Genomic DNA, 285,541 nt, shown 5'->3' with positions numbered 1-285,541 from the left:
CAATGGTTTGAATTGTAGTTAAGGTGTTGGTTATTAACTGGTTAGGGTTAAAGGACAAACACTTTTGTTTCTATTTAGTATTTAGGGTCCGAGCACAAGGTGCGTAGAACCCTACTGAAACTGAAGGAGTTCTTTCTTATTATTCCTCCAAATGAATCGCATTTTGAGGCCCTGAACATGCCGCAAAACTCACAAATTTTTGCAACCGCTTCAGACCTGGTGAAAAATTAGTGTTTCGGGGAATGCGCGTCAAAAAATAAAAGTGGGTGGAGCTAAAAACTGACACAAAAAAAACCTGTATTAGGTCATCTGCTGTCGGGTTTAACGTACGTGAACGAAACTTGGTACACACGTTCATTAGGTGGGGACGGTCAAAAAAGTCAATGACGATTTTTCTGTGAATCCTAAAAATAATTGACTGGTTAGCTGATTAGAGAAAAAAATAAATAAAAATCAGCCCCCTTCTCCACAAAAGCTTCATCACACAACCAAAATGTCAGTCATCTCTTCTTCCTGTCGAATTCATGATGCACTGGATGCTGAGACTGGAAGAATCGTCTTCTCGCCCCTCTCTCCATCTTGGGTCACCGGTGTTTGTCTGCCACTCGGTTGTCCCAAGTCTGATCTTTACTTTGGGAAACATCTTGTACATCTGTGCCTCACACTTTGGTGTTTTATTTAACTGCACTAATGTGTGGATGTGTGTTATCTGGCTGTGATTCATCACATCACGACCTGAGGCTGAGACAGTCAGAAATATTAGCATTGCATGTGTGGCTGCTCATATTGCTGCTGGTGTTAATGGTACTGCAACACTGTTCAAATAACTATTTGAATAGCACTTTTCAAAACAACTCTACAAAGTGCTTTCCATAGTAGAAAAATAAAACCTTTAAGTGTAAAATGGTAAAGACAGAATTAAAAGATAAAATGAAAAGCCAGATGAAATAAAATATTAAAAACACATCTGTAGTTAAAAGAAGGCATTTTAAAGCAAAGTAGTGTAATGTTCAGTGGCATATTTTAATGCATTAGTCATATTTAGTGTTAGCGGCTAGAAGTAAGGACGTTGTGAGATGGGGGCAAGTAGCAGCATCCCCATCCACTATAGCATTCCCTGCTTTTGAGTCCAATTTATTATATTCCCTTTAAAACCTTGTACAAATCCATATAGGGTTTGAGTTTTCTGGTTAAGATCAACCGAACACTTGGAGCAGTGTCAAAAGGTGCCAAGTCTACAGTAACAGATCAGTGCAATTCGTTTTAAAAGAATTCCACATCTTTAAGTTCAAAGCACGAACTTGTCAAAATAACACTCATCACAGAAAAAATACAAGTGAACCATAAAGTTAAGAACAAAAGTTTTACTTGATATAAAGAAGGCGATACATACAAGTTTTCAATGTCTAACATTACAGGCTGAAAGTAGCAGTGTCTGTATTTTACTGTGGTGATGCATCACATGTACAGTGTTTTGTCATGTGTGGTTGTGGGTCAGTGGGGACGGAGGGTAAAGTCCATTAAAAATTTTTTAAAAATCCTCGGTGACAGTGTCCTGTTGGGCAGAGTGACGTAACAGCCATCAAGATATGTGTACAATTGGGCAAGGTCCAACATTTAACAAAAAAAATAAAATAAATAAGAGTCAGCATACTTTAGTATTAAGTAAATATAGGTTAAACATATTGAGTACCATCTGAAAGAATGTACCTGAAGACCGAAGGATGCCCTCCCTAACCTATACCTGCCTTTCCTGTCCTACACTGACAGTTACAAGCAATCTTTGGCAGCCATTTGGGATGATGCTAACCCCAATGTCTTGGTTGGCTGCATGAAAAACTGTAAATCTCCCAGTTGCCCAGACAAACGTTCCTTCTGATTCTGTAGCCTCGCCACAAAAAAGGTCCTCTGCTGAAACCCTCATTTTGCTAAGCATGAAATCAATTCCACTTTCCAGATCTCATTTTCTCTCCCTGCAGCCTTTCAACAGCCATTGCTGTTGTAACATCTGCAAGAGGCAGCAGTTTCACAATTCAGAGCTTCTTGTGTGTTTAGCAAGACGTGGCACCAGAGTATTGACAAAGCAGACACCTGAAAACGCTTGACCCCAATTTAAACAAATGCTTCTCCATCTACAAGTGATGTGATTTACACTAGAAAACCTGTCCATTCCAATCCTTTGTTTCAGAGGAAGATACATGCATATCATGACAGGCCGGGTCACAAAATCAGATGGATCCTTGTCTGATTTTGGAAACTGCGCAGCCATGGTATGCCACTCAGTCAGGATCCGTGGCCAGATTTCCTCACACACAGAGAAGAAGGGGAAGGACGAAATGCCTTACCATGTCACGAGTCAACTCAATTTACCTTGTTCTCTGTTGTGTGAAGAAGACCAAGCTCATAAAATCTTGATTGATTTAAAAATTGAGCAATTAAATCACTCAAACATCAGTGCTGTTGGGTCATGCAGAGAGCTTGTGGTCTTTTGCATGGTTTCCCAAACATTTAGAGGTCAGGTTACTGACCCCAACAATGTCAAATTCAATGATTTTTTTGTCCTAAACTGATGAACCATTTGGGTAAATTAGATCAAGCATTTAAAAGGTGTTTACATTGTTAGTAGTCTAATGACACTTCTTACCCAACACATGAAGACGCAGTGAATCAGGATACGGCTACCTTTAGCAGATGTAACAGCAGCAGTGGGTGGTGGAAGGCTGCAGGGAGAAAAAAATTGATATGGAGACAAGTTGGAGGAATCATTTAATGCATAGCTCAACAAGAGTTAAAGAGGAGAGAAACTTTAGGGCAAGTCTACAAAAATCAGAGGAGGAACTTCACCAACACATCTAAGAGATAGCAGTTTCTCATGCAACCAACCAAGACACTGGGATTAAGCATCTTCTTAATGACTCTACAAGCTGCCTAAATTGTGAAATTTGATCCCACTTTGGCCAAGCCATAAAGTCCTATCATTTCAAACAGCTGCCAGCTTCGCAAATAAGAGGCAAAAGACCACTTGTGTTTACACATGATCACTGTTAAACACAAAGCTCCAGACACCAAGTCAATCCAAGAAACAAATCAAAGAACGAAAAATAAATTAAAAAGCTGCAGCTGCTCACTCCTGCTACAAGAGGGTACTTGCACAACAGTCTTTAACATTAAGCCAAATTCTGTCTGAATTCAGCCTACAAAATAAAAGCTTTATTTCAAGTCATCGTATCGAAAGATAACGCGCAAAAAGACTATGAACACAAAAAGGTTCAACTCCTTTAGAGGGAAATAAACTTGGCAGAGTGACACAAGTCAGCATTAATATTGAATCGATTTCAGTTAGTGACTACAAAGGCTGATGGCAGTGCGTAAAGTTTAAGACTTAAATGGATATCAAAAGTGTGCCAACAAATGCCAGATTTAAAGTATATCATAACATGATCCATGGGCTGAATAACACCTTCAATCTAATGTGACTACACTTGCATATAAATCAAAAGTTTAGCTTCACAATGAAATCAGGAGTCAGTTATCATATCAAAGCAATTACCAGTTGAGAATAAAGGAAGACCTGGTCTAGCTCATCATAATCAATTACTACATTTTTACAGCACTTTGAAAGAACTTTAGACAAGCTACAGTAAACTTTGATGCATTTACTACATGATTCATCAGCTTCCACGTTTGTCAACAGTCCAAGTTGCAACTATGATAACTGAGATTCAAAACCCAAAATTTAAATTTTAAATTAAAGCCATTTCAAAATAAGGTACCAGACGCCTTAAGAATAATCAACTTTAAAATGATCCATTTAAGTTGAGACTAAAAAAGTGACTAAATCCGACACACAGGACAGACAGAGACCAGACACACAAGACAGACAGCAAGAGAGACAGAAAGACAGAGACACACAGAAAGACAGAGACACCGGACAGACAAAGACACACAGGAAAGACAGACAGAATTTCAAACACTCCATCAGTCACCTCATTCTTTCAAATCACTCGCTCAGCAGTTCCACAAAAATATAACCAACAAGGACCAGATTTAAGACCACCCAATAAAGTGGACAGGAACATACAAAACCAACCTGTGGCAAATGCTCCATGTACAACCCTCAGCTATTTGACAGATGGAAAGCAGGAGAATAGAAAGAACGTGGCCATGTTGGACAATGCAGATAGATTTAGGCACAGCGGCCAAGAAAGAGTGGGGACACAGCGGCCACCCAGAATTAAACCAGGACACCTACTATTTGACGATATTCATGAAGATCAATCTGGGGGGGGGGAACAAAAAAAACAAAACAATGTTTGAGTCCAGTCTCCAGCCTTGACAATGTTCAAGTTCATACCGTTACAGGTGTAAAATAACTAGGTAAGGTGTTCTACAATGTGTTTGTATGAGGTACAGACATGTTTCACCCAGCCTGAGATATAAAGACTCACTTTCAGTGAAAACATTGCTGCCAGCACAAATTCTATTCTAACAGTGAAACAAAGAAATTAACATAATCACAAGTGATAGAGTATAGAAATGTCAGTACCTCATACAGCCACACTCTTTAAAACCACAAAAACAACTTATATCATACATGTGTGATTAAATTAATATGTTATATTGCCATCAGTTAAATACATTAGCCATACCGTTTTCAATGATGTAGTAAATTATCTCTCAAAGGTGTCAGTCACCTTTTGTTTGACAGCCTCAGGCTTTTGTATATGGTGGGTCCGACCAGGTCTCCGTGAGCAGGAAGCAGGATGTTCCTTTAAAATAAAGAAAAAAGTAGGAATTTTAATGACTACATTACAGGTTTAGAATTATAAAGACATGTATAACCCTGAATCTGTTTTTAAACAATTAACATAAAAAACAAATAGGTCTTTCCAGTGAAAAACTCAATAATAATGACCATGAGTGGAACAGTGGGTTAACATAGCACAGCAGCCATTTTCACTTGTTTTTAGTCTTGTTTTGTCTATTTTGATAAGGGATATTGTTAATGTGAATATTTCCTAATTTATTTGCTCTATTTAAGCAATCATTGAAACCAAATAATTTAAGAATATAACTGAATTTTACAAACAGTGACCATTTTATGGACCAAACATGAAAATAAATCACAGGTTAATGAAAATAGAAATTAGTTGCAGCCCCATTTAACCACTGATTTAACTGCTGTAACCAGACAAAACGGCTGCCAATTCAGATAAGTAGCTGACAAGGAGGCACAGCTTGAATATTGAGGTAAGGCTCATTTTGAGCACATAATTAAGCTAACATTAAGCCAAAATTGAGCTGACAATGAGCCAGGGCTAAATTTGAGCATATAATTCAGCAAACAGAGTCACCATTAAGATAACGTGACAAAAGTTATTCACCATTCTGGACCAGGTCGAACACCTTGAACACCTTGAAGCGCCTTGCTGCGTTTTCATACAGGAGCTGATGCACGCGGCCACCTTTGCGGCGTCTGACGTCACGCCGCGGTAGTTAACTTTTTTTTCTCTCTTCTTTTTTTGAAGTTCTCTCCTTCTTTTTTGAGGTTTTATGGAGGTTGGTTTATTACCGCCACAAGTTCCCTCCTCTCGGAACAGTTTCAGTAGTTAAGCAGCGACACTTTTTTTGCGTCTTTTTTTTTTTTTCGTTCCACGGCTCGTGCAGCTTCTCTTCAAAGTAACATCACGGAACTGTTGGCTGGAGGAAGATTAAATAAGAAGAGGAGGAGGAAGCAATCAGCGGTCATCAGCTGATTGAAAAACACCTGCGTGAAGACGAGCAGGTGTGCTGTGTGTCACCAATCAATCAGTCTCGTCTTTGCGCTTCTTCTTCTTTTTATGAGGTTTTATGGCGGTTGGCAAACAACGATTTGGTGCATTACCGCCCCCATCTGGTATGGAGTGTGGATCGAAAGGTTGATCTAACTGAACTATTACTTAAAAGTAAAAATAATAAAATAAATAATAACTGGTTATTTGTTGTTTTGCTTAATTGTATTGCTAAATCTATATTATTATGTCCTGTTGCTGCTTTGGCCACCTTGTCTGCTATTTTGTTCCCTTTAACCCCAATGTGTGCTGGTATCCATAAACATATTACTGTATTGAGTCCCATCATCTGAATTCTATATAATGTTTGTTGTATTTCTTTTATGAGGTCTTGTCTGCTTTCAGAATGGCTGGACTGTAGGCTTGTGAGCAGTGTTGGGTTTATTATAGGATATAGACACATAATCTGACAGCAAGAAGAAGAGATGAATAAATCAAGAACAAGAAAAAGAAAAAGCAGACAAATAAAACAATAACACTCGAATAGGGATTCTGGTCAGTTTGTGTGCATTTCAGTTGTATAAGGTTTTACATAATGACACAAATATTGTGTCATCTTAAAAAATGTCATTTAATGACACAAATGTTTAGGAATACTGGGTAAACTACTGCATGCACTATTTTCATATTTCCATGAGAGCTAGGCCAGGTATTCCCACCAGATTACAGTCTAATCAGCTGCTGGATGTACTATAATGAGCATAAAGTATCATTATTATCATTCACTTTATTGGAACACATCCAGAAAATACAGGAAAACGTCTATGTAGTTTTAAAATAACAAATAATATACATAAAAAACAACTTTCACAGGTGAAAGTGTGGCATATCCTTACACTTGAACAATAACACGACCCTGACCTGTGTTTATTTGACAAACATCTGCTGTGAATAAGAACTTTCCGTCACATCATTCTAATCCAAATGCCAATGAAGAAAAATGAAAAGATCAGAATTTCATATTTTGTGCAAGTTCAGGTGAAATCACATCTCAAAAACCAGGGAAAAGCCCAGAGAGATGATTGATTTTAGGTCTCACTTTTGATTTATGTGATGCTATCTCTTGGAAAAAGTAATTTACTTTGCAACAATTCACTTTAATACACTGATGAAATAAGTAACCGCTGTTATTATTAAAACAACCACCTAAAATGACCCCGGTCTCGTAAACAAAGCGCTCCTGTTCCTCGTTCCCTTTCAAATATTATAAACACTGCTACTTTCCACCAGCTGTGACTGTGGAAATGTCTCTTCCTGTCTCCTGTAACCTGTTCTTCCTCACATGTGTGCACAGAACTGTGAGTCTCATCCTCATCAGTCCACGAACACACACCTTAAAAGAAAGACATCAGCTGAGTCTCCGGAGCCTCCTGAAGGGAAGCAGCACCATCTGCAGGTCACAAGAAGAATTACATTACGTCTTACATTCTCTTCTGTGTAGTACAAAAAACAATTTGTTTTGCAATTTAACAGAGAACAAAAATAAAACACAACAATCCCATAAATTATTTTCCAAACAACCATTAGGCATTAACTGTGGAATCTGTGGAAGTTTTTGACACACAGTACTATACAATAATATATATATACTCTTATGGTAAAAGTACAATAAAAAATGCTTATAACAGCAAAATGACTCAATTACTGCGGCACGTCTGACAGGTCCTGACAGCGTTAGACTACGAGCTGCAGCCAGAATGAGCACGAAAGGACGTGCAGTGCTCATACAAATATTTTCTATCTTTAGATAAAACGTCAGAGATCAGACTCAGCTGCACAAATAAACCCTCAGAGCTCATCAGGAGACAATACATCGCTCACTGACAACTTGTTTCCGTGGATGGAAGTCCAAACACACTGATCCACACCAGATACAGAACCTTTTAAACAAAAGCAGCAGAGCTGTAAACAAGAAATAAACAAATAATATATAATTAAAAGGAGGATTTTAAAACAATAAAACAACACTTATGGTATATTATAATATTGACTGCATCATTAAGGAAGTTGATAAGTATACCCACATATATAGAGTTATTAGACCTGATTCAGGATTAATTTGATTATTTATCTGTTCTTACATTTGTTGAACCTGATTTTTGTGGGCAAAGAAAACATAGAGTGAAACTCATTTTCTATGATTTTCTGTTTTGGATACCAACATAAAACATATTAATAATAACCATTGATTTTTGGAAAGAAGTCCTATGTTGTTGTTTTTCAAAGGTTCAGTTCTTTAGTTGCTACTATGAAGAATTTGCGAAAGGCTAATAAATTACAGCCAAAAATAAAGCAGAGCCACTGTTCTGGTCAAGCACAACAGATCACATTGTCCTCATTTTAAAAACAAAATATCATATAGTGAGATCTGAGACCTTCTGTCACTGGAGATGCAGCATCACTGGTTTGATCCCAGAGGAGGACGTTTTGTTTAATGTTATAATTTGACATAAACTGCATCCCACGAATAAATAAATAAACAAATAAATAAACTTAGGTTTGAGGAGACAAAGTGAGTGATGTGCTGTCACACGGTCATTGTTCTGAGCTCTGACTCCTTGTTGACCTGATGGTTAATCTTAGTTGTTTTTTTTTGGGACCATTCTCTGAATGAAAATCCCAGTAGATTATCAGTTTTTATGTATTTACAGATTATTAACTTATGTTTTATGATTTTTAAGCTTCTTAAATGTTAATATTTGCTGGTTTATTTGCTCCAAGTTACAAAGAAATCATTAAAAGTTATTTATTCGTTTTTGTTTGTGGACAAAACAAGACATAATTTCCATGGTTTGGGAAGCACAGAATAAACATTTTATAGACCAAAGGACTAAAATAATGAATCAATTATGAAAATAATCGACTGATACCATTTTACATGACATGAGTTGACCTGGTATTTCAACACAAATTCCAGTGCAATCTGAAAATCCTATATATATCGCATGCTTCACTATGCACAGACTGTAAAAATGTAAATAACAATCAGCCAAAGCATTTTAGCTGAGTCATGTTGCGGGTTGTTTATTTCTTCTTTGTGGGAGAAAACATATTTGTTACACAGTTGGAGAATTAAAAGGTCTAAAATGACTGATATCGGCAAGTATCGGACACGGACATGTGGTATCGTGCACCATCTCCAGAGTAGTAATAATAAAGTTGAAGTTGGAATATTAGTTGGAACATTTACAACAGTACACAATAAGCACAATGCAATGAAGAAATGATATCTTCTGCACCGTAGTGTAAACAGTCTGAATACTGGTGTCCATGTAAACAAAGGCTGATCCACTCAAGGTTTACATAGAAAAACACAAATGTGGTAAATAAATGAAAGCCAGTTGGCTGCACATCGTGTCATGTGTGGAGTAATACATCATAGGTGATATAGGCAAAGACGTTTGTGAGAGGTTTTTGACGCACAGCACAGTAATCGTCCCCTGAACCTTCAGTCCTGTACTGTAAAATAAGTTTTTTTATATACTTTTAACGATAGAATAAATAGTTGTTAAAAATGTTTTTGTGGATCTTTTGTTGACTCGATTTACATATAAGGGATTTTTACATTAAGGACATCCAGTGTCCACCCCATGTAAAAAGTTCTAGAGCCGCCACTGGGTGGATTCAAACATTAGCTCAAAGTGACTTAACTCAAAGAAACATGAATACATTTGGACGTGAGCAGAGGAAACACCGGACGTGCAGCTTTGTCTGACAGGTTCCTCAGATTTGACTGCTCCACTGGAGAGAGACAATAACAGAATAAATCCACTTTGGCTTCATCCTCTTCATCCTACTCCTCCTCCTCCTCCTGCTGCTGCTGCTGGATGTCTCCTCACATCCCACCTGAGAGCTCTCATGGAGAAACCATCCTCATGGCTCTGTGTCTTCTCCCTGAAACAAATGACAGCCAATATCAAACATTTACAGCCTGTCACTGTCAAATATTAATAATACTAGTAATAATAATAATGATACAAATGAAATGTTTAATTCTACGCTGCAAACACAGACATATACACAGATTCTATCCAGTGATGACAACACAGCAGGAACACCTTCATAAATAAATGCAAAATATCACATTAAGTAAATAATTACCATTGTCCGCGATCGAAGCAAAACAAGGGAGAGGAAAACACACGCACACAACCGTCACCGTGTGTGTCGCTGAGCAGAATCTTCATCATCATCATCATCATCATCATAGTACGTAGATGATGTAGGAGAGGAAGACGAGGGCCATGATGGCGAAAAACATCAACATCAAAATGTCCACCATGATGGAAATGGTGTCAGGGATGGACGGCGAAGGTGCGAGAAGGAAGGACGGACGGGCAGCTAGATTCCGGCGCGGCAGAGTTCGGCAAAGATCGGCACAGCTCGGGGAGCGGGACGGCCCCTCCTATGCCCCTCCCCCCTCCAAAACAGGAAGTGAATGCATGGAATTTTCTTTTGTCCCATTTTGACCTCGCATGTAGTTTCAATCACATTTTAACATCGACATTAAACGTTTATATAGTATAAGTATAAAGTACGAAATAATGAAGTTTAATGCGGTGGTGAATTAAAAAATAAATATATAAAAGACTACGCTACACGTAAAAAGAGAACGTATTCAATGATATACATCCCTTAGCAGTTACAGGGCCAATTTAACGTAACTAATTTGGCCTTAATCTAGTGTGTAACATTGAAATTTAGGTTTATTGGGCAACATTAAAAAAAAAGGCCTCACCTTAAGGCAGGGGATAAATAATTTTCATAACAACTATGGCTTTTATAGATAGATAGATACTTTATTCATCTCACAGATGAATAAAGTTCCTCTTCCTCTTATTGTGAAGTATATGTCATTCTATATTCAAAAACAAACACTTTTACTTTGAAATGCTGTGCAATACCATCCTACAAATTGTTTCTGTGATATGAAATATCGTGATATGATTTTCAGCTCATATTGCTCCCTTTACAACAGTTTGTTTTTTTACTTCAACCACCTCTAGACCAGACTAGACATTTAGTTGGCTCCCAGGTCATTACAGGTCGAGACCCCTGTTCCACCATCTTTCTACAGCAGCCCAAACTAAAGTGCGTGTTTCACATTTCACATGCACTTGGGAAATGGAGTGGCGACGTGAGGAGTCCAATTATTTACAATCTACAGTCTCACCATTAGATGTTAGTAATTCTAACACACTGAAACTTTACACAAGAGATATAAAACATAGATTTGTCTCACATCAGTAGCCATGTTATCTTTTTGGTGATTGGACTAAATACCAGTTTTTCCAACAGAGAGGTGTCCTGTATTGTAACCATATAACATGTTATTCCAGGTTGATCCGTCGATGGTCTAAAAGGACGTAAATATCTGTTCTGCACATCAACAGATGCGACACAAACAACAGCCTGAGAAAAATGACATTTTATTGAGTCTGCAGAATCATAAGTAAAATTTGAAGTGCTGTAACAGGGCAACAAGAGATGATATCAGGTCCTTAGTTCCGAGTTTGTATTCCAGTATGAGTTTTGAATACACATGTACTGTAGGTCAATATGCATACGGTATCTTTATTTTTATTTTTTTACATTTAAAAAATAACAAAAATGATATCAAAAACAAAATGATTTTAAAGATGGAATGCACAAAATTGGTCTGAATGCTAAACCTGCAGATGTGGATTACATGATTTCACTCTGCAAAGTCTACAGTATATAACCATTATCATAGAAGCGGGGGGGGGTTTGACTAGAAGCACAGGAGCCAGCGATGAAGACTGCAGGAAAGAGGGATGGCAGCAGATGAGTGGACAGGATACTAGACAGAGACTGAACAGAAACAGGGTTATGATATGTTGTTACGGTTCAGTAGACGAATGACGCCAGAGCAGAAGAGCAGTATTATCCAGGTCAGACAAACAACTTGTCCTGCCTCACAGTTTGGGAGAGATCGAGAGCAATGCGGTTGCTGCTCTCTGTCGCCCCCTAGCCAAGCACAATTGCATCATCACGCGGTCAAATTTGACCTTGCCTTCACATACAAAAAAAAAAATCCCCATCCTGAGCCACATTTACACGATGACGCACACCGTCATTGGCCACGCTTCTATTTCATCCAGGCCACACACGCGGATCGACGACGACCCGGGACAACAGTAAGTCTAAATGGATACAGAGGCTACGAGTGTGAGTAGCTTTGTTATTAAATTAAACCCGAGCAAACATCACAATTCAGGAACATCGATTGAGTCACTTCAAGCGAAACCTCCAAGTCCAAGTGAAGCACACCAACGCGAGTGACAGTTTGATGATGGAGCATCTGCTTTGCACATAAACTAAAACTAGCTCAATGCAAAATACAGGCCTTCATACTGTACAGTGTGTTCATTCATTTGTGTTTGGCAGACTGTTTACCAGTTTGAGGTGGTAGTAAATTATTTTCATGAGCACGGTCACAATTTATCACATTAGAAAGTTGCAAAACATATTTTTCTTTTTTCGTACGAATGTACATCATCAACTGACAACGTGCACCACACTGAACGTCTCCATGAGTCAACTTCTATGATCACAAAGCTTCCCCCTCTGCCACAGTCACACAAACAAAAAAAATGAGCCGCTTTTTTTTTTTTAATTTCTTTTTTTTTTTATCTGCAGGCCCAGAGCACCAAGACCTGTAAAACATGTCCCTAACTCCACTGTATGATTCATATACAACTGTACAATGTTGTCTAGCTACATAGTGAGAGCCTTGTTTATTTTAATAAAGCTGAAATATCCACGGGCCAGACCCTCACCCCACCCCACAGAAACACCACACCTGCCCTGATCGCTTGTGTCCGACAATCACAGTGCATCACAAGGGAGAATGGAACAGTGAGGAAAAAAAGGGGGAAGAGGTCGGTATGGTCATGGACAAATGTTTTTGACTATTTACACCACCGAGAGATGGTCAAGTATGTTTCTAAAAGTCTGACGACGTCCTCACAGAAATACAGTATTTAAGCGGAGGAATGATTCAGCAACCAGTGACTTCAATGTTTGATTTTTTTTCTGCATGTGTTGGTCATAAAATAAAAAGCTTTAGTCAAATATCAAAAATAAATGACAATTAATGGGATTCAAATGTTTGAACGGCCATAGCATTGAATAAAACCGCATTCCAGGGGCTTTTTTAATAGCGTCTTTCTCAAACTGTTTTTGCAGAAGCTCCTGAATAACGAGCAGTACTAATGACTTGGTCAGAGACTTTTAATGTGGGAGCATTTCGCTGCCAGCACTGTTCTGGCTTAAAACTGCAGGCCGATAAATCCCACAAGTGACTCAGGACTAAGACTTCACAAGACCAGAAAATCCTCTGTCTTGATTCATAAATTGTGTAGCTGGTTTATTTATTTATTTATTACACTAACATTTTCCTTTAAAAACAATATCAAGAAAAAAAGGCAAATGAAGAAAAGCTTGAGGGGGAAAAAAAAACAAAGACATTCACCAAAGGCAAAGTTCCACCATTACATTAAATGGGGGGGGGGGGGGGTAGATATATTGGAATGTTCCCTCACAAAAAACAGTGGAATGAATTTAAAATAAAAACAAATAATTGAGATAACAGTTGTGCTTGGCCTTCTGTTTTTTTTTTTTTTTTTTAAATGTGTTCTCTTTGATTCAAATTTTGGAGCAAAAAGGGAAAGGGACTGTTCCTGTTCCCGTCACCTTTCTTCAATAGTTCCTTGTGATTCTTCGTGAGGACTGAAGGCATTTAGGCTGCAAGAGGCAGAAATAAACATGTAAAGACAGAACATCCACACCAACTGAGGTGGTGCATTCAGTGTGGCTGCAAGACGTGGACTCATAATTTCCCCTAACTTCTCCCTGATCCCTCCTGTACCCGGCGCATCCAAGAAAGGCAGCAGCCACAGGAGGTGCTCTTCAGTTAGGCTGCTATTCCAGTTTCACTACAATACCCACAATGCAGTGCTAAACACACGGGTGGTGCCTCGTTGAGCACAAGAGTGCGAGATGTGTGTGTGTGTCAGTCTATAAATATATTAAAATCCTCTCTGTTAAGACTGAAAACTGGCGCTGATTGGGTGCAACAGGGTTAAAGGAATGTACACGAGTTCCAAAATATTCAAGGCTGGTTCTGACTGAGATTCTACACTGTGTTTCCAGTCTAGCCAAGATCACGCTGCAAAAAGTAAAGAAAGGAAAACACACAACAAATAATATGAATGTCATCCACCCACACGTCAAACTTCACTTCCTCCATAGCATCATGTCTACAGATGTGGGAAAAAGTCGGGCTTTCAACATTTTTTGTTTCTGCATGATGCGTCAGGGTTGTTTTAAGTGCTATAGCTGTGATGCAGCTGTGCAACACGCCATGACTCTCCCTGACGTACTGATTGGCGAGCTTTAGTTTTTTAAGACTTGTCAGTTTTCCACTTGTGACAACGCGAGAGTGGAGCCAGGGTTAGAGGAAGAGGATGAAGATGACACGATGATGGCACATTCAGAACAGAGACGGACGTCGGCACAGACAGACAGACAGACAGACAGACAGACAGACAGAGGGTGTCTGGTGGGCACGCTGAACAGTGAGAGCAGAATAGGGAAGCGGGGGGCGGGCAAATTCTCACAGGACAGATTAAGGAACAAGAGTAAAATCAAGAGAAAGCGGCATTAGAATGAGATGGCACTGGGCTTTTCCGTTCCTTCCTTCCCTCCCTTTCTCTACCTCCTCCTCCCTCTTTTTCTTTTCCTCTCACTCAGATGGCCTCCACATAGTTGGCAGGCAGCATGCCCTGCTGGCCGGTACGATCCACGCGCCCGTACATCCAGCCCTCGTCGATCGGCTGCACATCTACAATCACATCCCCCTCCATGAAGGACACCTCGTCGTCGTCGTCAGCAGAGTAGTCGTACACTGCCCTGTACCGCTTCTGTGGACACACAGACGTCGTCAAGTCAGTAAAAATCCCCATCATCATCATCATCATAAATGTATTGAGAGAAGTGTGACACCACATTATCACCACAAAGCAGCACAGATGAATGTTATTCAGTATTGGACTTATATTGATCCTCAAGGCTGGGATATCCAACACGAATAAGTGGTATCGATGTCATTGTAAAAACACTAAACTGAATAAAACTGAAATAAAATGCAATGATGATTTTCATTATTGAATGATCTGTCGAGTGCTATCTAGATGCATCAGTGTTAGAGTCCTTTGGTCAACAGATTGATCACTTCATAGGCTTTTTGACAATTTACTGACAAATATTTCTTGTTCAACCAGATTTCCGACAAATGTCCAGCAAATATTTACTGTTCTGAAACAAATAAAATAGCTTATTTCATACTTTTTTTGCTTATTTTAACCATAAAAGGGGTCATAAAATGTCCTGTAACTAAAATGTAATAGTGCTTTTGCCCATTTTTCCAGAATAACTTTCAATACCTGGCAGTTATTTCCAATTTACTGCATGTTTTACTGCATCACTTTTTTAACAATTTAAAATTAAGAAAAACTAAAAGTTTTATTGAGAAACGACAAACAACACATTTTGTGTGTCAACTTTGAAAGTTGAACAGTATAAAACATATTTAAAATAACATGTTTGAGTTGTTGACTTATGTACAGGTGTTCTCCTCTTGCGCTTGTGCAAACGTGTTAACATTAATCTTTAAAGTCGCAAACATCATTACTTTCTGTAATGTTGAGCAAATTGCAATAGCAAATTGCAAATTAGTTTTTAAAATTCATCAATCCGTCTTTTCAGTCCACATGCAGCAAACGAGGGGGACCTACCCCGGCACTGGGAGGAGGGCCAGCGGCCGCCTGGCTCACTTGTTCAGGAGGAGCGTCATAATTGAAGCTCTGAGGTCCTGCAGGGGGCTGGTGAGCTGCTGGTAAAACAGAGGTGAGAGAGGCGGGTAAATTCATATGCAGCAAACATTTCCTCTAATGACAGCAGCTAACTGCTAATTAGAACTTGCAGCGCATACATTGAAATCAGAGTCATTGCCAGGTGTGTTTACTCCAGCCTGCAAGACGGCGACAGAGCGAGGAATTCAAAAACATGGCAAGTCAATACGTGTATCCAACAGCTCCAGATTTCCCTGTTACCCAACCTCGTGAACAATGCCTAGCTGTGTTTAGCTGTGAGTCATTTGTGTTTAAGATGCAGACCTGCAGCTACACCACTCATCCAATTACTTGGAAGTAACTTTCTGACGTGATCCCTTATAAATGCCGCTTCTCTTTCATTACTTTCGATGTTGCCCCGGTCGGAGATTGAACAAACAATTTCTTTTGGCTCGAGCGATGAATTAAACATTTTGAATGAATTACTCTCGTGAAAAACACACACACACACACACACAGCAGCTTCTGCAGCAGCTGAGTGGGTTGAGCGCAGAGAAGAGGTCGATGAACAAGTTAAAACCAAGATCCCTGAGTGGAGTGAGCTCATGCAGCCTGTGGCAGTGAAGGAGCCAAACATGAGGCATGAGAACTGAAGGGAAAGTTTCATACTGTACTCGCTGTACAAATAAGTAACTTTATATATTGAATGTTTTGAGAGATTTTGTTGCAATGATAAATTCCCACTATGTTAGGTAGATTGGACACCGTAGGTGTGACGGTAAGAGTGAATGGTTGAATGGTTGTTTGTCTCTGTAAGTGGCCCTGCGATGGACTGGCGATCTGTCCAGGGTGTACCCCGCCTATCGCCCTATGTCAGCTGAGATTGGCACAGCATCCCCCGCGACCCTCGGTAGAAAATGGATGGATGGATGGATTTATTTTGAGGTAGAAGATCCGTTGCAACCCTTAAAAGGGAAAAGCTGAAAGAAGGAGGTTTTGAGATGTCCATCCCTGTTTTCCTCATCCTCCCTACAAATACAGCGAGCAGGGATGTCCCTTTCAGCCGATCATATCCCAACCGGTTCTTTTCGCTATAGAGTATCTGCCAATAACCAAGTCTACTCTGATACTTTACTGATATTTGAACATGTGTATTTGTCACCTCTTTAGGGACATTTTCTTGCATAAACACTGTCCTTGTCAGGACCAGCAGTTCTCATGGAGACCGAAGCCTGGCTCGAATGAGGCAGAACTATATTTAAACTAAGAAATAAAGAGTGGTACGGTTAGGGTGAGGCATTAACTAGTTATGATTCACGTTAGCAATAAGGATTTGTTTAGACTGCCCGGATGAATGAAAGTCAATGCCGTTTCCTAAGAAGAGTTAGCTGCACAAAACCTGTGTGTGCGCTTGAGTGCTACAACACACCAGGCAGAGAGGGAAGAGCCACAATGCGTCTACCTCAAATAAACCCGTGCTGCAGTCTGCAGCTGTGCTACATGAAGGTTCTGAGCATGTGGAAAGCTCAGTAGCTGGAGTAAACGATCAGAGAGAGGTGATCCGTATGATTGCCATGCATTAAAAAAAGCCCAGTTTAGCTCTGATCCGACACTCGGGGCATTCCCAATAAATGTGTATGTTTTAAAGATGTTTCTGTACTCTTAGATGCTGTCCATCCTCCCGCCTTAGCACGCCCATCTGCTGCCGCCTCTTCAAAATGATCAGTGCTGGGGTGAATTGGCTGATATGGGGGCTCTCCTCCCATCTTCCTCTTCTCAAACTCCTCATGGTACCTAATCTGCAAGAGAGAAACAAGGATGATTCACAGAAAAGATAGAGAATCCCTCTTCAACTACGACAGGATTTCTCCTGGTTCACCAGATTCAATGTAGGGCATTTTAAGACCTTGCTTTGAATTATTATGTGTATAACTTGACATTAGTGAACATTATAAAATTAATTCGGCCAAATATCATGAATAAATCATTAAAAACAATGTGGAACTGGATAAGAAGCAGGATTATTATTATTATTGTTATTTATTTAAGGTCAGCATATAATTTCTATATATTTGAGGTTTAAAAAAAATAATACAGGAGACGCATATAAACCCCCCTCTACAAGTAAAATTATTGCCCACTGCAAGATAGAAAAAAAATATTTAGGTTAGAGCATAAATCTACAGGTGTATTTTTCTCCAGTTCTTTTTTTCAACCACCAGGGGGCTCCCACTTGTTCTCCAACATGTCTGCATTTGTGGAGATGAAGGTGGGGCGCACAACGTGCAGCAAAGCCTGCAGGAAGCACCTTGATGCTGACAGGAAATGACATCTCAGCGGCCGGAAGTAGTGTGTGCTCAGAGTTGCATAGCAACCGTTAATGACACATCATGGAGGGAGGAACAGGTAAAGACGAGGGGGAGAAGGGAACAGACTACAGAATAAACCACCTAAATACAACAGGAAACACTGAAAGGACAAAGTGGTGCGCAATCATATGACTAAATACACCAAAGTGTGACTTTAATCACCCATATTACTCCATTTCAGAATTAAAGGCTTTTTGAATTATAGGTGTGACAAAAAAAAGAAAGAAGATGACATGATCCCCTTTAACTTCTGTAGCTGGTGCAACAAAGGCAGCATTCAGTGACACGACATGAAACAGAGCCACAATGATGGAGCCGAGTCTGACTGATTGCTCTATGAATACGCTAAATAACCCGTCCCCCTTAATACCAGGCTGATACCAGACTGACTCACAGTGTCCCAGTCAAGATTTACAACTCTAATTCTGTCTCCGCTCAAAGAGCCCACTGTGCCGGCAGCATTTACAAGGAGTGTGTTCACAGGACTGGATGGGATGACGGAGTGTTAGTGCAAAGACAGTGGAGCGAGTGAGTGACTGCAACACAGTGGCTGCTCTCAAGTGCAATATGCTGCGTGAGAGAGTGTGTGTGTGTGTGTGTGTTTGTGAAGATGATAATTCAGGTTTGTTTTGAAGGAGCAGGTTTTTTTACGGGAATCGTCTAGCACCGCTGCTGTAGTGAACTGGTAGACAAGTGGACGTGAATGAAAAGGCTCCACATTGCTGACATTCTGGAGACGTCGCCGGATCAACTGGTTTGTTTCCGAGTGACGAGGAAAGAGCGACAAGCAGGGAGGACGGCATTCATCTGAAGCGATTCCCTCAACACTGATTGTGGATGCCAGCAGTCAGATGACGTATTTATCAGGATGACAGAATGCACTTGTTGTCTTGACGTGGCTCGTCTGTGTGCACCCAAAAATACGTAATGTATACGCGAATCGCTCAACCATCTAGTAAAGTCCCTTGATCTCAGTCACGCAGGATCTTTCATCCCACGAAAGCAGTAATTATCCATCACCCTCCACACTAATTATGCCATTAGTGAGGCCGGTGCCGGTCTTGTGTAAGGATGAATGTTTTGTGTCTGACTGAGTGTGTTTCACATGCAAATAAAAGCCTTTACCGCTGAATTAAACCGTCTGGAGACACAGGTTAAACACCGAGTGCATTGCTCCGTCGCTGTTCTGTATTTACAGAGCAATCGCAGATCAATAACAGGAGGTGAGGGAAAGAGGAGGCAGCGTGGAGGCCATCGGTCCACGCAGAAAGGGATTTGAGGGGAATTCTATTACAATAAACGAAGAGGAGACATTGACATTTACTAGTGGTAGTGACTCAGTGAGAGGATGAGAAACAAAGACTTGATGAAGAACACGATAAAGCTTTGCTTCTTAATCTAGTAAAGCTCTGGGGGCTGACGTGATGGTGACAGTGCGGCCGATCTCAGGAACAATGAACTCTTTAAGAAACAGCAAATCTGAAAGCTGTTAGTTTCTACTGGTAAGTCTCTAAGTGCTAACATTTGTATTCTGCCAGGTCTTTTACTTGCACAACAGATTAGCTTGACCTGGCCAAAAGCTGGCTTTGATTATCTCTAATTCTCAGTTGCCCTTTTCCGTGAATTTCAGAAACAATCAATGAACTTTTACTAAAAGCGGTTAGAGTCAATAAATTCATACCAGGCCAACAACACTTTATCTTTGTGCTCTTCTGTTGTGATTGAGTGAAATGAGATGAACACCATCCATGTGGGTGGTGGTGGTGCATGTGTTGAAACTTACATTGCTGATTTGATCCTGAGTTTTCTTAATTCTCTGCAACTCCGGCGTGTCAGCAACCACGCTGAAACCTTTTCCTTTACTCTTCTCAAATTCCTCCTTGTAGAGAACCTGGAGTAGGAAATTTAACCACAACAGAAGCAAAAGAGATGGTTAAAAATGCAACACCAAAAAAATGAATAACTGTCAAAATGAACAGCTTCAATGTGTTCTTGTTTGTCAAGATGGAAACATCATTATTATTATTATTATTTGTAGACACATTCTTTACATACACATCTACTGCTTTCTTCAAAAATAAAGATTACAATGCTTTATCAACCGTTTCTTTGGCATCAGGGTCCCCAGTATCTGAAAATGGCAAACGGCAAATGGATCTGTTGCACGTTTTAATGAGCTGTGTGTTGGCCCGATAAAATACTTTTATAGCAGCAGGGAAATGTTTTATACCATTGACTTCATTGCTGCTTGACACCATTAGATACCTAACATGAAAGCCCTAAATGTCACCTCTAGTCAAATGAACACTCTGCTGATGTTACTTCCTAGCTGACGATTGCCTTAAAAGATTAGCCTATATTTTATTAGACTTTAAAATGCTACTGTAATCACATTATTCCTATTTACAGTATTGGTTTGGTCCTTTTTCTCACCATCGACCACACGTTCAGCGATAATACAACACATTTAAATCATTTACAGCCGATACAGTATCGATATCAAGCTGATAAAACATAACAGCAAGTTATTACTGAAGAATCATGTCCAAATGACCTGGAATTGCCAGCATTTTTAAAGGGATATTTCTGGTATTTTGAGGTGTGGTCTTACAAACAGTTGACTTGAGTGCCCTGTCCACACCTGAAGTGCCTGGAACACACATGGCACCAACAAACGCCAAGTGAAAACATGGTTAGACAGCATTTTATGACTGGAAACTGAAGTTTGCCACGGGACCTGCTGCTCTACTGCTGTTTGCCTCACTTACTGTAGGTTAATCCAAACAAAGGATTTCTGACATCTAAGTCACAAGATAACATGTTTGATCTTACTGACGGAGACACTCGTGGATTAACAACTCCGATGTGCCATGATGTCAGTATGGACTGATGCAGGACAACGAGTGATTTACAAATGTTTCCAGTCAGAAAAGGCGGTCTAATGGCAAGAAAAAGTGGCAAACACATTCTTAAGATATCAGAGAAGCCTTAAGCAGGCATACATTTTTATTAAGCAAGCTTTTTTGTAGCTTCTGTCCTTCCTGGCAGCCATTTCATCAGTAAGACAGAGTGACCATCTTACAGATGCCGTGGGTAATGTGTCAATATCTCACACAGCTACACTCTGAACTACTCCTTTAATGTAATATTGAGGCACAAATTAAAAAATGATGTTCAATGTAAGAATAAGAAAAAGACACTTTCTTGTTTCTAAGAAGAAATGACACCTTCACCTTTTGCAGTGGTCCATTTAAACTTATTTTAAAATGACCTCAAACCTTCTTTGGCATTATGACATTGGTATTCTAGTGTGTGCTGGGTGAATGTGTTGCAATATTTCAGCAGTAGCGGTATTTCCCTATTTTCTGATGAGCACAGCAAACCACAGAAACACTTTCTGAGGCAGAAATAATTAGTGTTTTCCTTCTGCATAAACTATCACTTGCATTTGAATGTGTTTCATGGAGTGTTCATGTGCTAGCAAAGTTGGGTTGGCCAATGCACGTATATCAGAGTTTTTTTGTGGTGACGATTGCTTCCTGTTTGCAGGGGCGTGACAGCTTCATATACAGGACATGGCAGCAACCATATAAGGTCAGAAGTGTGAGGTAGTGTACGACAACTAGTTTGTGTGTGTGTGTGTGTGTGTTTCCAGCCCTCGCACCCTGCTCTGACCTTAAGGGCAAAGAAGGAAGTGTCCAGCCCATGCAGCGTCAGATGAGTATCAGAAACAACAATGCATGGATGTCCAACCTCACCGCTGTCCTGTGGCAGAATACTCAAACCCACAACTACATTCACCAGTCTACAAAACCCGAAACAGAAAGTCAGGCAAGTGTTTTTATTTTTAACCCAAAGAGCCAGCGACACATTCTGGCTTTTGTGCTACAGGCCTTGTTGACACATGTCATGACATTTCAACAGGGACAAATCTCTCGATTCCACCCCCTCACACTGAATCCTGCCCTCCTCTAAGAAAAGAGCCTCGCTTTACAGCACATCCGCTCCCACAATGCCCACATGATGTCTGACATTGCTAAACACAGTGCTGACCAGTCCTCCTCTCATCCTGTGATGACACGGCTGTGATGCAGTGTGTGATGCAGTGTGATCTGCTGTCACCTCCTAGCAGAAAGTCCACCGAAAGACCAAGATTAATCAAATCGATGATTCCAATTCAATGGTACTCAAGCATGCACACAAAGAACATTAATGTGTCCTTCATTCACAGTGTTCCCCCCATCAGTCTCCATATTGTCTCCCCCATATTTTCATTTGCCAGTTCCTCTCCTTTGTCTTCTTGGAACCATGCAACACCTTCTCCTCCTCCAATCATGTCCCTGCTTTCTTTACCCACCCACACTGCCGTCCCTCTCGCTGCTGCTTTTTCATTCATTCATATTTTACTGCTTCGGCAGCAACAGATGCAGACATCCCATAGAGCCAGAGCTCTCCCTCGTAATAATCTTTCTATCTGCATCTATTTGCATTCCTCTGGCTTTCTTTCCTCGAGGGATTTCACATTTATCTCTTCCTTTTTCCCCCTGCACTCCTCCCTCTTTCTGTTTTGGTGCCTTCCTGTCTCTTCTTTATTCTTCCCTTGTTCTTGTGCGCCTCATTGCTCTCCCTCCTCCCAAATTTGCTCACTCCAGTTTCTTAATTTCTCTCCCTCTCTCCATCTTGTTTCTTTCTGTTTCCCCCTGCAAAGTCTTGTAATGAGGTGTGACAAACCTCTACCCTGCTACCATAGCAATAGGTTTCCCGTGGCAACAAAGTAGCAGCAATGGTATGGTGTTAGTTGTCCACAGTTATCCACAAACACAGTCAACTTGTTTGCAAAATGTGTGTTTGTCAGCAAACAGCCATCACAGTGCTAGAGGCTCGGTTCTACATATATTTGTGTAATTCGAGTGCATCATCTTGAGTTTCTATATTCATTTATCATTTAATCAATTCTTTAAAAGTTACCTGCTCTACATGGGCGCTAATCAACAGCTCATTTTCTACACTTTGTGCAACTAAAAGAATATTTTAAGCAAATTTGTTGTCATATTCACTCCGTAGTAGCCTGGACGGAAGTCATGGACACAAAAAGGGTCACAGTTTTCTTTTTCACAGGCAAGAAAATAATGGGATTACTCAAAGATAATTACAGTCGACAGCACCATTGATTATTATACTATTTTAGGCCATTCATTTAAAGCTGTGGGCATTCGTGTCCACCGACTAATGTTCTCACACAACTGCAACATTCATGACCACATTAATCACGCAAAAATCTTTCGTGTATGACAGGCTTATGCGATATTAGGCTACTGTTTACCATGAATTTGATCACTGTGTCTTGGTGTATGGTTGAGTGTTGTAGGCAGTGATGGGAGGGCTGTTACACACACAATCCATGTAGATAAACACCATCTGTCCCTCAATCCCTCAGTTATCTCCCTGCCCTTATGACCAATGCACTCACCCCAATACCAACCCCCCCACTCCCAGACTAACGTGTAGAGCTTTGACACCGACACTCAGATAAGATGAGTGATCTGCCTTCTTTCATAAGCCCCGCCTACTCTGTGGACAACTCACTCCTCTATTACAGGCTGAGGAAAACAACATTTCAACATTTTTCCCATAGATCATTCAGTGGGACCTCCACACTTTGGAGGCCTGAAAATGACTTTATGTGAATGGAAGATTTTCTGGGAAACTGACATTTATTTTGTCTGGCTTTCCACTAACATGCATTATGTGGCTTCTTCTGTGGTTGTTTTTGAGATCACATTGATAGACAAGTTCCTTGGCTACTAAGAAACATAATAGGAGAAGTGAAACCTGACATGGCAGCCTTCATGTTTGATTAGTCTGCTGCAACAAAGCATCATTTTAAAACACGCTCTATCTGTGAATCGTTATTCTTCCTTTAACTACAGGAAACCACACTTGGAAAAAACATTGTTACAAGTCTGTTGTCGAGTATAAGACGCTCTGACTCTCCGTCAGAGCCTCTTTATTAAGGCAATAACACATGACCTAGTTCATATGGATATTTTTGGTCCGAGGAGGGTTTTTTTTAATCTCACAGAATCTATTTGGGTCTTCGTGTAAGGTTCACATAGCACAGCTTTGGTAAGGATATCTAGAGTTAAAAAATCAGAACCATAAACAGTCCATTTAGAGCAACAAAAAATGCTGAGGGGAAAAAAGTACATTAGCTACAGTATTACTGCACTTTGAGCCAATAAAGTGTTATGTATGGAGCTGTAATCCTGTTTTGAAACCATCTTAAAAAGGCATACAAAGGATACACCATACATATGGATACATCATTCTGATGGAAGGATTGTCCCAGAAATAAAGTGTGTAAGCTCTTCTGTCCTCAGCCTCTGGAGTTTAGCAACAGAAGTCAGCCAAAATAGAGGCAGCAAATCTGACAAAAGGTTTTGTTTCAAGTCTGTAGACAAAAAAAACCAAAACCCTGAGCTTAAAAAGAAATCCAAAGATACAAGAATCCAAGTCTAATTTGGTTTCCCCCAAACTAACACCACTTAGTTCCTATAGAAAAATGGTACATTTTCTGGACTACTCGTTCTGATAAGGCAAACTTTCAGGCTGGTCCTAAACATAATTCAAATATGCAACTGAAAGGCATGGTTTTCTTCAGTTTGTTACAATTACAAAGCTAAAGGTTCTTATATTCAGTGTAATACACATAAATAACACTGCAATGCTTCCTTGTGTAACACGCATTGTGTCTCAGCTAGTGATAACAGGAAACGGAAAAGTGTTACAAAAGTTTTAAGTAATGTTCTATTTGATAGTTCCATACTTTTTCAATTTAATCTAAAGTGCACTCCTCATATTTCAGTGCATTTTTGTTGGCTTGGAAAGTGAAGGGTCCCTACCACACTGGACTGGGACAAAGAATCACTCAAATAAATGCAATTACAATCTTGCGCTACACTGCAACACTACAATAAAATAATACTCCATGGCCTCGCAGCTCCCACACAACCCTTTCCTACTTTTCCACTGTGAATTGATTTCACACTCGACTTATTCAACAGGTGGGTCTTAAAGCCATGAGCACAAAGTTATTGTCTAAACTAGGTTCAGAATTAGACTTTGGTTTTGTGACGGTGTTTAAAGCCAGATGCAGTTTTTGGGTCAACTCAATCCAGGGTTTCCAAATCAAGTATATCTTTATATCACCTCCATTGTGAAACAATGCCAAGGTGTGGACAAACTGTGTGTGTTTGTAAATGTGCATTTGGTACAGCTGTGAATACAACAAGTAGCTACAAGCACAAAGACTTACCTGGCTCTGTATCATACTCTGCTTTTTGAGGCGGAGGTTCTCTGGAGTGTCAGCCACACAGGTGAATTTTGTCTGGGGGTAGTGTCTGTGAAATAAGCACAAAAAAAACCCAGTAAAGAACGTTAGTAAACCATAAATACACATACACACACGCATACTAACACACAAGCAGATGCCAGTATTTGCTCAAACTCCCACTGTGACGCTCAAGCCAAGACTCTAAGAAAAAAAACACCATAACTCAAACAGTGTGCAGTCTGTGGGCCCGTAGTAGGGCATTTGTTATTCAAGGTGGTCTTGAGGTTGAGTTAGAAGCCCCTGTAGACAAAAGGCATGTCAGTAGAACACACAATGGTCCGTCAGTGGGAGCCATGGTAGTCTGAAAAAGAGGAAGTGCAGACAGGGGCTGTGTGTGGGGGAAAAGGGCCTCAAGGTTGCAAAGTTTTGGAGGCGAGCCATAGCAGGTGTGGAAAAATCCTTCCAAGTGCTCACACATACAGTACACATACACACACACACACACACACACACACACACTGATGGGCACGGCACTATAGGGATAACAGGAAGAGGAACAGCATGCAGCAGACACAACAGGGTCAAAGAGACAGTGGGTGAGTGTAAATTATGTCATGGGCAGCCCCCTTCAGCACAACACAAGGACCAATCTCTTTTCTGAATGGATGCTGGGAAGTTTCTTGACAGTCGCAGACCCATAACCACCCGACCTCCCACTGCTCTGTCTGAAACAAATATGACAAACGTAAATATACAAAAAGGAAGCACAAATGCACATTTTCCATGCACACATGCAGCACACCTAGCTTCGCTCCAAAAGCCATTCGTCATCACACGCTACTTATTGATCACCTAACTTGCTGATGTACGTGCAAAGCATAAGGCAGTGTTTTTATAAACCGGAGGCTCCTGTGCTCGAGCAGCCTTGAGGTCAACGAGTAACGGTGCCGGCCAGTTCAGTGTGGTCCTTACGGCAGTTACAACATATGGCTTACATCCAGCAGGAGGGGAAGAGCCCCGTCACAGCTTATCTAATATGAACTGCAGTTCCCAGCCTGCCTGCAGGGCACTGGGTGACCTGAAAAATCCTCAATCCGTGCCTCTGGGTAACCCATTTAGGCAATATGTTTACGGTTTTCTTGACAACACATAAACACATTGACTTGGAGTTCATCCCAAGGATATTTAATAGATGTACTCTATACACAGTCCAAAGGTGATGTGTTTCACATGAAGCCATGTTGAAAAATGAAGTATTTGCCATTTTAAATATTATCATTTGAAAACAAAAAGTGGGAAGCAGAAAAGAGCAGAAGTTGCTGTGAACCCATGACAAACCAACGCACTTTGTTCCTGCTAGCACGAGCCAGACACATGCAGGTCACACACGCATACAGAAACTGGGAGCTTGAATTTTCTTTATGTAAACATTACATCTGAATGTCGCCTTTCTGTTGGACAGTGATCCCGAGAGGGTGTTTAACAAGCTGATCGATGCAAAAACAATTCAAATAAGGTCATGATTTCATTGTTGAGAGATGTACTGTTGTCCGGCTACACTGATAAACAATTATAACTGAGGTAAGACCCCATCTTTATATCAATAGGGCCAACTAGCATGACATTATAGCTACATCTATATGAAGGTAATCTGAACATACATTTTATGATGTATACTTGAAGCACTCATATAGGCAAGTCCACTGACAGGGTATCTTTTCCTTCTGGGGGATGTCCCTTGATCAAAGCTACCAAACTGGTAATATATGTTCATTTTTCTCTGGAGTTGGGTGTGGCTGGCCTGTGGTCAAACACACTTCCTGTCACAGAGCTTTACTGTGCCTGAAAACCCCTGCTTGTATGTTTCAGAGGCTGTAGGGCTTCAACACACTTTTGCTCAGCTCAGCTCGGCCACATCTGTGTCAACAGCCTCGCTGTCGTTTTCAAACTGTCCTTGCTCTTGATGAGCAGTAGATTGCAACAGGGCTGCACACATAATACGAGCTTTGTGACTCAGTGGCATCTCAATGCGTCGTCTGTGTGCGGAACCAGACCATGCTTGGGTTTGGTGCGCGTCTTTGACGGTATGGATGAGTCAGAAGAACACTCCACGACCTGTCATGTTGTATAACAAGGTAATAAGTCGCAGACAGGAGTGGGTGACACATGCACAAACACAGTTAGCCCAGTGAACTCTAAAAATAGGGAGTGATCAAAATGGAGGGGAGGCATGGCCGGGGTGTAGGAGTAAGGTTGTTAGCCACGCATGTGTAATCACACACACACACTCATACAGGGATGCACACACACAAACCGCCTACTGTGCAGGAGGAGAGGTCTGTTTGCATTGTAGGACCAGGAGATGTGGAAAAGTTGACCCTGTAAGACCTGGAAAGGTTGTAATACATCATTCAGGTTGAACATTTTCATTAGCGTGTACAGAATATCCAACTGAAACCAGAGTATTCAGACTGAAGAGATGATGACACACACACACACACACACACCACAGAGAAGAGTCGGTCGACATGACGGGCAAAAATGTATTATCAGTTGTATCAGAAGTTACTAAATGACTAGGTCTCTGATCCGCTTAACATGAATGCAGTACAAACAAAAGAGCAGTGACACACTGACTGGTTACTCATTAACTGCATTTTAACACATGACTTCATCTTGGATTCAAGCTGGAGTGGAAGTGGAAGTCAGCAGGAACTGTGAAGAACAAACCCAAATCAAGACATTGTGTGACGAGCTTAAATGCCGACACATAGCTGCCTTGATTGATATCACACCATCCATCAGTAAGGCAGTGTCCAAGTAATGACTGCCACAGTCTTCAGGGGAATTGAAGAATTTTACCGTCTTCTTATCTGCCCTCCCACATCTCCCACAAGCCCCTTCTGTGACTCTAGTACCTAATCAGGGATGAGATTCTCAAGGAAGAGGTGGATGGGAATACAGCGAAAAACAAACCACTCCTATATCAATTACGAGGGCCAAATATAGAGTAATGATAAAGTAGTCATACCACGGAATAATAATAACAGAGATCGCAGCCTTCATCCTAGCATTCCTTTCCTGAAGCGGGAGGCTCTTCCACTGATGATGTTTACTTGAACATGACTTGCTTTTAAACAAACGGAAGGAGCCATAATATACAGGCAGTGAAGGGCCTTGCTCCTGCAGGCTCAGGGAGTGGGAACAAGAAGAGTGGGAATAGAAGAAGCCACTTAAGTCTGTATAAAGTCTCACTAGGAGGTGACGTCATGTGTGGTTGTACGGTCTTCACTGCTTCCTCTGCAGCATTGTTCAGATTGCGGTGTTCCATTTTAGCGACTATCATGATGCCCTAGTTAATGCCTTAATGTAGAGGTCACAGGGTCACGGTGAGGCATTAAACCATTAAGGAAAAACACAGGTGTTAGTAACACAAATAGTAGGCTCCTGGTATTGGCACACACAGTCGTTGCTTTTTATTAGCAACACCGGTGCTTGCCCAACTATGTCAACCTATATAATATCTGCTACAAAAAGGCTAATTGTGTGATTTTGTTTTTTTACAGTTCACGTGTGTGAACAGTACATTTTTAGAAACGTTTCTTTAACGTGGAAATTATTTATTACTACACCTAATCCATCAGCCACGCTCTGCTTGTATGTTGTGTTAGCTACATGTTAACTTATACAACTCGTTTTTTTGGGTGATCTCACCGGTTTCTGCCCTAACTGGCTCTCCCACAGCAGCTCGACGACTGCTGTCCTCCTCCTCCTCGTCTTCTCCTAAATCTCATTAGCTACAGCTAACCTCACCTGACCCTCTGTTGCTGCTTCAGCACACTGGTTCAAACCCTGAAATATCCACAACTGATTTACAGGATAGCTGACCAAATAACTCTAGGCTAGGTTCCCTGTTCTGCTAAAAACCTGTGGTCAAGAACGTCTGTGTGCCTCCGCAGGATGAGCAATTTGAGTCTTAGTATCACAGTTAAGGAATTATTATGAACATGGAGGATTAACAGGGAGGTTCATTGTCAGTATGTTTTTGTGCTTGTGTATGAAAGTGAGGGCAAAGATTGGTTAAATAGAACAATAAGTGAATGCATGAGAAACAAAGACAAAACTATCCCTCCTGTACATATAAGTAGAAGGGCAAATTTGTAACTGGGGAACACTTGAAATGTGCCTTTTCTTTAAAAACAAAAAGAAATCTGTTATATAGACAAGTAACTCGCTCCTGGTATTAATCATAATGGAAGCCAAATGTTATAGAACATGGCAAACCACAAGCTCGTCTGCTACCATGGAGTTTCCACGAGAGTACAAAATGACAATAATAGCCTGACAAGTCTTGATTTAATTCCCTAGCAATAAAGTGCCATTTCAGGGAGAGAGAAAAAAAACATGCAAAAAGAGCTTGTCAAAACATGAAGCAACGCCTTCTGCATTCCCTTTCAGGCCATACACTCATGCTCACGAACATGCACTGAGAGGAGGGGAAATCATTCTAAGTAATGGGAGAGGAGGATTCCTGATGAGCCTTTAGTGTGAGACAATGTGCTGAAGCGCGAGTGGACATGCTAGTTTTCAAAGTGTCCGCCTGTGTCACTGTAGAGGAACTTTAGGAATTTCCTTTGTTGACCCCCCCTCCCCTCCCCTTCCCCAACATGGAGGAGGAGGAGGATGTGAGGCACTTTCCCACACCACATATAGGACTGCTCTCTGAGGGGGGAGCTGGAATAGACGCAGATAAACAGAAGAGGAGGGAGAGAGGGGCCGTAGTTGGGTTGCAACATGCACACAAACACACACAGTTAGAGAGTCCTATTTCAGTTTGTGGACAGATTAAACACTACAGCCAGTGTCTGTGGGATAAATGCTGATCCAGTGTTGCATAAAACCTGAAATGATAAGATAGGAACAACTTACGCATTGCAGTATGGTCTCTTCTCGAAGCCTTTGTAATTCTTCATGTTTAGAGTCATTTTGCAGACCTCGCAGCTGAAGCATCTTTTATGCCAGTACTGTCAAAAATAAAGAGAGAGAGACAGAGAGAGAGAGAAATGAGATCTGAGACATTTGATTCCACCTGTCTCCCACAATAGGAGACTATACCAATCACGAACACACAATAACAGACATTAACCAACACACACACAGGGAAACTAAATGAATAAAAAGTCATTTTTATTCTCACAGGGAGACACACTGGATGCAGACAGGAAGAAGATTGACTGTTAAAAGGTGAAGCAATGGGGAAACAGTTTGAATATACCCACACTGGACAGTTACAAAAACAAAACTTCCTCTATTACCAACAAACTGAAATATGTTTGACTCAATGGTTTGGAAGACAGAAGAGGAGCTGTTACGTTTGTGATCGTCAAGCATCCATGCGCATTTTTGCCATCTAATCTGTTCCCAATTAGACTGAGATCTTGGCTGTTATACTTGAAAATGAGACTGTGTTTTGTACATGCACAGCAACAGACTGTGCTCAATCTGAGAGCCACCCTTTGACTCCCTGTCTGTTCATCTCTGCAGGCCTACAAGTTTCTGTAGCTACACCGTCCATCTTCACAAGAGGCTGTGCCTCAGTCTTCCTCACCACCCTCTCTCCCACCCACCCTCTCGCCTCCTTTCCTTTCCTCTCCTGGCACTGGGCTGATCTGTGGCCTGAGGTTTCAAAGAAGAACTGAGGGAGGGAGGATTGGAGAAAACTGGAAGGAGGGAGGGAGGAAACATGAAAGGAAGGAGCCGGAGAGCACAAGAGGAAGGGAGCAAGCAGGGGAGGGGTGGGCAAGAGAGAGAGAACGCGCCAGAATGTGAAGCAATGATCTGGCTGCTCCTGCTATCATCAAGGGAAGGGAGGGAGGAGTGCAAAGACATGGAGAGGGAAAGAAATAATGGGAGGGAAAGAAAGAGTGAGTCCTTATTAACATGGCCTCGGGGTGCTCCGGCATCCCTCATTCTTTCACCCACTCTTTATCACTTTCTACACCAATTGCCCACACACAAAACACTAATCTCATATACAAACAGCACAGAATTATGATTGAAAACAGAGGAGAAAACTGCACATCAAAGTATAACATCTCGTATGGATTATAAACATATGCAGCATCATGAAGGTTTGATTCCACAGGGTAACACATTAGTGATGCTGTCAGGAAAAAAAAATGTCTATAATTTCTCTGTGCACTGGTAAGGTGCTGTGATAACACAGGTAACACGTGTTACAGCACAGATTCACAGCTGACTCTTTACCAGTAGGATGTTGATGTTTGTGGAAGCTGCAGATGGACAGAGGACGCAGCACTAAGTATGGAAACATGACTAAACAGGCAGCACAATGCACATTTCACTTCAGACATCATTCATTCCATTAGTGAATGGCATACAATATGGCTTCAGGCTTCTGGTCTTAAGAGCAGCATTGTCAGTTCTGTCTGGATGTAATGGACCACACAGAGTGGTAAGCACTGACAAAAGACAAGTCTATGTGTTTAACACAGGTTTTTGTTGCTGTGAGGCAGCAATATTGTTGTGAAGTTCGTAAAAAATAAAAGAGAAACAACCAAGTGCGGGCTCTTGGGGAGTAGAACTGTGATCCACAGCCAAACACACTCCACATCCAAGTCGGATCAAGGCCTGAGGGAGTTGCCGACGGACACTTTCTGTTACTCTTTCCACTGCTCTCCCTCTCCATTGTTCTGGCCAGTACTGCAATAGCAAATCCCATTACAAACAACAGTATACAGCAGACAGATTCCATTTCCTGTAGCTTCAGCTGACTTGCAGCTGTGGTGGCTGACTGGTGCATCTACTATTGTGGCAGCAGCCCAGTATGGTGCGATACTCTCCACCACTACAGCCGTTTACAGCCGACTTCTCATTTTCCGGATCTGTAATAAAAAGGTAAGTCTAAGCCTTGCAGAGGATTTGTGTAAATGCAAATGGTTTTTAGGTTTTTGTGAGTCTATCAGCTGATGTGGACTTTGGACTTTGGTATTGCTTTCAAAATAAACACTGACCTGTGGTCTGTTCCAGAGACCAAGACTCAACTGTTAAGAAAACCTTTCCTAAGCCTCATCCAACCTGCTAACCCACATTCCACTGGGAAAACCCTCATTATCTTCCCACCTTCACATGGATAACAACCTTCTAGGCTGCCCCTTAGATGAAGTAACAGACTCACCGCTCTAAGTACACACTGGGATATGATTGCTCAGGCCTCGTTTGAAAGCAGGCAGGGCTGCATGTGTCCACAGTTCACCTTACTGCCAACAGTAAAAGTTAAACACTTCCCTCTCAATTTCAAAGGACCACTATTCAGCTCTTCATTCTGGCATTGCAGGCGTATTCTCTACATGTATGGCTAAACATTCAATAGTATTTGTAAATCACCCAGATAATATCTAATGCATGCAGGCAAGTGAAACACAGGCCACGTTCAGACTTGGTAATACATAAAGTCCCGAGTGATCCAATCACAAACACGACATTCAGAGATGGTCTGCAGACGACATGGAGCCACATTCCTGAGCATGTATGAACGCAATCTATCTCCAAGACGCATTACAGCCCACCTCCTCAGCTGAAATCCACTGACCCGCGGCAGTTTCACAGCATTTTTACACGTCTCAGCACCCAAACACTGATGTAAAAGTAGCCTCTGCCAAATTAACATAAAGGATTTAGATTTACTTCACTCAGCAGCGCAAACCTTTACAGTCAAATTTGTTTTAAAAATAAACACGTTCTTGTGAACAAACATGACATCAGTGTCTTTTTAAATACAGAGCAGGTGAAGCCAAATATGTGGTTAAATTAATGTGGTTACAGCGGAAGCATCCAATATACAGTTTCATGCCAAATCTAACCAGTCGTCCATAACATTGCCCACGCATGACTGGATCCTTCAGGATCGATGTTAATACAGACACGTTCTAGTGCCAAGAATAAACCACCACCCATTTGAGCTTCACCTAGGCAAGTCACAATCTGAATATCTGGTTTTTGGTAGGATTATATTCAGTCCATTATTATGGGATCTAGCATCAAATGACTGCATGCCAGAGGGAAACAAAGAGGGAGATGTGGGGTAAAACACAGCCCATAGTTTTTTTGTTAGAGAGGCTATCCAGCAGTTAGCCTTGTCCTGTTCCAAGAAAACCTGGCTCTTTGGTGCCCAGGCACTGGGGTCTGACAGTCAGATGGAAAATGAGGACACTGCAGAGACAGAGCTCTGGAAATAAAGAAACCCATCAAAAAAAAACAAAAACACACCACCGTTTCCCTGCATGAGCACATCTCAAGGACACGCTAGTCAATGTGTACACATGTGGGTGAAACTATAATGGCTGTGTCTGTGTACGTGTATACACCACTCTATGTAGGTTATGTGTCTCAGCGTGTGATGCATGCATTTCAGCCCATCAGGAGCAAAAATGCTCAGTCAGGCTCACAGCTCCTTTTTGGTGAGAAGCAGAAACAAGTTGGCCTGGACAGTAACCCTGCAGCTACAAGAGGGATTTCAGACTGCATGTCTGCACAGAAATCCCACAGAGTGACGGTTGGTGATGTTCTGACCACACATATCAACTACAGACTGATAGAGGACAATTAGGTGCCCAGCTTAAGGCTTGAAAATGCTGCAGGCCTGTCGTGTCAACCACTTCCTGTGTCAACATTAATCTGTAATCTAAAGGGCACATTACTCACTAGTTCTAGTCCACTAACAACAGTTATACACATTTACAAAAACATTGTTGTCATTTGACCTTTACTGATAACTATGGCTGTATGTGAACACATTTCATGATCAATTAATTGATTAGGCATTGGGTTAATAAACTGTCAGGAAATAGTGAAATGTGCACTGTATATATAGTCCAAATTATAAATCTATCTCTCAAAAACCCAAAGATATTCAGTTTAATGTACTACCACCAAAGACTGAGCACAATAGCAAGTGTTTATAATTCAGAAACTGGACCTTATTTATTATTATCATCATCATCATTTGAAAACAGGAGCACACTTAAATTCATCAAACAACTTTCATAATAACTGCTAAATCATTTCCTGGCAAATAATCTAGTGTTTGAATAATCGTAATAGCTGTAGTTAGAAACACACATGGTTTGCAGATCTGGTGATTTACATGGTTTTTGCTGATGTTTCCTATGCCAGTTGGAAATTACTAACAATATAATGACTTTTCTGGATCTATAACCCATGTTAAATTAATTTGCATTCTCTAGTCCTCTGGTAATAACCACCCAATTAAGTATCAGAGGAATGTTGCACCATGTAACCCTGAAGGACATCCAATGGGACCCTGATGAAATGACTAAGACACTCTTGGTCAAATCAGAAGCAATTAACTTCAGTCAAAACCACCGCTTTATAAATTTAAAGGCTGATTAGGACCACAGATTGATATATGCTGTGATGGCTCTTGGACTGAAACCATCTCTCCAAACCAACAGTAGACCATGAACACCAAAAGAGACACAAACACATTGAGTGGGCCATTACAGCAGCTAACTCTGTTTATGTGCGAGTGTGAGAGATTATTCTGGTGTGAGACAGAACATGCCTAAAGACAAAGTGCCGACATCTGGCTGGTGTTAATAGAGGAAACTCTACGCCATTAATGCATGATGGTTAATTATAAGACTACCTGATGACTTCAATTTTCACCAAAGCCAGAGGCTTCTGTTGCTGCTGAGCAGAAACACTGTGATTTGAACAGACACAAGAGCAGAGTATGTACTTGACACACTCTCCAAAACACCACAGACTGTCGTGTCCACCTAACAACACACACAAGACATTCAAATAACAGTGAAATGCCTTATAACAAATCATCTGTATAAACACACTTAAATAAAAACACCCAATCATGTAAAATCATATAGGTGAGACATGTCTTCCGTTTTATCTTAATGGAAGTTGTAGCAAAAATAGAAATAAAAATACTATATTGGGAAAACAAACAGAGCTCATACACTTGTTCCATTTGTTTCTGACAAAAATGTACAAAAGAGAAGCACCAGGCCACTCGGTATGGTGATTCTGACGGTAACGCGCGTTTGTGACTGTGAGTCATCAAAGCAAGGCGATGGGTGGCGGCTGGACAGATTTTCTCACCTCTTTTAGCATTTGGACAACATGAATCAGCACTCAGAATAATCTGGGTAAATGTAGTGTGAAGTAAACTCAAACTCAACAACTGATTTAGCTGATTTTCTTTTTTCCCCCCCATCTGATAAAATGTATTAAATTATACAAAAATAAGTCTTAACTTCAGTAACCACTGGTAAAATATTCATGATTTTAATTCAAAATGCCTGCACAAAGGGTGGTTCAGTGGTGAAATTTAATTTATAAAGAATACAGTAACAACAACAAGTAATATAAGGTAAAGCTTTAGTGGTTTCATGTAATTTCAGTTGTCTGCTTATAAGCACAGTCTACTTGTTTAAGCTGTTGCTTTCAGTTAAGAAAGCACAGAGTCACTCAATGTGAATAAAGCACTCGTCTAAACTTTAACCTCCCTTTTGAGCAATTTCCTGGAATTGAAAGGCAGTAGCAGAACAATTGGGGCACACTCTATAACCAGAAAGGCCACACTGAAACCAACAGGACACACATCAGCAAGCTATATATTCAAAACAGAGGAGGAAATGTAAAACAACCGCAGTATCAGGAAATTATCTTGCAATCCTAATATGACATTTGTTAATGTATAGTCTCCCTTGAAAAAGAGGTTTAAAAGGCAACAAAAACAAGACAGCAGAATAATTGATGCACAACATTAAATTAGTTGATTTTAACTGCCAATATGAGACATGATTTGATATCGTCTGATATGATAAGCATTTAACCGACATGGCTTAGTTCTCTACCAAAGGTTTGTGAAATCACAAGCTGAAGTCTAAAACATCTGCCAACATGTTGCGATGGCTGGACGTATTTCACTATAAATGAACATGGATCGTATTCAGTGGTGTTGGTAGACTGTGTCTCTGCCTGCAGAATGAAAGAGGCCCTGTAATGCAGACCTACACCATGCAGACAGCACATGGGGCTAATAAGTACACAGACACAGCAGACAGCAGAGTGTTGAGAGATGAGCTTTATGCCTAACCACTCTAAACAAATCTCTCCATTTATCTTGAACATACACACTTCCTGAGTGCTGAAAATGGTCAGTAATCTTAAAGCGACATGCATACCAATCATTTCACCTCATAAACCAAATCTGACTTGCTTATTAGACACTGGTATATAAAACAGAATAGGCTTCCTTCCTACTTCCTTACTATATGATTTATTGGCTGCAGCTCAACAGCAGTCATCCATTTAGGGTTAAACAAGCAGAAAAAACATCTTGTGTGACGGATACAAGGCTGACCTTTAAGCCAAAAATGCAGCTGTAAAATCCTACATTCAACCGACACGGTAAAAGTGCCACCAATGTTCAACTAAAATTCACTTCCTGTCATTGCATGTGCTCAGCCACCCACCCCCTAAGCTGGGCCCAGCCCTGCTTTAGTGGAATGAAGCTGGCAAACACACAAGCCTCTGTGGCTCAGCCTCTGCACAGAGGTGTATTATACTGTAGAAGAGGACAGTCAGGTAAAGATATTCATCATCAGAGAATACCAATTTAGCAGTGCTGGACTCTGCTGCCTTCACCTGAGCTAGCCTAGCATGTGGAAAAAAACCTCAGCCAACATCAGCTCTGTTGCGTTACACAAACGGGAATGAAAACGTGCATGTGCCGGGTTGGTGGAGGTGGGGGTGGGGTGTTTTGGCATATCTGAAGGGGTGAGCACTGATGCAGAATGGCAGCAGAGACAGACGGTAGGCTACTCCGCTGTAAGTGGTTCAGAGAAGGGAGACAGTACAACGGGCCTCTGACAAAGCACGTTTTATGGGAGTGTCTGCTGGAATGCACTGCTACAGGCCAGATTCCCCAGCACATTCTCTGAGTACTTGTGGCAATTTGGTTCATATCAATACCAGGCTTCTCGCAGGCTTACACATCTTGTAATGTTAGTAAATTTGCTTGTACGTAGACTAGAGAGAGGGGTTCTTTTGGGAAAAATCACTTCCAGCCTGAAGCAGTTTGGAAAAAAATCAGTCATGGTGCATTCAAGAACACATCACCGCAGCAGAGCCATAATGCATCCAATCAAGAGCTGATGCTACTTTAGATAATGTGCTCTATGTGCTCTTTCTCCACCTTCCTTGTCTGTCAACCCCACCAGATAAGTACATCTCAACAAGGATTGATTTTCAATAACTGTTCAGACATCCATTAGATGAATTGTCTACTTGCCCCAAGCCATGCTTTTGTAAAACTGTGTAAACATATATCTGGCAAAGCAGACTCCACCCATCTTGGTAGTTAAAGTTCGTGGTGCTGTGCTTTGTCGATGCAAAGTTACAGTCTAAATGAGAACAGCAAATAAGTACAATATGGTCTCATTTTACCTGCCCCAATTCTGAAGAGTAACACCAAATTATTATTTCTACTAATGAGGTTATGGTTGGGTTACATTTTCTGGGAATGTAGATGAAGGTCCAAGAAAGAAAAGTTTACATTTTGGTGGTAATCTAGACACAGATTTAAGAATTTTATTTTCAAAAAAACACCAGTTAACCCTGCGAGATAAGGGAGTGTGGGAAAGAGGGCGGCCTTGATGGATGTTTGACTGTGTGCTTTCTCAAGTTATTCCTTGTGTCACTTTGATGACTGACAAATTCACTGTGGGTGCGATTGATGAGATTACCACCTCGACTGAGATTAGTCCACAGCCTTTAACGAGAAACTGATCATCCCTGACTTGGATTAGCTCGTGAATTGGACAGACATCAGTCCACGCTGCTATCAACAGGGGTGGACATTAAAATAATGGTTATCTGACTTAAATGTTCGTTGCAAAACATCATTATCGTTGGATAGTTATATGGGAAATCGCTTTATGCGGATTTTTCGCTCTCTCGGATTATGAGGAGGTATTACATATCAGTTTCCTTTAACCGGGCCCTTCCATGCCTCGACTGTCGGAAACACTACGCGGTGCTAGTTAAGGGTAAAACAAAACCACAACCTCAAGTCAGTCTTGTTAAAGTCAATATATATACACACACTTAAATATCAATACATAAAGTGATAAAAATGTGCACATTATGCGAGATATGTGTTCCCTTTCCGCTTTCTTTGCCATCGCCTCCCAGAGACGGTAGCTAGCCGATTGCTATGGCAGCTAGCGAAATACCTGTCCTCTCATGGTGCGTTCAATTCATTCACAAAAAATACGTGAAATCGCTCATTTTAGGGGAGCGGGGACAAGTCCGTGCAATAGTGCATGGTTAGCGAGACTCGTGCGGGGTGTTTTTATTGAAAGAAGAAAAGGGGGAGAAAGCGAGCCGGTTTAACCGCGTTCTTACCTTGTCCAGGCAATTCACTTTTTCCGTGGGGTAAACGACTTGTTTACATCTGCCACACTCCGGATTCATGTTGGAGGAATGCTCGTCTGTGCTAGCGCGGAAACCGCCGATGCCGTTCACTGTAGCCGTGCGCCGTCGAGTATTAAAACACTAGCTATAGTTCGCGATCATATATCAGTAGTAGGCCAACACTAATCTAGTTGTGAGTGGCAAATCCAGGAGGTTGCTGTTGTCGTTGTAGCTGCACACACAGCTGGCTGTCAGTCCACTAACCAGACACGGAAAGCGCGCTCTCGCGGCTCCCCCCTCCCTTCCTCTCTGCCTCGTCCGCGCGTGTCCGAGCAGCAGAAGGGGAAGAAGCTAAATGTGTGAGAGGTTCAAATATATCTATACCTGAAAGAAACGTCTCATTATTACGAACAAGGACGTCTTTATAATGTACATAATCATCTGATGCTTCATAGTCTGATGCGTGGTTCAACAAATTAAAGCGTCGCACTGTAGTGAACTGGGAAAAGAAAACATCACTGTCCCCCCCGTCCCCCCCCACCATCTGTACTTGCATAGCAAACTCATGGACTAATCTGGGTTTATTACAGGTTTTTGGGACTTCACCAATTCGGGGATCCCAACTCACATTTTACACATCTGCCACGTTCACTTGCACGTCCCACGTTATGTCCATGTGATGCATTTGGTTAGGGCGACACCTGCTGATTACAAGGTGGTACTGTATCCCCCTCCAAATACACTTACATGCAACTTTATTAAGTACAATTGTTCAGCTGAAAGTTTGCATCATTATCTAATCAAGGGGAAGAACTTATGTGATTTTGAACATGGCATTGAGTATTTCAGAAACTGCAAATCTTTGGGGCAAAAGTGCCTTTTTGATGCCAGAGATTAGAGTAGAATTGTTACTACAGGTGGTGAACTCCAAAAGCAGAACACAGAGGAAGCCAGGCTGTATTAAAGAACACATAAATTGAATGCAAATTATTAGTAATAACAGTTTAGCAGGAGTGTTGAGATCTCAGAGTCCATAAAAGGGGGGCCAAGGGATATGAAGTAATGGAGCCAAGTTCCAAAACCAGCCAGCTGGGTGCAGAGAGGAGCCAGGTCAGAGACTAGAAGTAGAGGAGAACAAGGCATAAGAAATAAAGTCCAAAAAGTAGACTGTGTTGAAAGAGGAACCGTGTTTTTGTAAGCAGAGCTTGACGAGGATGCATGGCAGCTGGTCACCTGGCTCTACACACCTGACTCCACGCTGGCAATCTCACACACACCAGAGAGGGGGAGGGGGGAAAGAGAGTCTGACAGCTAGGCAGGAGCAGAGGCCCTGCCAAGGATGGACAGACTGGTTTGAAATGAAAGAAAGGCAACAGAAACAGTTACTCATAAGAGTATCTAAAGCAAAGTGTCGATACATTTGTGAATCTGGATCACTATTTAGATCAGCACCACATTCTAACATTTTCTTCCATAGGCCATAACCCATAACATCCGGAAATGTAATCCAAATCTTTAATATATTTTTGTAGTTCTACTGCTCACAGTCAAACGTGGCCAAACACACAACCTCTTTGGAATGAAAAAAACACCGGATCAGACATGAAAATACCAAAGTATGAATCTTGCTAGCAGATATCAGGAACAAAAGGTGGAACTTAAAAAGATCAACATCATTAATAAGCAGCAGGAACTGACACCGAAGCCCTCCCATAGTTCTTTATTTATTTAATGTAAAACAGCTTAGCTGATGTATTTTTCCAAAGTGTGCACTCAGTATAAAAGGTGAAATCCACCTACTATTTATTGAAGTAGAGAGCTAAATTTGTGGTTTGCTATAACCAAGCCAAACAATCGAAGCAATCTCATCCATTTTGCAATGCTGCTTAAAAAAACATAAACTGAATAAAAAGGGCAAACTGGTTTTGGACAAGTGTCTGTCTTGGAATGTTGTTAGAGATCAGTCCAATGTAAATATATTCCAGGTTTTCTATTTGTGGCTTCAACAGGGCCCGGCTTCAACAATGCTGTATTTCTCGTGTCCTTCGTCCACTTCTGTGTAACCGGACTGCTGCTTCTGAAACTTCAGTGAAGGCCAGTAGCTCTTCTGTCGCTTTAAAAAACAAAACAAAGCAACATATAATGGATTAAATATGTGTGTTGAGGACATACTGTACATGCCAGTGAAAGTTTGTCACAAGTCGGTGGTGTTTTCTATTTAGTGCTCACCTCAATGAGGTAGAGTGATGACGCAACATTAGGATGGCAGTTGATGTACAGAGCGACAAGTATCAGAGCCAAGAGTAACGCAAGAGCCACTGCAAGTCCAGCAATCACTCCTGTGTTGACAAAGCCTTCACTCTTGACTGAAGAATCTGTTTTCACATCTGTATTAAAAATATGAACATGTGTGATGAAAAAAATCCCCTCATGTATTAAGACAAATACGGATTTTTAACTCACCATTGCTTGTCTTAAATATATGTTTGGTGTCATCTGGAAAAGACAGACACAAATCATTTAAGTTGTTCTAATTCAACATTTGAGCACCAGAGTGTGGAGTGTACATGAAAAATGAGCTGATTCAAAAATAGAGGACACAAGGGATAGGGCAAGATGGAGGCAGATTATCCGATGTGGCGATCCCTCAAGGGTGGAAGCCGAAAAAAGAAGTAGAAGAAAAAAATAGCTCAGCCTCACCATCACCTTCACAGCCTTTTTGTAGAGGCGTCAGATGTGTCACATCCTCAATCTCTGGCGTGACAGAGGAGCCAGTGTGGCTGTCACCCCCTGTGTAATCCTCACAGGTCGCATCTTTGCTCTGTCCACACAGAATAAAACAGATGCTCAGGTCTCAAAAATGAACATATACACGAGCAGGTATTCTTACATGACATGCAGCAGGTATACCTCCTCTGAACAGGTGTAGTCCAACCATTCCTGCCTGTGTCTATCCATGCCATCCGAACACCTAAAACACACCAGGTGCACGTGAATGCAAACACTGGAACCTGTATTATTTTAATAACAGAGCCATAAGAATGCCTCACACACCTCTGGAGAACATGACACCAACTACAACCTGAGGTTTGGTTGGACGAGAGGCAGAGCTCACAGCTGTCGTGTCGCAGACAGGCTGGACAGAGAGGAGGACACAAGAAGTGAGAAAACATTTGGTTGAAATTCACATTTTTTTGCAATTAATTTACATGGGAATAGTTCACTTACTCGGCAGTGCAGTGAACTCAACAGCAGAGTGGTTTGTGATCTTTGTCGTGTCCATTTCGACCCGGTGGTACTCGTAAATCGTCCGCTGTCGGGAATCTGTTGTCAGAAATAAGCTCAAAGTTATTGGACAATTCAATCACAAAAGTCAATGGAAATGTACAGTATATGTAGCAGGACATGTAAAGACATTATCTCTCACCTGGTGATTGAGTAGGACGTGATGTGACCATAAAGGCATCGGATAAACCGACCTTCACTGGATGCTCAGCAGAACTGATCACATCTAATGACAGTGGTATCTGGTGAGCAGAGAGAAAAGATAACCCAACTATGCTTAGTATAATAAGAACAAGAACTAGGATAAGTGCTTTTGAAAGGCTGCAGAGGAGTAAAAGAGAGCATCTCACGTCTCTGTAGCTGAACGTGATGGTTCCCGTTTTGTACAGTGCGGCCTGAAAAGTGAAGCCTCCTGCTGACTCTTTGCCCGGGAGTCTGACCCGCTCCCACTGGACCACAAACATCTCACCTGAGGAGAGAACACCGTCAAACAAGTGACAAGGAAGTCTAAAAATATCATGACATGTTTAATTATATCTTACCATTATCTAGGTATTGCACAGTGGAGTCTTTGGAGAAGCTGGGGTCAAAATTAGCCATTAGTGGGGCGATGTACTGTGTCGTGGTCAACATGCGGTGAGCGATGTCCCCTGTGAAGATGAACCCTAAAAAAAAAATCCAGATGGAAAATGATGCACTGATTTTACAACTCGTTTACACTCTGAACATATGTTGTAAAGGTCATTTCAGCATCTGCTAGAAATGAAAAAATGTACCTCCCGTTGCTATGGTAATCTGCCTGAGGTAATGTCCGTAAAAGGGAAAGTCAAATGACAGGGCGACCCTCTGCAGAAGGAGCAGATACAAACAAAGACACAGGGGAAAGAGAGACATTTGAATGTAACTGTATTTGAATCAACATTTGACAAATAGCAGTGTCTGATTCTGAGGTTTTAAGTTTTTATCCTATTTCTCTACAGTCACCTCTCACTGTATTGTCATTGTATTCAGATTCACTTTGTTTACTGTCAACTCTGCCTTTTAGGAGGTGAAATGCTCTCAGTGCTCTCTATAACACGGCTGTCACCTCATCAGCAAGTACTAAAGTAGTGTGATTGAGCTGAATATCTATCATGATAAACCCATACTGTACAACTGAGCAGCACTCTCAAGCCACTTTGTTGTGACAAACATTTTTCCCAGTCTGATGTAACTATTTTGCAAAAGATCAAATTAAAACCTAGACACAACTTGGCCATACATGGCTGCGAAATTTCCAAAAGCAGATATTTTACTGAAGATTTTTCCGCAAAATTCACATTATCAGTTTCAGGATCAATGGGCACGTGGGAAAGCTGCAGCTGGAACCGCCGATAAAGACGAGGACGTTTGAGTGCAGTTTTAGCCGTATCAAAATAAACCCAAACTGATTTCCCAACCTGCAAGCATATTTTTCTAACTTTGTTTATAGTTTGATGGAGGAACTGTTGCTCCGTCTCCTGGACTGGTGTTGCTTGTACTCCAGATAAACTTGGGGAAATCCTGGCTTCAGTGCACCTATGTTCATGCATTATGCATGACCTATATTAAAGGGAGCTGTGTGTGCTGCACAGGTGCCAGGTGTTGGAAAACAGAGGTTGAGGTTCCACTACATCCACTGGAAGGCCTGCAGCTCTTGGCATGTCCCAACATGTCCCAGTCCTGTAGCTCCCAGAGCAGTGATATTTTATTTTCTGAAATAATAGACTCACCCTCACGCAATGTGGCAGAGCATGATCTCTTTGACAAATCAAATCAGTGACTGTGTTTTTAAATTCTTGGTACTGCATTATTTCATAAATAAAGTGAACTTGTTTAGTTCCATCAAATACTATGAACACACAGACATTTGGACTATAGATGTATGCCAATGATCATTCACATGAAAGAAGGGGGCACCCAGATTTGAACTGGGGACCTCTTGATCTGCAGTCAAATGCTCTACCACTGAGCTATACCCCCCATACCACTGACCAGCAACTGACAGCTCATCAGTACAATAGATAAATACAGAAATGATTTGATAATCTTCACACAAGAAAACACAATCATGCAGAATTCTGTGACATATTTAAAAAAAATGTTTGTCACTAAAAACCTGCCTTACAGCTTATTGACTGCGTGACTATATTAATTTAACTGTCATTTTGAAGGAAATTGATTTTTCTGCTGTGTCGCACAGACAAAAATCCAGTAACATCAGAGAATGAATATGTGTAGTAGTTTTCAACAGATTCAATGGGTGAAAGTTCATCAAACAGGTAGTATATGATTTTTAGATATGTATAGTAGCAGCTCCGGCTTACCATATCTGACCTGTTTAAAGAGAGAGGGGGCACCCAGATTTGAACTAGGGACCTCTTGATCTGCAGTCAAATGCTCTACCACTGAGCTATACCCCCCATACCACTGACCAGCAACTGACAGCTCATGACCTCAATAGATAAATACAGAAATGATTTGATAATCTTCACACAAGAAAACACAATCATGCAGAATTCAGTGACATATTTAAAAAAATGTTTGTCACTAAAAACCTGCCTTACAGCTTATTGCGTGATCATATTAATTTAACTGTCATTTTGAAGTAAATGGATTTTTCTGCTTTGTCGCACAGACAAAAATCCAGTAAAATCAGAGAATGAATATGCGTAGTAGTTTACAACAGATTCAATGAGTGAAAGTTCATCAAACAGGTAGTATATGATTTTTAGATACGTACAGTAGCAGCTCTGGCTTACCATATCTGACCTGTTTAAAGAGAGAGGGAGCACCCAGATTTGAACTGAGGACCTCTTGATCTGCAGTCAAATGCTCTACCACTGAGCTATACCCCCTACACCACTGACCAGCAACTGACAGCTCATGAGCACAATAGATACATTCAGAAATGATTTGATAATCTTCACCAAAAAAACAAAATCATGCAGAATTCAGTGTCATTTATTCTGAAAAAGGATTAACTGAGTCAAAGAGCAGTTTTAAACCTCTAGTAACAGTCTGTGTCAAATTCTAGTTACAACACATCTCTTACATATGCCATTCTTTACAAGATTGAATTGTTTAGATTTGAAACAGGTTTTTCCTGATGAAGATATGACTGAAGATATGACTTAATTGCTCATAAAACAAATGGTCCTAGGCCAAATTTAATTGGCAACCGCTGCCCTATAGTTAAGTCAAGATCTTTATACATAGTATGCATGGAAAACGTCAGAGATTTTCTATATATATATATTATGGATGATAAAGAAATGTTTGGCTATAAAAGCCACATCACCGCTTGCACTACATTACACTACACTGGACCATTTGACCTAAAAATGGTTAAAGAAAAAAGAAAAGAAAAAAACCCCAGAATAGAAGGTTCTGGGCTGCATGTTTTCACAAGCAGGGGGCACACAGAGTTGAACAAGGGAACCTCTTGATCCGAAGTGACACCCACCCTGCTTGGACTGTTAAATATGATTGAAAATAAATGACACATAAACTTGATAACAAATCATTTGAAAATGAACTGTGTACTTTGGTCGAACACACTCCTTTTTTTTGAAAGTGCTCCACTTACAAACTATCAGTCAAAGAAACCTGTAAAAACACATCTCGCTATCAAAACAGTATGTTAGCCTGCTGGCCTGTGCAAAAAAAAAAAGGGTGCTTAGTTTGGCTTAATTTAAATATTTGATCATATTGATGAAATAATATGATAATGGACTTTGTTTCGGCATTTTATCTGGGTTTAGAAAGTTCATACTCTGGGTTTCCAGTGCAGTGGATCCCTTTTAACACCAAAAATACAATTGTTTTACTGTAATTCACGTACTCACAGAAGTGCCGATTTTTAGATTGAATTTAATTCTGAATTGGAGGCATCTTTCAGATAATAAAGAGGGTACTGTTATGGTCTCTTTCAGCACTGTCTCAACATGAACATTGAAAACATGTGCTTTCTCTACAAACTCTGTTTGCACAGCAGAGGATTCCTCACTAACGATCAGACACACAGAGGGCACCCAGAGTTGAACTGGGAACCTGTTGATCTGCAGTCAAATGCTCTACCACTGAGTTATACCCCCCTTTCCTAGTGTGGTCTTAATAAAACTTTAAATAATTGTTATAAAAATATGTTTTAAGATCCCAACAAGCAACCACCGAATATCTTTTCATATCTTTTCTCTATGAAGTTGATATAGCGGGTAACACGTAGAAGAATGTACATCCACAAGAGAGATGTCTGTCAAGGTTCTAAGTCTTCCAGATTATCGCACATTCAGGTGTTTAATTAGAGGCAACTGGACGCTTTAGAAATAATGCAGATTGCTTTGAGATCAGTAAGTCTGCATAGTACTGGGAGAAAGCATAGCAGTTATAGTACTGTACAACCTCCCTGACCAGAAAAATGAAGAAAATAGATTTTTCTGCTGTGTCACACAGAAAAAAATCCAATAACATCAGAGAATGAATATGTGTAACGTTGTTTTCAACAGATTTAATGGGTAAAAGTTCTTCAAACAGGTAGCCCATGATTTTTAGATACGTACAGTAGCAGCTCTGGCTTACCATATATGACCTGTTTAAAGAGAGAGGGGGCACCCAGATTTGAACTGGGGACCTCTTGATCTGCAGTCAAATGCTCTACCACTGAGCTATACCCCCCTACATATATGCTACAATGTGCTATTGGACTCGTAATTGTGGAAATACTATTTTCAAACAGAGCATATACAGGTACTTGTGGGTTTTTTTTATGTGTGAGAGACTTACCACAGCCTGTTTGTATGAATTTGATAGAATTCCATGGACTCTAACTTGGCCGTGCCGGATGTCACTCATGTCTACCCACAGTTCCTGTGTGCGCTTGTCATCGGGGCCAAAGCTACGCCATGTGTAATATTTGCCAGAATCCTCCTTCCAGAAAGAACAACACAGGGGATCAGAGGTTGCCTGTGTGACTGTGTCATACAGTCATTAGCAGTTCACTATAATACACACAGTTGAATCATATGCTGTCATGTGCTTCTCCAAGTGAGTGTTGAAAAGAAGTGAAGTTTGCTTTCCAAAAAAAGGGGGAGGTGTTTAACTCCAACTAAAACAAACAGAACATGTCAAGAGCCTAAATCATAATAAACGTCACAATCCATTATATTAATAAGAAACACTCACCACTACATGTGTCATGTTGTCTGGAAGGGTGTCAATGGTTAGCTCTCCACCCAAGACCCCCCTGCTTATCATGGCGTGTCCTGAGGGAGACCTCTGTGCTCTGTGAGGATGACCCTCACCTCCCGTCATCTCGTCACGCTCCTCTGAGGTCACACTGTACAAATAATCTGTCAAAAAATAAAAAAAATATGAAAAGTATCAGATTAGTATCCCGTTGTGGTCATTATGGGATATAACGATGTGGCTGGCACTAGCATTTTTACCTCTCAGATTCTAAACTCACTGATTCTCAGTATAACACAGATACAAAATCACAGCAAAGCTTGCGTTCTCTGCTCGCACAGTAGAACCACACGCTGTTGTGAAACCGATGACAAATGTATTCAAACTCTTAAGAATGATGTTTACAGTTGCGGCTCAGAGCTCGGTTTGTCAGCCTAACGAAGGGATTACGATTTGCTTTTGAAATTGTCAGTCGTGGCCTTGTCTGTTAAATCCATTGTTGAATGAAGACGAAAACAATACAAGCAGCATTTAGTGAAGCATTCTGAGGGACTGTCGAATCCATCCAAACAATTTAAACCATATGTGGTAAAAAACAGGGGTGGGATGGTTTTCCTTCAAGCCACATATTTAAAGCAGGGAACAGAGGCTGTGATTCAAAGGCCACACTGACGCAGGGGGTTCCTTTGTAGAAGATGTTTATTTTAGCACTATGGTTTTCTGTAGAGTGTTGAAAATGCATGTGTGAAGTGCTGGAACATTTATATCAAGTCTAGGACGCAGGGTCTGCTTTAGGCATGGGCCACCTACAAACTGTAGGTCTTTGCTTGGTACATCAGCAGCTGGCGAGGCCACACAGAGGAGGAAAACATAGTTTGGTTTGGAGTCACCCCTAATCTTCACAGGAAAAAAAATTATCACCCTCAGGATGTTATGATACCAACAAGTTGGGATTCAGCTCTCTATCTTGAGCTTGTCTCACAAAAGTTCATGTGCAACAGATGAACAGGCAATCTCTCCATCTCTGGAACTTGTATTGACACACATTTTATTAAATTTAATAACACTCTTTCTCTCTTTCTCTTTGCAGCATAGTGTTCCAAACCCTGGTCCTCAGGGAACACTGCCCTGCATGTTTTAGATGTTGCCCTGCTACAACACACCTGATTCAAATGAATGGGTCGTTATCAGGCTTCTGCAGAGCTTGACGACGAGTTGATGTTCCCTGAAGACCAGGGTTGGGAAACACTGTGCTAGAGTAACAGACTTTTTTGCAGAAGGAATCTGAATGCAGAGCAACTTAGAGGAACAGGCAGTAGGAGTATCCTCGCTCTGAACTGCCCTGTGGATGGTCTAAGCCTCCCACCAAGAGCCAGATTTCCCCAACAGAGCCCAGAGGAGGTGAACAAGTGTAGTTCTATCTCAGATCACTTCATTTTTATAGAAGGCTACAATGTTATTGAATTTATGATGAATAATGCCCCAGAAATGTGGCCTACCTCACCGTTAAGTGTTGGGACTGTTGGGATGTTTCAAAAAATAAATGTGTTGTGGTTTGCTGACATGACATCGCACAGGAGTATCAAGGCTAGTTCATTGCATGCATGCACACCGATATTGCACGTGTGTCCCCCATACAACAACAACAACAACAACAACAACAACATCACAGCCCCTGACAATCTTCTGCAGCCCACTGACTGAAACCTTAAGAACACACAAGACTGTGGGATCAATTATTTCCATCCACACAATAATTTCTTAAACCTGTGTCAAATGTAATTTGAGCTTTAAATCAGGATAATCTCTAGCTTTCTCCCACAGACAAAAGACATTGAGAAGACTACGCCTCACTAGAGAAAGAGATTATAATCTCAGTGTGATTTCCCAGTTGAATAAAAAGTAACAACAGGACTCTAAAATCATTCAAGTATAGCACGAAGTTAAAAATAATATGTATCTACTTTGAGTGTTGGCATATGACTCACATATTTTGCTCTTTGCTGTTACTGCTGGTAGAAACCACCCTGTCTATCGAATTTTGAATGTTTTTAGTTAAAACATATTTCTTTCTTTCATATTACGGTAATTTGTTGGTGATTTGTTTACGTACATTACGGGATGTGACGATGACGTCACGGCATACTATATAAACCCCCGACAAGGCGCTGTCTAGTCGCGGGGTGTCTCTTCTAACCCTAGATCGGAATCCCCTCCTGTACCTAACGTCTACTGTTTTCTCCTCTCTGGCTTTCAGTAGATTACAGGAGGTGTTTACCCTAAGTAGCAACGGTAACCTTTTACGAACCTGGGAAAAAAAGCCGAGGGATTCACTCCGTCACGTTCAGTTTCCCGTCAGGAACACCGTGAAATTCTGCCGTGGTCAGCCCGGCTGCCGCGAAGAGTTCGTCTCTGTTGCTCCGGTGTCTTCATGTCGGGAGTCTCAGGAACTGATCAGATTAAAACTGAGCAGGGCGAGTCCACCGGACCTGCAGTGGTCCGTGTAGGAATCCCACGCTCAAACACCTGTTAACCGTTGAGTCGAATCCGTTTGTCTTCCAACGTGTGTTAGCTTGGTTTACAATCCATGCTAACGCTAGCTAGCTTTTAGTACTGCCAAGTAACCTCACCTCAGACTCTGGTCATGACTCAGGTGTTCCACAGTTGAAGCGCACAACGTCAAAATGGAATGTCAAATATAAATTAATTTATTATAACGTTGACATTTTCTTAACTTACGTTATTGTCACAAACGTTACCCTTTTTTTTTCTTTTTTACATATTCGGATGCTACACACACACACCTGGACCTGATTAATGGCTTGATTAATAATGATAGCATTCGTACCACGTGGTCAGGATTTATTTTAACGTGCGGGTTTGGTTAAAACGTAGTTGCTCATCTTGTCTTGATATTTGTTCACTTCAAGAATTAGTATCAACAATAGACCAACAATTACTCTAAACCCAAAAGTATTATTACAACAACTGAAGCTGTATAAAAAAATAAAAATAATTGTGCTGTGGCTGGTTTATCAGGTCTGGCTGATGTAAAAACATGGTGGCACTGAGACCTTGTCGTTGGATGTAAAAAGGCTAGACAGACTGAATATTTTTTATGTTAAAGCCATTTTTCATCATCATGATGAAAAATCATGAGGATTAAGCTGCCTTTTTCTGACCAAAAACAAATCAAAAAATTATCACTTCAATATCTTAAAATTGCAAATATTCACATTTTATTAGTTGGGGTAAATTGTTTATAGGAGCATTTATACACAAACATTTTCATGTATATGAAAAAAAACATTTTCGTATTTTTCACATATGGGTAATATAATCAATGTATGTGTATAAATGCTCCTATGGGGAGTAACATTGGAAAGTAGTTTTCAACAGATTTATTACGTGAAAGTTCTTGATTTTTAGATTTTAGTAGCGGCTCTGGCTTGACATACCTAACCTGTTCAAAGAGAGAGGGGGCACCCAGATTTGAATGCTCTATCACTATACCCCCAAATGTTGAGGAGGTAGATCAAAAAATTGTGTCTGTTAACCTCTCACTACAGGACAATTTGGCCAGATAATCTGTTCAAATCAGTATAAAATCACAAGGCACCCATGATTGTCGGAAAGGCCAGATTGGGACCAAAACCTTGCCAAATATCCTGTAATGTGGGACAGGTTTAAGACAAGTAAAGCCGAAAAGCTGCATTCCCTGCTTTCAAGGCCAGACCATAAGATAGAAGACCCACCTGAGATTGTAGTGTTCTTCTCAGTGGTTCAGATTTCTACAAAAAAAAAACAAAACCAAACTATTTGCAGTTTATCAAATTATGCTGACGCAAATGACTTGGAACACATCTGGGACTTTTTTGGCCCCCCTGCACAGTTGTATGCTTTGCCCAGTTGGAACCTATTCTACTGTAATACAATGTAATGTGGACCAGTCTTGAAATATCGTGTCGTGCCATTTCAAACCTAACAAAGATGGTGTGGTGGTGCGAGTTCAATAAGATGTTTGCAATCAAGCCAGATTTTGATATTTGCAAAACCTCATCACTTGAATCCACTTGCCCGCGGGTGAAATGCGTAGCTCACAAGTTATGAAAATAAAAGCCAAAAACCGACTCAATAACACACACATTATTGGTGTTAAAAATTGATATGCAAATATTCTTCCTTTCTAAACCACATGAACCTGTTAAAGGGTTCACCACAGCCTCTGCCACAAGGAGTTCACCAGCCCATGTCAATGAGCTATCCTTCGTTTAATTGGGTAATTATAATCAGACACTAATTTATGAAATGTTAAACGTGGATTCATTTTCCTAAACAAATTCCTGGAGGCTCCGGGACCCAGAGCTTCTCTTGACACACCAGTGAAATGTTGGTTGATGCTGATTTCATGCCTGCATTTCTGCCCTAAGTGGGGGAGGCAAACACAGGCCTGTTGCGCCCTTAACTTTGTGCGGTGCCAAACCCCCAGCGCTGCAGCGTAGGTCATCGTCTGGTGAGGCCTGTTTTAAACATTAGCCTGCATTCACCCACGTCTATCACTGATGTCTTCTGCAGCCACTGAGACTCACAATGCGTCATTTGACAATCGAGTGACTCCCTAAACTTGACATCGCTAGAAGCTTAATGTATTTGTCCACGGGTGTTTCCCTCCACCCTTTGATTTAATTTACGAATGCGTCAGTGCCTTCGTGGCAGCTCATTTGTTACACCTACATGTGTGATCTCTGGATCCGCCCTGTTGTGGCATCCATGAGGTAAGGCGAGATACACTGTTGTTTTGGTTTGCAGTGCAGCAGATACACATGCACCCTGGATTATAATAGTTGCTATGGGTGCAGGTGTCAAACGTGTTAAAGTTATAGCTGCACATGTCATCATTCCCCCTTTCACTAGTATTAAAATCTGTGGCAGAAGACCAGTTATGACACCAGTTATTGGATCAGACACAACTCTGCTCCCACTGCCAAGTATTTTATAGCCATAAATTCAAAACAGCACATTAAGTGAAAAACTGCCTTTTCAAACTTCATTTTGACTATTGACTAATCGTATGAATGTATGTATTAACGTCTAATTCTGCGATCTTACGCAACACACATTGATATCGCACTTAAATACAAAGGCAGTTAATCAAAATGGACCTTGGTTTGTTTTAGTAATTCTTGTCATTGTTATTAGAAGAAGCAGGGTGGTGCCTCAGTTTGAAGATACATGCTGAAGAATTCACCCTCACACTGTTCATCTTGTGCAACACAGCCAACAAAAAAACAATGAGAAGAACAACACTGATTTAAGTCGGTGATAAATCCACTTCACACTGGGACAGTGAGACAGTGGGAGCAGCTTTCACTGATGAAAATAATGACAGCAAGTAGGGGTTTAAGTCCACCCTAACACTAACCCTTAAACAGGAACCATTTTTCAAATATAGGCAATGGAAGGGCAGATGTTTGGCTAAAACTCTGACCTTTCTCCAGACTTTTGCTACCAAACCACAACATTTAGCTGTCTTTTTCTGTGAGTGGTCAGCTCACAGCGGTCTGAGAGGACACACCCTTCCTGAACAGAGGCTAGAGCAATTGGCACGGACGCCTCAACATCACCCGCAGTAAACATGGACTGCTCATTTCAAGAAGTGGAGCTGGATTGCACTGTAGATGCACAACTCTGGCATTTATTTCCACAGAATTAAGTTAATCTAGAATTAAGAGACTTTATCTTAAAGTTTAAATAAGCACAAGGAAACATCCCTCAGTATTTATTTTGCCCAGTTACCGAGTTGTTATCGCTGCTGTAAAAACCCCTAATAAATAACACTCAGGAATCTTGAAAAATTACATGGGAGGATACAAAAAAAACAAAACAATAAAGAGGTAGAGGTAGAGATATTCCAATTTTGGTCATCTTTAGTTTAGATAACAGAAATGCATGAGTTATGGTGAAACTCAATCCCTGCATGCAAGGAGCGAATATGTCATTTTTTTTGCTTTATTTGTCTGATAAGGAAAACTAATGGAAGTGTCAGTATGAGTATATGCTGAAACCTTTTCCCACACATAGTGCTTTTCAAAATAGAAAAAAAGAGAAAGAAAAGTGAAAGGAATATGAATTATATCATATTTCTGTTTTGTTATTACAATCCAAATTGGCTTATTGGCAATTATTTCAGCTCAAGCAGCATTCTGGATCAGCTTCAGCCACTTTGTTAAGTAAACCTTTTAGAGACAAGAGGCTAAGGACTGAGGTCAGTGTCCGGCACACAATTCAACTTCAGCTGAGGGGTTTGTTTTGTGTTTTTACAGTCGGGTTCAGATGGTGGAGATAACTCTCACAGCACCAAAGTCATGTTTCACAAATGAGCAGCTGAGCAGCAGCAGGAAAGGAGAATATGTTGGGTCATAGCGTACAGCTGACCTCGTTTAGAAGAACATACCTGCTGGTGCTTTTCATATGCAACAAATGTGAACTCATATTTTTACTTTTTTTAAAACGTCTTTCTTGCATTTCATTCTGAATCTAAAATACAGTAACTGATGCATAAATGTTTTTATACTCTGGCTGCAAGGCAAGAAGAAAAACAAAGTCTAATTTTAAACGTACTGTTTGTGGGGTGTAGTTTAGACTCTTGCGGAATAGGGTATTTTTTATTGTACACTTTATTGTAAACTAGGTCAATTACTTTCTTGTGTTAAATGAAACGAGTGTGGAATGCCCATTTGCCGCTCCACAAAGATTTCTATTTAAGGTCTGTGGTTTACAGTAAGTCAAAATAGCAACGAGAGAGAGAGAGAGAGAGAGAGAGAGGGAGGGCGACACACACACACACAAAAAATCAATAAATCAGAAGTTTAACTTATCCTGCAAATGGAGAGACTACCATAACAAACAATTATACTTCACAGCATGAAATAAAAGTAAATGTTACAGCAGAGTTTAGGATCTGAGCAGACAGTGATGATGGAGGGAGGAAAGACACACACTCACCTGTTTGTTGTTGAGTCCAAACTTCAGCCAGCTCTGTCCGGGGAAGACAGACGAACAGCATCACCAAACTGAGCCACATGTTGGACAGCAAGAGAAAGTCAAATGAAAATAAAAGCCACAGATTTTTCTTCACTCGTGTGTCTCCCTTCTTCCTCCTCTTTTGCAAAAGAAAACACTGTTGCTGCGATCTCATGCACTTTCACCGGCTGCTCTCCAAATCTCACCCTCTCCACACACCACCCTGTTTCTAACTACACCCTTATTTCTCTCCTCCTCAGTGCTGTCCGTCTGTTGCCATGGTGATTACAGAGCCGATGAGGCTTTGGAGAAGGGGAGGAGGAAACTTTTATCATCTGCAGTGCCTGAACATTTGCTTGTCCTCTTTCTGATCTCGTTCTGAAATTACACAATGCCTTCCCCTGATTTTGAAATTCCAGTACAGTTGTCTGAAATCACGGCATCACGCGGTGTGATGAACGTGCAAATAAAACCATGTGATTTCGGCAGTATGGCGCCTCCTTCTGCCCAAAAAGCAGCTGCAAACACACTGAGAAATGTGATGCCTGAGATTAGACATGAAGCACAGACAAACTACCAAAGCCAGGCCTCTAATCAGTGTGAGTTATGATAGCACATATTCCACATCAAGTCTGTTTATAGCGCTTAAAAACAACAGGCATATTTTCTCATCATCTTTTTGCGGTTCACCTGGAATAGAAGAATCCCCTTTGTTGCAGTTTCCCATACAGTCGAATGTAAAATGTACTAAATAAATAAATTCTGTGATGTTTATGGCGTGTATATGAACAATAAAACAAGCTTTATGAGGCCAACGTCTCTCTTTTATCTAGAGAAACATGGGTTCCATGGCAGCCGAGTGTTTATCAGAGTCACAGCTGGAGAGGCAATCAGTACCATGTTCAGTGATCTGGACAGCGTACAGTGCAGCGTATAAAACGACAGGTCATACCCACTCCATCAATCAAACCATATACATATCTTTTATCTATATCTAGAAAAAACAGAATGTTTACTTACTGTATACATTGTCTACAGAGAAAGACATTTTGTGGACTGAAAATGTGTGTCATTTCACTTCTTATCTAATGGATGTGAAAACAGAACACACTGTTAAGATAAGACTGCAAAGACTAATTGGAGGGGGGAGGGGGTTGTGTGGTGTGTCCCAGACATAAGGCCGTTTTAGTTGTGAAATTCACTATCTGAGTTTCCACGAAAGCAGTTCTGTTGCCGAGCTGCATCAGCTCACAGTCATGTCATAACACGGAATATTACCTGCCAACTTTTATGTCTTAAATCAGCCTGTCGAAGCCTCATGGTCACTGCAGCTGAGGACGACAGGAACAGTTACAGTGACTCTCACATTCCAGGGGTTGCAACATGAAATTGTTCACATTCACTCGCTGTTGTTACCGGCATCAGTCACCAGATGTCACTGGAGGTTGCGTCTCTAAACGTGCCTAATGAGACTTGACTCTTTTTCCACTAAAAACACCAGTCACAACAGGTGGAAATGTACAATCTGTGACAAGCCTGTGTGTCTGTCTGCAGTGTATAAAAAACAACCCATCTATGGTCTACAGTTTGCATGAACACAAGCCGCTCTAGAGCATTCAAACCTCAGTGACAGATTTCTAAAACACGTCTGGTATATTAGACAGAGACTGATACATGAAGAGGGGAAGTTTTGGAATAACATGCAGCATTTTGTCTCCTGTTCTTGGAAACTTATATAAAGTTAATATGAAAGACCAAAAGGTCAGAAAAGGCTTGGTTTTAGTCTAAACACTGGAGCTGGGAAATGTTAGGCAGCAACAACAAGTACTTTTCACTTACTGAAAAGTACTTGTTGTACTGTTTGATCTTCTTCCCTCTGGCAGGCGTTACAGAACACTGTACACCAAAACTGCTAGACACAAGAACAGTTTTTTCCCCCAGGCCGTCACACTAATGAATACTTGATCAGTTTATTTATTCACTATTTTGCTTCCTTATCTTTTATATACATAAATATATATATTTAAAAATAGACCGGACCTCTGGACACCTTATTTATTCACTTTTTACTACACTCTTTTTAAATTATTGTTCTTGTTGTCCTTTGTTCTTTCAAGTTGAATGTATGTTAAGTTATGTTGATGTTTACGTTTAATGTACAGCGTGTGCTGGATAAAACCGGAGTCAAATTCCTTGTATGTGTTCACATACTTGGCCAATGAAGCTGATTCTGATTCTGATTCTGATTTAAACATAGACCCAGATTCCTGATATTTGGCTGGTGTTCATTCACCAAAAGCTATAATCAACATGGTTTCTCTGTCGTTCATCCACGTGCAAGTTCAGCCAGTTCCAGGTGGAATGGCATGGTGTGACCTGACGACCTACTTTCAGGTGAGACATACTGTACTGTAGGTGTGCAGCATTTGTCTCCAGTTCTTGGAAATGTTACATAAAATGAACATGAAAGACCAAAAGGTCAGAAAAGGCTTGGTATTAGTCAAAACACTGGAGCTGGGAAATGTACAAACTACTTTAGTCGTAGTACTTTTTATCTGAATTGACAAACCTACAGTGTTTTACTCTGACTTTGATACAACCACATTTTTTTTTTTTTTACATTTACAAGGCACTTGTGTGTTTATCTGTGTTTCATCCTTGTTTTGTGGCAGCAAAGAAGGTTTTTGACATATTATTAATGAAAGTAGATGTATAACTGGAAAAAATCTGATTAAAAAATGTTTAAAGATAGTCTAAATATTTAGAAAATATTTTTATTCTCATTTTCAGGTCTGAAGCTTTTACTTACAACAAATAATTTCAATTCTAAGACATCAATGACATTAAACTGTGCTGGGGATCTTTGTGTCAGAGGAAAGTAAACAAAACTGAATGTTATGAAACAGGTTCACGTTTATGATCGTTAATTAAGGTAACAATCAATATAATCATGATGATTAAAGATGATTATAATCTGATTTTAAGAAATACGTGACTGCGTTACACAATGCAACGTACTGTACCTAATAAAATGTCAACTGTAGTTACGGAGCTAACAGTTTCATTCTCCCCCTCGTGGTCAAAGTGTAGTGTTTCACGTTACATAAGCATCAAAATATAGGATTTGTCGTGTCGGTAAAATTCAAACTGTAAATAAAAACACAAACATCAATCATCACATATGGCGGAAGAGACAAATATAAATATGTTTCTGTAGCCCTCATGCAAACGCAAGGGGGTATAGCTCAGTGGTAGAGCATTTGACTGCAGATCAAGAGGTCCCCGGTTCAAATCCGGATGCCCCCTGTTTTTTTTTTTTTCTTTACAAATTTGTCATGGGTTGCAGACAGACAACACTTAAAATGCATATTTTACAAGAATATTTATTTATTTTAAAAAAATTACACATTACAATATTCAGTACACTTAAAAATAATTTGCAGCTAGTTCATTTTTCTGTACAGGAAATAGCTGCAATATACAGTATATAGATGAAATAGCTTTGTGGTTGTAGTCGTTTTTAAATAAATTATAATACATATGATATGACTGTATATGTTCAGGTTTAACAAAACAATCCTTTTGTTTTCAGGCATGATTCCATCTCATGGTGCGCTTCCTCTTCAGTTACAGTGTTGTCTTCCACAGAGGTTCGATGCTCGGCGAGGTAAGCTGCGAAAGTCACTTTGTGATTCAAGAGCTGTTCTGTATCCAGCAAGTTATAGACTATGGAAGTGCGGTCATCGCCAGATTACTAAAACATAATCAAACCACTGAGTGGTCTCTCGATGTGTACAAACACAAAGACCCAGATTCCTCACATTTTGGCTGGTGTTGGTTCACCAAAGCCTGTAATCGACCAGGTTTCTCTGTGGTTCATCCACGTGCATGCTCAGCCAGTTTCCGGTTGGAATGGGGTTGTGTGGTGCTGATGGCCTACTTTCAGATGAGACATACTGTACTGCAGGTCTGGCAACACACAAGACTAAATAAGGCATAAATAAAATGTGACACAGGGCAGGCCTGTGACTTCAAGGGTGGCTCAGTTTCAGGGCGCCTTCGATCCGGTGGTCTTAGTTTGCTACGACCCTCGTCTGCATCCAGTTCAGACTGGCAGGTAAACTGGAGGGAGAGAGAAGAAAGAGAAAAGCACTTTTAGAGCTATTGTTGTTGAGGAATTTTCAGATTAAAAGCATATTTTAAATGTGCATGAAGTATAATATGTTCTCAATTGAGAGTGTTTACAGTTAGGAGGTGTCGTTGTGTGACCTTGAGAGTCTTCTGTTGTTATTGCTTATTTGTTTGTTTATTAATTAGGATCATCATTATCTTTGGTAACCCTAACCCTTAAGTAAAGATAGTCTTCCTGGGCGCCACCTTCAAAACATACACTAGATCGGTGGTTCCCAAACCTTTTATACCAAGAAGATATCCAGCTCTGGAATTATCGACATTATCACAAACGCTAAAGTTCTTTTTGTATCTGTTTCATTTTCTACACACTTAGCTCCACTCCACACGTACCCTGATATATATACGGAAGAACAGTATTTCTGATACCCCGCCCCACCCACCACCAGAGGATGCTCGCCTACCACAGCTTGAGAACCATGGTTCTATATTGAGAATGTTTACAGTGAGGAGGTGCCATCGTGTCTCATTATGTTTATTAATTAGCATGTTTGCCCTCCATTAAGTGCAGCTATAGTCTTCCTGTGCCCCCGCCTTAAAAACATACAGTACAATAGACAAGCCAAAGATAAATAATAGAAATAGATAGTGTAATAAATAGTGACTTGTTCACCACAATTAGTTTGTGGCCACGGTTTTACCACGTAATCCCTAATTCAACACACTGAATGAATAAATATAACATAGTGAATCAGTCCACTATGTTATGTTTATTCATTCATGTCATCAACTTATTTACCGTTATCATGGTTTTGTATTTATTTTATGAATTGTTTGAAAGGAAACTTTCAAAAAGATATAAACAACAACTTTCCTACTCGTTTCAGACTTAACTTACAAAGAAGTAGTTTTATATTTTTTCAGCTTCTGGTTATTTATCTGTGGATTTGTGATCTTTTCTGAACACAGATCTATCATACATTCATATATTCAAGTACAAATAAAGGTTTTAGATTTAGGTGACATTGTGAATAGCTGTTTTTTTTATTACCCCAAAATGTTTATATTCATATCATGAGCTGGGTGAGCTCTACAGAGGCCATCATGGTGGACAACCATGTTCTCATAATAGCACCAATGGACCAACTTTGGAGTTTTGATGCTAATTGAAGGCCACGCAGATTCTACAACTCTTTCACCTTCAATTCTTTTCTGTATTTGTCACTTTTCATTATCATAAGAAACCGTACATGTAACAACAAGTAGGTTTCTCTTTATCTGGCCGAGGCGGTGCAGAATGTGGTTGTTGCAGCTCATGTTGATAAATGGAAAGGTATTTCTTGCTGCTGGGTGTGTTAGTCAGTGTTGACTGGAATGACTCATGAACATCGTTGTCAGAAAGAGAGAGTGTGTGAGTCGTGTGTTGGACTCACCCCTCTCCAGTCAGGGCACAGCATGCTTGGACATGCCAGGAGTGTGTTGTGATGGAGTCGAGAGTGAGACACTGGGAGATCTCAGCCGGCGTCATTGAGCCTTTCATGTCCTGTTTGTTGGCCAGAATGAGAACAGCCGCCCCCTGTAGGTCCTGCATCAAAACGGGATACAAACATTGATTTATATTTAGTCAGCTGAAAAAAAAACAATAACCCACAAATGTTTCTTCCATGTCACTTAGGGGAACAAAGAAGAGCAGCGTCAGCGGAAAAACATTTAAACACACGTCTGTCAACGCGCTGACTCACGCCGTCTGAACTGACACTTCCTCATGGTGTTGTGTCATGGGTTCGTGCCTAAACTGTGACGTAATCCGCCACAGAGAGTGGGAGTATAATCTCGATCAGCAAATACCAGACGGGGAGTTTCAGCGAAAAACAAACGTGTTTTTGAATATTCGGCATATTCTGCTGTGAAGCTCTGTGACGAGTTTAGGCCTCATGGAGCTTAACTCAACTGTATGTTGTCTTTTGACAATATGAAGTTTAAAGGTGTATATTTGTGTTGTGTATACCTCATGTGCGAGCATTCGATGAAGCTCCTCCTTGGTTAGAGTCAGACGTTCCCGGTCGGTGCTGTCCACGACCAGAATAACAATCTACAGGGAAGAAAAAGCATCACACACACACACAGAATGAGCAGATGTCACATATCAACAGAGCCGGAAAGAAGAAGAGTGCTACTGACATGTGTGTCATATAGTTAAGGAATTATATAACAGTACCTGGCTTTATCTATACAAGGGGCAGAGGGTGACTATGAGATTGTAGGTTAATAAAAAATAGCCCTAGTTCCATTTATAATGCTATTAATAATCTATAATTCACTCCCAGAAACTTCAACTTTTTTGGATTTTCAGAGTCCAGTGAAGGATGCAAACCTCTGTGTTGCAGAAGTACGAGTACCAGCTGGCTCGCAGGCTCTCCTGTCCGCCGATGTCCCAGACCAAGAAGTGCGTGTTCCGCACGGTGATCTCCTCCACGTTGCTGCCAATGGTCGGCGTTGTGTGGACGGCTTCCTTTGTCAGACTGTGACGGGACAGAGAGGAGACATTGTTTTGTTTTCTCATCTTATATCGAGGGAAAAAGCAGATATTGATGAGTACACTGGGTACATTGAAAGGTGCCACACATACATCCAATTGTGACTTATATGATATGAAAGTAGCCACATCACTTACAACTGGTAGAGGACGGTGGTCTTGCCTGCGTTGTCCAGACCCACAAGGATGACTTTGTGCTCTGTAGGAAAAACATTTAAAATTCACACACTTGTCTAATCTTAAGAGGTGTATGGGTGGTTAAACCACATAAGACACACAGATAAGATGAAACATGTACAGGACTCAGATGAGGTCATTTACGTCAGCACGTTACATCAATACTTTTAAAAACAATGCTTTGCCGGTGACTGTACGTCAGAGAAGGAAGCTGAACGTCACACTTTTCACTGAGAGTCAGTGGGAGAAAACAAATATTTTATACTTTGAAAAAAAAAAAAGTTGATTCCAATTTATAACCCACTCAAATATTGTGTCATGTATGATATTGACACATATGTTAGACCTGATTAAATAATATTAAGACAACATAAAAGTGTCTTACCTTTGTCACCGAACACCACAGCCATCATCTTGGTGAGCACAAATCCCATTTTGTCCAACAGGTGTGTGATGAATTTAAGAATAAATAAATAAATGAAGGCAGAGTAAACACCACAGACTTCAGTATGTGTGTGTGTGTGTGTGTGTGTGTTCACAGCTGACTGACAGACTAACAGCTGTGAGGCTCCTACACCTATAAGACCAGTTTCTACAGGGGCGGAGCCACGGTGAACTCATTTTTTCTTTCTTTCTCAGAGTCAGAGGACAAAGGACATAGTAACGCTGTGTTCAAGTGCTGTGGGAAATACCAGAATCTCAGCACATGAGCTGCCAACGGCCACCAAAGTAAACGTAAACAAGTGCATGATTGAAAATGTGCTTTTTGTGTGTGTGTGTGTGTGTGTGTGTGTGTGTGTGTGTGTGTGTGTGTGATGAAATTGAGATTTTGCCAATTTGAAAACATAATAAAGACGCAACAGACGAAGCAACACAACAGGGATTTTTGTAAACTTGTGACTTGTATAATAATTCACAATCATATTTGTTGATTAAAGGTGTTGTGGTGATGCAGCTATATAATAATATAATAACTGTTGTGTTACTTGTCCCGTCTGTTCTTGGAACACCCAGCTGTTATCACTCTTTCTTTAGAACACAATGTGAAATTTAAAATGCCAAGTGGAAACCTGCCAATTAGCTGCTGCTGTGGCATAATTACACTGTTAATCTAATTAGCTAATAGCTGTTCAAGTCAAAGAAAATTGTGTTCTTTTCCAATGATGTAAAACAAAGAAGTGGCTGGAGATCTATTCTATATATGGATAGGGAAGAGAAACTGTTCTTGTTCCTCTTTCTGTGCCAGAGAAAACTTGTTATGAACAAACAGAAAGTAAAACTGAATATCATGAGGAATCCCCTGGACTTTCCACTCAAATTCCCAAATACAGTATGTCCGGGTGTAAACTGCCCAACAACAGAAGTTTCAATGAGCTCCATAAAAGCAATAAACTGCTTAGATATAAAAGGATATAAAAGGTTCAATAATCTGTGTAGATTTGTGTCGCTCTGAAATGACTGCTGCTGCTGCTGCTGCTGTCATCTTTGTTACAATCACACTCCGACGTAGGGCTCACGTTTGAGCTGAAGGAAAGAAAAGCACAGAAAAACAAAAACATCCATCTGTGTGACATTTCCTCCACTGCAGGTTATCGCAAGTGATGAGGTGACGCTGACGTCAAGAAATAAAAACCACATCCTGGACTCAACTTCAGTCTTTTTAACATATTACATTTCCTCCTCGATTGAGATATGGAACAATGAAGTGACGAGGGCCTCTTTATTCTGTGAAATTCCTCTTGATCTGCATTTGGTGGTAAACCTACATTTGTTGTCTTTGTTCTGGTTTTGCAGGTTTACACCCACAAAAGAACATAGACTGGATTATGTGTGTGTGTGTACCTGTATTGGTCTTCTCTTAAGGACATTTTCTGGCATAAATACTGACCTTGCCAGGACCAGTCGTCCTCATGGAGACCAAAACCTGGTCATAATGAGACAGAAACTCATTTCTGAGGAACTGGTTAAGTTTAGGGCAAAGATTTGAATTGTGGTTCAGGTAAAGGTTTGGGTTAGGCATGTTATGGTTAAGTGATTGTGATAAGACTTTGTTGAGGGTGTCCAAATAAATGGAGGCCAAAGTTGTGTGTGTGTGTACATGACTTTGTGAAACAATTGTCAAGCAAAACTATCTTTGTCGATGACATTTTTGCTGGTCCACACAACTTTAATGGGCTTTTTAAAGGGTTAAGACCTGGTTTTAGGGTTAGGCATTTAGTTGTGATGGTTAAGGTAAGGATAAGGGCTAGAGAATGCTTTATGTCTGTGTGTGTCCACACAAAGAATGCAAAACCAGCGTGTATGTTAGTGTGTATGTGTGTTTCTCTATGTGTACAGATTTAGTTTCAGAGATTAGAAATGTGATATAGAATTGGGTTCAAACTGGGTTAAGGTTAATGTTCAGAGTTATGCATTACAGTTAGAATAAGGGTAAATAAGTGTGTGTGTGTGTGTGTGTCTAGGTATTACTAATGTTGTGGGGACCTAAACCTGTTTACACAGTAACATTATGGGGACTTGTTTATGGGGTCAATTACTACATTTTAAGGTAAAGATATGTTTTAAAGTTATGTTGAGGTTAGAATAAGGATTAGGATTAGGCCAGTAGTAATTATGGTTAAGGTTAGAGGGTTAGGGTTAGGCAAATGAATGTCAGTCAATGTCATGTATGTCATGTATGTCAAACATGTGTTCAGTTACAATTATGGAGACTTGTCTTCCTTGTGGGGACAAAAAGCAAGTCAATTACTACATTTTAAGGTAAAGATATGTTTTAAGGTTATGTTGAGGTTAGAATAAGGATTAGGATTAGGCCTGTAGTAATTATGGTTAAGGTTAGAAGGTTAGGGTTAGGGAAATGAATGTCAGTTAATGTCATGTATGTCGAACATGTGTTCACAGTTACAATTATGGGGACTTTTGAGGTGAAGACATGTTGAATGGTAAGGTTAAGGTAAGGGTTAGGTATTAACTGCTTATGGTTAAGGTCAGGATTATGCTCTCCAAATAAAGGAGAAGATAGGAAAGAAAAGCTTACTCCACCAAACCTCTTAGCATGCCCCCTTGAGAGACACCACCATCTTTGTTGAATGCCAAAATAGTGCACATTTTACGTTCTTACATTCTCACCGTGTAAATTAAAGTGACACAGTGGCATTTCCTGGTTAAACTTTTTAATTAAAATACGAATTTATCCACAGATTAAAAATGAAAGGCAGAAAAAGCAAAATGCAGCTACAGTCAGGCACCAATGATACAGGTTATCTCATATTTTTTTTAACAATTGCGATAACGCAACAATAACATTATTCACCGATCATTATTTAATATCTATTTATGTCGACTTGAGGACGGGCAAGGCTGAGGCAGCCCGCCGAAGACATTCATGGATTCTTCATTATAGGTAACTGAGCAAAGACCTAAGTTGATCCTCCCCACCCCACAAACCCCACCCCCTCCTCACAGTCCTCTCACTACCTCACAAGAATTTTAAAATTTCAAATAAAAAATTGCAAATGTCCACAGGAAAAAGAAAAAAACCCCAACACTAATGCAGTCTGAAATCAAGAGTAATAAGAGAGTGGTAATTAATATCAGACAAGCTATAGCTGTTTGACTGGAGTGATTAACCACACACAAGTACGTTTTTTTTCTATGACCTTTAGCCCTGAAATAAACAGAAGACGAAGCTGGTGCCAAGAAAACGAGACGATGCTGCGGAGGAGCCACAGAGACACGCAGAGACACAGCTATGAAAACGAGTGCGACAAGAGTTAAGACATCCCACCATGGCAGTGGTGGACATGGCTTGGTGAGACATTCCGGCACTTGTGATCGGAGTTTTCTTGAATTAAGGGTGATTTGTTTTTTTTGTTTTTTTAGGGTGGGAGTGTCTAAGGCAGGACACGATTCACATGACCGATAATCGCAGTTACTCCTCTGAATCTACACCACATTAGAAAAACCAAAGGACAGGTGAAGACTGCAGGCGCCCTCAGCACCCATGAAGACGGTGGGGGTGAGTGGAAATCGGGAGGACTGGTTCAGATGTGTACTGTGGCTGAACCAGTTTGGGGAAGAGGAAGAAGAAGAAGTAAACATCTTTGGAGTGTATTCTTTACTGTTATCAAGCTGACATGAGTGTAGCAACGGCGACACATTTTCTTGTTAAAATATGGCAACTTCTCCACCCGCTTTTTTTAAGGTCTGGGTGATACAAACGTGGAGGTGAGAGACTCAAAAGACTCCTGGATCTCATGATGGGAGGAAAACCCTGACATCCAAAAGCACAGAGTGAGATTATAGAAGAACCCTGACACTGTACATGCTGTACACGGGGACGGTGGACTTTAGACCCTGTTTAAGACTGCCGAGGACAGACAGACGGACGGACGGACGGACGGACGGACGACAGCTTTACCAGCCTTCACATTCTACAGCTGAAGGATAGATTGACGCATACAGATCACAATCATAGATTCACAATCGTACAACACTTACTTACTGTCCTTGTGCTGTCAGTATAGAAATCCGTGATACTCATGCAGTATTAACATAAGAAACAAAAAGAAGACCAATAATAGTATCTTTCTAAACATAAACAAACTGAATTGCAGAAGAAGAAGGTGATGAGAATGGCATCTGGCAGTCGATGTCTTAATTTACATAGTACAGGGATGTAAACAGATTAATTGGTTAGCCTGACTTGCATGGCCCCAAACCCACACTCGAGTTCACTTTGAACCTAGAATCTGGACCTTCCCCTCCCTCCGTCCTCAGTCTGTCCAGGGGCACACTCGCCTCTGTGGTATGACGCATGCTCAGCGGATGTAGACGTCCCTCCCCCAGTCGTCCTGATTCTTGTTGCGGCTCACGTTGGCCCCCGTGTCCACAGGGTCCTGGCAGTAGCGCTCCCTCAGCTTGGCGCGTCCGTGCGGCTGCGTCTGGCTCGGCATCGGAGGGTGGTTCAGGTTCTCCTGGTCCGGCTCGGCGCCCTCGTCTTCCCAGGACGCCTGTCTGCCGTGATGCTGCGCTAGGTGGAGCCGGCTGCCCCCGCCCCCTCGGTAGGGCTCGGGCTCTTCGTAGGGGTCGGTCTCAATGTCCATGCAGGAGTCGCCGGCCTCGGTGTAGGCAGAGTCCCGGCTACCCTGGGTCTCAGAGTCGAAGGTGTCTTGCCGGGACAGGCCCCGCCCGCTCCCCCCCCGTAGCTGACCACGAGAGGAGCGCAGATACGTTTGCTGCTGCTGCTGCTGCTGCTGCTGAGGCTTCCCACCCAGGTCGGTCTGATAGTCGTGAAGAGTGCCGCTCCCACCGCACTCTGTCAGAGGCCCTTCCCGCTTCTGCTCGCCGTGCACCAGGTACGGCCCCTGCAGCCGGCAACGACCATGCCACACCACAACCATGCAGAGACACAAACAACAGAAGCAAGACCAAACTGTCAGTGGTTAGTCAGCAGGGTGAGAGGGCAAAGGTCAAAGAGGGCAACAACACCAGGCACTTAAGAGTTCATTCATTCAGCAGCATCGAACCGTCATCATCAGTCTAACACACACACACACACACATGTTTTAAGTTAATCTCACTAACACATGTACACACAGTCTGCACAAGCACATTAGTGTCACTAACTTTTTCAAAACACACTCCCTGCCTGCAATCTTAAGAACATTCTGAGTGTCTACCACTAAAGAAGCAGTGCCACCTACTGGCTGACTGATCTTATGGCAGGAGAAAAAAATAAAAGAAGAAGCAGAAACTGCCAAATGATTACATCATTAATTGAACTCACAGTGCACACTGTGTGGGGTTTATACTGACACACCGAGCACAGTGTGTTCAACCTATGCTGTAAATGAGGAGATAGTTCACTTTAGATTAAGATAAAAAGACACCCACAGTGTTCATACCACACAGAAGACTGTGTGTATTTCAGTTTGTGGCGTCAAACTATGGAATGGGACGGGGAGGCGGGTTTAAGCAAAGCACAAGTGTTAATCAGTTTAAACAAAAATACACAGACATTTTTCATGAAATATACGGATGAGGATGTTCTTTTTTTCTTTTTTTAAGTTTCGGATTAATAATTTGTATATTTATGTCGTGTGCAAATATATTTGAGGCCATTTAACTATTTAATAGAAACATATATGGATACAGGGACATTAAGGTTTTACTCCCTTTTCTCTTACATGTATTTTCTTACGGGGTTTCTTTTTATTTCATGCCCAAAATAAATCATTCCATTCATTCACTCATTTATTTATGAGATTATCTGATTATTTTTGTTGCCACTACAGCGACTGACTCAGCAATGTTAGACATTTTCAGCCCATCGGTGCAAATGATTTCATATTAAAGCCTGAATATCTCTGACAGGGACAACTTTGGCTCGGATTAGTATTTAGCTGTTGTTATAAAACAAAAATGGATTAAACTGGACAAAGTGTTAGCAACAGCCTCCACCAAACTAAGTGTTTCTGTTTGAAGAGGCGGACATGACTTGCTGTTTTCAGGGGTGGTACCATGGCAACACGGAGGAGGACAGCAAACTGGATTCAGCCTCCCAGAGAAAACAGAAAGTGCTGGAGAAAGAAGGCCACGGAGCAAACGGGGGCAGGGTGGGGGCAGCAGATATCGTTTAACTCTTGATTACAGTGAAATGGAGGAGGCCGCGGCTGGAGGTGCCATATCGGTCCAGAGTGCTTTGAGTTGAGCTGCTCTCACGGGTGGCAGGGAAAGAAAAAGTAAGATGAACTGAAAAAATAAAGACTATGTCATTTTACTCACAGGTGTTTTCAAACTAGCTGTGCAAATGTGGGAAAACAGGCTCCATACATTAAACTGAATGTGTTAGGTGTCGTGTTTTCTTATATACAGCAAACACCGCTCCTTCAGGGTAAAGAGATCAGGCTGCTGGGTTTGGATTGAGGTTGAGTTGCCGGAGTCCCCTCCCCCCTCCCCCCCTCCCCTCCACCTTCTTTCTCTCGACTCAAAGAGCATGTTCCTCCATTTTGCCCTCGATGGCTAGAGCACCGTCCATGTCAGGCCACAGATCCATATTTCTGCGCAGGGAGGTGAGCACCTGTACCTGCAGGTTGGAGACGGGCTCGGGGGAAGCGGCCAGAGCCGCAGTGGCCATGGTACGGTTGAGCAGAGGGTTGGGAGGGTTGCTGCTCGGGGGGTGTGTCGCCTTCCAGTAGGCCTCCAGATAGTCAGCCAGGTGCTCGCAGGCGTCTTCCAGCTGGTTCTCGTCCAGGATGATGTCAAATAATTCCTGCAGGAGAGCCACGAGTGTGTTATTCCCCACATTTTAGAATATCGCTCGAAAGAAATCCATCATAAAAAAACATAAACTCACAGGTGGGCACTGAGCCAGCTTGTCTGCTGCCACCATCTGCACATTTAGGTGTTTAGCCTGGGACTTGCCTCTGGATTTAATGAGTCTCTGGAGAACCTGCAGGGAGTAAACAGCACCGTGTCTACTAATACAACATTTACTCGTCGTGATAATATACGCGGAAGACGCTCACTCATCCACTGCTGCACGCGTGCTGATGTGATTTTATCTCCATAAAGAAAAAGACAATGACAAATTAAAAAGAGTATCACACAATAACACGGGCTGTGTGTGTGTGTGTGTGTGTGTGTGTGTGTGTGATTCACATCCTGCAGGTTTCACCCTACTGCACTACTCAACAGCTGCTGGTGGTACACGCACACCAAATATAGCAATGCAGCAGAGTAACGAAGGAGGTTATAAAACACGGGGACTGCAACAATTAATCGTTTAATAATCGGTCACTAAATCAATCACCAACTATTTTGTCATTATGTTAACATCACATGGTTAAGCCCCCATCCAACGGGATTACTTTTACATGGAGAGGTGGGGATTATCAGAGGGATTTTAGTCCCCGACGTCGTTACCGGACGATGTCAGTGAGATTCGAGCAACTTTTCTTTGGGTTAAAAGATTCTGGAAAAATTATCCCAGGTAATGCTAATCCCAGGTAATGCTAATCCCATGCAGTAAATGTGTGCATAAATATTACTTTAAACAAGTCGTTATCAAGTGAAGCATTCAGTTTCTCGCTAGACTAGGATGTTGGATAAGTCTGTGACAAAGCTCAGGTGTTCACAGAAAACGAAGAACACCGTTCCGATCAGGTAAATAAATCTCTTTGCAAATGGTGTGGTTCTGCTGCAAAATGCACAGGACAAACATCTACTTTACTCCTCCCACTTGTGGTCGTTTTACTGAGATTTCGTGTCCCGTGTGAACTGGTGTTAATGGTTGTTTGTCTCTGTACGTGATGGACTGGCGACCTGTCTGTCCAGGGTGTACCCCGCCTTTCCACCCTATGACAGCTGAGATTGATGCCATCACTGCCCGCTACCCTCATGTGGAGGATAAAGTGGCAGAAGATGAGTGAGTGAGTGAGTGAGTGAGTATTACAGTTGTCCTGTGGTAAAGTTACATCTACATCTACCCATGGAAAACTAATCCCGCCTGAAAAGTTCTTAAATCTGATCAAAATTGCATTTGACATACATGTAAACACTTAAATTACGACTACATGTATACCTTCAGTTGGACCACAGTTGGACTGAACCCCACTAACACCCAGAAATAACAGAAGAAGCCGATACACAGAAGAATAAGACAACAGCGACAAAAACAAAGTGAAATTCAGGCCAGTAAATTTACAGCAGCCTTCAGTTGCCGTACCTTAGGTGAGGCTATTTTGATATAGACAATGATGGGAGCGAGGGAGGTCTTAGCCAGCTGAGAGGGATGGTTGATGGTGTCTGCATCCAGAGCGACCAGCTGCAGAGTGCGGGCCAGCTCAAAGATGCGCTCGATCTCACTCTGCACCTCCGCTGAAGGACCGGGGGAAACAGATAAGACACATAAGTACAAACAAGACCGTGCATATTTAACCGAGGAAACCGACATGTTAGGACTCAGTCATGCATGTGGAAGTCTTAGGGGGAAAAACCACTCCACACAAGCATATGAATTAGATTGAATCACAGTTAAAAGTTCCATTTATGCACACAGCTAAATGGAGCATCCTCATTCTGTTGCCACCTCCTGACATTTAGGGGTATCCTCATGTTGCTTCTGGCCATTAGTATGTCCAACTTGCAAATGAAGGAGGCACGTGTAGAATGAGATGCCAGCAGGCGGCACTCGGAGGAGCTCATAATAAGGGACACAAATCTCCACCATGTAAATAAAACAGAAACAAACAAAAAGGAAGAAATCACCCTCATCAAACAGATGAAGTGGAACGTTAGTTTGTGTTAGCGCTTAATTAGCACAGCAGTAATTACTCTATCAGGTGAACTGCTCTGTTTTCAGTGTTCCTCAGAAACCAAACAGCCTCCGAGAGCTTGTGCTTTAACATTTCACAGTTTCCCCCGTTTTCTATCAGCCCGCTGACGCGCGAGGAGCACGGTGGAAACAGAGAACCAGAATCTCCTGCACGTAAAGCTCACGTCAAACCTCAGCGCCTCTGAGGTGTGTGTGTGTGTGTGTGTGTGTGTGAGCCGCATACAGCGATAACAGGAGCAAGACAATCTGAGGAGAAACCAAGGCCTGCCTCCAGACGGCGGAGAAAAAGAGAATTAAAAGCTGGACATGTGAAAGACGTCCTCTGCAGAGGGATTACAAACATGAACTTAACTCATATATAGGAAATGAAGGGTTCTATTATAGCCTGCACATAGACCTGGACTCTGTGAATGTGGATTAGACTGAGGAAACAAACTCTAAATCAAGCTTTTCTAGAAGATAAACTCATGGAAAGAAGCAGGTTCCTCTCTGCAGCTACCGGCCACCCTGCTGCCCTCCCTCCCACAGATCTGTTCCGGCTTTGGTTTTGTGATTCTTTTCTCTTTTTGTTTCCGAGACTACAGGCTGTCACACAGAACTGTGAGGAACAGAGAAACTGACAGACAAGCAGACAGGCAGACAAACTATGCATGAGCAGATGATGAGTAAAGATAGAAGACGAGGGAGAGCAGAGGAGAGGAGAGGAGAGGAGAGGAGAAGGAGGGAGGCGTCATTGTTCTGTTGGAAGGAGAGCATACGTACCCAGTACGTCTGAATCAAAAGAGAGTGGAGGAAGAGGATGGGTGGTGGGAGAGAAAAGGGGGGAGGATGGGTAAGAGGGCAGGAAGACAGGATGAGGAGAGAAAGGATCAGACTCAGGCAGTGGGAGTGGGTATAAGAAAGGAAAAAACTTGACACTTTCTGACCTGGAACTACATTAATCTGACATGGAGTAGCCCTCAGATTTGTTACATAAAAAAATAAAAAAAGGGAAATCATAAGTTATGACAGTTAAGACTTCATGTGCAACAAAACAAGCCGCTCTTATTTTACTGCCGTGATGAACATCACTGCTGGGTGTCGTTACAGCTACAAGCTGTCATGTCGGTTCTTTTAAAGGTCCAGTGTGTGACATTTGGGGGGGTTTACTTGCAGAAATTGAATTCTCTACCTCTGTGTAACTGCTTTAAAAAAGTTAGACTTTTGTTTTTGTAGCCTTACAATAAGCCTTTTATATTTTATACTTTAGGCCACGCCCCAAACAGACAAATCGGGGTCTACCATTTCTTACGATCGCACTACAGAATGTCACTCATATTTTTACACACTGCACCTTTAAATGACAGTGGTCCAAATTTCTGTAGAAAATACATAGGATTTTTGACAATAGCTCTCATTCCAGTCTTTTTTTTTTAAATAAATAAAACCAAGCTGCCAATTAAAGGGATAAAAAAAAAGATCTGACGCTGATATTGTGTCATTTGATTATCATCGATAAATTCGTTAAACTCACTTGAATCCAAGAATGAAATTTTGCTGATAATTCAAACAAAGCATAGAGTAGATGTGAAACACAGACAGGAAGATAGTTCAATGAATGTGACGTGATGAACAGAAATGTTACCTCGCTGCCTGATCTCCACATTTTAAATATACCCTACTGTCCTTCAAATAGAACCGAGCAAAGACAAGTCAAACACGCGCGTGTTCTTCTCACCCAGACTGGAGCGGGTACTGGAGCGCTCGATGATGGTGTGTTTGTTGGGGTTGTTGAGGACGGAGCGTTTGGCCAGAGAAATGTCCGCTGTCACCCGCGTGATGGATATCCTGAAACAGAGACGTGGTGAACCAGTTTAAAGCAGGAAAAAAAACCCTGAACGCGGACGCCGTGAAACTTCATTATCTTCTTACCTGCCCTCAAACTTATGCTTGAGGAAGTCGAAGAGCGCTTTCTGCATCATGTCCGTCACCTGGAGGTGAAACGCGAGGCGTGAGACAATGTGCGATGGAAGTGACATTTACAAATAAAAGCAGATGTTTTTGCTCATCGTCTCCTCACCTCGTAGCCTTTGAGTGACGGCCCAACTAGGATGATGGGTCTCATGGAGGGGACCACGTCATAGGGAGGGACGTGCTCCATCTGAGGACAAGCCAGGACAAGACAACAGTTATGTTATGTCATGATGTTGTGTTTTAAACGTACACTCACACAGGTTCTTTGAGGGTCACTTAAAAAAAGCTCTCAGCCTCATCCTGGAAACAAGGAGCAGTAAGTCCCATTTTAGGGATGTAACTGTAATCTATGACATCACCCATAAGAATCTGGATTCCTGTTTTTGAAGCATCCATTGGTGGAATTAGATTAGCATCAATATTATCAAACAAACAAAACAAAAATGAACCACAAAATCACACTACAAGGTTTTTTTGCCCGCTTTTACCCATGATTCACAGTATGTTAGAGTCTGCACTGGTCAGCACTCGTTGTGGACAGTCATCATGGCGAGTGTGTGAGGTTAACAGACCCGATCCAACCTCAGTGTTTTCAGTTTTTGGGACGTGGTGGGACTATCAAAGGTTGTTGTCAAAATGGACAGAGAAAGTTGTGTAGTGTGTTCCCCAGCTTAAGAACCACACGTCTTCCGTGGCAAAACAACCAAACCTGACTTTGAGCTCATTTACCCAACATTGGTGCCAAAGTGCTGTTGAAGAAGAGATTCTTGGAAAAACAATGTCTCTAACTGAGGCTAAGAACTTTTTTTTTTAACGTACCCTCAGCCATAAATCAACATTCATCAACACAAAAGCCCTTAACCCCCCCCCCGGTCTGTCTTTCAGAGCCGTGATTGATGGACGGTGAGTTTCAGACACTGGACTACATGCGTTTTATTGACAGCAGGAATCTGTGTCTGCAGTCTCTCACATAATTAAAGTGTCCATAATTAAAGCAGACTCCAGGGTGTCAGGAAAGCTCTAACACAAACATTATACAGCACTTCACACTTATCTCTGCTGGTATGAAGCAGTATATATTGCGCCACTTTTTTTTAGATTTGTGCTTTTAATTCTAAGGAATTCCATAATTATCTTTTCTATTTAGATGTTTTCTTGTATTTTTATTTTACTATTTCTGTTGTTTTAGTAAAATGTAACATAAAGAGCCGCAGCAATATAGTCATTTTCTTTGTACAAGTGCTTAGCAAATGCATTAGACCACCTGTGATAAAAAGGAGGAGGAAACATAAATCATTTAGAAATCTTTCAAAAACTTGGATAAAACTGAAAATTTGAGCTTCAAGCATAACATTCAACCACTAAAACTAATTTTCTGTTCAGAAATACAAGTAAATAATTATAATCTGACATCTTAGTAAAGAAATAATAATGTGATTTATTATTTTATCTGTTTTTTGTAAATTGGAAAATTCTGATAACAATTCCTGTTGGTTTTGGATCAGGGTCATAATGTCATTTTTTTCTTCAACATGTGCACCGATTTTCGTTGCATGTACGATAAATGTGCTGTTCGGGGCAGATTTGGACAGTGGGTGGGGCACTTGTTTTTTGACGCACATTCACTGAACCACTTTCAGGCATAAATTTTCACCAGGTCTGATGTAGAAATCGGTGAGTTTTGGCGTAGAAAGCCCTCAAAAATGTGATTTATTATGAGGAAGAATCAGATTTAAGTTTTAAAGGGTCAATACTTCAAAAACTTCAGCATTAAAAATATAATTTCAGTCAAAGAGCTTCTACATACTGATTTTGATAATTACCAATGCTGTTAATTTAGGTCAGCTGTGGCCTTGGGTGGTGGTGGTCTAGTACATTTGTTAACCACTGTATTTACACTAAAAATGGAAAACACAGAAACACCCACACTAAATCCAGATTGCAGCCCCTGAACTTTTTGCACATCTCCATATTATGAATCACGAAAGGAGTGATTCATCTATAAAAGGACCGCATCCGTCACAATGTGAAATATGCACTGTGAAATTGGAAGTATTTCTCATTTAGATTTTTTTCTCCCTCCTTCAGATCTGCCCCCTCCTCTGTGTGTGTGTGTGTGTGTGTGTGTGTCGCACAGCTCTTCAGGCAGGAGATAGTACTCGAGCTGCCCCGTTCCACTTCATTACATTACATAAAGCAGAGAATCGAAAGCTCATTTCACCTCATTTGTATTCACAGGAGCTAAAAATACATATTTTAAAAGTTTCCTAATGGCTCTTGTCTGTGAGAGGGCAGCGATGGAGCACAGCAACATAACAACAGTGCTCACACGAGTACAGCAGCATGAGTAACATGATGAGTGACATCATAGGTGCACGGAGAGCAGAATATAACGCCGTTGGTAACTCTGTACTAACATTTATCGTCTGAAATAATCAGTCGATTACGTAACATGTCAAGATATTAGCGATAAAGAATCTTTGTTCTAAAATGAAGCTGCAAAACTGAAGAACCATAAATTGTTTTTGAAAACTTTGTTCCTTGGTCCATTTGACTTTTAACAAGTGTTTTATATCTAAACATTTTTATATATTTTATTTAAATGAACCTATTTAAATGTCATTTACAAGGGTGACCTGGCCAAGACGTCAGTAGCACACGTCTTTATAAATAACAGAAATACAACAGATTATAAACAGAAAATTAAGGTAAAAAACAGTGGTTTCAAAGTGCAAACACGTTGACAGTTAAAGAGCAGGGAGTTGTGAGCACAGTAACATTTTTATCAACACAGGCAGTGATCACTAGATTTCCATTTTCTGTCATTTAAGGCATGGAAATAGTGTATTTCATATCTTTGAAATATCATCTAAAGCAGCAAAAAAAAAGCACTTGTTTTTAAATGTTTTGTCTCTTCATAGAAAAAATATTCACAACTACACCTGGGACTTTGCATTTAACACATTTCTAAAATATAATGTATTAACAATAACTCCTTCGTTTCACCTTAAAGGTTATTTGAGATGAACGACTGTAAATTCAAACACTTTGATGACTCTGTGCTTTGACTATTGAAAAAAAAAATACTTAATATGTATTAATCGGATTCAAATTGAGCTGAAAAGCATTAAAAACTGCTGATTTTCCAGCTACCGTCATGTCTGCATGGATTACTGTCACACTCTGAGTAACAGGGTCTGAATAGATGGATCTGCACCTGCTTCTGTTTGACAGTCACAAAATGATTCCATCAATACCATGGACTACACTACAGATACTATGTGTCTAGAGAAGAACACTACAAAAACAGATTTCCAAGAAACTAAAATAAGCCTACATTTGGAGAAATGGTTCTTACTTTTTTGCCTAAAGAGAAAACAATCTGCAAAAATATTAGAATTTGTTTATCCTACAGCTTACTTTAAGCTTTAATTATTTTTATTATTTAATTATTATTATTAAATGAATAAATTCTTAAAGTCAGCTTCATCAAGAAAAGGAAGAAGAGCCACAGAATTCCCTTGCTTCTTACATGTTGGCCAGTTTTCCCTCATTTAAAGGAACATCACAATCTAGATTTACAAAGCATAGCCAAGCAACATTCTCTTACCCCATTGGCAGACTTTTCTCCTTAAAAGCAGAAGATATTTGATGCCCTTTGTCTAATTTCTAGTAGGTCTTTTCTTCCGCAGTGAATGAAAACACAGGATACGACAATAAGAAAGCAAATGTACGACGACCAAAGATGAGGAGACAGTGAAGAGAGAATTTAAGCGTTAGAGGTTAGTCTTGAAAACACTCACCGACTTCTGTTTCTGTTTAGCTGGGCCGCCTACAGAAGCATTCCATGTAAAAACAAGCCAAAGGAGACAAAAAAAAACAAGAGCAAAACACAAGAGCACATTCGGTTATTGACAGGCTAGGATGGGGGAGGGGGGGGAGGTTAGGAGACGATCTGTTTATTGATTAAACCAGAGTTTATTTTGACAGCCTCTTCTGTGGCTTCAGATTCAGACTGATACGCAGCAGCAGCCATTTCAGAGTCTGTCAGTTAGTTCAACAGCTCACCCAGCTGACAAGCACGGAAACAAACATCCAAACACATCTCAGCGTAACCATGGTGACCAAACAGCGTTAGGTTCGGGAGCTTCAGTGGCAGCAGTGGTGAGTATTAGTGAGAGATGGAGGAGAAGGAGGAGAAGTTAGACCTGACCACATCTCAGGTGAGTATATGGAGACAGGCAACGTGTTCCTCAAACCCTAACGTTACCTTCTTAAAGAAGGGCAGTCGGTGGGTGTTGGCCTGAGGGGATGTTACACTGCCTGACATGCCCTTGGAGGAGCGAGGGTCACCCTGGGACTCAGGGGGCTCCTCAGCATCCAGGTCGAGGGTGTCAACGTCAAATGACAGAGTGGACGAGTCCATGTGAGCTGATGAGGATTGAGGACGGGCGGCGCAGAGAGAGAGAGGGAAAAGAGGGGAACAGAAGAAGGTTGGAGAATAACAGGGTGAAGTAAAAAAGGGGGAAATTCCAAATAAAAGGGAAGAGTAAATCGAAGGAAGTGTGTGAGATGCATCCAGACAGAGGCATGGAGGAAAACTGCAAGAGGAGGCACACACACACACACACACACACACACACACACTAAGATTGAAAAAAAAAAAAGAAAAGGCGACACAGTAATGATTGGAAACTGGAAATAACATTGATGAGAGATTCAAGAAGGACACATTAGACTGTCATGGAGCAAGGCACAGGAGTGGGAAATAACAACGTGGACAGCAGAGGAGAAAAGTGGATTCACTGAAGTGTGGATGTGAGAGAAGTGGCTGCAGAGGAGACAGGAGGAAAGGAGGAAAGGAAGAGGAGATAGGAAAGAAGGAAATGGCTATGATCGGTGGGTATATGGGGGGGTGATGGAAGTTTGCTGGCATGTGTCTCGTTTGGAGATTTAGGAAATTGTATTTTTATTTTGCTGAGAGATAGATAAAAAGATCAATACCACTTTAATGACTTGATGCTTACTGTGCAGCTGGATTAGGCAAGATTAGCATAATCTGTAATTATAAAGATGACATTCAGAGTAAGACGACTACTTACATATTTCATTATAATATTGTTGTGTTCTGACAACATAGAGGACAGACCTGCCAACTTGTCATTCTTTTGTTTTCCTATATTCTCTCCCTTTCTTTTACCTCTCTATTTAAATGACTTGATTGTGTTCTATCATGCCGTTTGTATCCGTCATGCTGCTGCTGCTGCATTTCTCTTTCTTTTTATTGTAGGCTAAAGCACTTTGAAAGGCTTGTTGTTGAAATGTGCACATTACAAAGGCTACACACTATGACAGTTGAATAAAAGATGCAGTTTCACTGTTTTACAACAGTATTTCTATGTGTGTAACTTTCTATCCACCAAATGAGTTTAAAAATGGATATAATAATAATAATAATAATCTTATTATATGTTTGCAGTCGGTTGGCATTTTACCTTTACATCTCACAGAGTCTCCGTTGCTACGATACACAGGACTCACAGTGACTGGGAAGACAGATTAAAGAGCTAATATTCTTTTGTATAGTAATGAATGACAGACAAATTGAGAGGGCCTGACAGCAGGAGGAGGAGGATTTTCCTAATCTGTAATTTTTCTGTCATGGTTTTGCAGACTTGATTATCAAAAATAAGGAACAAAGTGTGTTCCATATCTGTTCAATATGGAACGTGTATTTTATCCTTCAAATATAGAACAACTCCTTATTTTAAACGGACAGTTGACAACAGTTGCCTGACTGCTAGTTTTCCCAAATTGGTAGGCCCCAGTTTTAGCTTAGCACAGTTAGTACAATTCCATGCACAGATAAATCAAGCTATTACGCCGTTAAACTGTCCTTGTCCCAGTATACAAACACTAATGGGGAATCAATTTATTGAATAAAGTGTGACTGCCTCTGCCTAATACTAATGAGCTGAGAGGGTGGATTTAGCAGTTTCCGGTTTAGCAGGTGGCTAGTCATTAGCATGTTGAGTCTTCCAATTATTGGTCCGTGAGCACTAATAATCCTTCGTAAAACAACATGGAATCCAGTAAAATAGGTAAACTATAGGTTTTTCACTTCAGTGTTTGACAAACATGGTTGCAATAGTTTATTTGGTGAACTTTACAGGTGCTAGAAGCAGATAGATAGAGCTTTACCTTTGTTTTCACGCTTTATGCTAAGCTAAGTTAAGCTACTGACTGTGGTTTCATATTTAACATACAAAAAGGTGAGAGTGGTAATGATCTTCTTGACTAACTCTGTCATTAGGATACAAAAAGTGTGTTTTCATTTTGCTTTCAGCCAATTAAAATATAAAAGATGTGGTTTCTAATGGTGTTTTTTCCATTATACAATTGGGCTGAACAATTTTGAATAAATATCTAATTGTGATTATTTTGACAGGACTTGGCAATTGCGATATGATTTGCAATATCTGAGGGGATGGTCATTTTTACATCATTATTCTCGTTTTCATTCCAAAAACATATTTCAAATGATTACTCTGAGACATTTGTGCAGTGTATAGACCAATAAATGAATAAATCGAAAATGATATTTCAGTTCCAAGTTCAATCGAACCGAACAAAGCCGAACTGTAGATCAGTTAAAAAGACTTAAAAATCCTGAAAACGTGCGTTAATCTCCAACACTTTGCAAGGAAATGTCTAAAATCTCAATATTTAACGGAGGAGTCTGTAGGAGGTGTATTTAGCGACAGCACTGCTGAAAGACTGCGATCGTGAGCCGAATCCCAACCCGTTCAGCTATATTTGAATTCTCTGTGCTCCGGTCATGCAGGAAGTACTGAACTAATCTTTTTAATTAACTGATTCTAATGATGAATGAGTTCCAATGAAAATGCTGCTCGCCTGTTGACTGGAGCTCACAGACAAGAGCACATTACACCCATTCTGGCCTCACTTCATTGGCTCCCGGTGTAGGACAGGATCAATTTCAAAATCCTTTTGTTTGCTTTTAAATGTCTGCATGGCCTTGCTCCACGCTACCTCTCTGACTTGCTTCACTGCTGTGCTCCATCGCGGTCTCTCAGATCTGTGGATCAGCTGCTTCGGACTGGATCCAAAACCAGACCGGGCTTTCGCAGCCTTGGCTCCCAAACTCTGGAATGAGTTGCCTTCAGGGGCCTGATATTAGACAGGCCCCTTCACTTCCTGTTTTTAAAGCTCGTCTTAAGACGCACTTGTTTGACGCAGTGTGAGCTGCTGCTAATAACATGGATTGGATTGGATTCAGTACAATGAGAAAGAACTGCTTTGCTCGTCACTAGTTTGTGTCTCGTATAAAACGATGTCACGGCAGTTTTCGTCATTGAGGAGTAACAGAGAACAGAGAGTAACAGAGAACGACGTGCGTGATACCTCACCGAGTACAGACTAGAGCCGAGTAGTGTTAGAACTGTATGATGGAAAAGCGCCATAACTATTAAGTAGAGTTCAGTGGCTCTGCTTGATTAATAAAACCTCCTGAAGTCAGTCAGAGTTGTTTATTTTTTCACTTCCCTCTCTCCTGCTGTTTCTCTGGATACCAAGCAGCCGTTGTGTGTCGTACGTCCTGGCGGTGTGCGCACACACACACACACACACACACACACACACACACACACACAAGGCAGGCATACTTATCAAGCTTAATGAGTGCAGCCTTTTCTCGGCTCTATTCCAGTCCTGACAGACCTCTGAAAAAACCTCTCTCTCTCACTTCACACTGCGAACCGCTGAGACGCGGCGTGATTCATCATCACGCCCGACTAACAGGCCAATTAAAATCTTCATCTAAATATCAGACCGTCTCATCTTGCGCCGCCGTCTCTCTGACGGGATTGAGCGAGCGCCCACACAAACATGCAGGGAGGGAGGCCCTGTGATCTCACCTGTGCCAGGTGGGGTAGGCCTGCGGGTTCCTGTGGCGACGTCCAGACTGGAGCTTCCTCCAGATTTACTACGACAGGGACACAACATTGCTCAAATTATCGCCTGGAGAAATACATTAATGACACATTTATAAAGAATTCATGCAATTATTGAACTAGATATTTCATAGGTCTAATCTGAACCCTATGCTTTATATGTGTGTAGGAGAAAACTGTGACTCCATGCAGTGATTTTGTCTATTTTAGGATGTTTTACATTGTCTAGAGGTTTGACCTGTGGGGTCATTTCCTCTCATCTATACCTGGAGCTGAGTCGATTCTGTCTCATCCTTTGCTCCTGCAGCAGACGGGTGTTTTCCAGTTTGACCGGGCTGGGGATGAAGCCCACCTCACAGCCTTCCTTCACCAGACGCCCGATCCACCAGTCGTTGCTGTACTTCTGCACAGAGGAAAAAGGGCAGCCATCAATAACCAGTGACACGTCCGGCTTATGCAAATGAAGTCATTCACTTTCAAATACTTATTTAAACAGTGTGAGACTATACAGAGTACATAAAAGGCACTTCCCCACACAGTTTATGGCACACTGTTGCAATTTAATTATACATTTGTATGCCTAATATTTCAGTATATAATAAACTATGTTTATTTATTAAAATGACTTTTAGACGGGAGAAAAAAAAAAGAGTCCTCACAGGCTTTAAGGCTATATGTTTACATAATGATCACCATTGTGTGATATTCCATCAGAATAATAAGTAACGATGGATGTAGAGACCACACAAATTAACTCGTTCTAATACGAAATAACTTGCATAATTGTTCTCAGAGAGACAAGTGGGATATAATTTAAGAGGGCAACTACATTTAAAACTCCAGCATGTGCCAGGACAACTTTAAAAACTATGTGTGTTTCAATCTCAGGGGTTAAATTATGGAACAGTCCACACAGATGAATTAAAGCAGAGTAAAAAAATCAGTTTGTAAGAATATAAAAATACTAATTTTAAGTACATATAAGGATGAAGAACAGCAGTTTAACCCAGGACGGTGATGGCTGTTCGTGTTAAAAGGCTTAAAGACGTATTCTTTCATTGTACTGAGAACATTGAAAACATTGTATAAAAGACTGTGATGGGATAAAGTAGTCTATAAATTGAGTTGTGTGCAATAGGACTGTGTTACGTATACTGCTGCCTACTCCTTGTGAAATGTGTTTATCATGTTTAAAATAAACTATCTATATTACTTCTTCAATACAATGTGTCATGCTGGGTTTGTATAATCTGAAAGAATTCCTTGTGTGTGTGTGTGTGTGTGTGTGTGTGTTGCACTGTAATACAAACCTCTTTAATATGCAGGAAGTCTTTGGCTTCAAAGGATATGGCCATGCCCTGCACAGGAACGTCATCACTGGGGCCGGGGTTATAACCGACATTTGTCCGCACTGCAAACGCCACTGGTTTGGTCTGACGTGGGGATGGAGAGGAAAAGCAAAAGCCAGTTTAGTAATCAGCGAGTGACGCGACGGACACACTGAGACTGAGCTGCTCATCTCACAGCGGCCCACTTGACACGGATGAAGAGGTTCACCGGGGACAAAAACACTGGCTGCCGATGCCGACGTGACGATTATGCAACAATTACATCCGTCAAGCCCGACGCTAACAACACCAGTTGCTTTCTGACCTTTGCTTTCTCGAGTGTGGCGAGTGCCTGTCTGTCAGCCTCCTTCCTCAGAGCTTCGGGGTCCTCCTCCAGGGACACGTCCGAGTCCGACGGCCGGCTGGTGTAGGAGTCTGCAGAGCCCTGGAGTTCACAGTGGGGAGGAGGAGCACATGAGGAGCAAAGACAAGGATGACAATGCACACCACAGATTTGTGAATCGACATCAGGAGGGAACAGAAATAGCGATGGACCTCTTGAACTCAGTGATAAACTCTGGGTGTGCGTGTGAATTTCTGCCCACACTGTAAACCTGTTTGCTCATCTTAAGATGCCGCCCCCCCCGACGTTTCTCCTGTTGCTTTTCTGATCTCGTTTCAAGTCGTCTCGACTATGAAGAGGGAAGCTCGTGCCTCTGCAGTCTGTAGTTTGAAAACGCCAGGTCCCTCCTGCGAAGCATGTGCGTGTACGTAATCACAAAAGAGGCTCTGACCCTTCATATTGCGTGAAAGCTGACTCTGCTGAAAGCTGAAATTTGAGAGGGACGCATAACAAGAGGTGGACATGAACACCGCGGTGTCAGTGAGGCCGCGGTGTTAAATCTTTTTCTTTTTATGTTTTGCAAAGGTACAAGAGATTGGGCGTGTGGGTGTGTCAAGTAGAGAAAGAAAGATCTGGAGGGAAAAAAATGGCCCGAGGACTGTTTATAACATTAGTGCAGATATAAATTTCTCATGAAGTGGATACAGTTTCCAGCACATCCACCACTCATGCACAGTAACTTGACTCTATCCTGGTGACCCTCGTCCATACCACAATAAAAACCCAAGCCTCCTGTGAGCCTGCGGCGTTGGCCTACTGTACTGTTCAGCAGAGCGCTGCAGCGAGGGAGGCGGCCTGAACTTCTGAAGTGTTTGAGTGTTCAATTTATATAACAATCCCACTTGTTCTCCTCCTGCAGCTTTTTTTTTTTCCCCTCCTTTAAGCTGACAGGCTGCCTGGCGCTTTGTAGGAGGTGCTGACAAGAATGCGGACAGCTGAATGTGCCAGGCAGAAGAAGAAGAAGTGACTCACTAGGTGTGGGCTTTAAAATAGAGGTGAGAATACGCAAAGATGACATACACCATATGTGACGGTGATGAGGATGACGATGACGATGACGAGGAAAGAGATTCTCTGAACATGTGTAGTCAGAGAATACAACAAATATCTGGGTATTGTTTAAAACTGGTTTCAGTATTCATAAGAAGAAGAACAAGAACAACAACAACAACCCCGTTTCTTTGCAGATATCTAAACAACACAATTTCACAAAATATGATCCCATAAAAATGATATATACACAACTGACATATATTAAGAATCAGTCAAATATAAGCTAATGTTTAAAAGGGTTTCTGTTTTTTTAATGGAGATATACCATTAAAGAAAAGTAAAAATGTGTTTATAAAACTTATATTGACTATTTTACAGTTGTATGATCATGCCATTATAACTAAGCTTCTATATATATATATAAGATCTAATAACCTATAAAAAAAAATTGATGGAACTTGAGACAATAGTCGACCTGTTATTGCCATAATATGACAGGAAAAACAAAGGGTTAGGGATAAAACATGGTCAAGTTTAACTGCACCAATGTCAAGGAGTTCAATGCTAAAAATGCAATTTGGAAGAGAAAAAAAAGAAACCATGAGTTGTCCTGGTGTCCACTAAACTCTGCATCATCCCGGGTTCCTGGGACATCACAACAGGTCCCCAACAACCTCTGAAGACTACACAAACAGACATTTTACAAGAGCCCCTAGACGACTACAATTACAGACGTCTCTATCCCATCAGGCCCTAATCCCTTAATCCCTTTTAAACAACTACCAATGCACTTGTGCCGATGCATTTACCGCCTCATCATAACCAGACATGTCTAAAAACCCATACTTCCAACAGTGCAGCAGACATGTGCACGTACATCGATCAAAAACACGTCACCTGTATTTATTAAAGCATTTACATATTTGACTTTTCATGAACTCCTGTTTTGAAGCGTTCGACAGGTGAATTTCCACATCTCACCTGCAACCAGGCACCTACAGTATCATCAGGGTTTCCCTGCATGTTTTTCTGAATTTCCTTCCTTCAAAACACACCTGATTCAAATAAACAGGTTGTTAGCAGGTTTCTGCAGTGCTTGCTGGTGAGCCGAGCGTTTGAATCAGGTGTGCTCTCATATGTGTGAAGCTTTATTGTGCATTTCCCTTTTGAATGGGAACATAATCTACAAAAATGACATCATGTTTGAGTGAAAAAGACCTGAAACGAGCAACTAAAATCATTGGAATTCTGTTGCAACTAACCAAGTCGCCCCCTGGGTTACTGTGGATGGAGAGTCTGTGTTTCAACTGTCATTATTGAAGAAAGCTGTGTGTAATTCCTTATCCAGAATGTGGACAGACCTACTGTACGTCTGAGAAGACATGGGAAACAGGTCATGTATGAAAGAGTGATTCGGTCAGTGTTTACACGTGCACGTGTGACTAACGCTCGTCTATGACTTCGGCCGCCGTCCACCTCTCACTCACTGCTCTGAAATGAATCGACCAGACACAGAAGCGTTGATTCGGGGGCTCTGCCACCTGTCGCACTGAGGCATTCTGTGACTCTGCGCTCAAACGCGGAGACACTCCCTGTTGCCACGGTGACGGCTTGCTACTCCTCAAATCCTCTGGTATTCTTACAAAAAAAAAAAAACGTCCCCACTTCCTGTTTCATTTTACTCACACTCAGTATCTAATGATGACAGTAACCGCCGCCCCCGTCACAGCAGCTCTGAGTCATGAGAGTGCACACAGGTGCATCCCATCATCGAGGACTCACTCACTGACGGGTAACTAACCATGATGGGGAAGCAATGGTGGGAAAGGGTTTGCTTTGTTTTTTTAAAGGAGGTAATAACAAATACAAATTAAAACAACGTGGGACCACAGCATGCTCACTGCGAGAGGTCAGTGATGCAGCAAAATAGAGAGTAAGAGAGAGTGGGTGTGTGTGTATGTGTGTGTGTGTGTGTCTGTGCATGTGCATATTTGTGTGTCTGAGTCACTCTTACACTCGAATCACGTCACCGGCGGAAAAGAAAGAGAGATACAGATACAAGTCGGTACAGTCAATAAAAATAGATGACGGTGAGACACAAAATAGTAACGAATCAATAAGCTCTCTTTCTCCCCCCGAAACCTCACAAATTTACTCCCTCTCCTCCCCTACATTCACCTTCCTTCCCTCTCCTCTTCCTCTCCTCTCGTGTCAGTGGGTTGTGTCTCTAATTTAGCTGCTTGCTTCACTTCACATACAGCTCCTGTTCAAAATAGCTGCAACCACCTGACGGCGGAGCTGCCTTCCCATTGGCAGCTCCTCCAGACTCCAGACCCCCACCACGAGTGTCATAGTAACCGTCTCTGCTGCTTATTTACCCAGCAGCCGGCGAGAGCCGCACCAGGAAGGAGACAGACACAGGATATAGTGATCAATAGTACATAAAAAAATACCCTGAAGGGTAATAAACATAATAAGGGTAATATTGCATAAAAGCTTCGCAACAGGTGATCAATGATCCGTGTGTGTTACAGCTGCGAGGCCACACTGTGGTCAGAAGGCTGGAGAATAATAACAACAATAATAATAATAATAATAATAATAATAACAACAATAATAATAATAACCACAACACGACCATGAAATTCAAACTCGCCTGTGCCGTCACAGGAAACACACAAAGGGTGCATTAGGAGAGGTTCAGCAGTCAATATGGAAATGAAGCTTTAATGTTTCTGTTCCATTTTCTGCTACCGTGATGAATTTACACCTTCTTAGCATTGATAATGAATAAATGGTGGTGGGGGGAAGAGAGCAACAGAATTGACGGGGGTGGGGGTAATTTAATAGTGTGTGTGTGTGTGTGTGTGTTGGTTCCACAGCCAAAGACGAGTGCTTTGAATAATGAGGGTTGAAAAGAGTGTGGCCCTGCAGTGAGGGAATGAGATAACAGTGTTTCTTCTTCTGTGAATAGTTTCAGGGGAAAAAGGGGGAAAAAAAGAAGAAATGAAGTTGGTGGCCATAAATTTAATAAATAAATAAATTAATTTAATGAGTAAAATCGTTACACCGACTGGCGCCATCAACCTGGACTGGAACACCTGGTTCACACTGGATATGTCGTGCGACAGATTACCTGGGATATTACATAAATACATTTCAAAAGTAGTTTTAACGTCTAAGATGAGTGTAAATGCAGAAAAGAAAACGTCAATTTTAATCATTTCAGCCACTGTAATTCTCTCTCCTTCTCTGTCTTAGTAAAGAAAAATCATGTGACGTTTTTTTGCCAGAGATAAACATACTGGTGGTGCGGGGAGACACGCGAGCAAGAGTGAACCAGGCCTTCCAAAGTACACCGGGTTCTCCGGTTTCCTCCTACAGTCCAAAAACATGCAGATTTGTGTGAGAGTGGATGGTTGGTTTGTCCATGGTGTAACCCCGCCTTTGGCCCCTATGTCAGCTGGGATTGGCACCAGCAACCCCTCATTCGGAGGATAAAGTGGTAGAAGATGGACGGATGGTTGTCAGAAGAGGACAAGGAAAAGAGGGACAGGAAACCTCTGTTCCATCTTGCAAATCTGAACGTTAACAATTAAGTAAACTCTCAACAGACAAATAAACGTACATCACTCTAACATGGACATGACCTGTGTTGCTAGGCAACAGCGGAGGTCCGTCTGGTTGTGTAACTATTTTTGTTTGCCGTGTAACTGGTGAAACAAAAAAAAAAGAAGAAAGAAAAACACATCATAGCGCGTTGCTGCGTCTAATTTACGACAGTTAAGTGTTTGATGACAAAGTCGACGTCACGCGGCGGCGAGGCGGCGCGGTCGTGCTGATGTTCAGAACATCTGTGTGACTTTGCTTCATTAAAGAAATTTTTAGCCTGCAGTGTCATCACTTCACGACTCCACCTCTTATATCATGATGTATAACGCTTTACAGCTTTGATGAAATATATGAATTATCCCAGAATCGCTGTCTTCACTCTCCACCGAGGATTAATCACAAAAATCATCGAAACTGCAGCACGACAAAGCGCAAAAATCCAATTTGAAAGACGCTGCATTTTGATTAAATCGTGACAACAACATCATTACGCTGTAATTCTCCAGAGCTGGTGGAGGAAAATGTTTCCATGCCAAATAAAAATGACTGTTGACAAATACAAAATTCATAATTCCATCACGACCTCTGTCGGAATCATTGCAATATGAGCTTTTTCACCATATCGTGCAACATATTGGACGTTTTTCTACATTTCTGAATCGTCTTCATAAAACACAATAAGAGAGAATCACGTGATGGGCCATAAACAGCGGCTGCTGTCAGACTTCACAGTGCGTGACTAAGACGCGATAACATCTCCGAGCTAACACATACACTTCCCAACCCCTGCCCGGCTAATTAAAAACAGATAAAAATATCTGCAGATTCATCAGCTCGCGTGATGTGGAATTAAAATAAACGAGGGGGGAAAAAAGAAGAGAAAATCTAATTTCCTTCATACCATTTGGATTATATTTCTCCTCAGGTCAGTTATTTAAAACAGCCAACGGTTCGTCCACATCACATCAAGAGTGAGAGGAGTTCAGAGTGGAGTAAATGGGGGAAGACATTAAGGGGAATGGGTCTCAAAGGACAGGCAGGTGGACAAACCCAGGCATCACAAAGGACACATTTCCTGTGTGAAAGCTCATGGCCAGTGGCTGTAAATGGCCATATTCCTTTTCTCTGTCACAGGAGCGTCATGGCAACCAGCTGGACAGAGTGTGTGTGTGCGCGTGTGTTTAAAAGATGAAAAAGATTATTTTTAAGGTTTAAAAAGGATCTTAAACTTGATTCAAACACGATTTACATGTTGCTCTACACTCACAACCGATATTTATAAAATGAGATGAAATCGATGGTCGATCGTACAGTAAAAAAAAAGTTATAATCTCTCTATTTCAATTCACTTTTAAGCACTTTTTGTTTAGCTTTGATCCTGTTGATCATACCAGCGTCACTACAGACATGATAATTCACTTAAGTAATCAAAACCAAAATAATGAGTATAATTAATTGTTGCCCTAATGTAAAGCAAACAATGACGCCAATATGAAACAACAAAAAACTAATCTTTGTTTGAAATGAAAAGCAGACTAGTGTGAGATGATTCCACTTGTATACAAATATCATACTTTTAAAAAACTTGACAAAAGTAGAAAGTCCAGCCTTTGAACTTCTAAGGTTTAATGACCTTTTACTTCTGAATTATTTGCTAGAAATGAAAAATACTTGTTGCTGTATGTGTTAGTTGGTGCTCTAACAGCACCCAGAGGATAATACTGAACAATTACAGCGATCAGCCCGACATACACTGTCACAGTGAGGCCTGTGTGGGACCGGGGCAACAGCGGTGGCACAAGCCCACTCAAGCGGCCACAGAGCCGGGGCAATGCTCTCACACACACACACACACACACAGCAGCAGAGGCAACCGGTGGGACTGGAAGTCTAATTAAAAACACAGCGTCTCTCCAGCAGCTGTGGCCCAGCCCAAAATGGAATCGCAGAGTTCAGTCCGAAGAGGGGGAGCAAAGAGAGACGGCCAAGCGTGAGGTACAGCGCTGTCAGGACACGGGGGCGACGTCTTCTATCTTACCGCAGAGCAAAAGTGTCTGCAGAACTTTGAAAACTCAATCCTTATTCACACACACACACATACACACACACTCACACTGTGATCTCGGTGACAGCACAAAGTGCACAGCTTGTACATTCGTCCGGATGGTTTCTTACCATGACGGGCCTGTGGATCCTCTCATTTCTCTCCATACCTCGTTTGCCACGCTCGCCACACCACGGCAAACCAAGGAGGCAGCGCCGGAGTCCACACACAGAGTTATGTGTATTGGTGTGTGTGTGTGTATGAGTGTGTGTGAGAGAGTGAGAGAGAGAGAGAGAGAGAGAGCGGCAACTAGTGTGAGTGTCCGCCTGTTAGTCTGACAAGTGCATAAGTGTACGTGTGTGTGTGTGCGCGCGTGGTAGCCAGGAAAGAGTGCGTATGTGTGAAACCAGGAGAGCGCTCTCTTAACCTCTTCACACGCACACGCACACACACACACACACACACACACACTCACACACTCACGCCCACCCTCTTCACCTAGCCCCACCACCACCACCACCTCCTCCTCCTCCTCCTCCACAACCCAGAGGAACGTGAACCCTGTGTAGAGGAAGGGAGCCGGGGCTGGCTCGGGGTCGGGTTGCAGGACTTGTGCTACATTTGCAAACTGGGGACATATATTTAGCCCTGGCTGGACAGAAACAGGGACGCGAACACACTGAGACGCACAGGCAGGTTTGGAATGCAGCCGTCAGCCATTCAATGCCCTGGTTGACGTGAGAGAGGGCCTGGACACTGCCCAGGGAAACCCCCCCACTCTCTCTCTCTCTCTCTCTCCCTTTGCCTCAGTCCTGTCGGCCTCGGTCCTGATCTCATTCTTCCCAGCCCGTCTGTCTGTCTGTCTGTCTCTTTGTCTTCATCAGGGTATCAGACGAGGGATTAATATGGATATGAGGGGCACCAGCAGTGAACTGAGGACATGACTGGGGGCTCAAACTCTTTGAAGCACGTAGGCCTTTGACGTGTTGCTCAAAAATCCGCTGACTTCTGTTGAAATAAATAAATAAATAAATAAATAAATAAACAAGTTAACGGCTAAATCAGAGACTAATGGAAGTACACGATGCTGTAGGATGGAGGTGTACAGGCATATAGGTGTGGTTGGACAGTCTGTGGTTGGTGGGCTAAGTTGTCCACTAGAGGGCGACCTGTGACACAATGATTGGGGGCTTCTCCATGGTGACGGACCCGACCACCTCCCCCTCCTCCTCCTCCTCCTCCTCTTGTGTTAGTTGCTGATGACATGACAGCCAGCTGGGAAAGGTGGAAAAAAAAAGAAAAAAAAGAGAGCAGACGAGCAGAGCCACTCGTCGGCTCCTGTTGTGAAGTCACACACGGCAGCAACTGGTGTTCATATGTCAGCAGTGACGGGAGGATAACTGGTCTCTCTCCAGCATCTGAGCCCCTCCTAATCCTCCACATATGGCAGCAAAACCCAGATATGATCTCCTTTACTCAGCGGCCTTTTACTGCAGTGTTTCCAATTCATTTAGAAAGTGAGAACTCTTCGTAGATGAAATACATCCATCACTGTTCATGTTATAGACGTTTCCCTGCTCCCAAAACACGAGCCGATGATCAGAGTCAGGCGTGTTGGAGCCGGGAGACTTCCAAAAACAGAACCGCTGGTTTATGACCAATCCAGTCGTCGCTGACAGGATTTGGCATGCGTACGTTGTCATCGTTGTAACAAAAACTATGGACTGGCGACCTATGGACTGGCGACCTGTCCAGGGTGTGACCCCGCCTTTCTCCCCATGTCAGCTGAGATTGGCACAGCACCCTGGAGAAATAGAGGCCAAGGCCCCCCGATAAAGCCCCCAGGAGATCAGTATGTGAGGGAGGGACAGAAAATGAACAGAGCGAGATATTTTGAGATTGGGACATATCAAGAAAGTGTCAAAGTTTCCTAGGTAACGGTGGTTATCTGTCATTTGTGTTAACACGTTACAGCGCCTGGAAAAACGCTGCTGCCAAGTCTAATTAATGGCAGCCGAGCATTAAATGCAGTAATGTACAGTAAATGTAACTGTTCAGCTTTGCGCTAGTGAAGCACTTAAGAGAAATGTCACGTCTTTTAATGTACATTTGCAATTGCAATGAACCGTGGTTGGTAAAAGACAGGAGGAGGAGGACAGTTCTTCTTCCATCATGAGACTCGAGATGAGGATGAGCAGCTTCAGCTTCTCTCGACATCATCCATCATCACAGTCTTCCTATGGATCTGGTTTTATACTGTAATGGCTTAATAAAATATTCAGATTTTTAATCTGTATGAACGTGTGTGTGTGTGTGTGTGTGTGTGTGTGCAGACATGTTGCCTGTTTCATCGAGCAGCAACAGAAGAAGCAGAAACAGTCTCTGGTCGTCCAAACACACACACACACACACACACACACACACACACACACCTGAAGACGGAGTGTGTTTTTGTTGAACCTCGACAGTGAGCGAACATGTCGCCCCTTCCTCCCTTACACACATTCGAAATAAACACACACACACACACACACACGCACACACACACACACGCACACACACACAAAACCCATCTAAAAACATCCTCCCCTCCGTCTCTTCATCCCACTGTGTCTGAACACTGAGGGAGATTCAGTGGCCCGGTTGCCATGGAAACCGGACCGAGTGTATCAGCCAGCTCTACCGTTGGCTGATTGTGGTGCTCATGTATACGTGTGTGTGTGTGTGTGTGTGTGTATGGTAAGTGACTGTGCATTTGCGTAGGTGTGTGTGAGACTGTAAAGCCTATACAGAGCTCTGCTCTCTGTTCTTCAAGGAGAAGCTAAAATAAGCTTCACGTACAAAAGCCTTCAGGGCAAGATTTAAGATTATAGGACTTATGTCCACGTATAGAAACGCCAATAGACACTAAATACAGCAAATTGGTCGAGTTGTTAAATTCATTTTTTTTGGATTACGTGGCGACCGCCTTAATGAGAGAAATGATGTGCAATAGCATGAGACCGGGCGGATATTTATCTCAGGAAGTGTTAAATCATCCTTACGGCGGCGTAATGAGTTTCTCAAAGAGTGCTGGCCCCGGCGCGCGCGGTCCTTCACCACCCGGACGTCCAGAGTTAATGAAGGATAAGGGAGGCAGAGGGAAGCGTGACGTGTGCAGACGAGGATGAGGCTATAACCTTTAAAAGCCACGGGAGAGTTCAGCTCCCCATGTCGACAGGGTTTTTCCCCCCCCTCCTTTTTTTCCCCCTAAAGCAACAAGCACTGCACAAGTAAATGTCATTCAGCGCGGGGCAAATGTTGTTTTTCCCTCACAAATGAAGAGGTCAGATGGAAAAGCTTTGTGCGCCAGAGGTGAGGAGATGATCCTGACCCGCACTAACCAAGAGTAATTAATACCTGCTGATGGACTAGTGACAGGTTTTATGCACCGACATCCAAATCAATGCATGTACATCTGCAGCGCAGAGTGGGGTCATGGTTCAGGGGGTGGGTGGGGGGGGGGGGGAAGTCCAAACACATGGGGACTGATAATCAGCGTCACATCCCTCACAAATCTCTGCTGTCGCCGCTGTGACGAGTAACTGTAGTCACGGGGGTGTCACTGTCGCCGCCGATGCTATCAGAGCTATTTAAATGTGTTAGATAGAGAGTGTTGCTGTGACACACAAAGGTACACTGTGTTTTAAGACAAGAAAATAGAGGGTTTTAGTTTTGAGGTTGTCACAGTGGAAAATACTGGCAAAAAAAAAACAAAAAACAACAAACTGGGGCATGGCAGATAAAGTGTGGTGAAAAGATAAGACATAAAAATAGACTCTTCCTGTTACCATAGGCACCAAACAATTTATCTTTCAATTAATTCCATTCTTTCAATCTCCTGAGGGTCTGCTTTATATCTCATATTTGTATAATCACATTTATTTTATGTATGTTCACATCTTCAGGCTTTACAAAAGGCTTCTTACATGTCGTTGAGTCATTTTATATCGGGAGTAGAGATAATGGCGCAGAAGTCACAAAAGAGGCCGTTTTTCTTCTGTCTTTGTTCATAAAAACCTGTGAAATGTGACGCAGTTCTAAATTTCCCAACTTCAATCAGATTTTTTTTTTAAATTGATTACTTCTTGCTCAGGTGTGTTTATATAGTCCATATCATCATCATTGCCTATATGTTGTGCTGAAAAAAAAAGGACATAAGACAGTCTACACAGCACATTCATTAGCCTAAATGCTCTTTTCGTGTTCTAACGGTTAAACATGCTGTACCCAAAATGCTTCAAGGTTAGGATCCAGCTGTGAAATTCACATTTGTCCAGTTACAGTTTCTTCTAGTCCATAATAAAAGGCACACATTTAAAATGCTGGGAGGAGATTAAACTCATTTGTAGGAGGCGAACGTTCCCAAGGAGCCACTGATCTGCCGGCACTTTGACTCTCATTAAACTTTCACATGACTCTTCATTAAACAAGCGGAGTGGAAAGTTGAGGCCGGGTTAAAGACGGACGGAGTGAAACGTTACCTGTCTGACAAAGCTGTTGGAGGTGGTGTCAGAGGAGGTGCTTCCATCCGAGCGCTTAAATCGGCCCTTCCTCTTGGCATACTTTCCCTGTAACCCAGACAGGGAAAGGGGAAGGGAAGAGGATTTGGGGAGTAAAAGAAAGAGGGAAAAAAGATTAATCATCCTGATCCATAAAAACATCTTGACATATTTCTTGGAAAACCACATTGGGATAGAGCACAATAACCATCCAGAGTTGACTCAGAGTTTGCTAAAAGCCTCTGAATTCAATCAAGCGGTCAGATAGAACCAGAGATGAGGCAGCGCACGAGTCCCAGACCACACAGGAAGTTGCCCAGAGAAAATGCGTCTACTGTGTCCATGAACCGTCTTCATTACTTCTCATTTTTCATGTTCTGATGCAAACTGGGACCTTGTAATCTGATTGGCGGCCCCCTTGGCAAACGGCTTATCCGGGTTGGATGGAGGCCACACATTGCATTATGGTCCCACTCTGCATGCATCGCCATGGTTACACAATGCAGACTAATCACATTTGTGAGCAATCGGAAAAGTGACTCTGTTGTTCTTTGAAAAAGGGGGGTTGGTTAGAAATAAAGACGACATATTCAGATGTTCTCTGGTTTCATGTTTTAACAGATCATAATCCTGTTGGTTTCACACCAGAATTAGTAGTTACACATGGGATTTTTTTTTTAATCTGCGTGAATGGTGACAACACCATTCCCAGTGCTGGTCGTTTATCTGCCTGGTGGCGTTTATCTTCATTTAAATGATCATGTTTTCACAAAGTAAGGATCAGGTTCCCACTGATGTCAAATGAACACATTCTCATCAAAAAATCCAGTGTTTAAATGGGATTCTGCAACATTTATGAAGCAGGAGCCAGAAAATATTCCTTGAAACGAGATGCTGGAACAGAAGATATACAGTTATCGCTCGCCAAACTCGACAGAGCCGCTTGGATTAACACTTTTTAAACTGCTCACACAAACCAGCCTGTTTCAAATCTGAGTGAAAATATACCAATGTAACCCAATTATGAAACCGACGAGGAAGTGAAACTTTCATTCATAGCTTATAGTCGAATTGTGGCCAATTGGGCAAAACCAATGAGGAAATGAATGTGGTTAACACTCAGTACATTTATGACATTAGAAATAAGACATAATAATCGAAACTAGGAAACCAGACATTTTTATTCAACATTTTTTAGAGAAATGTCAAATTAAAAATCTCACATTTGAGATGTAATAAAAACTACATTTCTGGACAAAATTCTGGACACACCTGACTTGGTTGTACTTGAGAAATCTATAACTAATAGCATACTAGAAATCAAAACATTGTTACTGTACTGTTTTATTGAAATCTCAAATTAAAAGTCCCACATTCATACTTTTTAAATAAAGAAAATCCTTTGACGTTTGAGATCTAATAAAAGCAACATTTTCCATAAGGTCTGGAAAAGACTAATAGAGTTGTGTTCAGTACATCTATGACGATTAGCATACTGGAAATAAAACATTTGAACTGTACTATTTTGGAGAAATTTCATGCTAAACGTCCCACATTCGCACTTTTTAAATCTAAAAAAAAAAATCCTTAAATTTGAGATGCAATAAAAACAAAATGAGTTCTGAACAAAACTGACTAGAGACATCTATGACTACTAGCATAATAGAATTCAAACATTGTTGTACTGTTTTATTGAAAAGTCAAATTAAAAAAGTTTTTAAATCGAGAAAAACAACAACCAAGTTCTAATTTGGATTCAAATTGTAAAGTTTAGCTAGCTTGACTGCAGTGCTGAAAAATCCTTCTTCCATTAGTGCTTATACACTGGGAAAAGGACACTCTAATTAAACCGTGTAGTCGAGCAACAACTAAATAAGACATGTGGATGCAGCCTTACTGAACAGCTGAGATCCACAGACAGACAGGAAGCCCAGCCAACAGTGATCCCTGACGGGTTTTCACTGTCACATCACGCACATCACAACAAGCTCAGACTGAGGTGTCCTGCGTCTGTCTGCCTGCCTTCAAACAAACACGACCTGTACTGTAACACCGGCACCGACTGGTGCCAAGAGGGAAAAGCAAACCTCACACCGCAGCGGAGCGGGTTTTCACTGTTCACGGATAAACAACAGGGATAAACAAATCTGCTACACAATCCTACTCCAAAAACACACACAGATCACAATATAACAAGGATTTTATTTCACAAAAATATCCTCATACACTCAGAGTAACCACAGCTGGAAGATACGCCCCAATATTACTGTGTTTCTGAAACTCCTGCCACTCCCCTTACAGACTGCTGATGATGAGGTGATGATGCATGAGGACAAGATACCCGACACTGGGTTAGAGTTGGGTTTATGGAAAAAAAAATGTCCGGTTTATCAAGGAAACATTTCAGAAAGAATATATATGATAGATAACTGTAGATACTAGATAATCCAGTCAGTAATGCACCTGCCATCACTCTTTTTCTTTTGAATAAATATCTAACTGTGATTATTTTGACTGAAATTGTGATTGCGACGTGCGATATAAGAGGGAATGGTCATTCTTACACCTTTATTCTCATTTTCATTTGAATAACACATTTTAAATTCTAATGATATTTGTGTGGATCTGTGAGAAACGACGATGTTGTTCTTCAGTCTGTAGAACATGGTGCGACAGGTCAGGACAATATTTCATCTAAAACAGTCATTTTACACACGTTTTTTTCCACTACATAGTACCGCCTCGCCTCGCCTCTACACAGTTTGGTTGTTTTTCCATTACACAATAGCACCTCCTCAACATGGATGGGGTCATCACTGCACGGCTGCATGAAACTGCTGTGACTCAGTTTCACACGCGACACACACACACACACACACACTAACTAGTGACTTCTAAAGCAGTTGTTTTCAGTGTAGCTGAATCTTTAGAACCAGTTCATTAAAAAAGATTGGTCCAGTACTTCCTGCATGACCGGAGCACAGACTAAACACACCAGAATCCACTGTTAAATAATGAGATTTTAAGACATTTCCGTGTTAAATGTTGGCACATTTTCAGGATTGTTAAGTCTTTATTAACTGATCTACAGGTCGGCATCGCTCGGTTTGATTCTTGTGTCGGGCGTCTCTTCCTGTTGCACTCTGACCAATCAGTGGCCGGCATTCTGGCAGAGCAGGTACCAGGTACCATCACTAATGGAAAAGCAAAATAACCGTGCCGAGGCGAGTCGCGCTAGTGGAAAAACGCCAATAGAGACCAACTCTCCAACTGTCTCACACTCACACCTGCGATCAACTTAGAGTCTCCAATCCCCAAATCTGCATGTTTTTGGACTGTGGACGGAAACCGGAGAACCCGTGAAAAGGATTAGAATGACATGGTTTTCTGTCGTATTGATCCCAAGTAAAGACACAAACATTCATAATCGCCACCATTTCCCATGCATATTACAGTATTCACGCTGTACCGTCGGCGTCCTTTGAAAAGCACAAACCTCTAAATAGCGCATTCTGTAAACCTCAAAAAGAAAACTTCATCCCGTCAATCAGGATGTAACTCAAAAACACCCGGATATTATTAAAAATGCAACGTTGCCCAGCCACATGTTTAACGTTTGGTGTAAACTTCATGCACGTCGCTGTCGTTTTATACTGGAAAAAAAAAAACACTGCTTCCTCCACAAACGTCCTGCCACGGACAGTGGACTCGATAATGTGGGATGTTAACCAGCTCTGGTGATTCATTTCAGCCTTTAGCTGTTACGCTGGCCTTGTGTGTGTGTGTGTGTGTGTTTTTTTAAACCTCATTGAGGATTCTGCGTTGTGCCTGTGGAGTCATCACAGCCGGACGCCTCCTTTCCTCAGAGAGAGAGTGCTCACAAGAACTAAATCATCTCCCTTTATAAGAGACAGTCTGAGTAACTGAGGATTGATGAATATCTAAAGGATTTGAGATGACTTTGTAACCCTTCCCAGCTTTACCTCATCTGAACCCTCTCTTTTTTTTCATGTTTTTGCCTCAGTATCCAGACGACATGTCGTGTGTGAATATAAATTCATAAATAAGCCGTATCTCCAGTCTGGCTTGAGTACATTTGCAAACTCCTGACTCCACTTACAGTATTTCTTACAGCATTAACCTTGAGGTTCGCACACTTTTAAATTAATTAATTGAGAAAAGAAAAAAAAAAAAAAAGATTTGTGTTACTGATAATTACAGTTTAACAGATTTCACAGTTTTCCAGGGACAGCAAGACAGGATTTAGTGGGTTCATTTATTTTGAAGGATAATTTCACTGTCTTTATTTTGTATTGTTAAATTCCATATTTTATCTATAGCTAATATTATGTGGCTTGCAGCCTAAATTAGACACTTAAGTTGAGGCCTTTCAAAGTTTCAAGCATGTTTAGCACGTTATATTAGGATCTCTTGTCTCCTGTATGCCGCAGTTTGATCTGGTTCCGATTTGATCAGATGTGAACCAGACCACAGTCCATCCCACTACATTATTGTACCGAGTGACACCAGATTAACTGTAACTGCTAACTCACTGACTCACTATCTTAGAGACACAAAACATTAGGACAAATCTCCAGTCAAATTATTGGTGCTCTGGAAGCTGAGTGAATACACTCAGTAACAGAGATTCATCCATTTGGTCCATACCATTTATTCTTCGAGGGTGACAGCGAGTACAGGAACAGGTATAGGTTGTGGACGTGGCTTTCTGGTTGCAAAACAAACCCCCAGAGATGGGATTAAGTCGCACAAATATGTAAGTCTTGAGTCTTAACCTTCAAGTCTTTAGCAAGTCCGAGACCAAGTCATTCTTGCAAGAGTCAAGTCATATGAATATAGACGATGAAGATGATTTCCAACCTAGAAATATGCTAAAATATGAGCTTTATTTGACACAGAAACACTGTATTACTCTTACAAAACAGAAATAAAATAAAAATAAATTCAACTAAATTGGAAACAATTACATTCTGAGCACTTATCGTGACCAACTTTTGACCAGTCAAGACGTTACCTAGCATCAAAATAGCAACCCACTGACTTCCTGTCTTACCTTCCTTAGTGGGATTTGAACAAGCGTTGAATGAAATTTCATTTAGTGGTGTTGGTGTTGCTGTCGCTCGGTTGCCAGGTTTGTACGCAAGGCCGCAAAAGCAGACACCAAGTGTTTTCTGTAAATATCTGTTAACTGATCAATATTTCAGAATATGTGAATATTCCGTAAAACAAAAAGTCTTCTTACTAAAGTCTAAGAAGTCTTGAACCAGCGTCCAAGCCAAGTGAGTCTCAAGTACTCAAATTTGAGACTTAAGTCGACTCAAGTCTGGCCGCCACCTTGCAAACCCCAACTGTGAATCACACGATTTGTGAATTGACCAGCACCATGTCAGTTTCTAAATTCAGAAGTTCACAAACGTCACCTACAACCAGGCTGTGGTGTCCACTCATACGTGCTGTGTTTTATTGTCTTTTTTCCTCTAAATATGAACATCATTTGAAAAGTTGACATCACGATCTACTGAACAAGACCCAAAACTAGCAAGTGAGACGCTTGACTCCTCAGGTAAATGTCCACTGACGTTATAACTGACCCAGTGTCGTCACCCCCTGAAGAGAGCAGCAGCCTATAACAGAGGCCACAGTCGGACACAAACAACCATTTATGCACACAATCACACACCTATAGAAGATTTACTGAAGGAGAATACGAGACAAACAATGAACAAGAAAACTCCATCGGTCTTGGGTTCATAATTTTGTTTTATATGAACATATGACACATATACACTGCAACAACTTTGCAGCCCGCATCCTGCATGCGGTTCACTTGAAGCGAAACCGAGACCTGCGTTTTTGGGTGGAACCAGAGTTTGCTTGGTTGGTTGCGCATTCACACATCCCCAAATGAACCGGATTTTCCGGGCAAACGAACTGGGGTTCGATTAAGAAGAAGCTGGTGTGAATGGAACCCTTAAAAACAACCACAGTGGACCACAAAGTGCTGTAGACGGAATAAATAAAAAGGCACAGAAGCATGCGCGAGGCGATAAGAGACATTGAAAACAACTAAAATACATTAAAAAGGCATAAAAACGTGGGTGAAAGCAACAACCAAGCAATAAACGGATCAAATAAGATAAAGGACACACCGCTTAGGTTCACAGAGACCAAACACACGCAGAACAACTTTAAGCAAAACTTTCTTTCTTTCTTCTGTTTCCAGTAATCGTACATGGTGTGATCAGGATGTGGGTTTGCGCGCGCACACACACACACACACACTGTTACACAGTCAGCCTTGTGTCACGACGCTGCCCTCTCTGGAGAGGCTGCTCTGCCACCAGATATCACAGCAATTAAAATGTTAGAAATCTAAAATCAGACTCGTGTCATCTTCAACGATGTGTGTACTGTAAGTTCTTGCTCTTGTACAGCTATAAGCATGCATGTTTGGAAAAGGGAGGAGGAGGAGGAGGAGGAGGAGGAGGACTTCATGATCAGTGCCGAGCGATGGGGCAGGTCCCTGTCAGCAAAGGGCAGGGAAATGCCAGAGGAAGTGCGGTGCAGAGGGGAGGCTTCCTGTTGGTAAACATCGACCCAGATTAACAGCGTAATTAACGAGGGTGTTGTGTGTGTGTGTGTGTGGGGGGGGGGGGGGGGGGGGTATACTGGCAGGTGTGTGTGTGTCACTGTGTACTTGTGTGCCAACATGACATCATTTATCGTACGTTTGTCAGCTCCTCAAACTCAAGAGCAGCCTGAACTCACTTTGTTGAACTTGCCTGTGGCGACTATAAATCCTTTAAAAGTCATCTTGACGTCCATTAAATTTTTCCACAAATTTGCTAAAGAAAATGATCACTGACAAACCGTAACAGATGAAAATGAATATTATGATACAAAAAAAATCTAAGATCTATAACGGATAGGAATCTTAAGTGTAAATTGTCGGTCAACAGAAAATTACGGAGCCAAACTCACCCGCATTGTCTAAAGAAAAATACCATGTGCACGTGAACAGGCGAATTTATCAAGGAATCCAAAGTGGCATCTTTAAAGATCAGAAATATAAATTAAACTAAAGGGTTTTAGCTCCTACACTGCCGAAAATAAGCGACTCAAACAAAAATGCTTTCTTGTTTTGTACTGTTTTATACATCATTATCACAACAACTAAATAAATAATAATAATAATAATACTAATAATAATAATAATAATAATGTTAAAAACTCTTGTGCCATGGTTCTCAATCTGTGGTACGTGTACCTCCAGTGGCATGCGCGCTTCCTCTGGTGGTACTTTGACAAGTGTGTCGAAAATGGAACAAATGAGTCAGCTTATCTCTCGCTCAGTGTGTGAAGTATAAGTGAGGATGAGGAGGATGATGATGAGAGAGTGTATAATCTATTATCTAGCGTTACTTTTCAATATAAACAGGTAACGATTAGATGCAAACCACTGGCAAACAAGTTCACGCAATAACGATTAAGTCGATTATCGCCATGTGACATTGCTGCACTGCACGCAGGAAGTGATTATCTTTTTCTAGTCAAGAGAGGTTGGTTGGAGTGCGACTGAAAAAGTGGCCCATGAAAAAGTTTAACAAGTAAATTCTACTGCTTAACAAAACCCAGTCATTTGGTCATTTGACAGGAGAAACACATGAGGCTCCACCCAGAGCCCTTTTTTAAGATAAGAAAGGAAGGTTTTTAGATCATTTCTATTTATGAGGACCAAACAGAGGAAAAACAACAACACAATTGAGTTTACATCTGAATTATCAGCATGTATCAACAAGAAATGACCCGATACTTTTCAATATCTACAGCAGTTAATCCGTTTAATGTGTCAACTCTGCTGAGACGTTCAGCAGACGCTACGAGCTCAAGTTCACTCATCTCATTTCTTCTCTTCTTCTGTGGTGAGAAGACGCGGTCAAACACTCAAATCGTCTCCTTCAGGATATTAGACGTGCTTTTCTCCCCAGTGTGACCTGCTGCAGGTCTCTATGAACTTTAGATGGAATTGATCAAACGGTGGTACCACACACACACACACACACACACACACACACAGTTCCTGCTGCCTGTCACAAGGAGGAGGTCCATCTGTTTCTCACCACAGCCGTTCTGCAGATAAAGATCTAATTTCTAAAAACAGCCAGGATGAGGTGATGTGGAGAGAGAGCAGGATGGAGACAGTGGGACATCCAAAGTGGACGCAGGAGGAACTGGGAGAGATGAGAGGAGAGAGAGTGGGAGTAAAGAGGAGGGAGAGAGAGAGAGAGAGAGAGAGGGGGAGAGCAGGACTTGGCATGGTTGGAAGCACTGGTAGTCTGTAGTGCACAGTGCGTGTGTGTGTGTGTGTGTGTTTTCTCCAGAGAGACAATGACTGAGCTCAGCGTGGGTGTGTTTGTTCTAGATATTTTCATCGTGTTTTTTATTTTTTTTAATTTATTTATTTTTCTCCTCTTTCATCCATTTAAGCTGTTATGACTAACATGCCCACGACATCATGTCACATCCCTGCAGTTTATTTGTGGCTGTGAAAAGCCTGACACCATCACAAGAGTGAAGGGATATAATCGTATTGAATATAAAAAAAAAGGAACATGAAGTTGGATTTGTGAAGGTGGGGTTTGTGTGTGTGTGTGTGTGTGTGTGTGTGCGTTAGATAACACACACAGGGTTTGATGTCAACGACGAGGAGCAACCGGAACATGAGTGAACTACTTCATAAATTCATTAATTTTCTGTTTGGTTAGACGTTACAAACAAGTTGGTCCAAAGGTCATTTCACCACAAAGCTCCAGTGTTTTTTCTCTTCTGCAGCTTACATCTTTTAACAGCCTGTTGTGTCATTCAAATTTTAATTATGTGGCGTTCAATTTCTTGGATGTTGGGGAAGGGTTTGATAGGAGTCTTATATATGTTGGTTATGTAATGTTTTACATGTATACATATGTGTTCAATAGGTGAATTCACTGATCAATTCATTCCACCAATTACTCAAATTCTCACCAGGTTTTTGATTCTTTTCTTTTACATGATTCACTCGAAATTGAAAATGAAATGATGAACATTTGTGCGTAACATGCACTCGGTTTAATGATTGACTGATTTCACCGAGAACCAATGAGCGTAAAGCACAAAAACAAGCGTTACATCATGTCCTCACATATGGTTACAGAAAAAAATAACATGTACAAATAACCTGCTTCACATGTGCTGCTGATGAAATAAGAGACATCTATATATATATATGTTATAGCTCGCTCGCTCTCTCTCTCTCACACACACACACACAGTGATTCTTCTTCCTACATGATATTCAGCTTTAATCAGTGCACGAACAACCTGTTAATCTCCAGGGGTGAACGCGCCTCACTGTTAGTGAAAAAAGGGGTAACACAAAAAAGCCTCTTTAGAATAACAGCAGTGAGTACTTTGTGTGTCTTACCTGTGTGTGTGGATGATGGTCGAACATGTCCATCTGGATCTCCTGGGTTGAGGTCGAAGGCGTCCTGGACATACTACTTTTCTGTACCATTGATTTAACTTTTTCTTTTTTTCTTTTTCTTTTTTAAATATATATAAATATATATATTCGTAGTAATATTGCTGTTGTTCTTTTAATCTATATTGTCTGTGTATGTCGGTGTCGACAGACTCATCTTCCTGCTGTGGTGGAGAGACGGTGGAGCCGCTGATGAATCTGAGCAGCCTGCTGAAATAATTGCTACAGCTGCCTCCCTCCAGCCTATAGCGTTACACACTGGCGCACCAGGCTTTTTACGCCGCTGTCAAGTCCGCGGAGTGACGCAAGTGTGCGGATTTCAAAATAAAGGTCTGCATAAACGTAAGGGGGGTGACACACCATTATGACAAGCAGAGGTGATGTAACTGCACTTGAGAAAAATTACTTTTGATACAGTAAATGTCATATACGTTAAGAGTTTTACTTATAAAAAGTGTAATATTTTAAAATATTATAAAAAGTGACTTCAACTTCTACCTAACTTCTAAGTTGTTTTCTGGTAACATCTATCTATCTATCTATCTATCTATCTATCTATCTATCTATCTATCTATCTATCTATCTACAGTTCTGACCAAGGTTAACTTAATCATCTACATCAAAAGTCAGTAACATGTTAATATAGTTATTTGGCCACTTGTTTGTTTAAGAGATTTATTAAACATCATTGTCACCTTTGTTTGAGGTTTACATGAGCCATGCACAAAAACAATATGTAAAAATGTGACAAAAACAAAAACATAAAGGGCATAGAAAGTAAAATGAGTGATACATTTAAATCTATATTTGTACATAAATATAAATAATTATATATTTGTGTGTATGAAATGTATTTGGGCAGAGATAGATCAGAAAAAGCTTCTTATAAATATATATTCGTGTGTATGAAATGTATTTGGGCAGAGATGGATCAGAAAAAGCTTCTTATAAATATACAAAAAAAGTAAAAAGAATACATTAAAATAAATAATTGAATAAAAGTAGTGAAAATCTAACACAACATAGTACATATATATGTATATATAGTAAGTAATAGTAGTGTGTCTAGGTGCACCTACGGGTTATTAAATAGCTTCATCCTCCCAACAGCGAGACACGCTTTTATTTTGAAGGCAGTATACTGTCATTTCCGTTTCGGTCCTGTCGTTTTCTTTCTGCCTTGACGCAGCTTCTGTGTGTGAGAGCCCCACAGACTCCAGCTGGGAGCCGCGGTCCACGCCCCGCTGAACAAACCCCACCTTCACTTATCGACTGATGAGGAGGAAACAGCAGAGCCCTGAGGAGGAGGAGGAGGAGGAAGAGGAGGAGAGAGTGTGGTCAGACTGACACTGGTGCCGCTCCACACTGAGATCCAGAGTCCTGATCCACTGGTGGGCTGTAATGATGTGAGAACTGTTTCAATTTCACAGTTACTTAGTTGCAGCAGCAGGGGAGGAGGCCCAGTGTCTCTCTCAACTGTCCATGTGTGGCCTTGACCAAAAATATACACCTAAGCCCCTGCAGCAGCTCCAGGGACCGTCCAGTCTGTGAGTGCTGAAAAACAGGAATGAGGCAAATGCTCCTGAGGTATTTTTTTTTCAAGTTAGATGTTTTTTGTGGATAAAGACAGCAACAAAATGAAAGAAAATACATTAAACATACAGAAAAGTGAGACATGCATGAAAACACTTTGTAATACTATTTTATTTTATAGTATAGTATAGTATTTGTCCAAATCCTCAACCCAGCGTCAAAAAGAATCGGTGAACTCAAACGGAGGACTCCTCCACCCACCACTCCCTTTTCCCAAGCATGTCAGGGAACTACGGTGGCCTTCACCTACCAGAAAAGATGCTGCTCCTCTTCATCGTCATAGCAAGGTCTTGCTTCAAAAATGCACAATACAAGCTCCGGTTGGTTTGTCCTTTCAGTGTGCTGCAGAAACACGATAACAAAAAAGACGATGGCCTCCGGAAAACAAGGTCCTTGTCTGTACAGCACATAGAAAAGGCTCATGTAAAGGAATTAAATCAATTCATGTGAATAAACTCTCTACATGTCACCAGTTTGAATCCCGGGTTCGACTCAGGGTGTTCATTATGCGTTGTTATTGTTGAATGTTCTCCCTCTACAGGTACAAAACGTAGTCCAAAAACATTGGACACTCTACATTGTCTTCGTCCTATGTCAGCTGGGTTTGGCTCCAGCTCCTAAGCGTTTGACAACGAGTGACTCATTTATCCTTGAGACCAGCTTATAGTCTCTGATTCACTCATAAACCATGTGTGGCTCTCTCACGAAGACAACTGCAGAAATAAAGACAACTTTTAAGGCCACGCAGCAAACCATGATATCATGTTCATCAACTAAGTGAGTGTGAGTTAACAATGGGGATGATTCATCCTCGTCCACCTCTCATACAAATCACCCAGAGAGGTGAAGGGAAATCTCTGGGAGCTGATCATGATGCCACTCGATTGAACACCCACAGAAGATGATCCTCTGCAGCTGTAGCGCATACGTACTTCCGGAAGAAATGGGTGGGAGGACGCCGAGTGTACGATGAGGTATCTATGACGATGTCTCCATTGAGTCCCCAGGTCTCCTGCTGCAGCTGGTCGTCCACGTCCGCTTCCAAGGACAACAAAGTGCAGCTGGAAACACGGGAGTTTTCAGTTTGCTCTCCGCTGTGTCACTCACTTACGCTTCAGCTCGTTGCCCGAGGTAACTGTGTGAAAGGACACTGAGTCAACAGCGGCGTCTCCATTTAGCTCATGCTCTGTGCTTGTGTAGAGGTGACGTCACGCGGTCCCATCAGCCGCAATCAAAACGACCGCCATTTTGGCAGGAAGTCGTGCCGCTCACACCCAAAACAGTCGTGGAGAAGCAAGAGCCAACGCTGACTACCTTTAATATCCTCTTTATTTTACATGCTTGTATTGTGATGTGAGAGCGTTTTCCGGTGTAGGACAAGGGAAAGTTTATTAGAAAGTTGAAGAATTCAGAATACTGCAAGGCTGTATGTCTGCTCCGACTTAGAGGTGGACAAGATATACTGTATGTACATTGTTGTTTTAAAGATACTGTATGTAAATTGGGAGAAAATAAACCGTCATGAAAATGTTTTTATTACCTGCTTGTTGCTTATTTGCTGCACAATTTCCCTGAACAGCAGAGCACCTGAATTTAATAATATACAGTATAATATATGTAAAAATGAATTTTTACTTGAATGCTAAAGTTAAAAGCAAATAAGAGTTGTTGACCTGAAACAAGTGAGTATGGATGGACTAATTACTGTCAATATCCCAAAATACCTTCTCTGACTGTCCATAGTCATGAAAAACACACCAGGGACATTACGACTTAATGTCAAGGTTATCGCCATTTTGTGTGGATCTATTTTTACAAAAAGCAACAACAAACAACATTTCAGAAAGTAATGTTCCCAGCGAGCTGAGCAAAAAGGAGGCGGTAACAAGATGCATTCAAAACCTCTGGTAAATTTCATCACTTCTGCAGGATCTACAGCAAAGGTTTCAAACTTGTGGTTATTTCTGTATGTTAGTATGTTTGTAAGTAATAGATTCATTTGCATCATATATACCTGTATTGCTCCCTGTTAACACAGATGCTTTTATTTAACCACCACTAGTAAACAGTTGCTAAATTGGACTTCTCATTCACTTGACTAGAACCTTTATATTGGCCACACTAGATGCTCAGTGGCCCCTGAGTCGTTTGAGTTTGAGACACCTGATTTAGAGCGTGTTGAGCTCAGATGAGCAGCTACAGTAACAAGATGCATTCAAGAAACCTCTTCAACTTCATCACTTGTGCAAACTAACATGCAGTCCACTCACTGACTGCTTGCTGCTGCTGCCACCTTGTGATTATAGATGGACCAAAAATGAGGTTTGAGTAAAAATGTTGTTGTAGTGTCTGTTCCATATTAGTAGACTATGTTGTCTGCTTTTGAGGTATAGTCAACATTTCTACTGTACAATTAAAGGGTGACCTACCTGTAATAGCAAGATTAAACATACATTGTGATTGTAAATTAAAACTGATATTTTACAAACATCAGTGACGTAACAATGTTAGACTGGAAGAAAAACACAGTCAAATTGCATTCTTTCACCAGCTGATGATCTGCTATTTTGGGTTTTTACTTCCAGACGATGATTTCATTTGGTGTTCTGGGCTATCTGAGGTAAAAGTGCTCCTCATGCTCCCACACAGTGAGCGTGCACTGTTGCCACGGTGACGCTGCTGTCTGACAGTCAAGGCTGCAACAATGGCAACCCTAATTTGTAGCCAGTCAAAAAGCAATGTATCAGTTATTATAAATGTCTTTGTACTTTGAGGGGCCGTCTTGAAAAACTCACTTTAAGCCCAAATTTGCATGAACTTAATTTCTGTCCTCAATTGTCTTGTTTTTAAAGGGACAGTGTGTAAACTTGTCTTCCTCTTTGTCTCTTTTTTATCAAAGAAAAACCCACAGAACCTGGCAAAAATAAATGCCAGAAGGTGGCACAATAATGACGAATCAAATATCAAATGTTGGAAATACTACACCTCTCAATAATTAGCTCAAAATCTGACTCACAAATCCAGCTTATTTGCATATGGTGAAAATAAAACAGCAATCTTCCCAAAAGGAAAGGCTTAACAAATCCTGGTTATTATTTTGAGATTTTGTCCAATCATCATAAATCTTGGTTCATACCTGCAGGCAACAAAGCACCATAAATATCAAATATTAATGTGTATGCTGGAACATTTTACTGATTTATAACTCAAGATACCAAAAATTATTCAATTATTGTGATGCTGTTCAGTTCTTTCCTTAGGAACATAAGCATTCACATTGACAGAAATGTGATTGGTCTAAAGATTGTATGTGGTTCTGGGCTTTCTCACGTCTAAAACCTGCAAACTGCTGCCACTGGACCATTGAGCTGCTTCCTTCGGTGGAGTGCAAACGCTCAGCTATAACTTGTCGTTGTTCTTATAACTTTCCTTGAGCTGCATATTTTAGACCTCATCAAGACTTGTTTTTTTTAACTCTGCTGATTGTGTGCTAATATGGGCGTCTTTCACATCTTCAGAGGGGTGAATTTTACAGTGCATCACTTAAGAGTTCAGGCTGTTAAGAACATAACTTTTTTTTGTCTCTGCCTAATAGCTTAGCTAACTAAAACAAACTAGTATGACTTGCAGCAGCAGGCACTAATTACTACTAACATCTATGATAAGAATAGGAATTGTACATATGTATGTTATTATTTAGCAAGGTTTTTCGGCATTGAATTCCCTTTTCTTTTAATTTAAAACATGTTATTGTAAAAATAAAAAATTGCCTGGCAAAAAAAAAATATATTTAATGTATTTATTTTAATCTAAATCTTATATCAACAATATTAAAATACAAGAGAATAAAATATATATATCTTACTGGTTATGCTGGTCTTAACACCGCCTCCATGTGGTAGAATTTGAGAAAGCACCCAAATACTACGTAACCCAGCATGCATTGCAAAAACGGCGGTCGCAGCCATAATTATACAAAGGGGGGTTACATGTTTACATTTTAAAGTAAATCTCGAATTACATTTGCCTCTATAAATCGTCCATGTGTTAGAGCTTTGGAAAATAGAAGCACTTCAAAATGTTTAGGGTGTTAGTTGAGTATGGGCTACGAGCGAGCTGTTTGGTGTTTATAGATGGACTCTCCCCTGTAATGGTATCTTCCAGCCCGTCTCTCCAGCCTTCCTTTTCCTATTGAAGTAGCAGCCATGAGGTAGGATTCGAGCCGATGTTACAATAAAAGACATTATTTAGTGGTTAAAATGTACTTCTATCGACCCCGAGTGACTCTACTAAGACTGTTGATTGTGTTGTTAGTCGATACTGGACGCGTGTGCTTCAATACACGATTAAAAACCTACATTTTCACATGTGTCGGTGTAACACGATGTGGCGGACGGAGAGGCCATGTTGTGCTGGCGGCTAGCTCAATGCTACCGGTGCGGCTAACGGCTTCTATCCCTTATATCACTCAAAATAAAGTGATTAAAATCATTAAAACCGAGGCAGTGTTCTGGGTGACAAACACGTAGAGGCACGGGGTTGACTGTTTAATTGTCTGAACCGTGTGTTGTCTGTGCGTCTCGCAGCATGCTCAGGCTCCAGAAGAGGCTGGCCTCCAGCGTCCTACGCTGCGGCAAGAAGAAGGTCTGGCTGGATCCCAACGAGACCAATGAGATCGCCAACGCCAACTCCCGTGAGTGAAGTAACAATATTTATTTGTCCTGTATATCATATAAATTAAATAACTTACCACCCGTTCTGTCACTGCTAACGCTCACTGCTACATCACAATTAACACCATCAGGCTAAATTGTCTTTACGTCTAATGTTCAGTCTTCGGGAAAGTAAATTTAAGTCGCTCAGTGTATTGATATTCTTGCTGTCCTGTCGTTTCGCCTTGATTCGATTTTAAGGTCTGTATTCGATTCTCGATCTTTTTTTTTTATAGCGTCGATGGGTCTGCCATTTTTAGTCTTGCCAAGTGTAGTCTGGGATCATTTGGGTTTATGTCATGATAACTAGTTGAATTTTTAATTCCCCATTTTGATTGTCTACATGGTGTCATGACTGATAATGGCAACGTATCACACTATGGCCTTATTGTTAAATTTAATTTATTTATTAACAATATGAAGGTACCAATAACCAGTATTTTGCTTAAATCTAAAGTTTTCCACCACTGAAGAAGGTAGCATGTCTGATTATCTTGAGTTGAAGTTCCAAATGAGGACCGTGTTAATTCCTGTGTTAATGGAGTTGTGTTGTAGTTGTGTATATGTCCTTGCTTGGATGTCCTGTGCTTTGTTACATGCTCATAACATAGCTCACACACTGTGGTTTTCTTGTCGACATTCCTTAGTTACAGCCCTAATTCATACAGTCATTGACAATTATTTGTCATTGGTAGCCCATCACATTTCAAACACGTCAAACTGACATAATTAACATTTCAAAGCCTCAGTGGAAATAGGAACATTAAACATGTCATCTTAAACATTATGTTATGTTTCCTTATTTAATACGCCCCCAAAACAAGTCTGATGTCACCTCATGGCAGGATTGGAGGTCTGATCAAGATATACTTTTCCAAACTCTACTACTCTTATGTTTGTTTTAATGTTATTTGTTAATCATATTCCGAGGTGGTGTTTGTCTTGAATTGTGTTCTGGGTTCTTACTGTTTGTTCAGTGGTGTTATTTAGCGCCACCGTGTTAACTGAATTGCTTCCTTGTGTGTTCAGGTCAGCAGATCCGTAAACTGGTGAAAGATGGTCTCATCATTCGTAAACCTGTTACGGTCCACTCCAGGGCCCGCTGCCGCAAAAACACGCTGGCACGCCGCAAGGGAAGACACATGGGTGTCGGTAAGTTGAAATGCAACTGACTAAAGGGCCACCTGTGTGATTCCATATTTAATTAGGTATTAAGCTGTGTTGTAGTATGAATACCACTTGCGTTATATTAACTGCACAATTGAGCGTACATATTTGATGTCTTTTCTTAGGTAAGAGAAAGGGTACAGCCAATGCCCGTATGCCAGAGAAGTTGATCTGGATGCGTCGCATGAGGATCCTGCGTCGTCTGCTGCGTCGTTACAGGGAGTCCAAGAAGATTGACAGGCACATGTAGGTTCATAGACTTTTGTGTCAGACTGCTGTTTTTGTCTGAGGATTCTAATAGAGTATTGTTATATCTGCCGAGGATGTTATGATTGTAAACTGCAAAGTTGTAAAGATCATGATTAAACTTTCTGGGGATGTAGTATATGGTCATTGTGGGAAACTCATTTTCATTTGTTGCAATTGGCTGACTTCATATCAACTAGTTGCATGGTGACACATTATGTGATCTGTTAATTCAATATATCTACCCCGTTCCTGTCCCGCTGTCCCTCAGGTACCACAGTCTCTATCTGAAGGCCAAGGGTAATGTGTTCAAGAATAAGCGTATCCTTATGGAGCACATTCACAAGCTGAAGGCAGACAAGGCCCGCAAGAAGCTCTTGTCGTAAGTCAACACTCAAACTTGGTTTCTTGTTTTGTACAGGTTCTTGTATTCCTTTTGAGTAGATGTTGAAATCTTAATTTGAGGCAGTAAGGCCAGTATTTTGGCAAGTTTCTTTGGTCGAAATTGTTAATCATTCATTTGCCTGGGATTGGAAAATGAAAAACAATTGACTGACAGTGTTCCATATTATGTATTTAATGATATTTTTTTAAGCCAGGAGATGATTGTTGACTGTAAATACATGTGAACGTGAACTTCTATCACTTCCTCTTTCCTACAGTGACCAGGCCGAGGCTCGTCGCTCCAAGACAAAGGAGGCCCGCAAGCGCAGAGAGGAGCGTCTCCAGGCCAAGAAGGAGGAGATCATCAAGAACTATGCCAAGGAGGAGGAGGCCAAGAAGTAATCTGACTCTGCCACCAGTCAAGTGCTGACAATAAAAGTGTACATAAAGACACATAAAGTCTCGTCTGCCTCATTGTGGAAATGTATCATTAGCAGGAAATAACTAGTTAAAGGAAAGAGTTGAAACTCTCAGTGTGTCTTTGACAAGTCTTTACCCTCTGACTTATACATTTTTAATCTGGCTGTGCAGTAAATATCCATCACTAATAATGTTTTGGTTTCTTTTGCTTTATAAACAGCTGCTGGATTGTTGGAGATTAAACAGGGAAGAAAATGTGAACTGTATCATCCTTAATATGCCAATTATTTGCAGACCAGCTGAAGCAGTTGACTGCTTTAATTTCAGCAGCAGTGTGGTGATTGATCCAAAGTTAAAATCTCTCATCTGTTTAAGCTCGAAACAGCTGTGTTTGGGCTTGATCGTCGCTTGCAAAAATTACAGGAATTTTTTTTTTTTTTTTTACCCCAAAATGCAATTATTTAATTTTAGGCCACCACTACATTTGTTTTTGTAGCAATGCTAAAATGACTATACAATTAAAGGGTGACCTACCCTTGCACTCGAAGGACCCTGGATCTCCTAAAACTGGAGTGTAACACTGATCAATATCCTTGGAGAAAAAGGTCGATCGCACCTAGATTATTTATGACATGCATGAGCATCACATACACATTTTGAATGAGTTAAACTCTGAGCTGGTGGGGGGGGGGGGGGTGGCCCCCCTAAATTAAATTCAGTTTATGGCCCCATTAATGATCAGGCTGGCCTTGCGCAGAAACAGTGGTTATTGAGTATGTGTGAATGTATTTATTGTAGCTGAGGGACTAAATATCTGATCGCATGGATTTCAGTGCAGGAGCCTGAGCTGAACAACTGCAGCGAGGTCATAATATTGACTGTAAAATGTTTTCTTTTTTTGGAGGACAATGACGTCAACAAGCTCAGCAGTGTGAGGGGCAGACTTGCTGTCTCCACATTTTTGCTTGGCCACAGCATTTTTTTTTTTGACCATCCGTGCCACCTCTAACATTTTTATCTCCCATCAAAGATAGACAAACAGGTTGAGTTTCTTTACCTTCAGCTACTCTGCCATGGTTTTACTGATGAAAACTACACACTTAAAAGTAGTTAAATGTATTTGTACCTTTCCTGCCATCTAGTGGTTACAACTGCTATGACAAATATAGACATCAATGCAATTGTTGATGGTTTTGCAGTTTGATGACATTAAGGCCAGATGGTAATACAGGTTAATCTTATTATAGGCACAGCACAGTTATTAATATTCTTCCTATAGGTAAGTGGTGTATTTGTTTTAGGTCAGTGATAGGTGCGCACCTATCACTGACCGTGGAGTGGCTCAGTGGTTAAGACCGCCTGTGGTTAACTCCACCCCTGGCAGGTTGTACTCAATTCCCTCGTAAGTCGCTTTGGATAAAAGCGTCTGCTAAATGACATGTAATGTAATGTAATATACATATGTACAAACATGTCAACATGCAAACAAATTCAAAACACCACATTCTTATTAGCAAATGCAGTTACACACAGCAAACAGGCACACACTTATACGCAACATTTAAGTCAAAACACTGTCACACAAATCAGGACCCAGGACTCTCTTTGTGTTTCCCAGTAAAGTGGTGTTTATTTAACATTTAACAAAATACAACATTTAACAAAACATAACATTAAGGAAACACTAAAGCATTAAGAAGAAAACTCAACAACATTATCCAACACAAACATGACCAAAGTGCTAATGTTGTGCTAGTTAAATGAAACATACCTGGATAATGTGATTCATAGTCTGATTACTCCTGCATGTAGACGCTTAGTCGGACTGGAGTCAGACTTGGTGAAACCCCCCCCCCCTTCTTTGACTGGCAGTGTCTTTCTTCGGACAACACAGCAACAAGAGCCATGCTCGATCTAATTTGTATCACGGTTAGCATGAAACAGAACCAGAGCACGACCCATCTCACCGCTCATCTCGCCATTCACTGTTTGTTTTTCTGTGATGTAAAGGTCAGGAACAGGAAACGGATTCAATACACCCAAACTTATAGGGAGATACAGTCAGACATACCCCAAATGTTACACCCTGCAGCTTTAAGTGAAGGCCTGGTGGTCACAGCTGGTATAAAAGTGTCCAAATGTCCGAAAAGATTAACCAGGAGGACACACTGTGCATGTGTGTGATTTGCCAAAGGTTTTGCAGGGTTGTGTGAGTTCAAATATCTCAGACCAGATGATGACACAGTCCACTGTTGTTCCAGACACAGCACAGTTATAGCGCCTCTCTCTGCAGATGAGTGGTGTATTTGTTTTAGCGCCGAGGTATTTGTGTAGCGATTTCTGTCAGCAAATCTGGATTTACTGTAACAGCAAGGTTCATCTAATCATAACATTACACCCTAACAATGGGGATCTACTAAATTCAAGCTATTAGGCATTGATTTGAAATGCAGTGGAAGAGTGGGCCCCTTACACCCACAGCAGGAAGTGTAAATTATTCATGTGTCCCTCTGAGTGGTTGCGTATGTGGCCACAGTGTGTCGCGGTGTGGTCTGCAGGTTCGTGTGCAGCGTGGGGTGTTTGTGTTTACGTGTGCGTTTGTGGAACATGCAGCGGCTCCAGATCTCATGCTAAGCAGCTGTGGAATGCGGCGGGATCAGCTGCCCCCAAACCACATGACCCCATTACTGCCCCCCTCAGGCCTGCCTCTCCCATCACACCTCCCTCTGGAGCCATTCGCCAGCCATCAGCCACCCCCAACTGAAAGGCTGACAGCTGGACAAAACCCAGGAAATGATTCCATCAAGTGGCCCACCAGTCCCAGAGCTCAGGATTAGATCTCTGCTACAGGAGGATAATGAGAAAAGTGTCACATATGTTTAAATATTTAAAGGTAAACCAAAGCATGCACCTTTAATCTCTCGACAATGCCTGCTTGGGAACATTTTGTTACATTGTTTTCTAATAATTGATGTTTTGTATCACATCCCTTGCCTCTTGTCATCTCAGAAATATCCACATGCACACTCTGACTCCTCTGATCACCACAGAGATGTTATTTGCATACAACTTGCGTGTCTGACAGTACAGTACCGTGCGGGTCTGTCCCCACCGAGCTTCGACTTGACATTTCGTCGCAGTGGTTTCAACAGATGTGAGTCAGACTGAAGTTGGAAATAGAAACGCACAAACACGTCACATAATTACAGTCCACACATCCTGTCTGATACTCGACCCTTATGTGTACATGTATGTGTACATACTGTATGTGTGTGTGCACGTTTGTATATATATATATATATATATATCTATTATCATGATGCGCTCACAAGCCACTTTATTAGGCACTCACCACCCAGTGTGGTCTTCTGCTGCTGTGACACATCTGCTTCAAGTTATTTGAGTTAGTGCCTTGAGTTTCATCATTTCCAACCATTGTGAGACATTCTCCTCCTCACTCTGTCATCATTTTCCCTCAGAGAACTGTCGCTCACTTTTTTTTCCCTCATACCAGAATATGTAAACCCTAGAGATGTTTGTGTGTGAAAATCACAGTAAATCAATAGTTTAATCAAAGCCATGCCACACCCAGAGTGACTTGAATCATCTTTCTTTCCCATTCTTTAAACTTCATGGATCCTCTTGACCATGTCCACATTCCTCAATCCATGGCGTATCTTTCCATTGTTTTACTGACGATGTGCAAATGTATCTGCCACTTAAATGGGGAAACTAAAACTCTCTCAGACTCTCTTCAGCCCATACTTGACTACATTCATGATGTCAATGAAAATAAAACAGAAGTGATAGTGTTTGCTCACCCTCATCGAGTGCATGTGGGTGCATTGGGTCCTCCGGCCCCAAGAATCCACACAAGACCTCACGAGGTCTTAGAGACACTAATCCATACATCTCGGCTGGATTATTGTAATTCTTGGTATGGGAAAAAGAATAGAGACCACATTGCACTCTCTCTCCACTGGCTTCCTATTCGGAACGTCTTTGTTTTCGTGCTCCATCCCGAGCTCTGAGGTTTAATGACAGGCTGCTTTTAGATGTTGCCAAATTCCCGACTAAAAACCCAGGGTGATCTTTTCTGTAGCTGCCCCTAAACTTTGGGACCGGTTACCCATGGAAATTAAATTGCTTTTAAAGACCCACCTCTTCTCCTTGGCTTTCACCTCAGGATGAAACTTGTATGTCGTTTTTACCATTTTACTATATTGTCTCACTATTTTTACCGTTTTACTTCTATTTTTTATTGAAGTTATATTTTATACCTTTTATGCTGCTGTGCCTTTAAATCTGTAAAGCACTTTGGTCAAGCTTGATTGTTTTTAAATGTGCTCAAGAAACAAAGTCGACTTGACTTGACTAAGTTGCTGCAATGTGATTAGATATCCACTTTGTACAACATAATAAAGAAGTGTGTGTGTTTATACCCAGCTTGGCACCTGACAGGAAGCTTGTTTTCAGGGAAACACCCTTCATTCAGGGCTGTTGAGATACTGAGCAGAAATGTCAGACAGACATATACGTGTTTCACATCCTGTCTCCTCTGTTTTTTGAGAGGAAGCATCATCACTTCTGAGCAAACAGACAAACAAGTCAACCAGGTAGTTAAGGTTTTGTTTCTGTGAAAATGAGACCTTTGTCCTTCCATGGACTCTGGGGGGGAAGTACTTTGTTCCCCTACAAACAGTCACCCACTCCATTCAGACTTCCTGTCAAGATGCGCACCCGTGTGCAGAGGACATTGAGCCTGTTTTTCAACCCTCGTCCATGCAAACATGGGGAAAAACAAAACAGTGTTGACACTTATTTAGTGTCCAATTTTGTGGGCACATGCCGAAATGATTAAATTGTGGAAGGTTGCAGAATTTATGGTGTGTCAACGTTGTATGGACTCTTCTGGATGACTCGAGAATGATTTATTAATGCTAAGAAAAAGACATCGGGGCCTTTCTGCGGGGACACACACACAAGTTATGAAATACTGACAAATATCCTGTGTAACAAGATTCTTAAGTGGTTAAATAAGCTTATAGAGTATTTAGATGAAAATGGCTTTTTGTGTAATAAACTAATGACGACCTGTTGTTAGCAGGGGGCAGCAGGATTACCTGTAGTGAGGGCGGATCCAGGTGAGACGTCGTTTGGACATTTTATTTAACAAGCCACATCAGAAGGGAGGTGCTGTGCCTCTTCTACAGAACTCTCTTTTCAGTTTTCCTGTGCAGTCGCTGTTTTTCTTGTTCCCCACAGCCTTGTTATTATCAAGGAGTTTCCAGGCTTTCCAGAAAGCTACCTTCTCCCCCACATTTTGCTTCACATTTTTATCTCCTATCTTCTTCTTCTCTCTCTTCAGATTGGGATGTTGAGAAAATGCCAGCGTGGTAAGGAAGAGTGATTTGTCTTTTGTTTCCACTTCAGAGATAATTTTGGGTATAATGAAGACGTGTGTGTGGACTGAGAGTTGGTCAGAACATATACAAAACCCAGATCGCCATTTTATCCACACACAAGAACGAAATACACTTGTACCATCGCAAACACACACCGCATACTCCCCATTAAGAGGGCCAGCTGCTCCGTGTAGACACCAGATCTGCTCATCAGTCAAGGTCCCGTTACATGAATGTGTTGGAAGTAAAAAGCAGGTCAAGTTTCTTTCTTTACCACCACTTTGTCTTTATTGGTTCAATTAGCCTGGTTCAATGGCAGACCACTTTATATTGATCACCCTGTCTGCTCAGAGCAAAGCCTCAAACCACACGCAGACTTCTGCCAAAACAAAACAAAAAAATCCGAGGGGCTGTTTTGTTTTGGATCTTCTGTGAGTCAGGTATTTGGGTTGCTATGGCACAGCTCGGCTTACACAGCATGTCATTAGTCGGCATTATTGTTTTATTGCAAAAAAGCTCAGCATGAAGTTTTCCACGGGAAAACTAAAACCAGAGGAATACACTCAGGACACTTGGGGTGTGGTCATCTATATTTGTGGGTGTTAATTGTTAAAATGCATCCCATATGCTCGACATATTTCCTATAATTCTCCTTCAGCTTTACCACCATGTCTTAATTACCCTTCCACCGCACAGCTAGCAACACAGCGCTCCGAAAGCCAAACAACGGTTCCTCTGGGCATCAGCTCCCCAAACTCTTCCAGCTTTGTTGTTTATCTCGTTCTCTCCCTCTCTTCTCTGGTCTTTCTGCTTCTTTCAGTGACATCTTGAGTGTTTTAAGTCAGTTTCCTCTGTTGATCCAGCCAGCGGTGCTCCCATGTTGGAAACAAGCTCCGGTCTCAGCTGACTTCCCTTTGATCGGCCCCCAACCCACTTCCCACTTCTTGCAAACTGAGAAACACTCATCTTTTTATTCTCTTTTTTTTGTTACCTCTTTAAGCCCTTTTCCGGAATGAACACTGAACTTGTCAGGACTAGTAGTCCTAATGGAGACCAAAACCTGTTCCTAATAAGGCAGAACCTTATTTTTCTGAGGAACTGTTTAAATCCAAAATTTGATTAGGGTTAGGTTAGGGTTTGGGTTAAGCATTAACCGGTTATGGTTAATGTTAGATATAATGCTTTGTTTAGACTGTCCAAATGAATGGAAGTAGCTGCACACATGCTAGTTAGGAGGCAAACTGTGGGCTAATTCAGTCCTGTGCACTCATGTTACTGCCTGCTTTCTGCTCAAAGGAGAGGGGCTTAAGCTTCTCTGGGCGGAGGATGACTGGGGGAGGGAAGGTTGAGGCCCTGAGGTGGGGGCACATAACACACAAGGAGCTCTAGTTTTGGTGTGAAGACTGAGAGTTTGTCTGTGTGTGAGTGCATGGGAGAAAGTGGGGAACAAGAATAAGTGGCCCAAAGAAAGACAGGTGGAAAAGTGGACCCTGAATCACAGCAATCTACACACTGTAATGCCCAAATAAAAAGGAATACAAACAATCAAACAAACACAATGCTTACAAAGCGCCTGCCCCCACTTTGGACACTCATTCCATTTGTAGTCAGAACTCGGAGCAACTACGTGGGATTCTAGGATGGCTGCCACCATACAAACACTGCTATTTTTTTTTACCACGATTAATGGCAAATCAGTCGTAAACATGTGTCACGGACTACATCACTGCCTGCACTGAAACTGTAGTGCCAACTAAACAGATTTGTGTATACTGTAATATCCAAATACATACACAAAACCCTGAAGAACCTCTTTCAGCCTTGTTGTCTTTCCCTCTCTCTTTCCTGGACTTTCTGCTTTTTTCATTTAAACCTTGAGCTTTTTAATGTCATTTTCCTCTGCTGATCCAGCCAGCAGTGCTGCCATGTTGGAAACAAACTCCACTCCCAGCTAAGCGAGGACTTCCCTGTACCAGAAACACTTGTTTTCATCGCCAGTGGAGATGATAGAGCTATAAAAGTTAACAGTACAATAAAATGCACGCATATGCGTGTGTGCATGCTTGTATTTGTTACCTCTTTAGGACCTATTCTGGCATAAACACTGACCTTGTCCTCATGGCAAACAAAACCTGGTTCTTATGAGGCAGAATTGTGGTCAGGTTAAAGTTAGGGATATGCATAAGGTTTAAACATGTTTCCTGATGTGCACACACACTAGTTAGGGGGCAAACTGTGGGCTAAATCAGTACCGGGCACTCATGTTACTGCCTGCTTCCTGTGCAAAGGGGAGAGGTGCTTAAGGAGTTCTGGGGGGCTGAGGGAGGGTAGGAAGGCTGAGGCTCCGAGGTGGGGCAGATAACAGACCAGGCTCTAGCTGTCACGAGGACTGAGAGTTTATGTGGGAAAACGAGGGGAACAATGGGTGGACAGAAAAGGGAAAGTGAAAATTGGTACCCCAACACTGCTTTTATAGTTCTGTGAGATTGCATTTTACAGATTGTAAAGCCCGAATACCACCAGCATGTCAATATTCCAACAAAAAAAAATCACACTGGCTCACTTGTATACAAACATAGGCATGACCCACCCACCCATCGTGTTATTGGCGGATGTTTGCAACACCCTGATGGAAAATCAACCCCCATAAGGGTGCAGGTCTTAAATTACATCCCTGGACGGACTCTCGGGAAGGGAGCTGCAGAACCAGCTGATGTTTTTCACCTCTTACTTAAACACATCCCTCACTCAAGCCACAGTCAAGCCAACTTGTTTCGAATCTACCTCCATCAGGAAAACCCAGTATCCTCCTTGAATGTCCACAGACCAGTGGCACTCACATCAGCCTCCAGTTTGCATAATGGACACATACATCAGGATGCTGTTTATCGCTGTCATCCCCACCAAGCACACTTACAAACTACACAGGAAAACACCACCTCAAGGAACAGAACTACTAACACTGGCACTCCTCAGGTTTATGTACTGAGCCCGGTTCTGTACGCACTCTACAGACTGTGGGCCTCATCAGAGACAACAATGAGACAACCAGTATCATAGGGAGGTCAACAACCTGGTGCTGTGGTGTCTAAATAACAACCTGGCCGTCAGGGATAGTTTACCTGCGAGGAGCCGACACCCCCATTCACCACTTTACACCGTCAAGTCTCGACATATAATATTAGTGAGTCACAAGTGAAAAGAGTGTCGAGTTTCAAGTCCCTCGGTGTCCATGTCAATGATGACTTCACCTGGACCTATCACATGACCGAGCCGACCCGGGAAGCCTCAGCAGAGGCTGTACGTCCTGAGGAGGCTGTGGAGATTCAAACTGTCAACAACACGTGTCTGCCGTTTCTAGTGCTGCACTATTACTACAGCAACAGCTCACAAGAAGACCGTAGGACACTTCTCCACTATACAGTTCCAGCTCGGCTCGTCTCTGCTTGGTTTGGTATCGTTTTCCATTACAATTGAACCTCCTCAACGTGGGCAGAGTCATCATGGCGCGGCTCCATGAAACTTCCGTGACGTCGCCTGACACAGTCACTCAAGTGGGAAGGGAAACATACCAGACTCCTCTGTTAAGTGTTGAGATGTTGGACTTTCCGTGCTAAATGTTGGGGATCAACACATAATTTCATGATTTTTAAGTTTTTTTTAAATGACGAACCTTTGATTTCTATGTCAGACGTGGCGCTCATGACTCTTCCAGTGATGATACAATCAGTGGCCGGCAGTCTGCTTTTCCACTAACCAGATCCAGCAAGGCGCGACTCAGCATGTTGTTTTTTACCTGGTACTGTTTTTAGTAACAGCTCTGACGAGGTGAGCAGAGCCGATTACTATTGGCGCTTTTCTGCTCCATGGTACCGGCACGGCGCGGTTTGCTTTTCCATTAGCGATAGTACTTTTTTTAGTACCTGCTCTGGCGAGACTCCAAGCGAGCTGATGCATGATGTTGTCCTGACGAGAGTCACCGATTTTTAATAATTTTAGACTTAAGTGCCGCTTTCGATACTATAGATCACAACTTTTTAAATGACCGTCTTAAATCCTGGGTTGGTATTAGGGACACAGCACTCCTCTACAATGCAAATAGCCTATGGTGTACCGCAGGTTTCTATTTTAGGTCTAATTTTATTTTCTATTTACATGCTCCCACTCGGCCAAATTATCGAACAGCATAATGTCTCTTTCCACTGCTATGCAGCCTGGTTGCTGTTTTAGACTGTCCAAAAGATGTGAACCGCTGGATGGCCCATAACTTTCTCCAATTAAACAACTCCACGTCAGAAATATTACTGTTTAACCCAACAAACACCATCCCCAGTCCCATCAGTCTTTGTCCATTATCCAGTAACATTAAGCCCACTGCCAGAAACCTAGATATCACCTTTGACTCAGACTTCACCTTCACCCTTCACATAAACAAAGGTGAACAGTCTTGCTTCCTCCACATCAAAAATCTAAAATATTCTATCACAGCCTGATTTTGAAATAGTAGTCCACGCCCTCATATTCTCCCACTTAGATTACTGCAACTCCCCTCTTACTGGCATCAATCATAAATCCCTCTCCCATCTCCCGCTGGTTCTGAACTCAGCAGCCAGGCTTCTCACCGGTTTTAACAGACGGCATCACATTACTCCAATCTTGGCTTCACTCCACTGACTCCCCGTACGTTTGAGAATTGATTTTAAGACTTTACTGATCACTTTTAAGGCTCGTCAAGGTCTAGCCCCTGAACACATCACTGACATGATGACCCCATACGAGCCTGTTCGCAGCCTTAGAGCTGCGGGGTCTCTCTTAACTGTTGAGGCCGAGGCTAAAAACCAGGGGTGACCGCGCTTACTCCGTCAGAGAGCCACGGCTTTGGAACGCCCTGCCCGCAGAGATACGGCTCGCCAACTCGGTGTCATCTTTTAAATCTCTTCTTAAAACTCATTTTTTATAGACTTGCTTTTATGTGAAAAAAAATATTTTCAGCTGTTTATCCTTTCATCTCATTGCTTTCATCCTTTTCTGTGTATTTTGATTTATGTATGTGAAAGCACTTTGTAAATGGCTGTTTTTAAAGGTGCTATGTATATTATACATATTGTATAATACAATACATATTGTATATTATACTTACTCACTTACTTTACACGCTGTCAGGCCATGTTTACATTATTAGCATGGCATTGGGAATGTTTCTGTTATTTTGAATATGGGCGAAATCAATGCTTCTGAGCGGGGAGGGAGAGAGAGAGAGACAGAAGGAGGGGAGAGAGAGAGAGAGGGGAGAGAGAGGGAGGCGTGCTCTTTCGCTCAGTGAGGGGGGAGGGAGGGGCGAACACTGAGTCAGGCCAGACAGACAGGAAGAGAGGGGACAGGGTTAAAAGAAAATATAAGAGAGAGCGGAGAGGCGAGAGGTTAACACTCGCGCGATAGACTGTGCTGTAGCCGACGGAACGAGCCGAGGAGAAGAGGGAGGAAATGTGAAAACAGGCGGAGGGGGGACAGAGAGCAGGCGGCACTTTAGTTTTCACCCAGCTGAAGTGAAGTGGACGGAGACACAGACGAGCGAAAGGACGGGAGAGGGGCTAGTGGGGGAGAGGTATGAGGGGACACCTCTTGAAGTCATTCTTCTCTTGGATGTTCACTCTGGTCTGTGTGGGGAGCCTGCTGACCACTGTCATTTGGTACGTGTTCAACGACAAGTAAGTGTGTGTGACTTTTTTCTCCCACATACTTTTACCCACACACACACACACGCACCACGCACACATAGGTTTGCACAGCTATTCTGCTCAGGACACTGCGTTGACTTCCATTCATTGTTCAGACAGCCCAAACAAACCTCAAACCTTCTCAAACCTAAACTTCAATTCATATTCTCATCTAAACTCAACCGTGTTGTGGTCTCCACGAGGACTACAGGTCCTGCCAAAGGTCAGGTTTTAAAAGAGGTAACAAATACAAACACAGACAGGTCACTATTTATACTCTGGGTTCTGTCACAGGAGCGGCAGGAGATGCTGACTCGACAGATGATGATGATGATGATAAAGAGGCATCATCTATGCGGAAATGCTCATCTGTAGTAGCCGTGGAAAATGTTGGTGTGTGTCAAAATTCTGAAGTCAGAAACTGAGTTGTTTTCTCAGAATTGAGACCTTTCTCCTCGGAATTCTGTCCATTTTTATTATTATTTTGTTTCCAAGAATGTTTCACATTCGGTCTTAAACATCTTGGAAAAAAAAGAAGAAAACTTAACTTCTCCTCATGGATCCTCCTGGGACACAGGCGGTATGTGCTTGAGTGATGTGATGTGATTTGTTTTACAATACTGTTGAGATACCAGCAGAATAATGTGGACATAGACATTGATCAGGCGATTAATTCAAGTGTCTCTCACTGAACTTGAGATGCTCTGTAAGGTTAACGTGAGCCAATCCCAGCGATAACCATGTGAAATGACACTCTGATATTTAATAACAGTGCATCATAGGTGTCATCATAGGACTGTGTGTGAACGCTGGGACACAGGCAGAGTTTCACTTCACAGTTCTCCCATAGGAACCTGACAAAGGTTGTTTTATTACTTTGTTCCCCTTTGAAAACTTGAAAACAGGAAGTGGGGACATTACACTAATGTGCGAGGAACACATATCACAGACCACAGACAAAATCAAGACTGCTGAAAGGTTGCAAAGTAGCAAAGGTCTCTCTGCTTGTGAGTACACTGGTTGTTCATTTATGGAACATTTAAGATCAAACACTGAACGCCGCTCTAACTTTAACAGAAGTTTGATCACTTCCTTTAGAGATTTCTCGGGGGGATTATTAAAGGAAGAAGAATTCAGAGGAAGCAATTTCTTTAAGCTTAAAATACAGCTTCAGAATCATTTTGATTTTGTAATTGTGTGAGACTGTGGTACCTCTCTCATTTCCCCTCTGCACTTATGAACCTCTGTCGTTGCACAATCTGCATATTGTACGTTACTTATTCCCACTTGAAATGACAAGGTGGAGGACTCAGACTCAAAGGAATCAGGCCCAGCATAGTAGTAGAGTAGTAGAGTAATGCTGAACTGCATTTCAGAAAAAAGAAAGAAAGAAAAGAATTGTCATCTGCTTTTATCAGGGCTTCTTTGATACAGCAACAGCATGTACACAGGGTTTCCACCTCCGTGGAAAAGACACCGTTTGACAAAATTTGACAAAAGAAAAATCATTAAAACTGAAAAGACATTTGAGAACATCATGATTTCCAGGTTTGGTAAACACTGATGCTCATTTTTCAACATTTTCCTACATTTTATGGACAAAAGAATGCTAGATTCTAAACATAATCGTTAATTGCGGCCCTAATGCACACCCAGTTCTGACATTTTACTATAGTAAGCAAGTCAATTTCATTTATATAGCACCTTTCACAGATAGAGAATCACAAAGTGAAATACTTCAAATACTGACACAGGTTTGCTTCAACAAAAAACAGGGAAAAACACTAAGAAGCGTTCCACAGTCCAGGTTTTACTGATCCCCTCACATCTTGAAATGGCTTTTTGGGACCAGACCTGCTGATCTCAGACTGTGTGCGGGTCGGGGTGTGAAGCTGTAGCAGGTCAGAGATATAAGTAGGAGTTTGACCGTGCGAGGCTCTAAAAGTTAGGGTCAAGATTTTGAAATGGATTCTAAATGGGCATGATGTACGTCCTTTTGTGAGTTCCAGTTAAAAGCCCTGCAGGGTAAGGTAAAAGGACTATTACCTTATAATAGTCGAGACTTGAGGATGTAAAAGTGTGAATATCATACCAATTAGGGATGAAACAATGAATCGATTATTCATCGATTACTAAATGAATCAACTATTTTGATGTTGTGTTTTTAAGGAATTAAAACAAGTGTAAAGATTTTTCAGCCTCATAAATGTGAATATTTACTGGTTTCTTTGCTCCATGTAACAAAGACATCAGTAAAACTGAATCATTTTTGGACAAAAGAAGACATTTGAGAACATCATCCTTCCCAGATTTTCTGACATTTTCTAGAACCACACGATTACTCGGTTAGTCGAGAAAACAATGGACAGATTAATCGATTATGAAAAGAATGGTTAGTTGCAGCCCTATCTCCAATTCAACCTTAGACACAAGGGGTTTTTAATTTAGAAATGTTACGTTTTAAGAATCTCCATTGTCAGGGCAATATCTGGATTTGCCCTGAGATTTGTGAATGATAATGTTTGTCTGGCTTTTCCTCGGTCATATTTCCCTTTTCAATGTCACCGCTATCGTATTATTTCTATGTCTTTGCTTACCTATTTGTTGTTTTCTTCAACAGTAATGTGGACCCTCGCAGACCGACTCCTCATAGGACTGAGAGGCACCTTGTCCCTCAGTCAGCTGACATTTGCAAAGGCTGCGGGTGAGAGTGACCGCCGCCACCGCTCCTCCAAACTTCTGCCTTTATATATATATATATATATATAAAAAAATGCCTGAGGTTCAAGCATCTAACGACGTATTTGTATTTGTGCATGTGTCACAGGGATATCATCACCAAAGTAGTTGAGCGTTACTCTAAAACCTGGAAGAGGCAAGAGGACAACTACAAAAAATTCAGGTAAAATGAAAGACGCCGCCTGCTCTCCCCGGAGAAAACAAACACTTTTGTATTATTATGTTATATGTTTCTGAAAAACGATGGGAAACATTATATTTTTCATTATGCCGACACATTACTTCATCAATGGAATCGTCTGCATGTGAGGGCAGATATCATGCGCTGCTAAGTAGTAAGTGAGCACATTTTGTTGGAATAACACATAATAAAGATAATAATTATCGCTGTTGCACTCATAGGAGCAGCGATGCAGCTGCAGCACGGAGACAGTCTGTCTGCTTCACTGTCAGACACACATTTCAGGCAGAGTTTCCATTTTGTGACAAGAAAACTGTAGAAATAAATAGTTCTAATCAAAAAGGACGATGCATGATTATCGTGATGTCGTGTCTTCACAGGGTGGATGTTAAGGCCAAAAGATATCAGCACACCAACACTCACAAACATTTCATCTTCCATCCATTTAAGATGCAGTCTCATGCCATCACATTCGGTCTCTGTATGTTACCTTTTCTCTAAGAGCATCATCATCTGCAGTTTTTAGGTGGTGTGGAAAAAGCAGACCGCAGTTTGAGACCAAAGTGTCAGAATGTTTGTTGCAGTTATGAAGTGTCATTCTCGTGTGTTCTTAAAGAGAGGAAGGATGTTGTGATTAAGGGGAAAACCACTATCAGTTTTTAACTGCAAGCAGTCGCTTTTCGTGCCTAAACCCAACCGCAGGTTCCTCACGGCACTGCCTCGCGCCGTAAAAGTGAAATATGTGGCACGCAAAGAGACGCGAACATATGAACATATTTGCAAAATATCGGTGGTTTGTATAGCGATTGCGTTGGAATGTTTGTGGTGAGTGTGTACTAAAATGTGTTGATTCATTCCCTCAAAACTGTGTTTAAAACTCTTATTAAAAGGATCTGTCATTTTGGCTCAGAAGCGCGAGTTCACACCCATCTGTGGTCTGAACTGTCACAGCGTCGTCACATTCCCCGGACGTACATGTCCGTTTTAATTACACTATCGTTTACGCCAAATCCACACTCAGAAGGAGGACATAAATCAGCATGCAGTATTAGCTGACTTCATTTTGTTTTCTGGCACAAACAATCATTTGGGCGCCACAAATCTTAACCCTGAGAACACAGAGCATTTTGGCTCCTTTTTTCCATGACTATGTTTAAACGTACAGTATATACAGAGTGTCTTATATCCTTTTTTTTCCCCTCAGCAACAACCTATACTGTAGGTTATCTGATGGAAAAAAAAATTCATTAACTACGTCACAGTTCAAGGTTCACTCTGCTCGTTTTTATGAACAAGAAGGAAAGAAAAGACTGAGGTCAAGGTGTGAAACAGGGTCGTTAGGGTCGCCTGAGGTTAATCAGAACTGATTAACAGTCACCTTTTCATCTTTTATAAAGTACCTAAAAGTATGTTACCAGAAAACGACTTTGGTAGACGTTGAAGTCACTTTTTTATCATATTACTTAAGTAAAAGTCTTAAAGTATATGACATTTCACATCTATTTCATATTTATCTTGGTTCCGCAGATCTCAGCTGAGCAGCAAGTGCCATGGTTTTCACAAGGCTGTCATCACTCAGGCCAACACTCCGGTGGGCTCAAAGCTCGTGTACGACGGGGAGAAGAAGAGGACTCTGCTGGTGACGCCTGAGATTTTCAGCACCTTTACAAAGGTGAGTGGTTTGTGTCGCGGCTGACTTTTGACTGGGGACTTCTTCATCTCTACCTTTCCCCTCCTTCATTTATTTGAGATAAGTCTTTTCTTTTTGCGAAAGTACGGTTCAGGAAATCCACTAATGCACTAAATGTGTTGTCAGTAAAAGGATGCACGCGCTGGAATACGTCGCCGTTGGGTTGTTAGAGAGAGCGTCACTGACATGTTCTTCGTCCTTCAAGAAACGGCTTAAAGCAAAACATTAGAATACACCGCATGAAAAAGGGACCCTGGACAAATTAAAAAAAAAAAGGAATGACTTTATGATAGACACTGCCTTACCTGGTACAAAAAAGAAAGTTTTAATTTAACTCTTGTTTTTACTGCATTGTTTATTGTATTGCACTATTTTCTTGTGTCCATGATTTTATGTCTGGGAATGCAGATGGAAATTAGCATTATAAACATTCATTTAATTGGGTTAACTTGTGTTTTTACGTGAACTTTCATTTCACTTTTCAAGTTCAACCACCTTCAAATTTGTTTAATATCTCCTTGACTTCATTTGCACAGTGTTATTCATTAATAGCCCAAAGAACAGTTTAAATCTTTTTGGTTTTTCAATCACTATGACATGTAGTAACGTGACCTGGAAGTATTAGACTTTCCATTCATGAAAAGTGTAAGCAGGACAACTGCAGACGGGGATAAATATTATTGTTAGTCACTGAGGATGTGGTTTTTCTTACTTGAAATTAAAGTCACTCACTTTTCAGTCAAGGAAAGTACGTTTTTTTTGCCTCTGCGTCATCATGACAGCCATGCGGCCATATTTACATAATATATGCTCAAAAAGTCTATATATAAAATGGAGATGGTAAAAGATTTGGTAACTGATATATCAATTTAAATGTGACCGTTTAATGTTGAAATTTTTAGAATAGAAAATAATAGAATTATAGGTCTTATTTTGTTTTCCAAATCCCCGTTTTGCACAGTTGTGTGTGTGATAACGTGGAAGTGATTCTTCTTAAAATATCCAGTCTGAGAGGAAGTGAACATCACAGTCACAGCAGCAATGACTCACAGGGCCGTCGGAGTCCAAGCTGGTGTGTCTGTTTCTGCATCGCTGTGAGACGATTGACAATTGGTTGCTTTCACTTTCTGATGGAACTGCCGCCACGTGCGCTTCTTCTTTCCCTGTCTTCGTTTATAGAAAGAATATAGATCGCAGTGACTCTCTGAACAACGGCACGATTAGGTACAAGTGTTTTTGTCATTTTCAAGGCGACTAAGTTTGACCTCCCGTTGCAGGAGGAGATTAGTGTTACATGACTTTTGTTTTGGTCTTAAAGGCCGGTCTTATAACAGCTCTGCATTGTTCTTGAAATAATGCTGGCTGTTTGAATGTCTGATTAAATATCACTCTTCTCACCGTGTTCCCACCAAATTTACACCATGCAAGGGCAGAGGTTCATGTGCAGGTGAGTGGGAATGAACGAGGCGCCATTCTCCCTACGAGTCAGTCGCCCAAAATCATTTTTAATCAGTTCTTTTAAGGAAAAACAGTTGCTTTTTTGTTGTTTGGAAAATCCTTTGCACCTCTACACGTTATGCAACAACCGAGCAAGGTCAGATCCCTGTCAGGACAGCGCAGTCAGGTTGTTTTTAAAGCTTCTCGCCCAGGTTTCAAAAGTAATCTTAATATCTTAATAGTAATCCGTAATATGTCGTAGCCCATCATACCTCAAATTCTTTGTCAAATGAGCCTGAGAAATGATTCTTTGATAACCAGGTCAACAAAACACAACGTAGTTGTCCTGCATGGAAGAAATTTCATCTCCATGTTAAAAATGTAAAATAAACCGACTTGACCGAAAACGGAAGCAAACATAATCTCGTACGTGAGCTCACGAGATAAATGATGGTAGCACGCATTGCTGCATGTGCTGCAATGGGATTTCCTCCTGTGTGGCCTGAAGAGGAAGCGTACACTTCCCCTCATTATGCACTCTGTCAGAATGAATGCGTCTGATTGGTTGGTCTCTGTTTTCCCCACGACTCTTGATTGCAGGAGCATCCTTTTTCAAATAAAACATGGGACACGTGTGCCGTGGTTGGGAATGGAGGGATCCTGTCCAACAGCAGCTGTGGGCAGATGATCGATTCTGCCCAGTTTGTTATGAGGTGAGAATGTCACTGAAAAGACTCACTGTTAATCAAGCCCCCCCCCCCCAATTAATTGTGCCGCTGCCTGTCTTGACTCCATGTTCAGGTGCAACCTACCTCCTTTGGCGAACGGCTATGAGAAACATGTGGGCATCAAGACTGACCTTGTGACGGCAAACCCCAGCATATTCGTGGAGAAGTGAGCGACACCACCTCACCTGATTATGTCTCCCTCCCTTGTTTGCTTCGCTTTTGTTTGTTTTTTGGGCGTGACAAATAAACTGCTGTTTATTTTCAGGTATGGGGCTCTCATGGGGCGCCGGCGGCCGTTTGCGGAGAGCCTGCGCAGCTACGGCAACTCCCTGCTGCTCCTTCCCGCCTTCTCCTATGGCCACAACACCCCGCTCTCCATGCGCGCCGTCTACACTATTGAGGACTTTGAAAGCCCCACTCGGCCCGTCTTCTTCAACCCAGACTACCTGCAGAGTCTGGCGTTCTTCTGGCGCTCCCAGGGCCTGAGAGCGGTGCGGCTCAGCACCGGCATAATTATGGCCAGCATGGCGCTGGAGGTCTGCACCAACGTGCACCTGTACGGGTTCTGGCCCTTCGCTAATCACCCACACGGCTTCCGTGCCCTGACTAACCACTACTACGATGACAGGCAGACTAAAAAGAAATTCCATGCCATGCCGGCTGAGTTTGACCTCCTGTTGCGTCTGCACAGTCAGGGTGTGCTCAGACTTCACCTGGGGGATTGTCGAGCAGGTGAAAAGTAGTTTGCTGGGTCTGGGTTGGGATTGAGAAGAGAGGGACCCGAGTGCCTTCTCACGACGAAGCCAATCACACGCATTTCAATGCACTTATAGTTGAACTGATCTTTTTTTTTTGGCTGATAACATGGATTAAGAGTATGCAAGCAAAGAGGATGCAACAATCACCAGCAGCCAAGACATTTGCACTGAAATCAGATTGAAAACAACTGTAAATACTCGTGTAGTGTACGTACAAGTCTATTTATTAACACTAATGTTCCAGCTGGAGTCTGGAGGGTAATTTTTTTCCTACTTGGAATCCTTTGTCAGGCCTTTGTGATGGTCTATATGAAAGTGCCTTATGCTAATAATTTAGTAGTGACTGTTGTGTAACTGACCATAGGAGCGTTTCAATGAAACCGAATGTATGTTGAAAGAAATCTAATATCTTCTCAACATGAGGCTGAAAAAATACAAAACACCAGCACATAGAATGTAAAGAATGTTAAAAGGACATTTCACAACCACTTTGAATAATACTCAGTGGTCACCATGGTAAACTTAGGGGGGGTTTGTGCGTTACTCGCACACTTTATTCACACAAACCGTTATAAATGGCTGTTACTGGTTGTGGAAGCTGACACTCCAGGATGTGATGCGCACATTAAGTACGAGGTCATGTCCCTTCACTAAAAAACACTGAGGAACAGTGGGGCATCGAGCCGAGGACTGAGCAGGGGCACAGTTATAACACCGGCTAACACAGTGTTGCCATGGTGACCTTGTTTTACATTGCGTCACAGAGACGGGCATCGATAACCAGTGGCAACATGATGGTACAATGTTACAGACTCCATAAAGATTGTGAACCCTTGCACTGTGGGTGAAAAAAATGTAGCTGATTTAAGTACTTAATAAGAAATATTTGCAAAAAAAAAAGTCTTATACCAGCTGTAGGTCAACAAACTTGAGAACTTTCACTGAGCCCTTTGCAGGATCATGTGAATAATTGTGATTTCTTTTTTTGTATTTGCCAGCATGACCAGCATGGGTTGAGAGGGAAAATTAAATTAAAGGGAAGAAAAAAAAAGATATGAAAAAAGTTATTTGTATTTAAGGCTGGGGGGAAATTCTGCCTAAACCCGACAGTAAACGGTTTTCCCCAAACATGTCAGTGTCTTTCAGCTATGAATGGCTCCAACCCTGTCCAAGATTGTTTAATAAAAGGCACATATTATTAATTTCATAACTGGAACCACGTATGATCCACTTATTCATTATCTTATCGTATCGTCATCCATTTATAGACATTCTTACTTCTATTAATTATCTTAGTGTAATGCTGCTTCATATACAGTACGAGGCTTGCAATACAGATGTATCGTGTATTTCAAAATCATTGGGCCTCTTGTTTTTTTGTTACTGCACCCTGTACGTCGTCCTGCACACACTCACACATCTGTGAGGGATGAGAAATACCCTATTTTTTTCCCCAGTGTCCAAAGTCGTAATAATAGACTGTGTGCACCAGCTTTAAAATGACATCTCTGTGTGGGTTTGTTTGTTTTCAGAGGAAATCGCCCGCTGCCGCAGTAGCCCTCTAAGACTTTGGTCATGGGATTCCACTTATGTTCACAGTGACCTTGTTGTGCATCCAGCTGCAGCACTCCTCTCATTCCCATTGCCTAGTTTCTCTGGGAAATTCTTTTATTATTATTGTTATTATCATTATTATTTTTACATTACAGTAAAGTTACAGCATAACTTTTTAATATGGAAGTAACTATGGTAACTGTATCTAATTTATAATGACATTTCCAGGAAGGAAATCGGGAGTTCTTGTTCATTTACTGCTCTGGCCCATGTGGGATCAAATTGTGCCGTTTGTGGCCCCTGAACTAAATGAGTCTCCCCCCCCACCCCGGTTTAGACAGGTGCGCCGGACCAGGCAGCACATACAACTGTTTTTGAATCAAAGTTGAAATGAATCCCTTTTTTTCTTTATTACCAAGCTACTACTTTGCGATTATATTGAAATAAGATGGTGTTACCATGATATTACTTCTCAATTCCAGAGTTCTTACCATATTGTTACAGAGTGTAAGTGTCAAATAATAATTTCCCACCCTTTATTGTTTCTCCAGACAATGTAGCTGTGAACTCCCACAATAACAACACCATCTTCTTTCTTTTCTCTTCTTTTTTTATGTCCAGGAAGCACTGAATGATATCAGATCACTTGATATATAATTCTATTGTGAAAGTGAATTCAGTTTTTGGCAAATTGTAACAAACACTACAGCTGCTCCCGCACCAGAAGCTCTTACGTCTCCTGTGTTTTTCCTTGACGCGGCGTCATCTTGTGTGTCTGTAATTGTCCCGATAGAGCTGCTCTCCACCAAATAAACTCACTTTTTCATACTGACAACAAATGCGGGACAATAATCAATGTCTCAAGAGTCTTTCCTTCATTTATTCATTCATTTTTTTAAGCCGGAGCCAAAACAAAAGAGGCCCGAGACTTAAATTCAATATGTATTTGTCATTTATTTTTGTAGGAAAATAGCTCTTTACACATGCAAATCAAAACATATTCATCAAAATTGCCAGGAGGGGAGAGACCATGAATGGCACTGAAAGAAATGTACATTTTTTTTTTACAAAAGGAATACAAAAAAGGATGCACACACAAAAAGGAACACAAATGCATGTTTGAGTTCGTTTGCACTGGTAACACGACTGGTTTCACTGTCACATCGAGAAAGATGGAGGGCGAACAACAAGGCCTCACTTTTTTTTACGCAGACAGACGACATGAACACTGACGTATCCACGGTGTTGATTCTTTAGCTGTATAAATACACATTGAATAACAGGGGAATGATCATTTCTGTCAATATTGTTCCAACGCTGTTAAACACACACATCCTGTTTAGGTCTGTGAACGGCAGCATCACACCTGCACTTAAATATAATTACTGTCTCCGACTAAGGTGTGTGTCTGATGCACTCAGAGGACATGTTTGTCTCTTGTCTTTCTACATGTATGTCTTTTCTCTCTTTTTTTTGAGGAACATTGCGAAAAAAACATTGAATACCTATATTCTTTCACATCTTGTAAGAGTTAAATTTATTAGCAAAGTACTCTTACAAATAAAATGCCTTTGCCTCTAACGGGGTGTAAACCTGAATGACTGAATATATATTATGTTTTTGAGACACAGCCGATTATCAGAGGTCAATCATTTGTGTCGTTTGTCCTTAGTGACATTTGATAACACGTCGACTAAGTACCGTAAATATCAACCGTTTATTATTGTCCCATACGGCGTTGCACAAAGTTCACAAACCTCGTGCCTGTTTCCGTTTCTTTTAAAAGCCATTCGGTATCAGAGTGAATAAATATGAATAAATGAATCCTATCTCATGAGGCATTGTCGCACCTCGTCGAACAAAAAGACCCGTGCCTTTTGATATTTGGTCGCAAAAAGTAGCAAGAAAAAGGTAATTTCTGTTTCTCAGTGGAGACCAGGGTGAGACAAACACATACTAGTGACATTTTCTAACCTGAATAGCTGCCAGAATGACGTACTTTCCCCTTTAAAAAACAACAACAGTTTTAGCCACACAAGATAAAATATTTGGAGATTCAGGGCCATGCATTTCCTTAAAACTCCCAACAACATTATGTGTTATCTTATCTATTCATTCTCCATTCTTGTTTCCTTCTCTTTCAATAGTTTGGAGTTCATTTGAGCAACTTTGTTCATGACTTATTGGATTCTTAGTTGCGTCAGAGGAGCCAGTGTCAGTCTCTGCTGTGGGGAGCGCCCTGAATGAAGAGCCACTGGTGATTTATGACGACCGTTGCCACACCTAAAAGGCCTCACTACCCCCCTCAAAAATGTCTCAACCAGAGGAGAATGTGTGAAAATATAGACGGATGAAAGTGAAGAGGAATTAGACGATACAACAAAGTATAACATTTTTACAGTCTGTTATTTTCACCTTGTCGTCTCTTAACACACTTTCACTTTCAATCTCCGTCTAAAGCCGACACGCTAAAATGAACAACATAGTTTAAATGTTTAAACGAAACAGACAGAGTGGCAGTTCTGTGCATGTAAGCGTATAAACGTGGTGTTTCCGACAATTTGGCAAAAAATTCTCCTTCGCTCGTTTGAATTGGGATTACAGTAACATGTTGACGGGTTGATGTTGTACTTATTTTACATATATCACATCATACAGCATCACAATGGTTGTGGTTTGTTTCAGCTCTTTGGGTAAAGATGTTGTTCTGACAGAGGAGGGTTTAAAAATCAGGGACAGAGCGTGTCAGCGTGTCAGCATTTGCACTTTCTCTTAGTTTGCTGTTGTGCCAAAGGAATCATCCTGTCACGTCCTTCGGCCACTTTGTCTCCCCACACACAGGTGTTCAGCAGATCTCAGAACCATGTAGGAAAAGGAGTGAGACTGTTTATTAAAATACAGCCCGGAGGGTACAACAACATACAATTATTAAATACTTATATTCAAGAAGTCTGGCTTTTTTCTTTTTTTTTTTGTCCTTTCTAAATTTTCGTCACATTAGCCGACACGTTATAAAAATATACTTTGTCATATTTCACATTTTTTACAATTGGAAGGCAACTTAAAACACAATACAACATTGAAACAAGTAGTCTTTGCCTTTGTTTCTTTCTTTTTTCTTTTCTTTTTTACAAAAAACCTTGAAAAAAACGAGTTTTCCTATAAAACGCAGGCTCAAACTTAAAAAAAATGACTCCATGTTGGAGTTTGCTATTTTGAATCCCTTTGTAAAAAAAACAACAGACGTATTGTAATAGAAAAGACAAGTGGCTTTTATAAAAGGGTTGGTCTCACGTAGGCATATGTTTCCACAATTGGAGTAGCATGGCCACAGTATTCCAAAGCTACAAACAACTGGGCTTAATAGCAGCCCAGCATTAAAATCTTGGCACTGACACTTGCATTACACAAACAGTGTTTGGTCTCGTTACACTACAGAAATGGCTTTTGTACCTTTTCCATTACAAAGTGGTGATATTTCAGCCTTGTGGAGCAAACTTGTGGCACTGGGAAGACTTAATTAACACAAGGCTACTCACTAGAAAAGGAACTCTGCAGCTGGTTTAACTACTGTTGGATGAGTAGCTTTTGCAACCATCTGATCAGTATAAGAAACCCTGTTTAAAAAGCCACTAGGGGGCAGTCAACGACAAGGCAAATAGAGCCACAGTGACGCACTGAGACGCCTTGTTTAAAAGCCAGAGATGGAAACAGAGAAGTTGAATATATAAAAACTGCATTTTCTCATGTGCCCTTTTAAAAAATAATGATAACTTAAAGAACATTTCTGATGTTGACAAGTAAAAAAAAAAAAAAAAAAATCCACCCGCTCTTCCCAGAGGTTCCTGAGTAGCAGCTGGCGTTGCACAGTTTTCAAAAAACATTCAGAAAACATAAAGAAACACTTTCAAATGCAGAGCCTCAGTAATACGACACTGCGATCAACACTGGAGGAAAATTCTGACACAGAACGCGACTGACTTAGCCCTCAGGAAGGTGATGTTCTTGCTGCATTTAAAGTCCTTGCTTTAGGTGCTGCCACTGAATAATACTTCGAGCATTGCATTTTTATGTTGTAATGTTCTTTTATATCATAAGAAGTCATTTCTTTTTGCCTGCCAGGGCACAATACTGCCTCCTTTTTTTTGATGCCACTATATTTTCATGTCCTATAACTCACGATGCAACGCAGTCATTCATTGATTCCATTTCTTTGCAGAGGAGTGGAAATAAAATTAGCTACGCCAAATCAAGGACGAATCTGATTTGCAAGAGAAGTCAGTATTCCAATAAAAAGATGGACGGGATGACAACAGAGGTCAATAATCTGCTCGACGACTTCAGGCGACATGTAAACGACAGACTCTGGCCTAATACAGTACGTGTTGGTGTGAGGTTTCAAGTTAAAAAGTGATAGCCCAGACAAAACTGAATCGTCAGCTGCAACATCACTGTTTTTTTTTTTACACACCTTTGTACCTAAACACAACTTCTCCAGCTTGCAGGATTCTTTAAGGCATAGTGGTGTTTAAATATCCAACCTTGATTGCAACAGCTCATCATCTAATCTTGAAGATCTATACATACAGTTTCAACACATGTCCCCGTCTCTGGGCTTAAATCCATACAGAGGGCTTTCCCTCTCCTGATTTGCTGCTGCTGTTGCTGCTGCTGCCACCTCCGCTGCTGCCTCCTTTCCCGTGCTTGACTTTATGCTTGCGCTCTTTCTGAGGCTGTGACTGCGGATGAGGTTGGGCCTGGATGATGTTGCTCTGGGGCTTGTCGTCCTGGTTGTCCCCGAGCTGCTCCTCCACTTGGTGCTGCTGACTGTAGGCCTGGATGGCCGCTTCCAATTGCTCATGAGCTTGCTGGATCATGTCTTTGTTGAGAGCCACACGGGCGTCCCCTCCGGTGGGAAAGTTGTCCTCATTGCTACCGAACTGCTGCTGCTCCTCCTGAGCAATGTTTGCCCTGTTTTGCTTGCACGCCATTTTAGCGTTGCTAAGGTCCGTGTAGGGAATCTGCTCAGGTTTGACGACAATGTTATAGCCAGGTGGAGCTGATGGAGTGTTCCACGAGAAGGGGTAACCCACGTAATCAGCGGTACTATCTCCACCCACCCCTCCCTCAGAACCAGCCTCGGGTCCTGCTCCCCCTACGGAGCCCTCCACACCGCTGTTGTTGCTCAGCAAACCCAGCTGGTACTCGTCCTCCTGAGGTGGGCTGCGCCGCCGGCGAAGGATGTCACAGATGGAACCGATCCCCAGATGTAACATCTCCCAAACATTGAGTATGAGACAGAGGACAGTGACGCCATACATGATGCGCAGGAAGATGGTCTTCTCTGTAGGCCGCGACACAAAGCAGTCAACACTGTGAGGACAAGGCTCCCCCGAGCACACGAACACTGGCCTCACACGGAATCCATACAGCAAGTACTGTCCTGCAAGGAAGCCCGCTTCTAGAACTGTACGAGATACCAGCTGCAAAACGTAGACCCGCATCAACCCCTCGTCTCGAATGCGCTTGCGCCCGTCATGGCGAATTTTGGGTCTGGGCGTAGGTTGCAGTGGATCCCGAGGCCTTTTAGGTTCAATATCTGGTACCTCATAGATCATGGGATCATCCTCCTGGTCGTCCTCGGCCTCCTCGATGCCTCGGTGCTGCTGTGCGCCAAAGCAGATTTTCCTTGGCTTCCTGTGTGTGTAATCCCCTCCTCGTGTTCTGACTGCAACAGATCCCCCACCTCCTTTAGCTTCATCTAATCGTGCAATCCTATTGACGGCGTAGCCCATGTACATGAGAGAGGGCATCGCCACCAAGATGATCTGGAAGACCCAGAACCGTACGTGAGAGAGAGGGGCGAAGGCATCGTAACAGACGTTCTCGCAGCCAGGTTGGCCCGAGTTGCAGACAAACTTGCTCTGTTCGTCATAGTAGATGGATTCTCCGCCGACTGCGGTGAGAACAATGCGGAAGACAATGAGCACGGTGAGCCACAGCTTCCCCACGAAGGTGGAGTGGTTGTGGATCTCCTCCAGCAGCCGCGTGAGGAAGCTCCAGCTCATGGTGTTGCTGGACAGTGGGGCAGACAGTGTCCCTCTCTCACCTGCTCACAGACTCTGGAGAAAAAGAAAAGAGACACAGAGAAGGGAGAGGATAAGAGAACGTGAAAAGGAGGAGAGTACGGTGTCACAACAAATCAAATGCGATCAAAGCAACTTGTAGGATTGGTCCGAATGTTCCCTGTCAGACGTTTATCCCTGTGGAGACACTATAAGTTCTGCGAGTTCAGTGGCAACATGTGAGGCACTGACATAATAATTGCCTTAATTAAAATGAGAGTCGTCTCTGAGCTCAGTCATCAGTACGTCCTTAATTTGATCTGTTGCTACGTACGGGACTAATGCGCGTACAGACCAAGCTCAGAGCCGCAGAGAGGTTGCTGTCAAGTTCAAGCTTTTTAGAGAATTAGAAAACCAAACGGGTTGGAAAGAGGATATTGGTATAAAAAAAATACCATCAAGCAGCTCTGAGAAGGGGGAGAAATTTATAATCCGAACAGCGAATTTTGCTATCGCCAAATGCACACACATCTCTTTTTGAAGAAATAAATCCTCTTACTGAGGCGTCTTCTGTGTGAGGTGCAGTTTGGAAGGATTGTATTAACTTGCCTGGTTTGGAGGTAAATGGTGTGTGTGTATGTGTGAGCGCAGAATTTAGTTGAGTTTTTACCATACGAACAACAGCAAAGGGTTATGTAATATTCCGTGCCTGACATTTCAAAGTTACTCACTACAGCTTTAAACACTTGTGTCCATTGTAAAAGTCATGGTACAGTCACAAGTATCTTCTCTTTGTCTCACAGTGTGTGTGCTCGTGCATGTGTGGCCAGTTAAGGAAGAGGGACATGTTGCCTATGTAGGTTAGGTCTGGGCTCCAGGCAGGCCTTCCAAACCGGCAGAATCAGCAGGTGGCATGGCACACACTGTTGGAGCGGGGAGGCAGCAGCAGACCCACATTAACTCAAGCAGTGGAGCTGAACCCAAACACTGCCGTCCCTCGGGGCGGCTTTGAGGGATGAGTGTGACACCTCCACAGAGCGTTTCCCATCGCGAAGCTGCAGTAACGCCAGACTGAGGGGAAAATCCAACAGTGAACGTGAGCTTAGTTTGCGGTTTAAAGTGCTTCCAAGGACGCTATCCTCACCATGCAGGTCGCGGGATTAACATGAGAGACCTGGAGCTGCAGCCACTGGGGACATTTAGCTGGGGGGGGGGACGAGCAGCAGCAGTTCCCAGGTCCTCTGTTTTGTGTCTCCAGGAGGAGCAGAGAGGGTGGGATGTTTTTGAGCAAGCCTTGCTATGAAACATGTGCTGAGTATTGATCACTCTGACCATATAAGGAAATGCCTGGGACAGGAGTTGGATGTCGGGAACCCTTTGTGTGTGTGTGTGTGTGTGTGTAGACTACAGTACACTCTATCACTGACATGACTGTATGAGGTGTGAGAACTGTAGAGATCTCTGAGCTGCAGAGTCAGAACAGTGTCCCAGGTCTCAGGTTTGAGCTTAGTCTTAGACTTTTCCTGCATTTCAAGAGAAAAACACCTTCTGTGTTGCACAGTTTTTCCTCAGCTATAGTCTCCCTTAAGAGCCTGAACTCCCATTTTGAAGCATTCATAACTGCAGTTTGGCTGAAACCATGTTGCAACCAAAAAAAATCTCACAAAAACAGACCCGGAAAAAAAAATCTCTGAAAAATAGACCCCGAAAAACACACAGGTAAAAACGAAGCCTTTAAGAAATGTTTTTTATAATGTTCTCAAAGTGTGGTCCGCGGACCACTGGTGGTCCATGAGCAACCCCTAGTGGTCTGCGAGGTGACAAGCAAGTAACATATTATGTTTTAAAATTTCAAATGTCAGTGTTTCTCAAAACGTCGGCGATATTTGTGTTATTTCAATATCAAATCAACTAGTAAGCCTATGTAAAATCAACAAATATTTGTTTTGTTGCATTGTCTGACTTGAGCAGTGCAGTGGACCAGTTTGCGACACCGCTGAAGACAACCGTTTTGGGGCTATTTTGAGTTAGGTGGTCCTTGAGTGTTTTGTTATGGCTTAAGTGGTCCTTGGTCTGAAAGAGTTTGAGAAACACCGTTCTATATGATATTTCTCTCTCTTTCTTTTGGCAATAATTGAACATTTCCTTGGTCTTTTTAAAATTCCAGAATCTTTGCTTAATTCCACACCATATTTCAAAGTGCACAGTTGTTCTGTTTTTCTGTTTAATACAGTTTGTAGCTGGAATAGTCCCGACCAGTGAGCTGTTCCTTGGGCTCCAGGAACTGTCACACCAGGAGAGACGCTCCTGCCAAGACTCACCTCGGCCCCAAAATGAATAATAATCCTGCTGACCCCACCACATGCAACCAGGCGTCAAGTTCACGCATGTGAGAGCTCGAGGGTCAGTTCAGGGTGAGAAGTTGACTCTGTGCGAGATGAGTCAGCACCAGACAGACAAATCATGGCAGGTTTTTGTTTTGCTCTGTCACTTTCAGGTAAAAGAATGAACAGCCGTTTGGTGAAAATAAAGAAAAACGCCAGACTCTGGTTCTGCTCCGCTGAAGTTCACAGGGGTTTTATATATATATATATATATATATATATATATATATATATATATAGTAGAGGGTGACTAATGAGCTTTGAAAGGCAGTTACATTCAGGATCAATGGCTCTATAGCCGTCAGCTCAAAAGACCGTGACTGTTTAATCATGGGTCATCAAGGCATCAGTCACTCTGATGCATCTGAGCACACAACATAGCTCATGGTCCTAACAGAACAGAAGAGTTTCCTGAGCAGTGAACTCCTCTCCACATCACGGCCTCACGCTCTGAGTCAGTCAGACAGTTACAACTGTACTCCTAATGTCACTGCAGGGACCGCCTCAGTCACTGCCTTCCATCCCAGAGGATCACAAGTAGACACTCACATGCATGCACAGGCAAATCAGTGACGTCAGTGACACAAATGGGAATGTAAATGGGTAACACGGAGCTGACGTTAGCGGACGTGCTTCTTCTTCTTCTTTAACTAACAATTTGCATCCCTTCTCTCTCCCCCCCCCCCCCCCCCCCCAACACACACACAAGCAGCCACACACACACACCCACCTTTTCACACACACTCCTGCTCAACTCTCCATAAACCTGGACTTGCACCAAATTGCACTAAACTGCACCTTATAGTTTCATATTTTGTTGGGTTTTACATTTTGTTGTGTCTTATTAAGTGTTAAGTCTTTTGTTGTGTCTTATTTAAGTGTTAAGTCTTTTGTTGTGTCTTATTTAAGGGTTAAGTCTTTTGTTGTGTCTTATTTAAGTGTTAAGTCTTTTGTTGTGTCTTATTTAAGGGTTAAGTCTTTTGTTGTGTCTTATTTAAGGGTTAATTATTTCGTTATGTCTTATTTAAGTGTCAAGTCTTTTGTTGTGTCTTATTTAAGGGTTAAGTCTTTTGTTGTGTCTTATTTAAGGGTTAAGTCTTTTGTTGTGTCTTATTTAAGGGTTAAGTCTTTCGTTATGTCTTATTTAAGTGTCAAGTCTTTTGTTGTGTCTTATTTAAGATTTAAGTCTTTTGCTGTGTCTTATTTAAGGGTTAAGTCTTTCGTTATGTCTTATTTAAGTGTCAAGTCTTTTGTTGTGTCTTATTTAAGGGTTAAGTCTTTTGTTGTGTCTTATTTAAGGGTTAAGTCTTTTGTTGTGTCTTATTTAAGGGTTAAGTCTTTCGTTATGTCTTATTTAAGTGTCAAGTCTTTTGTTGTGTCTTAGTTAAGTGTTAAGTCTTTCGTTATGTCTTATTTAAGTGTTATGTCGTTATGTCTTATTTAAGTGTTAAGTCTTTTGTTATGTCTTATTTAAGTGTTAAGTTTTTCGTTATTTTTGCTATTTTATTGTGTGCCTTAAATTCTTGAATCTTGAACTTTGGTGACTCAGAGCGTGAGCACGGCCACAGGCTTTTGGGACACACACACACACACACACAAGGGGAATGAGACCCACCATGGGACAAGTGCTGGTTGTGGACGGACAGAGTTGTAATTGCATAACAGGGAGATGCTGTCACTGCGTGCGTCATCAAGGGGAATTCACAGGTACAAACATACTTGGAGAAGGGAAGTCAGGATTAAAGGTCGGTCCAGTGTGTAAGAATGAGATCTAAAAGACTGAGACTGCAAATTGGCACAAAATGGCGGAGTTTTCTGCCTACTTCTCACCTCACCGCTCTTTCCCAAGAGTGTCAGGGAACTATGCTGGCCTTTACACGCCAGAAAGGATGCCTTTCTGTATTGTTTACATAGCAAGCTTCCACTTCTGAAGACAATTCTGCAGAAACATGTCAGTGAAAGACGACGGTGTGCAATGCTGCAAAAACCAAACCGTTTTTTTTATTATTATTATGTTAAAGCAATTATACACTTTATTATTTAATATTATACTTGCCACGGTGCTATATTTCACATAGAATTGCTAAATGTAGTAGTGTATTCAATATAAATCGGTTTGTAGAATTTCTTTTCTTTTTTTTTTATGCTACAATTTATGTGAAAAATGTTTCCTCTTGTCTGTTGTACTGTATCTGGCTGCCTCTGCTGCTTTATCCTCCACACACCAATGTAGCTTAACATTATACGACAGATACTGTGTCATGCTCCGCCCCTGTCTCCGCCTGCGTCCCCTCCTCCTGCATGCAATCACCTCACCTGCGTCGGCAGCACACCTGCTCTCAATTTCCTCGTCAGCACAGCCTCGTTATGCTGTGGGTCTGCAGTCACTCGTCGCCATGGTAGGTTACAGTCTAACTAGCAGGTAATGTCCCAGTTTTTACGCGAGTGTCTACTCATTATTTGTGTTTTTACTGAGCTCTCAAAGTAAGACTTTTCACAGGAAGCAGATTAATTCCTCATCTCATCCTCCTCCTCTTCCTCGTGTATACTTCACACACTGGTATAGTGAATTTGGATGAAGATGGAGTGGGAGATAAGGTGACTCAAGTACTCAGCTCCACTCGGATCACATACCAGTAGAACAGTATTTCTGATTTTTATTTTACTTTCTTCAAGTACCACCAGAGGAAGCTACATGTACCATTGGTGGTACACGTACCACAGTTTGAAAAAGAAAATCCTCTCCTAGTTACTTCCTTTGTCTACATAAGCTGTACGTGCGTAAGCTTTGATACAGAACATGCATAAACAAACATACTTGCACACGCACTCATGCAGCCACAGTATTTATAATGAGTGTAGGCCAGCGGCTGTCTGAATAATGGACTTACTGTAAAGGAAACTAATGAGTGAATGCAAGGCTAACATATTGATTAGCCTTGCTAAAGCAAAGCAGCTGAAGCAAAGAACACACATTTATGGACATGACACGTATCACACTGCTGTGTCAAATTACTGTACGTAATGCAAATAAATTAAAACATGAATTGGCTTTTTTCCTTGTTACTTTTATCACTATTTTGTTTCTGCTGATCTGAACATAGCAGGGTTCGAGCTAGCGCATTTCAGCCTAGTGGCCCATCAGTGTCAATACTGTGCCGATTTCCTTGCTGTAAAGTGTGGTGTTTGTGGCTACTGTGATCTAATCCTGCCAGCATCGACGCGTGGAAATAACAACAAACGCACGCGTAGCATCGCGTCATATTTCACGCCACATGTGACATTTCTCAGCGATAAAACCTACCTCACATAAATGAGTAATCTATGAATCGACGATGCAAAGGCAGATTGCTCTGCGTAGTTCATTCATACATCTGTCTTGAATTAGCAACCTATCAGCTAATCAGAAAATAGCATTTCTTGTTGCTGGGGAAAGTCTTAAAATAGGTTTCCCGCTGCACTACTCGTTCCACAAAGGCGCGTAAAATGCGCATTAATGCTGTGAATGCGTGCACAGGTTTCGAGTGAAATTATATCAATTAATTTATGATAATAGCTGCTTATTAAAGTGTAAGTTTAAAGTGTTTCAAGGCCTCATTATCTGCCACAAACACTTACAACACACAACACTATCCATAAGCTAAAATGCACATAATAACATAATAATAACCAATGCTGATTAAGGGGACAGTTTGGGGCCAAAAAAAGGGCAAAAATAGGTTTAGTGGAATTTGTTCTTTATTAAATTAACTATGGCTAGAATCCTGTATAGCATTGATTCAAACACAATATCTCTATAGATGCAGTAGCCACTACACAGTCTGCATGTCAGTAGAGGCTTTAACTAAATAATTCTTGACTCTGCTTTTACTATCATGTTAATTATCTGTTAGATCTCTTGTTTGTTGTTTTTAAGTGACGGTTAATGATCGTAAGGTAAATCCAATCTCCCTACGCTGCTGATCTTGTGTTGTCTTGAGCTCTGCTGCCTTTAAAACCCTCATTTTCACACCCTCGCATGGTTTTGATTACTTTCAGTGCAGTCTTTTTACCGAGCGACGAGGTTTTTCCTGTTGTTTCATCAGAAATGCACTCGGCTTTTCCGCCTCGCGTGATGAATGAATGAATGAATGAATGTTACATGAAGTAGCATGATGGACGCAGCAACCTAAAGATGTTTTATCATGATACTGTACGTGTTCTCATACATTTTTCACCAGCTACATGAATGTTTAAAAAATATCATGATATGCCCATGTTTATTTATGAAACAATATTAGGTGAGCAACTTTTTATTATACAAAATGGATTGTTGTTGAAAATAGACACATATGATTTTATTTATTAAACTTTAAATTGAGTATTACTTGTAATATGTGGAGAATAAGTAAGCTGAGGAGATTGTTCATCTGCAGTCACAGAGACGATATGAGGCTAAATCTGTGCGAGGAAACAGGCAGGGGAAGTCAGAAAGAGAATTAAAGCCTCCAACTGAGAGAACAGAGAGAGGTTAATTATGCTGAGTGAAGGAGTACAATTTAAATGTGTTTTATTATTACAAACTAAAACAATAATTGCAACCTGCCAGTTGTTAAAATGCCCCTGCAGTGTTTGGTGTGTGTGTGTGTGCGCGTATACAAGTACATTTGATTTTCTGGCTATCAAGGAAACACCTTTAAATTAAAGACTAGGCAAAGTCGAGAATAATGAATTGGGATGAGACAGAAATTCAGGCACAATCTAGGTCTGTGATGTGAGCGCCACACAGTGCTCACACTCTATTAACCCTTATTGCTCACGTGGCACAGATCAAATTTCACAAATTTAATTTAAAGATTTAATTTTAATTTTTTTTTACTTTTTGTCCAGGTGTGTTTATATAGTTTGTGAAAATGAAAATAAAAACCATGTCTGAATAAAATATACAGTACTGTATGTATTAAGATAGCTGCTCTGTGTTTAAACTAAGAATAAAAAATGATATAAACTACCAAATAATGAACCCGATGCCAACAAGTGAGTTCGACGGCCACTGCCTTCAACCTGTTCCCGCACAGATCAAACTAACGTGCTCCTGCAGTAGCTGCTCAGATATCTGTCCATGATAACCAACCTGGATCATCATCCTCATCATGTGTGCGTTAAACCGTGGCTGCTTTGATGCTGATGAACCGCAGACTTTATGTCACGATAAAGGTCACAGCTTTCGCTCGAGAATTCTCAGGGAACCACAACAGCAATGCTGCAGAGTAGCAACTGTCAGCACATGCTTGGCTTAAAAAGAACAAGGGGGTTTCTTATTTTGTGGTTTCCCCTCTCTTGCTCAGAAGGGCTGGATAAGCTCCTTTATTATTTATATATATATATATATATATATATATATATATATATATATAGATGTATACATGTATAAAATGGATTTTTCTTATTTTCCTGACCTGCAACTTCCTATAAAACAATTCCCTGAAGTGGTTAAAAACATGCCAAGAGTCACTTTGTATAAGGTTATCAGAGTTATTCATCACGTTAATTACACAGACTTAATCTCTACCAGTTTTGTTTGGTGCATGTGTTTACATAAACACACATGATCGCACACACACACACACACAGGCATGCACGTGGCCATGAAACACAAATAAAGTATAAATTCCAAAGCGTTGAGTTGACATTGTGCCCCAGTTTGGGCCTCTGACTCATACCAATTACAGAAGACATAAAGGAATTCATATCAAGTTATCTTAATGTCCAAAAATAGCAACTATGCTTTTTTGTCGTGGGTTGAACGTAAAGCCTGGTTTTTGTCGGTAATTGTGGAGATGAGGTCTTCTCTTTGGCAGGATGTATTAATGAGCTGCTCTTCCTCTTCTTCATTTTGCAGGAGGGTGGAAGTGTTTGTGTGCGTGGGAAACTAAAAAATTCCCTCATTAACAGTGTCCAAAGGGTAAAAAAACGGTTCCATATGTCACAGGAAGAATCTCTGCGGCGGAAGCAGCCTCTTTGTGTGTGTGTGTACTCGTATACATCTATAACTTATCAGATCAGTACCACACCAGACTTTTAATGTCCAGATTGTCCTGATCAACTTTCCAAATGTCAACGAATACAAAAATACAAAATAATAAAAAGTAGGCACAAACAATGAGGAAGCGTCATACTCACTGGTCTACTCCTCTGCCAGATGCCAGCGCCTGTGTCCTCTGTCTCTTAACCTGAGGCCCCTCATCTGTGATTCTTTGCCTCACTTACCCTCCTGTACATTCCCATGAACCTCAGCTGACATCCAAAGAAAACAAAAAACAACAAAAAGTGAAAACAAAGCACGCACCTCCGCAGCCGACCTCTCATGAAGAGACTCAGTGTGTGTGCTTAACCAAGTGCGAGCTCTTCCTGAAAGCCAGAGGAATGAGGGAGGCAGAACATCTTGCCTCTCTCTCTCTCTCTTTGGTACTCATAATGGTCCTCACTTACCCCCTCATCCTCTCCAAACTGGGTCATGGTTGGGGGCGGGGAGTGGGGCAGAGGGTGTGTGTTGTCTGTGTGGTGATGATGAGAAGGAATGAGCAGGAGGTGGTGGTGGTCATGGTGGGGTTTTAATGACCCACAGAGTGAGGGAGAAGGGAGGGGAGGTCTGGGATTGAAAGACAGTAAGAGGATGGAAGTCGAAGTGCGTGGTTTTTGGAGGTAAATGATTCACATGCCACTGAGTTTCTGAAACCTCTGTCCATCAGTGAGGAGCTGCACAGGACGGGGCTTTTTAGGAAATGGTGAGGGTAGCAATTATAAAGCTTTACAACCCTAATAATGTATTTTAGACAAATGAATGTGGCCTGCTGAGCTGAGACTTTGCATGACCTTTTCTAAGCTTCTACAAATACAAATACTTCATTACTGTACACAATTCTCGTATGTGCACTTTATGTACATCCACTACTATCTTTGTTACTCGTTATGAGCAAATAAAATCAGAAGAAGAAGAAGCTTCGGTAATGATCTGTATTTATATCAGGGATGGGTATCGGTATCAGTCAGTATTGGTATGGGTCTGATACTGGTCAAAATCACTAGATCGGATGTAAAACAATGTAAATAAAAATCAGCAAAAGTATTTTAACCGAGTCATGGTTGGGGCTGTTTATTTTTTCTTCTTTTTGGGAGAACAATATTTGTTCATAAGTGACTGTATCGGAATAATATCGGTATCGGTAGATACTCCCTAAAAAGAAGAAGTAGATACATCCCTAATTTATATAGTGCTTTTCTATTTTTGATTAGCTGCTTTACTGCAATGGGGTTTACTGCCTTGCTCAAGGACACACACAGACTAGCAGAGCCAGGAATTTAACCCACAACCTTCCAGTTGAAAGACAACTCAACTCGAGACAATGTCATATACTTTAAGACTTTTACTTAAGTAATATTATAAAAAGTGATTTTTCTTGTACTTTTTCTCAAGTATCTCTTTCATGTACTTTATACTAAATGCTTCTGGCTGAGTAGAGACATAGTAAAAGTATGATTGGCTGGCAGAAAGGAAACGTGTTTGTATAACAAAGTCTCAGTGGAAACAAACACCTCATAAAAAGTGTCTGAGCTCCATAAAATATTAAGTGGGAGGAATTATTGCTGCCGCCTTATTAGACCGTGTGTGTGTGTGTGTGTGTCTGCCAATGTGGAACAGGAGCTCTTACAAATGAATAACATTCAGTTCACTGTGATTTCATCAATAAGAATAATAAGAATAATCCCATCTATGGGAATGTGTGATATGACATTGTGTGCAGAGGTCTGTAGTCACTGGAGATTCAATTTATAAATGACCCAGCAAATATCACAGACTGGGTGCAGAGTATAAATCCTCATCAAGTTCATCTCACATACTTCAAAGTCACTACTTTCTTTAATATATTGCATTTTGTGTGTGTGTGTGTGTGTATGGGTTCCATAAAAATTAAGTAGTAGAAATGATTATATTTTCTCATCCTGGCAGTAACCTTGAATAATTTGACAGTTTCACTTTAATAACCATATTGAATTTTTATGGACGTCTAGATGTAAATATGACGGTTTATGATTATTCAAAAGTATCACGGAAAAAACAAAATAATCCACTGGTGGTAAAATTATATGACGAGTGTGAGCATTAAGCACTAATGCATTAATGGCGGCAATTACTGACAGTCATTCAGATTTAAGGCATCTTTTATAAGTGGTTTGACAGCAGATTATTAAGAAGTTGTGTGATGCCCGAACTCTAACTTGTCAGAAATAAACACTAACTCATTTTGAAAGTGAGTTTGTTTACCATGTCCATGTTTGCAGAGTCAGCCGGCCAAAGGGTTTCTGTGATCGATTACTTTTTAAAACAACTGTCACTTCCTGTTAGCGGTGGAGACTGCAGATAAAGTGAAGTATTTTCAAAGTATTTCTCACCAGAAGATCTCATCCAGAACTCTTCTCCTCACTTATTTGGTCATCACTTTCACCACCAACCATAATTTTAGACGGAGTGTCTAAAATTATGGTTGGTGGTGAAAGTGATGACCAAATACATTATCTTAAAGGTCCAGTATGTAACATTTAGGATATATATACATACATGTTTGTAAATGTGTACAATCACTTTAAAATATTCTTAACTTTAGAATATATGTACTTTAGGGAAGGGTCTTACTTTAAGGATGCCGCCATCTTGTGCTGCCATGTTTCTACGGCAACCAAAAAGGACATTTGAAGTGCTTTGAGCTGCTGTAAGATCGGCTCCACCTACAAAAACCTACGCCTGTTTTTATCCTTTTCTGTTTACTGCACACTTTTTTTTTTAAGGTTCCTCAGAATTCCATGAAAACTGCATTTTCCTTCTTTGCTTCTATTCTATGAATGAGCTGCAAACTATAATTTCACTTCTTTGAACACCCTCATAGGTGTTTTATGGACCATCATGAACGAAAGTTGTTGTTTTACATCGCCTATTGGAGGGGGTTCGGATTAAGGATCCTGTTCAGTCAAGTCAAGTCAACTTCTTTGTTTCTAGAGCACATTTAAAAACAACCAAGGTTGACCTTAACTCTAAATCAGCAGAAACATAAAGTAAAACAGTAACATAATAAAATAATAAAATCTAGACAGAAGTATCCGGGTTGACTATTCTTATCCTGAAGGAGAAGAGGTGGCTCTTTAAAGGTGATTTAAAATGTTCAATGTTACTCTCCTTTAACGACTTACCTTTAGTTTTTATATTCTGTTGTGAGGTTTATAAAAATTAAATTGTTTTGTGTCTGTAGCTGTTTGTACTATGTGTGCTGCTATCTTGACCAGGACTCCCTGTAAGAAGAGATGTTGTATCTCAATGGGAACCTTTCTGGCTAAATAAAGGATAAATAAAGTCAAATAAATGAATAAATCAGCAGATATCTGAGATGCTGATACCTCATTACATGTTGGCCCTGAGGTCTCATTCGCTCATCATCCATCCCCCTCCATTCATTCACTCATTCGTTCATACTACAGATCATGAACGTGTTCCACTGCTTTAATTTAACATTAGCTGTTTTGGCAAATGTTTTGAAGAACCATTTTGTGCAGCAGCTAATAATCATGATGGGTTTCTTGTCTTCCGTCCAGCATTGGAAAGATGAAAACTTCCTATTCGCCGCCTGCGGTGCCTTCATGAAATGATGTCCTGGCTTCCTTACAGACACGACGAGCTTGACAGAGACCGGCGCTAATGATGCAGAGGCTGTCGATCGACTCCGACTGCTGTGAAGGAGGTAAGACAAATTGCAGCCTGGTTGCTGCTGAAAAGTTCCCAGATTGTAGTTAGTCAGAGAGGCCATTTGTCACGCCTCAAAATCATCATGGCTGGATTATTGCAACAGCCCTTTTTACCTGCTTGTGCCAAAATCTATTGATCGACTTCACACTGTCCAGAACTGGTATAAGAAACATGATCCCGTCACTGCTGTTTTTTGTCTTTTACACTGTTTCCCGATATTTTTTAGAATAGATTTTAAGGTCTTAGTGATTACTTTTAACGGGGATTTAGGATCTGTTATGTAAATCTTGTGTTTTAATTCAGATAACTGTGTTACAATCTCTGACTAGTGAATCACTTTGTCATCTGGATGTTGACAAGTGTTTATTAGCAATAAAATAGACGAAAAAGAAAAAAAACATTGGAGTTAGGGCTGTGTTATTAATCAAAACTTGTGTTTCGATTACGATTATGGCCCCAAACAATTACAAAAATGAAAAGATCGAAACAATCCATTAATCCATTAATTCCATACAGCGTGAGAAAAGATTTGCTGCATAAATCTGTCCTGATGTCAGTATTAAAATTATACTAGTATGTAGCTCAGCAGATAGAGATTTTGTATAAATATATATATATATATATATCATACATACTGTATTATGATGCATGTAGTCATGGGTATTAGTCATATTAACTGTGTCACTGCTTGTCATAATGAATGCAACATTTCAAATCTTCTGTCCTCATGAATCACACTCACAGATCATAGACGGAGGAGATTATGATGGAGTTGCTTAACTCTAACATAATCCTTCAGCCTGTTTTGCAAAAGCCAACATAATTTGGCTCATTTGACAGCATATCATCCACGGAAACATGAAAGCATTATGAGAAGTCTTGAGTGACACGTGTGTCAGTCGTTTTCTTGTTGGTGTTCACAATAAAATGGCGACAGGAGACAGATGTGTCTCTATTTCAGGGAGCATGGAATTAGATTTGTGTCAACACTTTTCACGAAGCAAACAGCACTTTTTTTAAAAATATATCGACGTAATCATTCAAAAATATTGTATTTTATTGATTGAAAATACTCTTGTTCTTTGCGCTCCCTGATTTGTAGGCGGGCCTTAGGAAGCTGCCTGCTGATTGGCTACTGAGTTTTGGCAAGTTTTCCCCTTCGACATCCGAAAAAATAATTGTAAATATCTAACATTTGTCAGATTATAAACTTCAGAGACTTTACTTCCAAAACTCAGTAACCAGCTTCCTAAAGCCCGCCCACAAACAAAAAACTACGCTGCAAAGAAGTGAGGGAGCAATATTTTTGAATGATTAAATCGATATTTTATTTGCTTTGTGAAAAGTGTTGTTGACACAAATCTAATGCCATAGATGAGTGGCAGCAGAAGAGACAGCAGTGTCATCATGAAACGGGGCCTTAAAAGTTAAAGATGAAAATAAAAACTGTGCAGTTCAACAAGAAGACGACAGCGCGGTGTGCTTTGAATGGTCAACTTGTGAGGGGGATTTCCACAAATGTTCCATGACAACAGAGATGTCAAGTGTGAAGAGACGGACTGACTTTAGCTCATCTGCTGCTGTGAAGTTAACGCTCTCATCTGTATGTCCCCCTCCTCCTCCTCCCCCTCCTCCTCGACATCCTGTTTCAATCGTCGAGTGACTTAAAATGCCGCTGAATCACTTCGCCTACCAGTAACTGCAACCTCTCGACTCTGTCTGCATATTTTATACACAGTCATGTGCAGGAATAGTAGCTGCGACTGTAAGTTATGCGTGCGGTGTAAATATTAGAGAGTCAAACAATATAAAACTACAGTGTCAAACTGTGAAGTGGAGCCTTCTGATCTCTTTTTGCACCTCCGCCAAGGAAGTGATGCTTTTGGCTGCATTTTTATCCTGTGATCCTGTTATCCATAACTCAGAAAGTAAAGGGTGGCTTATAATGACATGAAGGCTGTGGTCAAAGTCAGGAACTATTCGATTTAGGTGGTGATTGGTAAAAAGGGAAAAGAAAAGAAAGGCTCACATGACGTCTTGTGCTGTTTGTGGAGACAGAGGGAGAAGGGAAATGTGTGGACAAAGGTCCACTGGTGTCACGGCCACTGTTGTAACTCATTGGCTGAAGACTTAACGGCAGGTCAGGAGGTTCCCTCTGCAGCTCTGGCTGCCTCCACTCTCACTCGCTCCCCCGTGCGTGTTTACACACAGCGATAACGTGAATGTTTGTCTTCGTGCGTTCCAAAAATAGATTGTGAGCAGACGCAGTTAAAAAAGACAGTTACAGTTTCCTCTGTAGAGACTGAAATTGTGTACAGTAAATGTTGCTATATGTGAGCATGTGACGGTTGGATGGTTTGCTCATTAGTGTGCAACACTAGGCTATATATAGTTATATAGTGTGCATTGTTTATGACATCTGTGACATCTCCACCTCACTTTACAGGAGGGGGTATAGCTCAGTGGTAGAGCATTTGACTGCAGATCAAGAGGTCTCCAGTTCAAATCTGGATGCCCCCTGAGGCCATGTTAGTTATTACACATTCTAAATTATGGTGATGAATTACAGAACTATTATATGCAACTCAGCTGGAAAAAAAAAAAAAAAAAAAGGAACCATAAAATGTCACAGTTTCACATTTAATTCAAACGTGACAATATAGTGCAGCCAGAGGTAATTAAAAGATACATGTTCAGAAGTGGGGGGTATAGCTCAGTGGTAGAGCATGTGACTGCAGATCAAGAGGTCCTCAGTTCAAATCTGAGTGCCCCCTAAGGACTTTAAAACTGAACTGACTTGTTATTTCACACTCTAAAATCTGACTATTCATTGCCCTGCATTTCACTGATCAGATGCAGTGCAGATGTCTATACTGTATTCATCTGAAATGTCCTTATTATTATTAAAATGTGTGAGTTGTAGTGTCCATTCTGAGTGAAGCTGTCAAACAACACAGTAAAAGACATTTGATCAGCAGACAGTTTAATACAACATGAGAGGATATAGCTCAGTGGCACAGCATTAAACTGCAGATGAAAAGGTTCCTCCCCTCAAACTGGTAGGATCAAAATTTAAAGCGTAACTAAACCATTTTTCTGCAGCAAACTCAACCCAATGCCTGATATTTTACACTAAACTATTGAGACTTTTTCACCAGCATCAACAAATAACATGACGAGATACTTATATACACTGAGTCTTGCATACAGTGTGTATGGGGCTGGATCTCAGTGGTAGAGCCTTTGACTGCAGATCCAGAGGATCCCAGTTCAAGTTTGGGTGCCCGTTTCACAACAACATGGTTCCAGTTGATAGTATAGTGAAATTAAAACAGCTATGCTCTCAAAAACTGCTATTGCTACAATGATATGGCGGACAATTCATAATGGTGTGTCGGGCTGGGACGGTTTCGGGCTTAAAGACCGGCGGGCCGGGTCGTGTTGTAATTTTCAGGCCCGTTGAGAACACTACCCCACACACTACACTGCTGTGTGGCGTGAATATCAAAAAGCACAAGGTGAGGACAAGACTAACTGTACTGTGTGTCTTCATGATGACTCTTTTGTGTGACATACTATATATGACTTTTTTGTGTGATTTTGGACGACATGCTATACTATGACTTTTTTGCGTGATTTTAGACGACATACTATATATACTATGACTTTTTTGAGTGATTTTGGACGACATACTATACTATGACATTTTTGAGTGATTTTGGACGACATACTATACTATGACTTTTTTTAGGTGATTTTGGACGACATACTATACTATGACTTTTTTGGTGATTTTGGACGACATACTATACTATGACTTTTTTGGTGATTTTGGACGACATACTATACTATGACTTTTTTGAGTGATTTTGGACGACATACTATACTATGACTTTTTTGCATGATTTTGGACGACATACTATACTATGACTTTTTTGCTTGATTTTGGACAACATACTATAATATGACATTTTTGCTTGATTTTGGACGACATACTATACTATGACTTTTTTGATTGATTTAGGACGACATACTATACTATGACTTTTTTGCGTGATTTTGGACGACATACTATACTATGACATTTTTGCTTGATTTTGGACGACATACTATACTATGACTTTTTTTAGGTGATTTTGGACGACATACTATACTATGACTTCTTTGAGTGATTTTGGACAACATACTATACTATGACTTTTGATTTCTGTAGTGACTGAAATTGCGTACAGTAAATTTTGCTATATGTAAGCATGTGATGGTTGCATGGTTTGCTCATTAGTGTGCAACACTAGGCTATGTAAAGTTATATATTTCACCTTGTTTATGACAGGTGTCACATCTCCACCTATCTGTGGCAGAGCGGGTATAGCTCAGTGGTAGAGCATTTGACTGCAGATCAAGAGGTCCCCAGTTCAACTCTGGGTGCTCCCTTCACAACAACATGGTACCTGTTTACATTTAAATGCATAAGGGTAAAGATCACATAATATACTGTGACACTTTTGCTTGATTTTGGACGACATACTATACTATGACATTTTTGCTTGATTTTGGACGACATACTATGACTTTTTAGATGATTTTGGACGACATACTATACTATGACTTTTTTAGGTGATTTTGGACGACATACTATACTATGACATTTTTGCTTGATTTTGGACGACATACTATACTATGACATTTTTGCTTGATTTTGGACGACATACTATACTATGACTTTTTTGAGTGATTTTGGACGACATACTATACTATGACTTTTTTGCGTGATGTTGGACAACATACTATAATATGACATTTTTGCTTGATTTTGGACGACATACTATACTATGACTTTTTTGAGTGATTTTGGACGACATACTATACTATGACTTTTTTGATTGATTTAGGACGACATACTATACTATGACATTTTTGCGTGACTTTGGACGGCATACTATACTATGACATTTTTCCTTGATTTTGGACGACATACTATACTATGACTTTTTTTGCGTGATTTTGGACAACATACTATACTATGACTTTTGATTTCTGTAGTGACTGAAATTGCGTACAGTAAATTTTGCTATATGTAAGCATGTGATGGTTGCATGGTTTGCTCATTAGTGTGCAACACTAGGCTATGTAAAGTTATATATTTCACCTTGTTTATGACATGTGTCACATCTCCACCTATCTGTGGCAGAGGGGGTATAGCTCAGTGGTAGAGCATTTGACTGCAGATCAAGAGGTCCCCAGTTCAACTCTGGGTGCTCCCTTCACAACAACATGGTACCTGTTTACATTTAAATGCATAAGGGTAAAGACCACATAATATACTGTGACACTTTTGCTTGATTTTGGACGACATACTATACTATGACATTTTTGCTTGATTTTGGACGACATACTATGACTTTTTAGATGATTTTGGACGACATACTATACTATGACTTTTTTAGGTGATTTTGGACGACATACTATACTATGACATTTTTGCTTGATTTTGGACGACATACTATACTATGACATTTTTGCTTGATTTTGGACGACATACTATACTATGACTTTTTTGAGTGATTTTGGACGACATACTAAACTATGACTTTTTTGCGTGATGTTGGACAACATACTATAATATGACATTTTTGCTTGATTTTGGACGACATACTATACTATGACTTTTTTGAGTGATTTTGGACGACATACTATACTATGACTTTTTTGCGTGACTTTGGACGACATACTATACTATGACATTTTTGCTTGATTTTGGACGACATACTATACTATGACTTTTTTTGCGTGATTTTGGACAACATACTATACTATGACTTTTTTTAGGTGATTTTGGACGACATACTATACTATGACTTCTTTGAGTGATTTTGGACAACATACTATACTATGACTTTTGATTTCTGTAGTGACTGAAATTGCGTACAGTAAATTTTGCTATATGTAAGCATGTGATGGTTGCATGGTTTGCTCATTAGTGTGCAACACTAGGCTATGTAAAGTTATATATTTCACCTTGTTTATGACATGTGTCACATCTCCACCTATCTGTGGCAGAGGGGGTATAGCTCAGTGGTAGAGCATTTGACTGCAGATCAAGAGGTCCCCAGTTCAACTCTGGGTGCTCCCTTCACAACAACATGGTACCTGTTTACATTTAAATGCATAAGGGTAAAGATCACATAATATACTGTGACACTTTTGCTTGATTTTGGACGACATACTATACTATACTATGACATTTTTGCTTGATTTTGGACGACATACTATGACTTTTTAGATGATTTTGGACGACATACTATACTATGACTTTTTTAGGTGATTTTGGACGACATACTATACTATGACATTTTTGCTTGATTTTGGACGACATACTATACTATGACATTTTTGCTTGATTTTGGACGACATACTATACTATGACTTTTTTGAGTGATTTTGGACGACATACTATACTATGACTTTTTTGCGTGATGTTGGACGACATACTATACTATGACATTTTTGCTTGATTTTGGACGACATACTATACTATGACTTTTTTTTGCGTGATTTTGGACGACATACTATTCTATGACTTTTTTAGGTGATTTTGGACGACATACTATACTATGACTTTCTTTAGGTGATTTTGGACGACATACTATACTATGACTTTTTAGGTGATTTTGGACGACGTACTATACTATGACTTTTTTAGGTGATTTTGGACGACATACTATACTATGACTTTTTTTAGGTGATTTTGGACGACATACTATACTATGACTTTTTTAAGGTGATTTTGGACGACATACTATACTATGACTTTTTTGCGTGATTTTGGACGACATACTATACTATGACTTTTTTGAGTGATTTTGGACGACATACTATACTATGACTTTTTTTGCTTGATTTTGGACGACATACTATACTATGACTTTTTTGAGTGATTTTGGACGACATACTATACTATGACTTTTTTGAGTGATTTTGGACAATATACTATAATATGACATTTTTGCTTGATTTTGGACGACATACTATACTATGACTTTTTTGAGTGATTTTGGACGACATACTATACTATGACTTTTTTGAGTGATTTTGGACGACATACTATACTATGACTTTTTTGCGTGATGTTGGACGACATACTATACTATGACATTTTTGCTTGATTTTGGACGACATACTATACCAGTCATGTCAAAGTCAAATACACGGGGGGCCAAAATAAAAAAAATGGTACAAGTGGAGGGCCGGGCTGGTTCAATGTTTATTAAAACTCGCAATTATTGCACATATTGAACCAATACCAATAACACAGCCTATATTGCACTTAACATTAATCATTAAATTAAATTAAGCAAAACATAAATAAAATCAGTTGCAATATTTTCTCAAGGCTCTTTCAGTAACAAATTGAAAATGTTTTTTCTTCTTTTTTTTAACAGGTAAACAGCAAAATGTAATTTTCCTTCAAAGCTCAAAGATTTCTTTTTAACTCTTCTACCTTCTGTAGCCTTTGTTCTGTGTTCATATTCTTGTATTTGTCTTTCTGTGCGTCTGTGTGTTTCGTTGTTTCATAGTGCCTTCTTAAGTTATATTCTTTCATAACAGACACGCTGTCTCCACACACAAGACACACAGGCTTTCCTTTTACTTCGGTAAACATGTATTCTGCCTCCCACCTGTCTTGAAACCCCCTGTTTTCAGCGTCTACCTTCTACCTTGCCATTTTGGGGGAGAGGGAGATGAAAATTGACGGCGATGTTTAGTCCTCCACTGTGACTGTGATGCTGCTCATGAAGAGAAGACACGGGATCGCGCTCGCTTGCGGGCACTCGGTACGCGTCAATGCACTCGCAGTGCATCTTGGGATTTGTAGTATTATGGTGCTGCGGGCACATAATACTGCGGGCCGGTTTTAATAGTAATTAAATATCATCCCGCGGGCCAGAGATAACTCATTCACGGGCCGGATCCGGCCCGCGGGCCTTGACTCTGACATATGTGTACTATACTATGACTTTTTTTGCGTGATTTTGGACGACATACTATTCTATGACTTTTTAGTTGATTTTGGACGACATACTATACTATGACTTTTGATTTCTGTAGTGACTGAAATTGCGTACAGTAAATTTTGCTATATGTAAGCATGTGATGGTTGCATGGTTTGCTCATTAGTGTGCAACACTGGGCTATGTAAAGTTATATATTTTGCCTTGTTTCTGACATGTGTCACATCTCCACCTAATTGTATCAGAGGGGGTATAGCTCAGTGGTAGAGCATTTGACTGCAGATCAAGAGGTCCCCAGTTCAACTCTGGGTGCTCCCTTCACAACAACATGGTACCTGTTCACATTTAAATGCATAAGGGTAAAGATCACCTAATATACTATGACATTTTTGCTTGATTCTGGACGACATACTATACTATGACTTTTTTGAGTGATTTTGGACGACATACTATACTATGACTTTTTTGCATGATTTTGGACGACATAATATACTATGACCTTTTTGAGTGATTTTGGACAACATACTATAATATGACATTTTTGCTTGATTTTGGACGACATACTATACTATGACTTTTTTGAGTGATTTTGGACGACATACTATACTATGACTTTTTTGTCTCATTTTGTAGGACATACTATACTATGACTTTTTTGAGTTATTTTGGATGACATACTATACTATGACGGGCCACACGGTGGTGTAGTGGTTAGCACTCTCGCCTTGCAGCGAGAAGACCCGGGTTCGAGCCCCGGTTGGAACAAGGGCCTTTCTGCATGGAGTTTGCATGTTCTCTCCGGGTACTCCGGCTTCCTCCCACAGTCCAAAAACATGCAATGTGGGGATAGGTAAATTGGACACTCCAAATTGACCATAGGAGTGAGTGTGAGAGTGAATGGTTGTTTGTCTCTATCTGTGTGTGGCCCTGCGATGGTCTGGCGAACTGTCCAGGGTGTACCCCGCCTATCGCCCGATGTAGCTGAGATTGGCACAGCACCCCCCGCGACCCTCTGGCGGAGGATAAAGCGGTAGATGATGACTGACTGACTGACTATACTATGACTTTTTTGAGTGATTTTGGACGACATACTATACTATGACGTTTTTGCTTGATTTTGGACAACATGTATACTATGACTTTTTGAGTGATTTTGGACGACATACTATACTATGACTTTTTTGCGTGATTTTGGACGACATACTATACTATGACTTTTTTGAGTGATTTTGGACAATATACTATAATATGACATTTTTGCTTGATTTTGGACGACATACTATACTATGACTTTTTTAGTGGATTTTGGACGACATACTATACTATGACTTTTTTAGGTGATTTTGGATGACATACTATACTATGACTTTCTTTAGGTGATTTTGGACGACATACTATACTATGACTTTCTTTAGGTGATTTTGGACGACATACTATACTATGACTTTTTTAGGTGATTTTGGACGACATACTATACTATGACTTTTTTAGGTGATTTTGGACGACATACTATACTATGACTTTTTTAGGTGATTTTGGACGACATACTATAATATGACTTTCTTTAGGTGATTTTGGACGACATACTATACTATGACTTTTTTAGGTGATTTTGGACGACATACTATACTATGACTTTCTTTAGGTGATTTTGGACGACATACTATACTATGACTTTTTTGAGTGATTTTGGACAATATACTATAATATGACATTTTTGCTTGATTTTGGACGACATACTATACTATGACTTTTTTGAGTGATTTTGGACAATATACTATAATATCACATTTTTGCTTGATTTTGGACGACATACTATACTATGACATTGTTGGGTGATTTTGGACAGCATAGTATATACTATGGCAATTTGGTGTCAAACACAGCTCAACATGTTGTTGTTCCCTCATAAATGTTAAACGTTAATTGTATCTTTTCATTTTTAAAGGCACATTGCTCTGTTGTACTGAGCTGAGCCCTACACGTGTGTTTCAGCATCAAACACAGCTTAAGTTAAAGAGAGATGCTACAGTTTATAGTTTAGGTCAATGTTTATGGCTACCATACACGGTGCACGTGTGACCAAGCTTTGCAGCATGTTAAATACCACATAGGAGCAAACATCAAGAGGCTTAAAGCACTGTAGGGAGACTTTAGACGATGCAGGCGAAGAATAATAATAAACCCCATAAGCTCTGTGATACATATAAAGGTTTAGTATGTTTTGCAAAGAAGCTGCTAATTCAGATTATATGAACCGTGGCACCTTTCTGTGATCTCAAAGCCACTGTCAGACCTGTGTTTATGGCTCAGTGCTTGGACACTTGGCTGGAGAAGAAGTTGACCGTTCTTAAACTCTTGGCTCCTCACTCTTGATAATATACACTATATACAATCATAGCTGTGACTACTTATGTGGAATGCTAATCATGTTTGTATATATAGATCCACACAGAAATGAAATACTTTCATCTGGAGTCACCAATCACTGGTAAATATTAAGTTTAGTGGTAGAGCATTTGGCTTCAGACCAAAAGGTCCCCAGTTCAAATCTGGGTGCCCCCTTCATAACAATATAGTTCCTTTTTTAATTTATTTTCACAATATTCCGACTTTACATCTCACAATATTACGACTTTATTCTCACAAATTCCGACTTTATTTTCAGAATATTGCGTCTTTATTTTCACAATATTGCGTCTTTATTTTCACAATATTACGACTTTATTCTCACAGTATAACAACTTTTTTCTCAAAAGATTACGACTTTATTCTCACAATATTATTACTTTATCATACAGATCTTTTGCAGAGTGTGTGTTTTATTTGATAATCATTTACTTTTCCAAACCTTTTTTCATCCAGACTAGAGAAGAAAACAGGAATTTTAAAGCTGTGGACTCTCAGTATTGGCTGATTCATGCATTCATCTCCACCACTTCATCTCAGGCTTTGCCATCAAACCTGAACATTCCTCTGCCTTTAAGATTCTCATCAGTAATTAGTTCAGTTGCAATCTGAGGTGAACAGACAGCCGCGCATCATTTCTGTGAGTGTGTGAACTTTGTGTACGTGAAGACGGACACAAACACACACGGGAGCTCCGCACACGTCTCCCCTCTCCTCAGGCTGCAGCTCACCTGCAACAACTCATTAGACGAGAAAGGAGGGAGACAAGGATGAGGAGAGAAGGAGCTGGAGGAGGAAAGAAGGGCATATGTGAACATCTGTGTGTGAGTTAAGGAATGTATTGACATATAATAAATATACTCTTTATGTTTGAATTAGAGATAAAAATAAATGTCCATGTAACCAAATTACCATCTAACAGGCACTTTATGGTAAAATAAAGTGTTCCTGGGGGAAATGGCTGCTGTGTGAGGTATTGTTTATCACTCTCCGTCTGTGTGTATGTGTGTGTGTGTGTGTGTGTGTGTGTGCATGCACATGCATGTTTTTGTGTGTGGGTCAGATTGAGAACAACTCCAAATTAGATGTTTGTTGCTGTGTCTTCGGGCACATGTAGAGCATATTCAATTCATTTGTGTGTTTACTTGTATTTGTTGCCTCTTTAGGACTTTTTCTGGCCTAAACACTGACCTTGCCAGGACCAGTCGTCCTCATGGAGTCCAAAACCTGGTCCTAATGAGGCAGAACCTCATGTCTGAGGAACTTGTTAACTGGCATTAACCACGGTTACGGTTCAGGTTAGGGAAACAGCTTTGTTCACGTTTGTCCGAATGAATGGAAATCATTGCAGCGTCTTAAGAAGAATAGTACAATGGCTACTGTTTTTGCGTGTGAGCCTTAAGTCCAGTCTCGTGACATCTTTTCTCATAAAATCTCGCCCCGCGAGACTCTATCTTTTCAACAGAGGACAAAGGCAGTGGGTGATCGTTCAAAGGCAAAACCCTTGGCAGAGGCCACTGATTTCTGTGATCCCTCCCTTACGTCGTGTCCGGTGATGCCCGTGACATGTAAAGTGTTTCCATTAGACTTTTGTGAGGATCTTTTATACTGTATATCGACACGTCTGGGAAAACAACCTCATGAGAGCGTAAAAATGTTTAAGTGATATCTGAGAGGCTTTTCAAAATGTAGGTGTTTCCATTAACGGCTTTTTATTGCGATTATTAAGTTTTGCCCATTTCTGGGTGTAATCGAAATCCAACTTGTGAGTGTGTGTGTAGCACCTTTGTCTTGGATGACAGGTTTGGAGGGCAGAGGAAATATGTGTGTGTGTGTGTGTGTGTGTGTGTGTGTGTGTGTGTGTGTGTGTGTGTGTTTAGGTATGTGCGTGAGAAAACTACTGTATTTGTGTGTGTTATTCTTATTCATATTATTCACAGTCTCCAGGGAAGTGGCCAGTCATTTATTACATCATGCATTCACTTGTCAGACAGATCTGCCCCTGAGGCAACTGCTGCTGCTGAATATTACACACACCTGGATGCACAGTGTGTGCGTTAGTGTGCGTTAGTGTGCGTTAGTGTGCGTTTGTGTGCGTGTGCCACTCCCTCACACATCTTCTATGACTCTATCACCAAACTAATATTATCCTCAAAGTCTTACGGCACTTTCTCCCCGGTGAGTCTTCGTCAGAGGGGGCTGTACATACAGCACACGTGGGATTAGGGAATGACTTCATTTACAGCAGCATATCTTTAATGCTGCAGGAGCTGAGATGACAGGGGGGGGGGGGGGGTCCTCATCTGTCCTCACCGGCGAGACAGATGAGGACTCTTTGAATAATGTCCAAAATATGTATAAATAGCGAGCACAGCTGACTCCAGAATCCTATGTTTATGCTGTGAAATGAGGAATGCGAATTGGAAGGTTTGACTCACAGCGCAAAAATCCTCCTGATAAATGGGCAAAAAGCATTTGGCAGTTGTTGAATGGTTTGAGTGGTTTATAAATATTTATGATATGTGAAAAATACAAAATGTGACAGCAACTCTTAGCAGTTCAGAAAGTATGCAGAGTTTTTACATAAAACACGAAGCGTGGCATTAAAAAAAACTACATTTTAAGTCACAGTGAAGTCATTTTTGGTCTCTTTAAGGTGCAGTTTTTTCTTGCACCTGATCCAGGTGGCGCAGCGCTTTACATCACAGTGGGCGACCTGTGGCCAAGTGAAAGGGAATTGGGCTTGTAACTGAAGGGTTGCCAAACTTATGCAGTTAAATTTTAAGTTATTTATTATTAACAGATTATGTCCCCTCCTCATAAATGCTGATCCTGTACAGCTGCTCTGGGTGAGAGAGAAATGTTGAACACTAAGTTGAGTGTGTTAATATACGTATTATAACTTTTTATATTATGCACTGCACTTATGGTCGAGAAATGAGATCTCATTTTTCTTGTGCATGTGTATCCACAGAGACAACGACAAATAAGTAAATTAAGATATTTTGTGGTTGCTATGCAAACGCTTAATCTCAATCTTATTTTATGTTTGTTACATTTAGTCATTTTTTTATTATTCTTTTTTTTTCTCCTGCACCTTAGACCTTAGGCTTCTACAATTATGTTGTACCTAAAGCTTTTACTGTTCCTGTGCGATGACAACAAAGGCTTTCAATACTTTTATATTCCATAATAACTGTAATTCCCATAAATGCGGCAACAGATATGAAGGGTTTAAACGAAACGTGTGTTTTTCACTGAAACACACAGTATAGTGAAGAGATTAAAAGTAACCTCATTTCACTGATTATCATGTTGTAAATATTTACACAAACACATATGTTTACCTTTGTCTTTTCTTCTAACTTTAGACTTTTCTTTATTTCTTGATGAACCACATAAGAATAAAAAACCTTATCTTATTGTTGTTATTTATTACGATACTCCATATGAAACCATTCAAAATCAAAGCAACTTAATCCTGTATGTGTGCACAAAGACATTTCTGCAGCATGTGGCATAATCTAAATTACAGTTATAATCTGCAGATGGCTGCATTTCTTGCACCCTAACCCTGCTTTTATGCTGTGACTTTAAAGCTAATAGGTTGAGCTATCTTTAAAATGACTTTGGTAACCCACTTATGTGGCTGCATTAGCACTGAGTGAAGTGAAGCGGAAGATTTAAATGGCATCAGTCTGGCTATTAATGCAAAACAAATTATTAGACAAACAGGGAGGAGCAGCTCTCTCCATCTGTGAGTGTGTGTGTGTGTGTGTGTGTGCAGCAGCAGCTGCAGCTTTCAGCCTGAGTCCTCACTGTGGGGGCCATTCTGCCGTCTGAAAGACTGACGGACACAAAGAGCAGAGTGGTGGTGATGAGAGGTGACTCAGAGGAAAGCGCTGATGCTGCATTTCAAACACACACTCGTGTCCCTCTGCATGTTGCTGCTCAACATTTGTGTAAAGCAAAAAAAAAAAAGAGGAAAATTCTGGGTCAAGGATTCGTAGCCGGCCTTAAAAGTAATGCAGTCACAAAGGCGTGAGACGATTCCACGTCTCGCCCGGGGGCAGGACATTTTTGACTGACTTTGGAAAGAGCTGATACGATGTAACATTACATGTCATTTAGCAGACGCTTTTATCCAAAGCGACTTACAATAAAATCACAGTCTGATATTGTGGCATTATGTTTTTTTGTATTGGTTATACTGTAGCTAGAAGGGCTTGAGAGATTTGGTTACAATTCTAGTAAAAAGGTAGTTTTTCCTTTTTCCATTTCCAGCTTTAGAACAGTCATTTACTAAGATGGAGCTACTGCGACGTTCTAATGTGAGAATGAAAAGTTGAATATAAGAACTCTTTCTAAGATTTGTTTATTGCATTTATTTTTTTTAAATTGGCATAGAACATAAAACTGGAATGATTCAATTGCATTCTAAATGTGATTGACTAATTGTGTTGTTTCAAATTGTATAACGGGCTGATTATTATGTAAGGGCCAACATGTACATGACGAGTTTAAACTTGATTTAAGTCGACATTTCGACTTAAATCTCAACCTGATATCCCAACCTTATTCTCAAAATATCAAGTTTAATCTCAAGATGTCAACTTAATCCAACTCCATTTTTGAAATTTTGACCTTAACCTTGACACGTCGTCTTAATTCTTGACATGATAGTCCAACTTCATTCTCAATTATTATTTTTTTTATCTCAAAATTTAGAGTTTCATTTCGACATGTCGACTTATTCTTGAAATTTAGAGTTTAAACTGCAAAAAAACTAACGTCTTCATGCGGGGCCCTAACATTTACATTCATCTATACTACAGAATAAAAACATGATACACAAATATAATCTGTACACACACCATGGATACAGATGCTGACCCACGCCGGATGCACACATATGCTATTGAACAAAACCCTGCGAGCAAAGCAATCTACTCTCACACGATACAGAAACAAACACACACACACACAATAATACACTCGACACACACACACACACACACAATAATACACTCGACACACACACACACACACATGGCGCTCACAGTCTAATGAGACAGAATGGCAGAGAGTGCATGAATGGAGAGCCCTGATTCAGCTCATGGCACTGAGCTCTGAGCCGAGACAAAGCTCTCATGCAACGACGTTCACAGTCTGACACTAAGGGCAGGAAAAGAAACAGAGCTGCTCCCACGTCGTGGTGCACAGTGAGGACGTATTATAATATCTGAAAGGACTCGGCTGGGTCTCAGCTCAATAGTGTCCCCAGATCCTCACCATCCCCCACCTTCCATCTTGTGGGCGCCTACTGTACACACACACACACACACACACACACTGTGCTCCACTGACCTCCCTGCTTCTGTTCACACTGCTGTTCTCCGTCCCCATCCCCCGCCCACCCTCCAATACCTCCACTTCCTCCTCGTCATCAACATCAATCAAGGACCATAAGGACGCACACAGGCTCTTTGCACATGACATACACCGCATGCCACTGACTGTGAATGATGGGCCATTTCATGTGGAGTTCACACATACACAACGCGATGCCTGTGGGCGAGATATCGTCTTTGCAACCCAACCGTAACCAAAACAGCTGTTCCTTGAGCAAGATTTCAGGTTTCAGGGCTGCAACTAAATCCTCAGCTCCACTGCTGCCCAATATTTTTGTGTCCATCGACTGTTAGATCAATACAAATGTTTGGTTTTTTTCTTGTCGCCTGAAGCAAAATCTTCAGATTGTCCAAAGCTCAAATGTATTTTACTGTGAAGCAGGAAATAAAATGACTGTCACATGTTTTTTTGCTTGAAGAAAAACGACATTATTATGATAACTAACCATAAATAAATAATGACTAATCAATCAGACAAAGCAGGCGGATGATATTTGTCCACAGCAAGAACAATGTTGTGAAAACAGCCTTTATTTTAAAATTGAACAGACTGCAATGAAAACGTAAGTACACTCGCTACACCTGTCATCCCAATTGGTATCAAACTTGGTTAGATTTTGACGTGAGGGCCCCTGGGTTTCCTTTCACCCGCCGCCCCAAAAGTCTCTAGCAATGATTGTTTCTGGTGAAAATGTTCAACAATGTACAGATTTAAAGGACACTTTCTACACACAGGTGTAGATGACATAGTGCTAACAGCAAACACTTCATTAAAGGACGACAAATGATTTATTAATAACAGCAATAGCTGTTGTGAACGCTCTTTGAAAGCTCTGACATTTTAACTGATGACACAAACTCACCAAAAATGAATCATTAACCTATTCCCATGTCTAGTAAAGTAATGTTAGGCACTCACTCATTCATCTTCTACCACTGTATCCTCCACATGAGGATCGCAGGGGGCGCTGGTGCCAATCCCAGCTGACATAGGGCGAAATGTGCGGTCACACCATGGACACGTCGGCAGTCAATCACAGGTCCAATTTACTCTGACGGTCAATTCAGAGTGTCCAATTTGCCTAATCCACAAATCTGCACATTTTCCAACTGTGGGAGGAAACCCGGAGAACCCAGAGAAAACCCAAGCACACACAGGGAGAACATGCAAAGTCCATGCAAAAAAAAAAGGACCTTGTTCCGACCAGGTTCCAAACCGGGGGTCTTCTTCCTGCAAAGGCAAGAATGCTAACCACTACACCAACCGTGTGGCCCCTAATCTGAGATACTGTCGATGTAACTGGAGCTCAGGAGATTCAGCTGTTCAGTACTCTTCTAGGTTCCTCTCTTATTTCTTTAGTTCTGTGATGCTGTAGCAACGTTTGAAAGAGTCTGCAGCGTGAAATGTGAAGCAGGGGGAGAAAAAGAAAAAAAAAACTCAGTATCAACTCCAAATGCCCCCTGAAAGTGTAAACACATAGCACAAGTGCTACTTTCATCTTATCCGTTAGGCAGGAGGGTGGAGTTTTGCTCCGGTGTTTATGTGCACTGCTCTGTTTTCAGTGTCCATGGAAGCCACTGAGAATCAAACACAGGAGAGGCACGAGTATAACTCACAACTCGGGCTGTTTCACGTTTTATATTTTAAAAACAATGTGAGAGAAGTTTCAGTGCATGCACGGGTGTGTATATAGTGTTTTTTCTAAGTCAACCTCAGCTCTCCCTCCTTGTGCATCGTTGTCCCTAATTGAAACCATGTATTGAGATAATAATTTTGCCAGATTTTAAAGCAACAAGGTCCCTTATTCATAATGACAAACCTGAGCATCGGAATGACTACGGGATACAAGTCACAACATGTTCCTCCAAGTGTTCTCCAGTTTCCTTCACATGATGCTCATGCCAAAATACCCTGGACATTCATAGTTCTCCACTCTCCCCTCAGGCAGACTGAACCATCCGAGCATGGACAAACCAACAAAGATAAGCTCTAGCACCTTTTTATATCATATCATGGAAGTCCCCCCCCCCCTTCACTGTGGACTTCCCTCTCATTTATTCTTATTTCTACATTGCATTTTTAAATGAGTTGTTGTTTTTAAGCTGCTATCTTAACAGTTTCATTGCACCATGACAATAAAGATTCTATTCTATAAATGACTGTGCTAACAAGGCATTTAGTTCCGCACAGTAAAATAGGTAATAACAATGTTCATGTGGTGTTTGTCATGATGCTGTATAATTTAATTGTAGCTGTGAGAAGAATATGATGTTCTTACATTGATATACTGTATAATAAATGTATAAGGAGTGCAGTGACACTGTAGTGAAGTTAAGAAAAAAATGAACAATTTCAGCTGGTGGTGACACAGGAGCTGCCGGTCAACAGCTGCCTCCTTTGGTCAGTTTGTGTCACGTGTAAATCCAAACTAAGGATTCTAAACCACTCCACACCAGTCATAGAATAACACAATTGAACTTACTGAAGGAGGCAGCAGTGAATCAGTAACTCTCATGTGCCGTGACGTAAAATCAATGAGTTTCTGTATGGCCTTTGGTGAGGAGTGAGCGACACACAAAAACTTCAGTCCAGCATAACATGACATATTCTTGTGATATAATAAATGAAAGCAGTCATTGATATTATTTAGTGAACCTTTTGTTGAGTGGATAAAATCAGTTTTTTCTTTCGTCCCTGCTGGCAGCCATTTATTGTATATTTATATATATATACATATATCTATCTATCTATATATATCTATATAGATAGATATATATATCTATATATATCTATATATATAGATATATATATATATATATATCTATATATATCTATATATATAGATATATATATATATAGATATATATACTTAAGTGTAAGTGCTCAGCAAAGTTAGTGTTGACAATTTGTCATAACACATAATTCATAAAACCCAAACTCTCCCTTTCAGGTAAAACCCATAAACTGTAGGAGTTGAATTAATTGTTAAAAGGAGAGATGGACGACATCTGTGGCGGATAAAGCTGGCGTTGAGAAAACGAGGTTTTTACGTTGAGTGTTTGTGTAGATGTAGCTCAGTGACCACACGTCCTCATACAGGCCTTAATGTTATTCCAGCTGCTAACAGGCAATGAACGGGCTGAGGAACCCACACACACACACACAGAGCAAAAAAGATTTACAGACCTCAGCACAGGGGTCAATGACTACACACACACACACACACACACACACACAGAAAATTCCTCACTTATTGATGAGATGGCTCTCTTGCTCTCATGGGGGTAGTTCCCTGAAAGCTGATGTGTACAGGAGCTGATTAGCGTGGAGATTTATGAGTAACCACGAATAATGGCTCTCTGAGCTCTGCTGGATTGACCTTAGAGGAGAGACGTTGGGGATGCACGGCGAAAAGACAAACGGGTTAAGCGAGGTAGAGTGGGACGGAGGGAACGAGATGAGTGAAGGGCCGTGAGAACATTAGGCCGCTCCTGCACAGAGGCCTCGTCTTCACTGTCAATGCTCGTTGTCTCGTGCCAAAACAGACCTGAGATCTGCCAAATTGGCTCATCCCCCCCCCCCCCCCCCTCTGCTCTGTCAGGAGTCGAGTCTGTCAGCGCTCATCATACCAATGCCAAGCAGACTTAAAGGTCCAGTGTGTAGCGTTTAGGAGGGTTTATTGGCAAACATGCTTCCCATTAATTGCTTTGTATTCATGTGTAATCGCTTTAAAAAGCCTAGAACGCGACCCTAACCATAACCCTGCATGCTATAAATGTTTCCCTGCTCCAACAGACAAGGGCCTTGCTTTACAGAAGCCGTCATCCACAGCAGCCCAGATGGACAAACCACTATACGTTTCACATTTAGAAACAAACAAATGAAGATGCACGACATCCTTTGTGGTATGTGACAGCCACCGTTAAAAAAGCTCCCTGGCAACCTTGACAAAGTGAGGGGGTGAGTGGAGGAGTCGTCCATTTGTGACCGTCTCTAATCTCACCATTAGATGTCACTAATTCTTACACAAGTCAGTCCCACTGCACTTCATTTACATTTTTTTCATTGACAAAAAAAAAAAATTCAGGTTTTTTTCAGTTTTTTTGCCTCGTAGCGAAGTACAGTAACTACAGTGACACGAGTAAATGTAATCCATTACTCCTCACCTCTGCACACTGGGCCTTTAAAGAGAGGCATTAGGAGAATTTAAATGACAAACACATCCCCCGGGACATAAAAACAACGCAACAACACTAATGAGAGACTGGTTAGCAGCTGTCCCATTAAAGTCGTCTGACATTTCACTTCAAAAAAAAAGTTAATGGCTTAACTTCAACCCCTGTAGCTAGCGTGAAATTGGCACTTAGAGCATCACTTAGAGTTGTGGACATCTATTCAGGGAGTGACAACGAGTCAATCAGTGCGTGGCACACATGACTTCCCGTGGAAATTAATTAGCATTGTATAATGAAATGTGGCTTTCACCCTGAGGCTATGGGCTGTTTAAATCTCAGAGGAAACGACAGTAAACTTAAGGGTCTGAGCTTGTGTACGGTCTACTGGCGGCATCTACACGCACACACACGCACACACACGGACACGACGTCATAAAGGAGAGCACACGGAGGCCAAATGCCACTGCCAGCCGCAGTTCAACTTGTTTACTACAGATAAGCACAGACACCGTTGGCATCGCAGTGACTGAACGCTGGGCAGATGATCTTGGCTGAGCTTGTGTGGAGGAAAATAAAAAAAGGCGGGAGGCATGTCTCTTCCTTCACGGCTCAACACACACACACACACACACACACACACACACAGCGCAGAGCGACTCCGTGTTCTAATTAATCTTTAATTTGAGTTAAGCTTTAATTTGAGTTAAGCTGCTGACATGAATCCTTGATAATCTGCAAACGAGTGTCCCCGATGACACGAATAATAAAGGTAACGCCGTCATTGTGTTGTCCACCTGTGGTATCTCTGGTCTTCAGAGTCAGGTGTCTTTCCTCAACCTCCCTCACCGTCCTCACTGTAACACCCTCCCTCCATCCCTCCTTCCTTCCCTCCCTCCCTCCATCCCTCCCTCCGTCACTTGATATTTTCATGCCTCTACTCACCAGCGTCAGCCAACACCAGAGGCGCTACATTTTTGGGTTGTCTATCTGGCAAATTTAGTACAACAGATGAACTGATTGGAGGTTAATGAGGTAACTGTGATCACAAAACAACACAAATTTGGCAGCAATACGTGAAATGAAGTCGCCTGGCTCTCATTTGAGATGGAGTATGAGTGTCGTCTGTCGCTCCTCCTGTTTTTTTCTCCTGTGCAAGGGTTTTTGGGGAGTTCTCTCTCACTCCATGTCAAGCCCTTCAGGGCAAATTGTGTTTGCAATGTTGGGCTTTTTTAAATAAAATTGACTTGACTTGGAAAGGGTGTAATCACCTATAAACTTCCAAGAGGCGTGACCAACGGACATAGATCAAAATGTCTCTGTACACAATTGCATAGACGTACAAGCAAACACACAATGACTCAGATGAATCACATTGAAAGACAGCTGCTCTTCAGTGGCTGCCATGTTGGATGTAATGTAATTCTAAAGTTGGCCCAAATTGTGTTTCTGCCAGATGTGTTTGTGTGTGTTTGTGTGTGTTTGTGTATGTTTGTGTGTGTGTGTGTGTGTGTGTGTGCAGTGTGAAATCAAATTGCTGCCAGACTCAGCTGGGTTCACCCAGGCTACAAATAAACATGCTTTTTAACACTAAATGTCACACAAATGTGAAGGTGTTTTAACATCCAGATGCAGTGATGTAATCAGTGTGCGAACTATACCGCGGCTTTCGGGGGGGGGGCTCACGTATATGGGGGGGGGGGGGGGGGTTTAGGTTGCATCTCCACTACAAAAAAAGTACCTTCTCAACTCAACTCATCCATTATTACAAGTCAGCACATGTCGCCACATATCCAACCTCCACACATGCATCCAATCTGAATCAAATCAATCAAAAACCAATATTTTGCCAATATTTTAGGTTATCCAACAACAAAAGCATACAAAATGTATTCCATGCATTAACCCTGGCCCTGTTTCCTCTGACAAATCATTCATAATTATTTCTGTCCATGTCAGTGACGTGAATGGCGAGGGACAAGGATTTCTCCAGCTACTATACTTGAATATGTGGGTGATCAGTCAGTCTATGTAAAGCATTCTTCAGCCACCATCTGACAGCACCACGGACACCATCACTCTGCCGTCAGGGCGCTTGTGTTAAAGCAGAAACAAGAGCCGAAGAGGCCAAGGTTGTTCAAACGACGAAACTGTGAAACAGAGTTCAGGCTAAATTCACCACTGTCTCTCGACACGCTTGTCGCAGCAGATGACATCTTAATAGATGAGGGTGAAGAGATAAAGTGGTAACAGTGGGTGGCAGTCGCTCTATTTTTATGTCTTCTTAGGTTCCATTTGTAACAGCGGAATTTTGTGTTGAGGCTGAAGCTCGCACTGGAGAATGCTGTGAAAGCGAAATGTAATTATACTATTCCACACGAGTATCACCTTTGACAAGCAGTATTAATGTGTACTTTATGATAATAATCTTAATATCTCCAAAGTGCATCCATCTGGAGAAATGTTGCCAATACACGGAGCCTTTAACTCTGGTTTCACTTTAACCACATTATTTATTCACTATTTAAGTAAACATTATTCAGTGTATGGCTGTCTTTACATTCTGTGAATATCTATGTGTAATCCAGTTGTGATAAGAAATGTATCATTGTATACCTATAGATTATGTTAAGGCAATTTACTATGGTTTGTATTATCTCAAGGTCCTGAGTATACTTATATACTATACTAGTAGTATATACTTATACTAAATATTCCTTTTTGAAGATAAGAAATGTCAGGAGGCTGATCCTGGAAACCTGGTTTGCATACTGAGTGATTAGGTCTACATAACAAACGCTTCGATTAAGGCTGCAGTAGGCGATGTATATTTAAATTGTCAGTGATCATAGTGCTGCAAAAACCTTTCAGCGTTTGTAAATAAATGAATCTGAGAGAGAGGCGTGTACTTCTCAACCTCCTCTGGACTCAAACATTCTAAACGTTCTCTTGTCATCGTCACGTCCGTCAGCGTTGCCTTACAGACGCATGAGGTAATCTGGGTTGACAAGGGTGAGGCGACACCAGGGGTGATGTGAGGGAACAGCTGGGATACGCCGCTCTCAGGTGGAGAAGTTTCGTTCAGACAAACAGCAAAAATAAGGTTGTTTTTTTTCATTACTTTAACATGTTTCCAACACTTCCTGGGTCATCTGTTCTACTTATTTTTGCTGTCTGACTGAACGAAAGTTAACATTTTTGAACTGGGTTATAGACACTCACAAAAACTTGGCCCGTGATAGAAGTTATGGACCAATCACAGCTCAGTTCAGTGAGAGCGGGCGTTCCTCTAAACAGGCGTGTGTACACAATCCTATGCTGCAAAGCAACCTAAAAACAGAAGGACAATTTAGATTCTCTAGATTTAGATTATTGGCTAAAGATTTAAAAACTGAGCGTGTCAAAACTGGAAAGGTTACTTCAGGTCATCTGTTCCGAGCCTCATTTCCAAAACATGAATGTTTAACCACTTGGAAATGAGACTCCGCCATGAACTACTTTCCTAGAGAGCCGTCCGACCCAAGCTTTAAGACGTGGTGTCACTGAAGATTTCCTCCGTATTAGACCAAAACTAAGACGTTGACTTAATCCTAACCAAACAGATTAAATTATAAAAGCATGTACATTCGGTGACATGTCAGTCATAAATGTGCTGCTGTGGTACAGATCCCCTTTGTACTGGGGTTGAAGAAAGAAATGAATGATGGCTGATTTAGACCGTATTGTACTCACTGTCTCTGTCACAGTTTACAGGGAGACGCCTAAATAAAGCTGTCATTATTAATGTCCCAGGTAACAGCCTTCTTTTTCCCACCGCCGTTAAAACATCTTTCGCTCACTCACGCAGGTCTCAGTCCATGACTGACACCAATGCGTTCACGCTGTATGTATACAGTATGTCTTTGCACTGGCGGTTTTCTTCAGTGCTTCTATTTCAAAGCGCGAGATGATAAGGAGCGCAGTCAATGCAAAGCTGCCAGCGTGAAGAACTCAGACTCACACTCGCAGCCAAATTCCGCAGATGGCGAGTGAATGTAAACGGAACTGAGCAATCAAATTTCCTACAAAGCCCCTAAAGGATGTCGAAAATTGGGAGGGAAAGAAAGGACTGAAAAGGCCTGGGAGTGCTGGGAGAGCGGAGAGGGGAAACATGCTGAATGACTGCAGAACAGTCAAAAAACAAACCCTGTTGCAGCAATATGTTCTCGCCTACGGTCACACTCCTTCGCCAGTGCAACTTTGAATCATCCGATCATGCTTGTCATGTCAGCTGAGAGGTCTAGTTGTGCACGAAATTGGATTTTGCAGAACGTTGTCATCAATACGGCCCGTTCACCGATGAGAAGACAAGCAAAACAAAGACAACGGGGGGAGTAAATAATATAAAGGAACACATTTAAATTAGCACAAGAGCCCGTGAGGACATCCATGCATTTTTCTGCTGAGTGTTTAACTATTTGAATCCAGATAAATACTGTAAATATTGCCATAGACTAAGATTCTTATGAATAAGGGTTTGCCTGAATGTCTGAGCTGTAGAGTATGTTCTCCATAAACCTGCTGCTGCTGGAGGGAAAAGCCTCAGGGCTGCCTCAGGCACACAGTGTATATACAGCAACCTAATGAAGCCTCCTTCATCACATTAGGACACACACACACACACACACACACACACACACACACACACACACACACACACAGTGCCACACACACTTTCATTTACATTAAGCAAAAGCCTCCTTTGTTTGGGACTATGTGTGGCATCTGTTCTAAGAGGAGATAAAGTAAACAGCAGAATAAAGACGGAAAAATCATCTCAGTGTCATAGATTATAGAGTCCATGTAATCCACAACAGTCTTATCTCACTGCTAACTGATATGTCTGTTTGTTTTCAGCCGGTCAGAAGAACACAGCCCCATCCTGCTGTTGATCCACATTAGATGTATTAACCTTGCTTTAAAATGTGGCGTGCATTCACACAATGCCGACTCGCTCTCTCTGTGTCTCTCTGTGTCTCTCTGTGTTTCTCTGTGTTTCTCTGTGTTCAGATCTGGCGTTGCCCGGGCTGCTCACAGGGTGTGATTTGTTTCATGTCAGGACGAATGAAGGCAACATCCACACCGAGCTGGTAAAGCGAGGAGACTGCAAACAGGTCGCGGTGTATGAGTGAAAACACAGAGGAGAGCTCATGAAAATGTTTCAGAATATGAATACGATTGCTCAAAAAGCCTGTTTGATGGGACACCTCTGTGCTGCTGCTGTATAAACACTAACGCTCCCTCAGTCAGCTCTGATGTCACATCATTTGTGCTCAAAAAGACCAAAACAGAGGCAGAATAATAACATCAACAACAACAAAAATCACTCCCAGGGTCGATTACCGAACTCATGAGCGATTGGTCTTCAAAGTTCAAAATTCAAGGTCAATTTTGCCTCATGAATGTATTATTATTATTATTATTATTTTTTTATTTTATTTATTTTAAGGAAACCTGGCAAAAAATAAGTGGCATACACGACGATGTAGTATGGACCAGATGGTCACAGAGGCACAGAGCACAGAGCGCTGTCTGGGCATGCTGCCTGTCATGATGTGTGGTGTTTTTGTTGATTTTGTTGCATGATTTAATGAGTTAATTACTGTAGCTTCTTGGTCAGAAGGAAATTTTAATTTATTTTGCTGTACGAGGAGTGAATCCCACGAGGCTTATGTGTTTTTCACCACAGTAGCTACCGACACACAGTCTATTTCTCTAAATTAAACTCTGTTTTGCTTTTGTCTTTTCTTATTAATCGGCTTTAATAGACGACAATAATTAAATATATTCATGCATTTAGGTAATATACTACTATTCTTATCTCATTATAATTTACTGTCATGAACACTATACATACTGTATACTATGTTCACATAGCTCACATGATCACTGCATCCCTCACTCATGTCCTGGTCACATGACATCTCTTTAAGCCTGAACTTAATTAACCCTTTACGTGATATTTAGACATTTTAGACTGTGTCAGATTTTAGGTTGTATAATTATTCAATTAATTGACTATTGACTGCCAAATTATCGTCAACTATTTTGATAATCTATGAATCGTAAAACAAGCTTTCTGATGACTTCTGGTATCTTTGCTCCTTATAAGAGAAAGAAATCTGAAAAACTGATTCATCTTAAATTGTGGACACAACAAGACATCATGTCGACGTCTGGGAAAACACCAATTAACACTTTCCGATAATTTCTGACATTCTAATGGACCAAACACTCCATGAATCGACAAAGTAATCAACACATTAATCAATGATGAAAATAATCAGCTTTTATCCAATCTAGTGATTTTGCCCAGTATCACACCTCCTGAATAAGAAAAAAAGAAAAAAAAATATATGTATATATACATATACATATACGTATATATGTGTGTGTACTAAAAGGAACAAATGCCTCAGTTTAGTGTTTGAGACATGTTTGCTGACTCCATGGGGACGCACACGTGTAGCTGGAGCTGAAAGGTTGCATCCTTCCAAACAAGCTGGAGGCAGGAGTGATGATGAGATCCAGAAACATTCACACTGTGCCAGCAGACAAAGCTGCTGCTGCTGCTGCTGCTGCTCTGCCCTCCAGGCCGGACATACAAGTCGTTATCGTGCTCGGAAGAAACACGATCTTCTTCATCTGCGTTAATCTTTATGTAAACGGTCTGTCTTCGGGCTTCTTTAACTCCTAACAGCATTTACAGGAGTCCCGTGCCACAGAGGCACGAACCAAAAACAAACAGTAAAAAAGAAAAATCAGACGGAGCAAAGAGCTATATTTAAAGTTAGGCCTAAAGTGATTCTGCCGAGTGAAGCCCAACCCCCATCCCCTCTTTATTCTTCTTTCTCTGTTTTAAATACAGAGTCTCAAAGTGTTAGCCTGTACTGCTATCAGCACATTCACACGACAGAAGCATGATGAGAGCATCTGTGCTCGCCTGTGGGCTTCTTCCTACCCATCACACCATGGTGGGCCACGGCTCAGATAATCCTGAAGGCCTCGTGGCCATGGAAACCCACCCGTGTATGAATGTTACTTTGTTTAAACATGACTCCAGGAGAAGAGACAGAGAGGACAGGACAGGAGAGGACAGGAGAGGACAGGACAGGAGCGTCCTGGGAGACACATCATGTGTAGGTGATGTAACAGGAAGGAATAGAAAGAGAAATGCGAAAGATGCTTTGGTTTATGTGGACACATTAAAACGGAGGCAGGAGGAAACAGACCGGTTGTGTGTACAGGACGCTCCTCGGTCTATTACTAACAAAACGTTTGTGTCTTTGCAGTGGAATCACGACAATAGTGACCAGAAGGTTATCATCGTCCACGTAAAACCCTGCAAAATGACATGTACGGTATATTATCTATATTATACTTTTTATTATTAAGATATGATACTGAAATATGATACAAATATTCACACGACTGCAAGGCTAAAAAAAAAGTCATTGATCTCATTATTATTATGGGCATTTGCGGGTTTTTGTGTTTTAGATTCAACTCAATCCAGACTCGGCCCGCGACGTAATCTCAAAAACCCACTTTAGTGAGGTTTTCACGAGGCAGTTAAAAAGTTTAAAAGCACGAGGTTTTCCAGAGTCAGTGTAAACACGGAGAACGACCCCCGGAGCATCTCGGTGTCTGGAGGAACATGTTGTATATGCAACAGCAGCTAAAAATAGTCCTAACTCGCCTCTCTGTAGCTTTTCATAAACTTGTGACGTCTTGTAGGGAATCATTCTGTGAGACGCTGATTCATGCGAGAACGAGATGCAAAACACAGAAAACATCCGAGGAAGAGACTGAGACTGAGCGGCCGGGGGGTTCTCAACACGTGAGGGGAATCTGAATTGACTTGGCTGCAAATTCAAATCACTGTTTGTTCTCCTGTGTATTATTATGAGCTAAGTAGCGACCGTCCGCTGCTGGTTTACTGGAGACCTTTGTTACTTACGCCCCCTAGACTTTGGAACTCTGGAACACTGGATATATTTATGAAGGAAGACTTACAACTTTATCTTTCTACTCCAGCTTTACTCTGTATTTTTACTGCATCTTTTGTTTCATTTCAAAGGGTTTTTACTTTTTGACGTTATACTTCTCCTTTTCATTCCACCCTGCATTGTGTTTTATTGTTGTATTAGCTTTTTAAATTGTGTTTTCCTTTCATTGCGAAGCACCTTGAGCTGCAATCCTTGTACAAACAAAATACATTTAAATAAGAAGCTGTGACAATGTGATGGAGGTCGTGAACCTTTCATGTAAGGTAAACAGGGGGAGGGAGGGTGAAGGCTCTCTAACGCTGACACAGCACTGATGAGATGGAAGTAATGTCTGCATTCGAGTATTGTTATGATGAATCATTACTACACGGGCAACAAAAATGTCTACATTTCGGACATGTCCTCAGTTGCTTCTGCTTTTCTCTGCACATTTCTTTTGGACCTCATGTGTGTGTGTGTGTTTGCCTCAGTGTGTTGTGAACTGTGCAGTGACACAGTGTCATCCTCGGCCAGTGAACCTGGCCGCTCTGCTCGGCTTCTGCGCTGACAGCGAGCGAGGGGGACTTCGCCCCGGCCGGACCGCCGCGGCTCGGCCAATCAGGCCCGAGCACTGGAGGCCGGCTCAGTGCATGCCTTGCACCTTGTGCACTGCTGTGACACAAGATCTCCTTGCGGATTCTAATATGTTCTCCACGGTGTCAGCAGCACTCTGCAAATCACTTGTGCGTGTGTGCAGCTCTGCAGATAATGAAGGTGACTTGTGTGCTTAATGAAATCTCTGCAAGCCTCCTTCACTGCGCCGACAGTGTCTCATGGCCAAGTGATTCAGGTCTGTGAGCGTTCCAACACTTCAAACTTTGCTGCGGGTCTATGAACCTGCATATCGAGCCTGGAGACTCTTTTAACGCAAAACAGATCCAAACTTAAGCCTCTTTCTAAGCAGAATTAGTGGGTGTTAAGTTCCAGTTGGTCACACGATCCTCAAAACAATGCTGTTTTGGCAGCAAACATACAGTATGTGCTGCATGTGGCAGCTGTATATAAGTGGAGCTGGTGGAAAAGTGTTGTTCCACCGGGAAACCAAACAGGACAAGCAAACGGGAGAAGAGAAGAGAAGAGAGAGCGGGGGTGAATCACTGGAAGGGTATCTACTCTTCATATCAGGTACAGAATCAACGTGTACTAGCTCTAATATCACACTATTGCTATTATTGCAATAGAGTAAAGAGGGAAATTTATTTCACCAAGTGGAACAGTTCGGTACATATTTTTTTTGCGTTTCCATTAGGAGTAGTACCAAAATAACTGACCCAAACTATTCCATGTTTCTGTACATTTCTTGGGGGACCAGAGTAATGGTACTGGTACTAGACCCACGACCGTCAGCTCAGAAAAGTGTCACTCCCTTGCTTCAGTCTCTTCTCATACAAAGCTTGACGTCTTGTTGAGACAAACAGCCACAAACCAAACGCTCCTGGATGTCCCCTGTCGTTGTCTGTTGTGTCGCGTTCGATATCACTGTTCATTGTTGGTGCACCCGGTACAACGTCACGCTACTTATCTCACTGACATGGCCATCGGGCACAGTGAAACACCGCGCCCCTAACAAGTAAACCAAGAAAATAAAAGAATAAATACATTCTAGTCGTTTGAACTGAGAGCGAATGCTGAATAAACTCATTCCCACTGGTAAAAGACACGTTTAAACCTGGGAATAAACAGTTTTTTGGCCAGTGGGAGTGGGCTACAACGTGCATGAAGCAGAGCAACTATATCACGGAACACCTTGCTTTCCATTCAGGCTCCCATGTTCACAGATTAGAGCAGCCACACCGCTCATAAGCTTCATATTCAAGTATAAAAACATACTCAAAAGTATATTATATTATATTCATATATTTTTTGGGGGGTTTTTTTAAAGAAAAAGTTGAACCCTGTGTTAAACATGGCAGCTGTTCTGCAGCAGGTGCACGACAGAGCGCAGTGAGAGATGCAGCAGATCAGCGGAGCAGACGACGCGTGCCGCACAAACACCCCTCAGGATGCTGGGAAAAAAATCTGTGAAAACCTGTTTCAATCTTCACGATTTTAAAACTCTCCTCTGACACCTCTGACTAATAAAGATTTGTTGGAGTGAGCGGAAATGACAACGGGAATACATTTACAAGATGAGAAAAAGGGGCAGCTCTGCTCTGAAGAGAAGCAGCCCTTTGTACAAAGTAGATCCAATATTCCAAGATGGATTGAAGCATCGGAGCCAGTATTGAGTTAAATTAGTTTAAGGTTAGTCGGTTAGTTATGCTGCATGGACGTTATTCCCTGGATTATGTTCATTGCCACCTGGAATATGTATCTGGCAACACTGCGCAATGGCATGTGTGTGTGTGTGCAATCCATCAATACAGTAGTGGTAAATAAATGTATGATACACAGAGGATGGAGGATGGAGAATGGCAGGTCTACAAATCAAAAGACAGCGACACCACACGGGCCTGAGATCAGCATGTGGTTCGGTTCAAGCCGCCAACAGAATATTGATGATAACAAACAAACACAAGGCAAGTTTAATCTAGGGATCTTGCTGAATGTGCTAAAAGCGAGAAAAGGCTCATAACAAAGGAAAGACATATTAAACACACTGTTTTGCTGATCTGGGACTTAGCAAGCACGTTAATTAAAGAACATCTCATCATTATGCTAATGAAATGCGACATTATGTCGTCTGCGAAATGTTTGTTGCTGTGGTTTGTAAACGTCGGAGACAGAGAAAGCTCCATCAGGATGTAACGACGTACTTTAACCTCAACCACAATTCAAATCTGAGCCCTGAACTTAACCAGGTCCTCAGAAATGACGTTGGACATTGTGTCTGAAGTCTAAACTTCAAAACAAAAACAAAGTCACGATAAAGAGGCACAAACATTTTTTCCACAGTCAAAAAAAATTCCGTTCTTCAGCTGCGTCGGTGATAAATGGATCTCGACGATAAGAAACAGGAGACTTAAAGCTTTCAAACAATGTATAATTCATCAATGTTGTGTGAAGACTTCAAACTAAAACACAGCGAGGCTCGAGCGTCTCTCATGCCGGACTGTGTATTTTAAAATGTTTCACACACTTAAGAACGACTTATTCTTGATATATGGTTCCTTCACAGACGAGATACTTGAGCGCTGCACGTGTTCAAGAGGCGATTCATATGATTTTCAGCCTCACGACTGGTCCGCGCCCAAAACAAGGAGTGATCACGTGACCTGACTCTAAAGTGAAGAATACATAGACGGACATGGAGAGAAGAGGACAGGTTGTGTCATTGGACGGTGGCGGTGAATGAAACGCATCTCTGGGCCTGTCACGTTGTGGCTCCTCCCCCCCCCTTCGGTAACCTGAGGGAAGTGGCATAAGACCTGTCACCCTGAATCACGGCCTGCGCTGCAGCGGGCGCAGCTCGTATGTAAATGTGTCAGCGTGCAGATTCATGAGTCCAACATATCACTTTGAATATGCATGTTCAACAGTCAGACTGCAGGGGAAACAGCTTGTGTGTGTGTGTGTGTGTGTGTGTCGGAGCTGATCCCGGTAGGTTATAGTGACATTCCCGGTGGGAAGGAGCCTTCACGACTGTTTTCATTTGTTCCACTGACCAGATCTCTTCACGAGAAGAGGCTCGGGGAACGCGACATCACATTCCATCCACATGGTGAAGAAGCGGTGAGCTTCTCCCTCTTCCCTGAGGATTGACTGCCTCTCTCTCTGTTTCAAATCACTGGGAATCATTCATACGTTTACTTTTGTTTCACTTTTCTGATCTATTGTCGTCCTTCCTCGTGCAATACGATAATTCGACACGCCAGGGCAAATATAGATATTTTAATTAAATAACAAATTAAAGCACTCTAAAACTGGGCGTCACTACTTCATGTCTCCTCGCGGTGGCGCTGCTCAAACAAATGAGGGAAACTTTGGGCTTAAGTTACATCCCAGAAGAAGCGGGAGTTTACAGCGGGATAGTGGTGGAGAAAAGCTACGTTAAGAGATGTTCCATCCACGTTCAATATACAGACTTTATGCACTTTGTTCTCTATGTTGTGAATAAACAGAGAAATCCTGCACTTTTATTAACTTTTCACGCAAAGAATCATATCTGTATCGCGATATTATTGGTATCGTGTATCACATCGTGATTTCCACCCCCTAATCGTTAGTTATATCTGATGAGAGTTGTGAAGTTCTGGGTAAAAGCTGATAACATTGTTAAAAATGACAATTTGGCTGATACTGATGGTCATTTATGGCCGAGACGCAAAGAAATCTTCAAAATAAAAGAAGGACAGAAGTACTTAAAAGTCTTTCAGCCCTTCACACTGTTATAATACCTTTGAGAATTCGCACATTTATTACAGGATTCGTAAAAACTACATTTGATCACAAAAATATCCATTTTAGAGGCTAATGACAGTCAATAAACCCGTGTATCCCTAATTATATGCATGCATGTTATAATTAAAGCCCTACTGATCATTTACTGTGTGTACAAAAAGGTAAAAAAAAAGTACAAACTGCAAGAAAATATGTGTACAAAAAACGTGTTCTGTTAATAATAACTACTGTATCAACACTTCTAAAGGGCCAGAATCTCATGAAACAGAAAAAAACAGCACATTCTTGCGCGTAAGAAGCTGAAAGAGGCAAATGTGTCGCTAAAACGATGAAGTGCAGCTGATTCATTTCCCGGTGACAGTCAATCAATTATAGATAATTAGAGCAGTGGACTTTAATGGGCACTGACTGAGTTACAAGCAAACATACGAGTAAATAAAACATTAAGTGACGCTGCAGTGCAGTTACTCTGGCACATGAATACACGTGTTGCAACGTGTCGGATCAATTTTAAATAATAATAATAATACATCTTATTTTTATAGCGCTTTTCTTAACACTCAAAGACGCTTTAAAATTTTGAATTTTCTTTAATTTCTCTTCAATTCTTTCCCCCAATTAATGACTCGGCGATGTGCCGTGGCGTCACGGCAACAACGCACAAGTGCAACAACATAGTGATTTTGCTCAACAAAAAGCTGATTCAGATGAGAATAGTCTGTAATTGCTCCAGAATTTGATTAGTTATCAATGATTTGTTGCAGCCGTGATGAATGAGATCTTCTAATGAAAAGTAAATGTAAAGTTCTCCCTTTAAATAAAGACACACACACACACACACACACACACACACACACTGTACACATATAAGGAACAAAATAAAAAAAATGGGATCATGTGTTTCATTCATTCATCATTCAAAGAGAGAACGTTCATTTGCACTGACTGACAGTTACAGTGCGGATGATTCATTTATGATAGAAGGGGGGAAAGTGTGCACTGAAGATAAAGTTGTTGGACGATCATTTCACATGAAAGATTAAATGAATCACAGATGTCACAATTAACAGACTCCTGAATCCATCACCAACTGTTTTGACAACAGTCAAAACAACAAGGAAATCAGGTTCTTAAATGTAAATACGTCTTACTCTACAGCTCTCAGTAAGTTTTAATAAATAATAAATGCACACACACACAGAGGCAGTTATCTGCCATTTAAATCACTCATATCACTCATTCAATCAGTCATTACGGAGAAAGCGAGGCACCTCCGATGCCGTTTACAGGAAGTGGCATCCGGAAAATGCAGAGTATGGTACACACGGTGTCAAGCAGAGGGAATCCAGACGAGTTGGCAGGAATAAAGACAGTGGCAGGATTAAGACTGGCAGCAGCGCTCTCACGTCTGCTCAACTAGATATAAACATAATACCTTAATGCGCTCGTGCTGCGAAAAGTCAGTAAAGGAGAAGCTTCCGTGGCAAAGTTTCAGAAAATACCGGCAAATTACTCAAATACAGGTTTTATCAAGTCAGGGTGTCATGACCAGAGCTGCAACTAACGATTCTTTTTATAACCGTTGAATCTGAGGATTACTTTTCACGTCGTTTGGCCCATAAAATGTCAGAAAACGTTAAAAAAGAATGTTGATCGGTGTTCGTCAAACCTGGAAATGACGATGCTCTCGAATGTCTTGTTTTGTCCACAAACCAAAATGATTGAGTTTTAATGATTTCTTTGTTATACGGAGAAATATTCCCATGAAAGAAATCTTCTTCTTAATCATGAAAAAAGCTTCAAAACGATTCATTGATTATCAAAATAGTTGACGATCAACTTAGTAAACGATTAACAATTGATTAATCGAGTAATTGTTTCAGCTCGCACGCACGCACGCACACACGCACACACACACACACACACACACACACACAAGCAATGAGAGATAGGGTGCCTTGCTCAGGGGCAAACCCAGCTGGTGACTCGTCCACAGATTTGAACCAACGACCCTGCGGTTACATGATGACATGTTCTGTGTGTGTGGTTTTTAAAAACAGTAGCTGAAAGTACAACATTTACCTTTTACTGTACTGGCTCCACATCACACATTCTGAGGGGGAAAAAACAGTAAGTGAATTACTCCAATTATTCAAAAATAATAAGTGTCTATAAAAGCACGGCATTGACTTCCACACACACGCCGCAGACACTTGACTTCTGATTTAAGTGCAAGCCAATTTACATGAAGCACAGTTTGGTGTCTTCAGCGTGAGATGATGAGAGTGAGGGAGCTTTAAAATGACAGCTTTAGTGTGACATTAAAATGTGAAAGCGTTTGTGTACTTTTGTGTTAACATGGAGATAAACAAAAAATATGAATAGCATGAGGCCCTTACTACAAAGACTATGGATTACGATCCACAAATAATTGTTCTAGCTTTAACCGCAAACTGGAAGAAAACAATAAAGAAAATCCACATTATAATGGAGCCATTAATCCACGTTTTCCCTGAGTCATTAAGAATTATATAGCAGAATAGAATTAATAATTTGTCATTAGTGAAAGGCAAAAAAACAGAAATCATGTTTTAATTAATTAGAGTTATCCGTACTTTAATATATTGGTTTCTCCTGCAGTACAATTTAAAGAATATTGTACTTTCTACTCCACTTCTCTATATCAAGATTGAATATTGAACATATTAAACTACACACACAGTATAAATTAAATAATATACTGCAGGTGGACTAATATTAAAGTGCTTCATAAAGTGCAGACTGGCAATAATTTAACTTTAAATGTTATTATTAGAGCCTCAGTGAAGGGCTGTGGAACATAGAATATTCTATATACTGCTTCCTGAATGTAACAGATCAGAATACTTGATAATCCACCTTTGACATTGAGCTCTCCTCTCGTGTCGCTTTTGTCCACTTGCCATTTATCGCCGCTTGTTCTTGGACAGACTCTCGTTAGATCGCTGCCAAAAGCAAAATGTCTTGTACACTGTGTATCCTCCTGAATATGTTACCCATCTCTGAGACTGCGCTCCGTTCACTTAATAAACATTCATGCACAATTTATCACTGCCAAGTCATGAGGTGGGAGGGTGGGCGGGGTTCTGGTGAACACTGGTGATGATACTACATCGGTCAAGAGATGAGGTTGTTTCCTACGCTGCCACACAGAATCTGCTCCTCATCTTTCTCCCAGTGCTGGGGAGCACAGAGGTCGACTACGCCTCCGCCTGTGCTGATACAAGTTGCCTCTCCAACCCACAGGGAGTGGGATAATGGTTCTGGTGGGACGCAGAAGGGTGTAAGGGTAGGGTGTGGGGGATGGGGTGCCCTGACAGAAACATTATTAATCACACACAGCTGCAGGAAATGTTGCCCATACCTTTACAGTATGCAAAAGCTGCTACAATCCCACTTGCTGGATGGAAATAAAGGAATGAAGGGCAAATGGAGGTAGATGTGCTTCTCCTGGCAGCTTCCCAGAGAAGTCCTTCTGAATACATATGTGGCATCTTTATGCTATGCTGGGAAGAAACCATCACTCACGCGCACGCACTATAAGACTCGATTGGCAACATCCCAAAATCCATCACAATGACTTCACATGTAGTGAGGGACAACTCATGACGGTGGCTCATATTTGACAAAAACGCTCCACACAGGAGCCAACGTGGCATTATTTCAAGGCTCAATGAAAGGGTGTCTCATCAAGGCGAATGACCCGGGTCACCTGCTCCAGAAAATGATGAGATTATCACTGGATTGGGGAACGTGGAAGAGGAAAAAAGGGCTTTTAGAGCCTGATCAAAGGCACCGGCACTGTTAGTGGATGAAGCAATCTTGCAGTTGTCACCGTTTGCAGTTGGTAAAAGACTTATTTGGCCTGAAATGGCAATATACTGATATATACTATTGCTTTATTTTACTGTGGCAGGTAGAATTTAATTAAAAGGGATTTCATCTGTAGGAACTACTGCTGCATTTTTCACCTTTCCTCATCCATAATTCAGCTCTATGTGGCCGCCAAAGCACCGTGGCCCATGGTTAAATTAAATTAATCTCAGGAGTTTACCAACAGAGTCATTAAGAGAGTGCGTGTGAAGGCTTCCAGCTAATTTGAACAGGCTCCTGCAGGATTTCACCAAAACACTGAGGAGAATCTGCAGCGCCCAGCGACACCATGTTCCTGCCGAAACCATTCCAGAACAAAAGATTGTGAGACACAGTGGTGCAAAATGATTTTTCAAGGCTAAATAAAAAATGTATTTGATTAAAAAAAAACACAAAAAAAACCACAAAAAAAACCCCAAGAAAAACTGATGGTGTGTGTGTGAATGTGGGCTCCTAATTAGCCGCTGGTGTCAGTCAAACACACCAGAACTCAGCTGGTTCCCAAAACCACGTTTGTGATGAATTGTGTGTGCGTGTGTGTGTGTATTTTCACAGATGTGTATCTTTTCTTGCTCACACACTTGACTACATGTTTACTACAATGACATGACTGTCTTACACAGAAATAAAGCACGGGTATGCAACCGTTGTTGGTGCGTTATGGTGCCAAATGGTGCGTCTGTGACCCAACACATTCATTCACTCCCAGTGGCTGAGGAATTCACCACATCATGAGCCAATATGGACGTAAATGACAGCATTAGACATAAACGGGAGCATCCTTACCGCTATGCGAGCCTGTGAAGATGCTTTAAGACGTAAGATGATCCTGTTTGGAGGAAGGGAGAGGTCGTTTTGGACTTGGCCAGGTCCAAACTTGAATCCCACCGTTGGTTGCGTTCCACTTCTTCCTTCGCAGGGTGTTTGACTGATGCGCTTGTGTTGCGTCTCAAAGCATCACTGCGAGATACGAGAGGAGCAATTCTTTGTCCATGTGTGTGTGTGTGTGTGCGGCCGAGGAACGTCGATTAAATTATGTGGTCTGCTGCGTAAAACCGGTGCCAAAATTCCCGCGGGCCCATTCCGTTACAGCGACGCGAGACAATGGTTCGGTCATTGTGGCACGGACTGACTGAGGCTCCACGGCTGCCACGGGAACACATGCATCCGCTGGTTACAACCAAATCTCGAGAGCTGGTTTATTCTCTCTCGGCGCGCGTGCGTGTGCGTGCGTGTGTGTGTGTGTGTAACGGCCCCTGGGATGTGGTGAGGAGTGACCGCCGCTCACATGTGCCGCCACTTGGCTCCGGTTTCTGTCGTCCAGGAGGAGGAGGAGTGGACAGTGGAGTTCTGTGGATCTGTTGATCTCTGGAGGTCCACAAACACCACGCTGCCGCTGCGCCTTCGCCTCGTATTTAACAAGGGGCGTGTTTTTGTTTTTTTCCTTCTCCCCCTCTCCTCTAAATGTGCCACAGCCACGCACAGCCTGACTGACACGCGCGGGTGTCGCTGAGTGACATCTGGGTTTCCTGGATGAAAAAAGCTAAAGCTTGGCGAACCCGTCTTTGTCGGGAGCAGCGGAGCAGGATGTTGCGCGTACGCGTCTTTGACAGTGCGCGCACCCGACAGGTTTTACACACACACACACACGCCGGGTCTATACTGTATATGTGTATATATAATATGCATGTATACGTACAAGGGCAGTTTTTCCATTAGACAAAAAAACCAAAGCATCTATCTATCTATCTATCTATCTATCTATCTATCTATCTATCTATCCATCTATCGCCTCCGTTTGTCTTTGTATGCAAAGCATTTAACTATCCATCCATCATCAGTTAATCCACCAACCCATAATCCATCTATGGACCTTATTGGTATTCCAGAAGAAGGCTCCTGCATCTGTGTTGTTGGCTTCGAATAATGGGATGGTTAAATAGTCTTTAACTGCTATACATTTACATTATAATTCTTATTTTATAATAAATATTTAATTTTTAGAATCTTGGGATATTTACAATATGGTACACACACTGTGGACAGCAACTTTTAAAGATAATACATGCTGTATTCAAAACGTCGTGTGCAGTAAAAACAGATAAGAATTTAAAATTAAAGAAATACATCAAATATAGAAAAAAGTGTAAATAGAGAGGTCTTTTCTGAGCGCGGGATCAGCTCCAGTCCGGTTTGGTTTGTTGTGTTGTGGCCCATGAAGGACGTATCATCAGAGTTCAGCCTGTTGGCTGGAAACTGCAGTGACACAATTTAGTGACCTGTGACAAAAATGACAGATTTCACTTCACGGTCACAAACCATATTCTAGAGGAGACGACCGGAGCAGCCTCGCTCGTGCTCAGTGGAAATGATCTGAACTAACCCAAGGTGTTTCAGCAGCGTTACAGCCGCTCACTGCGAGTCTGCTCTCAGTGTGCGTTTGTGGACGGCCTCGAGCACAGGAAAACGTGTGCCTCATTTGGCAAATTGAAGTTGCTTTGCGTTTCCCAGCCCGACTGCTCTAAAAAAAAGAAAAAAGGAAAGAGTGAGAGATGAACGGTGGTTGCCCTCCTCTAACTCTGCAGCCCCCTCAGCACAGTGTCTGTCAGCCGGGGATGGATTGACCTCTGGATCCTGCAATTCATTGTCACCGGAGTGTGACTCAGTACTGTGGGTCCTTTAGGGTGCAGGAGTCACACAGTGATGTGGTTGTTGGTGTGTGTGTGTGTGTGTGTGTGTGTGTGTCTGCTCACACAGCTTTGACCTTGCCAGTTGTCTAACCAGTGGTGACCTGCTGGGCAGTGATGGAGCCCTCGTGTGTTCCTGCAGGACAGGCTCCTCATGAAGGAGACGTCGGAAAACATAAACCTGATGAAGAGGGGGGGGGGAAGGTTGGGAAATATGTGCACATTTGAAGCTCTTGGTTCTTGGTCATATTGAATGGAACAATAATAGCAACACTGGTTATTCAGTGTATTATATGAATGGAATAATGTCCCTCTCATACAGAATGAAACGCTCTTTTGGTCATTTATAAACGGTAGTTTCCCTTCTCTTGTCGTCAGTGTCACGTCTCTTGCCTGTGGCTGGAGGCCGACTCAGCTTTTATCCTCACCATCTTGCCCGCTCTATTAATATTGTGTCCTCATGCTGCTGTAAAATGGAAGATATTAGTCATTAGAGGAAAAAAAGATTACGAGATGATCAGCGTTACGGACACTGCAAACAAAATACAAGGAAATGGCTGCAACTCAGGCGATGTTAGCTGAGCCAGACCCAGAAACGTGGTCACATGCTTCCCCAAACCACCTCCGGATCCCTCAGAAAATCTCCATGTCTGCAGCTGCTTTGGGCCAAATCTTCAAGATTTTAACAAGGGCCAGGTGTGATTGAGTCAGACACGAAAGATGCATAGAGACAGGACAAATGAAGGTAAGGTGAGAGCAGGGGACAGATTTATCGTGGTGAAATGTGACTGATGAGGTGAGTTGAGAGCAGATGGAGCCGGGCCTGACTTGCAGGAGGACGTTGCCACTAATCGTCCCCTATACTAGCCAGAGTCTCGCTCCCGTCTATATTTAGCACAAGGACCACAGATTGTATTGAGTGCTCCAGGGCTAGACTGTGTTCATACGGGCAAGAACTGCTGCCATCCGTCTCCCTGACCCGGGGACAGGCACGATCCCGGCTCACGCCAGCAACAGAGAGGACTGATGTGACCGTGTCGCCTGAGTTCAGGTCTACTTTAAACACACGTGCAAAGCAATCGTCTTCAAAAACTTTGTTTGAAAAGGGTACGGCATCCCTCTTCTCCATCCACGTCAGCTAAAATATAAAAATCCCCCGTCACAGTGGACAGGATTGACATTAAGTCCAAATGTCAAAGCAGCTTAAGCTATTTTTTTTTTAACTTTGTGTCCATGCCCTCACCTTCCTGGTCTCCTCCACCTCCAGAAATCCAGAAGCATGTGGTGAGGGATGAAGATCTGAGCCGGTCAGACACAAACAAGTGTTCTGAAGATGTGAGAAGACTTGCAGGTTGATTTGTCTTGACATGAAGTTAAATACTTCTCTGTAGGCTTTGAAGTGAATGTTGTTGAGTTTAACCTTTCAAAGAGAAGAGGCCGTGGAGTTTCACAGAACAAAGTATCCTCTGGAGATTCTCCGGCTTTTGTGATTACATCTCACCCACTCAATCTCTCGCTGCGTTCACGAAATGTGAAAAGCAAACTCCTGAAAACATCCGCCTGGAATTCATTCCTAAATATGTGTCATAGTCATCTTCAGGAGTCTGCTGTGGGTGAGTGGACCTGCTCAAGTAAAGCTGAAGATGTTTCACCGCTCACCCAGGAGAACTGAAGCAGCCTCTTGGATGAGAGGTGAAATGTCTTCAACTCAACTCAAGCAAGTGCTGTTGACAGTAAATGTTCTCTGTCATTAGTTCAGGATTTGCAATTTTTTTTTGGACTGACTGAAAATATAAACGCAAATTTCCATTTCATAACATCTGTCTCCTTTGATATGCACCATCGCTCTTTCACTCCGCTGTGTGAAACTAACCTTCGCTTCGTCTCTGCCTTCCCCCCCAACCATCCTGCAGCCTGTCCATCACTCACCACCCACACAACGTCCCAAACAGACACACTGATCACTCAAACCAACAGCGAGGCTTCAACCTCCAGACACGGAATTACACGTCCACATCACTGCAGCTTCCCAGTGCACAGCTACAAACTCATTACCTCTATATCTCACCTACATGAGCTTCAGACAATAAAGAAATAATAATATGAAAAAAAAAATCCTTCAATGCCTGTCTTTGAATTACACATTTTATTCAGACATACACCGAATCACTGACAGCCAATTTATTTATTTTCTTAAAAAGCTTCCAAGTTATCTTACTCTACAAAACAATCATTTATACACGTAAAAAATAAAAATACAAGAAAAAGATGTGTTGCAACAAACGTCTGCAAACTTTACAAATTACGGCTGCTCTCCACAGGTAAGAGCGAACACTCCCCATAGTCATGAGTCTGTTTTAATCTAATGACGGATCCTATATGATTATTTTTTTGTTTTTCCTCAGGAAAACCAGATAATGAGTCTTTGAAAAGGCAGAGAAACCTGAATCGATGACAATATCTCATGGTTCTGTGTTATAGTGACTTGCTTTATACCTCAAATAACCTTGATAAATTGTGGATTCACAGTTGATGGCTGTGTGGGTTTGCCGTGTTGCGATCTCACATGGGGTAGTTCAACACCACATCCTGTTTGGCCAGCTCCAACAACATAGGATCGTCGAAGAACTTGCTGATGCTCACATCTTCGCTCAGACCCTGGTGGACAAAAAAAAAGTCATTTAGATTTATTTTTATAGAACATAGCAAAACAAAAATCATCGTGAATATGAGGTTCACCTTGCGCCTTCGGGTCTTGATCATGAACTCTCTGGCCAGGTGGGGGGCGGGCTGAGGCTCAAGTGGCCTGATCACGATACTCTTGTCCAGGGGGTCACCAGGAACAATCTGACATGGAAAACACATGACAAAGTCAAACCATGAACAATGTGAGAAACAACCTGACAACATGAAACATCACCACACATCATCACTTTGAGCTTTAACAAGCTGAGGGGACACTTCTGAACCCTTCACTAAAATATCTGATTTCGCTGCGAGTCTGTCTCGTTATTACTGAGTCAGGACCGAGTCTGTCAACGCGAGGGGAAACGGCAACGCACAAGTGGTCACGCTTTCAGTGTGTCTCACTTTCGTCAGTGTAACATTTTCAGGTTCCATATGAAAATTAAACAGTAAATCTATCATGTGACCTTTGAAAATTGGTTTGTTTGTCAATGATATTGCACAAACAGAAGGAAGACTAAGAAAGAAGTTAGGAATGTTGAATTTGGAACAAATAGGTCAGAAAGGATCATCAGGAGAAAACATAAAAACAGGAGTAAAAGGGAAATATTTATCCATGGAGTCGCTTCAGCCCAATCAATAGATGATGGGGAGCTGCTTACAGCAGTAACTCAACACAGTCCTGCTGACAAGCCAGTACTGGAAGTGCCTAATCAAAATAATGAGGAAGACACATAATAGCCCCACTGGGTCTAATAGGGCAAACATCATGTGTCAGAGACTTATTTTCCAGGGCAGTTGAATTGAGAAGTGCCATCAGGCATCATTTCTGTCAAAGTCCAAAGCAGAGAAGACGACTCAGACTGTCGGTCGGACCAGGTACAGTGTAGCTGCCCTTTAGAAAATACTTTGGAGCAAGATTGAGAGTGATTGTTACTGGACCTCCAGGAGTCTTCCAAGAAAATAGGTACATTTTCAACAATAACCCCAGGCTGAGGATCTGATGATGACAGAATTCAAAATAAAAAAAAGGCCAATTTGAGGCAAGTTTATGAAAAAACTGGAATTATCCCAGGGGAATCTGAGTAATTGCTTTCTAAAATTATATTAGCTATTTGATTAGACAACATAATTCTAATCCCATGGCACAAATACAATGATGGACAAAAATACATTTTAATATCATGTTACATTACTGCAGCTAACTCAATAAAAGTCAATAGTTTTTGTTCCATTACACAAATCATCGTTTATTTTCTTGTCCGACACTTGCATTATGGTTTATACCTATTAAATCCTTATTTACCTTCCAGACAAACAGGCTTTGCGGTGAGTGGAGTTACTTTTTACTAACACAGCTCTCATGCAGAAACGAACACATGTCAGCCATGACAGGCAGAGACGCAGACAGCCACATTACAAATTTAATGACTCTAACATCGCTCTTCTTCACATCATAAACTGTTACGTCAGACTGACAAACGTTCCCGAAAGGTCGGTCACTCTGCTGCACAAGCTGCCACAGTTTTATGTTGTTCGTGCACGAGTGAGTAAGAGAATAAACAAACCCACACAACAGCTCCCCAGTGGTGAAAAACAAATGTCCTCTTTCATGGTGCAATGCATGAACGATGGAATTTGATTTATTTTGGTATGATGTATGGGCATAAACGTCCGATTATTCCTTTGTACCATGAAAAGTAAATTATTTAAAATGCCCATTTGTACTCAAAAAAATACAAAACTGAACAGTGATGGTGAATATAAGACCACAGGGAGGTTGGTGGACTGCATTTGTATAAAATATTACATTTATTTATATTAGTATGTATTTTTAAGCAGCTCAACACTGTGAAGCTTGATTAGTTCAATCTGTGCGAAAGGCAGCTACTTCCTGTTATCACTGGTGTTTTTAGGGCAGTTGTAGTTGCCACCCACCATAAAATAAAAACAGAAACCCTTACCCTAACCCCTAATGTGTACTTATTTTTATAAAAATAATTTAAGTACTTTTATTTAAAAATACCCAAAACTGCCATAAATTGTTTTGACAGGAAGTAGCATGTTTCTACAGGCTACCAGGGTCACTGAATGCATCTCAGTACAGCTCAGTACACTATGAACCTCACTTTAAAGGGATAATAATTGGACATCAAGTTGTATGACACAGACACCAGTAGTAGAGTCTCCGGTTCGCAGCAGAGGCACATACACATAGCTTGTTCTGACATACTGATGGACAGCAGTTTTATTGTTCAAATGTGTTAACGTAACATATACATGCTTGTTTGTGGTGCCAAATGTGTTAGTTTTGTGACCCTGGCCCTCTCCCAGGACTACTTTTCTCCACTCTGAAGCGGGGAGATTTCTCTGTACAGGGGACTCGCTACATGATCTACTACTGTTGTCTATGTCATACAAAAATCTGAACAATCCCTCTCAGCTCACTACCTCCTTCTGTGGCTCTGCTTGTGCATGCAGGTGAGAGCTGGCAACAAGCTGGTAACACTTTCAGTTCACGTGACAACAGCTGATGTGTGAATTTATTTTGTGGAGGCGTAAAATGTTTATTGTTTCATCTGTTTATTCCTGTCACGTCCTATATTATCTACAGTGAAATACAGGTTTGTTTGAGTACAGTCGTGATTTAAATCCAACTTGAGCTTGTTTATTATTAATTTATATTCAACGTCTAAAACCTCCAAAGCTACTGTGGATGAAGTGAGTCTCCACTGCTTTCAATCCTGCTTTTTAATTTGTGGCCGGGGCCATAATTTACGACGGCAATCATGTCCGAGTCTGTGAATCTTACCTGCCAGTGGTGGAAGACAGACAGAGCAAAGGCTTGTCCCTGTGTGTGTGTGCGAAGGTCTGTCTCGAAGCCAAAGGAGTCGATGGCTGGGATGAAAGCTTTGATGGTGTAGAGTGGAGACCCTGGAATCGGTGCGTCCTGAGTCACATGACCTCTAATAAATGAGAAACACAGAATTAAAAAAAATTGAATTTCAAAGATGATCTATTATAACAAACCTCAAATTATATTTGTATTTAACAACACTGAGCAAGGATGCAACCTTTAATTATTTTCTCAATTAAACTGATAGAATTGATTTTCCCTAAATCCACATAATAGTGACTATTATGATAATATAATATAGTTGCTCATAAGGACTGACATTTTGCCCGAGTTGATATTTAACAACAAGAAAAAAACAAGAGTAAACCAACCTTCTTCGAGCCAACACAGTGTACACAGCAGATACGCAATCTGCTGGAGCCTGAACCTCCACAAAGTAGTATGGCTCCATCAGCCTTGGAGTGGCCTGGAACAAAAGGGACACTGTGCATTAAAAAGATGATAAAGCCTGTAGAGAAAAACATGGCTACCCTATGTAAAGCGTACCCATGGATTTATGATAAGAGAAGTGAACGAGATAAAAGGAGCAAGGAAAGAAGCCAAAATCGTTGAGGAACAATGTTATCGCAGTACGATTAAAAAGAGCGCACGTCAGCAAAAAAAAAAAAGAGAAATCCCCAGCAGTAATCAAGGTAATGGAACATTATGGGGAGGAGCTAATGGTAGATGAAGGAGAAGAGTAGGAAGTTTGTCGGGGAATGACCTCACCATGAGGAAAGCGGAGTAGACAACTCTCCTAGCTGTGGGGATGACCTGGCCTCCGCCTCTGTGGAGAGGCTCCTGAGCGATGAGTGCATCCAGGATCTTAAACTTGACATTCCTGATGGCTGAGGACAGCACAAACACAGGGTTATGGCAACACAATACTCAGAATGGGGGAAAGGACATTATATTTTGGATAATGTGGATGATTCAGGAGAATTTGAAATAGAGAGAGAATAAAGGCTTTATTTAGTCAAACTTACGCTCATCACACAGAGGTCCTTCCCTGGTTCCCCACTGGAAGCCCTGAACGATGCTGTCTTTGACTGAGCCGAGCAGAGCCTTGTCCACCTACGGAGCAAAAACAAACACGCTTTTAGTTACAGCTACAAAAATGCATCTCGTCGTCGGGCGGAAGCATTTAGTCTTCTTTACTCATGGAGATAAGATTTCTGATTGAATGCATACAGGATTTGTGCAGGTGCTATAAATAAGAGAGGATACAATTATGCTGCACTTCCATTGACAAATAGCATATAAATATAAAATGTGCATGTGACGAAGAGTTTCATCTTCTTTTCAGTCTGTAAACTGATGATATGGGGGTTAATCTGGTGGTGGATGACAAATCATTTTAAGCTGTCACTGGACTCTTTGATGAACATTTGTCACCATTTTATGACTCAAATTTAACCGCCGTGTCAAATATATCAACTTTCTGGAACAAAACCAGCTTTTTTAATATATCTTCTGATACTCGAATACCCGAATAATTAAGTCAAAAGTAAACTCTGAACCTGCATCAACCAGGTGAAGCTCCTGAATCAGATGGTGAAGGAGAAGGTGCAATGAGACAAAGTAAGATTTTTTACATAGAGCCGTGGTGAGGGAAATAATTCAGTGCGGCTCCTTTCAGCAGCTCACACATTTTGGTTGCTTAGTAACAATGGAAGTGACAGAAGCACATCTCTCATGCACCACAGCTAGAAAAACACCTCTGGTTTCTTCCACAAGTGTTCTAAACGCTTCATGTGCATGCCCATAAAGCACAGGGTTAAAGGGGAAAGTTTAAAAAAAAAGTCGGATACGTAACTCACCTCAGAAGGCAGCGTGTCGTCCACAAGAATGTTTGGCCCCGTCGTGTCCGGTCCGAAGGCCCAGATAGACCTGGCAGCCAGCAGATCCCAGTCGTACTTTGTCTGGAAAAACTCTCCCAGCTTCTTCCTGCCACGAGGAAACAGAACAGCCACCGTTTAAAGGGAGGGTTTCTACACACTGTGTCAGATGGATCATTAAGGAGATTGGTTGCTCAGAGGGCATGAGGGTTAATGGAATATGAGGAGTGGAGCGAAGGTTTAGTTTAATGGTGTGTGAAGTTTGTCATTCTTCTGGCCCTGCTATTCCTTACTGGCACCGCTGGGTCCAGATGGCCTCACAGACGAGCTGAGTACTGACAGGAAACTGCTCTTGAGCAGAACACACACACACACACACACACACACACACACACACACACTTATGTATGCTCCTCAAGTCACGAGAATGGAAAAAAATTCATGCATGCTTTTAGTGCATGATTCAATTACCGTAAGAGAAGTGATCAATACTCTGAGGAGGGTTTTTAATCAGCACATACTTGTCAAAATGTACAGACTGGACTGTGCTGTGCTTTCTTTTGCTTCTACGTACAAATCATACTGAAGCTCTGAATCTACAATGCAATTCAAATTCTTTAAATAACGAGACACATATGTCAGTACTGATTATAGCTTTATCGAGTGGGTTTTGCAGCTTTGTGGGACATTTTTGTGCTAAAAAAAAAAAAAAGACAGTTTTCAAAGCTAATTAAATTGTATTTGAATGTAAAAACACCAGCACACTGATTTACCGCAGAGACTACAGAGCGTAGCACAGGGTTGTCACTGCTTGAGCTGGTTGTCCAACTTGTAATTAAAACTGTAGGGTAAGAAAAAAAAGTGAGCCCATGTTGCTCTGTAATGATAAGCTTAAGAAAACTGGGTATCTCACACAGGGATTTAAAAGGATTATTTCCCTCCATTACGATGAGCGTGCTATTAAAATGACGACTCTCTCAGCCGAGGGCAATTTTCATTCCGTCTACCTTTTTCAACATTTAATTAAAGAGCCAATCATCATTCTTGCATGCCTGCTCATTTATCCCTTCTGACTGATGGATAAATAAGAACAAATGATCGGTCTGAACGGCTCTTAAACATGGAGACATTTATTAGGCCGGTACAATATCACTGACTGGCATCAAACGTTACATCACCTCAGATAATTAACACTTTATGAGTGTGTTGGCAATAGCTTCTCCATCTTACCTGTTCCACGTGATCTGCACCACTTCATTCTCAATGTCCTCAGCCAGCCCCTTCTCCAAGGGCTCAGCAATCATGGTGATCTTATTCCTGTCAATGACATCACACAGCTGTCAATCACACATTGGCGAGATACTCGGCCAGAGGGAAGGACAGTCGCAGAGTCTCCAAGTGCACACAGCACAAACTTAACACCAGTCAGTAAGAAATACAGCATCAGAAATGTGAATCTTGAAACTGAAAAATAAGGCACAGCCATGACTTTTGAGATACATCCGTGACAAAGGAAGCAATAAAAATGTTGTTTAATTCCTACTTTTTGTTTGGCGTTTCAGCAAAGCACTTGAGAGATGATGTTTCCACAACTGTTTCACAGAAAGTCACAACTGGATCTGCAACCTGTGGGAAAAGGAGTAAAAATACGAAGAAAGGTTTAATTATAGTAAATTAAATCTATTGTTTTGTTGCACACTTGGATTACTATTTAAATGTTCATATCTTTTCCCTGGCTGAAACTACAAATAATATATACATAATGTTATAATTGTACTGTTTTGCACCATCCAAAATGATGAAAGAAGCAAACTTTCTTCAAACATTAACAAATTAGCAACTGATGAAGCTAAAATAAATATTGTTGAGTGTTACAACATGACAGCCTTACTTTAATGTCGATCTCCGAATACATCTTCCTCAGGTCGTGCATGACACAGTCCAAGTAGAGCTCTCCTGTGCCTAAGATTACGTGTTCTCCAGACTCCTCCACCTAAAACATAATACAAACATACACAAAGATGAGTTGAAATGTAGTTTCTTTCTTAGCATTTAACTAAAAACAGCTTGATTCAGGTTTGTGGGTCGTTGTTTGTTTTCTTTCTTACACACACACACAGGAAATAAAACATTTCATACGACAACATTTTCAAATGCCAGAGCAATGACCTTCGATCACACTCTGGTGTTTTTGAATCAGAGCTGTGAATGACGTACCTTTGTGGTTAGAGATGGATAGCTCTTGTTGACCTTCCTCAGTCCGTCCAGCATTTTCGGAAGCTCCGATGGGTTGACGGGTTCCACTGCGATCTTGATAACTGACGCAGTGTTGAACTTCAGCGGCCTGAAAATCTGAGCCTGGTACACAAGGCCAAAAAAAAAAGAAGACATGAAGACAATCTTGTCTGAATCTTGTCTGTGATTGGACGGTCGTTCCACAGAGGTTATATGGACGCAGAGCTATTTCTCTGCTTTACGGTATTCAACCATCGGATGTCCAGTCCATAGTTTTTGAATTTTCTAGGTATCTGGGTTAGGGCCTAGCAGTTACAGTACTGAAAAGTACACATGACAAATCCTGCCGGCGATGACAGGATGGTCACAGAAGGGTTTAAAATCTCACTGGATTTTCTCTCTCATCTCTCACCTCTTCATTGCCTCTGGGCTCTGTGATGGTGGCAGTTTTAACAATTGGCTGGTCACAGCCTTCAATGAGGACCCAGTTACCAGCGGGTACTCGATTCACTTCTATTTGATATCTGCAAATATAAAAAGGAATGTCAGAAAATCGATTCAGACAACTGTTAACTTCAGACTCTACAAAACGAATAAGCCAAAACTCCAGAAAATACCTGGCGACATTAATCCACAGGCGTCCCACAGTGCAGACCTGGGAGTCCTCCTCATCTTCAAGGGTGTAGTTCTCTCCCAAGACCTTGACTGGCTGTCCTGCCTGAATGGTGCCGCTTAGCACCCTGCCAAATGCATGGAACTGAACCCCATCCTCAGTGCTGTACATCTTAGTGGTGTGGCACATCAAAGGACCCTGGGGGCGAGAGATATGAGGTGAGTAGAAGAGAGGGATTACAGAGAGAACGAGATTAGGAATGAAGACAGAAATGTCTTACTGCTGGATGGTAACATTTTTAACCAAAAGACCAATTAGAGGAAAAGTCTGACTTTCAACAGGAACTTGGAAAGCTGTGATTAATGTCTTGCTTTGTCTTTATCTGAATTATTTCAGAGTGTGTTCATTTCAGGCCACTTAAAACAGCAGGATGGATTCATTTGTCAGATCCCTCGAAACAGATTGCAGATATTACCAGGTTAAAAACATGCTTTACCAGCAAATAAACAGGAGAGTCCTGTTCTCCCTCCATTATACTCACATCAGGGTCACACTCTGCCATGGCCTCCCCCAGGTCGGAGTCCATACCTCCTGCGTAGGTGTGCTCAATCTTGGTCTTGGCACCCTCTTGTGGTGAAGGGATGTGGTGAACACACATGTCCACAAAGCCTAGAGGGAGGACATCCACGGTCAATTTAAATTAATTTATCATGTTAACTGCGGCATGCTCCCTTTATCTCTAGATTAAAATAACATTTGTGAGCAGATAAGACAGATATAGTTCCTCTATTACTTTATTACATGTATTACTTTTTTTTAATACAGAATCTATAAAATGTTTATGTTATTATTATAGACACACAAAAATGTGTTGTCTCAATAAATTAGCTTTTATACATTTGATATAAATTGCAATTTGCTCCATAAAAAGTTGATTTAAACCTATTTATTTTTAAAAGGAGTGGAAATTAAAAAAAAATTTGGTTAGGAGAAAATAAACAGGTTGTGGTTTGGATTTTTATGTAAAATTCAAGAAGTAGAGCTTGGTAAAAGTGGCCTTGTTTAAAACAAATGTATAAGAACAAGCTTCAGTCTCGACACTTACAGAACAACAAATTGTAAATAAATGCAATTACAAAATGACTGAATTTCTCAGAAAATAACAAAGGAAACAACGTCATACCGGTGAATTCTCCGAAGAAGCGATTGCAGACCAGCCTCAGCAGGGGTCTAATGTTCAGCTTCAGTTCCTCTTTGGTTAGATGGATTCCCAGCTCATCCAGAACTCTGGGGAGGGATGTGTCTACATCCCCAACCACCTGCATAAAAAAAGTATTTGGGTTAAGATTGCACATCAAGTTTTGCAACTTTGCCCAGGAGCACAAATATGTTACAGCTAGTGTCCAACCTGTGAGAGGATCTTGTAGAGAGGCTCCAGAACAAATTCAACAAAGCTGCGCTGAGAGTTGCTGCTGGGAGCTTTCTTTGTGAACTTGCGACTGAAAAGAGAAAAAAACAGAACCAATGGAGAGGTAAAATATGTTAGATGAAGAGTCGAAAGATGCTCCAAGGTGTGTGGCTTTTTTAATGAAATCCATTTTAGTTACTCACGTTTTGGGATTGAAGTAAATGTCTCCCCAGAGCCTTTTGGCAAACTCATTATAGATGATGTCTCCTGTGAACACAAAGTAAGCAGATTAATACCTCAATGAATGCATTGGGGACAGGATGAGGAGGATATTTCATTCATTTGTTGACGCTCATAAGCTAAATAAATGTCTCACCATAAGTGTCTGAGTAGATTTTTGCAAAAGAGCCAAGTGTGAAACAGATGCTGTACTGAGAGCTGGCGAAGCACACGTTTCCAAGGAGAGGAGACACCACCAAATTCTCATCTGTGGAGTATGTGCTAAAAGGGGGAAAGGGAAAAAAAACAGTCAACATTTGTCAGAGTTGATACATAACTGTGTTGGTAATATACAGATGAACGTGGATCCCATTTTAGTGGAGCAAGTTAAAAAAAAATCCCTAGCTATTTGGTGGCACACAAACTGCTGCTCTTTAAAACTGTAATCTCCATTAATCTTATTCAATCATTCTACATGGTGGACACAAGGAGGTTCCAGTATTACCTGAGCAAACCATTGACCTCATCTACAATATGGCGCAGTTTATAATAAGCATCTGTGGGTGGCAGTTTAAGCTCCACGATGAGCCGGTCCACCTTGTTGATGCAGATGGTGATGGCCATACGCTCCTGAACTGCATGTTTGATGAGCCTCTCTGTGTTCAGCATTACCTGGGTAAAGACACACAACGATTGAAGTTATGTTATGTCTAAAGAAACCGCAGGGTTAAAAAAAAAACAAACAAACATCAAAAAATAAATTAAAGAGATCCCTCACTCCCTCTGCTGCATCTATGAAGAGGACAACACCATCCGAGAGCCGCATGCTAGACGTGACCTCGTCTGAGAAGTTTACATGGCCTTTAAAAAAAAAAAACACAACATATTTAATTTAACATTATTTTCAAACATTTCATTTATACATCATTTATTTGAGCAAAACCTAAAAATAATCCACTCAAAGGCCAATACCTGGTGTGTCCATGATGTTAAAGAGGTAAGATTTGCCTCTAGAGTCTGGCAGCACCATTGTGACGGGAGTACTCTTAATACCAACTCCTCTCTATGGAAGAATCACAAGAGACAAATTACTTTTCCAGGAAGAAATACATCAATAATTTGACAGTTTGACAACATCCAACAACTCTCTATCTTAAAAATATATGGTCATACTTATTATATAAGGGTCTAGAGTTGAACCATAACACTTACCTCCTGCTCTGTGAATAGGATATCTGTGTATCGAAGCTGAAAATGTCAAAGTAAAAATCAGGTTAGACTCTTATTGTACATAAAAATTGCATGGAATAAATCACCCAATTAATATAAACAAAACTCACATCCACATCATCTCTCTTCCTGATTTCTGGGTGAGTCTGTTCAATGAGGCAGTCCACAAAACAGGTCTGGAGGGAATAAACAAACCATTAGATTCCCAGATGAATCTAAAGTGCAGCCAAACATTCCTGTGTGACAACATGTTTTGCCTAACGGTAAACACACAGATATGAGAGTAAAAAGCCAGACAAAAAGCAGACACTAACCTTGCCATGGTGGAGGTGACCACAGAGAGTGACATTCCGGATCAACTCAGTACCGTCCATTAGATCTGCAAGGAATCTGACACGAGAGGAAAGTCACAGCTTGAAATTACCCAAAGCCAACATTTACACAGGAGAAGTATACTAAAAAGATATTTCAGTATCAACGATAGAGCTTAAATTTACTCACTCCATATCATAAACAGTGGCAGGTAACTCTTGCTCCATCAGAGTGAACCGTCTGTTTTTCACAGGCTTAATGATGGGTTCTGAAAAGAAAGAGAGAGAAGATACTTGTAACTGTGGGTTCACATCTCATAATATACTTGTTTAACTGTTTTTAAAACAAGTCACACCAATGATGTGCTACATTACAGCAGTACAAATGATAGACTTTTGTTTCTAACCAGTAAGAGGTTGAGTATCTTCCTCCTGGACGATCGTTTCCACTTCAGGACCGTAAACTTCTTCTGCTGTAGGATAGTATTTCTTATCCTCGTGCAGAACCACCTCCATTCCCGGGACGTCATCATCAGCATCAGCAGGTTCATCGTCATCATCGTCATCACCCTGCACAAGAACAGTGTTATTGCCACTGCATTTAGCACACACATTAACAAGCGTTGACAGAATTACAGAACACAAACTAGGGCAAAAAAATTATCACAATATATTTGGTCACATTGTCCAATTTCAATTTTTACCATGATTTTCAACAGACAAAGCAAATAATGTGTGTTTAAAAGATGAATGTAGAAAAATATAAGACCACACACATGCCCTTATTCACGTCATTCAATGTTTAGAGGCAGTGAAATGCAAACACTGTAATATAATAACATGCCAAGAAAGCTCAGCACAATGGGTCCAGCACTTTCAATCAGTACCTGAATCCAACTTTCTCAACTGTGTTCAGAGGCATCATGTCTTATGCTAGACAAAAGTAAATTGAGTGTGTCATAGGGCTGCCACTTTTTCCCAAAATGAATGTGACCCGTTATTTGTTCAAATATAATTGATGTATTTGCTGTGTGTTTGTACACAGGTATTTATGAGACCGCTCACAGCTGCAAGATGCAGTTATACTTGTCTCTCCATGGAAGCGGTCATGTCTAACATCCCTTTCAGCCAATCTGCTCTTTTAATTCTTAACCTTCCTCAGAAACTCACAAGCCAGAGTGGCACAAGAAAAGGTTTCTCTGATTGGCTGGTGACACACACATTTCTGCTGTGTGTGATCCAGTAAATATGCCCACAGCTGGTCATCACAATCGACATGGATTTTATCACCATCACTAACACAACTACTTATCAATGAATAGGCATTTAAAAGACTACCTCATCGACATCTCTGTCCTCTGCATCCAGCTCGTCTTCATCGTCATCAGAGTCCAACTCTGGACCGATGTAGTTTCCAAACTCATCATACAGATCAGCCTCCATATTGTAGAGACCTGACAGACAAATAGACAAATAAGCACAATAACAGGTACTTTAAGTTTAAATATACGAGAAAAATATAAGGCAGTAAATGCAACACAGACAAATAATAACGCAGTTTAGTGATAGTGAGTATTTAATTTCCTGAACTGCAAATACTGTATATACTGAGGTTCAATGCTATGTTTTCTGTTATTTTGGTTTATTTCAAAACCAACTATTTGTTGACAATTAAATATTCAGAAATGTAAGGATGCTGTGCGAAAGCTACCTTCCAATTGTAGCTAACGCTTACTCTTCTTTTAGCAAAACCAATCAAAGTTGCTACTTGTTTGGTTTTAATTGCTTTCCATGGACAGAGAATGTATCACTAAACCGTGGTTGCATGTAGACGTTTACAGAGACGGTCAACTCGCTATTCTACTTGTTTTTGTTTATGACACTCTTAAGCGAAGAACTAGCATGCTAGCATGCTAACAAGCAAAGAAATGAATGACCTGTGGACAACGTTTCAGTTACGATGTTGTTTAGCTAACTTTCTACGTTCAGCTATTATACTTTGACCCAAAAAATACACTCACCTGTATTCGCTTACAGTGCACACACTAAAAACTATTTTCAAAACAAGCTTTAAGTTGTAGATTATGAATTTAGCAGATGAATATTTTCCCAAATACCGCCATGCGTCTGAAAGACTACTTCCGACTTTCTTCTTCTATTGACGTGAGAATGGTAGACCTGACAACTCAACACCACCACCCACCGACTGACTGAGACACTGCAGGCAAACTGCTCGCCTCAGTCTGAGTGAAGGTTTTTTGTTGATTTTAAATAAAATGTACAAGTATGAATTTTACATTATATGTAAGTGTCTTTATAATGCATAGACGAATACACAAATAATAATAAAACAGTAATTATACCGCGTGTAAAGGTCCTTATTAAATCTTTGCACACGTAGTAGACAAACTAACATAAAACAAAAACACAAAGCCCGTCAAAAACTACTAACGACTCAGTGAGGTCTCCACAAAAAATATATAATTAATATTGTAGCTGTAGTTCTGCACTATAACCAGCAGGTGGCACTACACATTCATGGGAAATGGCTTATGTGTAGAATATATTCCTGACAATTGAAGCATGGTATGGTACGTGTGTTTAGTCTTGTCATTGTTGCCTCTTCAGGAGCTGTTCTGGCATAAACACTGACCTTGTCAAGTCCTTATGGAAAGCATAATCTGGTGCTTTTTTAGAAACTGGTTAAGTTCAGGACTAAGACTTGTGAAATGTGGCCAAGTGGAAAGTAATGAATTACATTTACTTGAGTTACTGTAATTGAGTAGGGTTTTTACATGTTGTATACATGTACTATTTAAAGCAATTTTTAAAATTTGTGATTTTACGTTTACGTAAGTACGTAAGTGTATATATTTTTTTGGAAGTACTGTATTTTGCTACGTTTGAAATCACATCCGTTACTGAATAAAAAAAAAATGTTGGCCTGAATTTAAAAAATAAATAAATAAATTAACATACTGGAAACTTTGGCAGTGAATGATGAGGACAGGTGAATGATGAAGACAAGTGAATGATGAGGACAGGTGAATTGGCTAGTTAATTAAGGTCCCTGAGTGAGTGAGAAAGTTAAAGCATCTGTGACCTTTGACCCATGTTGACTGGTACATTATGTGTTTACTTTATTTTATTTTGTTAGCACTTTAATTTGTAAAGTTTTTTTCTTTAATTAAAAACAATTCATGTGAGATTTGTACCCTTGTCCTTTTTTGTAACTACACAAGAAAAACCTAACCCTAACCTTGTTATTAAAGGAACTAAGTAAATTTTACTCAAGCTTAAGATACTTTTTTACCTTTAGTACATTTTAGACCAGTACTTTGACTTTTACTTAAGTAAAATTGTATCAATATAGTGAAACTTTCACTTTTAGTAGAATATTTCAGTACTCTTTCCACCTCTGGGCTGTGTGTGTGTGTGGGTGGCCTTTGAAAACCTGTCTGACTGTCTGATAAAAAAAACCTGTCTGACTGTCTGACAGTTACAGCTGAATAATGCTTTGGTTTGTTCAGCTGTAAACCATGTACTAAACAAAACATTATCAAACAATAATAAGTCAATAATGAAAATGCTAAGCCTAAACCATAACTCAAAGAGGTTTGGAGATGATAAGCAAAAAAAGTCATTGAAAAGAAATGTATGAATTCATTATGTAGATTCATAATTATGTAAATTAAGTTTAATTTAAAACTTGAGAGTCCATCGTCTCCTTCCAAGGTATTTATCTAGCATTTGCTTACAAAAGCTTTAATAATATAATAACTATCTGTTTCAGGACGTTGTCTGTCTGTGTGGTTGTGATATATAATATTTGAACTTTCAGAGAAGGGAAAGAGCAACGCCCCTAGGACTAATGAATCACATGGGCCTTGTTATGGTTGTTGTTATGGTGGAGACCATGTGAATGATGAGGTTTGGTGATTAAATCAGACACAGTCGAGGTTTCAGTTGATGGCTTTATTCCTGCTGGTGTTATTTTCTTAGTGTAGGCGATGCCGACACAGTAAAGACACAACGGACATTTGAAAAAAACAAACCAACACACTCAACATCAAACAACATCTATAGACATACTGTATATTTTCTGACAAACATGTTGTTAACACACGTGTTCTGTTATCTTATAAAGCTGACTGACATGCCTGTCAGATAACAACGTTACTGTGATTCCACTTAGTGACAGGATAATTTAATATTTCATCTTTTAAAAAGTGCAGTTTGTGAGAGAAAACACATCTGTGAGTCAAAAGCACCTGGTCACTTGTTGGCACAAAGTGATATTTTTTGAAAATATTTTTTAAATATTGCTGATTATTTTAAATAAATGTAAACATATGTAGGATATTTTATTATGCAGTAAAACATAAAGCTGGTTAATAAAGGCACAAAGCATTTACTTTGTTATCGATTTCCTCAGCTGAGGTGACAGTGGCTGACCTCAATAATAATTAACCATAATAAACTGAGGGACCTCTGGACCAAAACGTGAGAGATTTGAGCTGAGTCATGTTAAGGCTGGAGGTCAGATATACACAGTTTACACTCCTGCTAATGATTGTATTGCCTTAAATATTACTGTTACTGTTTCACCTGAGAATATGACTACAACTGTCAGCTGACACCCCCTTTTTGACCCTGTATTTGAGTGTGACCCTCTCTACTCTGCCACCAGCTTCCTCAGCCGCTGCACCACATCGTCACCGCTCAACCACGGCACCGTGACAGCCTTGAACTCCCCGGGCATGGCTTCGTGGGTCTCCGTGATCAGCCGGTGCATAGGGAAGTCCTTCCGTGGGAAGGCCATGTCTCGGGGCCCAAGGGCAAGGGCCGGGCAGAAGTCGTTGGCTCCGTCTCCCACGTAGAGCACCCTCTGATAGGGGCGGCCCCGCTCCTGTGTCCTGCGGGCCACATAGTCCCTGACGACCACCTGCTTGCACATGTTGACCGGGCACCGCGGGCAGTCGTGGGAGTGGAAGGGTCTGAGCACCAGGCGCCCGTCCCTGTTGAAGGTGGCCGGGTTGGTGAAGATCCGATGGAAGAGCTGGCGAGCCCCTGCCCGTCGGAGCCACGACTCGATGAAGAAGGAGTTGGCATCAGACAGCAGGACCACCTCAAAGTCCTGTGGCGGGCGGTTGCGGAGGAACTGGAAGACGGTGAGCATGCCGGGGGTGGACGGTATCTTCTCCATGGCACTGCGAATGTCACTCTCAGTGACTCCTTGCTCTGCGAGGTAGGCCAGGACGCGCTGCATGTACTCGTTGTAGCGCCCTGGCTGGTAGGTGTCCTTCAGCCAGTCTGGGAGGTGATGACCCGGGGCGGTCTGCACCACTATGTCGTCGCTGGTCTCGTCCACGATGGTCTCATCAAAGTCGAAGAAGATGAGGAAGCGCTTGTCAGAGGCGACCTGAGCCGATTGGGAGGCCATGATCTCTGTGCGTCTGGACCTGTGAGGTTCCTCCTCTCCTGGGGGACGGGGTGGGACATAACAGCAGTTGAAGACTGAGTCTCCCATCATTGACTATGTCACACCTCTTTAACGTTGCCAAGTGGCATCAAATCCCCCTCTCCAGCATCCCACGCCTGCAGGCAGGTGGAGGCTATACCGAGGAACGCTTTCTGGGAAACATTCATGAATAATGGACGGGGGGTGGGGGTGGGGTGGGAATAGAACAGAACCAAACATTTTAATTTAGGAAAACAGACATGACAAATTAATAAAAGGTACAGTAAAGACCCATAAAGACAGCAAAGCAGCCAACCAACGGCATTTTCAGCCCAGATGAGTGCACCCATGGATCTTTCTATAAAAATAAGGAGTAAAGAAGGGGAGGAGGTGGAGGTGGGGGGGGGGGGGGCAATTATTATGCAGATTTATATATATATATATACATATATATATATACATATACATACATATGTACATACATACATATATTTTAGTATGCAAGCAAGCAAATAAACCGGTTTGACACAAACAAGCAGAGATTGTGCTCCAAGCTCCTATAGCTGCTTACCTGGTTCGGGGCTGTGGATGATGTCAGCAGATCTAACGTGTTTCGTTACGTGATCCAACCAGGACTGTGGAGACAAAGAGAAAAATCACACCGAGTTCCATGAGACACACACTCAAATATGGATTTATTCTACATTCACTAACATTTGCTCCACGCATGGCCATCTATCTTTGTTAAAGTATGTCGGCTACGAGAAATAAGTTGCTGAGTCACACCAGCCTAATGGGGGATTATACTTGTAAATAATAAAAAATAAAAAACATACCTACACAGAATCAAAATATCAATTGAGCTGATCTAATTTAAATCCTATTACTTAAAAAAAGTCTATACGATAAAACCTGTAGCTGCAGACAAACACATTTAAGTCATATTTAAAAAACAACAACAGAGATATATGATCACAAATCTGCTGATTATCCAATATGACAGTTACCTTGGCAACACCTGTGATCCTGACTGACCTGAATCTGAATAAAATGTCAAACATTCACATTATTTAGTTTACACGGTTTGCAAATCTCATATTCCTGCCTACTGTTGTCAAAACCACAACAGGACATAAAATATAATCTGATTACATGTCTGACATGATGCAACAACAACAATCTGACTATTCCACAATTTAATCAAATATTCTGAATAATTATAATAAAAAATTACTAAATCAATCAAATAATCAAAATACGATATTCTATTCATATTCCTATATTGTAAACGTTGATTTTATGTCTACTGAATGAACTTTTTTGGTTCGTTTTTTAGTTTTTCCTTTACCTTGTTGACCAGTTGCAGTGTGTATCGTCTGCTTTCCTCAGAGCTGCCAATAAGCCATCGAACATTAGGTGACAAGTGGTTCAACTGGTTAACAAGATAAAAGAAACACTTCCTGCTGTCTAAAAAAACAATCAAAAAACTAGTAACTTTCATAGTCCTGTCTAACTCACATCCACATTATAATCTGATTAAGACATAATGTGACGAAGACGGAAAAATGCAGTCTGAACACAAATGATTGTCCGTCATCTGAATAGAAAACATTATTCAGATTATCTTTTGTTTGTTAGAATAAATCTTATAAATAAACCTTTCATATTACTGCTTTCATTCTACATAGCCCGACTATGACGTCCACTGCTGCAAAAACCCCAAATAGGACAATGTAACTCTCCACGTCTTAATCCGACAATTTCCTTTTTCAAAGACTGACTTTATTTAAATTATACGTATTCCGACTATCTTAATCTGATTATCTCTATTACACACATACATTATTATGTCTATGTGTACAGGCTAATGTAATCTAATGTAGTTTTGAAATGTAGAGAATAAAATATTACCAGTGTCGGTTCGGTGTGATCCGGTCTCGCTGAAAGTACCGACAGTTGATTCCGGTCGCCCGTTTGGGACGCGCGCTTTTATGTGACCGGCAAAACCACGGGAGCCGCTGTGAGCGTGACCGCGCCAGCAAGTCCGCCCATGTAATAACAGCCCACTGCGCGCGTTCACGCCACTTTTCGAGAGAAGAAGAAGAACAGAGAGAGAGAGAGAGAGAGAGAGAGAGAGAGAGAGAGAGAGAAAGAGAGAAAGAGAGAAGATCATAGAGTAAATATTCTGTTTCCTGTAAAAATCCGCTGGAATAAATGTGTGTATGTTTGAGTCAAATGAACGTTTGTTCTCGCGTCACATCTGCAGGTAAACACCAGTGTTTCTCACCCAACGTTGACAAAGGTGCACTGAGGCACTGAGGGCATAAATATCTGTGGTCAGTGGCAGCTCCAAGAAAAGAGACGAGGTCCAGTCCGCAAAAGTGAGTATTTTTAACCCCGGGTTTCCTGGACCCTGGTTTCTGTGAAAACAGAGCACAGCAGTGGTTAAAGTCACATGGAAATATTTGTATTACACTTCTAATAAAACAGACTTCACATCCAGCAAAGATTGTGTGTTCTGTGGCTGTGATCGCTGACATCCTGTGTGAAGGACACTGGGACAAAGTTAAAGCTGCAGTGCGCAACTTTCAGTTGTTGTTTTTCTATTCATTCTTCGTCAACAGAAATGTGTCCTTCTGTCATATTCTGTCAAACAATACTATCAGACCTGACCTTGTGTGTACTCACCAGCAGCTCAGGGGTTTGTGTGTGTGGTTGGGGGGGGGGGGGGGGGGGGGGCAACGGTTTTTGTTGTTGTTTTTTGAACAGTAGAATTCAGTACAATTGTTTGTCGACATGGCGACTTTCATCTCGACGCGTCCATCGTAGAGAGCGACCGCTGAATCTGGACAGTCAGTTGGTAACAGCACCAAAGAGAGAGAGACTTGACGTTATTGATATTTTACTGCGTCCTGTCAAGAAAAGAGTTTCATCAGGTCAAAAATCCAACTATGTCAGAGACTGACCGCCCAGATTCAGTGGCAGCTTCTGTGGCGCCCTCTGATGGACATGTCGACTTTATTCTAGACACGCCATTCCAACTTTGCTCCCCAAATATCAAGTTTAATTTTGACATGTCGACTTTAAACTGTACATTTTTTGCGTCACGCGTGGCCTTAATACTCGTCATACTTTTTTTGTTGTTGTATGTTTTCAGTCATACTCCAACCTGTCTGCAGCTGTTTCACATTACCAACACACCGCTGTCTTCATCTGCCTCAGCATGAAGCTAATCACTTCCTGTGTGCAGCGCCCAAATTCACTAAGCGGCATGAGGTCTGAACGCAACTGAACGAGTCGTGAGAAGCTGACGAGGCTTAATCAGCAACGCGTGAACGCATTTGACTTTTTTTTTTATTGTAATGGAGGGGTTTTTGTATGTAAAAATGAGGCATGTTATATTTTTATTATGATAATCACAGCATGGGAGTTTATGTTGGTTGATTGTTTTTCCACAAGACAAGACACAAGTGGTCACAAGCTTCCTCTGGAGGTACTTGGAGGAAAATGACTGTTTTACTGTATTTACCAGGGTATGTCATCGGAGTGGAGCTGATGAATTCTGACCAGAGTGCGTAGAAAATATAGTTATATAAGAGTCATATTATCTCTTGCTCCATCTTAATCTAATTTCACTATACCAGTGTGTGAAGTATATTTGAGGAAGAGGAGGATGATGAGAAAGCAAATTAACTTTTAGGGAATAAATCTGCCTCCTGTGAAAAGTCCGGAGCGGACTTTGCTCATCCTATTATTTATTATTTCATCCTCGTATTTTAACGTTGGTGATAATAGTGTTACTTCGAGAGCTCAATATTTTCTCAGGTGGCTCTTGGTATGAAAAGTTTGAGAACCACCAGCAGGATAAAATCTTGTGTGTCCATTGCGATTAAAGAACCACAAGAGCAAACTTTGAGGGCAGCAATCACGTGACTGAAGACACGACTGAAGCCTCATCTCCTTATCTACCTGCTGACAGACATGCCCGCCCCCCCCCCACTCCTCTACACCGCAAGGCATAATGACTAACAGCTGGGGTGGCTGACGATACTTTTAAACCCAAATGGGAATGGAGATGTACCAACGCTGTTATTATCTTCTCTGCTCATGAAGTGAGCTTTGGTACCTGACCACCCACTCACCATCAGTGAATCACTCGCACTTTTCTCTGCACACACGGCCTTCTAGGACTATGTGACTCATTGATGCACCATCTAAAAACTACCTGAGCGCACAGTAGGTATTTTAGCAAGGAAACTAAAAACACTGTACATGTTGAGTTGAGGAATTAGAAATCAATTATTTCTTCCTTTCTGAAGTGGTCACCACATCTGCCAACATCTATCCCTTGTGTCCTCCTCTGTTACACCAACTGTCCTCATGTCCTCCTTCTGGACATCCATGATCCTACTGTTTATGAAGCCTTCTCTGATTTTAAAGATACAGTCGAAGCAGATCCAGATCACCCGAGGTCACCGCCTGTGGTGACAGAAAAACCGACCGCAAGGATCTTGCATGTCATTCTGCTTTAAAAACAAAACCTTGCCAAATCAATGTTTTTGCACGTGAACATTAAAAGAAGAGGAAGTGGTCATAAATAAGAGGACCTCGACTTGCCCTGTCAAAACAAAGCAAAACAAAACAAAGGACGGTTGTTGAACCTTCAACGTCGTGTGCAGCGAGAAGTCACTGTTGGTCAGAATCGAACCAATGAGTGAAAAGCAATTCATTCATGTGCAGTAGCACAAGCCCGTTGAAATATAAAGCTTTATAGTCAACTGTAACATTAACGTTACCTGAACCTGTCAACTTATCCAGCTCCAGGTTTTCTGTTTTCAGTGAAGATAACACATGCACAGAGACACACAAATGTGACAAATGTGATAATCATGGCTACTTGTCTTTACTTCTCAAAGTTAGCAGTCAGTTAAATGTATATTATCAAAAAAGGCCCAACTTTTCCCCCCCACTTCTCCTCAATTCTCCAGGTAACATACAAAAAAAGACAAACCAGGACATTATAAAGCTGCACATTTTGTACCAGATACAATAATAAAATACGCAATGCTACATTAAGTGGTTAAAAATACAAAGGGGAAAAAAGTATATTGATTTTTTTTTTAAAACATCTTTAAAGAATATACAATGTTATTTTATCTTAACTAGCCAAGAATTTTAGTAGAAAGTGCATTCTATATAACAAAGAAAGGAGGAGAAGAATCAAACTGAAATGCAAAATGAAATACGTCGAGACTCCATGAAACTAAACACAAGAATAATGTGTTTCAGGTGAACTAAATTGGAAGTGCTCGTGTGAAGTAGCCAAAGCAGGAGGAACATTGCTTTCACTTTGAGGGAAGGTCCATATTAGAGGAATTTCTTTTCCTACAAAATAGAAAATTCAATTTAAGGTTCTTACAAAAAAAGGCAATGTCCTGACTTTACTGCTATGGTCCCTTCCACAGAAGCTGCCTCTGCCATGGATTCTCCTCCTTTCCTTGCCTAAAAACATCCACTCAAAGTAATCACCTCCACCCTTTCCCTTGCAGCCACAACTGCACTCTGCTCCACAATGCATTGTCAGTCCCTCCCTTCCCTGCGCCTCACCCACGCAGCAGTAAAGTGCAGAGAATACACACAAATGAAAAGGCTCAAAAAAAAAAAAAAAGGACAAAGATTCATACTGCAACACGCTGAAGCACTGCAGTGAAACTAAAGGGACAGCATGAGAAGCGATATTAAGACCCACAGAAATGGCAGGATAATTGCAGGTCTCAACAAAGGGGGACACCCTTTCCTACTGAGCTTAACCACTTGAGACTGAATACCTTTATAGAGTGGTGGAAGGATCTTAAATTTACTGCTATTGTCTATGTCATGTATCCCCCAAAATACACATATTGGGGCACTGTAAAAGCAGCTTTTGGTAGAAGAGCACTGGGAACGACCAGACTGGTAGAGACTAACATGCATTCAGGAATACACACGCGCGCACACACGCACACGCACACACACACACACACACACACACACACACACACACACTCAACACACTGTCCGACTGGGTGACAGAGTAGCAACCAAGCGGCCTAAATTCATGCCCAATATTTCTGCTTCTTTAAAAACAAATAACATTCACGTCGTTGGCTGTTACATTAACACATGTAATTTCTTTGCGCCGACTTGTTCACACATATGTTTTTATATCTATACAAAGACTTCCAAGTGTTCAGAACTGCATGACGACTGCCCATTATCCTGACATTTCCTATTGTGTGCTAAAACAGTATATATATCTACACTACGGAACAATTTGTTAGCTTAAAAGTGAGCAGATCATCAGAGAACATAAAAACGACACAAAAAAAATGACTTGTCGGCCATCATTCTGCGTAGGCAACATTCCAGAGGTTTGAACAGGTTTGCCTGCGTGGCAATGACAGGCATGTCAGTATGATGAAAGTCAATACAAACCGTTAATATTAAAATGCCTCACACCAAACCGTGGAATATAGGCTGAGAGGAATATGCATAATTGTCTGTTAAGACCTGTGTTGAAAAAAAGGTCCCTGGTGTGTGTGTGTATACCGTGTGTATGTGTCACATGACCTTTAACATGGTAACCCGTATCATTTTGTCAGCAGCGAAGGGAGGTGGGGTTAAGTCCTGATGGGGCCGTGTGTCTTGGCCCCTCACAGTGGCAGTACTTGACAGTCACCTGTTATCTAAAAGCATCTGTTGACCAACAGCACTGAAAACTGAGGTTGCACTGATCACAGTAAGTAAATCAGTGACCATACGGTCTCTGTCTTTAGGGTGTGCTTGAGTTAAGTGTGAGGCTGCGTGCGTGTGTGTGTGTGTGCGCCGAGGGCATGTCCTGCATAAAATGACTTTCTTGTTCACAAAATATCGTAGTCAAAACCTCAGATCCAATGTAAAAAAGAAAACCTGGCAAGACATGATGTATATGACACAATACATTGTTAATGTGTAAAATCACACTTCTGAAAATCAAATGGAAAAGCAAAGTTAAGAAATATTTTTACGTACTGGAATGGAAAGCACCATTTAGCCATGATGTGAATCGTAGACTATGTCTGGATTCAACTTAACCATTTACAAAACATTTTAATGTCCGTTTCAAACAAACCTCCCCTCCCCTCCGCCCCCATCACTGTAACCTATGGCACTGCATCTTGCACTACTTCTGTTGACCCCACAGAGAAAGTCTCAGCCTTGGCCAGAGAACAGTTGTTTTCAGACAGGAACTCCAGATAATGTCCAAAGATTTGGGTCAGAACTTTCTCCAGGGTTTGGCGTTCACGTATGATGAACACAGCACGACATTATCTGGTGAGAGGCATTCACAGCAGCAGGAGGATCAAAGGAGGATCCAAACGCAGGTGTGGCACCTGGCTCGAGCATGCCGATAATCACCTATTCACTCGTGTGGATTCTCCTGAGTTCCTCCTGCTGTGTTTTCACATGAGCTCATTCAGATATTAACCAAAGATTATACACAGGAGCTGGAAGGAGAATCTCCGGGTTGACATGTGCGCCGGACATTTGCCTTTACACGTACAGCTGCTCTACACAATTTCTGGAGAATCTCTGGAGCTCAGTTTTTGTCTGAAAGCAGCCAGAGGTTCAGTTAAAACCGGTTACAACATTAACTGAATATCTGATGCCTGTAGGTCTGCAGAACAAGTTGTGGAACAGGTTGAGTATTGCTGTGGTAGAATCTGCACAGAAAGCCTCTGTGCAAACTTAAGTCAACTTGACTTAAAGATCAAAGTTCAATGACACTTGATCTTGATGATCCATGAAGCCCAGGTAATACATACAGTGACCTCCATCAGCAGCTTATGATGACAAGGAGATACTTGATACTCAAAGTATAGACAGAGAGCTCACAAATAAATGGTTTTGTGTAGATTTCCTCTGAGAACACTGGAGGAAAAAACAGGTGGTAAAGTCTGTGTCAGTTGATCAGGGTTCTGAAGTAAGGGTCTTTCTTAAATAATGTGTGAACTAAGGCTGCATCAGTCTAAACCTTTCACACCTATGCTGATGTGTTTTAGCTTCACTTATTGGAACCTGTTTTGAGAGGAATATCCTTGTATTACAGGTCTTGCAACTGAGGCAGGACTATGAACAAGAACAAGGTGCAGTTCAGTGGTGCTGTGGGGCTCCAGGACCCTTGTCAGAGTGGGCCATGTGGTGCAGGTAGCTGCTGTCTTCATGCCCACAGTGGTTGAGGGGCTCACTCTTGAAAAGGGCAGGAGGCGGGGGAAGGTGGGAGACTGGGGGCACAGGCAGGTGATGATGGGTGTGCGGTGAGGCATGTTGGGGTGTGTTAGAGAGATGTTGTTCGGTTGTTGGGGGGTGAGGGTGAGGGTGATGGTGCGGAGGGCTCGAGTGGAGCTGCACATGGGAGAATGTGTGTCCTACCGGGCCTCGAGGAGGCATGGGCCCCCCTGTTGGACTGAGGCCCAGGGGAGCAGAGGTGTTGGCTGGGTTGGCAGCTGAGGGTCCGGGTCCAGAGGAAGAGGATGAGGAAGAGGAGAAGGTGTTGGTAAAAATGCGGACAGGCACAGGTGGGCCGCTGGTCTGCAGGACCACAGGGCTGGTGACCCGGAAACACTTCTCTTTGTGCGCTTTAAGCATATTGGAGAAGCGGAAGCGCTGGCCGCACACCTCGCAGGGATAGGGCTTCTCTCCTGTGTGAGTGCGACGGTGGCGCTTCATGTTGGGTCGACTGGTGAAGCTCTTTCCACAGATCTCACAAATGAAAGGCTTCTCTCCTACACAGATTTAGAAAATAGGAGAGCAGTGTGTGAAAGGGAGACAATGAATCGATGAACAATAAAAGATTACAGCTATACAGATAATATAATATCAAGCTTCCAAGTCAGATCCTTTGCTGTCAAATGAGATTGTTTCAAAATCTAAAATAATCAACTGCTGACAAAGTTAACTTTTCTCTCTCCATTTTTAAACATTTCTCTCTATAGACAGCAGCAGCTCTCTTATAAAAATGCAAATAAGATGCAATCTTAAATAGAGGGTCTTTGCCGTCAACCCACCCACTCCACAGGAAGCTATTACCATTCACACATTGAGAAGAGGAGATGTGAAAATGAACAACAGGAGCTCTGGTGAAATGCTGCTCTCATTAACCTCCCTCCATGAAGCCACTGAATGTGCCTGCTACCACCCACACAGCCGTCTATTAACAGGCTGCTGAAGGACTTTCCGAGTGCCTTATACTGGTATGTTATGTGTGAAGCTTCTTCAGTCCAACTGAATATCAAAAGGCAAAAGCTGATGTGCTGAAGTCTTCAGCTGCCTAAAGCACCGTCGGTCCTCGTCAGCTCTAAAGCCAATTTATAGTACCACGCTGAATTGCCGTTGCTGTCCATCGATGAGAGAGCTCAATGATCAGCTATTTAGCTCCAACCAATCAGAGGACAAGAAAGCAAATGACAACAATGGCAGACATGCACACAGAAAGGGCTCATTTATACAAACCTCATTTCATTTGAATATGCCGAGAAGAAGACTGAGACTGTGTGATGGCCGAGTGACAAGATAAACAAACGCTGCACTTTACATGAGTCAACTTTGAATAAGTCTCCAATTTTTCAAATTCAATGATGAATACAGGCTATGGCCACTTGCTGCTAAGGGAAGTAAATTCCTATCATGTAGACAAAGAATCCATGTGCTGGTTGCTAGTCGGCTGCAGTTGATGCAGTGTGTGTGAGTGCAACTCCCCCATTCCCCCACATGCCAGTTGAGGCAGCATCATCGTGGTTGGTCGATCTTTGCCTTCGACCAACCATCAGGGCAGTGTGTCATGGGCCTCACATTCACTGCCAAGAATCCACAGAAATCTGCGTGCAGTTGAACCAAACTTTGGGTGTCTAACATGTGTGCTGCCTATTACAGGGCTATGACTGGGTGTGTCTCCTCCTGCTGGAGACTAAATTTCAAATGGGAGGGAGAGGAGAGGGTAGCGTAATTACACATCACAAATAGAACCACGGGGGCCAATAGAGTGCAGTGTGTCCACCCACGACAGGCACGGCTTGAGAAAACCAGCAACAGGACGCACAGGCTTCACTGCTCACTGTTTGGTCTTAGAAATAGAAACGCAACAGGGACAGAAAATCAGAGGGATGTAAAACACCATGTGTCTGGGTAGTCATTACAAGCCGCAGTATACTGTATACAAGGCCATTCTTTGATGTGAAAGATCCCTCTCATTATAGAAACTGGGCAAAGTCTTTTTGCTCTTACCACTATAATGTTCTTCTTGGCAACGTCCTGTGTCTTTCCTTTTTTAGGGAGAACATGGAGACGAGATGGCTGACATGAATATAGTTGTTTGGAAGTTTCCATCTCTAAACATCTTAGAATTTCAGACCATTTTATTTAGCTCTGAGCAGATGGAATGAAATGAATGAACACAATCGAGGAACTTCATTAGATTAGTAGGAAATCTTCCTTTTACGGCAATTTACTTTAGTACCCTTATTTCTATTAAAAGAACTGTGGACGTCAAACAAAGCAGACTGATTCAGGTCTAAAGTGACTGCTTTGTATGGAGCAAAATGTATGCACACAGAAGGGCAATTGTGCTGTCAAGTGTAATTTACTGTTACACTAGTGTTTCCTTTAAATAGAAGATTACAAAGATGGAAGAGTGAAAATACCATTAAGGCAAGACTCTCTTTAGCTTCTTTTCAACCTCACTTCGTGCAAAACATTTTTTTTGTCCAAATCCCCCTCAGACAAGCTGCATATCTATCAAAGACTAAAAAGAATTCCTTAAGAGTACTGAGATTACCTACTGGTTAACTACTGGTTAGTGAAAACCAGTAGTTGTTTACAATGTGAATTATGTGTGCATATGTATCATGTACAGTATACTCTTCACAGACTCCACCCAGATAGTTCTTGGATTACTAGAAACAAACATTTTTGGAAGCGGAACGTCCTCCAGGCCCAAACTTAAACCAAATGTCTTTTAAATGCCACATTGACAAAGTTTCCAACCTCCAGCAAACATTCCTAGATTTGCATAAAAGCTGAAACTAGGTATTCACTTCTTAAAAATGATGATTTGTGGGGTGGATGAGGTTTGAAAAGAGCCAAAAACAATAATAGACCAAAAACAGACATTCACCTGCGTGCTTTCCTCACCTGTGTGTGTTTTCATGTGCTCGTCAAAATACTGTTTCATGTTGAAGTCTTTGCCACACCACTGGCACATGAACTGCTTGTGTCCGATGTGAATGCTCATGTGGGAGCGCAGTTGGTACTTGTACTGGAACCGCTCGTCACAGTTCTACAGCAGAGAGAACATTCAGAGGCATTTTAAAGGAAAATGTCAGTCAGTTTACGAGCCCGCACAGAAGAACACTTACACATAGCTGCAGACGTACAAGACAAACAAAACTGTCATATATCACACTCTTCTTTGTTTGACAAAGGATTTAAGAGACGTTGTTCCAAGTTAAACATGTTGTTCTAGTTATTTAACAATCATGTGTTCACTGCTGTCCATAGACACATTCCCATGCACATCAGCAGCCAGTCTTGCAGATGGAAGGACTCCAGTCTTGGATACTTGTACACAAAAGGATTGTGGTGATTACTCCTATAAAGTATACTGTTAAAGGTCCACTGTCTAAGACTTAGTGGCATCTAATGGTGAGACTGCAGATTGTAACAAACGACGGACTCTTCCCCTCACCCCCTCAATTTCCCGGGGAACTATGATGGCCTCGCAAACCAGAAAGGATGTAATCCCCCTTTCACTCTTCCTGCTTCTTGGTTTATGCGTCGGGTTTGTGTGGCCAGAGTCTGCAAAGTAAGCATCTGCTTTACAACGCAAAACGCATGCTGTGGCTAGTTTTATCTATTTGGGTTACTATAAAACATGATAACACATGACAATGGCCTTGCTGAAAGCACAAACAAAAGGCTTTTTCTAAGAATGTAAACCAAATGTGAGCCTGCCAAAAAAATAACTCTTCTATTTTTTTTTTTTTTTACACACTGCCTTTTAAATATGTAAATCTCCAGTTTTCTGACTAAATAGAAGTGGAAAAAGCAGGTTCCATAAGGTCCTATAATACGAGGAGAATTGCCTATATATTACATGCACCTTTTAATACACATGTAAAATTACATGTTACAGTGCAGTGACTTCCAACATTCAATTAGACCAGCTCCACCCATACACACATGTTCCATGTGTCCTGTCCATTCAAGTGGTTGGATATTAAAGGGCCTTCGGTGGGAGTAAAACACCCCATCTGTCAAATCCCTAGTCAGGACAGGGTTATGATTATCAACTGCTTCTGTACCGACGACTCTCTGGTGCAAAACAACAAAGCCTAAAAGCCCATTGTGACAAAATGAATCCATGGAACGAGGTATGTCTGATCAGAAACACAGAACACAAAATTGATCTCACACTGACTGCAGGAAACTGGTGAAAACTGCACATGTGCGGTTTGACTTAAGCTTCTCTGGATAACACAGATGTCTCAACAGTCCCTTTGTTACCCTTTGTGCAGGGGTATTATGAGCGGGAGAGCGAATTATACCATGACAGTGAGGAGAAAAGTTCAAGTGTGGAATTTAGGCTACTTATAAAATGCAGTATCTGAGAACCTGAGAACTGATGCTTACATTTCTCTTAGGGCACAGCTAACACACTTTAAAAATAAATACATGTAGAAATAAAATGTGGAAAGTCTAAATCTGGCTTTTAAAGTGGGGGACTTCTATCACATTCTATATTCATATGGAATAGCCCAAGTGCCACAAATGATGCTGTGAACACACAGACATATAATTTGCACTGGAAAAAACTGGCTAAAACCTGTTTTGTCTGTGAGAAGGTTTCTCACTTCATGTCTAAGATGATGTAATTCTGTTCTTTAGTTGTATGAACTCACATAGATATGTTTTTTTCTGTGCTGCAATGCTCCTAGTTCTTGCATATACAGGTGAATGAGACAAAAATGAAGGAATCAAACACACAAGCAGTAACTCCGTATGCAGCCGTGTCGCATTTTGATGATGAGAAATCTGTCTGAACTGGATCTTACACCAGTCTGGAGTCATATGATCACAAGATATCGTGTCTGAACAGTTGTGCTCATCGTACCTCACAACGGAAGGGCTTCTCTCCAGAATGCTGTAGTGAGTGGACTTTTAAAGACATGCTGCGTTTAAAGGACTTCCCACACGTCTCGCAGGTGAATGGCATGTCCTTAGTATGAGCTGGAAAGAGGACAAAGGCACTGAGAAGCGTGAACATACCCGGCAGATTTCAAATACCATAGCTGTATATAAATAAGCACAACCAAAAGCCGTGTTTCCATCATGGTATAGTTTGTTTTTGTACAGTACGGTACTGTTTGGAATGGTAAAGCCCTAAGTCAGGCTTGTATTTCCACTGAAAACAGTACCTTTACTAGGTAGGCGGGCGGTGCACTGTGCCCGATGGCCGCGTCAGTGAGATACGCAGTGATACGTTTTAATGGTATGCCGACATCGAGCAAGATAACAGACGACAACGTAACGGACAACAGTTTGTGACTGTTTCAACAGGACGTCAAGCTTTGAATGAGAATAGACTGCCGGTATTTCATTCCTCGGGTACCCAAATGAAGGGTAGTGAAAAATGGATAGCTTGGGGTCAGTTATTTTGGTACTAATCCTAATGGAAATGCAAAAAAAAAAAGAGTACCATACCAAACCGTTCCACTCGATGGAAACACGCCAGAAGATAACATATTGAATCAGTCTGTGTTTACCCTTATTCTTAACACGTAGAATATAAAAAAATGACCATAAAAAAGTCTCAAAAAGTGCCAAAGAATACAGTATAAAAATAGATGGTGTTCAGTTATATTGGCCTGTAACCCATGTGGTGGCTCACACTGACAGTGGGTTATTATTAATGTGAGAACTGTGAAAAGAGAAGGACTCCCACTTACCAACCATATGCTTACGCACATGAGCCATTGTGTAGAACTTCTTCTCACAGATTTCACACGAGAATTTCTTTTCTGCATAGCCATGCACAATCTTGATGTGCTCATGCAGTGACCAAAGCTTCTTAAAAGACTTGTTGCAGGAGACACACTGTAGAAAAGACAAAACTATTAAAAACATAGCTTATTACAGCTGCGGAGAATAATGAGCACCAAAAACATGAAGGCCTTAACATGGTTCTCATTTGCTAAAATGATTTCTTTGTACTCCAGCTCCCTCTGCTGGAGGAAATGTGGCATAGATTTAATTTACTCAAATCTACAGAGGATTTTAACACATTAGATGCTGTAAGGGGAATAAATATGGCTTTAATTTAGTCTTTACATTCATTCTAAAAATACCACATAAAATACACTTCAATATCTTTTTTTCTACATCTATAACTGTCCCAAGATGACCACAGGGGGAAAATAGGCATATAGCTAATCATTATTTATATGTAATTATTGATTTTTACCCCCCCATGATTTTGCAACTATTGTTGAGCACGCAGATCAAAAGTAGAAAAAGAAAATAATCGACAAGCCTCATGTGCCGTTGTGTCTGCCAACACGTAATACATTTCCTGTTTGTAGCAGACAAGACAAACTATGATTTACATGCCTTCACAAGCTTTTTCAAGGAAGCTAAATTGAATGTTTCTTACAGAATAGAAAGCAATATACAGATTATACAGATATTCTGTACATATCATACCAGACCCACAGCAGAGAGGCATCCCTGCAAAAACCAATATGTGCAAACAATATGCTAATATGTTAATTTTGTGGACTCATCAGATCAAAGACAGTTCTTCTAATTTGCTTTAGAATCTGCCACATGTGTTCTACAAAGCACTGGCCAACACATCATGTGATTTTTTTTCCCCCCCAACAGTCTCTCTCTCTCTCTCTTTTACTTTCATAATGCACCAGTGAAACTGTTGAGTGCACAATGTTTTCTATCTCCCATGAAGTTCTATCACAGGCTGACAGCTGCCTCAGGCCTGTTACAAGCCTCACTGGTACTTTTATCACTCAGATGTGAAGCTACTGAAGTCGTCCAGTACAAGACACATTTGAACTAAGCCACAATGAGTTCCTATCTGATTAGGATGACACAAGTGCGTTCCGAGACAGTCAAGAATGCAAAAGGTGGTTATTGCTTGAATCGGAGTAGAACGTATGTTAGAAACCGTATGTAAATTGATATTTGGTGTTTCTGTTCAAAAGCATCATCACCACATTTTACTATGACATTATTAACATAAACATACAGTAAAAGTGGTAATAATGTCATATTTGCAAGTCAGGGTGTAAATAGTAATTCATTTTATTTTAATTTATTAATTCACTAGATTTAAATTTAAAATGCACACAAATAGGTAAACCTGCTCGATTCAAATTATTATTTTATGAAAGGATAAGGATAAATATTGTGACAAACACAATAATACCACAAATTTTAAATGCTGTTATTAACAATGAATAACAAGCTTTTATCAGGTTGCATCTCTAGTTAGTTCTAGTGTTGCCTTCTACACACATAAAAAAGGATTAGGTGGCTCTGCATAATCTTCATTAACACATGAACAAACCTGTGTTTTCAGTTTCGACAGGTTGAACAACAATATGAGTGATGCAAATCATACTAAGCAAATCATGGGGTTATATTAATCCTATTCAAAATTTAATACCCTTGAGAGTTGACGTGCCACATGACCTTTTACAGTCTGTTTAGGGAAGTGAAACCATATTGGACCTACTCATGTGCATGAGTTGTTAGCAACATTTAATTCAATCTAACATCAGTTTAATGTATGAAAACACAGAAATGTATTATAAATATCATAAATAAATCATTTGAACAGGACAGACTTGTGTCTAATGTATCTAGACATTGATGTGAGTATGGTAAAGCATGGAAATAAACTCTGTGCCATTCAGACGAGCATTTGTAGGAGTAAAATGTAGAGATGTGGTGTGAGACATGAGCGGTTCAGTTTACCTGGATGTTCTTCTCACAGTCAGTCTGCTGATGCAAGGCCAGCTCACTCTCCAGGACAAACTTTTTGCCACACTTGTCACAAATCTGCATTCGCCTGTGTGTCACATTCATGTGCTTCTCCAAGTACCAGCGTGTGTTGAACACTCGAGGGCACTTCTCACACGCCAACATCTCCCTTTCCTCCACCTCTGCTTTGCCTCCCGCTGCTGTGGTCATGGAACCAGCAGACGATGGCGCTGACCGGGCTGATCTGCGGATGCTCTTTGGCGGGTCCATGTGCTTCCGTCGCCCCCTGGTTGTCATTCCAGAAGTGGCAGTCCTGAGAGACGTTCGGAGGCTTTTCCTGCGTGGCTGGCTGGGAGCAGTGCTACTGGCACACCGACGGGCCCTCTTTGACCTTGTTTTGCGTCTCTCAATATCATCTTCGTCATCATCTTCTTCCTCTTCCTCAGGGCTGTCTTCCTCCTCCTCTTCTTCTTCCTCTTCGTCATCATCGTCTTCATCATCGCTGATAGGTCTTACCAAGTCATCTGGTGTGGTTTTGTTTTCACCTTTGGATACATGAAGAGTCTGGTTGTTCAGGTTAACCTCAACAATGATCTGTTCGCGCTTGTAGCCCTCTTCCTCAACGTCCTCATCCTCAACCTCCTCTTCCTCGTCGTCATCATCGTCCTCCGTGTCTTCAGAGGAGCCATCGTTGCCAGCCTGGGACCCCTGTGTCTCCACCTCCTGTCCTGCTCCTCCCTCTCTGAAATATTGCTGATGTTGCTGTGGAGCCGCATGTTGTGTGGGCAACTGACCAATATTCTGATCCCCAATGGATGCCTTGGCTGCCATTTTATTGTCCACTAACACAGAATAAGGTTTGCCACCAACCTCCCTCTTATAAAGCTTGCCCGTCAGGTCCAGATCTGGGTTAGGGGGGTGAAAATAGGTCTGGGACAGTGGCGCCCTACGTGCTTCTTCCTGTGACATCCCGTCAAGGCTCGGGATGGAAACCTCTTCCTTGAGGGTCTGGCAGGATTTCATAAAGAGGGAGGGGGAATAGAGGGGTTAAACTGGTCACAACAATGGAGATTTACTGCTACGGTGCCTTGTTAGACTACTGTATTCTACAAGGAGAGGCAGGGGATGCCACACCAATCCCCCACCTTCCCTCTGTGAAGGAGACAGGAAGGAGGGGATGAGGTGAGAGAGAGTCAACCTGATTCAAAGAGAGCATCCATGCTGTCCAAGGTAGGGAATGCTGTTGGAAAGACATACACAATCTTCCCAGTTTAATGTCATATGCTTATAAAAAAGAAAATCTGACTGCAAAATCAAAGGCTGATTGTCTTTGATGCTGAACATCTGAAGCCAGCTTCCTACTCAGTAATTATATGAAATGTAAGCAAGAGCCATATCCAGTTCCTCTGATGACTGGTGGTCTACTGGGTGCCAGTGTCTTCAAATTGCAGAGCAGGTAAAGACAAGCTGAATGCCAGACATGAGACTCCGGTGTCATGCTTGAAGAGCCATTTACAGAGCATTACCTGCAACATAAGAAAAGACAGGACATGAGGAGAAATATGTGACATAAGAAAAAAAGGCCTTCTTCCACTATTGGCGCATTTCCACCGGCTCTACTCGCCTCGGCACGGCACGATTAGGTTGCATCTCCACTACAAAAAAGTACCTACTTAACGTGGGCGGAGTCATCATTGCATGGCTGAGTGAAACTGCGGTGACTTCGTTTTATACGCGACACACACACACACACACACACACACACACACACACGAGTGACTAGTGACTAGTGACTTTACCCCAGACTTCTGTAGTTGTTGGAGATTAACCCACGTTTTTAGGATTGTTAAGTAGTTTTAATTTATCTACAATTTGGCACTGTTCAGCTTGATTTCTGTCCACACGTCTCCGGAGTACAGCCTCCTACTCCACAGACTACAGCGGCAGCGGTATGTGATGCCGCTCGCGATCAGCGGCGCTGTCCCTAAATACACCACTCCACTTAAAGACTCCTGTTAAATATAGAGGTTTCCCTGGTAGTTGTTGGAGATTAACCCACGTTTTTAGGATTGTTAAGTAGTTTTAAGTGATCTACAGTTCGGCTCTGTTCAGCTTGATTTCTGTGTGGGACCTCTCTTCCTGTAACGGGACTTTGGCCAGTCAGCGGCCGGCAGTCTGACCAATCATCGCATAGTACCTGCTACTAGCACGCTTGGAACCTCGCCGGAGCAGGTACTAGAAATAGTACCTGGTACCTGGTACCAGGTACTATGCTTGTGGAAACGCTACTTAAACCGTGGCGTGGTGTGGCGAGGCGAGACACGTAGAGCTGGGGGAAATGTGCCATATGTGTCACTTGAATCTGTGAGCTGAAACTATAACCATATTTCCAAGCGTCAAACTGAGCACCACATTTGCCCACACACATTTCAGTGTCATGTGTAGGAGTTGAAACCACAGCCTTTACAAATGAGTGTGATGCTTCAACTTTAAAAACAAGAAGTGTAAATATCTCCAGACCACAAGTGAAACAAGCTCACTATATAATACAGTATAATGCACAGATTTTGCATTCTAAGGCGACATGACATATATTTTCTTAATGTATGTTAATTTAATGTCACATATCATTTTAAGATAAATACCTTTTAATATATGCAAGAGCAAAAAACTTTAAAGGTTGATATATTGTTGTAAGTTGCAAAGACCACTAGGTAAACACTGATATTATAGGTGTTCTGATCATTTAAAAAATCCAAAACAAACTTAATGAGAAACAACTGATTAAACACAATATTGTGTTCCGTTTTAAACAATACTAAAGTGTGCACACCACCCATTGACTGTTATGGAGCATAGTGTAACCACAGCTCAGGAGCCTGTAATGCAGTTACAACCACAGGAAACTGCATTTCAACCTTTCAATTATGCTTAAGCACTGCACAATTCGAAAGCTATCATATCAAAGTTTTTGCAAGTTAAAGATGAATACAACAGCATTAAAAAAACAAATCAATTAATTTTACAGTGGACTTGCTAATATATGGTTGTTTGTTCCTGAGCTTCTGCTATTTTGGGGTGTTCTGGCCTGACAGCTGGATGACCTCAAACAACCTTATACACACCCTGCACACTAACGTGTGCACTCGGGCGGTTTATTCAATAGAAAACCTCCCAAAGTATGAGGTGTAAAACACGTTTCCTTTCTTTGAGACAGCAAGCATCTAATGTTTTATTGCTTTGAACAACTGATGCATCATCGTTTTCAAAAGAACATCAACATAATAAATAGGACAAGTGGGACTTTCACAGTTTAATTACTGCTCACCTGACCCAAGAGAACGACTTTGTTCTAATCTTTAATTTACGACCATGATTAAAATGAAAGCTTTGCAAGAGGTTTACAAAAAGGACTGAGAGTGCACAAGGATGAATGTAGAACTATGAATAAATGACTATTAAACAAGCTCTGTTAAAGATTGCGTCATTTACAAGGTTTTTTTAATTGACAAATTTTCAAAGCAGATTTGTAATTTCAACCATAATTTAAGTTCTGATTCTTAATATATCTTGTGATAAATTTTAACCGATTTTCCTATCATCAATTCATTCCAGTGGACTGGCACATGTACATGTAAACTGTGCCCAATAGTGTTTGATGGGTTTCCAATTAAGTCAAACCAAACACAAGTGAAGAATATTTAATGCAGATTTCAACTATCAAAGCATACAACACACATCTGTCTTCCTGTGTATGCCAACAAACTGATCCTTTCTGAGAAAGCAGCTCGAGAGCATTAAGACCACAGGAGGAGGGTGATCGCTGCACTCACAGCACAACTCAATTCACATGGTTTTCTTGGACTCAAAGTCTGGTAGATTATCCTGCTTCTGGATAAATATAAATTGCATTGCGAAAAGCACACTGCCTGACTTCAGTTGTGATCAGCTGGTTCTATTCTCTTTCAAACTTGTACATGCTTAAAGTAAATGATAATGGCAACCAACTTTGTATTAAACTGTCCTCTCACAAAAGAAATGCTAAATTCACTGTTCCAAACTGTCCAGAAATTCAATATGCACATGCATAAAACACTCAGTCTGTTATGTAACCAAAATAGAGTAAAAGCCTTCCACTCACATGTCGTTATCAATGAGTCATTTCAGAGTTTCACTTATAGTAATACAAAGCGAGGCTTTGATGTGGGGATCGTGTAGAGTGCAAATTCTCAATATCACCAGTAATTATCCGACACAATCACTTCATCAATAAGACTGGCAGGCCTATCCAATCATTGTCACTGTAGTAGATTACTTTAAAACAACAAATCACATTAAAACAGAAATCAAAAGTTTATTAAACAATAAACAATTTAAAACCTTGCTTATCTGTGCTTCAGAGACATGAGAAGAACCTAAAACTCATTTCATTCAGGAAAGCCACAAAATCTCGTATTCTACTTTGGCTTATGGTTTGAATGACACAGGACGGAAGCCTCACGGCACTAAACATATAAACGTATTTGCCAAAGCCTGGCAGGGCTGTGACAGTAAAGCAGACGAGACATCTTAAGCAGCCAAAAATATGTCAAGTTTATTTCTTATTATGCAGCAGTGCTCTTCAAATTCATGCCTGTTTTTCAAGCTGAGACTATAATGAGCTTTCCCTTTTGCAGCTCGTAGCAGACGGTGTGAGGGTTCACATTCCTTACTCTGTCCCAACTCATAAGACTTTAACCAGTACGCTGTGCGGTGCGGAGCACTGCAGGGGTGCTCAGTGCCCCTGTGGACATTTGGTCTTTAAACCCATAAGCAGGTCATAGAGCAGTGACCATTGTTTTTGGTCTGAGGTATCACAGAAGAGGACCATCTTGAGCTCTACCATCCAATGTCACTTGCATCGTTTGCTGCTGTTTACTACTATATTGTATTGTTCTGAAGAGGAAACTTAACATGGAAATGTTGAAAATGCATCTTCTCCATAAAGACTTATTCAGCATGCACAACAACACTGAAACAACAATGACACAAACTAGGCATGGCCCACCATGATTATCTTGACCAAAATCAATTGCAATTCACGATATTATAGCAATGACTGAAAAAAAGCTTTAGCATTGTTTTTTTCTTGCTGTTTTTTAAAAACATAAACAACATCAAGATCAAAATAAAGATGCAGCTCCCCCATTAAAAAAAAATCACAAGGACTGTATGTTAGGGAGTTAGAAATATACGTGTTTATCTATGTTTATCTCACAATTCACACTTATCATGATAATAGAAATTCACCACAATTAACGTATTGTCCCAGAAGAACCTAGAACCTAACTGTTTGCCACTGCGTTTAAATAAAAAATAAAATCATCAACACTCCTGCACCTCAACCATAACTGCAAGTTTCTTTCCATTTCTTTCGCCTCTCTATTTAAATGTTTTTAATTGTTTTTTATATCTTTAATGTGGCTGCTGCTGTATTTCTCTTGTTATTTTTATTGTAAAGCACTGTGATATGCCTTGTTGTTTAAATGTGCTATATAAATAAACTTGCCCTGCTTTACTTCTCCTGGGGGGTTAAACAGCGCGAAAGCAACACTACCCATGCATTTTGGAAGAGAAGCCAGATAGAATAACGCAGCTACCTTCTGTGTTTATAGTGCTACATCTTTTACAACACAATCTTATTCAGCTACACGATTTACAGCTGACATTAGAGTGCGTTTCAGGCAAAGGAAGCAATACTAAAAACAGCAGGAATACTGAGCAGGCCCGGCCAACTTAGGCTACTTAGCTAGCTAGCAATATTCCATAGATACTAACCTGCATACACATCACAAGCTAACTTGGCTACATTAGCCCAAGGTGCAGCCATAAATGAGGTTACGCAGCATGAATAACAACAATATTACATTGCACAAGCTACACCAGCAGAAGACTGGCATTTGTTGACATGCATGAGCTCACAACACACAAGAGGACGTTCACTTTGTTTAACCCAAACCGCCCCGATAGACGCTAGTTAGCTCAAAGCTAACATAAACGTCGGGTATTTAGCATCAACGTTACACTTCATTTTGACAGTGCACCTTCGCGGGGAAGTGTGACAGTTACTGGAGCCCCACGAAAGGCAAGGAAAAGCCGCCGATGTCATACTCTGTTAGCTACGTACCTCATGTTTTGATGTGCAGGAGGAAAAAAACGCGGCGCTTTTCTGAGAAAAACACAGCTGTGAAGGTTTGTCTGACAAACCCACTCAACTCGACACTGTCACAAAGTCACTGCTAGCTCCGCTCACCGACATTTCCCTCACCGTAGCTTCTGCTGCCGGCTCCCGGCGACCCGTGTGTGGCTTTGTCCAGCTACTGCCATGATTGTCACACGCGCAAAAGCTTAGATTTAAGTTAAACAGCACCGTTTACTTGTCGGTTTTTCTTGCTTACCTCCGTCAAGCGCGACCTCTCTTGCGCTCGTGCAATCAGAGTTGCACAGATTCGGGTTTTGCACGCGCACTTTTCTCGCTCACCCTCCCTCTACATTGGCGGATGTGTACTTAGAGGTGCCAGTGGTCTTTTTTTTGATGTTTCGAATGTGGGACAGGATGTGTTGATGTGCGTTATGGGCTGCGGAGGTACCTGCGCCGGTGCGTCCTCCTCAGCCCCGCTACGTGGCCCGGCCAAGCTCTCGCGCGCACCACTGCCGCCGTCCCGCGCTCATCCCAGGCATTCAGGCCGCTGTCTGGTCAGGCGCGCGCCCGCGTGTCTGGGTCTGTCCTCCGAGCCAGACAGGGCACAGTGCGCGCGCACGCTGGTCTGAAATCACTGATTGATTAAATAATAATGAGTAGACTCTGAGGACGATTTATCCCCTTAAAAGAACACTATGCAAGTTTAATGAACCTGCTCCATTTTCACAACACACCTCCACTCTCTATTATGGTGTTTTTGTAATAATTACAATGATTATGACAATTTCAATGTGTAATTCACTTTTAAAAAAACACTTAAAAACAGTAATAAACAAGTAATAAAAGCAATACATAAGTACACAACATCAAATGTGTACACATATACACACATAAATCACACAAATACAAGTTCATTAATTTTATTTGTGACCATTTTTATCGATTCACTCCTTTATTACTCACTTATTCATTGTCTACCACTTTATCTTCCAATCAGACCTTCATTATATTTCTAATCTGCTTCACAGATTTTTCTTTCTTCATCAATTTTTTTCCACAATTCTGCCATATTTCTTCATTTAAAATTTGTATTGTTATATGGAATTATGGACTTATTTTAGTGTATCATGTTGATTCTTCTCTGTTAATAAATATAGTATCATTGTTGCCTAGAATAGCTAAAGGCAAATGGGGATCATAAAAAACTAATAAAACCAAACACAATTACACAGAAGTGAGAAAACACCATCATAAGTCTTAGCAGGGATAACTCAAGGGAAAAATAATAAAATAATGGTCATGATAAAATATTAAATAAATGTAGTTATAAGCAAACTGAAGGTGGTACAAATTCACCTTTATATTTATATTTTTCCACAACTATTTAATTGGGTTTACAGTTGACAAATTACTCAGACATTAAAGCTCATCATTCCACATCAATTTTTAAACAAACATGGCCCAGCTTTATTTAAACCTGGGCAGTTTTATTCAAAGCTGGAATGCCCTTTGGTGGGAAACCACCCATGGGCCTTAATTTGACTTGAAGTACTTTTTGAATAAGCATCTTTCAGTTGAGTATATGACATAAAATGTCAGGCAAAATTTGAATTTAGTACTGCAAGACTTCAACTACTTATTTCTATCAACACATTATGAAGACATTATTACATCTGTTTCAGACTTAAATGATTGCTTGTGGATGAGTACTTTAAATCCAAGTTTACATAATCCATATAGTGTTTTGTTACACTACATAACTTCATTTTATCTTGAATTATATTTAATATCATTGACGCTTCACCTCCAACTGTTGATTTTTGTATAGATACTATACCAATACTAAAACCTACTCGTGCCAGATGAACGTCTTTTTTATTATAGACTTACTTTATTGGAAGCAATTACAAAACAGAGCAGAGCAATGTAACAAAAGACTTCCATCAGATGAACGTCTTTTGAAATGATATGGACCAGTAGTGAGGGGAGCAATGATAAATGATGCATGTCTGCTTCTCCTTTTTAATTGAAAATTAGTAATAAAGCACCCTCAAGTGGTGACACTTATGATCACACCCTACAACCGAAGGTCTTGCCTCAAACAAACATGACGACTGGGTAGAAAGACAATTTTATTAAGCCGAGCCATTTGTGAAACTTGGGGCTACCGTCTCCACATGAAACTAAAGACAGTGACAATAGTCGAGAATGAATGATCATTATCTACTTTCCAACAGGCACATTCCAGATGGACATGACAATATCATTAATAAAGCTGTAATTTGCAGATATATTTTTCAATCATCTCAATCCATATAGCCAGAAACAGAACAGAACTCGAATGAATACATCCTCAGAGGTCAGTTTAAAGTGGGAATTCAAAGCACAGCCTTTCAGAACAGATTTGAATATAGTTGGAACTATTTGATAAAACATTCCAGCACATTAACTTGGTAATTAATCACTTTTAACTTTAAGTGAAAAACAATTGCTTTCCACATATTAAGTGCTGTGTATCTGAAACAATGAAGTAAAGACAAATATTAGCAGAATTTACTGCATTGTCAATTCTCAAAACAAAGCACTATATATACGTATGTTGGTTAACACAGAGGGAACAAATAGCCAATTTCCATTTCCTTACACGTGGGTGGACTTCAAAAATGGTCCCCTCACTGTCTCCACCTTGCCGCAAGCGGCAGGGCCCAGTTCAGAATTGGTTAGAAAACAAGTGGGAGAAATGTGTGTTAAGTTGGGAGAATCCTTTATTGAATCCTCCAACCACGAAACAGGTGGAGACAGCAACAGTGGGGAGAACATGTGGCAAGATTTTATCACTGTGGTAACTGGAGCAGTGTGCCCTGTCCTGAGGGTAGGTAGGTGATGTTGCGGGAGCGGGAGAGCTGGAATGCAATATCTTCAGCCGCCTCCAGTTTTCGTAGCTCTACCAGACCATCACCAGCCTCCATTAGGGAGTTGGCGATGAGCAAGGCTGCTTGAGAATCACCTTCTGCTGAGATGATGGCAGCCTGCTTCTGTTGCTCTGCCTAAAAGGACAAACAAATAAAGCTAATTCAACTGTTCATTCTTTCCCCCAAATACAGACTGATCAAAGTCTTAAATAGACTTAAAAGTAGGGATCTGGGTGTTACAAACAATACCTTTTCTACAATAAAACGAGCCCTCTCGGCCTCCTGCTGAGCCACCTGCTTCATCTCAACAGCTTCTGTAAACTCCTTGCCAAAGGTCAAGTGTGTCTGAAAGAACACATGACAAATATTTCCTCCAGTTAAAAACCAAAACAAAGATATAAAGTGAACACTGTCACCAAAGTTGCCTGCCTCTTCTTACCAGTGAAACGTCATCCAAGATGAGGCCAAAGGTGGAGGCTCTTTCTGTAAGGTCCTCACTGACCTGCCGAGACACAAGCTCTCTCTGGGTGATGAGTTCACCAGCGTCAAACCGAGCCTATGAAAAAGAGACACATGGTCGTTTTCATGTCAGTTTAATCAGCTCATTCTCTAAAATCCTAACATGTTTCTCTGCAAGTCTCTTTTAGACCAACACTCACCACTACAGCCTTCAAGACCTCTGTGGTGATGGATGGTAGCACCCTCTCGTCATAGTCCTCACCGATACTGGTGAAGATTCGTGGAAGCTGATTGGTCACCGGCCGGAAGAGGATACGTAGTGTGATGTTTACATTCTGCAGATCTGTGGAATTAACGGTTCAGAGTTAACTCACACTGTGCACATTAGCCTAAAATGTTTATCCTTAAATTAATAAATTGTTCATAGAATGTAGAAGGTTTAAATCATTTTCAAACCATTTGTAAACAGAACTCTTATATTGGGATACAATTAAATGGCAAGATATCAAAAAAGCCAGTTATATTGACACGAAAACACATACAGAAGTGATTTTAAGCATCAATGTAGATTTAGCAGGATCAAAAAGACATAAAAAGCATCACTTAAGTAGTTCATTGGTGTACCTTTACTGCCAGTGATGACAGGCACATTGCGTGGACGGGAACGACAATCAAAGACGATTGGCTTCTGAACCCAGGGAATAAGGAAATGGGTTCCTTCACCAACAACGGCTTCCTGCACTCCTCTGAACCTGTCGAATATCACAGCCCGGTGCCCTGCATCCACTGTGGAACAAAAACAGACGATTAATCTCTATGACAATGGGGTTTGTGTATGCAGCATACAGGTTTTTACTGATCTGCAACGGTTATGTTGAGAACTTTTCATGTGAATTATATTCCTGAAACGCTGCCTGCTGTTACAGGGCTGCTGCTAATATATTCATTAATTTTACCAAACCAACCTTAAAAACACTTTAGGCACATGGGAACGCTGAACCTTAAGTTAATAATTTCAGCATCTTTCAGTTCAGAAAGCCATACAAGTCGATTGAGGATTCCATTAACTAGTGGTCAAAGTATTGATCAACTTCATGTTTTGTTGGACTCAATAATTATAAGTCTCTTGACTTAAGTCTCAAGAGCTTGTATGTGTTGACAAAATGTCTACTTAGTTTTAGCAGGAGCAAGATAAATTAACTATAACTATGCTGAAAGAGCAATTTTTAGTGCTGCTAATTTTCCATTTTCACATTTGAGAAATATAACAATTATGTCTTGATCAATTATTCGATCAATGTCAACATTCTGATGAAAAACAGGGCAATAACTAATGAAAACATTCACCATAAATTAATTTTAAAACCAGCTTGCCAGTTGGTCAAACAACTCTCAACATAATCCAAATTTGCTGCATCTTGTTTTGTGTGCCCAACAATCACTTACTTAGATATTCAATAATAATAATAATAATATTTTTTACATACACACATACATACATACACATATATATAAATATATATATATACATATACACACATATATATATATATACACATATATATACACACATATATATATACATATATATACATACACACACATATATATATATATATATGTATATATATATATATATATAGAGAGAGGAATATATGCAAAGTAAAGCAGCTATTCTTTCTGGAATTCTTGCATCAGTGACTGATCAACAAGACGTTTATCTAATACATCAACTTGTGATGCACAATATTATTATTTATTATAACTATCTGCATTGGCAGATATTGGCTTTAAAATGTATCAGCGGACATCGGCTAATACAACAGGCTAATTAGGCTGCTACCTCCTTGACTTCTATGCTAGTGCCCTCTACAACAATTACTTTCTAAGTTAATTTATTTCTACATCTGCTGCAACACAAGAGAAAAGACAACATAACCTCTGCATGTGTCGGTATCTAACCCTGAGGACAAGTTCACAAGCAACAAATTCATACATCTTAGGATTCAGAAGCATTAAGTGCATGTGTGTTCGATCAGCATCAGGTGTCCATCCTGCACTCACCGTTGAAAAGAGCAGAATTTACAACACCTCCACCGACGGCGAGGGCCAGCCCCAACTTCCCAATAGACTCAAACAGCTTAGCCATGACAGCAACCTGAAGCAAAGGAGGAAGAGGAGACGGTCACTTTGAGTGCACTTAATCCAGCATTATTCCTCTCCACTATCAATCATCTAATCGTGCGTTGCGGTGTTTATATAAAGCCAGGATAAAGCCACACTTTCCACTGACAGCTGAAAGGCTGTGGCCTTGGACTGACTGCTGCCAAGGCTGCGGGTGTTAGCTCACTAAGCTAGCATTAGTAAGCCAGCTAGCTGTGAAGTGAGGCAACCTGTGCTAAATTCGCCACGCGTTAGAACACATTTTACAATAAATGACAAAAACCAACAACCGCTTTCAACACGTGAAATACACATTAAAACGAACATTCTAATCGTGTCTGTCGAGTCCGAATAGCACACCGGGTGCGCATGTTAGCTTGTCTCACAGACTCTATTAAATCTACAACGTTGTCCACGAATAACACGTACAACTAGCGTTTCCTGTGTTTTTTCTTAGTTATGGTAGACAAACTTTTGACATTACAAGTAGTTATCCCCACTGCATGTGACTACTAACCTCGGTTTATCTCAGATGTCTGTGACCTCCACCGGACACAACGTAACACACATGAAGTGACTCCTCTTGTGCGCATGGGCACTGGATGAAGCAATGGACCCTCTGATTGGACAAAACATAAGACTCTTCTTCTATGGTGGTTGCAGTTCGAGTCCAATGTAGTGAGGAAGGGGCATTACTGCAACATACTGGTTTGGGAGTATGAGTGGACCCATTCTGTATGTATACTATACTATGATGATCCCACGATTCACAACAAAAGAGGAAGAAAGAAATTATGCAATTAAATTGTTGAATGACATTGTTAAATGGATGTAACTGTCTGTAAGAAAACTTTTTTTTTTACTGAATTTTAAACTACATTGTGAACAATAAAGTCCAAACTAACCTGCTATAGCCTATACCAGGGGTCTACAACCTGTGGCTCTGGATCCACATGTGGCTCTTCAGACCTTCTGCAGTGGTTCCTTGTCCCTTTGAAAAAAAACAAAACGTTTTTTTTTAACTATATTTTTATATATATTTTAATTTCTTCTTTCAAAGTGAACACCTCTTATTTAGAGATCAAGCTGATAAATAAAAGTGTTTTAATATTTTGCAAATTACATCCAATGTCTTACATCAAGTGTGATATTGAAAACCAACCCAAACCCGACAAAACTTGTTCTTATCCACATATTTACTGTATGCCAGGCAGGATTTCTCAAGCACAAACTACATGAAATCCAAATATTGTTTTATTTATTTTAAAGTCACTTTTTTTCACAAAGGTTACTTTTTAATTTCATTAATTTCCACAAACAATAGAAGGACTAGGTTATTATAATTCTGTGTTATAATAGGTTGGCTATAAACAGCAATTACATTTTGTAGTACTAAAATATACAGTATAAATAAACAGTATATAAATATATGAACATCCTCCACATCTGTTAAGAAGATATGGAAGACGATTAGGGCCACATGTGAACATTTTTTGGGAAATATGTCTAAATACTAGGATAAGAATATAAAATATAACGACATAACTGCAGCTATTTAGAGAGTATGGCTTAAAAATATTAGAATGCAACTGAACAATCCAGTCATAAACAATAAATGCGAGCAGAGTGCAAATGATTGAAGCTTGTGCAAAGCCATGAAGGTGCAGAGGTGCATGGATTTATCTGTAAATAACAAAAGTCCAGATGTGCCGTAAAATAATGCAACCATTGAACATTTTAAATCACTTTTAAAGACCCACCTGTTCTCCTTGGCCTTCAGGGTGAGAATAGGCAACACGGACACTACCATTTTTTATTATTGTTGTTGTTTATAAATATATATTATATGCCTTTTACTTTGTAAAGCACCTGGTTGTTTTTAAATGTGAATCTGGTGTGGTACGACTACATCAAAGGGCATCAAAGGGATAATGTATAACTCTACTTTTATTTTATCCATATATGCCTATTTTTTTCTTCAAGAGCCTCATTCATTTGTTTAAATGTTTGTTTATGTTTTCTGTGTCTGTGAATGTAAAGGTTTGTAATTAAAGCTGTAGTGTAACACTCAAACTGACCTCCAACGTTTCCCTGCGGTTCATAAAGCAGTAGAAACTGGTTTACAACAATGCACACAACACGCACAGGCCGCACTTGAGCGCCCTCTGGCGCACATATAAGGAAACACGCGGCAGTGACTGAGTGTGTAGTTAGTTTCACTTTTCCCGCAGTGGCTTGTAAAGTGTGACGGTTGGTTTGACGGGGGAAGATTTGAGAGAAAGCGCCGCCGAACACTCGTTCAGGTCAGTAATGTTCACACATGTGAGACGTGGTTTGTGACAGAATCGTAGCAGCGTCGCGTCCACACACACACACACACGGTCCGTCGGTAGATGTGAGCAGATGTGTTCGTGTGTTCTCATTCTTCTCTGCCACTTCCTCGTCGGCTCTGATTGTGACTCTTGTGACTCTTTCTCCTCAACGTCTGCTCACATTTCCTCTCGTATCTACATTTAGTCTACAGTCAGACTCTGTAGGGTGAGTTAAGAGGAAATCAACACATTTGACCAAAAAATATAAACCGGTTATCACTAAATATCGATTATTTGGAAAGCCACATAGGGGAAAAAAAAACGTTATAAATAAATAAATGCTGCCGTTGGTGGAGTTTGTGCTTTGTTGATGTGTTGCCATCAACACAAACTGCAGTTGGGAAGGGGGGAGGATAAAGGGGCGTAAACACAATCTGCGCACTTCACTGATCATTTGCACATTTAACGTTCATGTGTATGCACATGATTTCCCTGTAGCTCTAAAGCCCCCCCAGATACAGTTAAATATAAAACATAGGAGTAAGAAGAGAATTAAAGAGATAGTTCAGTTTTTGTGTGGTTGTATGAGGCATCCATGGCGACAGTTACAACAGTCAGCAGCCATTCATCCATACTATACACAAACTATAATCAGAATCATAAACCTCCATAAATCAGCTAGAACTTCCCACAGACTGATGTGTTTGCCTCCAAGTCGTCCAGCATTCTGCCGAAAACATCCAGTGAAGAAGTACAAGACTTTAAGTATTTAAATCTTTCTGCAGTTCATTCCAGGCAAAGGGAGCAGCAAACCATAAAAGCCTCTTTTTTCACAATTCACCCTTGGATCAGACAGTGAGAGAATATCCTGAGAGCAAAGCCGACAGGATTCAGCGCCTCCTGTGACTGATAAAAGTCAACAGGTAGGAGGGGAGAAGTCTGAGAATAGCTTTGTAAATTAATATCCGCCAATGTTTAAGTCTAGAATTCCAACCAACACACTTATACAGCAAAGAGAGAGAGTGGGATTCAGTGTTCCTCTGTCCACTGTCACCCAAAACATCTATAGTGTGCTTGTTCTCAAAGTATTGTGTCTTTTGTATCATAGAGTGACCAAATGTATGCATAAGGACAATAAAGTATTGTTGATTCTTGAATCTCGAATAGTGTCTTTTGAAGGCTCCACTGCAAAAAGTGAAAGTCTGTACTAGTGTAACTGACTTGAATTTAGTGTATTTATCTAATCACACAATTTTTGGGACTTATTTACTTATTAAGACTGAAGATACTTAAGATAATTTGACTTGTTTCAAGGTATTTTTTTCTGTTTCAAGAAAACTTAACAAGTGCCATTTACTTTCTGCACTGGCAGATCATTTAGCTTGAAACAAGTAATTTTCCCCTAATGGTGGTTATATTTATTTTTTTAGAGGCATTTTTTGCTTTATCAAAGCCGGCCGTACAATGGAAAAGCAAATTAAAAATTAAAAAACGAGGTCCTTTCGAAATCACATAACTGAAATTATCCTCCCACCATCACATTTTGCTGTACTGGGAAAATAGTGGAAATGGCAGACACTACGAGGGAAAAGAGGAATGTGTGGAGTGATAAGGAAACACAACATTTCTTGGTGCAAGAAGCAAATATTACTAACAAAATGAATTAAAGCAGCAATAAAACACAATCATATATCCGTCTGTGGTTAACTACCTCCCAATATTTGCTTTAAAACGGTTGATGGAAACACAGATAAATGCATATTTTCCTTTTATCGAATCTTTGAAAATGATGCTACCATTTACCAAGTTTTTTTTTCTACTGACTTTGCTGGGCGAGTTTCTATAAACCAGCCCGGGACCCAAACACATGGCAGACAGACTTTGTCGCTCGCCATCCAAGCATCTCTGGCTTCACCTGACTCAGCATCATGTGCATGGCACTTTGTCTCATCAACCATCAGAGGCATTAAAGTGCTTTTGAGGCAAGTGTTTGGGACAGACAGACAGACAGACAGACAGACAGAACCGCAGACAAAAGAACAGACAGACGATCCTTGAAAGAACTAGTGCAGTACCCGTATTTTGGCCAGGACAGGCAGACACTTGAATCATTAGAGAGATAATGGCAGCTGAAATAAAACATTTTTTTTTTATGTTGCTGCAGTGTCCCACAAACCCCAATAGAGGGTGTGATATTATCAAAAATGTACTTGTCCCTGTTTGCAAGGGTGGGGTTTTTGCAGGAATCCCTGATACCAACAATGGCAGCTTCTCAAAACAGCCATTGTTTCTAGGCTTTGTTATAAATCATCATCATCATCAGCAGCAGCAGTATGATCATATCGATGTTCACTCTCTCTTTTTTGTCTACACACTTATGAGATCCCTGCGTTGCTGCCTGTAATCCCCCTGAGAGTGTAGTCCCTCACAGCAGTGCAGTGATTGCGTTTCTCCCAGCAGATGGCAGAGCGGGGCAGGACCGTCAGGGTGAGTGGTCTGCCCACAGACATTGAAGATGACAGACTGAGAGACAAGCTTCAAATCCACTTCCTGAGAGCCAAGAACGGAGGAGGGGAGGTGGACTCTGTCGCCATTGTCAAGACAATCTCTGTGTCTGCCCTCATCGCCTTTGAGGAACGTGAAGGTCAGCAGCGTCATGTTGTGTGCACCTCTATGCATATGAATCGTGTGGGGTGTGTGTGTGCTTTCTTTTTTTAATTGTGCACTTGCTTTGCAATATAAATGCCCTTTCCCCACGCCAATAAGAAGGGTATTCTTTGAAGAATAATATTCACTCTATTAAGTACATTAAAAAACAGGTCTCACGGCACAACATAAAATGTTTCATTAACTTTAAAGACTCCAAACTTTGCCCGCAACCCTTTTCAAACTACTACTAAGTTATTGCACCGCATTGGTTGTCACCACTGATTTACAATGAGCTGGAATGTTGGCATGCAAGTCAGTATAGTGGCCAATGGTGAAATCGCTAAGTCAGGATGCTTCACGGACTGAGATTGATTTCCCTCTGGTGACCCCTCTCACACAGTGGCACAGAGAGTTGTTCAACAGAGCCGGCACATCCTGGAAGTGGACGGGAAGAAACATACGCTCACTGTGACAGAGCAGCATGAAAGCCCAGGGCCAGACAAGGTATGTTTAATTAGCATGTATTTAACTACAATACATATTAAAACATGTTTTATATATGTACACAGTAAAATGTCTGTCTCCTTCTATAATTCTAGGTCGTCTTAAGTTTAGCTGCAACCGTCAAGTGTAGTCAGGTTCCTGGGGGACTTCTGGCATTGACAAGCCTCCACGAGAGCCACCCTGATGTCCAGATAAACTCTGAAAATGAAGACATTTGTACATTATGTGGTACCTACACCGAGGTCCAGGCTGCCCTGGCTCACTTACTTGGCCCACTATCAGCAGACAAAGGCTCATGTCAACCTGACCCCACTGGCTCCAGGTCTTTTCAGATGGCAAAGAAGTCTCATACTCAGGGCTCAGGAAATCACAGCAGGAAACCCCATAAGCAAAGAGAACAAAGTCTGTCATATGAGTACAACACAAGCACACAAAGTGACCTGGCACACTGCGATGATGGCAGCCAAGATATTGGCCAAGCTGAAGGTGCAGATCTGCAGCACCTGGGGCGTCCCGCCACATCAGAAGAGGACTTTTTACTGATTTTGGATGCGGACATGTTCCAGTACCTGCAGAAAAACTGCTCCCAGGAATACCAACTCATCCTCAGTCAGTACGGTGTTGAGGTGGTGGACCTGACAAGCCAGGGGTTGACTACTCTGTTTCTACAAATTACAAATGCAGGGAGGAAGAGTGGTAACGAGCAGCAGCGCCTGGAGATGGCACACAAGGCAATTAGCAGGCTTTACCAAGAGAATGAGAGCAAGATTCGTCACGATCAGCTCCCGAAGAGTCTGTTGCCTTCTTCAAGTGCAGGACTGCAAAAGGTGGTACAGAGCTTAAAGGTCCAACTACCCAAGCTGCTTCTGAATGAAGATGACAAATATATTTACATAATTGGGAGCAGTAGTGACGTGTCTGAAGCCAAGCAAACCCTTCTTCTAAAACACGACAGAGTGAGTCCGAAGAAAGACGATGTAGCCAGTCTTCTTCGATATTCTACATATGATTCAAGTCCTGCTGAAGATGTGAGAGTGTCCTCCATCGAAGGGTGTCTGGACAATGATAGGGACCCACTGCCGAGGTCAGGGGAGGATCAGAGGAGTGTTGAAGGAGCCAGAAAGTGTAAACTTGCAGCTCGGTTCAAGGATTCAGGTTTGACTACTTTAGGCAATCAACCAGCTGAATTCACCCTACGGGGGCGTCTGTCTTCTGGTCGACTAACACACACTGGGCCAATATTAGGGCACCACGTCCTGTCCGAAGCAGCAGGGATTTCTGGAGAAAGATTCTCCAGAGAGGAACCCCAAAACACTGGAGGGGACATCTTGTTCAGGAGAGCAGATACTGAGAATTCAGTTATGCAGAATATAACATCACTGCAGTCAAATGTAATAGATGTTTGGCCCAAGATCCCTACGTCCCCCGACAGCACTACTCCCTCCAGTTTGTCGGGACGTAATACACTTCCTGCAGCAGAGTCTGCACCCACAGTGAAGCGAGCCAGTAGTTTCTCAGGAACACTGCAGCAGAAGGCTGAGTTGAGTCAAAGGAGTCACGACGACTCTAGCAAGTCTACCGTCAGAACAAGGGGCAGGTCCTCCAGCTTCAATACCCAAACAGGCAAGGAGAACCCAGATGTCTATAGTGCCGAGATCAAAGTTTCCAAGGTGATGTGGCAGCACATAAGAAAAGCCTACAGCGCCCGAGTGGACAGCCTTACAACCGATTCTGATGTCCAGATAAAAGAAAACCACCCACATGGTAGTAGAGACGTGACCATCACCTTAAGTGGAACAGATGTGTTTAAAGTCAATTCATGTCAGCTGGGTTTACAGAAACAGGTTGATTTGGTTAGTATCGACTTCTCTGTGCACGAGCTGCGTTTGTCAGACCTGGGGATCACCGATCCAGCAGACGAAACTTTACAGAGTTGCTGTACTGAAGTGCGTAGCCGCTTCAAGAAGGTTACGTTATTGTTTTTGAAAGATACTTTGTACCTTCTTGGTCCAATACATCTGTGTTCTAAAGTAGCCGCTACACTGCGCGAGGTATTTCCTGGAGATTCGGCCCAAACGCCTCAACATCGAGACTCCCATAGCCCCTCTACCTCCAACAGGAATCCATCCACTTCTTTACAAATGAGTGAAGATCAAAGTGCTATTTCACATCGCAATAGTAAATCCCAGGCGATGCCAGAGAGCCAAGTGGACAAAGCAGAGGGCGCTGGTGGAAAGGAGAAAGGAGAAACCAAACAAAAAAGGGACTTCGGGGAGACAGAGATTGTGAATGGACCTGTCAACCAACCATTAGTGAGAAAAGATCCTGTCATTAAGGAGAAAGTAAAAAACCTTGGTTCAATGCAGATGGATGGACAGAAAACCGAAACCCTTGTCAACTTATCTACAGCAGGAAGTGACAGAAATTTAAGACGTGTGAACGGAGTCGGGTCAGCGACAGCTCATGAGACTACCCAGAAGGACAGTATGCAGGAAAGGCGAGGAGAGATCCATAACCACCCGCCAATGGAAACCAGGTCAGGCCAAAGAGACACAGGGTTCATCTGTGTGTGTGGGGACAATGGGGCGTCGGTGAGGAGAACCAAGTGTGGCGCCACCATGTGCACCAAGTGTCTGGCCGCAGTGCACGTCCACTGCAGAGTGTGTCACGAAAAAGAGCCAATGCCGCAGGGCATCCAGGGCAACATGAGCCACGCCAAGCTACACATTAGCCTACCTGGTCACAGCAAGGACACTGTCATCAAGATCACTTACTGCATCCCCGATGGTGTCCAAGGGGTGAGTTTTATACATCGTTTCTGATAGAGGCCTTTTACAGAATGTGCACATTAAGTGTTAGCCTGGGGAGAATAGGGCAATATCAATAATATTAATTAACAATATCAATTTCTCCAATTGTAATGTTCATTGTACAGTATATCAGTATAATGTTTATGCACCGCATGGAACATGGAGGTTTATCACATGTAATCAGTTTGGTTTTTTTTGCCAGATGTGAAATATTTGTTTTCTGCCCATAAAAACTACAATTTATGGTTTTCAATAACTTTTACCCAAAAGCAAAAATCAGTCTTTATTTGTCTGACATTTATCATAATTAGCGATACTGACCTATTTGAAAATGTTAATCGTAAACCTTTTTATTCACATTGCCCAACCCTACTACAAGATAGATAATTATTATTTCCCACAATAGGGACATTTATAGTGCCACAGCAGCAAAGACAGTAATGGTAATAAATAATAAACATGAGGGCTGCAACTAAAGATTATTTTCATAATCAATTCATTCAAGAACTTGCTTGGTCCTTAAGATATCTGCAAATATTGAAAAAAATGTTGATCCAAACCTGGAAATGATAACGTTCTCAAATGTCTTGTATCGTCCACAAACCAAACATTTTATGATTTCTTTGTTATATGGAGCAAAGAAACCAGAAAACATTCACATTGAAGAAGCTGAAAAATCAGAACGTGTATTGTAGTTATTGAAAAAACAAAAACAATAATTGTTGCAGCCCAAATAAACGTGCATTTTACACATCTATGAATGTACAATAGAAGATAATGACTATTAAGGTTATGCAAATAGACGACACTACACAGCATATACATTAAGTATCAGAATAAAACAGGATTGCACATGAGATATTGTGCACATATAAGTGAGAGCGTTATATTGCACATAGGACTAATAACATGTTACATTTCATTTTAACTTGTGTTAGGGTCAACTTCACTGATATTGTAGTGCTGCGTAGGAAATGGTGCATTTGTTTCTTGGTCTGCTGCGATCTGAAAGCAACACGCTGCATGAGCTTTCCTTCGCAAACATTGCACCGCTGCACAGGGTGACACCATCAAATTGAGCTTCAATAACACAGCTTATGTATGGTAATACCTCCAGCCTTTGTTTATGACTGTGTTTTTTCCTCTCTGTCCTACCAGAGGGATCACCCATCTCCAGGAAACCCATTTCAAGGGGGCGTGTTTGAAGCCTTCCTTCCCGACTGTGAGAAGGCGAGAAAGCTGCTGCACAGGATGGAGAAAGCCTTCAGACTGGGACTCACCTTCAAAGTGGCGGGCAAAGACGCAGCCGCTCGGGTCACCTGGGACTGCATCCCACACAAGACCAGTCTACACGGAGGCAAAGCAGGGTGAGTGAGGTCAGCAATATGAGGTAACGGTGACAAACTGACGTATCGTGAGGTGAGCAAGTCGTTGTTCTGCGTCTCTTTCAGGAGTGGTTACCCGGATTCCAATTACTTGACTCGCTTGTCCCAGGCCCTGACCACCCTTGGGATAGAGGAGTGACTGGCCCAGTTGCAAGAATAATCAGTTCTTACATAATTTTATAGACTTAATACCTTTTTTTTTTAGATGATGGAGTTAATTCTCTTACTGCAGCTGTATATTTTTAAAGGTAAAGTGATAATCTATGTTTTAAATGGGATTTTTAATCTCTCCATTATTTAAAAACATACCTAACATTCCTGTGCTATACAGCTCATTTTGAAAGATGCATTTTATACTGTTGAGTGTGCAAGTGCGTATGCATATGTATATATTTTTTGTTCTTGTGTCGTTTTATGAATATTAAGGGAACAATTGAAAGATCTGTTATTTCTTTTTAGAATGGGCACAGAAATAAAAGAGCTCATCTCCTGACGTTTTATTTTGTTATGCTTTTTTTTATTAGTCCTGGAAAACATGTAAGGCATATGGTAACATTACACACTGAAGCGTTACAAGCTGTAGAGGCCATGTGGACAACATGGCACCACGCAGTAAACCCAGAGTCAAGCACAGAAGCAGCATCATTTCAAAGGGTTTAAAAAACAAAGTCGAGACGAGAAGGTTTGCAACCACGGGGTGTGTGTGTGTGTGTGTGTGTGGGCTGAAAAAACAACGCAAAGGAAAGACAGAGCTGAGTACGAGCTGAGAAATCAACTTGTTAGCTATGCCTTGTAGAAATGAACCAGTGGTGACTGAACTCTTTAACAGGACGGATGTGATGTCATACGAGTGTCTAAAGCATTCCCAGAGATAGGTTTCATGACTGTGCCAGCTGGCCATGACAGTGCCCATGCTGAAGGTGAGGACAGGGAGTCAGGTGGCACAGGGGGCAGTGGATTGGCTTCAGTTGCAACTTGAAAAATTGGAAGTGCATTCCTTTCTCCGACACCGTGCCTCTACAGTGAATTCAAAACTAACGTGGAAAAAGACGGCGAGCTCTACGTTCACACGCGTGTCTTCCGGTCGACCCTGCGCGGGGGGTCCTATCACTGTACGCGGCGAGGTTGTACTTCACTCTGAACATTGCTGTGATGTTGCTGCGTTGCATAATCTTTATAATGGACTGCTAAGGAAACAATAACTGCAGGCAGATGTGGCTGTTTGTCTTCTTCAGTGTTGATGAGTGAACAAAGTGGCTCTGCATTTGGAAGCGATCCACTGACTTCGCAGTGCTGAAGCTTGCATCAAACTGCAATGGAGTGAAGGGACATTGAGATGACAGTTTGTGCAATGAAGTCGTTGAAACGGAGTGAAGTTGTGTTTTTTTGTTGTTGTCGTTGTTTGGAATGACCTGAGAAACCATAAAGAAAGGAGGACGAAATTCAGCTCGTGGTGAAGCTGAACGATGGGTGTCTGCGTGGATGAGTTCAGCTAAAACAAGCCAAGACAAACAGAGGAGCAGTGCCACACTCGCTGTCTGAAACCTCTTTGAGTGTTTATGAAAACTAAAACTGCATTTTATTATCACGGACTCTGAAATCCTTTTTTTCCTCCTGTGCATTTCTGAATCGCTAAGTGCTCTTGCATGACTTGCAAGCGTCTGGAATGACTGGGAACCCATTTTTAAGATGACATACTGTGCATTGTAGCTTAACCATGATGGAAAAGCTCTTAGGCAGTATGCCAGAGTAGAAAGGGGGTGGGCTTCAGTTTAACCAACAGATCCAAGACAGCAAACACCCGCCCCACTGATTGAGTTCAGCTCAAAGGCATCTTAGCTCCACAGAACCAAATGGAAAAATGGAAAAAAATAAAATAAAATCTAATCTGTTTTCCACATGCTGATGAATTCATGCGATTTCAAATTCCAGATGTCATAGAGTATTGTTTATTTGCTATGAATGTGAATGAAGCGGAAAAAGATATGGATATGGAGAGAGTTTTGGCCGGCTGCTGTGCGACTGTGACGTTGCACCGACCGAGCTGTGTGGAAGAGAGGAACAACTCTAATAATCTTTGAGTGAACTGAGATCAGCTGTAAGGCGGAAATGTTGTGTCTGGTGCAGCTCAGCCAATAAACTGGGGTTTTGTGTAGCTGTGTGAGAGAACTGGCATCCCTGCACAGCTGTGTGAAAACATCTACTCCCTCACTTAAGACACAGAAAGAGAAATCTCTCGAGAGCCAAACCAAGGGGAGCTTTGGATTTGGATGGATTTTGCAGTTTTTGTGGTGGAATTTGGAGCCTTAAATGCACCGTGTCCATCGTCTCCTCACTGCGATACTCGCACTGTGGTTGTAAACATGCAGGTGGAATCTACCTGTTGCATTGAAGCACAGTGAAAAGTGTATTAACATGGTGTGAGGAGCCTCGGGTTGAGGTAAGCTGTGTGCGAGGAGAGAGGCACAGTGCAGGCCCATGCTCGAGCAAGTCTCCAATCAGTCAGAAAACTACAAATTGTGTTTTTGTAAACTGCAGCAAAATTTTCTGTCAGCACCAACGAGCATTTTCATATACAAAAGTGACACACTGACGACTATTTTCTGTTGTTTTTCTTGCTTCAAAGTTGACGGAAATGCATCCAAAAGCAGAATTTTTCTTCAGATTTTTTATGCACTGTTAATATTGAAAGCATTGACAGAGGAATATACATACAGTTTGGCACACATGGTTCAGACCAACATAAAGACTTTATCACATTTAAAAGGAGTGCAGGTTGGCAGGTCCCCACATAAAGAGTATGAGCTTTGAACTTTAAACCCTTGGATAACAAAACAAACAAAAACATAAACAATATAAAGGTAAATTAAAATAACATATTAAGTAAAACATTATTTCTTTTCTTTTTTAATTCATACTGAAGCGTTTGTTTCTCACATGGCACTCAGAACAGAAGCACCGTCCACAGGTTCACAAAGGGAGCCCAGCAGATTAGAACAGAACACTAACCAGAGGCTGACAGGACACAGTCACTCCCCACACCAGCGTGGCTGTCACACTCCAGCCCAGTTCGCTCCAGCCCTGCTCCGTGTTTTACTTCCCACAGTTAAGGATGGATGGATGCTCTGATTTTAGCTGCCACCCAGGAGAAGTTGGCCTGGACCAGGACTGGCAAGCTGAAAACGATGGGACCTTTGCATGACGATGGGACCTACATGTACATGTCTTTGTTCAGCAGATGCACTGGTGGAGGATGATGGGAAGCAGGCCGCAGACCTGGGGCAGAATCAAAGCCCGCGCGGGACTGGAGTGTGACTGTCATGCTTGTAAGTGCATTAAGATCAGCGAGCAGAGTGCAAAATACTAATACCAACTGTCCTCATTACACAGGCCTCTTATCAGACAGAGAGAAAGAGAGTATGGAGGGAAGGTTTGGATGATGCTACACAATGTTGTAGCAGAGGAGTATGAGGGGGTGGTGGCACGGGGTAAGGGGTTTTAAAACCTGACAAACGACCTGAGGACACACACGCACGCACACACACACACACACACATCTTCACACACAATGGCACACCACACACAGCACATGAGGGAGGCCACTCATGCTAGCACAACAACTTTTTTGTTACTTTTTTTTTTTTCTTTAAACATTTTCTTTTTGTGTGTGTTTTTTTTTTTTATACAAAGTCACTAGAGTCACCATCTGAGTCTCAACACTGAGGCCAGAGTCACAGACAGACAGGCAGGCAGACAGGCAGACAGGCAGACAGGCAGGCGGATGTGTGGGTAAACGTGTAAGGTTTAAGACTTTATGTCCACCCAGGATCTGTGATGATTGCACTTGTGGAGTCCTAACATGGCACCTGCCAGACACAATGAATTCTGGCCATTAGAGGGAGCCATTTGCTGTTTAAGCCAGCCGACTGCTAAAGGCATAATTAGGCAATACTAGATTAAGATTTCAGACAAAAAAAAAAAGAAGAAAAGATTTCTGAATACAACACTCTGAAATACTGGTGCACAGCGCCGGCAGTTGGCAAATAGGGTTAAGAGAGGCAGAGGAGGGAGACATAGGGAGAGGAAGTCAGAGAAACAGACCACAGTGCCTTCTCTGACGAGCCTGACGCCTGTTGCTATGCCGACCATAGAGAGGGAAATGGAAAGAGAGGAGGGAGAGAGAGAGAGCAGGGAGAAGGAGGGGAGGCAAAGTATGGACGCCAGCTTGAATTTAATTTTCCTCTCCCAGGTCAGGGTGATCGACAGGCAAGTGGCCACTGTGAAGGGAGCAGAATGCCACGGAATGCCTCGAGGAGGATCAGGGAGTGGGACACACACACACACACACACTGTTATTCACCTTGTTAACTTGCCCGTTTGAGACGCTTCCCTGTCTCCGCGTGACAGTGCCTCTTTCATCACATTCTGAGAGTGCATGTTTGTGCGCGCGCGTGCATGTGCGTGCCTGTGTGGCTCGTTGTGAGTAGAAACAAATTCTCTTCTTAATTGGCACTGTGCACTTCTTGCCAACAGTTGGTCAGCGAGAAAAATCTGTTACCAAGGAGGAGGAAGCTGAGCAATGATGTCTGCCTCCCTATTCAACGCTGCACAGAGAAGGCTTATTATGAAGCAGATTCATATTCAAGTGCAGGACGGCAGCCACTATATTAACGCCACAGTTATTTGGTGGTGGTGGTGGTGTGCGACACACACACACACACACACACCATGCATTATGGAGCTGTCTTCCCTGCCACCAGTTTAAGGCCTTGCAGCAGTGACACTATTGTTTGAGCAAGTCAATCATGAGCAAAACCATGATGCAAATATCATGGGGGGAGGGGGGGGGCTGAAGGCATGAGCCAATCACAGGCGTCTCTGACTCATTCTCAGTGTCATAACTATCAGAGAGAGCAAACGTGTGCGTGGGTGTGGTTCTGTTGCTTTTTTTCTCCCCGGCCTGCCTGTGTGCCTGCCTGTGTGCCTGCCTGTGTGCCTGCCTGTGTGCCTGCCTGTGTGCCTGCCTGTGTGCCTGTCTGTGGGTCCGGCCTGTAGGTTGGTGTAGGGTAGTGGTGTGGAAGGTGTGTGGGGGCGGGGTGGGGTGTTTTTTTTTTTTTAGCACAGTGAAGGTGGGGGTGGTGAGTGAGTGAGGAGGAGGAGGAGGAGGAGGCAGGTGGAAGTCAGAGCAGAACAATTTAGCACAGTGGGAGATGAGGTGTGGGGGGGGGATGGTTGAGGGTGGGGCCAGAGTGTGAATGAAGATGGATGGTTGTTAAGGAAACAATAATTTGTCCCCAAGCCTGGACGCTGCCCACGGTCCATCAAGGCTCACTTGTCTCTGTCGTCACGAACAGGGAAAGGCTGTTTTCTTGGTCTTGTGGAGGCAGAGACAGAAAGAAAAGTCGTCTTGCTTCTGACGTGGTCGTACAAGCTAGTGGATTATTTATTATTTATTTATTTTTTTGGTTGGGAAAACAATACCTGATGGGGCGTGGGTGGAGCCAGGCCTAAGTAATCGCCGTGGTTATGAATTTATGAGGGTGAAACAGATGAGATGAAAGACCGACAGTGGTGTGATAATGATGTAACATACCCTTCTCCATCTTCCCATTCAGCATACGCTCCCACCCATCATGCCTCCCCCACCCCACCACCCCACACCACACCCCCTGTTCCCAGGACTCAAACTCCCCGCTGGTCTGCTTGACTATCCCTCCCTCTCACTTCTCCTCCTTCTTTGCCTCCTCCTTCTTGGCCTCCTCCTTCTTCTCCTCCTCCTTCTTCTCCTCCTTCTTGGGCTCTTCCTTCTTCTTGTCGTCCTTCTTCTCTTCCTTCTTGCCATCGTCCTTCTTCTTGTCATCCTTCTTCTTGTCGTCCTTCTTCTTCTCCTCCTTCTTGTCCTCCTTCTTGGGCTCCTCCTTCTTCTCCTCCTCGGGCATGGGCTCTGTGGTGAGGATCACTTTGCCGATGTTGTTTCTCTCCTGCATCTTCCTCATGGCGTCGCCCACCTGCAGGAGAGATAAACGGAAGAGGGACAGTTACTCAAGGAGGGATGGATGGATGAAAGAAGAAAATGTGAAGAGAGGACAGGGATTTGATTTTTTTTTTACACAGTATTCTAAGAGTCTCCAGCATTCTGTCCTGATGATTTGTTTTCATATCACAAACAACAAACACATCTTTTCCGACCCCGCAAATATGAATTTAATATGCTGCGTATGTGAAATTGAATTTGTTGAGACAATATTTTACTAATCTCTGATCGGAAATGAAATGGTTGCAGCAGCACGCAGTGAAGGGACAGAAGGATATCAAAGTAAATGAAACACAATAAGGCGTGATGCAAATGGATAGGACTATCTTCCTGAACATAAATATAATGAAATGCTTAATTACATTTTGATCATGTAAGATTATAAGTGACACCGAGAGAGTGAGAGCATGTTTAAAGAAAGCTGTAAAAGTGCAAAACACAGCAGAAATATCACAGGAACGTGGACTCAGTCCTGGTCTTGCTCAGGGATTGGTTTTTGGATTTGACTGCTTTTATACATTATTAATGTGCAGCAATATGGTAGTAACTCAATTTAATTGCTTTAATTTTGTTTTAATGGACATAATCACAGGTGAGACTAATAAAATAATAATGATGAGTGCATTAACTCAAGATTCTGGTGGCGAAGGAGGCCACTGCAGATGAATTAATCGATAATTCCCCGCTGGAAGATAGTATTTCATCATAGCTGAGTCTGCAGGACTGGGACATCACATTAAGTGGTGGCACAATCAAAAGTGGCTCATCCGCCATTTATCCCAGAGCACAATTATTGTGTTTTCTTCTTCTGCTACAGTCACAACTATCAGCAATCAGCTCAGAAACCCCAGTCCAGGGAAGGATTTATGTGCGTAACGGTCAATCATAACGACAAGAGAATCCCTGCCAGACCAGCCCCACCCTCCTCTTGACCACTGAGCTTTGTCCACTGTCTCTCCTCGTCTCCATCACAACCCCCCGGCCCCCCCTCCCCCGTCTGTCCTCCAATCCCCCGTGTTCGTGCGAGGCAGGCAGACCACCTAACGACCAGTGCCACAGCAACGGGACCATCTCCTAGCAACGTAAAGCCCGGCTACAACGTGGCCCTGACGATTCAGACACATGGGAAAGAGAAGGAGTGTGGGTGTTTCGAAGGGGAGGGGCGTGGGGCGTGGGGCGTGGGGGGGGGGGGGGACAGAGAAAGCAACCGGTGTCCTTCAGAGGAGGAACACGCCTTGCTGGAAAGGAGGGAGGGCTGAGTCCGGGAATTATAAAATATCATCTTCAATGTGAATGAAAGTCACCGCGAGAGCGACTGATGCTCTTTGGACGACTCCACCCTCTTCAGCTCTCTGCTCTCTAAGAGCCGTCAGCTCCCAGGCATCTTGGGCCGGCGCGTGCTATATTTATTCACAGCTACAGACATGACTGTTATCCTCTTGGGAATCACCACAGATGGAGATAATGAACCACAGGAAAGGAGGATGACACTAATTCTTCAAATACTGGCCCGGCGTGTTTATTGATTATTGGAGCAAAACCGTAGGGTGGAAATGGAAGTGCTGTGAAGGACGGGGTCAGGGCATGGCATTTGTGCTCCTCATAAGAAAGAAAATAAGATAACAGCATTTTGTCCTCGATGCCTCTTTAAGCATCAGAAATGTACCATAAAAATCTCCAAACATCAAGTCAGACGATATATACGAGATATATATTCTTCCATCTTGTTTTCCACACTTTCTTTCTCGTCCATCAGGGCCCCTCCCTCAGACAGACGCACACACTGACTAAAGGATGTCACCATAGCAACAGGAGAGAAAAAGAAAAAAAAAAAAAAAGCCCACTGTGCTGTTAGGCAGGAGAAGTAGAGAATACAGCCAGAGGGAGAGAGACAGAGTCAATAACCTAAAGACGGAGAGAAAGAGCCAGATATGACGAGCGGGGCAGATGGAAGAGGCAGAGAAAGAGCGTCAGATGGCGGATAAAGACAGCAAGTGTTTCTCTCTGGCTTCAGCCACACACACTGAAAACACTGAAACACTGACCAACTCCGACAACAGAAGACACCGGCCTCTGACTCCCTCTCTCTCTCTCTCCGCGTTTTTTACACCCTCTCTATTCATATCTGTTAGCGGCGTTAATTTTGTCCGCAACAATCTGACTCTGTCTGGCTGACAACAGAGGCGACACAGTGCGCCGCGTGGACAAACTTCACATTATTAACGCGAGTCTCGCGGAACCTGGGCCACACCCCGCTCCTGCAGATCCCATCATTACCACCAAACGTGACATTCACACACACACACACACACACACACACACGGTGCTCATGTGTGAAACTCAGGCCACATTGAATCATCACGTTTCTACAAAGAGAGAGGGGGTGGGACATTCAGTTACACCGGGGGTCTTCAACCTGCGGCTCTCCAGCCCCTCTGCTGAAGCTTCCTGTAGCTTTGTTTATTTTAATTTTATTTTCTTTCAAAGTGAACACTTCAAGGCATATTTTGTCTGATACAATATGCATCACATCCTATGTCTGCATCAAATGTCATATCAAAAACCTCCCAAAACATCATTGGACCCACATGCACGAACCACATAAAATCCAAATGAGGAGACTCAAATAGGTCTCCATAGTTCCGGGCTTTATTTCAAAATAGGCGTACACGTGCCAGTGTTTTTTCATCACTTCATAAGAGTTTGGTGTTTTTCCTCAGTTAACAGGCAAAAACAGTCCTGAAATGTCAACAGTTTTCTTTTTCTACTTAAATGTCATAAATGCAACACACTAGAGTTATTTTATATATAGTAATAGCTATATACAAAGCTGTATACATGGGTCCAATAGGTCTTGCAGCTCCTGATTAAATGTATTTGGGTGGAGAGTAGCGGAAAATGGCTGCAAAAAGGTATAAAGCAATAACAAAAGACCTAGTTTGATGACGTTGGGAAGCAGCGTAGCATCATGGGAATTGTTGTCTTTGTTGTTTTGTTTGTGCTTAATGGGGTGAGATACGACAACAGAACATTTGTGAGTAGTCTAAAATTAAAATAAAACAAAAACAAAAGACAACACTGGCAAACTCGTACTTCTACTCCTTCCTCACTCTGAAGTTTGACCCTGAAATGATAGCATGGACGAGTAAAGAGGGCAATGCCAATAAAAGCTGAGCAAAACCTTGAAGAGAAATACGGATTTAAAAAGTGCTGGAAACATTTGGCTGGTGCAAGTTCTCAACGGAACCAAATATATAACATTAGGAATGTTACAACTCTAATCCATCAATGACATCTACAAGGCCTGATGAGAAGAAAATGGAAATAATATATGAGATAATGTGACATGCATTATCCATCTGATACAATGCCCATACAAGACAATAATGCAAATGTCACAGACCTGCTCCAGATGCCAGGTGGAGTCGATGTGGGGCTTGACCTTGCCCTGCTTGTACAGGTCCAGGATGGAGTCCATGGCCTGTGTGATCAGCTCCATCTCCCCTTCCAGGTAGCCCAGGTGGAAGCCGCACACCGACTTGTTCCCCTGGATCAGGCTGAGCGTGTGGATGGAGAACTGGTGGTACCAGTTCTTGGCCACAGCGAGGAGGTTCTTCTTCTGGCCCGCCAGCATGTTAGCCGTACCTGAGAGAGAGAGAGGAGGAGGACGGTGAAAAGAATCTCTGATGGCTGGACAATGAATACTGCAGCTGTGTTTCTCTATATTATTCTCTTATTGACCAGACAATTATTGACAAAAAAATAACAGACTGATTCATCTTTCATGTTAAATCAACGTTACTTCTTGTCAGGTGCCTCTACGAGTTTGGGATTTGTTTTCCACCTCGGTTCCCCATCGCACTCACACTCTCAGTACAGTCAATACAAGGCCTGCATCATGATATCAACATACGTGTGTGTGCTCGTCCCTCCTGCTAGTTTTATTTGGCCAAGAACCTACCACTGAAGTAGACATAAATTGTTATTTTTCAGATTCTAACAACACGATCGCATATTTTTGGAAACTTCTCGCACTCCAGGTCTGACAGTCACCGCGTCACCTCCCCGTCTCCACCTTCACCCTCCGATGCTCTCGCCGCTCTCTGCCTCTTTCTCAGGGGAATAACGGGACACAAAGACTTCTTCTCTGAGAGGAGAGAGGAGAGACCCGGCCTGCTACATTCAGACACATTCCAGGTTTCCGTCCGCATAGAACGCTCATTGTTCGGGGGCCGTGCATGCTTCTGATAAACTGGAAGCGAAGCAGCCAGCACAGAGGGACTGGGCGGGCGGGGTGCGTGTTCTGCTGGGGTGAGAGAGGGTGAATGGGTGAGGGTGGGTGGTGGGGCACCCTGCTGGGTAGTGGGTTTTTGTGCAACATGCAAAGGCAGAGCCCTGTTCTCCACGGATGCCGAAGCCTGCCCACTGTTGCATACATGCGCATTCCAGATTGGCACTGCAACACAGCAAGCTCGTACAAGGCCTTCCCACAAATGACACACAGCACGCCGAGGACACGAAGGTCACAGAGGTCACACTGCCCACCAGGAAGCAGCTCCAATCCATGACTATTTTACGCACGGATTAGCTCGATTCAGAAAGTCAGAATCGTTTTTTAAAATGGTACCGACTGATGATCACCTTGTTATCGGCCTACTGGCAAATAAAGTAGTCTGAAAATGCACTACAGTTGTTTTAAATTTTAAAGTGAATTTAGCCCATAATTTCATAAGCATAATTTATTTGGCATTAAAGTGTCCCAATATATATACAATGTAATCTAATAACTTAAAGGCGACATAGACCGGAAGCTCCAATTAACGCTGCGTTTGTGTGTGTATCTGCGTCATTACTTCGTTTATGAAACCCTAAAGTTTCAGAACAAACAGTTCAGCCACTGCTGAGAAAATAGTGTTGTATTGTTTTCCTGGGCTCTGCGAAGTGGATCTGCACTTCCCTATGCTGATGATGTCATCAGAAAACCTCACCACTCCTCTCACCACCGTAGCGCCTCCTGGTGCGGGCACTAGTCCGGGCACTAGTCCGGGCACATCCGGTTGCGTACATTCAACCGCAGAAGAAGAACTACTCTCGTTGTAGCTGCTGAGATGCAGAGCATCCACCGTGCCAGAGGGGGAGCTGTGTATCTGAGAGCTGGCCTATCTATTACATCACTTCCAGGTACCTGGCCAATCACAGGACAGTGGGAAAGCTCTCGTTGGCTGGCCAATCACAACACAGTCCACGTTCTGGGGGTGTGATTTTGGTCGGAAACAGCGCGGCTGATGAGAGTGTCAGTGAGGAGATATTTTGATCGGCTCGTTTGCAGCGATTAGGAGGTTTTTAACCACAAAAACAAGTTAATATATGTAAGTAGACCTCCATAACTAACATATATGTGTGATACAAGCATTCTATGTCACCTTTAAAAGTGTAGACGGCTGAATTCAGTGCTGCCTCAGAAGAGAGATTTGCTTACAGAAGTGATTTGAATTTGACTTTGGTGCTTAAAGGTAATTCTTCTGGACTGTGTGCGACATTTAGGCTGAAATACTAAAGTGTATACTCACTTTAAAATAAAAATAGCTTTGATTAGTTGCCTTAGAATAAGACTTCAGTCATCAGCTTGATTTGAACAAATTATACAATAAAAGTTCCAGGAAATGTTGGTGGTAAAGGGGCTAATGTTAAAAAACACAGTGGATCTGTGGAAGCTGTTTATTGAAAAACGTACTCCCAGATAAAGGATATTTCTCTTTTGACTTACCATAAGTGATAAGTTTGCCCATAGGCTTCAGCAGGTTGTAGGCCTTATGGGTGTCTGATCCTCCGAGAGGGTCCAGTATTATGTCCAGTCCTGGAGCGGGAGAGATAAGAGGGGGACAGTTAGGTTAGAACTGGTGTGAATTCAGAGGGAGAACCAGGGAACACACACACACACGATAGAGTTGACTAGGAGTCGTGAGTGTAGCCAAGTTGTGCCATGTTTTCATAAAGAAGAACCCACGATTGTGCCAGGAGAGGAGGAGAGTGGTGGGAGATCCGTCTTGTTTTATGTTTTTTCATTCTTGTCACCGATAAGAAAAGACGGATAAAAATGCCTTTCCATCATTATTCATTCCATTCCCGCGTGAACAGAATAACAAACCGAACTACTCACAGGTGGTAAAGCATGACAACTGGTCTATTAAGGTTTCTCTGTGGCTCATTAATGTCTGACCTTGTCAGCTCAACCTTAGTTCTCCTAGAGGGGGCCCCCCTTCAAATTGGGCCACCCTTGCTTGCTCCACTAAACCCTGGTTCTGTGGATTTCAGGAGGCTCACAGCAGGACTCCTCCTTGACCACAGCGCACACACAAATTGACAGTGAGCCCAAGACAGGGGGAAAGGTAGTGAGCTGCACATTGATCCACATTGCTAATTAGATACATTCTGTCTAAAGTGTCAGTTCTCGCTCTCCTCCTATCTGTCTCCGTCTCTCCATGCTACAAAGAGCAGAGACAGCGGGGACTGTGAAATGAGCCTCCAGCATAATAAGAGTCTCCGTCCTGCTAAGAAAACAGCAGTGGGCAAAAGAAGAAACAGGAACTGGAGGTTTTTTTCTGAAAAGCAGCAGCATTCAGGGCCACACATCTACATAGAGAGTGAAATCATCAGCGCTGAGTGCAAGGATTATGTCCGTGCTACATGCTGTGTGCTTTTGTACGGAAATGTATAGTTTGTTCAATAATGCGCACCGTTCTCTTCCACCTGGACTGTTTGTCTTATGAAATATTACTTTAAATCCTGGCTTGTGGGGCCATTTTTTTTTTTTTTAAACAGACTTAAATGCAGCTCAGCTCATGGATTTGGAATCATGGTAAACCACTGATCTGGCTTTCATTTCCACTGCAGTGTGTAAACACCAGAGGGCGATAACTGCGTCAGGTTCGTAAATAGTGTGACGTCATATCAGCCCGACACACTGTAACACACCGGTAACACATTATTCATTATTCAGTAAAAAAAGACCCACAAACAGCCTTGAATCCTCTCTCTGCCGTAATGCACAGTATAATTTAAAAAGTGATGATTGTTCACGTCACACAAAAGAAACATGTCACAACCTTACACAACTGAAATGTGTATTTGTGTATTTTTTCTGTTTGTTTGTTTGGGTTGTTCTTCGTTTAATTTACTTTAATTTACCTTTACTCGGTCTTTAATTTGTCTTGTTTTGCCTGATCTCTTCTTCCTGCTACGTCACATTACCACATGTCCTGTATATATGTTTGTAACCTTTAGTTTGTACACAATAAAATAATGAATAAAAGTTTCACATTTAAAATGGTTCCCTGCTGACAGGGAACGACTCGAATAATCGATTATCGATTGCTAAAGTATTCCTCAACTATATTGATAACCGATTAATCGGTTTGAAGCTTTTTTCATTATTAAAGCAAACGTTTCTGATTGTTTTAGCTTCTTAAATGTGAATATGTTCTGGTTTCTTTGCTCCATATTACAAAGAAATCATTAAAAAAATGAATCATTTTGGTTTGTGGACAAAACAAGACACTCGAGAGTGTCATCATTTAACACATCATCAACATGTTCGCTCTCTATCAAACTGTAAAATTAGGTGGAAATGGAGTTTTGGATCACTGTTCCCAGTGTTAGAAGGCCGAGGGTCTCACCTTTTGGGCTGATCTTGCGGACTTCCTCCACATAGTCCTTGGTGCGATAGTCGATGGGGTGCGTGACGCCACCCTGGCTGATGGTCTCGTGTTTGCTGGCCGACGCGGTGCCGAACACGGTCACGTCCTTCACCGTCTTGCACAGCTGGGTGGCTGCGATGCCCACACCACCTGAAAGGAGAAGGGATGGGGTTAATTATATCCTAACGGTTTTCCAAAAGAAAAAAAAATCAATTTAGAGACACGACTTATGATCGATTCTACGACAAACGCCGCTGACAAGAGTTCAAGACGAGTCGAGATTGATCGTCGGAGGCAAAAAAAACCCAAGAACACCCTTTTCCGTGGCAGGTAAATGTGATTTACCTTTATTACATTATTATCCCAAATAAGACAGTCAATAACAGTGTGGACGTGTTTTGCTCGGGGGTATGTAAAGACTGCATTGAACACAATCACATTAACCCAGCCAGCCTGCAGGAGAACAGACACCCACACACACACACACAAGAGGAGAAAGTGGCCATTGTAGCTCAAATGACACATCCATTTTTTTTTTTTTTTTTAGTTTGCTTGTTGAAAACAACCTGGCAGAAAAATCCCACTGCAGGACAAAAAAAAAAGAGTCACTGATGTATCTGATTCATTAGAAAAATACAAGAGGGTGACAATCTGGGACAAATGACATAAAAACTGCATTTTACACCAATACTACCTGAAAACACTATGTGTGTTACATTGTGGGCGAAAGGCCGCGTGTTTTTGGATATCTGCAAATGCCCTCCCTGCATTTGGAAGTGTGTACATTGTGGAAAATGCCTCAGCCAGTGTTTGCAAAAGCAGCCGGAGCAAGAAGTAATAGGTGACTGATAAGCAGTGGCTTGTTTGAAGTGAAGGGGGTTGACTTGAGGACGTCTCCTAAAGGTCGTGACCAAGCAAAGAGCACAAAACTGTGTGATAACACAGAATAAAGGAACATGTTTATAAAAAAAAAAACCAATAACATCCATTTAAAAGTGGAATAGCCGAGGATGTGCGACAGGTTTGACGAGATCCTGATTTGCTTCCTGAGTCAACTGAAGATAAACATTTAGTAAACACGCCTGGTGAGATATTCACGACGGCAGGAGGACAGACACATGCTGGTGTGTGAACGTCTTTTTTCACATTTTTACAAACATTTACATTTTCTACTTGAATTTCTCATGTACAGTCGTCACTTTGTCCCTGTGAACCGGAGGAAAAAGGAAGAATGACAGTCAGTACTGTAGTTGTGCAATCATTTTCTTTAAGGACGTGTGATTATGAGCATAATATCTACAAAATATAAAAGAGTTAATGGCATCATTTGTGTAGATCAGGCAGAATAGATGACAATGATTCACCTCTGCTCTGTAAAAACAGCCTAATGGCACTATTTTCTATTTTCTCTGTGACATCCTGTCTGTTTGTGACTGAACTGAATCTACTGGAAAAACCTAATAAATCTAAAGTTTAATAATAAGAGTAAGGCCAATTCAGATGCTCCTCTTTACTAACCTTTGACCAGAAATTGCTAAATGTGCATATGAATATTATTCCACAGCCTTTTATTTCTGTTTCTGGAAAAAACAAACAAACAAAAAAAAAGCCCTCCAGGCATTTTGCAACACAAATGGGAACCAATGAAAATATGGAAGGAATAATTGGAAATGACACATTTCAGGCTCCTCAGTTTCAGAACAAAGAGCAAATATTTCTCTGGATTTGTGGGTTGGTTTTTTTCCCCGTCTGACAGAATCCATGTGAGGAGAACAAACCTCTCTGCATTACTGTAATCATACATTCTGACACTGAGGGGACAAAAAGACAAAAAAAAGAGCTCAGTCAAAGCCGTTGTGGTTGGATGTGAGTGTTCTTTGCGGCGGCATTATAACATCACCATCTCTGCTCGTCCTCAGTGAGGAAACCAGGTTTTTGTTGCCAAGGAAACCTCGGCCAAATTGCCAACAATGACTGAGCAAAGGGAGCCATTTTGTTTCATTCAATGCTCCTCTGCTGAACATGTAAGAGTCATCCGACGACAATCACGCCCTTATCATTAGGTCGTTCATTCATTCATTTCAGACGCCGCCTGTGAACGTGTGGCATGAGAGCGAAAGCAGTGCATTTACAGTTAAATGTCAAAGATTTTTAAATATGCAAACACTTCAAGCAAATGTGCAACTGTTTGCCTTTGACGGTGTTCGCTGGCTTACTGGGTTATAAAAATATGATATTCCTGGTGTCATTCATGCATTGTCCAGCGCTTTATCCTCCACATGAGGGTCACAGGGCCACTGGTGCCAATCCATGGCAGGGCCACACAGAGACAAACAACCATTCAGAGTGTCCAGTTAACCTCCGCATGTTTTTGGACTGTGGGAGGAAGCCAGAGAACCCGGGGGAAACTCACATGCTCCACACACACGGGGAGAACATGCAAATGCCATGCTGAAACAACAACCACACCAACTGTTGTGGCTGTTTCTGGCGTCATTGATGGATCATTTTATAATAAGATTTCAGTACAATCTAAATCGAGTGACGGGAGAGAGAATCTGGTCTCAGACTTCTTCTTGGACACAGAAAAGAGTTTAGAAAGAGAGGCTGCTCCTATTGGCTCTTCTTCTAGAATTGTGTTCTGATTGAAATCGCAACAGCAAATAACAAATAAGTTGTTTTGCAATGTTTTATGCCAACTAAAAAAAAACTGTAATACATACATACAAGACCTCGTCTCTGGCACACTTCTTACTCGTGCCTATAGCACAGGCTTTTGGTGTAACAGTGATCTTATGCTATGCCTCGTACGCTGGCAGTGACAGGGAAGGGATTATTCTGTATACGGTCTTCTTTGGCCACCCTCCATCTTAATTTCTACCCATTCACCCATTCATGTTTATTTGGGTACATCGGCGCGTGCGCGCTGTGATTGATAAATATACACAGTATACCCGTGCTAATTTCACATCTCTGTAACGAACATTTTTGTTACAGAGACAACTTCAATAAAAGGATCTTGCATTAAAAGTGATGTCACAAATTAAGTCAAAATAAGTCAGAAAAACGAAGCTCTTTCCTACACTGGCAACAAAGCAACAAAGCGAATGAATGTCATAAAGCTTTGCCTTTGACTCATCTGTCACGTATGAAACACATGTTTGTCCACGCTCACCTCACGGCAGGGACTCTGGACAAAGAGCCTTTAGTATTTTAATGACCTGGAGATGAGACTAAAAAACTCTTTGCTTTTTACTTAATGGCTCCGTCACAAAGCAGCAAACCTCAGTTACAGGTGTAGAGAGGTGCCCGACAGGATGATGATGATGATGATCCATCACACCGGGCACTCACATGGTAATATTTAACCAACGCCGCTGTCATAAACACAGCGATTCCCTCTCGTTGTTTGACGTCAGCAAGTGAGGGGAGAACACGACGACAACGGGGCAAAACAAGATGTTCACTACACGTGTTCCCAAGGAGAAACTGGGACCACTGTGAGGAAGAAGGTACCTGTCGCTAAATCCCCTGAGAACAATCTCCCAACTGCTGATCTCGCATCACAAGACTGACTGCTGAGCCGTGCCAAGAACCCTTCACCGCACCCCAAACAAAATACACACACACACACAGTACTATCCAAGCAGAGCTGTAGACCTAAAAGGTCTGGAGTGGCTGCACTAATCTTCACAACTATGCACTGCCATTAAAATATTCACAGCGTCCACCAGCGCTGAGAAATAGCAGCCGAGGCAAAATTCTTGCTGCAAATTGCATTTGTTCCTCTTTAAATTTGCATTGTTTCGACTTAAAAATTAAGAAAACGTCCAACAGAAACGTCCACATATCGATTTTGTTTTCTCTCTCTCTCTCACACAGCAGGGTTTTGTCCTCCCTCCTGAAACCTCACATACTCGCATTCTGGCACAAATTGCACTTGGCTTCCATAACATGACTGTTAGCAGTAAAAAGGAATTTTCCCCAAAACACAGAGGAATCCAGACTTGACACTGAGGCCACTGTTGTTGCTCCACACCCAGAGATAATTCACCAGGGGATGGAGATATATCAGAAATGTTTTTTTTGTTTGTTTTTTCAAATTCAGAAGTCTGCCTCAACCTCTCTGACGTCTGTATTAAAGCTGCCGTCACTGAGCAATCGGGATTATTGTCTGAATAAATGTGATCTTTCGCGTCACAGCGTGGGCAGTGGGCTGCACCATGGAGCTGCTGTCACCACCGAGTACTAGGCATTAGCTTTGTGTTGTTTTTTTTTTTTTTTCTCCCGGTTTATATTTCTTCTACTTTTGGTTCCACATTTCTTGAAGGACTCTTGTCTTTCCGAAACCTATCATTAGCCTGTGGCTGACAAAAGTATGAAATACTGTCTCTTTCTTACCCAAACTCACTGTGGTGGCTTTACAACGTCAACAAACCAAACCAAATAAATTCTATTTTATTGCCACTCTCTGCAGCGGCAAAGTAATACGCTTGTGAACGCGTGCACTCTTGAGGCGTCATTGTGCATTATGTAACTTTGGGGTTTTTCTTAGATGAGGCTGTACGTACGTGCATGTGTGTGTGTGTGTGTGTGTGCTCTCACCTTTAAAAGTGGCACAATGTGGCTCTCGTAAGGAGGAAGTACGCTTTTAGTTACGGAGTGAACAAATTCAAAAAAGAAAGAAAGAAAACATCCCTTCCTTGTGTGTGAAGGTGACCACTGTGATTTCCTGAATGAGGTGTTTCACAATGTTTTGAACGTGTACAGGCACTAAGTATATATCAACTGTAAACCACGCTCTCTTTCCTTACACACACAAGGTTGTTTTTTTATATCTTAGTGAGGACAGGACCTAACCTTAACCATCACTAACTAAGTGCCTAACCTTAACTCCAACCCTAAAACCAGGTCTTAACCCAGAGAAAAGGAAAGGACCTGACAAAGATATGAATTCAAGTACACACATATGCTCACAGGTGTCCTGACACAGGTTTCCCATACACCTGTGACTGTTTGCAGTGGTTTGGTGGTTGGGGGGGTGGGTGGGGGGTGGGGTCATTTGTCTCTGCAGTGTCGAGAGCGCGAGCGAGTAATGTGATTGGCGGGTTAGGTTGGAGGTTGCCCTGGTTTCCCTCTCTTATCAGTGCAGCTGATCTGCCGCCGGCGATGCCAGGCCCGGGGAACACAGAGACGGTTCAACCACACAGCCCAGACTCCCGCTTAGTGGTCACACCGAATTAGCATTCTCCAAACTAGGGTACGACCTCCCGAGCAGACAAAGTGGAGGGCGAGCGGCGGAGAGGAAACAACGTTTTCAAGCCACATCGCGGCTCCCAGGGACAATGAACCATAAAAGTGAGAGATGTAACTACACTGATAGCAAAGGGCTTTGTCAGCTGGTGAATAATGAATGAGATAAATAATCGAGAAGGGAGTCCGGGGAGGAATTAAATGCTCTACACAGAAATAATTCTCTCTCTTTTTTTTTGCAATAATCACTCTTCCAAACCATTTTCTTCCCATTGTTCAATCCCATCTGCATTCAGCTGTACACCAGAGGATCATAAAGCCTGAGGACCTGCCTACAAGTCCGACTGCAGTCATGAAGATATACAACAGGAGGCAAATCTCATCCACCAAACCCAGGAGATACAGAACAGCCACCTGTTCCACAAGCTTTAAAACACAGCTGGTTTGTCCTTTTCTGCAAGTTCTGAAGTCATGGTGGACTGGAGATGATTATTAGGTTAGAAGAGCATTGTCTGTCCAACTATGGCGATTATGTCTCCTGTGTCCACCACTCTGTACAACAAAAACATAACGTTCAACTTGTGGTAAAGCAGTGGACCCACAACGCCGCTTTATTCATCCATCCATCCATCTTCTACCACTTCATCCTCCACAGGAGGCGCTGTTGTGCCCAACCTCACCAGACAGAGTGAATGTTCAAAGTGAATGAAAAGGTGTTGATTTGATGCCGCCACCACGGCCATAAAGTGCATAAAAGTCTCATTGTGCGGCTATGAAAATCCAAACCCTTTTTACATTTAAAGGCAAATATACACACTGGACCTTTGAGCGCTTACAGTAAACTTTAGAAAACACACACATTCCTACACGGTAGCACAGGTGTGTTTTAAGTCAGAATTTCACCTTCACTGAACAGAGTTTACTGAGCAAAGCTTCAGGCATCCAGGGTTCAGAATGTTCTGCCCGAGATAACGCTGTTTGACAAAAGGCAGGAGTAAAAAATAAAAACAATTGTACGACAACACTGTAAAGACTTGATAAAGCCAATGATAAAGCAGGCAAATGCTTGGGGATCCAATCTAAGAGAATGATTTATAAGAATCGCCTTGAACTCTTTGATTGTTTATGTAGAACAAGAGATTGCAAGAACATCACGATTGAAAACCCCCTAGTTATGCCCCATGCCGCCAGCAAAAATCTTGCGTTGCAGCATATTAACCACCAAAGCAAACAAAAGAAGACATATCTTTCTGGTTATTGTGCCCCCAGGTCCCCTTTTCCCTGTACTACCTTTAAAAAGTACCATGAAACAATAATTTCACCAGGAATCCACATCTGAAAGGTTAAAACTCAGCTGCCGGTGCCAGGATGTTGACGTTTTTGGATCGAATTTGGCATTTCAACTGGCTCAAGTCTATTAAAACGGGAGAATACTCTGGTTTGAAGTTGAAGGACACTGAGGACACCACATACCTTTGGAAAAGAAAAAAAAGAATGCCTGCATTGAATAATCAGCATCTCAGCTCCACAGATTAGCATTAACGAGGACTTAACCTCTCCAGTATGGCTGCTGTCACCCATCATTCTCAAGGTTGTGCTGCACCTACATGCAGCTGCTTTTTAGAAAGATAATCCTCAGTGCAACCTGGTGTAAGACGTGTTGTATCTGTAAAAGTAAGGAAGCTGCGATTATTGGCTGGCGCCTGGCCGGGGAAATAAAAGGCTTAATTACGGACAGATTAAACAGCTCGCGGAGGACATGTGGAATCTGTCACATAAAACTCAAACTCACTGCTGTGGAACGATATGAGAGGAGATGATTAATAACACATGCAATTGAGTACCAACAAGCACCTAACAGAGCAATTAAAGAGTGCTTTTTTATTTGCGTGAAGAGCTCCAATTGAAAAACGAACCACAGCTCAACATCGGTGCCAAAATGTCACAAAGTCTTGACACGAAAGGGGAGGGTGACGGAGGCTGTGGAGCTAAATCATCACATTAAACAGCTAACTTCATATTATGCATTCCACATGCGCACACACACAATGCGCGACACTTGACGGTCACTCGACATCTCATAAATAAAACAGGTGGACGTCACAATTGGAAGCAGCGGAGCCCCCATATGTATACAGGAATGTGTGGAGTGGGTGGGGCGGCGCGGTGGCTGGCCAGAGTTCATAAACATCGGGACCGGTTCACGGAGAGGTCAGAGGAAAAGCTGCGAGCCCGGGCACCGCCGTGGACCCGAGAGATACATCCAAATGTCGCTGAACCCCCGCGCCCGCCCCACCCCCGCCCAGGCCCTCCGGGGAAAACAAAGGGGAAAAAGTGTGCGCACGTTCCCCAGTGACGACGACAACCAGCGCGGATATGTCGAGGTCGCGCAGAGGGAGCGGAGGTTACAGAGGGCTGGAAGGGGGGAGGGGGGGACGGGAGAAGGGAGGATGCAGATGTGTGGTGGAGAAGAGAGGCATGACGGGAGGAAATACAACGAGCTATTGTTTGGAGAGGGAGAGAGAGAGAGAGAGAGAGAGAGAGAGAGAGAGAGAGAGAGAGAGAGAGAGAGAGAGAGAGAGAGAGAGAGAGAGAGAGAGAGAGAGAGAGAGAGAGAGAGAGAGAGAGAGAGAGATCCACGAGAGAGAGGCAGCTGAGGAATATTCACCAGGGTTAACACACACACACACACACACACACACATGCCCATTTAAAGCATGACCTGCTGATTGTCAAAGCACCTGCCACACATTCAGAGCTGGTCACAGATAAAGGTCACAATTTATATAAGAAAATCACAGTATGTTGAACATTGTGCTTCCAAAAAATATCTACTAGTCCTTGAAGTTTAGATTCTATATTATATTCCCCACTTACTGATGATTTAGTGTCTGCTTGCTGTAATTCTATAACTGCCATGTTTACGTACTGTGTGCACACAGAGCAACTTTTGTCATCTTTAAAGCTGTGGTGCGCAACTTAGTCTTGGTTATATTTATTGTTGTTAATGGCCCCATTTCCACCAACATTTCCAGGAACTTTTATTACCAGGAATTTATTCACGTGGAGAAAATAATTCCCGGTAATCTGTGTGGTTTGTGTTTCCACCGGACCTCAAAGATCCAGAAAATGACGTACAAGGGGGAGAGTGTGTCGCACATTTTGTTCCGCCAGCTTGTCGGCTAAATGGGATATACACTCTGTGATTTTGTAGAGTCTCGCTGAACCTCTGCTGTGTTCCACCAATCAGAGTTCTTCAGCACACAGCCGACAGTGTCCAGGGATTTTAAATGAGAAAAGTTCCTGCGGTGGAAAAGTGAAATAATGCCATTATTCTGCCTCTGTTTGGTTTTCATGAACACAAACGACGTCACATTATATTTGTGCTGCATCATTCATCTGAAAATGGGCTCTGCCAAGCAATACTATCAGACCTGAGCGTTTGTGTGCAGACAGTGGCGGCACAGGGACAGGAAGGGGTTATTTATTGACTACTAAGTGATTAACCAACTATTTTGATAATCGATTGATTTGCTTAATTTAAACAAAACCATGTTCTATGTTTTCTGCTCCTTAAATGGAGCTCTTCTATGAGAGCAAAATAAATATCTTCCTCAAATGTAATATTTGTAGGAAGTTGTCGTTTTGTGGTTTGGAAAAGAATGATCGCCGACTAATTAAAAGATGTTCAGCACATTAAAACAGCAATAAAAATAATCAGCCCTACCTCTTTGACATTTATTTTTTATCATCCACTGATGATCATATTACGATGAATTATCTGTGTAACGGGATGTTCTTAGGGACAGGGTTTTGAACCTGTTGTGTTCCTAACGCGATGACATCAGCGGGTTATGAGAAGAATAACCAGGTCAAGTGAGGCTGAGCCTCTCAAGCATTCACTCAAACATGTACCAAGCAGAAGATTCATGGGAACGGAGGGAAAGAAATTCTGTCTACTGAGACAAGAAGCTGTTGATTTCATGGTCTACAGGAAAAACAAAGCACACTGGTTTTAATCATTATTACCACTATTTATCAACTACTTTAAGGTTGCTCAACACATACTGGTCAGACAGGCATGCAGTGTCGTGCAGACACATCTGATACACAAAAATCACTGCTGTGTGTTAAAGATATACGACCGAATATGAAGTCTTATGAGACAGTGGGAGGTGCCAACCACATACTAATACTATATGTGGTAAAAACGGGGTGTGGGCTCATAAGGATGTGGGCAGGGTTGCGAAGGAACACTTGAATACTTGTTCATTTCTGTTTCATAATCAAAATAAAAAGTGTTCTGTTGTGTTTCTTGAAATTGATGTTGATTCCCAAACAGAGATCAATACTTCAAACTTGAAAAGTGAGACAAAGGATTGAGTTGATTGAACGGTGTCTACGAGTGACGCGCTATTGAGAAAGATTTTTGAAAAAAAACAATCGCCATTATTATTGCACTGATTTTTTCAGTGGTAATTTGACAAAAGAACAATATGCATTGATGATGAGAGTAATAATACTAATAATAATAATAATAATAATAATACACGTTTTAAATGTTCCATCGCTCCGTCACTGAGGAGGAGGTGAAAATCATTTCTTCATCTTGTCTTTTGTGCTTAAACTTGAACAAAATATTTTTTTTTGACATTTGGATATTTTCACGAGTACATATTATTCGTGGTTTAAAACAGTGAGTCACAAGAAGATTGACAGGACAAAGAAAACCTTTTGGTTTTAATCAAAATACTGTGAAAACAGTCATTTTAAACTAAATGTTTTTCAAATGATTGACTAATTGTTTATTCAATAATAAGTCAGAAAATACGGAATAAATGCTCATTATGATTCACTTTCTACGTCAAAGAGAGTCAAGTGACCGTGATAGATGAATTGATAAATGAACCGAATCTCCAGATTCGTTCTGAAAACAATGAATATTTTCACAAGCGTCGGGATGAATTGACATCATACTCATCCGTGAACCTTAAATACGATGTAACTGCATCACTAAACAGAAGCAACATTCTGTAAAGAGAGACGTCTTCTTCTACCACTGTCATGTGACAAGGACTCGAGTGACGACTGCAAATATCTGTCAGGCGGATGAAGCGTGATGTTTTTCTAAAATGGCTGTGTAAGTGGCAAATGCATCAGCACGGATGTCTAATTACCAGCTGAGTTGTTTAAAAGAGGTTGAAAATCAGACCCGTGGATACTCCAGGTTGTGTTCTCAATAACAAATTATCGGACACAAAAAGTGCTATTGACGAAATCCCTACTGAATGGATTATTGTGATTGTCGATGTGTAAACCCTGGCTGTAACATAAGAAAAACACACATATCAGACAAGAGAGAGGTACACACACACACACAGACACACAGCCATAATCTCTCGCTCGTTCTCTCCAATGCTCTTTGAACCTGTCACAGTCGATACCTTTGATATCCTCTAATCAGAGAACATCAGGAAGACTTTTTGACAGATTCCCCACCCTGATAAACACACACACACACACACACACACACACACACGTTTGTGCTTCATTCATAATGAGGACCCTCATACATTCCCTAGCTCCTTACACTAACTCTAACCTAAACCCAATACTAACCCTAATCTGAGAACCAGGTCTTAATCCCGACAAAACCCTTTAAAAATGTGATGACCAACCAAAATGTCCTCAATCTATGGTTATATGTATACAATATATACATGTATACAATTTTTGTTCCTCACCTCAAAGGCTGCAAATACAGGAACACACACACACACTGGTTTCCATGACTTCAGAGGACATTGTATTGACTTACGTACATTCATTTCCTGAAGACTATAATTACTACTGGGCTAATCCTCAACTCAACTCAAACTTTATTTCTAGAGTACATTTAAAACAACCGGGGTTGACCAAAGTGCTGTACAGATTAAAAGCAATGATAGAAAAAGGCCCATACAGAGCCGCAGTTACAATAAATAAAATAAATAGATAACAAAATACATAAACACAGTGCAATATAAGGAAGTTAAAATTTTCTAATCCTAATCCTCAGACTAACTTTTAAACATGTCTTCACCTGAAAATGTAGTCATTTATTTAAAAGACAAGTCTCCATAATGTGAGTGTGTAAACAGATTTAGGTCCCCACAACATAAGGAATACCAGGTACACATACACATGCACACACTCAGCGTGTGAGCCACCATGCCGCCTCTCGAGTAGAGTCTGCAGCGTCACCTCACTCACCGTTAACACCCACAGCGTTTCCAAAAGGTGCTACCATCACGAGCGCTGTAGCTCCGCTTCGATAATTACTCGCACATGCAAGGAATGACAGCGCGCGGGCAGGCAGACTGTTGAGCAAATGTTTTTGTCATAGCCTCTCAGTAATGTGCTTTTACAATTCTGATGTCCGGACAGCTGCCGAAGCCAAGACGTGGCAGCCTGCCCCGAGAAACCAGAGACGCCGCCTCAACCAAACAGCGGCGGCGAGGGGGAAAAGTGTCTTACACCACACTTCCTCCTATAGCAAACCTCAGGCGACATGTGTATTCGCAGGGAGAAGTGAATGAGTGACATCAGCCCAATGATATTGTGTATGCAAACATTTGGGATTCCTCTGTGGCCAAGAATCCCACAACTATGGGCATGTTGTTTGCTGTGCTTCAGCTCGGGGCTGAACTACAGCTCGCTGTTAAGAATTCTTTTCTGATTCAGTGTTACCGTGTTAAGTCCAAGGGACACACGTCCACCTGGGCTGATTGTTTGTCAGAGCTCTCTAGGACATGTTTTTAATCTCCAAGTGAGGAAACGGGCTCAGGTTTCACATCCCTTAGCAATCTACACCCACACACTCTCCCACATGTTGAAGGATCCTTTTGTGACTCCCTTTGCAGTTTGAGGAAGAACAAGAGGGAAAGTTAGTGAGCGCTGTATAGAAAGAGAGAGAGAGACCATTTTTGGTGAGTCGCTCTCACTTTCTCCAGCTGGCCTGGCTGTGAAAACACAGCAAAATCAAATGCTCTCTGGCTCCGTGCATCCCGCCCCCAAACAGGTGCTTTTACTCCCTCAATCCCCCAATTAGAGTTCCCACACACTCTTTCTGAACTCTGACCTTACACTCCAGGTGGCAGGTGCTAGAGCGTTAGTGCCGAGCAGCCACATCGTACATTAGCTGTGGGATCCTCTCCAAGAAGCAATATTTTAACATTTTAGAGCAGAAATGTATAAACAAGAGGAGCAGACATGGAAGAAATCGGATAAATATGTCAGGGTGTTTTACATCTGTGCACTGAGCTTTTGCAGAGGATTGGACCGAGCGGCTTTGCTTAGACAGACCCACTGTGCGTCTGCCTTCTGCAGAGACGTTAGCAGCGTTTACTGCAGGACGGCTGAAGGCGGATACTGTGATGAAACTGATTAAATGTGGTTTTCAGTTGCAGGATTACGACATTGTTCAGTTTGTGACATTTATTCATAGCAGCTGAAGAAAACAGAGGGGGGGGGGCACTAATTTCTGAATAGTTTTCTCTCCCAGAATTGTGACATTGCTGCTAGTGTGGTGAACAGAAACAGTGCCAGGAGCCAATTTACCTCAAAAACTAGTGGAAGTTCTGTTATGAGTGTTTTTTTTTTTTGCAATCCAGGAGTTTGAGTTTCATCTGAAGCAATGTTCATTTGAAGGCTCACGTTTGTGCTCTGTCCTGTTCTTAAGAGTCTATTTATTTTGGCGCAGCATTTGATTTTATTTTCTTACAGCATTGGCTCAGTGAACACCGAGCGGTCGAAGCCAAAAAACACTTTATTTTGTCCTTGGCTTGATTGCATTTACTCTATTATTAGCAGGGGCAGCTAAATGCAGTAGTTAACTTTAAAAACATTCTGTTGTGTGTGTGTGTGTCATGTTATTTACCATTTTTCCCTCATTGAATTTAGATCAATGCCAAACTGACTGACATTGGATGTGCATTGATTTTGGAAATGTGGGGAAATTAACGCAGAAAACACAGAAGCATGTGGTCCCAGGCCTGTAATTTAGGGATGGGAATCAGTGCCGGTCAGTATCAGTATCGGACCAGACCGATACGATCCAAAAATCCGATATAACACATTTTTCGCTATGCACAGACTATAAAAATGTAAATCAAAATCAGCAAAAGCGTTTTAGCTGAGTCATGTTTGGGATGTTTATTTCTTCTTTACTTGTTACACAGTTGGAGAATCGTGTCTTTGAAATGACTCGGCACAAACAGCTTCATAAATGGTCTAAAATGACTGTTTCAGACTAATATTGGTATGAGTAGATACTCAAATTTCTCAGCCCTGATTGTAGTTGTTGACATTATAATGAAGAGGTTTTAGTGCATGTGTGTTTGTGCGCTCACCTGCAGCAGCATGGACGAGGATGCTCTGGTTGGGTCGCAGGTTGCCGAAGTCGAACAGCATCATGTAGGCGGTGATGTAGTTGACGGGAAGCGCCGCCGCGTCCTCGAAGCTCATGCCCTCCGGGATGAGGAAGGTGTGGCTCGCCGGCACCACCACCACCTCCTGCCAGAGCCCAAAGCGGCTCAGCACCATCACCTTATCGCCAACCTGGGGCAGAAAACACAGGAAAAAACACGGGCGCTTGAAAAACAATGTGAAGCGAGGGGCTTTCAATCTGCTCCCACTTCCTGTTAATGAAAACAATGTGGCTTAATGTCAGGTTTAGCTCCAGCAATTTGATAAAATAGGAATTATGAGGCTGGTGGAGCCTCATAATAATATAATAGTAATATATTACTGGAAGGAAGCTGACAAAGAACATTCAGAGAACATTCAGATCGACGGCCCCGACTGAACTAGTTTAAAAATTGGAACCCTCTCGCTGTGAGGCCATGAAGTTATCGATATTAGTTCTTTCAAAACTATTTTATTAAACTTAAACCGAATCCTGCCAAACTGTTACTTGATCAAATAAGAGGATCTGCTGACAACTCAGTGCCCCTGGGGGTCCAGACTTGAGTGGAGCATCCTGTGATCTGTGGCCTCACACGTTCTGTGGTGCAGTGGAAATGATGCCAGCTGTGAAGCAGGAATACAACGCTTGCTTGCAACAGCTTACGTGCAAAGATGATGCAAACGCTGGACGAAACCATGGCTACTCTGACTTTACAACAGAAAGAAAAAAAGTCCCTTTTCTATCGGCTGAAGTTCGATTGCAAAATTTGTGATTGTAATTAGAGATTTTGTCACTGAGGAAACCACAGGCGTCATTTCGTTTGCCGCATGTCCTGATCGACATCTTGGAACGTTCTGCGCTCGAGTTATTGAAGCAGGATCCACCGATTCACAACTGTCTCTTTCCAGAAGGACCAGCTCTGATGTAAACTTCCCCCGGCGCCTTTACTAACCAATGAGGAGAGCCCACTCGAGGGACACAGGAAACAGAGACAACTGCAGAATTATAACTCTCTTCCTGTTTTCTTCCTCCCCCTTATCCACCTCTCTCGACAAAGCTCTCTCTCTGGCCCTATTTCCATTCTTCTCACTTTTTCTCTTTCACTTCCTGACTCCTTTTCCTCTTGCAACTTCAGAACGTCTTCCTTCCCTTTCTCCAGTCGTCCTGTCTGCGTCTAGGTCTTGCTGCCTTTCATACCCCACTTCTTCATCGTCCATGGTCTCAGTCTGTCCTTACTGTCATCTCTCTTCTCTCCCTCGTGAGGATTGTCCCCTTTTGTCCCTTCTTCCCTCGTCAGTGAGACGGGACAATGGGGCACATCTTCTCCCCTGGCTTCCCGTCACTCATCAGAGTCCCTGCCAGATTCTTCCCCATGGCTGAGCTTAAGACAAGCTCTTTCCTCCTGGGAACAAACCCTCTCTAATGGTCTGGAGGGAGCCATGCGCCTCACTGTCAATCCACTCCAATTAGAGAGAACTCCCTCTTTCTTTCATATCCTCATTTTTCTGTCCGAGACCAAGTCGGGTTTATTGGTTTGATTTCAAACTATAGTTCTACTTCTCCTTCCTTTCCCTTTTGTTGTTGTTGTGGCACTTGTGGCATCTTCACACTCGTCGGTTGTGCCGTTTTAATTGGGGGTAAAGTGTGGTTACAAATGGTTGGGGCTTTTACGGGAATCTCACTCAAACGTGACTCACACGCTGCATTCAGATGCACCTAGATGCAGCTATTATTCTGCGCCCACGTGGAAGATAACACGAGTTACCATAAAGCTGTGAAGGGATATTCAAAGCCTTGCAACACTTCTCTTGCGACATCGCCACAGCGTGACACCCAAATTTACACAGACACCTCATGCATTTCCTCTCTGCCTTCTCTGCTTTCATGCCACCACATCAAATGTAGTCAGAGTCGGGGTCACGGGTGCTGAGGGAGCGCAGAGGACAAAGACACTTCCAGTTTTCGCTGTATAAGAATGGAGTAATCATATGGTGATTCAGGTTTGGGGCATGCGGGCATCCGAGTCAGCTGCTTTGTGGCAAAGAGCTTTTGTTGAGCTCAGCATAAAAAAAAGAAAAAAAGAATTATCAGTAAAAGTCAAAGGACAAGCACATTTTCTGACACTGTGTCACTGAGTCAGGTTCAAGCTCAAGACGGTTCTTACATGAATCACCCACCCAAAACCACAAGGCTCCTGTACACTGTGTGTAAGTAAAAGGAAACCATATCCACCCAGTGTCAGTGTACGTGTGTGTGCTTTATCATGAATGCATGATTGCAAGGTAAAAAGCCACGCCCTGCTCACTGTGACAAGAGGGGCCTGTCCCTATCGTGCAAACAAATGGCATAAGTCCACATCTCGATGAATATTAGAAGCCTTGATACAAGTGTACACTCACAATGTGCAGAATTTATGGAGAAGCAAACTGTGCAGGAGCATCTGATTTTCTCTTTTTTGAACACAGCAGCTTAGGTCCAACTGTCACCAGGCCACGCACAGTTTATGAAAGCAAGCTGGAAAAGTTGTGATCATAGAGCGAGAGGGATAGAGGAAGAAGGACGGAGGAAGAACAGGACCAGAAGAGGATATAAGAAAGGGAAAGGAGAGTGATCGATCGGAGGCACCATAAGAGGGATTCAGTAAGAATACAAGTGATGGAGGAAGAATCCAGAGGTTACAACGAAGAAAGAGAGAGACAGATAAAGGGAGGGAAGGAGGGATGGAGGAAATACCAGACTGACAATGTGGGCCAGAGGAAGGTAATTGAGAACATATGGGTCAGATCTGAGCAAAACTCACAGAGGAAGAGAATGCAAATTAAAAGAAAAAGGAAAAAAAAGGTCATGAGGAGGAGAAAAAAAAAGTGCTGATGTTTAGAGTCACGGGAGTTTGAGTGTGATTTGTGATATTTCCCCTCGTCTTTCACTTACTCACTACTTTTTTTCCACTCGAAGGTCATGTCGGGTGAGCTCATTGTAGTATTACTTCACTCAGCTTTATTGTCCGTCCAAGGGACGCTTAGTTAGCAGCCGTTATTGAAACACAACATGAGGCATGCAGTAATAAATCCATATAAAAACATCAGAGCCAGCACGCATCAAAACAATCAACAAGCCAAAGGTGGGAGGAGGAGGCAGGCAGAGTTTATCATCTCAATCTACAATATTTCTCTACAAATTTACTTCTTTTTTTATTCAAAACTGTAGCAAGTGGGTGTTGACATTAGTCGGGCCGGGTATCGAAATTCAACACTTTTCAGGGATCGACCAAACTACCGAAAATGTGCCGTCATTCCATATCAAATGTCGCTACCTAAGGAGTTACTGTCCTCAACATAAAGTGAGCCGATTAGAATGCAGCTCGTTGTTTGACCAACAACTATCGGTGCTCGTGATTGGCTGTCTTGAACCGGGCAGGAAGTTGCAACCAGAGCCAGAAAATGAGAGGAGAACGAAAGGTATGACAAGAAGTTCCAAAATGACTCTAAACAGAAATGATGTGAGAGCACAAAAACTAAAGATTTTATTTTTTTCTTTACCAATTTTGGAATGTAATATTTAGTTTAAACATATTTCAGAAAGCTCGTATTGAAGCTTTTAATTAATTCCCAGCCCTGTAGACGTCCATGAAAGGTTACATTAAAAAAAATCAATCACATGTACTTTATTCTGCATTCAGACACCCGTGTGTGTGTGGGGGGGGGGGGGGGACAGAGATTGACATACAGATGGATAAAGCTACCAAAAAAAAAATGTAGTTGCCATCGGGGTCAGCACATTCCCTCTGAGTTGGCTGCCAGCAGATCTTAGAGATCTGCTTCCATTAGAAAGATTGGCTCTTAATTTTATGAGCTGCAAAGGGGACGTGGAAGTGAAGCCTTGGTGACAAGCTGTGAGTTTGTGCGTGTGTGTGTGTGTGTGTGTGTGTGTGAGATCATGCATGACCTTTAAATCCAATCCACTTTATACTGATAATGTGGAAAGAAGCAGTAAAGTCTTTTGGAAACACAGGGAGGTCTTAACCCTCGGTGATGCTCGGTCGCCACCGGCGTGACACCATCGCCGATCACGTCCCCATTACCTTGCACTGACTCGTCTCTTCCATATGGATGTGACAGAGCTGACAGACATATGTGCCACTCCCTCCCAGCCAGATATGCACAGAGACAACACTTTGTGCATCACACATGTGTGACCGTGCAGTGGCTGGTGTGAGGAACGGTGTGAGTCAACACTGAGATGATTATGTGTAACATTTGAGTCTTTACAGCTTAATGGGCTTTCAGAGGCGTTACCGTGGTGATGCCATGCAGCCTGCAGGAGACAGACATATAGACTTGTGACTCATCATCACACACACACACACACAGACAATCCTGTCTCTATCACCTCTTGTCATTCCAATGACCAAGTTGATTTCATTATTATGCAAAGATTGTCTCGTGAGAACACTTTAATCGTGACATATTTATATCTGTAACTATCTCATGACAGGTGAGAGGCTCGGTGTTGACAAAGAGGACGAGTGATCCCGTTTCTTAAACCATTGCGCCGCGCCTCGCCCTTTCCGCTCGGTGCGCCTGTGCGCCACCGTTAACAAAAGGCGCGTGTGGCTCTAAGCTCGCCGCCGGTGTAAAGTCAGCCATATTAACAACCGTGACTCGCCCCAGTCTCCAAAATAAAGTCCTTTATTGATTTATAATTTAAAAGCAATGAAGCTAAAATATGAATGACAGCATCCAGATTTTAAATGTGCATTTAAACTTACACCCATGAATGTATAAACTGTGTAATGGAGAACTGTGTACTCGCTGCATGACACATTATAGTTAAAACTTTTTTTATTATTATTATTATTACTACTATTATTATTATTATTCTTGTGCCATTATTATTATTTTTCTCATTTTCTTCTCACTCATATTATCAACACAAGACCAGCAAATGAGTCCAAAGCTTTAAATTTGAAGGCGACACTGCCTCATTTCCGGTCTCACTGTGCGCTTGACACAGCTCTTGCGCGCTGTGGCGCACATCAAAGCGCGCGCGCGCACACACACAGCGTAGGTGCAGCCACTCGGGTGGAAAGTAACAGCATCACCCACAGATCTACATGTGTCCGTGTAGCCTTTACACTTTTCAACACACACAAGTGACGAATAAAACAATGATTCCACCTCCGCATCAGAACCTGCTCTGCCTCGGTCCAAACCAAGTTGTGTGCCATTCGTGCGCACACGCAGCACAGACAGAGAGGAGCGGAGGGGCGACGCCTGCCGCCGCTGATTGTTTCATTGTACTCAACTCGTGTCACTTTCACACTTTAATTTTCCCTCTATGAACACATTAAATGCACCATGAACACAAGTGCTGTCTCTCCCTTTTACGCACAAGTAAAATAACTGGATAAGCAGCCACAACAACCCACAAAGGAGACATTTTTTTGTGATAAGCCTGTCTGTGTTCATTGATTGACACAATAGCCTTGAATCGACTGATTAATTAAACAGTTATTGACAGTGTGCAGCAGCAGCAGCAGCCGCTGCCTCTGTCTGAGCTGCGAGCAAAGCCTGACACGCCCATATTCAGGCGCATTTGTTTGGGACCAAACTGAAAGCTAAACCAATATTCATCATTTTAAACAGCCATACAACATAAAACATGAGTAAAATGTGACTTCAGTGAAGAAGGATAAAAGAGGGGATTAAAATAACAAAAAAACAAAAAAACAGCCACGTGTGCTTACTTTTCTGTCTGTCACTTCTTCACCCACAGCCTCCACCACCCCGGAGCACTCCATCCCCGGGGTGACCGGCGGGGACGGCATCCGGTCGTACAGCCCTTGTCTGGCCATCAGGTCAGCGAAGTTCAGCCCGCAAGCCTTGACCCGGACCTGGATCTCGCCAGCCTTGAGCGTCGGTTTGCCTTTCTTCACCTGCAGCTTCACTTTATCATAACCCCCGTAGCCGGTGAGCACCAGAGCGCGGTAGGTGAACGCCTCCTCCTCGGGGACCTTCTCGGTGGCGGCCGCGGGGGAAGCTGCGGCCTCGGCGGCGCCACTGGCGGGAGCAGGCTCGGTCTTGGGCGGCTCAGCTTTGGGCTCCTCCGCTGGTTTTGTCTCCTGCTTCTGTTCCACGGCGTTTTGCTGCTCGGCAGGTGCTGCGTCCTCTCCAGACATTGTGCAGGGAGTTGAGAGACACTGATGAGTCTAGAAAAAGAAAAAAAAAAATAATACTCAGAGGCTTTTTGTGCTTTTTGTTGCCGTGGACGGACTTGTGGTTTGGCTGCTGGAGCTTTTCTTGCAAATAAAGACAAAAATGCGAGAGTCTGAGCGTCTTTTATCAGCAGTCTTGCATGGAGACACACACCCTGACAAAGTGAGCTGATCAGTGGCCACTGGCTGTCAACGCCGCGCTCTCATACAGAGTGTGTGAGTGGGACGAGACACAAGGCAGGCTGGAAAACACGGAGAGCTGTTGAAACGCATGGACTGGCATGTGAAAATGGGTGGGTTCGGCTCTTTGGGTTGGGCCATAAGAAGAGGCTCTTTATTGCATCAATCAGAGAGGTGATTTGCAAAAAAATGTCCATTGTGGCCAAAAGGCAAATAAAGTAGGAACCAGCTCTTGGAACAATCTAGTGATTGCTCCATTAGATTATTAAGATGATGTGGTTGGAGGAAATAAATAGACATAGGCGCAGGGCCGGCCCAAGCCTTTATGGGGCCCCAAAGAAAATTTGATTTTGAGGCCCTTTATCAACACCAATAATAAAGCAGTAAATGACATGATGATGGAATTCTGATTCCAACAGTAGCACATTTAAAAAAGAATGTATTCAAAATGGCACAATACTTATGGTGTCAGCCTAATATAAAACAAGACTACAACATTATTTATATATATATACAGTATATGTATATATACATATATATATGTATATATATATATATAATAAAGCCCTACACACAAAGGTCTAGTAACGTCGCACAAAAGACAATTTGGAATAAAATAAACAAATAACAAAATGGCTCAAGAAGAAAACTTGAATTTTTGCCTGAAAACTACGTACAATATACAATGTACAAACTCACTATTATCATCATGCACAAAGGATAAAATAAAACAATAACAACATAATGACATGCTCTTGGGGGCCCCCTGGTGGTCGCTCTGTATAAGTGAGAGATAAAACATGCCCAAACTATTATCACTATTATAACATCTGTCCCTCAGGTGTAGCCTAAGAGTTATTGGTATTATTCATCCCTTTCTGATATGATACCAATATCACAACTTTGAGTATCTACCAGTACCAATATCAGTCAGATATTGTCTTTTTTAAAGAAAAGTAGTTTTTTCTTCTTTTGTCTTAGAATAACTCCACATCGCTCACATAATGACTGCAGCACGGCACATGTGCGCATCTCTCCCTCACAATGCGCTCGCACGTTAACACATGTTACTGAATGTCATGTTGCCTCAACTGTACTTCCCGCAGGATTTTGCTCACTACAGGCTTCTCAGAACAGATGGTCTTGAGACCTGAGTTTTTTTTGGAGATGTGTCACCTCTCATCCAAGAGGCTGCTTCAGTATGAAGAGGATGTGAGTGGAAACTCAGTGGCACCCAGACATGACTTATTTACCTTTAAGAATCCGAACCAATTTTCAAGCTTCCACAATCACAATTTGATCAGTGTCATGTTGACATTTTGCAAAACAGAAGTCCTTTGCAGCAAGAAGGTCGATGAACAACGGTCTTTCTGCATAGAGTTTGCATGATCTCCCATGTGTGCGTGGGTTTCCTCTCACAGTCCAAAAATGTGCAGATTTGGGGATTGGGCAAATTGGACACTCTTAATTGAGTGTGAGAGTGGATGGTTGTTGTAGTCTCTATGTGGCCCTGTGATGAACTGGCGACCTCTCCAGGGTGTTCCCCGCCTTTTACCCTGTGTTAGCTGGGATTGGCACCAGCGACCCTCATGTGGAGGATAACGCGGAAGATGGATGGAAGTTCAGAGGCTTCACCTGCAACCAGGCTCCTGTTAGACAATACTAGCTTTCTGCCACCCTGGTGCTACACTTCATGCCATAAACTGACTTCTTTAGCAACTAACAGAATTTCCCCTAGTGGCTACTCAATATATTACTACTTCCAGGTTGGCTTGAGTGAATGTCAAAATCCAGGTGTCTGAATCCACACTTCTGAGGATAAAGTGACGTTGATAACGTGGCACTTTCGCAGACTTATTTCTGGCTGTTTACCACTGCATGTGTAACAGGAAACGCCTGTTTATGCTGCCTATTCGACAGCAGCATTCGCAGGAACTGTGGACCTGCGTATGGCTCATTGTTGTCACTTTCCTGCAAAGGCTGCTCTGTAAAAAGAGATACGAGCTTGTGTTGAGGCCACGCCAGCTTTTGATTACACAGTAAAGGGCACGTTGACATATCAATCAAACGCTGCACATGTGGGACAGCGCCACTCATGGGATTCTTATGGGTACTTCTCCTTTTGGGTGATTATCCAGTCACTGTCTCTGTGGAATAGAATGGAACCAGAGTCTATCCATAAGAGCTGTGAGACCAGCCCAATGTCCATTCAGAGATGGAACCACAATGAGGGCTGGGGGGGTGGTGAGACACCTTGTGGCGGTAAAGTGCCACTCAGCACTTCTGAGGCCAAACGTCCCAAATCAATATCCCACAGGGGCTTAATGATGTAGGACGCAGGCGTTATCGATCTGCTGCTTTGACACAAGCAAAATGTTACAAGGCACACACTGTCTGTTCTCCCCCACAGACAGCACCCAGCCGCCCTGAATAGGCATCAGTGTGCTGCGGATGCCTGGAGAGTGGCTCTTCTCGTCATTAGCCATGACGAGGCGAGTATGGTAATGCACCAGTCAGGGGGAATGACTTAGGCAGCAGGTTGTTGGAGTTCGGGGAAACAAAAAAAGAAAGGTTTAAAGGAGAACCATATTGCACAAGCTTCATTTATCAGTTTTACTTTGAGAACACACTGTAGCAGCAGCTGAACGGGGTTTGAAAGTGTATCCATCACAGGAAACGCTGTGGTTACAAGAACACAGGAGCAGACATATACTGCATTGGACACCTGGTGTAGACTACAGGCTTCATCTGTTGTCTAAGTAGGTTACTGAACACATTATGTTGCTCAGCAATGTAATTTGGCCTGGATAAGGTGTCCCACTGTGTCTCTGGAGGACGCACACGTGTGTCTGAACTACAAACACACTTATTGGGAGGAATTCTGGGATTTAGACACGGGAATAAAGACAAATGATGATCGGGAAGGATCACCAGCACTAATATAGAGAAATAGGAACACACTGCAGGTTTAGAGCACTGAAAGTATGACAGTGTGAGAAGGTTTTATTGTTCCATTTAGCCACAGAGTATAAATGTTATTGTGTCTGGGTTTTGTCACAATCACTCTGAGCACGATGCTGAATCGATTTCAGTGACTTTTGTGTCAATGCATATAATCCGACACCCTTTAACAGACACAATAACATTGTCTTGTTGACTTTATCACACCTACACGATATATATTGCACACATTTATTTGCAGGTGTTGAATTGAAACTGTCACTTCTGCTTAGCAAGTTGACAGAAACCATGATGAGCTTAGAAACAAGGAAGTCACACATACTGGTTCTAAATCTATTGAGTCCTTCATTTGTTTTTTTGGTTCAGTGTAATTTCCCCTCCTGTTGAGTGATGCAGCGCTGTCGTCTCTGCTCCACTCAGTTCTCGGGTGTAATGAGTTCACTGTTTGAGTGTGTGTGCATCCTTTCTCAGCACAAAAGTACTCAGCACAGTCATACCGTGCGGATAGGCAGGCAGTGAGGCAAGTACACTCCGCCCACAGCACGAGAGTGACTGTAAGCCAGCTCAAATATACAGAAAACAGCGCCTGTGTTCGTAATCAATGCTTGCTGTGACATAAACGGAGTGTTTTCTGACCTGTGTGTGTAGTTTGTCATGATCATGATCTGCTTGAGCTGCTGTGTTCATGTCATTTGTGTCGTCCATCACCTTCAACACACAAAACAACAGTTGACCAGAGGCAGGAGATGAAGGCAGTGACGGGAAATAAACACCGTTCATGTGGGAATTAACAGTTTAAGAAATAAAGGAGGGACATATGCAGTTTTGTCATGCCGTTAGACCCCTGTAAAAAAAAAGCCTTGTTTAGTAATGGGTAAACACTGCCACCTGCTGTTGTAACGATGCAACAGCAGAGCACTGGCCCTGACTCCTAAAGCAGAGGTCTCCCAGTGGGGCCCCCACATTGATTTCATGCGGCCCTTCCACTTGATATCACATTATGAATTATTTCTGCCTGTTTATTTTGTTTTTATAGAATTATTTTGCATCATAAATATATATAGTTTTATTGCGCACTTTGCATCGCTCCATGTCAAAAGAAAACTTTGGATTCTTTGGAATATCGTCATGAATGTCATTTCTGTAATTTTCTTTCTTTCTTTCTTTCTTTCTTTCTTTCTTTCTTTCTTTCTTTCTTTCTTTCCAGACATTTCTTGGGGGCATGGGACTCAAGTCAAAAAGAAGCACACTAATAATAATATCATATATCATCATCATCATATATTATTATGATTATTAATTGACAGAAAGAAATAACCTTACAGCTGCAAATCTGGTACTTACTTACATATTTATGCATATAAAATCGGCTGCTGTCTAACATAAATTATACATATAATAATAATGATATATCTTTTTTTAATATAAAAATAAATTAACATATGCTGATGTGTTTGCCATACAAGTTTAACATTTAAGCATTTAGCAGATGCTTTTATCCAAAGCGACTTACAAAAGAGGAACAAGCTACATAGAAGTATAGTCTGGGAAAGAATAGAGGGTGAGAGTGCCGAGGTGATGCCTATGACACACATGAAGCTATAAATACATATATATGTATTCATTTCATATTCATATTCACATTTGCTCATACATATGTATATACATATGTATATTTGTATACCATTTGTATACCGTAGTTGTGTCTTCCTAGTTACTTATTCTCCTTCTTTTTCCATTTAATGTGATCAATGAGAGTATATTTTTCCAGGAGGGGGCAGTGTTGGTCTTTAGCGGCGGGAATAATATGACTCAACAGTGTTGACCTGTAACAGGCAATTATCTCATTCACAAAAGCAGTAAGTGTTGTTGAGCCTCAGTGACATCAGCACATCCCAGAACCATGAGCCACAGTCGAGGCAGTGAGTCACATAAAGACAAAACTTTATTCAGACATGCTGTATTTACTGCATCTCCTTCAAGGAGTCGTGTTGGCACTCGACCAAGAGGCGGAACTGGGTCTATTCATGCTGCTTCACAAACAATTCATGTGTAAAAATAGGTTTCGGCATTCAGTAAACATCACTTTTGTACTTTTCATTTCATAAAATGTTCACTCTAAGGACAAATAAAAGCTTCATACAGTACAAGATTTCCTTTAATAGATTTTATCGATACAGTCCTCCTGCAGAACTACAGTCAAATGAATGAATCGCTCACATCCTTAAAGCTGAGAGATACACTCACTAACTATATACTGAAGAAGTCAAAGGTCAGTGCTGCAGGGGCTTGAGCTGTTAACTGCTAGGACACATTTGAAACCACTCACATGACTGTTCATGAATGAACACAGATAAACATCAGGAGGAAAAGAACAACCAAGCCCATGTTGCTATTGTTGGACACCAGGTTTTAAGAGGAAATTCATGTTTAAGAAGAATAGGCTACAAATAAACTGTCACTTCATTATTTAAGTGTAAGTGCTGAAGGCTTTAATAACAAGGTAATTGTGCTTATTGTTGAAGGCCCATTACCTCCAGTTCTAAGTGGAGAGAGTTGGTAAGTTAGTTGTTCATCTCTGCCTTGTTTGAATCTTTCCAGTCGAAACAAGTCAATGCAACCGATGTCTAACATAGATTTGGTCAGTTTTCTGTTTTGTCCTCCATTAGATAAAATATATGAAAATGTCGCCTCGCGTTACTGACAACACTTATCGTCCATCTCTCCAGTTTGCTTTTTTGTCTGCACTGCAGTGCACAATTTTTAAGAAATGTGATGTATTTAACTCAATGGGGATATGGGGGGGAAAAAGGAATTTGATACGGTTCAAAAACCCGGAGCAAAATATTAAATCACGATTGCTCCATTAAGCACAGGCTGTAAAACATCGGTCTGACCACAATGCACACATTTACCAAAATGCATTAGCCATATAGGCAGTCGCCTAGGGCGCCATCTCCTGGAGGGGGTACCAGAGGACTACAGAGACAAAAACAAATAGCATAGCAGTGTTTTGTTTATTTTACCATTTCCTATATTACTTTTAATATATTACTTTTTTTTTACTTTTCAGAGTATTTTATTTTCTTTCCTGCAGTGTTGATTACCGTACTATAAAGTGTTTAATTACTTGTTTATTAATGTGTTAGTAATGCTGTGTTCATACCGAACGTGATATGTCATGTCACTCGGGACCAATTGCATCTATCACGACGCGGGATCATTTTGTACATTTCGTGACACGATGGCCGTGATGGGAGGGCCCGCCGCAAGTCGCCCTATTCTGAACAGAAGACTGAAAAAACACGTCATTCATATAATCTCAACACTGATTGGCCGTCAGGTCGACGCGCCTCAAGCGCCGGGCGCGTTTTGTGTGATATTTGCCACGTCAGCCGGGCCAAGCGGTGCGATAGATGCGATTTGGCAAGCAGTGACGTCTGTGCATAGACTGTGTATGT

The 285,541-nt window shown here is 41.6% G+C and overlaps 13 protein-coding genes and 11 non-coding genes across 38 annotated transcripts; 10 read left to right on the top strand and 14 right to left on the bottom strand.

Annotated features, from left to right (window-relative positions):
* Positions 1–11,244: 11,244 nt before the first annotated feature.
* Positions 11,245–39,176, bottom strand: lasp1 (LIM and SH3 protein 1). 2 transcript variants are annotated; one of them, XM_058652904.1, is made up of 7 exons: positions 38,879–39,176; positions 30,338–30,432; positions 25,391–25,475; positions 19,859–19,966; positions 17,367–17,505; positions 15,650–15,747; positions 11,245–14,776 (listed from the first exon to the last, which is right to left on the bottom strand). In XM_058652904.1, the coding sequence occupies exons 1-7, from the start codon at positions 38,945–38,947 to the stop codon at positions 14,603–14,605; spliced, it is 768 nt and encodes a 255-aa protein (XP_058508887.1). In that variant the 5' UTR covers positions 38,948–39,176; the 3' UTR covers positions 11,245–14,602. The 2 variants fall into 2 exon arrangements, with proteins under 2 accessions (XP_058508887.1, XP_058508888.1); XM_058652905.1 differs by having other exon boundaries at positions 15,650–15,744.
* A 1,422-nt stretch (positions 39,177–40,598) lies between these two features.
* Positions 40,599–54,736, bottom strand: LOC131474877 (plexin domain-containing protein 1-like). Of its 3 annotated transcripts, none has more exons than XM_058652583.1 (14): positions 54,383–54,736; positions 47,375–47,541; positions 46,976–47,119; positions 42,949–43,018; positions 42,715–42,837; positions 42,523–42,641; positions 42,315–42,414; positions 42,116–42,211; positions 41,942–42,023; positions 41,798–41,858; positions 41,594–41,708; positions 41,351–41,383; positions 41,117–41,274; positions 40,599–41,000 (listed from the first exon to the last, which is right to left on the bottom strand). In XM_058652583.1, exons 1-14 carry the CDS (start codon positions 54,573–54,575, stop codon positions 40,890–40,892), a joined length of 1,572 nt encoding a protein of 523 aa, XP_058508566.1. In that variant the 5' UTR covers positions 54,576–54,736; the 3' UTR covers positions 40,599–40,889. The 3 variants fall into 3 exon arrangements, with proteins under 3 accessions (XP_058508566.1, XP_058508565.1, XP_058508567.1); XM_058652582.1 differs by having other exon boundaries at positions 41,588–41,708; positions 54,383–54,735; XM_058652584.1 differs by lacking the exon at positions 54,383–54,736 and adding an exon at positions 49,686–49,945 and having other exon boundaries at positions 41,588–41,708.
* Positions 44,102–44,173, bottom strand: trnac-gca (transfer RNA cysteine (anticodon GCA)). The gene has a single exon. It is a non-coding gene; the product is annotated as a tRNA-Cys (tRNA).
* On the bottom strand, positions 44,542–44,613 carry trnac-gca (transfer RNA cysteine (anticodon GCA)). Its single transcript has one exon. It is a non-coding gene; the product is annotated as a tRNA-Cys (tRNA).
* trnac-gca (transfer RNA cysteine (anticodon GCA)) lies at positions 44,977–45,048 on the bottom strand. Its single transcript has one exon. It is a non-coding gene; the product is annotated as a tRNA-Cys (tRNA).
* Positions 46,796–46,867, bottom strand: trnac-gca (transfer RNA cysteine (anticodon GCA)). Its single transcript has one exon. It is a non-coding gene; the product is annotated as a tRNA-Cys (tRNA).
* A 2,898-nt stretch (positions 54,737–57,634) lies between the features above and the next one.
* On the top strand, positions 57,635–57,706 carry trnac-gca (transfer RNA cysteine (anticodon GCA)). The gene has a single exon. It is a non-coding gene; the product is annotated as a tRNA-Cys (tRNA).
* A 61-nt stretch (positions 57,707–57,767) lies between these two features.
* arl5c (ADP-ribosylation factor-like 5C) lies at positions 57,768–61,997 on the bottom strand. Its single transcript, XM_058652862.1, has 6 exons — positions 61,630–61,997; positions 61,206–61,266; positions 60,906–61,053; positions 60,540–60,623; positions 59,965–60,116; positions 57,768–58,522 (listed from the first exon to the last, which is right to left on the bottom strand). Exons 1-6 carry the CDS (start codon positions 61,676–61,678, stop codon positions 58,474–58,476), a joined length of 543 nt encoding a protein of 180 aa, XP_058508845.1. The 5' UTR covers positions 61,679–61,997; the 3' UTR covers positions 57,768–58,473.
* A 3,635-nt stretch (positions 61,998–65,632) lies between these two features.
* Positions 65,633–103,189, bottom strand: cacnb1 (calcium channel, voltage-dependent, beta 1 subunit). Of its 3 annotated transcripts, none has more exons than XM_058652859.1 (14): positions 102,910–103,189; positions 93,411–93,497; positions 82,161–82,280; positions 81,818–81,940; positions 80,774–80,910; positions 80,472–80,539; positions 76,805–76,965; positions 72,641–72,721; positions 72,493–72,551; positions 72,299–72,408; positions 69,973–70,124; positions 68,602–68,697; positions 68,332–68,517; positions 65,633–66,610 (listed from the first exon to the last, which is right to left on the bottom strand). In XM_058652859.1, the coding sequence occupies exons 1-14, from the start codon at positions 102,997–102,999 to the stop codon at positions 66,065–66,067; spliced, it is 2,016 nt and encodes a 671-aa protein (XP_058508842.1). In that variant the 5' UTR covers positions 103,000–103,189; the 3' UTR covers positions 65,633–66,064. The 3 variants fall into 3 exon arrangements, with proteins under 3 accessions (XP_058508842.1, XP_058508843.1, XP_058508844.1); XM_058652860.1 differs by lacking the exon at positions 76,805–76,965 and adding an exon at positions 76,338–76,366; XM_058652861.1 differs by lacking the exons at positions 93,411–93,497; positions 102,910–103,189 and adding an exon at positions 89,019–89,272.
* Positions 103,190–108,740: 5,551 nt separating this feature from the next.
* rpl19 (ribosomal protein L19) lies at positions 108,741–111,527 on the top strand. Its single transcript, XM_058652589.1, has 6 exons — positions 108,741–108,769; positions 109,146–109,252; positions 110,301–110,423; positions 110,564–110,684; positions 110,956–111,066; positions 111,347–111,527. Exons 1-6 carry the CDS (start codon positions 108,765–108,767, stop codon positions 111,468–111,470), a joined length of 591 nt encoding a protein of 196 aa, XP_058508572.1. The 5' UTR covers positions 108,741–108,764; the 3' UTR covers positions 111,471–111,527.
* Positions 111,528–122,244: 10,717 nt separating this feature from the next.
* On the top strand, positions 122,245–132,518 carry st8sia6 (ST8 alpha-N-acetyl-neuraminide alpha-2,8-sialyltransferase 6). Of its 2 annotated transcripts, none has more exons than XM_058652999.1 (7): positions 122,245–122,583; positions 125,231–125,314; positions 125,438–125,512; positions 127,058–127,202; positions 129,258–129,370; positions 129,459–129,551; positions 129,651–132,518. In XM_058652999.1, exons 1-7 carry the CDS (start codon positions 122,501–122,503, stop codon positions 130,126–130,128), a joined length of 1,071 nt encoding a protein of 356 aa, XP_058508982.1. In that variant the 5' UTR covers positions 122,245–122,500; the 3' UTR covers positions 130,129–132,518. The 2 variants fall into 2 exon arrangements, with proteins under 2 accessions (XP_058508982.1, XP_058508981.1); XM_058652998.1 differs by having other exon boundaries at positions 122,246–122,601; positions 129,651–132,517.
* Positions 132,519–132,615: 97 nt separating this feature from the next.
* Positions 132,616–187,502, bottom strand: gjc1 (gap junction protein gamma 1). 3 transcript variants are annotated; one of them, XM_058652996.1, is made up of 3 exons: positions 187,053–187,502; positions 184,437–184,467; positions 132,616–137,819 (listed from the first exon to the last, which is right to left on the bottom strand). In XM_058652996.1, the coding sequence occupies exon 3, from the start codon at positions 137,763–137,765 to the stop codon at positions 136,314–136,316; it is 1,452 nt and encodes a 483-aa protein (XP_058508979.1). In that variant the 5' UTR covers positions 137,766–137,819; positions 184,437–184,467; positions 187,053–187,502; the 3' UTR covers positions 132,616–136,313. The 3 variants fall into 3 exon arrangements, with proteins under 3 accessions (XP_058508979.1, XP_058508977.1, XP_058508980.1); XM_058652994.1 differs by lacking the exon at positions 184,437–184,467; XM_058652997.1 differs by lacking the exons at positions 184,437–184,467; positions 187,053–187,502 and adding an exon at positions 146,309–146,506.
* trnac-gca (transfer RNA cysteine (anticodon GCA)) lies at positions 152,370–152,441 on the top strand. The gene has a single exon. It is a non-coding gene; the product is annotated as a tRNA-Cys (tRNA).
* Positions 152,624–152,695, top strand: trnac-gca (transfer RNA cysteine (anticodon GCA)). Its single transcript has one exon. It is a non-coding gene; the product is annotated as a tRNA-Cys (tRNA).
* Positions 154,284–154,355, top strand: trnac-gca (transfer RNA cysteine (anticodon GCA)). Its single transcript has one exon. It is a non-coding gene; the product is annotated as a tRNA-Cys (tRNA).
* trnac-gca (transfer RNA cysteine (anticodon GCA)) lies at positions 155,114–155,185 on the top strand. The gene has a single exon. It is a non-coding gene; the product is annotated as a tRNA-Cys (tRNA).
* trnac-gca (transfer RNA cysteine (anticodon GCA)) lies at positions 155,983–156,054 on the top strand. The gene has a single exon. It is a non-coding gene; the product is annotated as a tRNA-Cys (tRNA).
* Positions 158,180–158,251, top strand: trnac-gca (transfer RNA cysteine (anticodon GCA)). Its single transcript has one exon. It is a non-coding gene; the product is annotated as a tRNA-Cys (tRNA).
* A 3,582-nt stretch (positions 187,503–191,084) lies between the features above and the next one.
* eftud2 (elongation factor Tu GTP binding domain containing 2) lies at positions 191,085–204,562 on the bottom strand. The gene is made up of 28 exons (XM_058654365.1): positions 204,410–204,562; positions 203,727–203,842; positions 202,796–202,958; positions 202,579–202,657; positions 202,392–202,467; positions 202,188–202,253; positions 202,060–202,095; positions 201,820–201,910; positions 201,626–201,708; positions 201,353–201,519; positions 201,005–201,129; positions 200,832–200,895; positions 200,629–200,719; positions 200,404–200,539; positions 199,762–199,889; positions 199,225–199,418; positions 199,020–199,131; positions 198,590–198,730; positions 198,264–198,365; positions 197,916–197,998; positions 197,603–197,689; positions 196,355–196,481; positions 195,521–195,608; positions 195,264–195,382; positions 194,867–194,961; positions 194,451–194,604; positions 191,693–191,800; positions 191,085–191,611 (listed from the first exon to the last, which is right to left on the bottom strand). Exons 2-28 carry the CDS (start codon positions 203,829–203,831, stop codon positions 191,516–191,518), a joined length of 2,916 nt encoding a protein of 971 aa, XP_058510348.1. The 5' UTR covers positions 203,832–203,842; positions 204,410–204,562; the 3' UTR covers positions 191,085–191,515.
* A 1,786-nt stretch (positions 204,563–206,348) lies between these two features.
* phospho1 (phosphoethanolamine/phosphocholine phosphatase 1) lies at positions 206,349–209,862 on the bottom strand. Of its 3 annotated transcripts, none has more exons than XM_058652484.1 (4): positions 209,761–209,862; positions 209,198–209,240; positions 208,421–208,890; positions 206,349–208,018 (listed from the first exon to the last, which is right to left on the bottom strand). In XM_058652484.1, the coding sequence occupies exon 4, from the start codon at positions 207,919–207,921 to the stop codon at positions 207,064–207,066; it is 858 nt and encodes a 285-aa protein (XP_058508467.1). In that variant the 5' UTR covers positions 207,922–208,018; positions 208,421–208,890; positions 209,198–209,240; positions 209,761–209,862; the 3' UTR covers positions 206,349–207,063. The 3 variants fall into 3 exon arrangements, with proteins under 3 accessions (XP_058508467.1, XP_058508466.1, XP_058508468.1); XM_058652483.1 differs by having other exon boundaries at positions 206,349–208,022; positions 209,761–209,861; XM_058652485.1 differs by having other exon boundaries at positions 206,349–207,869; positions 209,761–209,857.
* Positions 209,863–212,736: 2,874 nt separating this feature from the next.
* znf652 (zinc finger protein 652) lies at positions 212,737–230,649 on the bottom strand. Of its 4 annotated transcripts, none has more exons than XM_058653643.1 (6): positions 230,550–230,649; positions 223,915–225,446; positions 221,871–222,018; positions 221,036–221,151; positions 219,058–219,202; positions 212,737–216,653 (listed from the first exon to the last, which is right to left on the bottom strand). In XM_058653643.1, the coding sequence occupies exons 2-6, from the start codon at positions 224,941–224,943 to the stop codon at positions 216,022–216,024; spliced, it is 2,070 nt and encodes a 689-aa protein (XP_058509626.1). In that variant the 5' UTR covers positions 224,944–225,446; positions 230,550–230,649; the 3' UTR covers positions 212,737–216,021. The 4 variants fall into 4 exon arrangements, with proteins under 4 accessions (XP_058509626.1, XP_058509625.1, XP_058509628.1 ...); XM_058653642.1 differs by having other exon boundaries at positions 230,358–230,631; XM_058653645.1 differs by lacking the exon at positions 230,550–230,649 and adding an exon at positions 230,228–230,278.
* A 1,571-nt stretch (positions 230,650–232,220) lies between these two features.
* phb (prohibitin) lies at positions 232,221–236,292 on the bottom strand. The gene is made up of 7 exons (XM_058652493.1): positions 236,153–236,292; positions 235,537–235,630; positions 234,097–234,258; positions 233,673–233,815; positions 233,453–233,569; positions 233,263–233,358; positions 232,221–233,148 (listed from the first exon to the last, which is right to left on the bottom strand). The coding sequence occupies exons 2-7, from the start codon at positions 235,619–235,621 to the stop codon at positions 232,936–232,938; spliced, it is 816 nt and encodes a 271-aa protein (XP_058508476.1). The 5' UTR covers positions 235,622–235,630; positions 236,153–236,292; the 3' UTR covers positions 232,221–232,935.
* Positions 236,293–237,780: 1,488 nt separating this feature from the next.
* On the top strand, positions 237,781–245,788 carry si:busm1-163l24.3 (uncharacterized). Of its 2 annotated transcripts, none has more exons than XM_058652691.1 (6): positions 237,781–237,938; positions 240,408–240,591; positions 240,997–241,100; positions 241,196–243,898; positions 245,069–245,277; positions 245,362–245,788. In XM_058652691.1, the coding sequence occupies exons 2-6, from the start codon at positions 240,408–240,410 to the stop codon at positions 245,432–245,434; spliced, it is 3,273 nt and encodes a 1,090-aa protein (XP_058508674.1). In that variant the 5' UTR covers positions 237,781–237,938; the 3' UTR covers positions 245,435–245,788. The 2 variants fall into 2 exon arrangements, with proteins under 2 accessions (XP_058508674.1, XP_058508675.1); XM_058652692.1 differs by lacking the exon at positions 237,781–237,938 and adding an exon at positions 238,717–238,870.
* Positions 245,789–248,186: 2,398 nt separating this feature from the next.
* On the bottom strand, positions 248,187–279,146 carry vat1 (vesicle amine transport 1). The gene is made up of 6 exons (XM_058652693.1): positions 278,472–279,146; positions 272,670–272,877; positions 259,006–259,176; positions 257,097–257,186; positions 254,733–254,974; positions 248,187–251,303 (listed from the first exon to the last, which is right to left on the bottom strand). Exons 1-6 carry the CDS (start codon positions 278,901–278,903, stop codon positions 251,016–251,018), a joined length of 1,431 nt encoding a protein of 476 aa, XP_058508676.1. The 5' UTR covers positions 278,904–279,146; the 3' UTR covers positions 248,187–251,015.
* Positions 279,147–285,541: the final 6,395 nt, after the last annotated feature.

The sequence above is a fragment of the Solea solea genome, chromosome 16 (assembly GCF_958295425.1).
Source record: "Solea solea chromosome 16, fSolSol10.1, whole genome shotgun sequence".
Classification (NCBI taxonomy): Eukaryota; Metazoa; Chordata; class Actinopteri; order Pleuronectiformes; family Soleidae; genus Solea; species Solea solea.
The sequence above is the reverse complement of the archived record's forward strand: the minus strand, read 5'-3'. Positions and strand labels throughout refer to the sequence as shown.

Excerpts from the sequence above, each read along its gene's own strand:
- lasp1 (XM_058652904.1), bottom strand. The coding sequence starts at position 38,947 with ATGAATCCGGAGTGTGGCAGATGTAAACAAGTCGTTTACCCCACGGAA. Across the intron at positions 19,967-25,390 it reads AGAGTATGATACAGAGCCAG|GTTCTCTACAAGGAGGAATT; the intron begins GTAAGTCTTTGT and ends TTCCTACTCCAG. Across the intron at positions 15,748-17,366 it reads AGGATGGACAGCATCTAAGA|CAGCTCACCAGCCCCCTGCA; the intron begins GTACAGAAACAT and ends CTGTTTTACCAG.
- LOC131474877 (XM_058652582.1), bottom strand. The coding sequence starts at position 54,575 with ATGAGATCGCAGCAACAGTGTTTTCTTTTGCAAAAGAGGAGGAAGAAG. Across the intron at positions 43,019-46,975 it reads ATTCATACAAACAGGCTGTG|AGGGTCGCCCTGTCATTTGA; the intron begins GTAAGTCTCTCA and ends CTCCTTCTGCAG. Across the intron at positions 42,838-42,948 it reads GATTACCATAGCAACGGGAG|GGTTCATCTTCACAGGGGAC; the intron begins GTACATTTTTTC and ends TTTTTTTTTTAG.
- arl5c (XM_058652862.1), bottom strand. The coding sequence starts at position 61,678 with ATGGGATTTGTGCTCACCAAGATGATGGCTGTGGTGTTCGGTGACAAA. Across the intron at positions 61,054-61,205 it reads ACCACCGTCCTCTACCAGTT|TCTGACAAAGGAAGCCGTCC; the intron begins GTAAGTGATGTG and ends GTCCCGTCACAG. Across the intron at positions 58,523-59,964 it reads TGTGCCCTGACTGGAGAGGG|TTTACCTGCCAGTCTGAACT; the intron begins GTGAGTCCAACA and ends CTCTCCCTCCAG.
- cacnb1 (XM_058652859.1), bottom strand. The coding sequence starts at position 102,999 with ATGGTACAGAAAAGTAGTATGTCCAGGACGCCTTCGACCTCAACCCAG. Across the intron at positions 82,281-93,410 it reads CCAACAGCTTTGTCAGACAG|GGCTCTGCAGACTCCTACAC; the intron begins GTAACGTTTCAC and ends TGTGAACTCCAG. Across the intron at positions 68,698-69,972 it reads TCAAAATAGCCTCACCTAAG|GTTCTCCAGAGACTCATTAA; the intron begins GTACGGCAACTG and ends TACTCCCTGCAG.
- rpl19 (XM_058652589.1), top strand. Across the intron at positions 110,424-110,563 it reads GGGAAGACACATGGGTGTCG|GTAAGAGAAAGGGTACAGCC; the intron begins GTAAGTTGAAAT and ends GTCTTTTCTTAG. Across the intron at positions 111,067-111,346 it reads GCCCGCAAGAAGCTCTTGTC|TGACCAGGCCGAGGCTCGTC; the intron begins GTAAGTCAACAC and ends TCTTTCCTACAG.
- st8sia6 (XM_058652998.1), top strand. The coding sequence starts at position 122,501 with ATGAGGGGACACCTCTTGAAGTCATTCTTCTCTTGGATGTTCACTCTG. Across the intron at positions 125,315-125,437 it reads GACATTTGCAAAGGCTGCGG|GGATATCATCACCAAAGTAG; the intron begins GTGAGAGTGACC and ends CATGTGTCACAG. Across the intron at positions 125,513-127,057 it reads GACAACTACAAAAAATTCAG|ATCTCAGCTGAGCAGCAAGT; the intron begins GTAAAATGAAAG and ends TTGGTTCCGCAG.
- gjc1 (XM_058652996.1), bottom strand. The coding sequence starts at position 137,765 with ATGAGCTGGAGCTTCCTCACGCGGCTGCTGGAGGAGATCCACAACCAC.
- eftud2 (XM_058654365.1), bottom strand. The coding sequence starts at position 203,831 with ATGGAGGCTGATCTGTATGATGAGTTTGGAAACTACATCGGTCCAGAG. Across the intron at positions 200,896-201,004 it reads AATCTACTCAGACACTTATG|GAGACATCATCTATAATGAG; the intron begins GTGAGACATTTA and ends TTGTGTTCACAG. Across the intron at positions 198,731-199,019 it reads AGCCCAGAGGCAATGAAGAG|GCTCAGATTTTCAGGCCGCT; the intron begins GTGAGAGATGAG and ends CTTGTGTACCAG.
- phospho1 (XM_058652484.1), bottom strand. The coding sequence starts at position 207,921 with ATGATGGGAGACTCAGTCTTCAACTGCTGTTATGTCCCACCCCGTCCC.
- znf652 (XM_058653643.1), bottom strand. The coding sequence starts at position 224,943 with ATGAAATCCTGCCAGACCCTCAAGGAAGAGGTTTCCATCCCGAGCCTT. Across the intron at positions 221,152-221,870 it reads TGTGCGTAAGCATATGGTTG|CTCATACTAAGGACATGCCA; the intron begins GTAAGTGGGAGT and ends TCCTCTTTCCAG. Across the intron at positions 216,654-219,057 it reads GCACATGAAAACACACACAG|GAGAGAAGCCTTTCATTTGT; the intron begins GTGAGGAAAGCA and ends AAATCTGTGTAG.
- phb (XM_058652493.1), bottom strand. The coding sequence starts at position 235,621 with ATGGCTAAGCTGTTTGAGTCTATTGGGAAGTTGGGGCTGGCCCTCGCC. Across the intron at positions 234,259-235,536 it reads AAATTCTGCTCTTTTCAACG|TGGATGCAGGGCACCGGGCT; the intron begins GTGAGTGCAGGA and ends TTTGTTCCACAG. Across the intron at positions 233,149-233,262 it reads CTCGTTTTATTGTAGAAAAG|GCAGAGCAACAGAAGCAGGC; the intron begins GTATTGTTTGTA and ends TTGTCCTTTTAG.
- si:busm1-163l24.3 (XM_058652691.1), top strand. The coding sequence starts at position 240,408 with ATGGCAGAGCGGGGCAGGACCGTCAGGGTGAGTGGTCTGCCCACAGAC. Across the intron at positions 241,101-241,195 it reads AAAGCCCAGGGCCAGACAAG|GTCGTCTTAAGTTTAGCTGC; the intron begins GTATGTTTAATT and ends CTATAATTCTAG. Across the intron at positions 245,278-245,361 it reads CTACACGGAGGCAAAGCAGG|GAGTGGTTACCCGGATTCCA; the intron begins GTGAGTGAGGTC and ends CGTCTCTTTCAG.
- vat1 (XM_058652693.1), bottom strand. The coding sequence starts at position 278,903 with ATGTCTGGAGAGGACGCAGCACCTGCCGAGCAGCAAAACGCCGTGGAA. Across the intron at positions 272,878-278,471 it reads AAGAAGTGACAGACAGAAAA|GTTGGCGATAAGGTGATGGT; the intron begins GTAAGCACACGT and ends TTTCTGCCCCAG. Across the intron at positions 251,304-254,732 it reads CCACCTGGCATCTGGAGCAG|GTGGGCGACGCCATGAGGAA; the intron begins GTCTGTGACATT and ends TCTCTCCTGCAG.